Source organism: Bos javanicus, chromosome 16, assembly GCF_032452875.1.
Source record: "Bos javanicus breed banteng chromosome 16, ARS-OSU_banteng_1.0, whole genome shotgun sequence".
In the NCBI taxonomy this organism is placed as follows: domain Eukaryota; kingdom Metazoa; phylum Chordata; class Mammalia; order Artiodactyla; family Bovidae; genus Bos; species Bos javanicus.
In genome coordinates, this window is record NC_083883.1 from 71843907 (window position 1) to 72132264 (window position 288358).

A 288358-nucleotide genomic window follows, 5' to 3' on the forward strand; every position below is an offset into this window, starting at 1 on the left:
GGTGAGTAGAAGCCTGAAGGACACGGGGTGTGTGAGTCTGGGGGTCATCTGTCCAGGCTGGGACCCAGGCAGGGTGCCCTCTGCATGACTCCACCTCTCGGAGCTGGCTTGCTGGTCACACCCCTCGGCCAGCTCCTCTGTGAGCTGGTCAGCTCCACTGATCTCCGTTATGGGACATTCAATACTTAATAGTCTTCCAAATGGAGAATGAGGTTCCCCGCTCCAGGGCCTTGCTTCTGGCCTGTCCAGCTTTAAGCCTCTTCGTCCCGGTTATGGGCCGGGAGCTGGCTCAGCACCACCTGCAGGGGAGGCCTGGGCAGCCGGGAGCACGCGGAGGGAGGAGGACCTGACTGTGCTCCCCCTGGGGGAGTGTGGAGGGGCTGCTGCTCGCTGGGGGAACTTAGATCTGGGGAAGGACTTCATGAATTACACCACCACCTAGCATAGGCCAGGAGCTGAGTGTCCCCTCTGAGAGGTTGAACTTGAACCTGTGTGCTTAAGAACCCAGCCCCCATCCACCTCCCATCACCTTTCCTTTACCGTCACTTCTCCTAAGGCTTGCTTATATGGGAGACCCGTTTCAGCTCCTGGGTTGGGAAGATCCCCTGGAGAAGGGAATGGCAACCCACTCTAGTATTATTGCCTGTAGAATCCCATGGACAGAGGGGCCCAGTGGGCTACAGTCCATGGGGTCACAAAAAGTCAGAGATGACTGAGCGGCTAACACTTTTCACTTTCACACTCCTGGGTATAGGTCACGGGTCCTTTCCTCCTGCTTCATTCCAGGGTGATGCGTGACCTCCCCACTAGACCTGGGGTCCTCTGCTGGAAGGGGTTCTCGCCTCAGAGGCTGGTGCAACTCTGTCCCCCAGGTCTACTTAGGACTGAGGGGTTTCCTGGGATGTGAGAGTTTCAGTGTAAAACCCAAAAAGTCCGGCAAGTTTGGCCACCCTAGATGTTTTCATGTTTGGAGGAGACAATCTCATCAAAAGGCAGTTACAGGGGCTTCCCTGGTGGTCTAGTGGAAAACTAAGACTGAGTTCCCAATGCACAGTGGGGGCAAGGGGAGGGGAGAGGGTTGCAGGTTCAGTCCCTGGTCGGGCAACTAGATGCCACATACCACAAGTGAAGGATCCTTAGTGCCACAACGGAGATCGGAGATCAAAGATCCTGCATGCCCCAACTAAGACTTGGTGCAGCCAAATAAGTTCCATAAAAATGTTTTTAAAAACCCGGCAGTTGTAAGGTGTGCGCTAAGCTCTACGGGACCCCAGAAGGGAAGGCTTCTTGGCAGAGGTGCATCCCGGCTGAGTCTTGTAAGAGGATATAAACCTTTAAAGTGAAGAAGACATGATAAGCAAATGTGGGAGAAGGGATAAATGGGGCAGCAGGCTTTGGGCTCCAGGGATGTGTGTGTCCTATAGAGGCCAGTGGTACAAATCCTCAGGCCAGGCTGTATCCCCTCCCCGCCTGCACCTCTCCCGCCAGCCCCCACCTCCAGCAGAGCGCGTCTGAGGTGCCCAGATTTCTGTGTGCTCAGCCCTGACAGAGGCTTACTTGGAATCTGGTGATGAGAGAGTCTTATTCAGAGAAGACTCTTGCTGGGGTGTGGGAGGCGGTCTTTGAAGTGCAGAGCAGGGCAAGAGGCAGAACTGCCCCAGCAGTGAGGATCCTAAGACCCTGATGGGAAACTGTGCTGTGATGGAGGCGAGGGGAGAAGAGAGAAGTGGGGGAAACAGGAGTCCTGAAAAGTCCCCAGGGACTGGGCTTGGAGACCTCGCTCACCCTGCAGAGATGGGGCTCTAAGAAACGGAATCCTAACCCTTCCATTGCTTGGTGATGTTGGCAGTTGGTGGCACGTAAAGGAAAGTCATCTCTCGGGGGTCCCCAAGGACTTGTAACCATTATTATTCATTCACACATCATCTGTTTCAGGGCAAAATGTTCCAGTAGAGACCGCCTTGGCAACATGAACAACTTCTTGAATTCCAGGCCACAGAGTCCTGCCTGATAAGGTCTAGACCCACTCCTCTCGGATGGCCAGTGAGCTCCCAGCTTCTTGGCTGGGACCCAGGAGTCCGCTGTTAGTCTGGACACACCAAAGAGTAAAGCAAAGGTCAAACCTGGACCTTAGTAAGGATGGGGATGAGTCCTCCCCGAGGTGACTGGTGAGGTAGTGCTCCTGAAAGTCCATCTGGGCCCAAGTGTATCACAGTCTCTAAGGGAGCGCATTACAAATGCAGTTCCCAGGCGGCATCCCAGAAATACTAAATGCTAAGCCTTGGGGGTAGGATACAGGAATCAGCATCTTCAACAGTCACCCTCGGAGAGTCTTCTGCTTAGTATAATATTCTCTCTTGAGGGGTAAGTTTTATTTATTTTAATAAAAGACAAAGTTTTGTGTCAAAGAAATTCGTCTCTGCTATAAAATTTCCAGGATGAGTCTAACGCAGAATTGCTCAACCTGGGCACAACTGGCATTTTGGACCAGACAATGCTTTGTTCTGGGCACTGTCCTGTGCATTGAGGATGTTTAAAAACATCCCCACACACTAGATACCAATAGCATCCTACAGTTGTTAACAACCAAACATTTCAAAACAGCTCCAGACACTGCCAAAAGTCCCTTAAGGGAAAAATCCTGCCCTCAAGAGTCTTTCCTTACGAAATCTGAGCTGAGTTCAGTGTGTTGCATGTTCTTCACCGCTGTTGGAATCACCTCCAGGCCAGGCCCTGCACACACGGAACCCCCGCCCTCCTCACCACTTTCCAGCTGCAGGTGGGGGCTACCGCCAGTTCACATCACCGCTCTCCTGGTTGTGGCGAGGAGCCAGGCCCTTTAATAGCTCCCTTTCCCCTTCTCCCTTGTGGCTTGTTCCCTGGTGGCTCAGACGATAAGGTATACGCCTGCAATGTGGGAGACCTGGGTTCAGTCTCTGGGTCGGGAAGATCCCCTGGAGAAGGGCACGGCAATCCACTCCAGTGTTCTTGCCTGGAATATCCCATGGACAGAGGAACTTGGCGGGACAAGTCCGTGGGGTCGCAAAGAGTTGGACACCAGTGAGCAACTAACAGTTTCAGCTTCCCCTTCTCCACCCTTCCACCTGATGCACCCCCTTTCTGCCACATCTCATGGATGCCTCTGCCGCCTCGCCCCCTCGCTTGCCAGGCAGACAGAAAGCAGGCCAGCAGAGACAAGTGGCGCTAATGAGGCTCCAAGAAATGCCCTGCGGGGAAGAATCCTCCTTTCGCAAAAACAGGAAGTTTATTTTGGTGCTTAAAGTACACACGGCCACAGTAGAAAATCTGACAAGTATAGAACAATATAAAGAAGATATAAAGGCCACTTGTAATTCCACTGCCCACGAAGCCCCCGCTGACACCTAGGAGGCGTCCCCCCTCGGCCACCATGACCTCCCCGCTGGCGTGCAGGCAGGACACCCGGGTGAACAGAACACTTGACCGAGGGTGACGAGAGCCATTCAGCGTTCCAGGTGAGTCGAGTGCTCTGTTCAGAGCCGGTGGTGACCAGAGGCTCCGAACGCCTGTTTTGCAGGAGATCTTGCGTTGGAGGGTCTCCCCGCCTTGCCTTCCCAGGGCCAAACTCCTGACGATCAGAACTCGTCCTTTATGTCAAAGTGGGGCTGGTCTTCAGGCTTGAAGTCCAGGTTGGGGCTGCCGTCCTCATTGAGGATTCTTCGGGCCGTGTAGCCGACGATCGGGTATTTGGCTTTGTACACTCTGGTGAAGACGTCGTCCAGGGATTCCAGCTCCTCGGCCGTGAGGCCCGTCTTGGGGAGAAAAGCCCAAGAAACCCAGGGTTGGGAATGAATGAATTGGACTTGGCCCCGGCCTCTCACACCTCCTCCCTGCTTTATTCTCCCCATATCCTTCAGGCAAGAGAAAAAAAATCTCTCGAAAATCAAATCGCAGACAGCTGACTTTTGAAGAGGCCAACCTGTGTGCTCAGGACTGTTGGGGGGAGGAGATGGGGGAAGCAGGGGCCACATCAGGTTGCGGGGTTTGGTTGACGTGGGGATGAAAGGGTCCAGAGAGCTCCCAGGTGGTGTGGGGGGCGCACTGTGTGGTCTGCAGCTACCTCCTCCCCGGAATGACTCCCACTGCTCTCTACCCTCCCCCCATTACAGATCTCACACCCTCCCCACTCCACAAGTTCTTAATTTGTTTCTGTAATGTTGTCACTCCAGAGTTTGGCTCATCTGAGTGACACTGGAATGAATGCCAGCCTTTCTGTTAGGATGACTGAGATGACCCTGAAATGGTCTTTGTTAGGGCTGTTGTCTCCTTCACAGAAATATGAGCATGGGGGAGCCTCTGCTTCATCCCCTGAGCAACCAGGAGTGGCTTGGGAAGTAGGTCTCAGAAACGAAGAGCAAAGCACCCAGGGGCTTGGGGTGGCAGGGGGCAGACTGTAAGGGGGATGGCACTGCCAAGGCAGGCGGGAGCCAGACTGTGAGGACCACTGAGCTTGATCACAAGTGCCCAAGAGTCTGGCCTTGACTCTGCAGGCAGTGGGGAGCCATGGAGGATTTTTGAGCAGGAGTGTTAACAGTGAGATCTCTACTTTAAGAAAACAACCAGCTATCACATGGAATGGACTGGAATGTAAACAGACTAGTTAGGAAGCTTTGCTATTGCCCAGGGGTGTGTGTGTCAGGGGGAAGGCCATGGCCAAGGAGGTGGGGCACTCTGACAGAAGCTCAAAATCTGGCTCACGGTGTCATGGGTGAGGTCTGCAGGGTCCAGGGACATCTTGGCCACCCCTCTGGTGGAGTCCTTCCCGGTCAGGGCGTTGTAGGGGGCTCCTCGTCCATAAAACTCTGCAGTGGGGAGGACGGAAGAGGATATGAGCAGGTGTGCACAGAGCAGCTAGAAGCGGGTGTGGGGGGCTTCTGAGAACCCCCCCCAAGTTCTGGAGAGACTCCGGCCTGAGGGGAGGGTCGGCAGTGAGGAGGGGAAGTCCAACAAGCCACCCCAGCCATCTGCTTGAGTCCCACAGTTCAGAATATGGAATAAGTCATACATGCTGGGCCAACAGGTGACTTTTTTTAAGAATATAAGATGAAAACAATCTCTTAAAAATATCTAAAATGTAAACAAGAGGAATGTCCTGTCTGCCTAAATGCTCATGGAAGCCAAGTCTATTTCCATACGTCTTTGGTTTGGTATTAAATAAACAACGAACCATTACAAGACAGCTTCCATGATATCAGCTACAGTTTCCATTACAGAAAACACAAAAGGGCATTAAAACGTTCTACAGTGTTCTATGATCTCAACCCTTTGCTAAGTAAAGGGTTTTTTACTAAGGCAAATCATCCATTTTGACTCTGGCTCTATAGGCAACAGGGAGCCATAGAAGACTTTTGAGCAGGAGCATGATATTACTAGAAAAACACTGCTGAAGTACAGCACCGACAAAGACAATGAGCTCAGGGACTTCCCGGGCAGTCTAGCCAGGGTTTGATCCCTGGTCGGGGATTTGAGATTTTGCAGGCCACACAGCACAGCCAAAAAGAAAAAAAAAAAAATTATGAACTCACTCTGGGGGGAAAGGACTTGCCTGTGTTCCGTCTGCTCCCTCACTCCTAGAACGCCCACTTTGGCCACCACACCCCCCAGAGGTAAGGGTACATGAAAGCAAGCCACTTACCCTTTCCAGAAGTGACATCGAACACCACCCCCTTGACTGCCATGTAGATGGGCTGATCTTCCTAGAAAACAAGAGGGAAGGTGTGAGGAGGAAGCAGACAGCCCTGCTCTTTTGGCTCAAGTTAGTAACATCTCTTCCCATCAAGGGCAGTGCAGGGGGCGGTGGGTGAAGGTACAAAGCAGCCGCTGTCAGTCAGTCCTCAGCCAGCACATGACCCTACCTGCAGAATCATGCCTACTCACAAAACCTGGGAAAAGTTACGAAGCTTCATGACAAGTCTGCGGCAATACCTTTCTTTTAAAGAAAAATCAGGAGCTAAAGCAGCTCAATTCAGATAAAAATTCAAAAGAATATTGAAGTTACTTAAATCGGTTTAAATTTCCTTTCATTTTCACCACACGTGGCTGTAATCAGTGCAAATGATCTATGATATGTTTTGCTTCTTATAGGTAATATTAGTTTATACAAACATTGTCATGTGTTGAAATAACCAAAACAGCTGTCGCTTAAACAGCTCTGTCGTATTTTAGTTATGCTGTATCTGTTTACTATTCTCCTATTTTGGCTTATCTGGATGGTTTCCAACTCCTTAGAACCATAATGGCAGCATTACGAATACCTTTCAAGTTACTTTCTAATGTGTTGAGCTATTTCCCGGAGGCCTATTTCACTATATCGAATTCTGGGGCCCAAGTAGATGAACAACATAATCACTTTTTATATTTTACCAGTTTGTCCTTCAAAAAGCCATCTATGGTGCTAGAAATATACAAGCAATGCCGTTTCCTCGCAGCTGTAACCATGGGTTTTACATTTTACATTTTGCTATATTTGTGGGTATTCAAAAGGAAGGACAGAAAATAAAATGTAGTTCCTAAGTGACAGGTAAGGACTCTGGAGGAATTTTAAGTTAAAAACAGATATTGTATATTAACACATATGTGTGGAATCTAGAAAAATGGAACATGCTAAGTCTTTTCAGTCGTGTCCGACTCTGCATCCCTTTGAACTGTAGCCCACCAGGCTCCTCTGTCCATGAGGATTCTGCAGGCAAGAATACTGGAGAGGGTGGTATGTCCTCCTCCAGGGGATCTTTCTGACCCAGGGATCGAACCCACATCTCTTGTGTTTCCTGCGTTGGCAGGCCAGTTCTTTACCACTAGCGCCACTTGGGAAGCCCCTAGAACACAGTAGGTTCTGTGAAAGACCCCAGCAGCCGGGACCCCTGTCTTTTGTGATCTCCAATCTGAAGCGTCCACCGAAGATTCTGTGCAGCTCCCTGCTGGGGGTCCGAGCTCTCAGCACAAAGTGCACTGCAGAGTCTGGGACAGGAGGGTCTGCCCTGGCGTTCATCCAAAATGATTATCATACAAATGAGACCTCATCGCTAGGTGTTTCAGAGCGACTTGTTTACAAGGTCCACAATCCCACAGCAGAAACTCTTGGGGATCAGATGTGTTTTGCAATTCAGAACTTGTCAGATTTAGAAAGGTGTCATGAGGCACATACCAGAACACCTACGGGGGTCTGAGGAAGCACCCCATCATCAAGGATATCAGTATTTCACAGTAAAGCATAAAGGCGAACAGTCATACTAGGTGAAGTGAAGTGAAGTCTCTCAGTCGCGTCCGACTCTTTGTGACCCCGTGGACTGTAGCCTACTACGCTCCTCCATCCATGGGATTTTCCAGGCAAGAGTACTGGAGTGGGTTGCCATTTCCTTCTCCAGAGGATCTTCCTGACCCAGGGATTGAAGCCAGGTCTCCCGCGCCGTAGGTAGGATAAATAAAGTCTATAACTAAACTTGCGTAGCTCCAACAAGGTTCCGTTACCAAAGGCCTTCAGATCAGGCAGGGTTTTGCTGTCAAATGATATTAAAAAAAAACCTTCTGCTTTTCAAAGCTTCTTTTCTTCGATTTCTGAACTGCGTAAGAGGATTACGGGTCTGTTACACTGCCTCTTGTTTGTATCTTTAATAATAAACTAATAAAAATAATATTAATAGCAGCTAAGATTGTCTAAGGTTTACTGCGCGAAGACTACTCCAGGCTTCAGCTAAGCAGTTTGCACACCACCATCTCATTTAATTCTCACAAAACCCCCACACAGAGTAGAAACTCTTATTATAGCCAGTATGATGGCCAGTTTTATGTGTCAATTTGGATTGGTGACAGTAGCCTTATTCAGCACTTATCTAGGTATTGTACAGAGGTATTAATGTAGATGCGATTAATATCTACAACTGTTGGCTTTGTGTACAGAAGATTATCCTGGATAATCGAGGTGAGCCTGATGCTATCAGTTGAAAGGCCTTAAGAGCCTTTGAGTTTTCCCTGAGGAGGAAGAAATATACCACCAGTGGACTGCAGGATCTGTTCCTGCCCAGAGGTTTCTCGCCAGCCCTTTCTGACAGCCTGACCTACTCAATTCAGACTTACCTAGCCAGCCTGCACAATCACATAAACCAATTCTTGCAATTAAAATATATAAATATATATATAGGGATTTCCCTGGTGGTCCAGTGGTTAAGAATCCAAGCTTCCACTGCAGGGGGCATGGATTTGCTCCCTGGTTGGGGAACTAAGATCATGCATGCCACGTGGTGCAGCCAGTATATATATATATACACACACACATACATATATATATAATTTTTTAACTGGTTCTGTTTCTGGTGGAACCCTGACTGATAACAAGTATCACAGATTAAAAAAAAAAATTGAGATTTTCGATATTTGCTCAAAGGGACTCAAACCCAGATATGATTCAAATGCCTAATGCTCTAATGAGCATTATACAAACAGTTAACACTTCTGAGAGTGAAAGGGGATGCTATTAATAATTATCCCGGGACAACAGACATAAACCAGAACCACCCAGGGCAAACCTCAGCACAAGGCAGTTAAAACCAGCTGCACTGAACTGCCTCTTTCCCCTCTTACTACAGACATCCTCTGGGCTCCACACCTGGAAACAATTTTTCCCTTAACCTGCTTCCATCTCAAGTTTCCCTCTCTCCTTCCCGCAGCTGAGCACCCATCAATAATACCTGCATAAAAAACCTAGGGTCTTTATCTTGCAGCCTAGGCATGGCTGCTGGATATGACCGCCACTTAGAACTCTTTCTTCCCTTGGGTTCTGTGCTGGGGGTCCCTAGGATTACCCCTAGATTTGGAGATTCATGAGAAGGACTCAGAGAATTTGGCAGAGTTGGACTCTGTTCCCAGGCTCCACAACCATCACACTGGGCCCCACCAACCAGAATGGTCAGGTGACTGTGAGCGGTATCCTGGAGTGCTGACCGGCTGAGGAGGGTGGGATATCTCTGTTTCTAACCTCCGATCTCCCCCTCTGCCGGCTCCCCCAGCTCTGGTCTAGCCCCAAGAGCACAGGTACTAAAAACCAGTTTGAGGAGTCCAGGGATACGGAGGCCAGAAGACAGAAGAGCAGGGAGACACTGGAGCACCCCTGGGCCTGCCCCCACGCCCGCCTAGCCCAGGGAACAGGCCTTGCTGCCCTCTCTCCCTTCCCCGGAGGAGGCAGAAGTGTCTGTCCCCAACTGATGCTCACACTGAAAACAAAAAAGTTTCTCCGTTTCCTGTACTGACTGCGAGTCAAAACGCGTCTCAAGGAAACAGCTCCAGGGAAGAGAGAGGGAGAGCCTCGGGGTGGGTGTTTCGGCCCAGGAAGCGGGGAGATGGGCGCCCCGCCGGCTGGGGACCTCCCCGTGCCCCCAGGCGGCGATCAGGCCTGGACAGAGGGCCGGGCAGGCCTCGCGCCCCGCTCGGGGCCAGGACTCCGGGAGGGGGCGCCCCCCGAGGCCTGCGCCTGCTCCCTTGCACCCGGAAATCTCTCCCGCGCGCCGCGGCCTCCCGGGGGTCTCCGCCCCCATCTCCGCTTGGCCGGACTCGGCCCAGTCCCCGGGCCCGCGCTCACCTCCTCCCCGCCGTAGCGGGCCAGCTCCTCCTCCGTGAAGAGCCGCACCGGGGGACCCCGCTCGGCGGGACGCGGCGCCTGCCCGGCCCCGGCTGTGGGGAGCCCCACGGCCAGCGCCACGATCAGGGCCAGCGCGACCAGCCGCCGCCCGGGCGCGGGGCCCGCCATGGTGAGCGCGCCGAGCCGGGCCAGGGGCGGCCTGGGCGGCGGAGCCCGAGCGCGCCCGCCCCGCGGCCCCGGAGCCCCGCCCCGCGCGCGCCGGCCCAGCGCCGGGAGGCCCGCGAGCCGGGAGCCGAGAGCCGGACAACGTGCCTCCCGCGCGCGGCGTTCCGCGCTCGCCCACCCCGACCCGGAGACCGGAAATTTGGAGCTGGGTTAATGGGGTCTACAAACTACAGACTGAAAATTTCGCCAAAGAGTGGCACGTGTCACAACAGTCCCTTGTGTTAAGATTACAGAGTTGACTCAGCCCAGCATTCCAACACCTAGGAAGATCTATTTATAACCTAGGACCCCGACTTTCTTAATTCATTTTTACTTTGGGCTGATTTTTTTTTCTTCCCAGTTGTGTTTAAATTTCGGGTCTCCAAAGGATTTTTGCAAAGGTGGGGCACATCAAAGACATACCCTGAAATAATAATAGCTAACATTTGTGCAAGGATGTCTTCATTAATTTATTCAGCAAATGCTTTTTGGGGTTTCCACATACCAGGCCACTGAAGACACATAGCTGAAGAAGGCAGATCCACGCCCAACGGAGTCTACCTTCTATGGGTGAAATAGACAAAAGGAGTACAGTTAGGTGGTGATGAATGCTACAGAGGGGAAAAAATATGCACCTGAACAGGGAGCATTGGGAACTGGAATTTTGAATAGGCTGTGGGGGAAAGCCCCAAGGAAGACAGTATTTGTATAAACGTCTAGAGGAAATATGCTCAGATGGTAAAGAAAGTGAAAGTGAAGTCGCTCAGTCGTGTCCCACTCGTTAGGACCCTGTGGACTGTAACCCACCAGGCTCCTCCGTCCATGGGATTCTCCAGGCAAGAATACTGGAGTGGGTTGCCATTTTCTTCAACAGGGGAATCTTCCCTACCCAGGGATCCAACCCTGGTCTCCCGCATTGCAGGCAGACGCTTTAACTTCTGAGCCATGAATCCGCCTGCAATGCAGGAGACCCGGGTTTGTTCCCTGGGTGGGGAGAATCCCCTGGCAAGGAAATGGCAACCCACTCCAGTATTCTTACCTGGAGAATTCCATGGACAGAGGAGCCTGGCAGGCTACAGTCCATGGGGTTGCAAAGAGTCAGACACAACTGAGTGAGGAACGCACATAGGCACTATGGGAAATGAGGGAGGTAGCTTCGGGGTGCGGGGAGCAATCCTTTCAAAGGGAAAACTGCAGAAATGCTGAGCAAGGAGAGTGTCCTGCTTGTTGGAGGTACAGCAAGGAGAGAAGAACGGTAGGCAGTGAGGTTGGGGGGAAGGGGGTACAGGGGGCTGGAGGCAAGGGGCAGATCTTGTGAGGCTTCACAGCTTTTTTTTTTTTTTTTTTAATGACTTTGTCTTTTAGGCTGAGTGAATGGAACAGAGGAATGAGTTAAAATGTTCATGGAATGACTTTGGCTTCTGTGTGGAGAAGAGACAGAAGTGGGAGCTACTGTTATAATCCAGGCGAGAGATGATGGTGCGTTGGCCCCAGTCCATAGCAAGGGAGGTGATGAGAAGTGGGTGGATCACGGATTTGTTTTGCATGTGTGGCTCACAGGATTTGCTGACAGATGAGACATGGGGTCTGAGAAACAGAGAGGAGCCAAGGATGACCCTGAGGGTTTTGGGCCTGGGCAGCTGAAGGATGGAGTCTCCACTTACTGAGATAAGGAGAGACAGTAGGAGGAGCAGGTTTGGGTGAAGATCAAGATCAGGCTTGTTCACTCTGAGAACACTTAGACAGCCAGGTGGAAGTATCAAACAGACAGTTGGCTGTATGAGTCTGGAATTGGAGGGAGAGCTCAGGCTAGAGAGAGAAAATTTGGAACCCTTGGCATTTAGTTTGTATTTAAAGCCACCAAACGGATGAGATCATCAGGAAGGGCATGTAGATTGAAAGGAGGCAGGACCGAGGACTGAGTTCTTGAGGCTCACCAACATTTTGTGGTTGGAAGAACCAGCCACCAAAGATGGGCTTGCTGTGTACTAAGCACTTTTACATGTATTAGCTCCTGGCACCCCACTCCAGTACTCTTGCCTGGAAAATCCCATGGACAGAGGACCCTGGAAGGCTGCAGTCCATGGCACCGCTGAGGGTCGGACACGACTAAGCGACTTCACTTTCACTTTTCACTTTCATGCATTGGAGAAGGAAATGGCAACCCACTCCAGTGTTCTTGCCTGGAGAATCCCAGGGATGGGGAAGCCTGGTGGGCTGCCGTCTATGGAGTCACACAGAGTTGGACACGACTGAAGTGACTTAGCAGCAGCAGCAGTAACTCTGTGAGGCTCCTCTGTCCATGGGATTTCTCACGCAAGAATACTAGAGTAGGTTGCTATTTTCTTCTTCAGGGCATCTTCCAGATCCAGGAATCAAACCAGGGTTTCCTGCATTGCAGGCAGATTCTTTACCAACTGAGCTACGAGGGAATCCCATTCCACGTAGTAAGTAAGAGCTGTTATTATCACCCATTTTGCAAATGATGAAACTGAACCGCACAGACCTTAAGTGCCTTGCTCAGTGTCACACAGTAGGTGGAAGAGCCAAGATTCAAGCACGGGCCCTATGTCCCCGAGTCTGCCCCTGACCACCAGTCTATACTTCCCTTCCGTGATTGTACCAAGTTCTCAGCCCTGTACTTCTTCAAGAGTGGGCTTTGATTACAGAGCAATCTAAACAGGACCTGTCCACAAACCATCTGAATCTTAATTTCCACATCAGTAACATACCAGCCTACCTCCTAGATAGGACTGTGCTGAAACTAAAAGTGATACAGATGTGAAAAGCTGTGTAAGCTGTGCAATATCCATGTTACACTGTGTCACCAGGTCTCCGGGTTAGAAGAGGCCCTGCTAAGCCTAGAATATCACCCCTTTCCTGATGCATCCTGTTCCTTGGCATACAGGGTGCAGCATCTCTGCTTGAGCCCTTTTCTCTCCCTACAATTGTATTGTTAGGAACTGCTTTGGGCCCAAGGAAACTCCCTATAATTTCTACTGATAAGATATAGCTTCCCCGTCCCAGAGACGCTGAGTGTGAGTCTATAATGGAATAGCATGTTCACGTGCCCTTGGATTTCTCCAGGCATCCTCCTGATTGCTCTTTCCAGATTGAAGAGATTTCTACTTGAACCCAGATTTGTTTTCCCAAATGAATCAGCCAGTTACCTTCAAGGAAAACAGAAACTACGGCTGTACTGTAGGGAGTTGGTTATATAGGTGATGAAAGAGGCTAAGAAGCAACCCTGAGGGAGCCCAGAGATTAGCAAAACAGGAAGATCGGTAAAATCCGGGAGTGTTTTATTTATTTATTTTTTTTTTCTTACAGAGCTGTTTCCTGCATGGTTTTTCTCCTCAGTCATTGTCCACAGGACTCTGAAAAGACGTAGGAATATGCAGGCGCAGACTCAAGGCCCGGCTTCATCTCCAACGTTGTGGAAAGGGACTGTACGTCACCGGGCAGAGCCCTACGCTCCCGTTCGCCACCTGGACAGAGCCCGGGGAGAGTGACCTCCCGGGGTATCCACGTTGGGCCGGGAGTGTTTTAGAGCTTAGGAGCCTGGGTCACCTGATTGAAGCTAGAACCACACACACACACACACACACACACAACGTTTACATCAGGCCTAGAGCTGTGGAAGGGAAGCTGCTGGGGCAGAGCACAAGGGAGAGAAAAACCCTGGCTTCCCGTTTGCCCAGTTCTGCTCCAGGCTTCCAGCAGAGCTTCCTCTTGGCTGAGCCCAGTGGAAACCCAGCCTTCAGGACCTGTCCCTGTAACCCAGAGCAGGAGAGGCAAGAATGGGATCTGAGAGCAAACAAGCCCAGGATCAGCCCAACCCAGCCTCCACCAACCTGGCTTCTACCTGCTCATCTTGTTACTAAGTCCAAGTTCTCTTGGCTGGCCGCATGACAGGCCAGTGAATCTGAGAGACCAGAGATTGAGGCATGGAAGAGACTTTGATCAGGGAGCCAGCAGACCGAGAAGATGGCAGGCTAGCACCTCAAGATAACCATCTTATTGGGGTCTGGATGCCAGGTTCTTTTGTAGATCAGAGAGAAATGTCAGACTAGTGTATGCTGCTCGGTTCTGTCTTGTCACAACAAAGATTTGGGGTGACGGACATTAAAGCTCTCCTTGGCGTGTCACAGCTCTCAGGTCTTGGACAGTCCGTGTTATAGCTCTCAGGTCTCGAACAGACTGTGTTATAGCTCTTAGACAAATCAGTGTTACAGCTCTGTGTTACATCTCTATTTTATTTAGATAATAGCAGGAAAATCCATCTTTGAGGCGTGAGGGCACGTCGATCCAAAGACGAGAAGAGAATGCCCCAGTGCGCAGGAGAGAGAGTAAGAGAGAGAGAGAGAGAGAAAGAGCGCAGGCACGTGGGGTGAGGGAGGGGGGCGGTGGGGGAAGGGGGAGAGAGAGAGCCCTTTGGCTCTTTTTATATGTCATTTTCTTCCTCCTGGGCCTGCACTATGCAAATTGGGCTTAGCCAGGAGTGCTGTTCTACCTGAAGTCCTCACTCAGGTCCTCAGACCTTCCTTTGACCTTCCTTTGCTCTATTTTTGCAGGCTTTTCCCTTCCTTGTCTTTTAGCCACCGCCGTTTTGGACTCCTGTTTTCTATTCTAACTACCTAACAGAAAGAAGCAATGAGGAACTAAAGTCAAAAGGCAGAGCGAAGAGGGAGAGGCAGTGGGGAAGTAAAGTGAAAGGGTCTACAGTCTTGCAAAACATCTCCAGGGGAATGGCCAGCCTTTGGAAGAGGTGTGTTAATCTCTTCGATTCACAGGTGGGCAGGGACAAACCGTCACTCCAGGAGCTGAACAAAGGCGCTTTAGTTTACAGTCAGGCCAGGTGGGGGGGTGGGGGGCAGGGAGGACAGCCAGGAAGTATAATTATAATAACAAAAGCAACGAAAAGCAAGTCAAAGAAACAGTTTCCAACACAGAGTCAGAATCGGCTTCCTTCCTGCAGCCATCTGACTGTCTCCTAAGGGCCCCTCCATCAGCCCCCTCCAGCCACATCACCTTCTGTTTGGATCCCAGCCTGGGCCTCTGTACTTGGGTACAAGTCCTCATGGGCCTGGGGCGCAGGTCATCATGACCCTCTTGTCACTCAAGTCTCAACTCACAGGAATCTACCGTCTTGAGGCCTTTCTGGACTCCTCATGATCAGCACCTCCTCCCACAGCCGCCCTGGCACTCGCTATGCTATCCCATATTCTCTTTGCCTTTATTTAGAGGTCTGGTCACTATGTGAAATTACTTTGTTCATTTCTTTATTCAACTACTCTGGGTACCAGCAACTGCCAATCATATCCTTGTCAGAGGCCCTGGGATACAGAAATGAGCCAAACACATAAGCACCTCATCTTCAAGGAGCTGAAACAGTACAAGGAGGCTGAAAATATTGGTGGCCAAAAAGTTCGTACGGGTTTGTTTTTTTTTTTCTGGAATCTGCTACCGAAAAATCCTGTCGACTTAAAAGTACTCACAACCTAAAAGTTGAGAGTTATGTTTTATTCGGTGGGACTTTTTAGGACTTCCAGCCCAGGAGATAGCATCTCAAGTGACTCTGGGATAGCTGCTTTGAGGAGGCGAGGGGAGGAGCCAGGTTATGTGGAAGTTTTGCAACAAAGGGCAAGTAGTGAACATCAAAAGATGATTGTTAATTAAAGAAAGCCAGATAACCCAATTAAGGAATATAGCTCTTTTCTGTGTATGGGAAGATGCAAGATCTGGGCTCACTGAAATCATTCCTTTCATATGCTCCTCAGCTATCTGGGGCCACTTTCGGTATCTCACATCCTATGCTTTCTTTCCTCAAGGTTTATCGTAGGAAGAGGCTGCAGTGTGATGGCTGCTAGATGGCAGACACTCTTCTCTTTCCTGAGTTCCCTTAGGACTCACTGGCTCATTTGGGAGAGCTGGAATGGCTGATGACTATGATATCCTTGCATTCTTGTTTACTGATATAGCAGGAAATATTCAAATTTTCAAACCCAATATAAGAAACTCAGAAGGTGGTACATACTAGGGCAAAATTTAAAGCCGTGTAGGGGGATGAGCTGGCAGTGGTGTTTGCTGTTTTAACAGGATGCTCAGAGGAGGTGATACTGATATAGGTAAGGAGATTTTGGGAGAAAGACCTGAAGGCAGTGAGGAAGTGAGTCATAGAACTCCCAGGATTAGAGCAGTCCCAGAACAGGGAATAGCCACTACAAGTCTCTTATGCTCAGCATGTTAAGGTAAGGAGAGAGAGAGTGAGGGGAGGAAAAACAGACAAGGTAGGCATTGCAGGACAGATCCTATAGTGCCTGATAGGTCCCTGTCAGGACTCTGGCTTTGGAGGAGGCGAAGCAGAGGAGTGACATGATCTGCCTTTGTCTAGCAGGCTCTCCCTGACTGCTGTGTTGGGAGTTGGCCATGGTTGTAGCCAGGGTGGAAATAGAGAAGACCAGCTAGGAGGCAACTGAAAGTAACCTACGAGAAATGCTGGTGGTTTGTACCACGATGGTGATGATAGAGGTGATGAAAAGGGGCCAGATTCTGAATACAGTAGAGTCAGCAGGATTTGCTGATTTAGATGTGGAGTGTAAGAGGAAGAAAACAAACAAGGATGACTCCAGAATTCACCAAAGCAAATGGGAAGATGGAGTTTACGACACTGAGGAAGCCTGAGAGGGGAGTGGGTTTGGGATAGGAAGACCAGTAGTTCCACTTAAAGCCTGCAGTAACCACTGATACTACTACACCGGATCCTTACAGTGTGCCTGGTGGCGTTCCAAGCACTTTACAACCGATGACTCAGTTAATCCTCTCAGAGCTGTAGGGATAGGTAGTAATATTCCTATTTTTCATGGCAGGTAATGGATGCACAGAGAGATTAAATAAAGTTCCCATTCAGTAAGTGGCAGAACCAAGACTTAGAACCAGGCAGTTTGGTCACAGCTACCCTCTGCTGTTGCCAGGTGGATATCCAGTGAAGTTGCTTAGGCACCCGGATGGGTGAGCCTGGGCTCAGGGGAGAGCTGGAGGCTGGAGATATGCATTTGAATTCATTTGGAATACAAAATTCACACTAGAATTGTGCTCTATTCCTAAGGCTGCTATATCAAAATGCCACAGACTTGGCTGCTTAAAATAACAGAAATATATCCTATCACGATTCTGGAGGCTGCTGCTGCTGCTGCTAAGTCACTTCAGTCGTGTCCGACTCTGTTCGACCCCACAGATGTCAGCCCACCAGGCTCCCCCGTCCCTGGGATTCTCCAGGCAAGAACACTGGAGTGGGTTGCCATTTCCTTCTCCAATGCACGAAAGTGAAAAGTGAAAGTGAAGTCGATCAGTCGTGTCCTACGATTCAGGACCCCATGGACTGCAGCCTGCCAGCCTCCTCCATCCATGGGATTTTCCAGGCAAGAGTACTGGAGTGGGGTGCCATTGCCTTTTCCTTCTGGAGGCTAGAAGTCCAAAATCAAGGTGTAAGCTAGGTCATGCTCCCTCCAAGACTCTAGATAGAATCCTTAATTGCCTCTTCTTAGCCTCTGGTGGTGGCTGGCAATCCTCGGAATATTGCCCATTGCCAGGCTAAGGATGGAGCCTGGCCTCCTGAACCATGCACCAGCAGGTGAATTACAGCTCACCATGGACTATAGCTGCATCAGGCATTCTCCTAGTGTGCGTATCTTAATATCCTCTTCCATCTTCTTGTAAGGTCACGGGTTATAATAGATGAAGGGATTGCCTTGCTCAGCATGACCTCGTCTTGACTAATGACATCTGCCACAATCCTTTTTCCAAGTAAGGTTACATTCTGGGATACCAGGGGTTAGGACTTCCATGTACCTTCTGGGGGAACGCTATTCAACCCATAACAGGAATTTGCAGGATATAGGTGGTAATTCAAGCCATGAGACTACAAGAGACCACTTTATTAGTTCCTCGGGAGTAAGAAGAAAGATCAAAGACCTAGCTTGAGGAAGGCCACCCTGTAGAGTTGAGGAGATGAGGAGAAATCAGCAAAAAGGAGTCTGGAGAAGGAGCAGCAAGTGAGGTGGGAGGCAAAATGGGAGTACATGGTGTCCTGAAGCCAGAGGAAGAAAGTGTACAAGGAGGAGGGAGTAAGAGCTAGCCCAATGTAGTCGATAGATCAAGAGAGAGGAGGATGGGAAAATGGCCATCTGATTTGACAATTCAGAGGTCAAACCTTAAACAGCACCCTCTCAGCGGAGTGGAGAACATAAAAACCTGATTGGTGTGTGCTCATATGGAAATGGAAGGAGAGGACTCAGGGACATTTAAGGATAGAAAATTCCATTTACATGCACACAGCCTGTTTCTCGACTCTAGCATTGAAGAGCCAGGAGAGCAAGGACTCTGGAGTACCCTATTCATGTCTATATCCCAGTGCTGACCACACTGTATTTAAACCATGTCAAATATTGTACTAATCAGTATCTCCTTCAAATGCAGGAACCCATCATTTCCCAATTTGGTCATACCAACAGAGTAGAGAGAAATGATAAGGCTGAACTAGACTTCTCTGGTTCCTTCTAGTTCTAAATTTCTATGATTGCATGACTTGTTCTATCAACCGCCCTTGTAGTAATATAGGGCATTTAATGAGTTGTTTATTATTGTCTGTTTGTTTTGGTAAGCAACTGTTAAATGAAATGGCTGGAATAAGTGTTCCATTCATAAACTTAGCACGTTTTTGCTGATTGCTTACTATGTGTTAGGTGCTATATATATTGTCCCATTTAATGATGTGAGAGGGGAATTAGTGATAGACAGGGAAGCCTGGCGTGCTGCAGTCCATGGGTCTCAAAGAGTCAGACACAACTGAGCGACTGAACTGAACTGAGAGGGCCTAGGCTGGGGTGGAGTGGTCAGAAGAGGTGGTGGAGGCCTCACTAGGAACACTCTGGAGATTCAGGGCACTCTGATGTGGCTGGTGCTACGGTGGTTGCCACTGAGGAGGGAAGAGGCCCTGAGTGGCTGCGTGCAGGGGTCTGTAGAGTTGCAGCTGCTTGGAACACAGAGCAAGCATTCACCAAGGCATAAGCAACCTCTATCTGCTGCACCACTGAGCAGCCCAGGGCACCACACAGAACAGCTGTTCCGGCAGTGGGAGGAGGGAAAGATGTGAGTCCGCCCGGCTACAGGGCAAACACCCAATTTTACACCACATTCAGGGCAGGAGGCTTTTGCTACTGCAAACAGCACCTTTGGGTTTTGCTGCATGACCTACTTTGGTTCAAAGAAGGATCTAGGAAGCAGGTAGCATTTAGCAGTTGCATTCTAAGGCGAACTGAGGACAGCTCAGACCTGTGGGAGAGGGGCAGAGAGCCAGGATGAGAATCTAGAGGTTCTAACTCCAAGGGTTTGGCCCAGGAATAATGAAAGAACTGGCTTCTGTCTCTTGTTCCTGCGTTAAATAATCTTCATTTGTTCATGGCCTTCTCCCAGTCCTTTCTGAAACAAGGTACCTCAGTTTCCTCATCTGTAAAACAGAAAGGAAAATGCCCTCATGGGGTTCCTCGCGGGATAAAAGGTGTAATGGCCATGAACTTGCTCGGTAACAAATTGCTCTGAAGATATTTACAACAGTTATAAAGCACCAGGCCAGGCTTCTTCTTGCAATTATAGATTAGGATCTCCTACCCCTCTGACTTGGCCCCCTCGTTCCACTTTACACTCATCTTCTCCGTCCTTCCCCCTCCAATAAAGAGAGGAAGTAAGAGATGAGGAAAGCACGTGCATCTAACGCCCTGGTGAACACGTGGCTCTGGGTAACCCCCAGGCTTCGCTGTCCAAGGAAAGTGGAGCGCGGTCCCTGCATCTGGTTCCATCACTTCATGGCAAATAGATGGGGAAACAATGGAAACAGTGACAGACTTTATTTTGGGGGGCTCCAAAATCATTCCAGATAGTGACTGCAGCTAGGAAATTAAAAGACGCTTGCTCCTTGGAAAAAAAGTTATGACCAACCTGCTTTATTAAAAAGCAGAGACATTACTTTGCCAACAAAGGTTCGTCTAGTCAAAGTTATAGTTTTTCCAGTAGTCATGTACGGATGTGAGAGTTGGATTATAAAGAAAGCTAAGAGCCGAAGAATTGATGCTTTTGAACTGTGGTGTTGGAGAAGAAAGACTCTTGAGAGTCCCTTGGACTGCAAGGAAATCAAACCAGTCAATCCTAAAGGAAATCAGTCCTGAATATTCATTGGAAGGACTGATGCTGAAGCTGAAACTCCAATACTTTGGCCACCTGATGCGAAGAGCTGACTCATTGGAAAAGACCCTGAAGCTGGGAGAGATTGAAGGCAGGAGGAGAAGGGACGACAGAGGATGAGATGGTTGGATGGCATCACCAACTCAATGGACATGAGTTTGGGTAAACTCTAGGAGCTAGTGATGGACAGGGAGGCCTGGCGTGCTGCGGTCGATGGGGTCGCAAAGAGTCGGACACGACTGAGCCACTGAATGGAACCGTCCCGCGCCCAGAACTACATTTTCCAGCAGGCCTTTTGCGGCCCCGGCGCCGTGGGGCGCGAGGCGCATGCGCCGAGTGCGGCCCCCGCCTTGGTCCCGAAGCCGCTCCTCCCTCAGAACAGGTTTCGCGTTGCCGCCGAGAGCCGGCGGATCTCGGGGCTGCGGCGGCCGTTCTCGGGGAGCTGCCTCTCGCGATCTCGAGCGGGCTCAGGTGTGCCTTCGCTCCGGTCAGGGCCATGATCCGCCAGGAGCTCTCCACATCTTACCAAGAGGTACACGCATGGCAGTGGCGGGGAGGGTGCTACAGCACAGTTTGCCGCGAGGCGGAGCGGGTCTCGGGGGTCCGGGCGTTTTCTGGGGTGCCCGGGGTAGGGGGCGTCCGGGTGGGCAGAGCGCGCCGCCGAGGAGCGGTCGGGGGAGGGGTCCCCCCGCGTGCCGAGCTGCGGCGGAGCAGGAAGGAAGCGGGGCGCGGAGCCTCCTCCGGACGCGGCCGTGGCTGGGCCGAAGGATGGAGCCCCGGGGCTCCGGAGCCGCGACCCGTAACCAGCCCGTGACTGATTAAAAGCCTCGTCCGGACCCGGGCGGCAGCGCGGCCCGCCGGGCAGCACCCCGGGTCGTCTCGAGGACCGTGGGGCTCTTTGCAACAAGTGGAAGCACCCGCGCCCTTCTTTCTCCCCGGCCGGAGTAGAGGCGCGCTGGGCGGCAGCCCACCTCCACGCCCAGGGCCTCGTGGCCCCTCAGCTGCTAGCGGTAGCGATTATCACAGCCCGTCTGGATGGCTAGCAAGCTTTGAAAGTGTGCTTTCTCCCACAGAGCTGCTTCTCGCTCCGCTCCGTTTCTCTCCCCCGTTTCACCTCCTCCCACGACTGTAACTCTCACTTTCCAGTTCTTTGTCTCTTTTCTTGCCTGTCCTGAGCTACCGACGAGCGGTTCCAGCTCTTTCCCCAGACCAGCTTCTCCTCCTGACTCCAGCTTTCCTGTTCCTCCTCGAGGGTCCCAAACCCTGGTCATCTCCGGTGCTCTCGCCTCCCCTGTGCCCCTCACCGTGCCCCCATCTCTTGGCAAGTTCAGACAGCTTACATCCTCAGGTTTGAGTCCCTAATTCTGCCCTGATCACCTCTCCCTGTTTGGTGTCTCCCATGCTGTACACATTTGTTCAGGGTCCTACCTTGATCCTGGGCTTCCCTTGTGGCTCAGCTGGTAAAGAATCTGCCTGCAATGTGGGAGACCTGGGTTCGATCCCTGGGTTGGGAAGATGCCCTGGGGGAGGGAACGACTACTCACTCCAGTATTCTGGCCTGGAGAATTCCATGGACTGTATGGTCCGTGGGGTCACAAAGAGTCGGACACGACTGAGCGACTTTCACTTCACTACCCTGATTCCAGAGCATCCCTTTGTACATACACCTGATGCTGCCCCTGGTCTGCGCAGAACAGTCCAGACTTCCTAGCAAGCTCTGACAGCCCTGCAGCCGAATCCTGTCATCATCTCCTCACCCACCTAGATTCTGACCACACTGGAAACACCATTTCAAAATGTGCCCCTGCTATGCTTGTGCTCACACTGCTTCTTCAAGTCCTTTGGTTAAAATTCCCTTATTTTACAAGGAGGGATCTCAAATCTCACGTGCTCCATGCGGTCTGACTTTCCAGGCTAGTCTGAAGCTTCTGTCAGTCTCTCATTTGAGCGGCTGCTGCCTTGAGCAATACTGATCAATACTCATGTACATTTCACCCTTTGTAAATGATACTGTGTGGAGTCTGTAAAGCAGATGGCTTCGCCCTATAGTAGAAAGGGAAGTCAAGTTGAAAAGAGATGATATATTTACCCGAGGTTTGCCATTTTTTAATGCAGGATCCGAGCTAGAATCTGACTTTGGGGACAAATTTCTGTGTTTCTCCTACCATTTCCTTTATCCCAAAGGAGCCTGTTGGATTTTAGCCAGTGCTTGGGATTTTGTGGCCCCTAGATTCTGTACCCACGGCAGTGGAGGAATCCTGGGGAATAAGTTGTGTCTTTTCCTGACTCTGCAAGTTTTCAGGTTTATAGGGAATAGAGCATAATGGATAAATACCACGACTTTAACTTTTTTTTGATTTCTTTTCTGCCGGGTCGTTGCTGTGCGGGCTTTCTCTAGTCGCGGTGAGTGGGGGCTGCTGTTCGTTGCAGTACACAGGCTTCTCATTGCGGGGGCCTCTCATTGCCGAGCACAGGCTCTAGGCCGTGTAGGCTCAGTGGTTGCGGCTCCTGGGCTCTAGAGCACAGGCTCAGCAGTTGTGCACAGGCTTAGTTGTTCCTTGGCATGTGGAATCTTCTCCAACCAGGGGTTGTACCCGTGCATTGGCACCACCCACTGAGCCACCAGGGAATCCCCAAATACTAGGACTTCTAAGGCAAAAAGTCTGAGTTCCTTTCCTTGCCTTGCCTCCTGCCATTTGTGTGACTTTTGTCAAGTCACTTCTCTGAGCCTCCAGTTCATTTGTAAAATGAAGGTAATGGTAGTCCTTATCTCATGGGGCTGTGAGGATTAGCTGAGTTGGTATGTAGGGTGCTTAGCTTAGTGCCTGGCAGTAGTGGCCCCTCAGTGAATGCTAGTTCTTATTAACAGGATGTGGGCAGCTCCTGCTTCTGGGAAGCACTGGGGTCTTGGTTTACAGGACCCTGTCTCTCATCATCCGCATGTAAACTCCACCGTCCTCTTCTCAAGCAGGGCTCCTGACACGTTTGCTAAAACATAGGCAGTTATCCTGCTTGCAGGGTCAAGGCCAAGGGTGGATTCAGTTTCTGGTTCCCCATGGTGGGAGACACTGGAAGGACCCCTCCCCTTGGCTTCCTCAGTGGCCCGTTCTGGAGGTCCTGTCTCTCACCTTCAGAAGAAGGAGGCCTCCTGACTCTTTCTTGCAGGCGTCATGCTAGAGAACTTGGCCAGGGCCAGGCAAGAAGGTGGGTTTATTATGGCTTCAGGTAGTCAGGAGGGGAGCTGGGTTAGGATATAGGCTGAACCTTTGTGAAGCTTGGATCTGAGAGTGCTGGGCCTTTCCAGGACTTGTACCTCCCTTTTCCTTTGGCCAGCGAGAGCCCTGGGGCTCTCTTGGTCTGTGTTCCCACTGGGGGCCTGGGTCTCGTGGTATCTTCTTTAAGCTTCTAGCCCTCTTTCACTTACTGGTTTTCCTTTTCTTTTGGGCTTGGAAGGCTTTAAATTAGAAGTTTTCCCTGATTCTAAAAGGGCAGGCATGGAGGAGGAGATGGAAGAGTATTAGGTACGTAAGAGCTGTATTTTAGCTCAAGTCTCCTAGAGATGAATTTTTAATGAAAATGTCTTGAGGGACTTCCCTGGTGGTCCAGAAGTTAAGAATCCACGTGCCAATGCAGGAGACACAGGTTCGATCCTTGGTCTGGGAGGATCCCGCATGCCATGGAGTAGCTAAGCCCGCGCGCTGCAACTGCTGAGCCAGTGCGCCTGGAGCCTGTGATCTGGAACAAGAAAAGCCACTGCGATGAGAAGCCCATGCGCCACTAGAGAGTAGCCCCCACTTGTTTCAACTACAGAAAAAGCCTGAGCAGCAGTGAAGTCCCAGCACAGCCAGAAATAAAGAAGTAAAATTATTTTTGAAAAAATGAGAAAAATATTTAAAAAAAAAAGAAAAAATCTTGAGACCTTGAGTGTTGACACTGGGAACCTAAGAAAATACTGCGACAATCTATCCCTGCCCCCACCCTTCCAGTCCAGGGGATTGCTGGCTGCTACCTGGAGTGAGACACTCTGGTCTTGCTGTTTCTTGCTCTTCTCCTTAATACTGTGGAACCTTGTCGGTTATCACTGTATCATTGTCCCCATTTGACAGGTGAGAACACTGAGGAAGTGAGGTGGAGGTTGCCTGCATTAGGCTGCTAATTAGCACCTGTCTCTGGGGTGGCCTGCCCTCCCTACATTGTTCTGTATTTGCAGCCTGAGTTGGTGAACTTTAGCTCTAATACCGACTTCACTGTTCCATCCTGTGCCTCAGCAGACGCTAAGCTTGCATTTCCTCCTCTTCCGGAAAGTGATTAAGAGCGTGGGTTTTGGAACTAGACTAACTTGGATTTGGCTCCTGTCTCTGTGGCCATGGAAAGTCTTGTGAGTTGAATTGTGTTCCCTGAAGAGATACATTGACATCCTCACCCCCAGCACCTCAGAGAATGACCTTATTTGGAAAGAGGGTTATTGCAGATGTACTTAGTTAAGACGAGGTTGTACTGGAGAAAGGCCCCAACTCAGCCTGCTTGGTGTTCTTATTAGAAGGATGACTGTGTGGAGACACAGACTCCATATAAAGATGGAGACAGTTTGGAGAGTGGGTGTGTCTAAAAGCCAAGGAGCATGAGGAATTGCTGGCATTACCTGGAGCTAGAAGAGATGCATGGAAGAAGTTCTCCGTCACAGCCTTCAGAAGGAACCAGCCCTGCCGTCACCTTGACTTCAGCTTGCTAGCCTCCATAACTATGAGGGCATAAATTCCTGTTGTTTTCAGCCAGCTAGTTTGTGTTGCTTTGTTATGGTAACCCTGGAAGACTAACATATAAGAAGTTATTTGAAATTCCTGAACTTGGTTGTGTTCATCTGTAGAGCTGGTATAACATACCCTGCATCATGGGCTTCCCCGGTGGCATTAGTGGTAAAGAACCCACCTGCCCCGTTCAGGAGACCTAAAGAGACACGGTTCTATTCCTGGGTATTCAGGAGACGTAAAGAGACACGGTTCAATCCCTGGGTTGGGAAGGTCCCCTAGCGGAGGGCCTGGCAACCTACTGCAGTATTCTTGCCTGGAAAATCCCATGGACAGAGGAGCTCGTCCATGGGGTTGCAAAGAGTCAGACAGGACTGAAGCGACTTCACGTGCACGCATGCACATACCCTGCGATGTATGATTTTTTTTTTTTTTTTTGGTGATAATTGAGAAGCAGCCTCTGCTTTCTTATTTTAGTCTAGAAAGGCAAAGCTGATGTAGCTGACTTCTTTGTGCTCTTTGTTCCTCCCTTTAGCTGAGTGAGGAGTTGGATCAGGTGGTTGAGAACTCAGAGCAGGCGGACGAGCGGGACAAGGAGACGGTCAAGGTCCATGGTCCAGGGATCTTACCAGGTGAGTGGATTCAGCACTGGGGGTGGACGTGACCGGTGCTGAGCCATTGCTGCGGCTGCAGGCCCCAGTCCAGCCGGACACCTGTGTCAGAGGGGTAGTCCTGCCTGGTGTTGGGTCTCCAGTGTCACCGTCATTTTGCAGCCATACATATTGGATGCAATGGCAGGGACTTTGCATCTCTGCTTTTCTGTTTCTTTTTCCCTGGGAAGCTGTCGGCAGTTGAGCCTCTGATACCTGGGTCACTTCCCAGGGCCCTCTGGGAGATTATCTGGTAAGCTCACATCTCCGACAAGAGGCCTCTCCAGTTTTGTTGCCCAGCTAGCTGGTCCCATCAGTAAGGTGGCATCCTGCAGGGCCTGGCAGTGACAACGTCTGGTACCTCCACCACCTCTTCCTCCTGCCTACACTCTGCTCCCTTAGCTTCCATAACGTGACACTGTACTTCTCAGACCACTCCTTGCAGCCTCTTTTGTAGTCACCCTCCCGCTCTTGGGTGTTAACTGTTTGTCAGAGGCCCCCTTCTCTCAGTCTCTGGTGGGTGGCCTCGCCCAGGCCCCCTCCCCTGCTTCAGTCATTGTTTGCACACACGTGTCTGCTGTGGTTTTATCTCTGGCCCAGAGGTACCTTTTTACATATGCTGTGTACCCTGATTCCCAGATGATGGCTCTGCCTGGATGTCCTAAAGTTCCCCCGAACTCCACATGTCCAAAATTGACCTCATGTTTTCCCCACTGCCAGCTTGACCCTCTCCCAGTGTTTCCTGTTTCCAGGGACAATGCCATCACCACCCAGTTGGACCCGAGAGTCATTCTTTTTTCCTTCCTTCCCCGCTTCCCCGTTTTCACTGCCCCTTGACCCTGCTGGCGTTTTTCTTCAGGCCTCGCTCCAGGCTTTTCTGTTGTTTTATTCCTCTGCCTGGAGTTCTCTTCTGTCTGTCATTTAGTTAATGCATAATCATCTTTCAGCTGTCAGCTCACTCTTTTTTTCCTGCAAAGCCTTGTCTGACTGCCTGGCTAGATCATGTCCACTGTCACTGGTAGCCTCGCGTCTCTGGCTTGCAACTGTCGCTGATGGAATGGTGTAAGAGTTTGCCTGACTGTTGGGTTAATGTCTGTGTAGTCTACTAGACTATAAACCCCACCAAGGTAGAGACCAGTCCCTTTTGCTTCCCCACTCAGCCCTGGCCGTGCAATAAGGATTTGTCAAATGAATGCCTGAGTGAGTGAGTGAGTGGAGTCCTGCCTGACTCCAGCTTCTTGGGTGGATTGAGGGAGGTGGGGTTCTGCTCTTCTAGACTCCCATATTTGGAGGGGTGGGGATGGGATCGGAAATTCTGTGACTGTGCCTAATCCTTAGAGAAGACTTTGTAGAAGGAAGGAGGCAGGAAGGGCGGCTAACATTTACTGACTGCTTCCCCTGGGCCAGGCTCTGTCATCCCCACGGCCCATCTAATTCTCATGACAGCCCTGTGAGGCGGTCATCCTCTTGATTCCACTTGAGGCCCTAAGGCTCAGGGAGATTAAGTGCATTGTGGGAGAATCTTGAAGCTGGCCTGCAGACTGACTGCATCAGGCTCTGTCTGACCCCAGATGCTTTCTACTGTACCTGTGATTTTTTAAAAAAATAGCTTACGCATCCTTCTATTAAATTCCAATGTGCTAAAGGTTGTGGCAGGACTGCGCCGACTCTGACTCTGGACATTGCCTCCGAGGGAGACAATGCCCTGAGGTCCTAGGGAGAAGGTTTTGAAAGCCTTGTGTATTCGTTTCTAACTTTTATGTAACAAATTACCACAAACTTAGTGACGTAAAACAGCTCAGGTTTATTATCTGACAGTCCTGGAGGTCAGAAGTCCAAAATGAGTCTCCCTGGGCTAAAGTTAAAGTGTCAGCAGGCCTCAATTCCTTTCTGGAGGCTCCAGCGAAGAATCTATTTTAGTGCCTTTTCCAGCGTCTCAAGGCTGCCTGCCTTTCTCAGCTCATGTCCCTTCTTCCACCTTCAGGTCTTTCTCAGATCTGCTCGTTCTGACACTGACTTCTGCCTCCTCCTTCCATGTTTAAAGAGCCCTTGTGATTATACTGGGCCCATCCAGGTAATCCAGAATCATTTCCCTGTTGTTGTCTGTTTTGAATCGGTTATCTGTGTATTTGGGTTGTGCTGGGTGTTTGTTGCTGCATGTGGACTTGGTCTCATTGTGGCAGTATGGGCTACTCTTTGTTGCACTGACAGGCTTAGGCTTCTCTGCGGTGGCTTCTCCTGTTTTTAGCACAGGCTCTAGGTGCATGAGCTTTCGTAGTTGGTGCCTCGCGGGCCCCAGAGCACATGGGCTTCAGTAGTTGTGGCGCACAGGCTCAGTTGCTCCAAGGTATGCGGGTTCTTCCTGGACCAGGGATTGAACCCATTTCCCTTGCATTGGCAGGTGGACTCAGCCCCTGAATGGAGAGTCCCATTTCCCCGTTTTAAGGTCAGATAATCAGCAACTATAATCCCACCTTTGCCCTGTAATTGACATACTTATAGGCTCCAAGCTTGAGGACGTGGACACCTGTGGTGGGTCATTATTTTGCCTGTTGCACCCCGAACGGCCCTCTTGCCCCGAGGCAGAAGAGGATGGATGGAGGCAGCAGGAAGAGGATGGAGGCCAGGCTTGGAAAGACGAAGTTTCCTGTTGTGCTTCCTTTCAGAGATAAATGCCAGGCAAATGAAGACATGGCCATGATGACCTTCAACCTTAGCAGCCTCTCTTTCTGCCTCAGATTCCTGGGGCCTCAAAGCCTGAGATGAGTCAGAGCAGGAAGCCAGCCACCAGGCAGAACGGATTTTGGGTAGTTTGTTGGCCAGCAAGAGCCTTCCCTGATTTTGGGGAACTCTGCTGGATATGTGTCCTGTTTAGACCGTAGACAGTCCGGTGCTCAGAAGTCCCTTCAGCAGGTCTCAGTAGTGACTTTGACGATGTGGGGTACAACTTTCCGAGCTCGTGGCGTGCCTCTGAGTCCCCTCACGGTAATAAAACTAATGGTACTGATGACGACAGCCATGCTGGCTAGGTGCTTTCCTGTACCAGGCCTGGGTGGGGCTTTCTCTATAGACTCCATCACTACTTTATAATCCTCCTAGCCACTTTCTGGGGGAGATGTTTAGTCCCAGTTGATAGACAAACCAGGGGCACAGAGGAGTACCGTGCTCCGGCTGAATGAATGGCAGGGCTCCCGATGAACCCAGGCCTGTCTCTCTGAATGTATTCTGACTCTGGCTCAGTTGTTCCTGGATGAGGGGCTTTCTTGTCCCAAACGCCTGCCTGACATCCGCCAGAGTCACTCACAGACTCCTTCATCTTTGCGCCAAATGCCAAAACCACAAAGAAGGGGAGTGAGACATGGCCTGCTTCCAAGAGCTCATGGAGAGAGAAGCTCATGTGGAGAGAGAAGGCAGGTTACCCCGAGAAGAACATAACCCTCCTTCTACAGAGCCTGCCCTGAACAACCGAAAGGGGTCCGTTTCTCCCTGTCGCCTGCTTTCCTAGCGTTCATTACTTTTCTTTTGTAGCATGTAGCACAGCTGAGAGGGCGCATTTACTGACTGTAATTCTTCAGTTGCGTCAGCCCCTTGGGCCTGCCCCGGAGTTCTGGGAGGCACGAAGGCTTGTCCCCTCTACTCTCACTGTAATTCCAGTGCTTAGTAGCCTGGTCCTCTCTAGGTGCTCTGGGAGAGGGAGGTGGGGATTTAGAGCAGGAAAGCATCGTATCTAAGCCAACTTGAATGAATGAGTGAACGAAGGCCAAAGAAATGCTAGAGACAAGGGCTTCAGGAATGAATGAGCAAGGGCTAGTTGCTGAAGGAAGTGGGATTAATCCGAGGGTGATGTATGGGTGGAAAAGAAGGGCTGGCGGGGAGGAGGGGTGGCATGTGCAAGCACATAGCGGTGGAAATGAAAATAGGACATTTCAGAATCAGTAGGAAGCACAGTGGTTGGACAGGCTTGATGAGAGAAGCAGAGGGAGGTGAGGTAGGAAAGCCTGGCTGGGTCAGACTGGGGCTGGGGTTTCAGCATTGGCGGTTTGGGCTTTCTCTAGGGAGCAGCAGTATTTAAAGGAATTAGAACAGAACAGTAAGGAATGAAGCGGGCATTTAAGGAAGGTGAGTGTGGCAGGGTGTGGGGCTGGATTAAGTTGAAGCAAGCCAACTGTGGAAAATTCTTAAGGAAATGGGAATACCAGACCACATTACCTGCCTCCCGAGAAATCTGTATGCAGGTCAAGAAGCAACAGTTAGAACTGGACATGGAACAACAGTCTGGCTCAAAATCGGGAAAGGAGTCCAACAAGGCTGAATATTGTCGCCCCCCCTTATTTAACTTGTATGCAGAGTACATCACGTGAAATGCTGGGCTGAACGAAGCACAGCTGGAATCAAGATGGCCGGGAGAAATATCAATAACCTCAGATATGCAGATGACACCACCCTTATGGCAGAAAGCAAAGAGGAACTAAAGAGCCTCTTGATGAAAGTGAAAGAGGAGAGTGAAAAAGTTGGCTTAAAACTCTACATTCAGAAAATGAAGATCATGGCATCTGGTCCCATCACTTTATGGCAAATAGATGGGGAAACAGTGGAAACAGTGTCAGACTTTATTTTTGGGGGCTCCAAAATCACTGCAGATGGTGACGGCAGCCATGAAAGCTTGCTTCTTGGAAGAAAAGTTATGACCAACCTAGACAGCATATTAAAAAGCAAGACATTACTTTGCCAACAAAGGTCCGTCTAGTCAAAGCTATGGTTTTTCCAGTAGTCATCTACGGATGTGAGAGTTGGACTATAAAGAAAGCTGAGCACCAGAGAATTGATGTTTTTGTACTGTGGCGTTGAAGAAGACTCTTAAGAGTCACTTGGGCCTCAAGGATATCAAACCAGTCAATCCTAAAGGAAATTAGTCCTTGAATATTCATTGGAAAGACTGATGCTGAAGCTGAAGCTCCAATACTTTGGCCACCTGTTGTAAAGAACTGACTCCTTGGAAAAGAGCCTAATGCTGGGAAAGATTGAAGGCAGGAGGAGAAGGGGACAACAGAGGGTGAGATGGTTGGATGGCATCACTGACTCAATGGACATGAGTTTGAGCAAGCTGAGGGAGTTGATGATGGATAGGGAAGCCTGGCATGCTGCAGTCCATGGGGTCAGACAAGACCCAGCAGCTGAACTGAACTGAAGGCAGCTGTGCCATGTCAGAGGCTGGAGGCTGATATGATAGGCTGCTTTGATGTGGGGGAAGGAGAAGCAAGAATCAAAGAAGATTCTGAGGTTTGAAGCCAGGTGAGGAGGAGACTAACATACAGAGATACAGTCCAGAGGGGCAAGTGGCTGGACGAAAAGACGAGCTTCAGTGGGTGTGGTGTCTGGTGGAGTTGGCCCAGAGGCAGTGAGAGCTACAGGCTTGACAGGAGAGAGGTGAGGACTGGACCCAGAGTGGGAGGGTTAGGGGCCTGGAAGAAAGCCAGGACACAGAATGTGGAATAAGCAGGGAAGGGCCATGAGCATGGGAAGGGTCCTCACTTGGAGGCCAGAAGAGGAGGTGGGCTGGAGCTCAGGGTAGCAAGACAGGAAGACAGTACAGGGATGCTGAGTGTTAAGCAGCGGAGGTTCGAGTTAAGCACCTGGCATTCAGGATTGTATTCCCAGTGTTACTCTCTGAGGGAAGTAATTCCATGCCATAATGTAGTTAAAGCCTCAGTCTGTTCATTTCCTCTCTATCAGGGGAAGCACAACTGCTTATTATTCTTTTCAAAGGAAAAGATGAGATGGGACGTGCTAATTGAATAAGCAGTTTATGTATTAGGGATGTAATCAAATTGAGAACATTTGGTTAGTTAGTTCTCCACGGAAACAACTGTATATTAATAGAACAGACAAAGATAAGCAACCAAAGAAAAAATAAGGTAAATTGAACCTCATCAAAATGAAAAACTTGCACATCAAAGGATATTATCATGAAAGTGAAAAGGTAGCCCACAGGATGGGAGAAATTTTCAAATCATATATCTGATAAAGGACTTGTATTTAGCAATTATAAAGAACTCTTATAACTCAGTAATAAAAGACACCCTAATTAAAAGTGGACAAAGAATGTGAATAATGTTTCTCTAAAGAAGGTATACAAATGACAGATAAACACATGAATAGATGCTCAGCGTTGTTAGTCTTTAGGGAAATGCAGATCTAAACCACAATGAGGTGTAATTTCATACCGACCAGGATGACTACAATCAAAAAGATGGTGATAAGCAAGCTTTGGTGAGGATGTAGATAAATTAGAAACCCCAGACATTGCTGATGAAAATGTATTAATACAATGGTGCAGCTACTGTGGAAAATAGTCCAGCAGTTCCTCAAAAGGTTTAAATATAGAGTTAGCATATGACCCAGTGGTTCCACTCTTAGCTATATATCCAAAGGAAATGAAAACTGTATGTCCACACAAAAACTTGTAATGAATGTTTATAGCAGGATCATAATAGACAAAAAGTAGAAACAACACGAATGTCCATTCACTGAAGAAGGATAAATAAAATGCTGTGTTCACACAATGGAATATTATTAGGCAATAAATAGGAGTGAAGAACTGATACATGTTACGACATGGATAAATCTTCAAAACGTTCTGTCATGTGAAAGAAGTCACACAAAAGGTCACATATAGTATGATTCCACTTATGAGACTTGCCTGGAATAGGTAAGTCCATAGCAACAGAAAGTAGACTGTTGGTTGCCAGGGACTGAGATAAAGATGGAGTGACTGCTAATGGGTATAGAGTTTCTTTTTGGGTAATGACAATGTTCTGTAATTAGATAGTGGTTGTGACTGTACACTTTGTGAATATTTTAAAAACTACTAAATATATTCTCTTTATAAAGGTCCATTTTATGGATATAAATTATATCTAAAAAAACCCAAAATGAAATTAAAACAACAAACCCGTCACATCACTAAAAAGAAGAAAAGGATAAACCAAGAATTCATTTCTTCCTTGCAATCTGAATGCATCTTAGCCCAGTGCTGTCTGCAAGGTAGAGTTTTGCAGGGTTATGGTAGTCAGCCAGTTTCCTTTCCTGTGAATAAAGGTCTCAACGATGTTTTCAGAAATTGAGTTGTTCATCACACATCTTCTTAATGGACTGACTTACCAATACATTCTGGGCCACGTTTGGTTTTTGAAACAGTTCTGTTATGGGTTTTACAAAACTCATAAATTACTTTTCTCAAGAAAGTCTTATGCATTCTTTTTGTCTTTCTACTACTGTGAGTCTGCATATAAATAAAGGCTGTACGGGCTTCCCAGGTGCTGCTAGTGGTGAAGAACCCACCTGCCAGTGCAGGAGACCTAAGAGGCATGGCTTTAATCCCTGGGTCAGGAAGATCCTGTGGAGGAGGGCATGGCAACCCACTCCAGTATTCTTGCCTGGAGGAGCCAGGCAGGCTACAGTCCATAGCATCACAAACAGTTGGGCCTGACTGAAGCGACTTAGCACAGGCGCACATACTTTTGAAAAGCATTCATCCAACTTGCCACAGAATAGCCAGTGTTTGGTTTTTCTGACTGAAGAGTACACGGGACATTTTATCAAATATCTAGCACCTTTTGAAAAATAATGGTAAAATGTAGCAGTGTCTACTTTTAGCATTCATTGAGTTCAGTCACTCAGTTGTGTCCGACTCTTTGCAACCCCATGGACTGGAGCACACCAAGCTTCCCTGTCCATCACCAACTCCCAGAGCTTGCTTAGACTCTTGTCCATCGAGTTGGTGATGCCATCCAACCACCTCATGCTCTGTCGTCCCCTTCTCCTGCCTTCAATCTTTCCCAGCATCAGGCTCTTTTCTAATGAGTCAGCTCTTCGCATCAGGTGGCCAAAGTATTGGAGCTTCAGCATCAGTCCTTCCAATGAATATTCAGGACTGATTTCCTTTTGGATGGACAGGTTTGATCTCCTTGCAGTTCAAGGGACTCTCAAGAGTCTTCTCCAAGACCACAGTTCAGAAGCATCAGTTGTTCAGCTCTCAGCTTTCTTTATGGTCCAACTCTCACATCCATGAAAATAGCTTTGACTATGCGGACCTTTGCTGGCAAAGTAATGTCTCTGCTTTTGAATATGCTGTCTAGGTTGGTTATAACTTTTCTTCCAAGGAGCAAACGTCTTTTAATTTCATAGCTGCAGTCACCATCTGCGGTGATTTTGGAGCCCAAGAAAATAGTCTGTCACTGTTTGCATTGTTTTCCCATCTGTTTGCCATAAAGTGATGAGATTGGATGCTATCATCTTAGTTTTTTGAATGTTGAGTTTTAAGCCAGCTTTTTCACTCTTCTCTTTCACTTTCATCAAGAGTGACTTCATCACTTTTACTTTATCACTTTCATCAGGATGAACTTTAGTTCCTCTTCGCTTTCTGCCGTAAGGGTAGTGTTATCTGCATATCTGAGGTTGTTGATATTTTTCCTGGCAATCTTGATTCCAGCTTGTGCTTCATCCAGCCTGGCATTTCGTATGATATGCAGAGTGACAGTATACAGCCTTGACGTACTCCTTTCCCAATTTAGAACCAGTCCTTTGTTTCATGACTGGTTCTAATTGTTGTTTCTTGACCAGCATACAGATTTCTCAGGAGGCATTGGAGTGTCACATATAGCATGTGTGGATGCTAAACAGTTCTATGGTTTTTTTATTTACATTACATGCCAATTTGTAGATCAGTGAAAGCCCTGTAAGACAGTAGGTGTTGCAAGAGGGCATCAGAGGGCAGACACGCTGAAACCATACTCACAGAAAACTAGTCAATCTAATCACACTAGGACCACAGCCTTGACTAACTCAATGAAACTAAGCCATGCCCGTGGGGCAACCCAAGATGGGCAGGTCATGGTGGAGAGATCTGACAGAATGTGGTCCACTGGAGAAGGGAATGGCAAACCACTTCAGTATTCTTGCCTTGAGAACCCCATGAACAGTATGAAAAGGCAAAATGATAGGATACTGAAAGAGAAACTCCCCAGGTCAGTAGGTGCCCAATATGCTACTGGAGATCAGTGGAGAAATAACTTTAGAAGGAATGAAGGGATGGAGCCAAAGCAAAAACAATACCCAGCTGTGGATGTGACTGGTGATAGAAGCAAGGTCCGATGCTGTAAAGAGCAGTATTGCATAGGAACCTGGAATGTCAGGTCCATGAATCAAGGCAAATTGGAAGTGGTCAAACAAGAGATGGCAAGAGTGAATGTCGACATTCTAGGAATCAGCAAACTGAAATGGACTGGAATGGGTGAATTTAACTCAGATGACCATTATATCTACTACTGCGGGCAGGAATCCCTCAGAAGAAATGGAGTGGCCATCATGGTCAACAAAGGAGTTCAAAATGCAGTACTTGGATACAGTCTCAAAAACGACAGAATGATCTCTGTTCGTTTCCAAGACAAACCATGCAATATCACAGTAATCCAAGTCTATGCCCCAACCAGTAACGCTGAAGAAGCTGAAGTTGAATGGTTCTATGAAGAACTACAAGACCTTTTAGAACTAACACCCAAAAAAGATGTCCTTTTCATTATAGGGGACTGGAATGCAAAAGTAGGAAGTCAAGAAACATCTGGGGTAACAGGCAAATTTGGCCTTGGAATACAGAATGAAGCAGGGCAAAGACTAATAGAGTTTTGCCAAGAAAATGCACTGGTCATAGCAAACACCCTCTTCCAACAAACAACACAAGAGAAAACTCTACACATGAACATCACCAGATGGTCAACACCGAAATCAGATTGATTATATTCTTTGCAGCCAAAGATGGAGAAGCTCTATACAGTCAACAAAAACAAGATCAGGAGCTGACTGTGGCTCAGATCATGAACTCCTTATTGCCAAATTCAGACTTAAATTGAAGAAAGTAGGGAAAACCAGTAGACCATTCAGGTATGACCTAAATCAAATCCCTTATGATTATACAGTGGAAGTGAGAAATAGATTTATTAAGAGCCTAGATCTGATAGAGTGCCTGATGAACTATGGACTGAGGTTCCTGACATTGTACAGGAGACAGGGATCAAGACCATCCCCATGGAAAAGAAATGCAAAAAAGCAAAATGGCTGTCTGGGGAGGCCTTACAAATAGCTGTGAAAAGAAGAGAAGTGAAAAGCGAAGGAGAAAAGGAAAGATATAAGCATCTGAATGCAGAGTTCCAAAGAATAGCAAGGAGAGATAAGAAAGCCTTCATCCGTGATCAATGCAAAGAAATACAGGAAAACAACAGAATGGGTAAGACTAGAGATCTCTTCAAGAAAATTAGAGATATCAAGGGAACATTTCATGCAAAGATGGCCTTGATAGAAGCAGAAGATATTAAGAAGAGATGGCAAGAATACATAGAAGAACTGTACAAAAAAGATCTTCACGATGCAGATAATCACGATGGTGTGATCACTGACCTAGAGCCAGACATCCCGGAATGTGAAGTCAAGTGGGCCTTAGGAAGCATCACTACAAACAAAGCTAGTGGAGGTGATGGAATTCCAGTTGAGCTATTTCAAATCCTGAAAGATGATGCTGTGAAAGTGCTGCACTCAATATGCCAGCAAATTTGGAAAACTCAACGGTGGCCACAGGACTGTTTTCATTCCAATCCCAAAGAAAGGCAATGCCAAAGAATGCTCAAACTACCGCACAATTGCACTCATCTCACATGCTAGTAAAGTAATGCTCAAAATTCTCCAAGCCAGGCTTCAGCAATATGTGAACCGTGAACTTCCAAATGTTCAAGCTAGTTTTAGAAAAGGCAGAGGAACCAGAGACCAAATTGCCAACATCCGCTGGATCATGGAAAAAGCAAGAGAGTTCCAGAAAAACATCTATTTCTGCTTTATTGACTATGCCAAAGCCTTTGACTGTGTGGATCACAATAAACTGTGGAAAATTCTGAAAGAGATGGGAATACCAGACCACCTGACCTGCCTCTTGAGAAATTTGTATGCAGGTCAGGAAGCAACAGTAAGAACTGGACATGGAACAACAGACTGGTTCCAAATAGGAAAAGGAGTACGTCAAGGCTGTATATTGTCACCCTGTTTATTTAACTTCTATGCGGAGTACATCATGAGAAACGCTGGGCTGGAAGAAACACAAGCTGCAATCAAGATTGCTGGGAGAAATATCAATAACCTCAGAAATATATGCAGATGATACCACCCTTATGGCAGAAAGTGAAGAGGAAATAAGAAGCCTCTTGATGAAGGTGAAAGAGGAGAGTGAAAAAGTTGGCTTAAAAGTTAACATTCAGAAAATGAAGATCATGGCATCTGGTCCCACCACTTCATGGGAAGTAGATGGGGAAACAGTGGAAACAGTGTCAGACTTTATTTTTTTGGGCTCCAAAATCACGACTGCAGCCATGAAATTAAAAGACGCTTACTCCTTGGAAGAAAAGTTATGACCAACCTAGATTGCATATTGAAAAGCAGAGCTATTACTTTGCCAACAAAGGTCCATCTAGTCAAGGCTGTGGTTTTTCCAGCGGTCATGTATGGATGTGAGAGTTGGACTGTGAAGAAAGCTGAGTGCCAAAGAATTGATGCTTTTGAACTGTGGTGTTGGAGAAGACTCTTGAGAGTCCCTTGGACTGCAAGGAGATCCAACCAGTCCATTCTGCAGGAGATCGGCCCTGGGATTTCTTTGGAAGGAATGATGCTAAAGCTGAAACTCCAGTACTTTGGCCACCTCATGCGAAGAGTTGACTCATTGGAAAAGACTCTGATGCTGGGAGGGATTGGGGGCAGGAGGAGAAGGGGACTACAGAGGATGAGATGGGTGGATGGCATCACTGACTCGATGGGGGTGAGTCTGAGTGAACTCCGGGAGTTGGTGATGGACAGGGAGGCCTGGCGTGCTGCGATTCATGGGGTTGCAAAGAGTCAGACACAACTGAGCGACTGAACTGAACTGAACTGAAAGCCCTGTAAAGAAGTTAAATTTGGAGTCTAGGAGTCAGTATTCCAGGACCCTCATTTGATGTCCATTGTTGACTGTGGGGCCAGCATCGCTGCACAAGGTATGGAGTTGGACCAGATGGCCTTTTGGGTCCCTAACAACTCTTAGAAGATTCTATTCAGATGTTGTGCACCAATTCAGTCATTCAGAGTTCCTTCCCTCTCATCTTGGGATCTTAGGATGCAGCACCCTGACGCCTGTTGCCACTGCAGTTCCGAGCCACTCAGTGAGCGTGCTTTTGCCTGCCTCATGCTGAAGTGAACCTGTGGTCCCACGTGGGCCGTAGGGGCTGGGAGTGCCTTCCCAGCAAAACGGCTGCGGGCAGGCCCCTGTGCACAGACCATCGTAATTTCGGTGACCGATCAGAGATCAGCACCTGAGCGAAAGGAAGGCATCTGCAGTTGAGTGTGCAGAAGGGCCATGTCTGTGACATGCCTAATGGGGAACCCTATCCTATACAGGATACTCTCCAGGAGAAAGTCTGAATGCGAGACTAGAGAAAGACTTTGAGAGTAAAATGGAGCAGAGTTATGAGAGAGACACGGGGAGAAGGCAGGTGGCAAAGCTGTGAAGGAGGAGAAATTGACACAGTCCCTCGTAACAATAAGCAGCAGAAGTAGAATCAGAGACAACGGAAGTTGAAAACATGAGGTGCGTTAATTCCTTTTGCAGAACTGGAGCTGCTCTGTACCTTGGCTTCTCTCTCAGCTACCCAAGGGGTTTCCTTGGGGTTTCCTGCTTCCTGTTAAACATCCATTGTCTAGCGTAACCTGCTCTTCACGACCTGAAGGAACCACACAAACACTTCTGCGAATTGGCATTCCTATAAAGGAAGAATTTTTTAAACTTTGCTATTAATAATAAGGCACATCAATTGGTTTATAGTTTTATGTGCCTGAAATGTACTGACCAATTGAGAGGTAGCTAAGTTGGCATTGCACAGCTTAGTTCATCTGTTTTTTGGGCTGTTCATCCATTTAACAGACATGAGAACATTACATGCCTACCATGTGAAAGACTGTTCTGTCCCACCTCCATTTTATCTTCATGTATTTTTTCTCATTAATTATGAGATGGTTGTTTGATGGTCTTCATCTTTGTTATCTTCATTGCTGAGGGCTTCATTTTTTGAGGGCTAGAGGGTACAGTCTGTCTCTCCAATGACAGTAATTCATTGGGCAGGTACTCTGTCATGCATTTGAAACAGATTTGTCATTTGCTTCTCTCAGAAATGCTAGAAAACTGAAATGATTTCCTTTTCACATGCAGCAAGTGGGCCCTAGGAGCGCCAGATAGCTTGCTGTGGGCCACAGAGTAGTCAGAGTCTGCAGCAGAGCTGGTGTGCAGCCCATGCTCCCGCTGTGCCTCTGGGCTAGAGATCTGGTCTTCAGTTCACCAACACGTGACTAGTGAGCACCAGATGATGTCTTCCTCAGAATCCTCCCGGTGCGTTAGTCCCAGAGCTAACGCAGTCTCCTCCACAAAGCCTCTGCTGACCTCTGCCCGGCTCCCTGACTCTCGTCCAGCCCTCTGAGGAAAGGAAATCTCACAGTTTACATCTCACAGCCTTCGGAGTTCTGCAGCACTTGTAGCGCAAACCATCAGTCCTCCTCTCTCGGGATCCTCTCGATATCTCCCTGAAGCACGTCGCAGTGTTACATGTTGAGTTGGTGCTTGATGTTTGTAGATGTAAAGTGAATGATTTCCTTCTTTCTGCCCACCTAGGACCCTTTATAGTTCTGTGCTCCTCTTGCTTTTGTGCTTTCTAAATAAAAGAAAATGAGATAGTTATGAGCAAATACTCTTGTGTCTTTGTATTTAAAGTCCATCTCTTAATTGCAGCATTTGGTTGGGTCTTGTGTTTAATCCAGACTGATATCTCTGCCTTTGCATTGGTGTTTAGTCTGTTTACTGCAAGTGTTGATGCGGTTGCATTTGGTTCTACCATTTTATTGTTCTCTGTCTCATATGTTTGTTGTTTCTCTGTCTCCTTTCCTGAAAGTTAGAAAATTTGCAGTATTGTTGTATAATTTTTGCGTTGGATAGCCTTAAATTTTTAAAATTATATAAATGGCTTTTTATATTTACCCACATATTTAACATTTCCAGGGGTCTTTATTCCTTCGTATACATCTGAGAGTTACCATCTGGTGTCATTTCAGAGTTTTCTTTAGCATGCATTCTAGTGCAGATCTGTTGGTAGTGAATTCTCTCTGCTTTTGTGTTTGAAAATGCCTTTTTGTCCCCTTCATTTTTAAAGGTTAGTTTGCTGGAATTTAAAAATTCTTGAGTTGATGGAACTTTCTTTTCTTTCAATGCTTTAAAGATGTTCCGTTGCCTTGTAGCAGTAGTGTTAGTCGCTCAGTTGTGTCTGACTCTGCGACCTCGTGGACTGTAGCCCACCAGGCTCCTCTGTCCGTGGGATTCTCCAGGCAAGAGTACTGGAGTGGGTTGCCATTTCCTTGTCCAGGGGATCTTCCTAGCCTGGGGATCGAACCCGGGTCTCCTGCATTGCAGGCAGATTCTTTACCATCTGAGCTGCAGGAAGCCCCCATTGTCTTTCGGCCTTCATTACTTCTGATCAAACATTAACCTGTTGTTCGATTTAATTTCCTGTATGTAATATGCTCCCCCCCTCCTTTTTTTCCTGGGTGCCTTCAAGATTTTTTTATCTTTGCATTGGCAGTTTCAGGATGATTTGCCTAGAATTGGTTTATTACTTATCCTGCTTGGCATGTATTGGGCTTCTTGAATCTATAAATTGATATTTTTTTCTCCAGTTTTTGGGAAGTTTGGGCCATTCTTTTTTCAAATATTTTTTGCATCTATTTTCTCTCTCCAGTTACCTTTTGTTAGACTGCTAGATATTGTCCCACAGTTATCTAGGCTCTGTTAGATTTTTCTTCAATCTTTCTTTTTTTAGATTGGATAATTTCTGTTCATTTAACTTCAGCTACACTGTTTTTTTGTTTTCCTGCCATCTTTTGCTGTTAAAGACTACGCAGTGAGTTTTTCATTTATTTATTTTTCTTTTCAGCTCTAGAATTCCCATTGGTTTCTGTATTTCTCCTCTGTTCATTCTAGAATTCCCATTGGTTTCTGTATTTCTCCTCTGTTCATTCCTTATCCATACATTTTCTTGTAAGTCCTTTTGGTGCTGTAAAATTCCCGTCTGCTAATTGCAACATTTGGGGTCATCTTAGTGCTATTTGCATGTACTACTTTTTTCCTCAAGTGTGGGTCACATTTTCATGTTTCTTTGCATGTCTAATGATTTATTTTATTGAACACTAGACATTTTCCATGGGGTCACGAAGAGTCGGACATGACTGAGCGACTTCACTTTCACTTTTCACTTTCATGCATTGGAGAAGGAAATGGCAACCCACTCCAGTGTTCTTGCCCGGAGAATCCCAGGGACAGGGGAGCCTGGTGGGCTGCCGTCTCTGGGGTCGCACAGAGTCGGACACGACTGAAGCGACTTAGCAGCGGCAGCAGCAGACCGTTTTAGTGACACATTATAGAGGTTCTGAATTCTCTTACGATCCTGTGAAAAATTTTTTTTAGCAAGTAGATAAAATAGCAAGACTCAAGTTCTAATCGCCTATATTCCTTGCATGAAGAGCAGCTGATCTCTTCTCAATCTTGCGGTTTCCAGCTGCTGTTTTTTCCTGGTCCTCCTGGAGTCTTCAGCAAGAACTGGAGCATGTTTTGTTTGCAGATTTGCGAGTTCATTCCCCCTTGTGGCTCCCTCCGTTTCAGAGTTTCCCCCTAACTTTCCAGCTGCTTCCCCAGCCTTGGACTTTGTCCACTGTCTCCCTGCACCACACCTTAGAGAGACTGTTCAGAGCCCTCAGGCAGAAAGCTGCAAGTTTACAAATCTCACCAGATGCAGTTTGTTTTTTTTTTTTCAAAAGGGGTAGATTCTCTTTTGGTTTCAGCTTGCTTTTGATCATTTTCCAGTGCCTTCAAATAATTTTAAATTATTTCATCCAAGTTTGTAATTGTGTTCTGTAGAAGGGTGGTGTGACCACACAGCCTTGTCACTGTTGGAAGCCAGAAGCCAAGCATGTACCTTTTGGGGCTTCCATTCCTACCCGGCTTCCTCCTCAGCGTTGTGCTCAGCTGCTGGGGAGGAGACAGGCTTTTCCTCAGGGAGCCCATGGTTTCAGGAGCAGAGACCCTCCAAGAGCACTGTGGGAGTGTCTCAGCTCGGCCTGTCCTAACCAAGTACCTCAGGCTGGTGGCTGAAGCAACAGAAATGTTTTTCTCAGTTACGGAGGCTGTAAGTTCAGGGTCCCGGTGTCGGCAGGTTTGGAGTCTCCCGAGGCCCCTCTCCTTTGGCTTTCAGTCCGTGTGTTCTCGTGTGTGACTTTTTCTCTGAGTGTCTGCACCCTCGTGTCTCTCCCTCTTCGAAGTATGGTCAATTTACCGTGTTTTGTTAGTTTCAAGCATACAGCAAATGCATCAGTTATGCACATATGTTCTTTCTCAGGTTCTTTTCCAGTATAGGTTATTCCGTGATGCCGAGTACAGTTCCGTGTGCTATGCAGCAGGTCCTTGCTGTTTACCTGTTTTTATATAGTAGCGTGTATATTTCATCCCACACCCTAATTTCTCTCTCCCCACACCCCCTCCTGCTATCTCCTTTGGTATAAATTTGTTTTCTAAGTGTGTGAGTCTATTTCTGTTTTGTGAATAAGTTCATTTGTATCATTTTTTTTAGATTCCACGTATTAATGATGATTGTCTTTCTCTGATTTCACTTAATATGACCATCTGTGTGTTCATCCATGTTGCTGGAAATGGCAGTATTTCATCCTGTTTAATGGATGAGCAGTGTTCCACTGTGGATGTGTACCACATCTTCTTTATGCATTCACCTGTTGGTAGACTTAGGTTGCTTCCATGTCTTGGCTGTTATAAACAGCACTGCAGTGAGCACTGGGGTGCATGTTATCTTTTCAAATCAGTGTTTTCTCCAGATATGGGCCCAGGAGTAGGATTGCAGATCGTGTAGAATTCTGTGTTTAGTTTTCTGAGGACCCTCCGTAGCGATCTCCATGGTGGCTGTACCAGTTTACATTCCTACCAGAAGTGTAGGCCCTCCCTTTTCTCCACACTCTCTCCAGCGTTTATTATCTGTAGACCTCTTAAAATGATGCTTATTCTCTACAGGTGAGAGGTGATGATGTCGTTGTGGTTTGATCTGTGTTTTTCTAATAGTTAGCGATGTTGAGCATCTTTCCATGTGCCTTTTGGCCATCTGTCTGTATGTCTTCTTTGGAAAAATGTCTGTTTAGGTCTTTTGCCCATTTTTTGATTGGATTGTTTTCTGGTTTTTTTGATATTAAACTATATGAGCTATTTGTATGTTTTGGCAATTAATCCCTTGTCAGTCTTGTAGTTTGAAAATATTTTCTCCGAGACCATAAGATTGTCTTTTCGTTTTTAAGCTCTTAAATTTAATTCAGTCCCAATTGTTTACTTTTGTTTTTATTTCCATTACTTTAGAAGGTGGATTTAAAAAAATACTGCTGCGATTTATATCAAAGAGTGTTCTGCCTATGTTTTCCTCTGGAAGTTTTATAGTATTTGGTCTTACGTTTAGGTCTTTTATCCATTTTGAGTTTATGTTTGTGTATGTTGTTAGAGAATGTTCTAATTTTATTCTTTCACACGTAGCTGTCCCGTTTTCCAACAGCGCTTACTGGAGAGACTTTCTTTTTTTCTTGTATGTTCTTGCCTCCTTCGTCATGGATTAATTAGCCACGAGTGTGTGGGTTTATTTCTGGGCTTGATATTCTGTTCTTTTGCCTTGCGTTTCAGCGTTTGTGCCCATACCATACTGTTTTGATTACCTTGTAGCATAGTCTCAAGTTGCTAGGAAAGGTGGAAAAAGGGAGGAGAAGGGGACGACAGAGGATGAGATGGTTGGATGGCATCGCCGACTCGATGGGCATGAGTTTGAGTAAACTCCAGGAGTTGGTGATGGACAGGGAGGCCTGGCGTGCCGCAGTCCATGGGATCGCCAAGAGTCAGATACTGAACTGAACTGATAGTCTCAAGTCAGGGGGTGTGATTCCTTCAACTCTGTTCTTCTTTCTCAAGATTGTTTTGACTGTTCAGGGTGTTTTGTGTGTCCATACAAATTGAAAATGTTTTGTTCTGTTTCTGTGAAAAATGCCACTGGGCTCTTGCTCTTCTTTATAGACATTTGTGCTGTTGGATTAGGGCCCATCCTTATGACCTTCTTGAACTTCCTTAGCTCCTTGACTGCCCTGCTCCAGACACTGTCATCCTGTCTTAAGTCTTCACCTTAGGGCTTTTGGGGAGGGGATGGCCTCAGGACACACCATTTAGGCCCACTGCATTCCAGGCACCGCCTGAAGGGCTGGGGGTGCAGTGTGGACAAGAATGGCTCAGGATCCACCCACGTGGAGCTCACAGCCTGGGGGATAAAAAGACATGTAGACGGTGACATTGCAGAGTGATGACAAGGACCTTAGGGTGTCCTGGGAGCACTGAGGATGGGGTGCCAGTCAAGTTATGGGGTCAGGGGAGGCTTCCTTGAGGACATGCCTTTCTAAACTGAAACCTGAAGGATGAGTTAGGAGGCAGCCGTTGGGAGAACAGTGCTTCAGGCCAGGCTTGGGGTGAGAGGGGCTTCGGGGCAGAGGAGGGCGCACTGATAGGGCTGCTCAGGGGTCGGCAGCGCCCATGCTGGGTTGAAAGCGTCCCAGGGAGTCTCCTCCAGCTTGGGTCCCCGTCCTGGCAGAGCAGGAGTGTGGTGTGTGTTGACGGGTGCCAGGTGTTGGGCTTTGGGGGGTTAGGTGTGCAGACAGCCTCGCCTCTGGGGTGAAGCAGGTCAAGGGCCTGGAGACGCCCTCTGGGTCATGTGTGTGTTGTTGTCGCTCAGCCCTGGACAGCGAGTCGGCCTCCAGCAGCATCCGTTTCAGCAAGGCCTGCCTGAAGAACGTCTTCTCAGTCCTGCTCATCTTCATCTACCTGCTGCTCATGGCCGTGGCCGTCTTCCTGGTCTACCAGACCATCACGGACTTCCGCGAGAAGCTCAAGCACCCTGTCATGTCGGTGTCGTACAAGGAGGTAGATCGCTACGACGCCCCAGGTAGCGTCTGCCCCGGGACAAGCATTGGGTCCCAGGCAGCGACTTCTAAATACCCCCTGAGCCACCATTGCATTCCTGGCATGGTGTCAGGCACTACGGGCAGGGCAGGGGAATCTGAGACAGTCTGGGTGTGGGGTGCCCCACCCCACAAGCTGCCCTTGGTACCCAGCCAGAGGGTTGTGTGCCGAGGAGGGAGGCAGACCGAGCCTGGAGTGCTTGCTGGCTGCAGGGCTGGAGTGGGCACCGAAGGCTTCGTTCACAGCAGGATTTGAGCTGGGCTTTGGCAGATGGAAGAGTTTCTCTGGGAGGTGGGTCTGTAGGAGCAGAGATGAACTTAGGGAGACAGGGCTTCTCTGGGGAGATGAGTCTGGCCTGGCTGGAGCTGGCAGCCAGTGACCAGGGGAAGTGGAAGTTCTGGGGGCCAGGGGAGGCGTGGCCATCCAGAGGTGGCTGGGGCCTGCCTGGAGTGGGGACCCCCAGGCCACATCACCCACCGGGAGCCATCTCTGCCGAGGAGGGGACTGTCCGCTCCAGGGTGGCGGTGCTGGTGCTGGGCTGTGGTAGCGTGGTGTGAACAGTGGGGGTTGGGCTCTGCCCGCCCGGCCTAAGCACCCCCCTGCTGTGCCCACAAGACACCCCCGAGTGACCCTTACAGCGCAGAGCCGGAGTCTCGGGTCCTCCCTCCCGGGGGGTTCTTGACAATGTGTACTGGTCCCAGTGTCTTCGCCCGTTTCGTGATTGCCCTCCTCTCTGTGTCCACTGTGGTCTTTCTCTCTGTGGGTTTTACTCTCTGTATCTGGTCCCTTTGCCTCTCTGACGTTGCCGGTATCCCAGGTCCACATGCAGCTTTCAGTGTAGTTAGAACAGCTGCCATCCTTGCAGCTTGGAGCGCGGCACCTTGGCTGGGGAAGGGGAGGGACTTTGGAGATGTGACTTGCACACGTGGAGCTCCCAGTCCGGGAGTCCCACCACCAAGGGCCACCCGGTGAGCCTGCAGGTGGGTGGCGGTCCCGGGGGCCTGGCCTCCCAGCTCGGTCTCGGGTACCCCCTGGGAGCACGTGGAGCAGGGCTCTGAATGGGGTGGGTATTGCTGTAGGCACCGGGGAGGCTGCGTCCCCGGCCAGGAGAGGGGCTATGAGAAGGCCCTGGCTGCCTCCATGAGAGTGGGGCTTTCTGAGGGCAGGGCACGGGGCTCCCCACCCCCTGTAAACAGCCCTTTTCTTCCTCTGCAGTCACCCCGGGAGTCCTGGACTTAGGTGATTGATGAGTGTGAAAAAAATACTCATGACATGGTTTTAGGGATGTGTTCACTTCTCTCTGTTCCCCCTCCAGGCATCGCACTGTACCCCGGTCAGGCCCAGCTGCTCAGCTGTAAGCACTATTACGAGGTGATCCCGCCTCTGAGGAGCCCCGGGCAGCCCGGAGACGTGAACTGCACCACCCAGAGGATCAACTACACGGACCCCTTCTCCAATCAGACCCTGGTAACGCTCGTCTCCCGGCTGGGGCTGGGCAGCGCGCACCCCGGGGCCCCTGTCTTCTTTCTGCCAGCTAGCCTCCCTTGCTCTTGGTGTGGGCCCTCACCCACAGCAAACGTGAGGCTGTCCTCTGGGGTCTGGCCGTGGCTGGCTCGCCTGCATCCAGGGCGGCAGTGGGCCTCGGCCTTCTCTGAGTGACCCTCTGATTCCCGGCAGTGTGATGAGACACCTGGTCCTGGATGGAAGGAGACAGGGCTGCAGAGTGGAGCTGGTGTGAATTTGCCAGGCGGGCCCCATACCCGAGTGCTCGACAGAACTGCCAGGATTGTTTCTGATAATACAGATTCCAGGTCCCACTTGGGCCCACCGGAATCGTGGTTCCTGGGGTCGGGGCCTGGGAATCCGTGTTCTGGAGTAATGGGGGCCAGTGTGAGAAGGAGCGCTGGTCCGGGAACAAGGACCCCGGCCCTGGCCGTCACGGAGGCTCTGCTCAGCAGGGGAGTGGACGACGAGGGTTCTGGAGACAAGGAAGGAATTCTGTGTATATTTACATCTTCTCCTTTGCTTCCCGTATCTTGTTTCCAAAAGGACAGGGCTGTGTTAAGTTTTCCAGCTCAAAACAAGGAAGGAAAGGGTTTCTAGGCAGAGGAACTCTGCACCAAAACATAAAGGGAGGCAGCGGCATGCTTGTTTGTGCCTCTGAGCAAAATTGCACAGGTGGGTGTCTCTGGAGAGCCAGGGGCCCCCAAAGGGCAGCAGATGGCGAAGCTGTGGACAGAAGGGCCGGCTGGACGAGGAAGCTCGCGTGTCGAGTACAGAGCAGGACCTGCCCCTTGGGTGATAGGGAGGCCCCAGGTGGACCTTGAGATGAAAGAATTCCTCTGAGACTTTTTGTTAATATGTATTCTAGACCTCCTCCTGAAATCCTGCTGAAATGATTCCCACTCCTGCACACGATAGAGTAAGGTACAATATCGATAATAACCTTGCCAACCAAGAACGGATAGGAGGACCAGAGATTTTGAGGAACTGGTGTAAAGTATAAACAGCCCGTTGGATCAGATCAATGGAGCAGGGCCAGGGAAAGCCTGTGCCCGAAAACAGGTGCCCCAGAGTCCCTGCTGTTGCGGTGAAGGCTGTCCTCCCACTCCTAGCTCTGTTTCATCACGAAGAGCCAGGCTGCCTGTTGGGCAAGTTGGGATCCTGGCTCCAGGCCTGGCGGCCTGGCTTGCAGCCCCCATGGGCTGCTGGGACGGTGTTTGCTCTGGAGGAAGGCCCCGGGGCCCTTCTCTGCATAAGCTCGGGGTGGGGGGTCCCTGCCTGGGCACTGGGCCAATGGAGAGGAACAGCAGAACTCGAGACGGGACATCCGCGGTGGAAGGAGGGGAGCCCTGGGGGAAAGGACTCTTCATGGGAGATGAGGACATGGAGTGGGCCCGCAAGGCCCACTGCCTTGGGGCGTCCTCCCCGTCAGCCCCAGGCTGGGGCGAGCCTGCAAGAGCCCCGCTTAGCAGGAAGCCCACACCCCAGACCCGCGCTAGTCAGCCCGACCCCACACTCGGAATGGAGAATTCAGGGTCGCCGGGAGACCAACAGCACAAAAGGCTGGAGAGGAACTGACAGAATTGACTCCAGGAAATGGGAGCTAATTTAAATGAAAAGAACCGTAAGAAATTTGAACGAGGAGCTGGATAGTACAGTGCAGACACCGTCCGGATGCCCCGCTCTCTTAGTTCTCTGGGTACCAGCCCGTGTCTACTTAGATGGCGCTGCAGATACAGGCTCCCTGGCCTTCAGGGAGCTCTTGGCTCCCCTCTGAGTGGGACGCTTACCAGGAGTCACTGTGGTCCACACCCGTCCAGGCCGGTTGGATTTGTTATAATAGTTAGAGTTTAACTGAGTATCATAGAAATTGATGAAATGAGGGCTCAAAAGGAGAGTAGTTTCTGTGCAGACGGAAGCTGACTGCAGTTACTGCCTTCAGCCCGAGGTGGCTCCTTGCCGTCCACGGATGTGGACTAGAGAGGAGGCACCTGGTCCCCAGGCCCCGCATCCCTCCCCGCGCCAGGCAGAGCAGTGGAGAAGGAGCAGAGGCCGCGGTGGAGCTCCCCGGAGAGGCAGGGCCGCCTGCCGAGGCCCGGTGACGCCCCCGGGGTCGGACCTGTGAGGTGTGTCCTGCCTCGGCCCCGGGGGAAGGTCGAGGTGGGGTGGGGGCCGCCCCTTGGCGGAGACTCCTGCGTCCTGGGTCTCCCGGGCCTGGTCCACTGGGAGGCCCACCTCGGTGGGCAGGCACGTGTGCCCGGCTCCCCAGGCTGGCACTCTGGTCTCTCTGTCTCCGTAGAAATCCGCCCTGATTGTGCGGGGGCCGCGGGAGGTCCAGAAGCGGGAGCTGGTCTTCCTCCAGTTCCGCCTGAACCAGAGCAGCGAGGATTTCAGCGCCATCGATTACCTGCTCTTCTCGTCCTTCCAGGAGTTCCTGCAGAGGTACCCTTCAGAGCCTGCTTGACCCCCGGGATCTCACTCTAGCCGTGTGCATCCCTGGGCTGGGGGCGGGGGCAGGTGCGGGGAATCGGGATGCTAGGCAGCTGCCAGGCAGACGGAGGGCCCCCTGAGACAGTCTGGGCAGCCTGGGGGGTGTTCTGACCCCGCACGCAGAGCTGGCTGTGCCCCTGAGGGTGGGCGTTTGGGTCCCCCACTCCCTGACGGCGCTGCGGAGGACAGGCTGGAGCTGCCCGGGTTCTGTGAGGCCCCGGGCGTCCAGCCTCTGCTCTGGACTGTGTTCCCCCGGTGTCCAGGGACTGGGGTGGCCCTAAGGGAGGTCCCGGTGCCCGCTTGCCACCCGTTTCTAGTAGGAGGGTGCAAGTTCCTGTTCATCTTGGGACACCCCTGTTGCACCATCTCTGGGGCCCAGAGTGGTTGTGGGTGGCAGGAGCGTGTCCTGCAGGGGGGCCTGAGGGGGCGGTGATTCAGGTCCTCCGGGTCCAGCGGCTCTGTTTCAAGGAAGCAGGTCGGCAGCTGAGGCTGAAGGGGGGCCGCCCCCCCAACCCCTGGGCTGACGTGGCTGTGAGCCGCCTCCGCCGGTCACACCCGTGGCCCCATCCTGGGGCTCGGGGCCTCCGCCTCTTCTGCCCCTTCTTCCAGCTGGAGCTCCCCTCCCTTCCCTGCAGACACGGGCCGCGTCCCTGTGCCCCTCTGAGCGTTCTCAGCGCTGCACTGTGGTTTCCTCTTGGCCGTGGGTGCTTTGTGACCCTTGGGCGCGTGTTGCGGATGCCTTTTCTGGCCAAGAGCTCCCAAGGGAACCCTCCTCCCCTCTCCGGGCCTTTAGAGAGGCTGATGGCCAGTGAGGGCACCCCAGGGCTGCTGAAGCTGAGTTATCCAGGGTGCTGTGGGGCCCAGCCCAGTCTGCAGGCCTCTTTGCTGGGAGCAGGTGGTGGAGAAGACAGGGAGGGGGGTGGGGTGGGGGGCTTCTGCTGGGAGCTCCAGGGACCACGCTTCGGCCTTGAGGCAGGTGACAGCTTCCCCTCCAGCCATGAGGAAGGAGGGGGTGGGCTGGGTCCTCCCAGTACTAGCAGAGGAAATGCTGGCCGTAGGGGCTGGAGTTTGAGTCTGGCTAAGTTCGAGCCCTGCCTGATAACACAGACCTTCCTTCTCTGCCCTCCAAGCCCAGACAGAGCTGGCTTCATGCAGGCCTGCGAGAGCGCCTATTCCAGCTGGAAGTTCTCCGGGGGCTTCCGCACCTGGGTCAAGATGTCCCTGGTGGAGACCAAGGAGGAGGACGGGCGGGAGGCGGTGGAGTTCCGGCAGGAGGTAGGTGGCGCTGGGCTCGCCTCGCACCTTCCCTGGGTCCACCCTTGAGTCCAGGTGCAGGGAGCCTCTCGGAGGGGTCAGCTTCGCCCCGGGCTCTTAAGGGTGAGTGGATGTCCGACAGGAAGCGAGTGGGCCCGCCGCTGGGGGGTTCGCCGCGCGTTTCTTCTGCAGGCCCGGCCTGCCCCAGATCCTTTGCTTTTGTCCCAGCGGCTCCCAGAGTGCACACGGTGGAGCAGTTCACAGAGCGGTGCCTGGTCCAGCTGGATCTGAGCTGGTTTGTAGCTCTGCTCCACTCCCTCCCACGCAGCTGGCAGCTGCATTTGAAAAAAAAGACTATTCACAGGGCAGAGGTTAGATGCAGGGATGGCCTCTGAAGTGTTAGGTGCACGATGACCAACTGGGACACAGGAGGAAAATATCTTTTTATATTTTTAAAATCTCATTCTAATCTGTTTGGTTTTCAAAAAAAAAAAAAATCTCATTCTTTTTGTCTTTTTGAGTGTTTTAAAACGCAGGTACCGTCAGGATAGTAATAGTAAATAATGTCACTTGTAAGAGAGTGATCAATGTGTGGGGTACATGCTCAGAACGTTTGCTAATGGGAAGTGTGATACGAAAGCTTTCAGCCCTCTGACCTGAGGCCAGGAAGTATGCCATGACCCAGGCAGGAGAGTGAGAGTTACTCCTGGAAACAGGCGTGGAGCCGGGGTGGAGGGAGGGGACCCTGGGGTTGCCTCGGTTCAGCGCCTGCGGGGCTCAGTCCTCCCGCCGGCATGCACGCCCAGGCCCCGACCACCCACGTGCTGTGTGTCAGTGGCTGGGGGCCTGCAGGGCCATGCAGGAGGCGGCTCTGTTCTCGCATCCTCTACTCCCCCGTGGAGGGAGTTCCATTTGGGCTGGGCTTTAAGGGCAGCATTAGGAAGGGGCCGGGTTGAAGTAGGAGGACCCACTCCAGCTGACAGACGGGCCGACGGAAGCCAGGCACTCAGGGCCTCCTCTGGGTCTGCCCCTGCCCGAACCATGCTCCTAGGACTTCTCCAGGTGGGAGGCCTTTGGGAAAGGCGTGAAGCCAGTTTTCTTTAAGAGAGAGGCTTTTTTTTCCCCTGTCATAGGTGGTGATGAACCCCTGGCAGTAGGTCCTTAAAATATTTCTCTTTTGCAAGATAGTTGTCATTGCCTGGGTTTTTACACCATGCTTTTCTGCCAAGAACTCCACAAGTTCTTTTTGATCTGGCCCCCAAATCAGCTGAGAAAGGAGACTCGGCATGTCCACCTTACAGTTAGATCTTCACAGGCCTCCCTGGCTCCCCTGGGAGCTCCAGTAGTGATCTGAAACCAGGGGGCCAGCCCCCTCACCCACGAGCCTGTGCGCTGTGGAAGGCGCGAGTGCCTTTCAGCATTGTCTGCTGAAAGTCAGACAATGGGAAGTCTTTGGCAGGGAATGTGAACACTCCTTTGAACAAAAATGTTTTAAAAATTATTTTCTTAAGGGTGAAAATGGGCTAAATGTTTTTATATCATGTTGTAAAGTTCAAAATGCTTTTCCTTTGTGTTGTTTTACGAGAGCCTCGCTACAGCTCAGTGAGATGGGCGTTTTGTCCTGTTTATGAGTACAGAGGAGAGCTGACTCATTTGAAAAGATCCTGATGCTGGAAAAGATTGAAGGCGGGAGGAGAAGGGGACGGCAGAGGATGAGATGGTTGGGTAGCATCACCAACTCAGTGGACATGAGTTTGAGTAAACTCCGGGAGTTGGTGATGGACAGGGAAGCCTGGCGTGCTGCAGTCCATGGGGTCGCAAAGAGTCAGACACGACTGAGCAACTGAACTGAACTGAACTGATGAGTGCAAAGGAGAGGCTCAGAGCAGATGATGGCACAGCCAGGCTTCTGCCCCTGGGACCTGTCTGCTCTCCATCTCACCTCCCAGCCTCTGCAGTAGCTGTAACCAGGCCTCTCCAAGCACGCCTGCTAACTGTTTACAGGCGTGGAAGACTGGAAGGGTTGTAAGAATCAGCTCTTCAGGTCAAGTATTTTGAAATGTGAGATTTTTATGTTGTGAGTTGAGTCTTAAACATTACTTTGAAAATGATTTAATCAGGAGTACAGATATCTGGCTTCCCAAGAGGCGCCAGTGCCAGAGACATAAGAGACACAGGTTCAATCCCTGGGTTGGGAAGATCCCCTAGAGGAGGGCATGGCAACCCACTCCAGTATTCTTACCTGGAGAATCCCATGGACAGAGGAGGCTGGGTGGGCTATGGTCCATGGGGTCGCACAGAGTCGGACACAATGGAAGTGACTTAGCATGCACAGGTACCTAGTGACAGGTTTTGGTGACAGTCCAAAACACCCACTGTGTGCTCCAGGTCCTTTGGGAACCAGGCTGAAGCCTGGGCTCTGGGACCAATCTCAGGACGTCGTGTAGAGGAGGTTTTTGTCTCTCTGCCTCCAAAAGATGGAGCGAGGGGAGCCGGGGTGTCAGATCCCCTAAACTGCCCTTTCCTCCCCTGCAGCCCTGGCCAGGGCGGCACACAGGCAGTAACACTGCTCTCTCTCCTCTGTACCTAGACCAGTGTGGTTAACTACATTGACCAGAGACCTGCTGCCGAGAAAAGTGCTCAGTTGTTTTTTGTGGTCTTTGAATGGAAAGATCCTTTCATCCAGAAAGTCCAGGATGTGAGTATCACCTAAGGTCTTGACCATGAGCTTCCTACCTGAGCCGTTTAGGCTTTAATCCTCGCGGGCCGCCCTCATCTCCTTCCGTAGCGCTGATCTGCCGCTTGTATTTATGACATGCTTGTTCTCTCTCATTTGTGTTTAATCTCGTCTTCAGCGCTAGACTGTCTTCCCTGTGAACATGGGGGCTTCGTCTTTGTTTACCGTTTAAGTGGTGTCCAGCACGGTGCTTAGTCCAGAGTAGCCACTCAGCAGTGGTAGTGAGTGAGTGGAGTAGAAAGCACAAAGTTAATCATCTAGTTACTGCTGCTGAAAGCTGTTGTTTTTTTAATTGCTTCTCTGTAGAATAAGAATCTTTAGTTTGTCATAAGTCGAAGTAGAAAGGTACTTTTCAGGGGACTTCCCTGGCAGTCCAGTGTAGTTAAGACTCCATGCTTCCAATGTAAGGGGCGCCGGTTTGATCCCTGGTCGGGGAACTACAATCCCACCTGCCCTGTGGTGTGGGGCCGAAGAGAAAAAAGAAAGGTACTAATCAGAAATTAAAGAGAGCATCAATTAATGTCAGATTCTATACTCACCATCTCAGAAGGGGAGGAATAATGGGACAGCTTTGCCAGAACATTCCTGAGATGCCATCCACCAGAGCTAGTCCCGTATCTGATAAGCAATTTTTGTTTTAAGATCATCATAAAGTATCTTGATGCGGTTGTGGGCTGGGGGAAGACATCGCAGAGCTGAGGCTCAAACCCGGAGGGTCTCTGTGATGTGGTGCGTGATCCCACCACGCTGTTAGCTGTGGGCCTGGCTGGGCCGTGCACACATTAAGTGTGTGCGGACCCCCTGAATAAAAGACGCCACGTAGAAGAATGAACGCCTTTAGTTCCACAGGGCAAGTGTGTGATCAGGCATTTTCTAACCTGCTGTGCTCAGTGTTTTAAGTCCTATCCCGGGCCACGTAAAGCCCTGAGCTCAAGGTCCCTTGACTTAAGTCATCCATGACGTTCACAGCCATCCTGAATGGTGGTGGTAGAGAAACCCCTTTCATGGATGAGCCCGAGGTCCCTCTGCTGAATCGGGAACTTAGAAGTGCTATGTGTTGACCAAGCAGGGAACTCAGACGTACAAGCTGTGACCTCGGCCTTGAAGGAGTTTCAGTGGGTCAGAGGACCGCCTAAGCCATAAAGGAAGTAATTGCAGACCGTGAGGAACTGCCAGGGGAGGTTGTGGAAGAAATCTCTCTGCTCACATTGAGAGGGTTTGGCTTAGTGGTCAGCGGGAGCTGTGAAGGGCCTGGAAGGATCAGTGACTCGGGGAAGCGGTGAGGGCAGGTGAGTCGGGGGGCCTGGCCTGCAGGCCATCAGTGTTGTTTGGAAGCAAGGTCGCATTGTGAATTAGGCCAGAAATTTAAAACTCAGCACTGATTATCTTATTTGTGCAGAGCTTTTTTGAAAAATTTTTTCTTCTTCTTTCAGGATCGCTTTATTATCAAGAGGGACTAATATTTTTCTCCTCAAACTGGAGCTATGAACCAAGTATAGAGTTACGGCAATTTAATAATTTTTTGGCTGCACCAGGTGGCATGCCGAATCTTAGTTTCCTGACCAGAGACCGAACCCGCGCACCCTGCTGGGGAAGCACGGAGTCCTAACCACTGGACAGCCAGAAAGCCCCAAGTTATGGCGGTCTTAAAATCCAGTTGTTTTTCTTGTTGTGCCAGTAATCTGGGGGGCTCTTTGACAATAACCCTGAGAATCAAAAATGGAAGCCAACTGAGAAACTTATGTTTGTTTTCATTTCACAGATAATCACCGCCAATCCTTGGAACACAATTGCTCTTCTCTGTGGGGCCTTCTTGGCATTATTTAAAGCTGCAGAATTTGCCAAACTAAGTGTGAAATGGATGATCAAAATTCGGAGACGATACCTTAAGAAAAGAGGTCAGGCAACAAACCACATAAGCTGAAGTTGCCAGTGTTCTTCGTAGAAACTGCCCGAGTTGATGGAAGTTCTCATCTTCCACTTTGGTAAACCAAGGTGCCAACGATCCAGTCCTCACTTGAAGAAAATGGGCTTTGCCGGGGGCCTAGCCTGTCACACTGCAGCTTCTAACCTGGCCCCCCAACGAGACTGTCTTAGAGCCCGGTGGAACAGATCCAGTGGATGACCTAAACGTTATTTAAGTATTTAAATTATTAATGAACATTTTTTGACATATGACATGAATATGTCAAATGGAAGATGGACTCAGATAGAATCCAGTTTTCTGAAGGTTTGTGGAAGCCGTCTTCCTTTCTCCTTGGTTTGGTGTATAGTTAAGGTCTAACAGGATGATTAAGGTTCTGATCGTAGGTTTTCTCCTTGAGATTTTTTTTAAATGAACAAAAGTGTGTGTGACTTTCTTCTCCCCCACTGGTGACTCTCCAGTGGTGGAGGTCACAGTGTGGAACCAGTGTGTTATTCATGAGAAACAAAACCCATCACATCTCTGGTGCCATGTGCGAGTCTCTGATGCACTCACTCATGTGTTAAATATTAAATGAGACTGTTTTTTAAAACTACTGTGGAAACTATAGTAATTAGATCGCTTGTGGACTGAGCAGCCACCTACCTACCTGTCTGGCTAGAATACTGACTGATGGATGTTATGAGTTTGGTGTGATTAACATGCAGAAGCGCTAGGATATGTGTGCAGAGTAGGTCCCTCCTCAGTGTGTTCTGATTTCCTTAACAGGTGAATAAAAGTTAGGTTAATATAGAAACAATCAGTGAGCCGGTGTGCGCATCTGCTACATCAGTAGGCACTGGTATGCTTTTATCCCGTGACCTCCAAATAAAAGGGGGTGTGAGCCTGGACTCCCAAGGTATGTCACAAGCACGTGCAGGGAAGGGCAGGGTGGGCAGGAAGTGGCGGTGAAGCTCCGTGAATAAGCTGTGTTAACTCTTCTGTCCTGTAGCCCGCCCATCTGAGAAAGGCACCCTCAGCATGGACCCTCAGAGCTTTCAGCCTAGCCTGAGAGGAGTACCGTCTGGCCATTTTTCACATGGTAGCCATTGACTGACTTAAGGTTTTGGAAATTATTTTGGGGAGTTCTAAACTGTTTACATGACCTTTGCATCCAGAAAGGACTTGGGTAGCATTTCTTCAATTTTGTGGGTAGCACTTCAGTTTCATAATTTAGATTTAGGTAATTCAAAGAGAAAAACTCCAATGTATGAGGGGGCCAATTTTAATCTCATGTCTAACTTAGCAAGAAACTGTGGTTTTTGGTTGAATTATTAAAAGTCAACTTGTGTAAGGAAATATTTGTGCTGTTTTTCTGTGGCACTGAAGCAGGCACACAAACTTTAACTGAGGTCTTGTAGCACCTTTCTGGAAGGCAGATGCAGAGTCTGGTACAGAAGCTTACATTAACGGTACTAAAAAACAAGTGTGTGTGTTTTTAAAGGATTTCTAAAGTTGACACACCATTTTCGTACTAAGTATCTCACAAAATTGGCTCCAATGAACATACTGCAACTGCACTTCCTGTTATTTTAGGAAGTTGAGAGGCCTCTTGAATATGCTTTAGAGTGAGTACCTAGGTCGGAAGTGAGCGTTTCTAGCTATTAACTGCAGCCTGTCAAAACCTGCTCTAGCTGCTCTTAGTAAAGGATATATGTTTAGACTGACAAGATAAGGCATTTAGACCCAGCCTTCCCTCTAGGGGGCTGGGTTTGCCTTTTGCGGTGTTCAGCAGTAGGATCCCTTTTCTTCTGCGTTTGCTGCCCCCAGCTGTCAGTAATCCCAGCTGGCCTCAGGTTAGCGTGGAGCGTTGGGCAAGAACACTGGGTCTGGACGGTTGTGGTAAGGCTGCCACTTGGAAACTGTAAAGTATGAGCCGTATTCCGAAAGGAAGTTTCTCCTGGGGCCACAGTGAGTGGAATGAGCTGCTTTCGTAGTGACCTAGGAATAGTGTGCTAGAATTTTTGCTAGAGTTTTTTATGGTTGTGAAAGAGCAGAAGCAGGTATCAGTAGTTGAAAGCCTGGTAACAATTTCTGATTCTGCCACAATCTCCCTGCCTGCCCCCATAAAAAACAGTGCCATTACTTACAGATTTTGAGATTTTGCTCCTGGGTCTGTTTTAATTAACACTGTCTGTGTATTTGTACACATTTAAGCTAAGTTAAACCCATCCTGTGAACATAAAGGGACATGAAAGAAGATGGAGAGATATCCTCAAATTTAGAATTTTATGTACAAATTCTATAAAATAGAACACTGGTAAATGGCTGGAACACTCGACTCTGGCACACAGTCTTCCTATTTAACTGGCGCACAACCTGCAGTTTGCCTTACAGGTTTTCTCTGTATACACGTATGTACATATATATGAATGAATGGAGGGGGCGGGCTTCTGGACGTCTCAACTCAGTGCTGAAAAAAGCAAAGGTGACATAAGGCAAAATACAAACATAGACTTTATTAAATGCTGCTCAATCCCCCAATAAAGATCTTTCATTACAAAACAGTTTTCCACACAACTGCAAGTTAAGAGATTGGAATGGTACTCTGATAATAAAATGTGAGAAATAACTTGACCAAGTAAAAACATACATGACTTCCTACAGGCCGCCTTTTCAGAACCCTACAGAGGAAGCCTACTGCATTTCCTTTACGTAAAGCCAGGCAGTGACAACGCGCGCTCTGCACCACCACACCGTGGGAATCAAAGCCTCCATCCCTGTCGGGAGGGGCCGGAGAAGGGCAGGCTGTGAGGACTGGGAAGGCCCTGCCTTCAGCCTTTGGGAGGAAGAGGAGGAATGAACTGAGAGGCAGGCTGTGTTTTCCGTGCTGCCTCCACCCGTCTGTGCTCATCACCCTGGGGAGTTGCAGATGAAGGAGGAGGTGCATAAGGACTGATCTGAAATCTGGTTTACTTTCCCAGCATTTATAATTTGTGCTTTTAAAAGCCTGGAAATTAAGTTTTTGCTCAAATTCCAGAGTACAGTAATATATCAAAAGGAAGGCTTAGGGCAAGTAGTTCCCTCCATCATACTTCTGGAAGAGATGAAGGAAAGGATAAGAATTACACCTTAGTTTTAGTTTAGGAAATAGTCTTTTTCCTAGGATGTAACTAAGGTCTGCAGCGATGTGAAAAGCACGTTATCAAAGGGAAAAATACACAGAGCAGACGGCTACACCTGTGTGCAACACAACCCAAACCAGGATTCCAGCCACGATTCCTACCACTCCCGTAATTATCTCACTCATCACATCGATGAGAAAGTTCGTTCATTTCTGTGAAACTTCAGAAGTGACACAAATCAATGATTAGACAAGGGTTACAATATACTGTGGCCATGATACAGCACAGGGCTATGTTTAGTCCATATATTTTTTCATTTACAGTTGCCAGGAAAAAAATTGGCCTTTTAATTATATTATACTGATGAGGTTTGTTTCATAATTTTTACATATTTCAAAAAAGTGTACAAAACTGCCTAGCCAACAGAGGTGGCAGGCTTTTTTTTTTATCCATCATTTGTATTGCTGAGAATACTGTGCATGTTGTAAGCACTGTTCTGCTTTTCTAGAGCTTTCTTCAGCTTTAGCTCCTCCAATTTTTTCCATAATTCTTCTCGCTCCAATTCCTTCTTTTTCTCCCTGTAAACAGAGCAGGAATTTTGTAGTTAGAAACTTGTTTCATAGCTTGAAGAAACATGCTGTTTGGCAGTTTCCTGGAAAATAGACTTATTGACTCACATTTCACTTAAACCCCTCCACCTAAAGCATTTGAGAGTCAGGTTTACCTAGGGTACTGCATTATTTGCCATTACCGTCCTCAGTGTAATTAACCAAGTCCGTCCGTCTCCTGCACCAACTGAAATGTATCAGCATCGCCACGGCCACTGTGTTAGTGCTTCATGGTTGACAAACCACTCAACGTGGACTCAGTCACGTAAACCCCGTGCAGTGGCTGTATCGTCACAATTGCTCTTTTGCCAACAGACTGACAGGCTGGCCACGAGTCGGTCTGGGGCCGTTTCCTGGTGGACCCGCATCCTTCCGCATCCCATCTGTAAGTTACCGACCAGTCTGTGTCTTACAATCTCTTGTCTCTTGCATGTCAGATGGAAACTTTAAACTCTGAATAATCTCTTAACCCCACAAAACTCAAAACATGTTGCTTCAACTATTAATACTTAATTTCAGTTCTAAAGAGAACATTTTTGAATAATGTGGATCAAACTATTCTGAAGGGCTATATAAATGTGTGAAAAACCCACAGGCTTACAGTTCCACAGTTACATATGCTTTAAGGGGACAAAAGTGCTGATTTACGCAGATAGTGAGATACAAGGATCAGTCTTATGTGAAATACGCATTTTTCAATGTAAGTTTCATATGATCCCAGTCATCTCTTCCTTCTTCCTATTGCTTCCGGGGCTCCTAATTTGTATTCCTGCCTGAAAGGTGCTATTTAAAAGAAATAACGCATTGAGTTAGTTATTGATGGACTAGGATGACCTTGAAGGAGAGAGATCCTTTCTCTACTTGACACCAGAAAACCAGGACTAGGAACTTACAGTCAAAGCAGATCGGTTTTTCCAAACATAATAGGTGATACAATTATTACAAATATATGGGCTCAGGTACCTCAGTTATTGTCCACCTTAAGTTTAAATATTGTGCAAGGAGCAGCTTGAAGAATAAGCTCACTATGGACGCCCACGAGGACAAAGCAATTCTCATAAATGTAAAACAAACTGAGTAAGACAGTATTTAAAATTTAATATAAAATGTATTTCACAATGTAGATGTTACCAAGACTGATGAAGTCTAAGGCTCACAATGAGATCAGAATTTATGATCCACATTAAAACCATCTTACCATTAGGAGTTTACCTGCATATGACTTTAAAGTATTTATTATTATTGTTGTTGTTGTTTAATCTCTAAGTCCAACTCTGCAACCCCCTGGACTGCCAGGCTCCTCTGTTCATACGCATTGGCAGGTGGAATCTTTACCCTGAGCCACCGGGGAAGCCCATAAAGTGTTTATTATGCTAAGCTGATTCAGTCATGTCTGACTCTTTGTGACCCTACGAACTGTAGTGCACCAGGCTCCTCTGTCCATGGGATTCTCTCCAGGCAAGAATACTGGAGTGGGTTGCCATTTCCTCCTCCAGGGGATCTTCCTGACCCAGGGCTTGAACCCGTGTCTCTTGCGTCTCCTGCATTGGTGGGCAGGTTCTAAACCATAACACCACCTGAGATGTTCAAATTGTAATGGCTGATGTAATTGGCTTTTTAAACATAATTTTAACCTAGAATACCTTACTGGACTGAATCACATTCAAGTAATCTAAAATGTACAGTTAACTTTGTAATTAAAAATGTCAAATACCTTTGTCTTTCAGCTTTGTATGAGCTAGTAAGGTCATCGAAAAGCTTGCCGTTCATCTCCATGAGGGTTTTCAGCACATTGTACACCAGTGCTACAATGGTCCTAAAAGGAAAACAAGCCAGTGCTGGGTTACTGATGCTACTACCAGATGGGAAATGTATCACTATCATCTCTGAAATGGCTTTGACACTGACTCAGTCAATCCACTAGAGAGGATAAACTGAAGCTCAAGAAGTTCAGTAATTTGTTCAAGGTCACCAAGCCAGTGGTAGCAGAGATGGTCTATCTGGTTCCAAAATTCACATTTTTCTCACTGTGTCATGCTTGGGTTAAACCCTAAAAATGTTATGGCCAGCTTCCTGTCTGCTCTAGAGTCTGATTTGATGATTTAGTCACCAAGTCGTGTCCGACTCTTGCGACCCCATGGACTATAGCCTGCCAGGCTCCTCTCTCCATGGGATTCTCCAGGCAAGAGTACTGGAGTGGGTTGCCATTTCCTTCTCCAAGGTATCTTCCCAACCCAGGAATCGAACACAGGTCTCCTGCACTGCAGGCAGATTCTTTACCAACTGAGCTATGAGGGAACACAGGGACTACTCTAGAGTCTACTATCACAAATCCTGAATAATAGTATTAAAAGCAGCTGAAAAAGATGCAATTACTATGACTTGTAAGAAGAAAGAAAAGTAGACAACAGGATAAGGATGTTACAGAATTTAGAACATAAGCAATCTAAACATCACTGACATGACCCTGAGCACTGACGCTTCTCCCTGGGCTAAGCCAGCTGAGATGTGAGCCTGGATACTGGCAGAATGTCATACCAAACAGTCCCTAGATTTGCAATTCTAAACTGAAATTAAGAACATGCAGGAGTTCAGAGTTTTTAAGGATAAGCCACCCCATTCTTTTCATTTGGCCCTGCAATAAACCTTTCTCTGCTACGAACAAACAAACATACAGACCCACATATATGTACAACTTCATAAAACTCACTGCAGAATAGAACCATGTGATGTTAACCTTGGGAGTTCCAAATCTGTATAGGTTTCCTATGTATGAGTTATGAGATCAAATGACAAAGATGTTAGAAAAACAAAAATGACACAATCAACATAAAAGACACTTACGGATTCCAGTGTTCTTTGGAGATTTTGTACAAACTGCCAAACATAATTGGCAGAATTTTATCAATATTCTCCTCAATCAAACTAAGAATATATTCATTGTTCCAGAAGTACAGTGCCCTTTCTGCAACCTAAAAAAGACATTCAGAAACATCAAAACTAAGAAAAGTAATAGTGTAAAATAAAAATGGCTTCACTGAAAACACCATACCTGAAAATGAGAACTGGATACACACTTGGATATCTGCTTAAAAAGAGGCTCTTCAATTTTTTTGAATTGTGTTGGTTCAATGACATCTAAGATTTCTTCAATTTCTCCTAAAAACATCACCTAGGTTAAAAAAATTTTCTTTTAAGAAATATAATACGACAAATTATATGATGTTAATACAGAAAACACAAATGAGAAGGTTAACAGTGGACGAAAAATACCTTGACAGTACATGCCACTTACCATAATGGACAGCTCTTCCACCAAGTTTCTCTAAACCCCACAGAACAGTGTCCACTTGGTAGGTAGTGGTGGTGATACCCGCAACCCAAGGAAGCACGGTTTATAGCCCTGAGATTGAAAAGTTCTAATAAAATGCACTGTTTTTGTTAAAACTCACCTCTTTCTGACTGCATGTTTTTGGCCAAAATTTCAGCAATCCTCTGATCACCTGCAAAAAAGGGAAAAATTTGGCATGAATTAAGCAATGAAGCTGGCTAACCTCAGGAAATTTTAAATAACCGTGATAATATCAATATTCATTCTGAAGTAGAAGAAAGTATTATTCAATACCTCTGCATCTCCCCTTACTCTGCTCAGCTTTATTTAGGCTTTTACCCATTCAACAGATACTTGTTGAGTGCCTTTGTACCAGATACTGCTCTAGATCAGGGACACACTGATGAACAAAACGAAGATGGTCCCTGATTTTCATGAAGCAGGAAGACTGACATAGTTAGCAATTAAACTTATAAATAAAGTAATTTTAATAGTAGTAAGGGCTACTTCCTACTAAGTATGAGATAATGACTTGGTGGGGTGAGGAAGGGAGGTTATTTTATGGAAAAACTAAGGAACAGATAATTCCTGTTTTTTAAACCATCATGAAGCACCCCCCAAAAGCCAGAAAGCTTCCAAATTTATTTCATGGCTAGCACAGTTCTGATAAGCCAAATACAGTGAGACAAGAGGTCATGAATTCAAGTAAACACAGTTGTAAAAATCTGTATTAAACTGAATATAACAGTATATAGGAAAAAGAGTATTGTCACCTTGCTTATTTAACTATATGCAGAGTACATCATTAGAAATGCTGGGCTGGAAGAAGCACAAGCTGGAATCAAGAATGCCAGGAGAAATATCAATAACCTCAGATATGCAGATGACACCACCCTTAAGGCAGAAAGTGAAGAAGAACTAAAGAGCCTCTTGAAAGTGAAAGAGGAGAGTGAAAAAGTTGGCTTAAAGCACAACATTCAGAAAACGAAGATCATGGCATCCAGTCCCATCACTTCATGGCAAATAGATGGGGAAACAGTGGCTGACTTTATTTTTTGGGGCTCCAAAATCACTGCAGATGGTGATTTGCAGCTATTAAATTAATAGATGCTTACTCCTTGGAAGGAAAGTTATGACCAACCTAGACAGCGTATTAAAAAGCAGAGACATTAATTTGTCAACAAAGGTCCGTCTAGTCAAGGCTATGGTTTTTCAGTAGTCGTGTATGGATGTGAGAGTTGGTCTACAAAGAATTGATACTTTTGAACTGTGGTGTTAGAGAAGACTCTTGAGAGTCCCTTGGACTGCAAGGAGATCCAACCCGTCCATCCTAAAGGAAATCAGTCCTGGGTGTTCATTGGAAGGACTGATATTGAAGGTGAAACTCCAATATTTTGGCCACCTGATGCGAAGAGCTGACTCATTTGAAAAGACCCTGATGCTGGGAAAGATTGAGGGCAGGAGGAGAAGGGGACAACAGAGGATGAGCTGGTTGGTTGGCATCACTGACTCAATGGTCATGAGTTTGGGTAGACTCCAGGAGTTGGTGATGGACAGGGAGGTCTGGCGTGCTGCGGTTCATGGGGTCCCAAAGAGTCAGACACGACTGAGTGACTGAACAGTATATTAACAGAATAATACTATCTACCCCATAAGTTATTCCAGAAATTCCAGAATGATTCAACTCATTATAGGTTAAAAGGGATGAAAAAAACCCCCAAGACTATACGATCATCTCAAAAGATTTTGAACAGTTGTTTGATTGACTATATATTTTGATAACAATTTTGTAAGCTTAAACTAAGAATTTATCAGAAACCATCAGCAATCAACTTATGATTCCTGGAAATAGGCAGTAAACCATTTGGGTGCTTTGGTAGAGGTAAATCTTTGACAGCCTTTTAAGTAAGTTTATAGTTATTGGTCTCGTCCAGTAATGAACACTCATTCAAATTAAAACTGAGGAAGAACACTGTTCTGGAGCCGATCCAGTAAGAAGAATTTGATAAATAATGTTGGAAAGGAATACCAGAATTATACTTACTTGCCTAAGTGTATAAATATTAAAAGAACTGAAAAAGTACTAAAATGAATAGGAAAATTCAGTATGTGGTTAGATAAAAAATAAATATAGAAAAATCAATACCTTTAAAACAAAATATCAGTTATAATAATCAGATAATTAAAACAGTAAGGTATTAGCATGGAAACTGACAGAAAAGATATGACATAGAGGAGTGTCTAGACAGACTTAAGTATAAACAAGGCTTAATATATGACAAAGGTGGCATTTCAGTTCTGGAAAACAGCTAAATTAGTCAATCAATTGAACTGGTGGGTCACCAATTAGAAAAAAAATGTAGCTCCTGTGGGAGGCAGATGCCTGAAAGAATCTTCTATGGTCCTGATTTCCTGAACTCACCCTCTTGTGTAGTCGAGCCCTTCCCTTAAGTGTGCACTGGCCTGGGGACTTGCTTCTAACCAACAGAATGTGGCAAAAGGGACAGAATGTCATTTCCATGGGAAAGTTACAAAAGACTGTGACTTCCATCTTATGAACAGATTCTCCTGGGCCTTCTTGTCTTGCAGCTTTGATAGAGCAAGTTTGCTATGCTGGAGAGGCCCATCATGCTAAGTTGCTTCAGTCATGTCTGACTCTGTGCGACCCCACGGACTGTAGCCAGCCAGGCTCCTCTGTCCACGGGATTCTCCAGGCAAGGATACTGGAGTGGGTTGTGCTGACCTTCTCCAGGGGATCTTCCCAACCCAGAGATCAAACCCATGTCTCTTACATCGGCTGCACTGGCAGGCATGTTCTTTACCACTAATGCCACCTGGGAAGCCAGACAGGCCCAAGTACCAAGGAACGGAGGGTGGCTGCTCGCCAACTTCCAGTTAGGAACAGCAGTCCAACAGCATGTGAAGAACTGGATGCTACCACCAACCATCATGTGAACTCAGAAGCAGCTCCTCCCTCATCTGAGATTTTACCCGGCCAACACCTTGACTGTAGTCTTATGAGAGACCCTGAGGCAGAGGATCCAGCTAAGTCGTGCCTGGATTCCTGACTCACAGATACTATCCAATAATAAATGCTTGTTGTTTCAAGCCACTAAACTTTGTGACAATTTGTTATACAGTAATAGAAGACAAATACAATTTCTTACCCTTGTCACATGAAAATTTCAGTTTCCAACAGTGTGGTGGGTTGAATGGTGGCCTGCAATCAGATATGTTCATGTCCTAATTTCTATGAAATCTATGAATGTGACTTATTTGGAAAATGGATCTTTACAGATATAATTAAGGATCTCAAGGTGAAATCATTCTGGGTTATCTGGATGGGCCCTAAATCCAAAATGACAAGTATTCTTATAAGAGATAACACTGGAGGAGAGACAGAAGAAGGGGCAGCAATGTGATACTGGAGAGACGCAGCCACAAACCAGGAATGCCTGGAGACACCAGAAACTGGAAGAGGCAAGGAACCGAATCACCCCTAGAGCACCTGGAGGGAGCGCAGCCCTGATGACACCTTGATTTTGGACTCTGGCCTTCAGAACTGTGAGAGAACACATTTCTGTCATTTTAAACCACCAAGATAGTGGTAATTTGTCATGGCAGCTCTAGAAAAAACATTATAGATGGAATAAAGTTTTTACATGTAAAAACTAAATCTGTTAAATAACTAGAACATGATACTAGAGAGTGTTTTTATAATCTCAAAAGGTAGAAGGATTTTACTTAGCATGACACCAAAGCCAGAAGCTATAATGATGAATAGATTTCCCAACATTAAAATTTTTTTTTAGTTCTTTAAAAAGGCAAATATTAAAAACAGTATATTCAAAGTTAAAAGGAAAACTCCAAATGGTTAAAAAAAATACTTGCAAAACACAATAGGCAAAGTCTGAAAAGTAGGGAAAGGACACAGAAATATAAATGACCAATAACTTTATAAGAGAATGGCTGTGATAATTTTAAAAATCCAATTAAAATATTTCATACCTATCGGACTAGCAAAATTTTAAAATATTCAGTACCGGCTGATGTGGGGAAACAGGCACCATGACACATTGTACTCTGACCCAGAAACAGGTTTTAATTTCAGTAACTTGGCTTATTAAAAATGTTACATACAGTAAACCTTATCTTTTTTTGGTGTGCAGTTCCGAGGCTAATTTAATACATACATTAGGATATATTTGGTAAGCAACACTATAGACAGGACAAAGAATAATTCCAACACACTAAAACATCCCCATAACCCGGCAACATGTTAATAACAACAAAAACTCCAATAACTCAAGTGTCCATGAATTAAGGATGAGTTAAATATGTTATGTCAATCCATACAATGGAATTTGATGCTACCAATGAAAATATGAAGCAGAGTAATATGGCAAGATATCCATGTTATACTGAGGTGAAAAAACCCAGTCAGCATTTCCCACTGTTTAACTTTACACAAAAATATACATGCAAAATTTATAGAAATGTATTCACCAATTTGTATGGTTTATGGTTATCTTTAGGGGAATTTCAAGGAATTCCTTCACATTACGCTTTATGGTTTTGTCTTATGTGAATCAAATTAATACACTCCTTTGATAAATGGATATAACAATAAAGTCATTTCCATTTTGGAAAATAAAATAATTTCAATACAAGATCTAAGAACATGAAGAATGTAACAAACCAGCCAAACCTCTGACTTACTTACAATCTGTAGGAAGCTTTGATATGAATGCCAGGCTTCTAGAAAATGATTATTAGGGCTCAAACCCAAGTACTATGGCCATAATTTTGGTGCTAGGATGGCCTAGAATAGTAATTCCAAGATCTCTATTATCTGCAGATCTTAATGAATTGAAAAATATTCTCCTTTGTTAACTTGGACATTTTACTTCCTCATGCAGCTCCTATTGCTATTAACTCAACTCACCTAACTCAAATGCCTGGCCCTCAACCCTCTCCCTAACCTTTCACTCTTTAAAAAGAAATCAGCTATCTCCCAAATCCACTCCATATTAACTTAACCATATTTAATGTATATCTGTTTATTAGCCACCATGCATAAACCATATTATGGGCTTTCTTTCTCTAAATTCTAATGTTATCATGGATTTCTATTAAGTTTTAATCCACTTTAGAGGTTAATGTGGTTTCATGTAAGTACTGGGCTTCTAATTCTATTTGTCTTTAAAAACTGTTTTTAGCTATTTCAGAAAGAACAGCAAATCTAAAAAGTCTAAAGCTCTAAATATCAGCGAGTGGAAAAATACCTTTTGTTCCTTTACACACACAAAACTCAAGTCAAAGGAAGATCAAGTATGTAATTTTTGCAAGTGCCCCTAGCCTCAGAAAGTTCTAATATGAAGAAAATCATATAATTTAAATCCTTCAAACCCTGTGCTATTTGTCAAGAACTCTTTAACTATTTAGATTTAGAATACCTAGAAAACACTCTCTCAGAATACTTATTTCACCAAGGTTAAAACATTGTTTTCTAAGTGTTTATCCTTTTCTGTTTCTCCCTAAACTTATCTTTTGTTTTTCTTCAATCTTCAGTCAATTTTCATGGTAATATTTTTATTCTCTCGAATCTTTGTATTAATAGATAATTAGTAAGCAGGAGAATTCTAAGACTGAATTGCTATGCTGATTCATAAAGTAAATTATCTTTACTCCAAGATTATAGCTCAGTCACCAAAGACAAGGAAATGTTTTCAATCCCTATCACATGGTTTATCATAAATAAAAGGGAAAATCCTATTCCTAAAGATAAAACAAAATTCAAGGAAATAGTTTTGGAATCCTTACAGTATGTTTTAATGTTTTAATTTTAAAAGGTGAATGAAGATGAAAAAGACTACCATTGAAGATAATAAATGTATAAATGATTTCACTGTAGTCATTTGAGCCTGTCACCACACATCTTAACTACTATATATTAATTTTAACCTATATTTAAGTTATTTAAGATACACAATTAATGAGAATTTGCCATCCCATTCTTATTCTTTAAATACAGATTAACCTCACTTTTCTTCTTCCAAATGATTTTAATTTAAAATATATTACTATGACTGTTTGGTAGAGCTCTAAGAGTATAAAGGAAGCTAAAATAAAATGCTATGATGTAGACCAAAAACATAAAAATAAGTAAAACACTTACAGGTTCTGTTAGTGTTGTATCTTTCTCCAGGAACTGTACAACACAGTAGGCTAGCTAAAATGCAAGGGACAGTTTATAAATATTACTGAATGAAATAACATTTAGTAATGCAGGATTTTTATATTTAGCTAACAAAACGACTTCATTTTAATAAACTTCAGTTTATGGCAATATATTAAAAATAAATATACCCATAATTATGTAAATAACTTCTACTTAAAAAAGATGTCCTTTTTTCAGTATTAACTTCTGAATATTAAGTTAACTGAAATATTAAATAAAATGTAGTTGGGCATATCAATCTTTCAATATCATTGAGGCGGTAGACCAGTTCTTTGGGGAATTAAAATTAACTATCTTTGTCTTATAAATCAGAAATGTAACCATAGCCCACTAAATAAACAGATAGATAAATAAATCTGAGTGAAATAAGACTAGCGCTAACATTTTAGTTTTTTAGCGTGTTTCTAACATGTATGCCTGTGCTGATATGATATTCTCTGAGTGTTAATAGAAGAAACCAAAATCATTGTCTAACTAGGTCATGCAGGCTAGACAGAACATTCTGAAAATATGTGGGATGTATTCAAAGTCACACAGTTAATTAGGTCAAGGCCTGGACTAGAAAAGAACCTGATTTTTCCTATATCTATACTTAAAGTGCATTGAGCTTATTTACGAGTACTAAATATCATCATGCTTTAAAAATTATGATATAATTAAAAATTTGCTTTGGGCAACTTACAAAGCAAATTGCTTAAGTATACTTAAAATTGCCACCTCAGTATTTCTCAGTTTCTCTGCCTTTATATTGGTTTTTGAAACAATGTTCATTTCACCTGAAATCTGCTACTTACCTGAGCATGAAACAAAGCTAATCCTTTTGCAGTATGCATAGGAATAAGAACCTTCATTAGAAATTGTTTATGTTCTGCTTTCAGTGGCAATGCAAAGCCATTGATAATACTGGAGGGGGAAAAAAAGGCAGGGGAAGGGTTACGTAGTTACTACTTTATTTCTAAGTTATTACATCCCCAAGTACATAGGAACTGCTCTGCTTCAGGCCTGGTGTTGAATGACTTACTTATCTGCAACCTAAATTAGACAGACTGTCACTAGGAAGCCTGTTCCTCTAAGTCATGCAATGGTCCCAAAGAAAATAAGAACTGCCAATTCAATGTCCCACTAAGAAATTTTACGTTTTCTATAAAGCCTATCACTTATTGATGCCTTTATTTTTCTTCTCTAAAGTAGAGTCAGTATCACAATATTGTTAGAATTTTCAATATATCCTGAAGTAAATGGGTAGTTTCTCTTACTTTGAAAGTTCTGAAATTAAGAACAGTTCTCTCTATAATCATGCCCTAAATATTAACAGAGGAGACTAAAACCATTCTTTAAATACAGGGTCTAAACTCTCAGGTTAATACTGCTATGTGATGAACAAGAAGGCAACAAAGTTCACAGAACTAAAATCGAAGGCTATAGACTCTTCTAAAAAGAACAGATGTACGGGAACGGTCCATCAACATTGGAACAAGAACTCCTGTAACTTCATCAAAGATTCACTATAGCTTATTTCATCCCTTACCAGTCAGATCCTGTAAATTTCCGAGGCGGTCTAGCAAGATTAGGCATAAAATATGCCACAGTTTCAAAAGCAGGAAGTCCACTCTGAAACAGATGCTCTGTGTGGCACTACTTTAATATGCTGACCCCCTAAAAAGCTACAGTAAGAACTCAGTTGACAAACTATGCCTTATACTGTATATTCAAATTCTAAAATGTGAAATAATTTCTCTAATCCCAGCTAATATTTTAATACATAAAACATTCAAAGTTACTTAATTCTTAAAAAGAACAAAAAACTGACTTACCTTCCTAAAATTTCAAGGAGTTCAGCAACACCATTGAAATGTTCTGTTTCATATATAAACCTGAATTTAAAACAAAGATGGAAAAACATCAGAAAACTAAACTGAATGAAAGATGCAGGAAGGTACAAAGATTAAAGCAAAACCCCCTAATGTGAAACCTACTTAATGATTTCATTTATAAAGTAGTCAAGATAGGGCCCACATACATTTAATTAGCTTTGTCAGAACATCAACTGAAAATACTTTAAGAGCTATTGATTTAAACAGTATTTATACAGGATTTTTTAAAACAAGTGCTCAAACAGACAAATTCTTCTCTCAATAAAATTTAACTATGAATAACATGTGTATTATCTATTAAAAACTGTCATTAGTACTATCCACTTAGATGAGAAGTTACAAGAAAAAGTTAGATGCAATCAAATGATATCCACAAAATTGGCTAGAAATGACTCAACCTCTATCCCCTGGAGAAGGAAATGGCAACCCAGTCCAGGACTCCAAGACTCTTGCCTGGAAAATTCCATAGACTGAAGAGCCTGGTAGGCTACAGTCCATGGGGTCGCAAAGAGTCGGACATGACTGAGCGACTTCCACTTCACTTCACTTCACTATCAGTTAAGTTCATAAGTTTCAGACATTAAAAACTAAAGAAATTGGAATAAAAAAAATATGGAAGGGAAAAAAAGTGCTATACATGAATATACAAATAATATACCTGAGGAAAATGTTGTTAATTTGTTTTCTGATGAATGCTCTTAATCCAAGAAATTTCCCATAAATTCGATGTAGAACAGTCTTCAGGAAGTCACGTTCTCTGGGATCTTCACTATCAAAAAGCTCCAGGAGCTTTAAAAAAAATCTGAGAAATTACTTTTTAAAAATAATCGAGCTAACACTTCACTCTAATTTTGATTTTAAGATAACCCACAAAATCTTTAAATTTTTAAAAAAGACTCTGCGCCTTATCAGATTGACTTTATTATTGCTAAATAATGGCACTAAAGAAGTGGCACTAAAGAGTGGCGCTAAAGCTTAAGGAGTATTTCTTTTATTTCATTTTGAAAAAGAATGCACAATAAATCAAATAAACACTTCCAAAAAAAAGTGTGTTTTTTTTTTTTTGCCTTCCCATTCATTTTAAAATTCTGTCCTACTCTTGACTACTAAACATAGCTTATAATTTTAAACTGTTGAAATCTGAGATTTTTTTTAATGCTTTTAGAATCTTAAGCTTGTAGATTGCAAATTGTTAAATAAATAAGTTTATATTACTGTGTTTTAAATAAAAAGTTGGATTTTCTTAGGAGAAAATATAAATCTATTTATAAAATACAATTACCTATGATGTCATCAAGGAATTTCACGTTCTGTACTTTGGGATTGTTATTAGATTGGTGCAAAAGTAATTGTTGTTTTGCACTGTTGAAACCTGCTGTTTGATATTGGAATACATTTTTAAGTAAATGTGGTTATGCTATACATCATTTTAATGTGTGTTTCTCGCTTTACGTTTTTTGCTAATAAAAGCCCAATGACTTATTACTTGCTGTTTATTTCATATTTATTTCAGACTATGTAAATGACGTTAGACAAAAAGCAAACTCGAGCGATTTTTCTACTTGAGTTCAAAATGGGTCGTAAAGCAGCAGAGACAACTCACAACACCAACAATGCATTTGGCCCAGGAACTGCTAACAAATGTACAGGCCATGGTGGTTCAAGAAGTTTCACAAAGGAGATGATAGCCTTGAAGATGACAAAGACAGTGGCTGGCCACTGGAAACTGACAATGACCAGTTGAGAGCAATATTGAAATGGATCCTTTTACAATGACATGAGAAACTGCTGAAGAACTCAACATTGACCATCATACAGTTATTTGGCATTTGAAGGAAATTGGAAAGGTGAAAAAGCTCGGTAAGTGGGTGCCTCATAAGCCGACCACAATCAAAAAGATCATCATTTTGAAATGTTGTCTTCCCTTATTCTATAATACGTCAACGAACCATTTCTCGATTGGATTGTTGACGTGTGACGAAAAGTGGATTTAAACGACAACCACTGATGACCAGCTCAGTGGGTGGACCAAAAAAAAGCTCCAAAGCATTTCCCAAAGCCAAAATTGCACCATAAAAAGGTCATGGTCACTGTTTGGTCTGACCCACCACAGCTTTCTGATTCCCAGTGAAACCATTACACTGAAAAGTATGCTCAGCAAATCAATGAGATCACCAAAAACTGCAGTATCTGCAGTCAGCATTGGAACAGAAACGGCCCAATTCTCCACGACAACGCCTGACTGCAAGTCCCAAAATCAATGCTTCAAAAGTTGAATGAACTGGGTTACAAAGTTTTGCCGCATCCTCCATATTCACCTGACCCCCTGCCAACACACTACCATTTCTTCAAGCATCTCGACAATTTCTTTCAGGGAAAATGCTTCCACAACTAGCAGGAGGCAGAAAATGCTTTTCAAGACTTGGTTGAACCTGAAGCATGGATTTTTACAGGAATAAACAAACTTGTATCTCAGCAAAAATGTGTTGATTGTAATGGTTCCTATTTTATTAATAAATATGTGTTTAAGCATAGTTGTAATGATTTAAAATTCATGGTCCAAAACTGCAATTACTTTTTCATCAATCTAATAATTACTGTCACGATAGCAAGCTCTGAACCTTAAAGTTTTTTTTCCATTCTGTCTTGAATTATATGTAATTGCTAATTTGTGTATCTCTTCTACAAGAGTGGGTATTCTTTGAGAAAAGTGATGACTTCAGTTATAATCCTAAAGTATCTTGCTTATTGTCTGCATTTGGTATTTGCCAGATTATTAAGTACTGCATGAGGCTCCAGCTAAAAATATCCATAAAGCATGAGAATTTGTATTATTATACGTAATTAAGTCACTTCAAATTATTCTAATTAAAATAGCTAAACTATTCACTTAAGACACTCAAATACAAGTTTCTGATGTTGAGTTTACTTGGAAGATATGCTTTGAAATTAATAAAAGCAATCCTTAATTGTTCAGGTCACTATGTCTAATTCAAGAACAAATATAATGTAATACAAGTTGATCCTCGGGGTCAATGTGAAATATTAAACAGTTGTTAGCTAAGTAGAAAATCTATTTAAGTAAATATTTTGAAATATTATAATCTAAATAAAATAATTTGTTTTATATAATCACATTTATAATCTATTTTTATATAATTAAATCCTGACTGTGCCATCTTCTAGCTCTGTAAATTTGGACATGATCTAGCTCTTTATGTAACAGCAGATAAGGACAGTGCCTGGCACATAAAAAGCACTAAATAATTCTTAGCTTCCTCCTTCAGGAAATGATTTGAGCACAACCTGTAATTATATACTTGTTTTCTTCTCTTGCAGTAACAAACGTCCAAATTTATACTTCAGATTATTCTCCTGTACTTCTACGTCTTAAACTTACCACCTAATTAAATAATTTCAAAATACAAAAGCTGAGAAATGTCAGCTTTTCAATGGTATTTATTGAAGCAACACACTAAGAATACCTCAGAGTAGTGATCTGTGAAAGCACAGTGATGTAAACTGCTAGAAACAAATTATGGGGCCTTGGCTTCTTGGACAGTACAGGCATTTAGAGTAGACGGCAGAAAATGGGTCCTATCCTACCAGTATTCTTCCTGCTCCCCCCAAACCCAATGAATAATCCAGCAGCCAAAATACCTCAGACTCCAGGGTGAAGAAGCCCTACAGTAACTGTTCCACTCAACCTGCTATTATCTTAAATACAATTTAACACAGCATTACTAAAGTTCCTTAATACACTGTATTTCTTCTATAGCACACGAGAGCTACAGAAGGAAACATGCATTCATCTCTAATACCAAAATAATACAGCTCCATTTAATGACTGCTTCTAACTTGGTATTAAAATGAAATTAACATTTTACAGTTAACACACACCTAGTATTTCGTCATAGTTTATGAAGAACTACTTGAAAGGTTAAAGGACAATGACAATGTTCTTATCAATACTTCACAGCACTAGTAAAAATACTTTACGTGGTAGCTACAGCAGATGACCAGAAATTAACTCCAATATGTGGAGCTCATGAGCTTTATCCTAGGGGCACATAATGGTGGGAAGAAGGCAGCAAAGGTCCTTGTAATGATCTTTAATCCTGGCCTCAGCACTTCATTACTACCCTTCCACTCATCCTCTGCCTTTCTTTAAAATGCTAATTACTTTAGAAAAGGAGAGTATCAAATTCCTAATGAGACCTAACTCACAGCCAAGTACTTCAAAAGAGAAAATGGACCCAGAGGTTTGGTCTACTTCACAATCTTGTCTAGGGCCAGTAAAGTCCTCTGTATTTGAAAGATGCCTTTAAGTTATTGAAAAGATTTTGAAAATAAAAATGAACACATTCTAAGAAACTAATTTTAAGTATCAGATTCCAAAATAAAAAATCCCCAGCTAACAATCAACTTATAAAAAGAAAGAAGGTATCACATATATTTAGCTCCTTTCCTTCTTCAATATTTTATCTGTGGTTTAGGAACTGGGTGGCTAGAATTCATAAGGTGGGAAGGAGTAGGGGAGAAAAGGTAGTGACATAAAGCCCAAACTTCTAAAAATAATTCCTTATTTATTTCCCCCTCTCTGTCACAGTGCTTAGAACTATATGTCAAGTTCAAGCTCAAAGACTTAAAAATTTTTTAAATGGTCTCTCCTTAGTTATACCAAATTTTCTAAGTTAGATATTCCAACAAGGCTTGCTTTTCTGGTCTTTATAAAACAACTATGAAAACTTAGGATTTAGACAAGATAATTTAATTGATATAACAGAAGGCAAACTTTGATTAAAAATACTCCTGTATTCTCAAAGCTACTTTACTTTTAGTTCTCATCATCTGGCAAGAATATCAGGTACTGTTAAAAAGAAATCCTTAAACTTTTGAAAGACTATTTTAATCACAAGTTAATAAATCATTGCTGAAACGAATATAAGGAAATTTAAGACAGAAAAATTCCTTACCTGTTGTACAAATTTCTGATCAATGTATCGCTTTGCAATGCTAGGCTGGAAATCAGGGCTCTCCAAAAATCTCAAGAAGAATTCATACACCAACTGTAAGACAAAATGAAATAACAGCCAAGATGAAGCCTATAAAATTTTACCCTATGTGAAATTCATATTAAAAACATACCTCCCTTAACAACTTAGTAATGAGATTTCAGATCTCATTATAAAATGTGAATTGGTAACATTTTTTTCAGAACTAAATATATACACACAATTTGGTCTCCCAAGTTGGTACATTTTGGATTTACTGCTTTGCATCATTCATTGAAAATATTACCTTACAGGAGCCAGAAAACAAAGACAATGCCTATAAAATATTTAAGTTACAAGACTTTGCATCCCATACTCACTGGGAACCTTTCTTCAGTGGTCTGCTAAACTACCTCATCTTAATTTCCAGAGTTCCCTAAATGCAGGATCAGAAACCTCCAGATAAGAATAAACTGAATTGTAAGGGACAGTATATCAGTATCAGTTTTAAAAAAGAGAAAAACTTCAAGTCCTTCTATAAAACTACAGTGGGAAAAAAGTAACTAAATTGAAATCAGGATATCTTATCCACACTTTAGAAATAATTAACCAAATCGTACAAGTGCAGGGCTCAGAAATAAATGTCTGTGCACCACAGTGAATAAACTAAAAGCCCTAATAAACCTCTACTTAAAAAGTGCTAAGCATCTTACAAATACAGTACTGCCCTCTTACCCTCGAGTGCTAAGTTCTAAGCACCACCTCCCCATGACTGAATGGCACTGGACCCTTTTCTGTTCATGGTTTCCATCCACAAATTTAATGCCTTTTCCAGCTTAACCGAGCTTACCACGCACTGTGGCCATAGCTTTTGTAGTCTGAGGTGTAACAGCAAAACCAGCGTGATTTTTTTTTCCTTCCTCAGAATTTCACAGATAGAAGATTTATTACCACAGATCGCAACGTCAGCATATGCTTTTTTTCTTTCCTTATCCAGTTGAGAACTTTTACCTTTTCCTTAAAGCACTTCACAGCTTCTCTCTGGCATCCCTAAAGGTTGTTGCTGTTTAGTCGCTAAGTTGTGTCCAGCTCTTTTGCGACCCATGGACTGTAGCCTGCCAGGCTCCTCTGTCCATGGGATTTCCCAGGCAAGAATATTAGAGTGGGTTGCCGCTTCCTTCTCCAGGGGATCTTTCCAAGCCTGGGATCAAACTCCTGCATTGGCAGGTGCATTCTTTAGCCCCAAATCAGGGTTACTTGAAGACCAGTACTGCAATGCCGTGACAGTCAACTTGGTAACAGAGGTAGAGTGGGACACAACTTAGCGACTGAACAACAATCACCACCACCTGGTGGGACCGTTAGAAACCCTAAGCAAAGGGGTTTGAAGAACTTCTGGGCTGGTGAACACATCAAAGTGCTAAGAGGGTGGCACACAAAACCCGAGCCCTTTGCTGCACCTTACCGCATGCCTGTCTTCTATTTGGCTGTTTCTGAGTTTTATCCTTTATAATCAACTGGTAACAGTAAGTAAAGTGATTCCTTGAGTTCTGTGAGCTCTTATAACAAATTACTGAACTGAAAAAGTATGTCATGGTAACCCCATATTTATGACTATCATCTGCTGTGAGGAACAGTCTTGATGGACTGAGCCCTTCACCCTAGAGGTCCTTGCTAACTGTGGGTAGTTAGTTGGTGTCAGAACAAATAAACTGTAGGACACACAGTGAGAATTGGAGAATTTCTTGGTGTAGAAAATCTATGTATTTGGCATCAGAAATGTTGGGGGTATGGAGAAGGCAATGGCACCCCACTCCAATACTCCTGCCTGGAAAATCCCATGGATGGAGGAGCCTGGTGGGCTGCAGTCCATGGGGTCGCTAAGAGTCGGACACGACTGAGAGACTTCACTTTCACTTTCCACTTTCATGCACTGGAGAAGGAAATGGCAACCCACTCCAGTGTTCTCGCCTGGAGAATCCCTTGGACGGAGAAGCCTGGTGGGCTGCAGTCCATGTGGTCACAAAGAGTCGGACACGACTGAAGCGATTTAGCTTACCAATGTTGGGGGTAGAAAAAACAAGTCTTCCTTTAGCTACGTTTAGTATGAACAGATAGTAGGCACTGTAAAGCGCATTCACTTATTGGGGAAGTAAGACAAAAATAAAAACATGTAAAATGGTATATACACAAGAACCATATGACGAAACTATGAGTGCAGGAGACATTTAGAAAAGGGCTGTATCACTGTGGGATAAGGTCAACAGGGCAAGTTTTAAGGAGGACACACAATTTGAGCCCTGCATTAGATTTAATTTTGGACAAGAAGAAAGAGGAGGGCTTTTATAAGATAAGTAGAACTGTCTCAAGAAGAAGACAGCGTAGGGTAGAAGCTGGTGGGTATGGAATCAGAAACGCAGAATCCTTATGCAGATTCCGAGTTAAAAGCCGTGGTAAGGTGGGACCAAGTCAACCCTGAGTCAAGTATGGCATGCATTAACCTATACACTTTACCTCTTGAGATGTGCATCAGAAATGGAGGGCTTAAGGCTTATTAATTTTAACAGCAATAGCATGTCTTCTGGGAAACTTACATGACATCAAGCTCCAGATCAAAATGCACCCTCTAAATCACATAGCCAGATGACACCTGCACCTATCACAGATATGACATGTTATTTCTTACAGAGCTTTCATCAGCACTGTTTACCTGACACAGTGAACATTAATTAAGTGACCAGTCAGGATTAGCAGCGAATTGCTTTTATGCTACCAACTTAGCACCACTGAAGAGATGATGACAAAAAGTTAAACACATGTTGAATAATCCCAAATAGAGGCAGAATAAACACGAGTGATCTACAGAGCTAAAAATCTTCAATGTGGCACAACTAAGACTGCATTTCTATAAAATTGTGTCCTGTCTCCAGTCACTCTCTCTACACCCTTTATCCTGTGCTATTGTTTTTTTTATTGTATCTATCACACCCTGTTATTGTGTGTTATTCTTCCCCCCAAGAATGTAAGACAGTTTGCTTATTAGTTCAATACTTAACCCCCAATATTTAGAATAATGCCTAAAGACAACAGATGCCCAATAAATATTTGCTGAATGAAATATCATAGTTGTTGAGAAATTGTATTTCTGTATTAAAGTTTCTCTATCTTCTTCCACATGAAAAATTGATTTGCCCCAAGAACCTCAGAAACCATGCTGCAAAGAACAACAGATACTTTCAGCAGTGAGTTTAATTCTCTAATAAAATGGCAAACTTCATGCACGAGTGGTGTTATGGCTGGTCTTCCTATTCCTATAAGCCAAAAAGCACCCTAAAAATGATAACTAAGATAACTAAAAACTATAAGGAATGAAGGATAATCTTTCCTTTCTACTCAGTACTGACTGTGTCTTTCCTATGGTAGGTAAAATACATAAAATTCTGGTCTTTATCAATAAAAGATTTTAGAAGGTACAATATAAAACAGCAAAGATTATTAATGTATTTGTAATGTATTACTGTATTTGAAAATAAGACCTATACCAAAAGCCAAAGGAACTAGAAATGTTAGACCTAGAAAGGTAAAGATTTAAAAGCAACTTTAATGATTTACAAATACACAAAAGGCTCTTTTTCAAGGAATATGTTGACTGAATGTTTTCCAACCTCTATTAAGAGGAAGCTAACTTAAATGGAGTTTTAAAAATTCATCTAATCTTTGAAAGAATTTATATAAGAATTAACATATACTAAGCTAAATGAGAGATAGTAAGGGCCTAGAACATTGCCTGCATGCATGCTAAGTCGCTTCAGTCATGTCCAATTCTGTGCGACTCTATGGACTGTAGCCCACCAGGCTTCTCTGTCCATGGGATTCTCCAGGCAAGAATACTGGAGTGGGCTGCCATGCAACCCAGGGGATCTTCCTGACCCAGGGATCAAACCCACATCTCTTACGTCTCCTGCACTGGCAGGCAGGTTCCTTACCACTAGTGCCACCTACTGCCTGGGACATAGCAAACACTAACAAAATCTTAGTTGTGTAAGAATCTTTTTCTCCCCTCTATAATCCTTTTAAAAATAAGACATATTCTGCGTGAACCCTGAATAGCTTATATCGGATCAACCTGTTTTCCCTCCTGCTCTTTTTTAACTATAATAATTAAAAAGATAATTAATAACAACTATGATAAAAAGGTTAAAGTAATAAAAATGTTTATCAATCTTAAATAAGGATAAAAGATGTTTCTTTTCTATTTCTGTGTATAAGTGTTAGTGCATTAAGCTATGGTCCCTTTAATTTTAGATTCTTAGAACATGCAAATATTTAAAATACAGTATCTGGTCAAGAAGTATTTGAACACGAAGGTGTACATTATAAAATATATATGTCCCCAGTTTAAATTTCTACTTATACAGATCATAAAGAAGAGCCTCTAGTCCCTAAAGCCAAGTTATCTTAAAAAGGTCTATGTTCTATTCAGTATCCTACATAACTGCATCTTAATTATCTGTGCCAAAAAGAAAATTGATAAAAGAAAACAAAAATACTACATAATCTGCCTGTATTCCAGGCTAGTAGAGCAGTCATGCCTCTCTAATTATCTAAAACTAGGTACATAGAAAATTACTATCTTTTTGGTCTTCAATAAATATAAAGCAATAATATTTAGGACAAAAAATTTTTAAATAACATAACTGTTTTATATTAATAATTATCATATAATATTTAGTAAATTAAAAGATATGACCAATCCACCAATCCCCTAGTACTGAAATGGCCTTTCTTTTGTTCTTTTCTTCTGTGTTTCTTTATTCCATTGTTCATTAGTATTTCCATTACAGTGTGAAAAAAAAGTAAAAAGAAATTGTAAATTAGCACACTTTAAGAAAACTCATGAAAAGGTTGAAGAAACAAAATTTTGAAAGGTTTTGAAATTATTTGAGATTATTCCCCTCACTGACTAAATTTAATCTTTATTTTTCACCCTAACAAGTTAATTTCTATCAGCAAAGATCCAATAAGCTAAATGTATTAATAAAATGCAAACTTAGTACCAAACAAAAAATTTCAGGTGAATTGATTCAAATAATATTAACAAACAGGACAGAAATTTTAATTGAGCAAATTTCCTCAGTGCTACACTATAATTTCATTCATCAGAACAGCTTTAACATTTTACTGTAGAGAAAATATGATGACTAAATAGTAACAAATCCTACCAATCAGTTCACTTCAATTTACCAGGCCATCGACTGCCAGATTTAAAAACTGTATACCAAATTTAATTACTAGAAATATTTTAAACTATAAACACATATATACAGACCAGAGCCTTTTAATCAGAAGACTATGGATGTATAATATTTCTTGTGTGTCTCTGTGAATTTGTCTCAGAGAACACCCATTTTTAAAAATCATATTTTGAAAGTAACTCACCATCCCCTAAAATTTAAGAACCACTAGTTTCAGCAAATTTAAGTGAAATCTCAAATCATACCAGTGAAAAACAGAAAGCACACTGTATGTATGGCTGAAATTTTACAGTTAATTCTCAAGGGCATATAAAAATATCTTAATGGAAAAACCATTTTTCAAAATTCAAAGACTGAAGAGATTCTTTTGAGATTATCCAACTACATGTGATTAAAAATATGTACAACTTAACAGCTAACGAGAATTTCATGCTTTTAAAACCTCTGTATTATTAAACCCAGTATTGCTAGTTTTACAAAAACCATGGCATAAATTTCAGATGAACTGTGTGCAGTGCTACTAAAAAGTAGTTTACCACTTCAGATTTTCTATTCTATAAGCTCTAATGTGCTGATAAATCTTAAAAGTTTCATCAATTTACACTAATCCTAGGATTCCTCTTTCATTCTATTTGGATGTTTAGGTGCTATTGCTATTGCTATTGCTAAGTCACTTCAGTTGTGTCCGACTCTGTGTGACCCCATAGACGGCAGCCCACCAGCCTTCCCCGTCCCTGGGATTCTCCAGGCAAGAACACTGGAGTGGGTTGCCATTTCACTCCCCAATGCATGAAAGTGAAAAGTGAAAGTGAAGTCACTCAGTCGTGTCCAACCCTCAGCGACCCCATGGACTGCAGCCTTCCAGGCTCCTCCATCCATGGGACTTTCCAGGCAAGAGTACTGGAGTGGGGTGCCATTGCCTTCTCCAGTATAGGTGCTAGACAGACGAAATAAATAATGAAGCAGACTATTGCTTTAAAATGTCCCACGTAGTTAAGAATATAAATTTCTTTCTCTTGTCTTTTATAATAAAATATAAAATGAAATGTCACTAAAAAAATTCAAGTCCTTGCAAAATAAAAATCAACAATATAATCTGGGGGAATTCCCTGGCAGTCCAGTGGTTAGGACTTTGCACTTTCACGACAAGGGCCTAGGAGGAACTAAGAGCCACATGCAAGCCACATGATGCCGCCAGAAAAAACCCAACCTTCCCCAAACCAAACAATATAATCTGAAGCAACACCGTGCACCCATATATAAAGCATGGTTCTTCTCTATCTCCCAGGGACTATGTAGAAAATGCTGATATTATCTATCCTATTGTCATTAACAAAGCTATCATTTTTCATTTTATTCAGGATAGACTCTTGTCTCCAATGGTTCAAGCCTGTGGCAGGCATTACAGATAAGCCAATATAACACCCATTCCCTTCCCCCAATATGTCTCTACTACTGAAGCAGGAAAAACTAAATATTCATTCTGTCAGTCTGCCTTTCAACTACAGTAATGGAAACATGAAAGAGTAAAGAAAAAAGAGAAATTACAAACAATTCAACAAAATAGAGAGAGAGATGAGAAAAACAAAAAGATTTCAAGGGAAAAGATACAGAGAGAGAACAGAATCAACATGAACAGCAGAAAGAAGAAGAAAAACAACGTGACAGAATGAAATAAATACTAAAAAGTATTACTGAAGAAAATGTTTCAGAAATAAAAGTGGGCTTTTTACAGTGAAAGAACACCATTCAACTGGGAAAATTGATGTAGAAAAGTCAAGACTTACAGATAGCTCAATAAAAGATATTTTAAAGGAAAAATATCTTTTGGGCATCCAAGCAAAACCACTAAGAATATGAAAGGAAAAAAAAATCAGACTGAAGACAATGGAATATTCAAGGTACTTAAGGAAATTAAGGAAAGAAGCTGAACCAAGGATTTTATATCAATTCAAGCTGATCTTTAAACATGAAGGCTACAAACTGCTATGAAACATGCAAGAACTCAGGAAACAATGTTCACATGAGACCTTCTACTAAAGAATGAGCTTCAAATTACCAAGAAATGATCAGAAAAATTTTTCATAAGGACTGACAGTAAATATTAAATATATTTCCTGTAGAACTAATGACAAGTGATGGGCATATAGGTATTTACTGTGAGAGTAAAACTGTATTACTTTACACTAAATGCTAGAGAGGCAGGAAGTGGAGGAAGAAAAGACTACTTATTAATTTCAATACTGTTCACTCTAGAGAATCAATAAACTAGCTACAAAAGAAAGCACCAAGGGTATTTCTTAAAGTTATCAGCATAAAGGCAACCATTATATATATATATATATATATATATACACATATATATTATATATGTGTGTGTATATATGTATATATATACCTCTTTCTAAATATCAAAAGTATATCTTTTTAAAAAAGGGGGAATGCAAAGAAAACAGGTACTATAGTTTTAAAAAAAAATTGTGCCATGTTTTGTGCATGTGTTATCCCATTCAATTTTTATACAACCCTGTTTAATGCCAGCTTTGTAAAGGAGGATGCAGAGAAATTTAGCAGCTTAATTAAGGTCATTTCCATAGGTAAGTTAACAAAACTGAGATTTGAGTAGAGGTCTGTCACCAGGATCATTTCCACTTTACCATACTTTGTAATAATATTTTTCTTGTATCTTGTTAGAATATGTATATATAAACTTCCGTACCATTTAACCAAGGCACATCTGTAACTGTATAATTATACCTTTAAAAAGTCACTTATGAGGGGCTTAAAAAAAAAAGTGATAGCTAGTGGGAGACCTTATTTAATGGTGTTAAATGAAGCTAAAAAGGTATGAATTAAAACTTCTTAAGAATTTGTATATATCTGTCTTGGACCATAGATGGTATCTAGGGGAAGCAGTAAAGCTTTTAGTAATGCAGAACAAGGACACTGGAGCAATATTTTGCTATAAACCTTATCCTACCACTTACTTTTTGTATAATCTTGGGCAGGATTCTTGATCTATTTTAGCTTAATCTTAATCTTATCCATAAAAAATGAACAGTATCTACTTTTTATAGTATTATTACACAACCTGCTCCAGTATTCTTTTCTGAAAAATCCCATGGACAGAGGAGACTGGCAGGTTACAGTCCATGGGGTTGCAAAGAGTTGGACACGATTGAGCACACACACAGGGACATACATAATTACCTAAACACAATCAGCAAGCCATCTGATAAACTAATATTATTGGTTATATGTAGGCAAATACATTCAATTCTCTAGAAAAACACTTCATTGTGCTTGCCTGCAGATTTTAGGTCACTAACACTATCTTAGCTGGTTTCAGAAAAGGCAGAGGAACCAGAGATCAAATTGCCAACATCCGCTGGATCATCGAAAAAGCAAGAGAGTTCCAGAAAAACATCTATATCTGCTTTATTGACTATGCCAAAGCCTTTGACTGTGTGGATCACAATAAACTGTGGAAAATTCTGAAAGAGATGGGAATACCAGACCACCTGACCTGCCTCTTGAGAAACCCATATGCAGGTCAGGAAGCAACAGTTAGAACTGGACATGGAACAACAGACTGGTTCCAAATACAAAAAGGAGTACGTCAAGGCTGTATACTGTCACCCTGCTTATTTAACTTCTATGCAGAGTACATCATGAGAAATGCTGGGCTGGAAGAAATACAAGCTGGAATCAAGACTGCCGGGAGAAAAATCAATAACCTCAGATATGCAGATGACACCACCCTTATGGCAGAAAGTGAAGAGGAACTCAAAAGCCTCTTGATGAAAGTGAAAATGGAGAGTGAAAAAGTTGGCTTAAAGCTCAACATTCAGAAAACAAAGATCATGCCATCTGGTCCCATCCTTTCATGTGAAATAGATGGGGAAACAGTGGAAACAGTGTCAGACTTTATTTTTGGGGGCTCCAAAATCACTGCAGATGGTGACTGCAGCCATCCAATTAAAAGACGCTTACTCCTTTGAAGGAAAGTTATGACCAACCTAGATACAATATTCAAAAGCAGAGACATTACTTTGCCAACAAAGGTCCGTCTATAGTCAAGGCTATGGTTTTTCCAGTGCTCATGTATGGATGTGAGAGTTGGACTGTGAAGAAGGCTGAGGGCCAAAGAATTGATGCTTTTGAACTGTGGTGTTGGAGAAGACTCTTGAGAGTCCCTTGGACTGCAAGGAGATCCAACCAGTCCATTCTGAAGGAGATCAGCCCTGGGGTTTCTTTGGAAGGACTGATGCTAAAGCTGAAACTCCAGTACTTTGGCCACCTCATGCGAAGAGTCGACTCATTGGAAAAGACTCTGATGCTGGGAGGGATTGGGGGCAAGAGGAGAAGGGGACGACAGAGGATAAGATGGCTGGATGGCATCACCAACTCGATGGACATGAGTTTGAGTGAACTCTAGGAGTTGGTGATGGACAGGGAGGCCTGGCGTGCTGTGATTCATGGGGTCGCAAAGAGTCAGACACGACTGAGCGACTGAACTAAACTGACTGAACACTATCTTAAAAATATACAAATCATCCTTTCAGAATGGCTATCATCAAAAAGACCACAAACAACAAATGTTGGTGAGGATATGGGAAAAAAAGGAAGACTTGTGCACTACTGGTGGAAATGTAAACTGATAAAGTCACTGTGCAGAATAATATGGAGGTTCTGAAAAAAACTAAAAACAGAATTACCATACGACCCAGCAATTTCACTCCTAGGTGTATATCCAAGAAAACAGAAACACTAATTTGAAAAGATACATGCATCCCAATGTTCACAGCAGCAGTATTTACAATATACAAGATAGAATGGAAGCAACTTAAGTATCCATCAACAGATGAACAGATAAAAAAGATACAGTGTGTGTATATATATATACACACAAGGGAATACTACTCAGTTATAAAAAGAATGAAATTTTGCCATTTGCAAAAACATGGATGAAACTGGAGAGTATTGCGCTAAGCGAAATAAATGAGAAAGACAAATATATGATATCACTTAAGCATGAAATCTAAAAAATAAAGCAGAGTAGTGAATATAACAAAAAAGAAGCAGACTCACAGATATAAAGAACAAACGGGTGGTTACCACTGGGGAAAGGAACGAAGGAAGAGAAAAGAAAGGGATAGGGGACTACAAGGTACAAACAACTATTTATAATATAAATAAGCTACAAGAATATATTACATAGCACAGGAAATATAGCCAATATGTTATAACTACAAATGGAGTACAATTTATAAAAAATACTGAATCACTATTTATACACCTGGAACTAATACAATATTGTAAATCAACTATACCCCAATAAAAAATATTAAAGTCACTATAGTTGGAAGTATTAGGCAAGAGTACCTTTTACTTTCTCCCTCACAGCTTTGCTTATTTTACAAGTAAGAAAATATCTGTAAACTGAAGGCATCATATGGGTCTTCTCAGAGCATTTTAATTAGACATTCTGGAGAGCAAAAATAAAACCTAATGTATACAATAAAAAAACCAACAATCATAAAGACTAGCCATATAAAAACATGCGCAAAGAAACCCTGTAAGGGCTTCCCAGTTTGATCCCTGGGTTGGGAAGATCCCCTAGAGAAGGAAATGGCAACCCACCCCAGTGTTCTTACCGAAAAATTCCACGGACAAAGCAGCCTGGGGGGCTGCAGTCCATGGGATTGCAGAGTTGGACATGACTGAGCAACTGGCACACACACACACCCCCATGCATGCATGCAGACGAAACCCTAAAAACACGTAAGTATATTTCATAGCTATAATGGAACCTTTGTAACAGTTTTTAAATACAGCATAATAATTACAATATGTTCTGCTCTGAATCTTTATCTAAAGAGCCCTAGTTATTTAAGTATTGGTAGCACCAATGTGATTCAGTTAACTGGGTGAACCTCAGATGACCTTATACTAAAGCCATGTATTTGAGGGGAATGTTTGAATAAAGAAGTTAGGGCTAGAAAGAATTGGCTGGAGAAGGTTTAATGGAAGAATTGGTCCTTCTCATAAAGTAAGTTTTTATTACCAGTTTTCCAATAATTATGAGGAGTGAGTTGTCACACAGTGGCATTAGGGCAGGAAGACTATTCCTCCCTCAGTCTCAACTAAAAAGATGTGCTTCAGAGAGGACTTCTGCAATGGCAGAGTGAGGACTTCAGTAAATTTGCTTTCCCACAAAAAAACCATGAAAAACACTTTGAGTTGGCAGAGAGACAGGTCAATGGAGATTATCTACTTTGAGGTGCAAAAGAAAGACTGAACACAAAATGAACAGAGTTTCAAAGACTTGTGGGATACCATCAATCATACCGACATACTACACACAACGGGAGTCTCAGAAGGAGAGGAGAAAGAGGAAGAAATAACAGTTGAAGAAATGGCTAAAAACAATTCAAATTTGATGAAAAGTATTAATTTATACAAGGAACTCAACTGGAGCTCAGTGGAGCTCCAACTAGAATAAAGTCAAAGAGATCCATATCTAGAGACAACATAATCAAACTGACAAAAGTTAAAGACGAACAGAAAATTTTCCAAGCGGAAAGAGATAATGTATCACCTACATCAGATCCTAGTAAGATTAATAACTGACTTGGACAGAAAACCATGGACACCAGAGGATCAGTGGGAGGAGACCTTCAAAGTGTTGAGGGGAAAAGGCAGTTAACCAAGAATTCTATATTCAGCCAAACTGTCCTTCAAAAATGAAGGGAAAATTAAGATATTCCCAGATTAATCGACTTGCCTTACAAGAAATATTAAAGGGAATCCTTCAGGCTGAGACAAAATGACACTATATGTAACTTGAGTTCATAGGAAGAAAGGAAGAGCATGGGTAAAGGTAACTACATAGGTAAATATGAAAGAGTGTAAATGTATTTTTATTTATAACTCTTTCATTTTGTTTTACAAGTCAACCACATAAAGCAGTAATTATAAAACTGGGTTGATGGATGTACAATGTACAGGCATACTTCGGAGATATTGCAGGTTTGGTTCCAGGCCACCATAATAAAGTGAATTTTGCACTAAAGCAAGTCACATGAATTTTTCTGGCTTACCAAAGTATATAAAAGTTATGTTTATGGCGGCTGCTAAGTCGCTTCAGTCGTGTCCGACTCTGTGCGACCCCATAGACAGCAACCCATCAGGCTCCGCTGTCCCTGGGATTCTCCAGGCAAGAATATTGGAATGGGCTGCCATTTCCTTCTCCAATGCATGAAAGTGAAAAGTCAAAGTGAAGTTGCTCAGTCATGCCTGACTCTTAGCGACCCCATGGACTGCAGCCTACCAGGCCCCTCCGTCCATGGATTTTCCAGGCAAGAGTACTGGAGTGGGGTGCCATTGCCTTCTCGAGTTATGTTTACATTATAGTCTATTAAATATGCAATCACATTATGTTTTATAAAAACAATGTACATACCTTAATTTAAAAATACTTTATTGCTAAAAATGCTAACCATCATCTGAGTCTTCAGCAGGCTGTAATCTTTTTGCAATAATAACATCAAAGATCACTGATCACAGATCATCATAAAAATATAACAATGTAAAAGTTGAAAATATTACAAGAATTATCAAAATGTGACAGAGACATGAAGTAAGAAAATGGTGCTGATAGACTTGCTTCACACAAGGTTGCCACAAACCTTCAATTTGTAAAAAAAAAAAATGCAGTATCTGCAAAGTGCAATGAAGTAAAGTGCAATAAAATGCCTGCATAAAGATCCAATCTGTATGACAATAACAGCACAGAAGAAGGGGGAGGGAATGGAGGTATACTGGACCAAAGTTTTGTATACTACTAAAATTATTAATACTACTAAAATTGAATACTACTACTATTCAACCAAACTAGTTCATTTTAAAATGTAATCCCTAGGGTAAGTACTAAGAAAATACCTCAAAAAAGTATAGTTAAAGAAACAAGAGAATTAAAATGGTACTCCAGAAAATCCGTATTTAATACAAAACACAATAACGGAGGGGTAGAGGAATGAGAAAGACATAAGACATAGAACAGCAAAATGTTGCTTAGTTTAGATTGTGTTCGATTCTGTGACCCCATGGAGCCTGCCAGGCTCCTCTGTCCATGGGATTTCCCAGGCAAGAATAATGGAATGGGTTGCCATTTTCTTCTCCAGGGGTTCTTCCCAACCCAAGGATAGAACCCACATCTCCTGCATTGCAGGCTGATTCTTTACCACTGAGCTACCAGGGAAGGCCAAAACAGCAAACGTAAATTCTACCTTACCAGCAATTACATTCAATATAAATGGATTAAACATTAGTCAAAAGCAGAGACTGTCAAAACTGATTAAAAAAAAAAAAACAGGTTTCAACTACATGCTGTTTACAAGAGACACTATTTAGCCACACTGTGTGGCTTGCAGGATCTTTGTTCCCTGACCATGGATTGAACTTAGGCCCTCAGCAGTGAAACTGAAAAGTCCTAACCACTGGACCACCAAGGAATTCCCAAGAGATAAAATTTAGATTCAAAGAAACAAATAGATAAGAAGTCAATGTACAGAAAAGATATATCATGCAAACAGTAACCAAAAGAGAGTTAGACAGTAGCTGTAAAATACTATATATAGTATTTATATAGTGGTTATAAATTTATGTAATATTTATATATGTAAATTTATTAGTATTTATATATAGTATTCAAATAGTGGTTATAGAATACTATATCAGACAAAATGTATTTTAACACAAAAACTGTAAAATGATTATAAACATGATTTATAAGACCCCAAAATACATGAATCAAAAACTGACATAACAGAAAAGAGAAACAGACAATTCAACTGTAACAGTAGGAAATTTCAATATTTCATTTTCAATAGTGGAGAGAACTAGACAGAAGGTCAACAAGGAAACTGAAAACTTAACCAACCAACTAGATCTAAGAGATTTCAGCACAACACTCCATCCAGCAACAACAGTATTCACATTCTTCTCAAGCACACATGAAACATTCTCCATGATAAACTATATGCTAGGCCTAATACATTTAAAAGGATTGAAAACTTCAAAGTATATTCACCAACCACAATGAAATAAAATTATAAATCAGTAACAGAAAGAAATATGGGAGCCAGAAATTCAGGTGGAAGTTGCTCAGTCTTGTCCTACTCTTTGTGACCCCATGGACTATATAGTCCATGGAATTCTCCAGGCCAGAATACTGGAGTGGGTAGCCTATCCCCCCTTCTCCAAAGGATCTTCCCAACACAGGGATTGAACCCAGGTCTCTGGCATTGCAGGTGGACTCTTTACCAGCTGAGCTATCAAGGAAGCCCAAGAATACTGGAATGGGTAGCCTATCCCTTCTCCAGTGGATCTTCCTGACCCAGGAATTGAACCAGGGTCTCCTGCATTGCAGGCAGATTCTTTACCAGCTGAGCTACTAGGGAAGCCCAGTCCCTCAGTTGTACCCAACTCTTTGTGACCCCATGGACGATAGTCCATGGCATTCTCCAGGCCAGAATACTGGAGTGGGTAGCCTTCCCTTCTCCAGGAGATCTTCCCAATCAAGGGATCAAACCCAGGTCTCCTGCCTTGCAGGCAGACTCTTTACAAGTGGAGCCACAAGGGAAGCCCAGAAATTAAACACATTCTTAAATAACTAATGGGCCAAATAAGTCACAGAGGAAGTTAGAAAACACTCTGAAATCAATAAAAATAAAAACACAACATGTCAAAACTTATGGGAAACATGTTAAACAAAAACTTACACATTCATACCACTTCTAGTCACAAAGGCCAAAAAATAGAAACCACCTAACTGTCCATCTACTGATTAATGGATAAACAAAATGTGGTATGTCCATATAATGGAATATTATTCAGCCATTAAAAGGAATGACATATTGATACATGTTACAATATTGATGAACCCTGAAAATATTATGGTAAGCATATAAGGCAAATCCACAGACACAGAGAGTAGATTAATAGCTGCCAGTGGCTGGGAGGTAGGGGGCAGGTAAAGAATGGGAACTGACTGTTAATGACAAGGGTGTTTCCATCTGGGGTGATGAAAAGACTGTGGATGATGAAAAGGTAATGAAAAGGTGCCTATTACACTAGGTAACAGTGATGGCTGCTTAGCATTACGAATGTACTTAACGCTAAGGAATATACTTTGAAACAGTTTAAAAGGTAAATGTTAAGTGTAATTTACTATTAAAAAAATGAAAAGCAATATTTTGGGAAAAGGAAATGTTAAGAAAATGTATTAAAAATCTAGTACTTTAAATAGACACTCAAATCTAAAACAGAGTTCCATGATTTCAGCAGAACAGCATAAATAAAATTATGTTCCATACTTGTATGTGAGGCCAAGAGGCCTCAAGTGTGGGTTCATCCTCTTCTGGATCAAAATCTGGATTATCACTTGGAGGAAGAGTTCGGAAGATGTTAGCACTGATCTGTAAAGAAAAATAAATTTAGACTTCTCTGTTGTTCAGTTAAATTTAAAAATGCAAAATGAAATATTTTAAAGATAACTTTAAGAAAAAAGCTGTGACTGTAAGTTTAGCTCAAAACCTATAAACCTCTTCAAGATATGAAGGCAGCCATTTATTTCTTTATTTTCTCTATCCCATAACTCTGACCTCTACAGACATCAAATTTCATATAGACTACCTCCAGATTCCTCTTCTTTAAATCACAAATTTTTTTTTTTTCAAAGTTTTGCTTAAAAAAAAAAAAAGGGGAGGGGAGGAAATTGGGGGAGGGGAGCATAAAGTTCCTAACTCTCCCTATCCCTAACTTCCTCTTTTCATCTTTCCACAACTTCTCCCATACTTTAACCCAGACTTTTACTTACCTTATAACCCAAAAGAGTTTGGTAAAATATCTCTAGTCTTATACACACACCACATTTTATAAAGCGGAGGAGGATGGGGGTATATGGCCATTACAGACATAGTTTATAATACACCATGATGGCATCACTGACTCAATGGATATGGGTTTGGGTGGACTCCAGGAGTTGGTGATGGACAGGGATGACTGGCATGCTGGGGTTCATGGGGTCGCAAAGAGTTGGACACAACTGAGCTACTGAACTGAACTGATGATGATTTGATTTAGATAATTTGGTTTCATTTACCCTGAGCCTTTTAAAAAATACTAATCTCTCTGAAATAAAGGTATGCTTTGAGACTCTTCATTTTAGATTCTAACTCATCTTTCATACTGTCTTAGTACCAAAGTACACTACAGTCCTTCTTTAGCAAAGAATAGATTATGAGCCCAACTCAAAAGTGTTTGAAGAATGATGAACAGACTGACAGACCAAATGGTTCAGTAACGTAAGGCCCTAACACTTGAGGCATTGGTCATTTAAGATAAATTACTTGGGGAATAGAGGATGAGACAAATGTTGTTTGGTTCAGTTCAGTTCAGTTTAGTGGCTCAGTCATGTCCGACTCTTTGCAACCCCATGAACCGCAGCACGCCAGGCCTCCCTGTCCATCACCAACTCCCAGACTTCACTCAAACTCATGTCCATCGAGTCGGTAGTGCTATCCAGCCATCTCATCCTTTGTCGTACCCTTCTCCTCCTGCCCCCAATCCCTCCCAGCATCAGGGTCTTTTCCTATGAGTCAACTCTTCGCATGAGGTGGCCAAAGTATTGGAGCTTTAGCATCAGTCCTTCCAGTGAATACCCAGGACTGATCTCCTTTAAGATGGACTGGTTGGATCTCCTTGCAGTCCAAGGGACTCTCAAGAATCTTCTCCAGCACCATAGTTCAAAAGCATCACTTCTTCAGCGCTCAGCTTTCTTCGCAGTCCAACTCTCACATCCATACCTGACCACTGGAAAAACCATATGACTTTGCCTTTGTTGGCAAAGTAATGTCTCTGCTTTTGAATATGCTATCTAGGTCGGTCATAACTTTCCTTCCAAGGAGTAAGCGTCTTTTAATTTCATGGCTGCAATCACCATCTGCAGTGATTTTGGAGCCCCCAAAAATAAAGTCTGACACTGTTTCCACTGTTTCCCCATCTATTTCCCATGAAGGGATGGGACCAGATGCCATGATCTTCGTTTTCTGAATGTTGAGCTTTAAGCCAACTTTTTCACTCTCCTCTTTCACTTTCATCAAGAGGCTTCTGAGTTCCTCTTCACTTTCTGCCATAAGGGTGGTGTCATCTGCGTATCTGAGGTTATTGATATTTCTCCCGGCAGTCTTGATTCCAGCTTGTGCTTCTTCCAGCCCAGCGTTTCTCATGATGTACTCTGCATATAAGTTAAATAAGCAGAGTGACAATATACAGCCTTGATGTACTCCTTTTCCTATTTGGAACCAGTCTGTTGTCCCATGACCAGTTCTAACTGTTGCTTCCTGACCTGCATATGGGTTTCTCAAGAGGCAGGTCAGGTGGTCTGGTATTCCCATCTCTTTCAGAATTTTCCACAGTTTACTGTGATCCACACAGTCAAAGGCTTTGGCATAGTCAATAAAGCAGATATAGATGTTTTTCTGGAACTCTCTTGCTTTTTCGATGATCCAGCGGATGTTGGGAATTTGATCTCTGGTTCCTCTGCCTTTTCTAAAACCAGCTTGAACATCAGAAGTTCACAGTTCACGTATTGCTGAAGCCTGGCTTGGAGAATTTTGAACATTACTTTACTCACGTGTGAGATGAGTACAACTGTGTGGTAGTTTGAGCATTCTTTGGCATTGCCTTTCTTTGGGATTGGAATGAAAACTGACCTTTTCCAGTCCTGTGGCCACTGCTGAGTTTTCCAAATTTCCTGGCATATTGAGTGCAGCACTTTCACAGCATCATCTTTCAGGATTTGAAATAGCTCAACTGGAATTCCAATACCTCCACTAGCTTTGTTTGTAGTGATGCTTTCTAAGGCCCACTTGACTTCACATTCCAGGATGTCTGGCTCTAGGTGAGTGATCACACCATTGTGATTATCTGGGTCACGAAGATCTTTTTTGTACAGTTCTTCTGTGTATTCTTGCCACCTCTTCTTAATATCTTCTGCTTCTGTTAGGTCCATACCATTTCTGTCCTTCATTGTGCCCATCTTTGCATGAAATGTTCCCTTGGTATCTCTAATTTTCTTGAAGAGATCTTTAGTCTTTCCCATTCTGTTGTTTTCCTCTATTTCTTTGCACTGATCGCTGAGGAAGGCTTTCTTATCTTTCTTTGCTATTCTTTGGAACTCTGCATTCAGATGCTTTTATCTTTCCTTTTCTCCTTTGCTTTTCGCTTCTCTTCTTTTCACAGCTATTTGTAAGGCCTCCTCAGACAGCCATTTTGCTTTTTTGCATTTCTTTTCCATGGGGATTGTCTTGATTTAAGGAACTCGATCTGATGAACTATGGTTGTTTGGTGGTATAAGCAAATTCGCAACCATTCTTATGAAGTGGCATTTATGGTATGCCAAATAACTGTTAACTGTCAATTACTATAAGGGGCTTCCCCAGTAGCTCGGCAGCAAAGAATATGCCTGCAATGCAGTAGACACAGGGGATGTGGGTTCTATCTCTGGGTTGGGAAGATACCCTGGAGGGGGCATGGAAACCATTCCAGTATTCTTGCCTGGAGAATCCCTTGGATAGAGGAGTTTGGCAGGCTACAGTCCACAAGGTTGCAAAGAGTTGGACACAACTAAACTGACTTAGCATGCACACACGCACAACCCATAAGACTTAGAAAGTAAAAATCTAAAATTTGATTTGCTAAAACTCAAAACCTATATATGGGGAAGAGCCAATAGATAGTTTAATAGATATCAATTTCACAACAAGTGGCCGAAAGTCATAGCTAGAACTCAAAAAGGGAATATATCCCATAGAAGGGCATAATTTGCCTTTGAAATCATACTTATTATTGTTGGTAGTAAAAGAAAAAGTATACTTGTAGCCACCAGTAAAATTAACTGTGTATCCCAAATACACCAAAAAGCTTTAAAGAACTAAGTGAGTAGGCTTCTTAACTAGAAATGAAGTACCCAGAAGTTAAAAAAAAAAGTTTTTTTAAGACAAAAAACATACCTTTTGCTTGGGAAAATGAATTAAATCCCAGAATTTATTAACATATGGCAAATTACAGAATAATTTGACTCAAATATATACATACAGCTTATTTTGTTGTTGCCCAGTAGCTAAGTCATGTCTGACTCTTTGCAACCCCATAGACTGCAGCACACCAGGCTTCTCTGTCCTTCAGCATCTCCTGGAGCTTGCTCAAACTCATGGCTATTAGTGATGCATTCTAACCATCTCATCCTCTGTCACCCCCTTCTTCTCTTGTCCTTAATCTTTCCCAGGATCAGGGTCCTTTCCAACGAGTCAGCTCTTCGCATCAGGTGGCTAAAGTATTGGAACTTCAGCATCAGTCCTTCCAATGAAGATTCAGGGCTGATTTCCTATAGCATTGACTGGTTTGATCCTCCAACACCATAGTTCAAAACTGTCAATTCTTCAACACTCAGCCTTCTTTATGGTCCAACTCTCACCTCGGTACATGACTACTGGAAAAACCACAGCTTTGACTAGATGGACCTTTGTTGGCAAAGTAATGTCTCTGCTTTTCAATATGCTGTCTAGGTTGGTCATAGTTTTTCTTCTAAGGAGCAAGCATCCTTTAATTTCAGGCTGCAGTCACCATCTGCAGTGATTTTGGAACCCAAGAAAATAAAGTCTGTCACTGTTTGCATTGTTTCCCCATCTATTTGCCATGAAGTGATAGGAGCAGATGCCATAATCTTAGTTTTCAGAATGTTGAGTTTTAAGCCAGCCTTTTCACTTTCCTCTTTCACCTTCATCAGGAGGCTCATTAGTTGCTCTTCACTTTCTGCCATTAAAGTGGTATTATCTGCATATCTGAAGCTGTTGATATATTTATCTCTGTAATCTTGATTCCAGCTTGTGATTCATCCAGCCCAGCATTTCACATGAAATACTTTGCATGTAAGTTAAATAAGCAGGGTGACAACATACAGCCTTTCCCGATTTTGAACCAGTTCGTTGTTCCATGTCCAGTTCTAACTGCTGCTTCTTGACCTGCATACAGGTTTCTCTGGAAGCAGGTAATATGGTCTGGGATTCCCATGTCATTAAGAATATTCCACAGTTTGTTGTGATCCACATAGTCAAAGGCTTCAGCATAGTCAATGAAGCAGAAGTAGACTTTTCTTTGGAATTCCCTTACTTTTTCTATGACCCAGCATATGTTGGCAAAACACCCTCTTCCAACAACATAAGAGATGACTCTACACATGGACATCACCAGATAGCCAGTATTGAAATCAGACTGATTATATTCTTTGCAGACAAAGACAGAAAAGTTCTATATGGTCAGCAAAAACAAGACTTGGAGCTGACTGTGGCTCAGATCTTCAGCTCCTTATTGCAAAATTTAGGCTTAAATTGAAGAAAGTAAGGAAAACCACTAGGCCATTCAGGTATGACCTAAATCAAATCCCTTGTGATTATACAGTGGAGGTAACGAATAGATGCAAGGGACTAGATCTGGTAGACAGACTGCACAAAGAACTATGGATGAAAGTTCATAACACTGTACAGGAGGTGATGACCAAAACCATCCCCAAGAAAAAGAAATGCCAGAAGACAAAGTGGCTGTCTGAGGAGGCCTAATAAATAGCTGAGAAAAGAGAAGCAAAAGGCAAAGGAGAAAGAGAAAGATATACCCAACTGAATGCAGAGTTCCAGAGAATAGCAAGGCGAGATAAGAAAGCCTTAAGTGACCAATGCAAAGAGTATGACTTAGTTTAGATCATACTTGCTATAACTTTCTGTGTGTTAGTAGCTCAGTCATGTCTGACTCTGTGGAACCTTCCACAACCAACACAAGTTTAAACTGAGTGCCTGGTGACTCTAATTATTCCAAATGAATTTTTCTATATTTTGTTATGCACTAAAATACAAAAATCATACGTCCTAAACAAATTTCTACAGTTTGAAGAATATGGTTAAATAATTAATAAACAGTACCCTGAACAATCTTTCTTCAATAGTTTTTTTTTTTTTCGCATCAGATATTTCAAATGTTTGTTTATATCATTTAAAGGTCCTGAGTTTTGATTAAAATTCAGTGCTATAGAAGTTACATATATGATATCAAAATGTCCTAAATAAGAATGGTCTATATTTGACTCCCTGATCCATTTCTGAGATGTGGAGAGCCCCGTTTTTTTCATTAGTCTTTTCTTCGCCCTTTAGCTATTCTTTCTCTATTCAGCTGCATGACATTAATTACCTACCAACCCATATAATCTTGAGCTTACATCTTTCTCCTAAGTTCTAGACCCACACTCTCCAATGTGGTAGCCACCAGTCATTGTGGCTACTGAATTCCCAAACTATCATAAAGCAATGACAGCATCACTGGAATGGATAATCTTTCAAACGGACTATTTTAAAAAACATTCTTTTGAGTACATCAACTACTGTACATTTACTAAAAATCAATCTCATTAAATTGTAATTACACCTCAGATCTTACTTGAATTTATATAAATCTGAGGAACTTAAGTCTAGAAGCTTACCATTTTTACTATATCAGAATACGCTGATTCAACAATTACACCACGATTAGTTGAAACATACTCAACCAGTTCATTCAATGTTGCTCTTTTAATTTCTTTGCTCTTCAAGTCTGAAACAGAGTCCATGAAATCAAACAGTATGCAACACTGCTGCAACTTCTGACAGAAAAGCTCTTGCTGTTCATTTGAGGTGGCATCTATAAATAAAAATAGAGAGAAACTTAGAAATGACCTACTCAGAAGTTACCTTCATATGTTTACTATTTTGCAGAAGCTATTCACATACATAAAGTAAAATTTCTCTCAAAAGCCTAGTGAGAAATTTACCATATAATCCCATTATTCATGCCAGGAATGAAATTTTACCTTCCTCCTATCTCACTACCATAATCAATCATTAAGTATTATTGATTCCATTTTTTATCTGGAATCTATCCTCTTCTTGTCACTCCCTCTGCCACTTTAATGACTCACACATTGATCATTTAGACTACAGCCGTGACATCCTAGGGCTTCCCACATGATGTGGTGGTAAAGAATCCGCCAGCTAACACAGGAGACTCAAGAGACATGGGTTCAATTCCTGGTTGGGAAGATTTCCTGGAGTAGGAAATGGCAACCCACTCCAGTATTCTTGCCTGGAAAATTTCATGGACAGAAGAGCCTGGCGGGCTACAGTCCATGGGGTCGCAAGAGAGTCAGACATGACTTAGAGACTAAACAACCACCACCACCTACCAGTGCCCTCCTCCAAGGGATCTTCCCAACTCAGAGACGGTTCCTCAAGGGCAAGGATCATTCACTGAGCAGGCTTTCCTTTTCATCTCTTTTACTACTAACATGGGATATATAGGGGGTTTCCCAGGTTTTTTCCCCCAGTGCTAAAGAATCCACTGGCCAATGCAGGAGTCGCGAGTTGAATCCCTGGGTCAGGAAGATCCCCTGTAGAAGGAAATGGCAACACACTCCAGTATTCCTGCCTGGGAAATTCCATGGACAGAGGAGCCTAGTGGGCTAAAGTCCATGGGGTTCTCTTACATGACAGGCTAGTAGCCTACAGCTAACATGTTCAAAGACACAATATGATCTTCAAGACCAGCAAACAGTAGATTCAGGAACATGTTACATATAAAAAGTAAGTTTCTTTTTCTGGGCACCTATCTCTTCAGCCTCCTCTGAGAATAAATTAATGTTTTTCATAGCTTCTCAATTCCGTAATGTGCTACTTAGCCTAAAGACTTCTTTCAAGTTGCTTTCTCCTCCAGAATTATGTCCCAGCATTACCTAATATTTGGATGGAAGAGGTCACCTTTGGATTTTACCAAACATTAGATATATTTAGAAAGCAGTTAACATTTCAACTCATTTGGCACTGAGTTAAAATACAAATGTCCAGTCCTCAAATTTTTGTTAAGTATTGAGGAACAGAAAAATCTTTTCTTACCTAAATACCTCCTATAAGTACATGTTCTATAAAGTAGTCTGAACATAATAAAACATAATGCTGCTAACATTAGCATTTCCTTCATGCCAAATACAATTCTAAGTGTTTCCTATGTCTATTTATTTAACTTCAAAACAGTCCATTGAAGCTAGTTTTGAAAGTTAGAGATGATTTCCTGTCTTCAAGAGCTTAGAAGCAAGTTGAAAAGGCAAGATCAGATCAGATCAGATCAGTCGCTCAGTCATGTCCGACTCTTTGCGACCCCATGAATCGAGCACGCCAGGCCTCCCTGTCCATCACCAACTCCTAGAGTTCACTGAGACTCACATCCATCGAATCAGTGATCCCATCCAACCATCTCATCCTCTGTCGTCCCCTTCTCCTCCTGCCCTCAATCTTTCCCAGCATCAGGGTCTTTTCCAATGAGTCAACTCTTCGCATGAGGTGGCCAAAGTACTGGAGTTTCAGCTTTACCATCATTCCTTCCAAAGAAATCCTAGGGCTGATCTCCTTTAGGATGGACTGGTTGGATCTCCTTGCAGTCCAAGGGACTCTCAAGAGTCTTCTCCAACACCACAGTTCAAAAGCATCAATTCTTTGGCCCTCAGCCTTCTTCACAGTCCAACTCTCACATCCATACATGACTACTGGAAAAACCGTAGCCTTGACTAGACGAACCTTTGCTGGCAAAGTAATGTCTCTGCTTTTCAATATGCTATCTAGGTCGGTCATAACTTTCCTTCCAAGGAGTAAGCGTCTTTTAATTTCATGGCTGCAATCACCATCTGCAGTGATTTTGGAGCCCCCAAAAATAAAGTCTGACACTGTTTCCACTGTTTCCCCATCTATTTCCCATGAAGGGATGGGACCAGATGCCATGATCTTCGTTTTCTGAATGTTGAGCTTTAAGCCAACTTTTTCACTCTCCTCTTTCACTTTCATCAAGAGGCTTTTGAGTTCCTCTTCACTTTCTGCCATAAGGGTGGCGTCATCTGCATATCTGAGGTTGTCGATTTTTCTCCCGGCAGTCTTGATTCCAGCTTGTGCTTCTTCCAGCCCAGCGTTTCTCATGATGTACTCTGCATAGAAGTTAAATAAGCAGGGTTACAATATACAGCCTTGACGTACTCCTTTTCCTATTTGGAACCAGTCTGTTATCCCATGTCCAGTTCTAACTGTTGCTTCCTGACCTGCATACAAATTTCTCAAGAGGCAGATCAGGTGGTCTGGTATTCCCATCTCTTTCAGAATTTTCCACAGTTTATTGTGATCCACACAGTCAAAGGCTTTGGCATAGTCAATAAAGCAGATATAGATGTTTTTCTGGAACTCTCTTGCTTTTTCCATGATCCAGCGGATGTTGGGAATTTGATCTCTGGTTCCTCTGCCTTTTCTAAAACCAGCTTGAATGTCAGGAAGTTCACGGTTCGCATATTGCTGAAGCCTGACTTGGAGAATTTTGAGCATTACTTTACTAGCGTGTGAGATGACTGCAATTGTACGGTAGTTTGAGCATTCTTTGGCATTGCCTTTCTTTGGGATTGGAATGAACACTGACCTTTTCCAGTCCTGTGGCCACTGCTGAGTTTTCCAAATTTGCTGGCATATTGAGCACAGCACTTTCACACCATCGTCTTTCAGGATTTGGAATAGCTCAACTGGAATTCTATCACCTCCACTAGCTTTGTTTGTAGTGATGCTTTCTAAGGCCCACTTGACTTCACATTCCAGGATGTCTGGCTCTAGGTCAGTGATCACACCATCATGATTATCTGTGTCATGAAGATCTTTTTTGTACAGTTCTTCTGTGTAGTCTTGCCATCTCTTCTTAATATCTTCTGCTTCTGTTAGGTCCATACCATTTCTGTCCTTTATCGAGCCCATCTTTGCATGAAATGTTCCTTTGGTATCTCTGATTTTCTTGAAGAGATCTCTAGTCTTTCCCATTCTGTTGTTTTCCTCTATTTCTTTGCACTGATCGCTGAAGAAGGCAAGATACAAAACCTTAAAAAATATAACCTGGAGTCAAAAAGAATTTGAGAGTGCTTACAAGATTAAATATGAACAGAACAATTAAAAATAAAATCAGGATTAATTAAAAGCAGGAAAGCTATACAAGGTATCTGACTGTTGTATTTAAGCACTCTGCGTTGAGTCTCTTAGAAGCTAAGGTAAAACAATGGTGGAAGAGTTGATCAGATTGTAAAAGGTTAAGTGAGAGGAGAGAGGATGCTCCTGTCATCTACTATTGGTTGGCCTACTTCTAGGTTCAAGACACATAACATTTTTATATCGGTCAAGTTTTTATAATGGTTATCCTAGTAAGAAAAGATCAATGGTTTCATCATTAAAAAATTATAAAATAGATGTTTAATATAGCCTAACTCTTAGGGATCTTTCTGAAACATCAATTTTCAGAATATTCTCATAAGAAAAGGAGACAAAAAATGTATTTCAATAAGCTGAAAAAATAAGACTATAGCTTGGCTGTATTTCATAAATATGAATAAAAAGTAATTTGTGAGAAAAAGAATGTATAATAATTTTGTTCACTAAATGTAAAAAGTACTGACAGTGTCTACACTGACGACTTTATACTTCAGTTTCCCCATTACAAGCATGCTTGCAAATGAAGCATACTCAGTGGTGTTTCAATATGGCAATGTAGTACTTTCAGGTGGTAAGGTCACATATTGTTTTTCCTTGGCTATTTTTACTAGGCCAATGTAACAGACTTGAAATACCAATATATTCATACTTATCATCATCGCTTCAAAATACCTCTGATATTGATAACAAGGTTCAGTCAGTTCAGTCTCTCAGTCGTGTCCGTCTCTTTGTGACCCCACGAATTGCAGCACACCAGGCCTCTCTTTCCATCACCAACTCCTGGACTTCACTCAAACTCATGTCCATCAAGTCAGTGATGCCATCCAACCATCTCATCCTCTGTCATCTCCTTCTCCTCCTGCCCCCAATCCCTCCCAGCATCAGGGTCTTTTCCTATGAGTCAACTCTTCGCATGAGGTGGCCAAAGTACTGGAGTTTCAGCTTCAGCATCAGTCCTTCCAATGAATACCCAGGACCAATCTCCTTTAGGATGGACTGGTTGGATCTTGCAGTCCAAGGGACTCTCAAGGGTCTTCTCCAACACCACAGTTCAAAAGCATCAATTCTTCGGCGCTCAGCTTTCTGCACAGTCCAACTCTCACATCCATACATGACCACTGGAAAAACCATATGACTAGATGGACCTTTGTTGGCAAAGTAATGTCTCTGCTTTTCAATATGCTATCACGGTTGGTCATAACTTTCCTTCCAAGGAGTAAGCGTCTTTTAATTCCATGGATGCAATCACTGCTCCAAAATGTGCAGTGATTTTGGAGCCCCCAAAAATAAAGTCTGACACTGTTTCCCCATCTATTTCCCATGAAGGGATGGGACCAGATGCCATGATCTTCGTTTTCTGAATGTTGAGCTTGAGGCTAACTTTTTCACTCTCCTCTTTCACTTTCATCAAGAGGCTTTTGAGTTCCTCTTCACTTTCTGCCATAAGGGTGGTGTCATCTGTATATCTGAGGTTATTGATATTTCTCCCGGCAGTCTTGATTCCAGCTTGTGCTTCTTCCAGCCCAGTGTTTCTCATGATGTACTCTGCATATAAGTTAAATAAGCAGGGTGACAATATACAGTCTTGACGTACTCCTTTTCCTATTTGGAACCAGTCTGTTGTTCCATGACCAGTTCTAACTGTTGCTTCCTGACCTGCATATGGGTTTCTCAAGAGGCAGGTCAGGTGGTCTGGTATTCCCATCTCTTTCAGAATTTTCCAGTTTATTGTGATCCACACAGTCAAAGGCTTTGGCATAGTCAACAAAGCAGAAATAGGATACAGGTTCAAAAACGGTGCTTTCAGACATGCAACTACTTGGAAAACTTAGCACCCTCAAACAACCTTTTATAGGAAATTCCGAGGACATGACGCAGCAATAGGGAGAAAGGGAAAGGAATGGAATCCAGGAATTATGGAAATTCAAGAAAAGCAGACCTAGAGAAAAACTGGATCAGTTTAGAGCAGGAGGAAAGAAGGCCCTAAGAAACTGGTCTCTAAAGCAGAATCATTAGGGTATCTTATCACATGGAGATTTGGAGGAAAAAACTGAGAGTATGTTAAAGGTGGGAAAAAAATAGACAATTAGAAATTCCAGGAAATACTTAAAAAAACTAAACAAGAAAGGAAATATATTATGCAGCTCTGGAGCCTATGCAGTCACACGTAAACCCTGCCCACTGGCTTTCAACTTTTATAATTAACAATTCACATAAAACTTAATTATGGCCATCAGATCAGATCAGATCAGTCGCTCAGTCATGTCCGACTCTTTGCGACCCCATGAATCGCAGCACGCCGGCCTCCCTGTCCATCGGTGAGGAGATACCCCTCGTCCAAGATAAGGAGCAATGGCTGTGCTTTGCTGGACCAGCTGTGAAGAGATATCCCACGCCCAGGGTAAGAGAAACCCAAAAAAGATGGTAGGTGTTGCAAGAGGGCATCAGAGGGCACACACACTGAAACCATACTCACAGAAAACTAGTCAATCTAATCACACTAGGACCACAGCCTTGTCTAACTCAGTGAAACTAAGCCATGCCCGTGGGGCAACCCAAGACGGGCGGGTCATGGTGGAGAGATCTGACAGAATGTGGTCCACTGGAGAAGGGAATGGCTAACCACTTCAGTATTCTTGCCTTGAGAACCCCATGAACAGTATGAAAAGGCAAAATGATAGGATACTGAAAGAGGAACTCCCCAGGTCGGTAGGTGCCCAATATCCTACTGGAGATCAGTGGAGAAATAACTCCAGAAAGAATGAAGGGATGCAGCCAAAGCAAAAACAATACCCAGCTGTGGATGTGACTGGTGATAGAAGCAAGGTCCGATGCTGTAAAGAGCAATATTGCATAGGAATCTGGAATGTCAGGTCAATGAATCAAGGCAAATTGGAAGCGGTCAAACAAGAGATGGCAAGAGTGAATGTCGACATTCTAGGAATCAGCGAACTAAAATGGACTGGAATGGGTGAATTTAACTCAGATGACCATTATATCTACTACTGCGGGCAGGAATCCCTCAGAAGAAATGGTGTAGCCATCATGGTCAACAAAAGAGTCCGAAATGCAGTACTTGGATGCAATCTCAAAGACAGAATGATCTCTGTTCGTTTCCAAGGCAAACCATTCAATATCACAGTAATCCAAGTCTATGCCCCAACCAGTAATGCTGAAGAAGCTGAAGTTGAACAGTTCTATGAAGACCTACAAGACCTTTTAGAACTAACACCCAAAAAAGATGTCCTTTTCATTACAGGGGACTGGAATGCAAAAGTAGGAAGTCAAGAAACACCTGGAGTAACAGGTAAATTTGGCCTTGGAATACGGAATCAAGCAGGGCAAAGACTAATAGAGTTTTGCCAAAACAATGCACTAGTCATAACAAACACCCTCTTCCAACAACACAAGAGAAGACTCTATACATGGACATCACCAGATGGTCAACACCGAAATCAGATTGATTATATTCTTTGCAGCCAAAGATGGAGAAGCTCTATACAGTCAGCAAAAACAAGACCAGGAGCTGACTGTGGCTCAGACCATGAACTCCTTATTGCCAAATTCAGACTGAAATTGAAGAAAGTAGGGAAAACCAGTAGACCATTCAGGTATGACCTAAATCAAATCCCTTATGATTATACAGTGGAAGTGAGAAATAGATTTAAGGGCCTAGATCTGATAGATAGAGTGCCTGATGAGCTATGGAATGAGGTTCATGACACTGTACAGGAGACAGGGATCAAGACCATCCCCACGGAAAAGAAATGCAAAAGAAATTATGGCCACAGAAAATATTAACCTTAAAAATGTAAAGATGACAAAAGCTGAGGGTGAAAGGAGAGAAGGAGAAACTGAGGGGCACTACCTTTCCAACTTCACTTCCCATCATTCCCCCTTTACATCCTAAGTTCCATTCATGCTGACAGTTCCAAGTTCCCCAGGTGGCCCGTCTGCACATGTACTGGCTGGAATGCACTTTCCCATCATTATTTCTTCATTTTCTTTAGAAGCAAGTAAAGACAGTGCCCATGCAAACACTACTCAATGAGTAAAAAACTTTATTTGTAAAATTTTTAATTGGGAGGATAACTGCTTTACAAGGCTGTGTTAGTTTCTGCTGTACAAACAGCATGAATCATCTCTAAGTATACATATATCCCCTTCCTCTTGAGCCTCCCTCCCACCCCTCTAGGTCATCAAAAAGCACTGAGCTGAGCTCCCTGTGCTATACAGTAGCTTCCTACTATTTACCTATTTTAAACATGTTACTGTATATATGTCCGTGCTGCTTTCTCAATTCACCCACTCTCTCCTCTTGCAGTAAAAAACTTTAGTCAAAGGATTTTAAGTCTACCAGGACCATTAAACACAACTATACCCTGTACTGTGAGACAGAGAATCAGGATACGTTAAGCCTAATATCATTAATTTATAAAACTTCCTTTGTACTAATTTCAAGCTTATCAAGTGGACTGTTAAGTGTTAAGTCTCTCAGTTGTGTTGGACTCTTACAACCCCACAGACTATAGCCCACCAGGCTTCTCTGTCTATGGGATTCTCCAGGCAAGAATACTGGAGTGGGATGCCATTTCCTTCTCCAGGGGATCTTCCTGACCCAGGATAGAATTCAAGTCTCCTGCAATGCAGGCAGATTCTTTACCGTCTGAGCCACCAGGGAAGCCTAGAACTACTGCAAACTATCAAGCGCAGTAGTTCTAAAATTTGTCCACAAATTATTTGATACTCTTTTCTTCAGAAGGTGGAGTCTACTTCTCCTGCCGTCAATGTGGGCTGGACTAAAGAGACTTGCTTCCAGGGAACAGAGTGAATACTGCGGAAGTGATGCAACATGACTTCCAAGGTGGATTCTTGCTGGAGTCACAAGATATCTCAAGGTTCACAGAATAAACTATTTGAGAAAAAAGTAACACCTATGTAGTTAAGTACAGAACCTAGCTGATCACCTGACTCATTTGATATTCGTGAACTTTTAAGGAGTTTTTGAAGTAAATTACAGTCTTTAGAAAAATGTAAGGAAGTTTTACACTGTATTCTTTGGTGTCAGTTTATGAAACCTATAAAGACCGTACCACCAAATTAACAGGTATTTAAGACAAGTTCAGGTTTTTTAACATAGTACAAGTTGTATCTGACTATATAAGTATCATGGAATACATGAAAACTTCCAATCTCAACCACATTGGTATGTTAATTCATTCTCAAGAGAAGAAGGTCAGTTTCTCAAGAAACATGGTGTTCATGATGAATTTTCAATGAGTTTATTCCTCGGCCTTATACATGCAGATACATGGTTTCTTATCACATAAAATACAAATGAGCCAAGCTCATGACATAGTAACAAATGCTAATTTATTAACTTAGGATGAGAAATTATTCCAAGTACTGTATCTGTCCATGGGATTTCCCAGCCAAGAATACTGGAGTGGGTGGCAATTTCTTCCTACAGGGGATCTTCCCAATTCAGGGATTGAACTCACGTCTCCTGCATTGGCAGGCAGATTCTTTACCACTGAGGCACCAGGGAAGCCCAGTTAAACCTTAAGCAGACCTACCAGGTTCAGTTCAGTTCAGTTATTCAGTCATGTCTGACTCTTTGCGAACCCATGGACTGCAGCACACCAGGCTTCCCTGTCTATCACCAACTCCTGGAGCTTGCTCAAACTCATGTCCATAGAGTCGGGGATGCCATACAACCATCTCATCCTCTGTCACCCCCTTCTCCTCCTGCCTTCAATCTTTCCCAGCATCAGGGCTTTTCCTAATGAGTCAGTTCTTCACATCAAGTGGCTAAAGTATTGCAGTTTCAGCTTCAGCATCAGTCCTTCCAATGAATATTCAGGACTGATTTCCTTTAGAATTGACTGGTTGGATCTCCTTGCAGTCCAAGGGACTCTCAAGAGTCTTCTTCAAGACCACACTTCAAAAGCATCAATTCTTCAGTGCTCAGCTTTCTTTACGGTCCAACTCTCACATCCATACATGACTACTGGAAAAACAATAGCTTTGACTATGCAGACCTTTGTTGACAAAGTAATGTCTCTTCTTTTGAATATGCTGTCTAGGTTAGTCATAACTTTTCTTCTGAGAAGCAAGCATCTTTTAATTTCATGGCTGCAGTCATCGTCTGCAGTGATTTTGGAGCCCCAAAAAATAAAGTCTGTCACTGTTTCCATTGTTTCCCCATCTATTTGCCATGAAGTGATGGGACTGGATGCCATAATCTTAGTTTTTTGAATGAGTTTTAAGCCAGCTTTTTCACTTTCCTCTTTCACTTTCATCAAGAGGCTCTTTAGTTCCTCTTCACTTTCTGCCAAAAGGGTGGTGTCATCTGCATATCTGAGGTTATTGATATTTCTCCTGGCAATCTTGATTCCAGCCTGTGCTTCATCCAGCCCAGCATTTCACATGATGTACTCTGCATGTAAGTTAAATAAGCAGGGTGACAATATACAGCTTTGACGGACTCCTTTCCCAATTTTGAACCAGTCTGTTGTTCTATGTCCAGTTCTAACTGTTGCTTCTTGACCTGCACATAGATTTCTCAGGAGGTGGGTCAGGTGGTCTGGTATTCCCATCTCTTGAAGAATTTTCCAGTGTTGTGAGCCACACAGTCAAAGGCTTTGGCATAGTCAACAAAGCAGAAGTAGATGTTTTTCTGGAACTCTCTTGCTTATAGGAGAAGCTAAATCATAACCAGAATGGTATCCAGTGTATTAATTTTCTACTGAAAGTGAAAGAAGTGAAGTCGCTTAGTCGTGTCTGACTCTTTGCAACCCCAGGGACTGTAGCCCACCAGGCTCCTCCATCCATGGGATTCTCCAGGCAAGAATACTGGAGTGGACTGTCATTTCCTTCTTCAGGGGATCTTCCCGACCAGGGATTGAACCCAGGTCTCCCGCATTGCAGGCAGACGTTTTACCTCTAAGCCACCAGGGAAGCCCAATTTTCTACTGCTTAATAAACAAATTATCCCAAACTTTAGAGGCTTAAAACAATAATAATTATTATCTCTCACAATTTCACTGGGTCAGAGATTCAGACAACTTATCTTTGGTTCATGATATCTAAGACCTCAAGCTAAAAAAACTAGAAAACTAGGGATTGCAATCATATGAAGGCTCAATCACTCATATGTCTTATAGTTGATTCTGGCCTCTGGCTGAACGACTAGTTAGGGCTAGTGCCAGAACTCCCATACGTGACCTCTCCATATGGCTTAAACTTCCTCGTCATATGGTGACTTGGTTCCAGGGGCAAGTGATTTGAGAGATCTAACAAAGAACAAAACATGACTTTTATGAGAAAAATTATAAAACTCTGAAGAAATATATCAAAGACATAAATAACAGAGATACATTTTGGATTACAACAGGGTGTTTTGCTAGAACTTGAAGAGTTGCTCTCACAATTCATCTGGAAAAATAAACAACCAAGAATAGCCAAGATGATTTTCAAGACAAAGAAAGGAACAGTGATCTTATCACACAAGGTAATTAAAACTAAATGGTACTGTGCAGGAATAGACAAAAAGACCACTGGCCAGGGAAATAAGGCACCTACAAACATGTGCACATACACAGAAGATTAATCTACAATAAAATTGGTGTTTTGTTTTTTTTTTTTAAAAAGTCAGTGGGGAATTTCAAAATTATGCAAGGACAACTTGCTATTCATATTAAAAAGTTAGATTCCCTCACTTATTTATACATTTAATTCCAAGAGAACTAAAAAACTAAATGTGAATAGGAAAATTATAAAGTATTTAGAGTTTTCTAACCAACTCTGAATGGCATCCAGCACGCACAAACACAAAAAAATCTATAAATCAGTAAGATAAAGAAAATAAACCTATAGAAAGGCATGTGAAACACAAAGCACCAATAAAGAAGAAAAGATTTTTAACCACACTAGTTAAGGAGAAAAATGTAAATATATATAAACTATATATATGAGTTTATGTATGAAATGCCATATATCATTTCATACTTATTGCATAAGGTTGACAAAAAGTGTGGGCAAGACTTGTGTTTCTGGCAGACCAATCTTCCTATAGTAAACTACTAAAAACTGGACAAAATACATGAGGTAACTGTCTTCAGATGCTGGAAAACAGGTAGTACAGGACTGCTATTCCTGAGAGAAGGAAAAGAGAGTGAGTTCCACAACTAAACAGCTCTATCTGTAACTGCAGTATAGGAAGAAACAATACAGGTTCAAAAGAGCAAAAGCCAAATAGACTGAGCTAAATAGACACTGCAGATCAAGCCTCTTGAATGGCTGGAATTTGCACGGAAAAGTACTAGAGAGAAGCTAACTATACAGAAAAGGAATTTTCTACTTTTCTATTTGTACTGAAGTAATAATAGGACATTTTTATTCTATCAATATTTATTCAGCAAATCATTTTGAATGTAAACCAACCTTAGCTTCCTGGCATAAATCCCACATAATCATGATGTATTATCTATATGCTGCTAAATTCAATTTACTAATCTTCTGTATAAGATTTTTCCATCTATGTTCGTAAGGGATATTGGTCTGTAATCACCTTTTCTTGAACTGTCCTTGCCAGGGTTTTTAATTAGAACTCAGTTAAATAGATGTAAGACTTACTCAGACTTTTGTTTCTTCTTGTGTCAGTTTGAGAAAGCTGTTTGTTTATTTCAAGGGGTTTTCCCAACTCCTCTCCTCTAAGTTTTCAAATTTATTGGCATTATTATATACCTGCAAGCTATGAATTTCTAGATAATTGTAAGGTACAAATTATTACTATAAAAGAAGCTAAATCTTTTAGTCCACAGGGAGATCAACTTTTAGCAAGACAAGCTTAAAAGCTCCACAGACCTGCTCTCCAGTGAAACTGATGAAAATCATTTTAAAAATAACTTTTTAAAGCCTCTGGAAATGATCCTAAGGCGAAAAGTAAATAAGGAATCATCTATCCAAGAGCATCTATGAATATCTGAAGCGAAAAGCCAGTCTTAGTATCTGAACCAAGACAGCTTTCTCCCTTTCTCCTATCAGCTCAGCTAGGCAGAAATTCCACTCCAGGGAGGTACACCCAAGGATCCCTCTACCTCCAGCTCCCAGTCAGACAGCTTTCTTCAGGTGTGGAGCAGAATGCTGGCAGTTCTCATTCTGCCCACAGGTACCTGTTGCTGAGGTCAACTCCCAGGCCAGTGTTGTCAAGAAGGGTAGAAGTCCCTCTCCTACCTGAGTAGAAGTCCGATCTTCTACCCAACCTCGATCCGTGGGACAAAGACTCTACTCTTGGTGCAGAACCACTGAGAACACTGGGGCTCCAATTACCTTAGTCCTGGACTGTAAGGTTGTGGTTCCATACTGGAAGATGAAAGCCAAGAAAATCTCAGACACCTGCCCCCTCTCCACCTCATATTCAGCTCCTAAAATGGGTTGTTCCTCAGAGAGAAGCATGCCATTTTCCCCACTCCCAGCTCCAGAGCTCTGGCTCACAAGATTTTGCCTGGGGAAGTGGGAGAAACAAGCCATAAATCGGCTGTTTTGTCTCTTCCCAAAGGAACTGGCTTCATTTTCAACAGAGCATGAAAAGTTCAAGCTAAAATTTAAGCTGAATCTCTCAAGACAGTGGCAGTTGTGGTAAAAGGTAATAGAGAGATCTGTAGATTCAATGAGGATATAAGGCTAAACTCTATGCTGGAGAGTTCCCAAGACAATACCAGATAAAGGAGCAGCTTAGAGGAGCCCTCCTGGTGTCAGAACAAATACCGAACATTAACATCAAGAACTATTCCTTCAAAGGAGCCTGAATTTGATTGGATTGCTGAACAATGATGCTCCACTGCATTGCTGAAAACAAGACAGCAGTTAGCTGAAAGTCACTGGAATTTAAAGTTAGGCTGTGGTCAGGAAAAGACAAAAAGTCCTCGCTCAGTTGGTCAAGAATCCACCTGCAATGCAGGAAGATCTGCTGGGGGATAGACTACCTACTCCAGTATTATTGGGCTTCCCTTGTGGCTCAGCTGGCAAAGAATCTGCCTGCAATGTGGGAGACCTGGGTTGGATCCCTGGGTTGGGAAGATCACCTGGAGAAAGGAAAGGTTCCCTACTCCAGTATTCTGGCCTGGAGAATTCGTGTATAGTCTGGAGTTGCAAACAGTCCAACAGACTGAGCAACTTTCACTTTCACTTTCTTTTCCTGTCACAACTACTGCCATTTCCCTGGAGAAGGAAATGGCAACCCACTCCAGTATTCTTGCTTGGGAAATTTCATGAACAGAGGAGCCTGGCAGACTACGGTCCATGGGGTCACAAAGAGTCGGACACGACTGAGCATGCCAAAAAAAAGGGGGGGCCATAATTGTATGCTTCCATTCATGCAAAATGTTTAGAATAGGGAAATCTGTAGAAACAGAACATAGATAAGTGATTGCTTAGTGTAGGGATGGCAGGGATGAAGGGATAATGGAGGTAATAAAGAGTATAACATTTCTTCTTGAGATAATGAAAACGTTCTAAATTGACTATAGTGATAGTAGCACTTATCTGTGAATATACCAAAAGCCGCTGAATTATATACTTTAAAAGATTAACTTTATGGTACATAAATCATATCTAAATAAAGATATTTAAAAAATTTAATCCAGTCCTGATCTCTAAAATACTTTTATGTCAAATACCTAAAATATTATTCAAAGATAGTAAAAGTTTAAAGATAAATTACAGTTTAAAGATCATATACACATAATAATCACATAAACTTCATTCCACCATAAATGTATATGTTTACAACAGATGCTTAGAATATTCCTGTTTTGTCTTTATGTTGCCTATACTAATCTAGCATACTAAATTAGAAATTTTCATGGAACATGTAAATGAAAATTAAAAACCATCATGTAAGAGTTAATAATAAAAACACAGGCAAAACATTCTCTGACATAGATAAAGAGAAATACTGTATGACATTCCTTATACGTAGAATCTAAAAAGAAATGATACAGTTGAACTTATAGAACAGAGAGAGACTATAGACTTGGAGAATGAACTTATGGTTGCTGGAGGGATGGGATAGTAAGGGAGTTTGGGAAGGACAAGTACACACTGCTACATTTAAAATGTATAATCAGCAAAGACCTACGTTATGTATAGTACATGGAACTCTGCTCAACATTATGCGGCAGCCTGGATGGGAGGGAAGTTTGGGGGAAAATGGATACATACTAAGTATGGCTGAGTTCCTTCCTTGTTCACTTGCAACTATCACAGCACTCTTTGTTAACCAGCTACATACCACAATACAAAATAAAAAGTTTTAAAAAAATTCTCTGACAGAAATTTTACTGGGGCTTCCCTGGTGGCTCAAACTGTAAAGAATCTACCTGTAATGCAGGAGACTGGGGTTTGATCCCTGGGTTGGGAAGATCCCCTGGAGAAAGAAATGGCAATCCACTCCAGTATTCTTGCCTGGAGAATTCCATGGACAAAGGAGCCTAGCAGGCTACAGTCTACAGGATCGCAAAGAGTCAGACACAACTGAGCGACTAATTTTCTTTTCTTTTCTGACAGAAAAAATATCAGCGATTGGTCAGTCTCCCAAAGCAACCGAAATAAAAGCAAAAACAAACAGGACCTAATCAAGCTTATAAGCTTTTGCACAGCAAAGGAAACCATAAACAAAATGAAAAGACTGCCCATGGAGTGGGAGAAAATATTTGCAAATGATGCAACCAACAAAGGCTTAATTTCCAAAATAAACAAATATTAAACCAACAGCTTCTACAATTCAGTAACAAACAAACAACCCAATTGGAAAATGGGCAGAAGACCTAAACAGACTTTTCCCCAAAGACATACGGATGGCCTAAAGGCGCATGAAAAGAAGCTCCTCATCACTAGTTATTGCAAATTATATTATATGCAAATCAAAACTACAATGAGGTACCACCTCACACAGGCCAGAATGGCCATTATCAAAAAGTCTACAAGTACTTCCCTGGTGGCTCAGATGGTAAAGCATCTGTCTACAATACGGGAGACCCGGGTTCGAGCCCTGGGTTGGGACGATCCCCTGGAGAAGGAAATGGTAATACACTCCAGTACTAGTGCCTGGAAAATCCCATGGACAGAGGAGCCTGGTAGGCTACAGTCTATGGGGTCGCAAAGAGTCGGACACGACTAAGCGACTTCACTTTTCACTTTTACATTGTTGATGGGAATGTAAGTTGTGCAGCTGCTATGGAAAACAGTATGGAGTTTCCTCAAAAAACTAGAACTGCCATATGATCCAGCAATCTCCCTGTTGGGTACATACCCAGACAAAACTATAATTTGAAAAGATATGTGCACACCTATGTTCATAGCAGCATTATTTACAATAGCCAAGACATAGAAACAATCAAAATGCCCATCAACAGATGAATGGGTAAAGAAACTGTAGTATTTTATATATACACACACATGCACGCACACACCAACACACAAACAATGGACTATTATTCAGCCATAAAAAAGAATGAAATAATGTCATTTGAAGCAACATGTACCTAGAGATTATTATAATAAATGAAGTACATTAGAAAGAGAAAGACAAGTATCATATGATACCACTCACATGTGGAATCTAGAATATGACACAAATGACATATTAAATGCAACAGGCTACAGATATAGAGAACAGACTTGTAGTTGCCAAGGGGAAGAGGAGAGTGCGGAGGGGAAGGATTGGGAGTTTGAGATTAGCAGATGCAAACTATTATATATAGGATGGATAAACTACAAGGTCATATTTTATAGCACAGAGAACTATAATCAATATTCTGATAAACCATAATCAGTTTCAGTTCAGCCGCTCAGCTGAGTCTGACTCTTTGCGACTCCATGGAATGCAGCACGCGGGGCTTCCCTGTCCTTCACCAACTCCCGGAGTTTACTCAAACTCATGTCCATCGAGTCAGTGATGCCATCCAACCATCTCATCCTCAGTCATTCCCTTCTTCTCCCGTCTTCAATCTTTCCCAGCATCAGGGTCTTTCCTAGTGAGTCAGTTCTTTGCATCAGGTGGCCAAAGTATTGCAGTTTCAGCTTCAGCATCAGTCCTTCCAATGAATATTCAGGACTGATTTCCTTTAGGATAGACTGGTTGGATCTCCTTGCAGTCCAAGGGATTCTCAAGAGTCTTCTCCAACACCACAGTTCAAAAGCATCAATTCTTCAACGCTCAGCTATCTTTATAGTCCAACTCTCACATCTATACATGACTACTGGAAAAACCATAGCCTTGACTAGACGGACCTCTTTTGGCAAAGCAATATCTCTGCTTTTTAATATGCTGTCTAGGTTGACCACAGCCCATAATATTAATGATAATATATAATATTATCCATAATATTAAACCATAATATTAAAGTTAATATATACATAACTAAATCACTTTGCCACGCAGCAGAAATTAACACATTACAAATAAACTATACTTCAATAACATTTTTTTAAAAAGAAATGATAATAATAGTTTATTAATATGGCCATGTTTTAATAAGGCTGGTTTTAAGAACAGTACACTGAATAAAATAATTACATTCAGAACAGTAACATAACTTGGAGTTTTCCCTTGTCATATGGTTTTATTGGTACTGTCTTAAATGAATATTATCAGAAAATCTAGTCTACATTCATTTCTTTCAAGACCTCAAATACTGAGAACATTGAAATCTTAAAATATTCATTATCATAAAATCTTCCTCTTCTTGTTCATTTTCATAAAAGTTAATGTGATAAACTTCATAGCGATAACTAAATTATTTCAAGTTGTTCATTATTTTACATCTAAGAACAGTTTGAAGGTCTAGGTATCAGAAGTCATAACAGAAGTAACAGTTTTATAGGTATAATTTTTCTTAAAAGAAAAAAGGTAACATATTCCCAATTACTGCTGCTCACATATTTGAAATCTAAAGTAGGCGCTCATATAAGCTTCATGCTACAAATTATAGAACAAGCACCGTATCATAGCAACCCAGCAATACCACTACAGTGACACGCTGAGGATGCAATCCAAGATTCTAATTTAAGAAACTGGCACAGAATATAGGACATGTAGCTTTTTTTGGCAATACCCCTAGAACATTAATAACTAGGAGTCTAAAATCAGCTTTTATTTGAAACTTTAGAGGATCAAGCTATTACAAAGTAACAACGGAAATGTTTATTAACAAATGATTCATAGCATTGTAACTAAATATGACTTAGTTAAGGATCTATGATTTCCTTAAAATTGAAAATGCTGGGAAAATTGTAGATATCACATTTTAGGAATCTGAATATATGCACCCTACCAGTCTGATAATGCATTCTAATATACAACTGTATATACCATTTTAAGAAAACCCCTAGAACACTATCTAAAACTTTAAAGAACATAAATACTAACATGTCTTACTCAACTACCGTTCAAATATGAGTATGTCCAGAACTACTACACTAAAGAAGGGTTAAAGTAACTGCTCAATCTTTATCCCAAAAAATTCACTATGTTTTGTTTTTTTTTAATTAAAAAACCACTTTAAAGTAGATAAGAACAAGAAATGAAGATAAGCTAGTGGGGCATGTTACGTGGATTTCTTGGAATGTAGAACCTTGAGAAGCATAATACTGAAAAACAGGCTCCCAGGAGAATAAATGGAATATCTCTATCAATCTGCTTAATTTGATTATAAAGCCTACTGTTCATTAAATCCAGTAAAGGTTTTTAGAAGCACTCTTGTTGATGAAAGTGAAAGAGGAGAGTGAAAAAGTTGGCTTAAAGCTCAACATTCAGAAAACTAAGATTATGGTATCCAGTCCCATCACTTCATGGCAAATAGATGCGGAAACAGTGGCAACAGTGGCTGACTTTATTTTTGGGGGCTCCAAAATCACTGCAGATGGTGACTGCAGCTGTGAAATTAAAAGACGCTTACTCCTTGGAAGGAAAGTTATGACCAACCTAGACAGCGTATTAAAAAGCAGAGACATTACTTTGTCAACAAAGGTCCATCTGGTCAAGGCTATGGTTTTTCCAGTGGTCATGTATGGATGTGAGAGTTGGACTGTGAAGAAAGCTGAGCGCTGAAGAATTGAAGTTGAAGAGTCCCTTGGACTGCAAGGAGATTCAACCAGTCCATCCTAAAGGAGATCAGTCCTGGATGTTCATTGGAAGGACTGATATTGAAGCTGAAACTCCAATACTTTGGCCACCTGATGCAAAGAGCTGACTCATTGGAAAAGACCCTGATGCTGGGAAAGATTGAGGGCAGGAGGAGAAGGGGACGACAGAGGATGAGATGGTTAGATGGCATCACCAACTCAATTGGCATGGGTTTGGGTGGACTCCAGGAGTTGGTGATGGACCGGGAGGCCTGGCGTGCTGTGGTTCATGGGGTGGCAAAGAGTCGGACACGACTGAGTGACTGAACTGAACTGTTTCATTTGGGGCCTTTGGGGAACAAGAAGTATTAAGCGTTTTTATAGATGGTTCTGATAGCTGTGATGAGTTTTGTCTTTTAGCTAACCCTACCTGCACCCCCTAAGAAACACCTGCTATTGTGTTAAGAAAAAAGATTACCTACTTTAACAAGGCTGTTGAAGTTTCTAGAGCAAGGCCTATGATAGTCCACAAAATACCCTACCCACTCCCCTCCTCTATCTGACCAGAGATGGGCTTCAGGGTGGTGGTGGTGCAATTCAAGGACCTTGAAATTATATATAAAATACTGTATGTATTTTCTGAGATGATGATGGATTCCTTTAGATTTTCTAAGAGATCCATGTATAATCTCCCTAAAATAAAGTACCACTACTCTTAGAAATTATTTTCTCTCCTTTTATGGATAACATAATGAACTTTCATAATCAAGGTTTAAAATTATTTGACTCAGCATTTCCAAAAATAATATAGTCAGAAACAATTCTAAATAGATTTCATTTTTTGTTTAAGAAATGTGCTATTTATAATATTTTATTAAAGTCAAAGTAATGAATTATAGAACAGCATACATTATTATATGATCTCACTAATGGGAAAATCTAAGAAGATGCTCAAAATTTTAGAAGCTTCTTCTGGCTGGAGATTTTTACTTTCTATCTTTTAAGATTCTCTTTTGGCTTGTTTTTTAAGAGTGAGTCTGTAAGTTTATACAAAAATAATAAAGCCATTATACAAGAAATAGGGAAGTTAAGAATATGACATTTCTTACTGCATAGTCTTTAAATGAGTTTATTTTAGAAAACCATGAAAACTGAGATTACTCATGACTCATTGCAAGTATTGTATCCTAAAATAGTCATTCTTATTCCACAGAAGAAACTACTTTTCTAGATTTTTTTTTAAAGCAGTTCTCAAAATATTAAAATACGTCATGTGTAAGCTTACCCAGGTGGTACAAATTAAAAACAGAATTATCAAACTATATGAAGTACCAAAATCAGTGCCTAGGTATCTGGTAGGTATGTAAAAGCTGGGTTATTTTTTTAACCTCTCTTACATGAATCATAAAAATTTCCTATGAAGAAAATACAACTGTGAAAATTAAATGCACCTTAAAAATATTTCATTGTTACATTTGCTACTTTATTTCCACTTCTGATTCAAATTTAGTCTGGGAGCACAAATGTATGTAGATAACTACTTAAGGAGATGACATATTGTCTAATTTCAGTTTTGGGGGGGAATTTAGCAGGAGAATAATAACAGTCAAGTGATAAGATGAATTGGCCCAGTTGACTTTTACTACACTTAAGCCTCAGTTATCTGGCTCCAATTTATTTTCCTTCCTTGAATTGGGAAATAATGATTAGAAAGTACAATGTAACGTGGTCACAGTTAAAAAAATTTTTTTCAAAAACTATTTGTACATAGCACGTGTAGCGGGGAACAGAGAGGAAAAAATAAGTGGACAGAATTTAATCAGTTTGTGATATCCCATAACAATTCCATAATTCCTCAAAGCTGCTAATTACAGATTATAACTTTTAACTGAGTAGAGATACCAAATTATAAATCTAGCTGACACAAATGTGCTAACTGATTTAAAAGTTCACTGCATCTTGCTTCTCAGTACTCATTCATAAAACAGATACTCTTCTTCAATTTCTTCTACAGGAAAATTTTATGTTACTTAAAAAATGGAAGAACTGTGCCAAAAGGAAGACCTGCAAAGAAGATCAACAAAGCATTTTTATACCAGGAGAATTTAAGACGTAAAGATCTTTTTTTTTTTTTTTTGTCATTAAAATATTTCTTTTCTTCTTCTTTTTTTTAAATTTTATTTTATTTTTAAACTTTACATAATTGTATTAGTTTTAAGACGTAAAGATCTTTTGCTTTACAGGGTCTTGGAAAAACCTATGTTCAGTACTGGCCTACCTGCCCAGGTCCTATAACAAATCAGTATCTTTCTTGTAAGGCTCTCAACTATTTCTCCTTTGCACTGTTAGAACACAAAGTGCTAAAAATAAAAAATAAAGTGCTAATTTTGCTTTACTGCAGATAATACATATCTTCAGTTTCATATTAAAGAGGAGGAATTAACTGAGAAGATGAAGTTATAAATGACTTGCACAAGAATATAACCTATATGTTTTGGTTTCTTCATCAACAAAATGCTCAATTTGGAGCTGTATGTAAACTATCACTCAATTATAAATCATTATAAAATTGTAAATTATTGCATGGCACAAAATGGTGTTTTTCTTTAAATCAATTTAATAGCATTTGCTTCATTATTTTACTTAATAAATATTAAAACCAAGCACTGAATGCCTGAAAACTGGGAAGGAAGTTATGGATCTTAAGTCCTAAAGTATTTAACTTCTAGTCTAAAGGCAGAAAACAGTCAATTAAGTGGCTTACCCTATTCATGCACCTGTCCCAACATATTTTGTGATCACCTCACACATATATCAAGGATATCTTACCACTATATGATGTCTTATACAGACACTGCACTCAATGGGGCTAGATAATCCCATTTTGGCCAAAAGATATAGTGGTCAGCATCTCAAACTACCAACATTTTCTAATAAACAATCTCAACATCTTTTAATTCATGTTTAGAAGTTACAGAAATTACCAATGGGCACTCTGTGATTCACACATCCAAAAGTCTATTTGATATTTATACCCAGGTTTCCGAAAGACATCTCAAACTTAGAATGTCTAAATTATAACCCTGAATTTTTCCTCTTTATTGGTTCTTTTTCTAACGTATTCCTTCTCAGTGGTGGTAGACCTATGCACTCAGCTAGCGGTCCAAGCTAAAACACCTGGGAAATATCTCTGACTCCTACACCTTTGTCTGTCCATCTCCTCCATACAATTCATCAACAGGTCCCAGCTTAGCTGTACTGTGAACACATCTCTTTTTCTCCATCTTTATTGCTACCATCCAGACCTAGCCATATCATTTCCCATCTAGCCTTTTAAAACAAACTCTTGACTGGTCCTCCTCCTAAAAATCTAGTTCTGCTACAATCCATTCTCCACCCAGCAGCTCGAGTGATACTTTTTTTAATTGTCAAGCTTCTTGAAAGAGATGTCAATACTTACTGACTTGGCTCTCCATTTCCATTCACTCCCCACCTTAGAGAACTCTGGTTTCAAGATCATCAACCCTCTGAAATGCATCTCGAAGTCACCAGTGTTGCCTGAAGACTACCAAAACTGAAGCTTTTCAGTTCTTAAATATTGGACCTGTCAGCAGCTCTTCTGACTGCTACTAGCCCCACCTCACCCCTACTTAAAAACACATTTTCTTCCTTTGACCACCTTGTCCCTACTCTCTCCTGTTCCTACTCTCTCCTATCTTCCACTCAAGCTGTTGCTCCTTTTCCTCTGATCATCATCTAAATGATGATATTCTTTGCCCTTTTCTTGTTCTATACATTTCCAGTAGGCAGTTGCTTCTATTTGCATCTCTTCAAGAATCATCTTTAAAGTTTCTAAATGCTGATTCCTAGCGCAGCTCTTTCTACTTAGCTCCAGACCCAAATATCTAATGTCCTACTTGACTCTTCACTTCTATTTCCACAGGTAGTTCAACCCATCCCACGTGTAGAACCACTATCTTCTCCCACATCTGATCTACTCTTTTTCCCTTTCAGTAAACTGCTATCATACATCTAGTTGCCCAAGTCAGCAATGTATCATCATTGATTTTTCCTTCTTTCCAAGTCCCTGCTGTGATATCACTCACTCCCACTTAGACAAGGAGACCATTACGTCTTGTTTGTATTACTGTGCCAGCATTAACCAGGATTCTTCATTCTCATCTCCCAAAACATTCTTCACACTACTGTCAGGAATAACTGCAGGACATAGCGTCAAAGCTGTTACCTAGACCCTAAATGTTGCTCCAATCTCTTCTCTAGCCAGTTCCCTATTGTGATATTCTTTATCACAGTCACAGGCTTCCCTGGTGGCTCAGATGGTAAAGAACCCACCTGCAATGCAGGAGACCAGGGTTCAATCCCTGGGTGGGGAAGATCCCCTGGAGGAGGGCATGGCAACCCCCTTCAGTATTCTTGCCTGGAGAATCCCATGGCTACAGCCCATGGGCATGCAAAGAGACGAAGCAAATCACAGCCACTTATTTACCCTAACGATGGCCACGCTGTCCTTGGCAGGCCTCTTAGAACTCACCTGTCTTGGTCTAACATGTCTAGCCTTGCAGGTCTCAGCTTACCTGTCACTTTCTCCAGGGAGATTTCCCTGATCTTTCTCCTCACACACAAAATTGAGTTGGGTCCCTCACACACTCCCCTAGGCTTTTACTGCTTACTCTTATCACAACACTTGTCACTAATTGAAACCACCAGTTTACATGTCTAGATGTACCCCACCAGACCACAAGCTCCTAAAGACATTTCAAAAGAAAAAGCATTTATCATTTTATTACCTTTACTGAGTAAAATTTTAACCTCTACAATGGTTCACCTAAAATTTAAGCACTATGAACATCAAAGACAAAAATATTTCTGTACTAGATTTTGAAAGCAAAGCAAATTTCCAGTTTCACAGCAGGCAAACAAAATATTTTTCCTCTGGCTAATTAAAAAATGGTACTACAAGTGAAAAAAAAAAGCATATATTCCTATAGAAGTTATATTTTATCTTACTCATGACTTCAACCAGAGAAGGCAATGGCACCCCACTCCAGTACTTTGCCTGGAAAATCCCACGGACGGAGGGGCCTGGTTGGCTGCAGTCCACGGGGTCTTGAAGAGTCGGACACGACTGAGCGACTTCACTTTCACTTTTCACTTTCATGCATTGGAGAAGGAAATGGCAACCCACTCCAGTGTTTTTGCCTGGAGAATCCTAGGGATGGGGTAGCCTGGTGGCTGCCGTCTATGGGGTCACACAGAGTCGGACACGACTGAAGTGACTTAGCAACAGCAGCAGCATGACTTCAACAAATGTTTATCTTTAGAAAAGTCTGTTTGGAAAATTGTTTTAAAGACACCCCTCTTTGCTAAATCAAAATTCAGAGCTTGTGACAAAAACTGTCTCATCATTTTTACTTTATAAATTTAAAGGCACTGGATTAACCATGAGTTCAAACAATCATCTCCTGATAATAATTATAATTCTAGAACATCCTTTATCAGTGAGTGTGAATCAAAGGCAAAGACCAATCAAACAGAGAAAATGTATCATTTCTGAAGCTAGAGTTAATATTTTATACTCCTTTACTACAAGTTAAGTCCAGTCTTTAAAAAATTCTGGTTTCATACAGCTAACATTTTTTTAGTTATTGTCTATGCAGTTTACTCACTAACTAAGCAGATTCTGAGGGAGCATCTAAGAGCTTAAAAACCCTATACTTTTTCTCCCTACCTTAAAGAAGGCTTTTCTGGTGAGAAAATAAGATATTTATTTTGTGTGTGTGCGTGTGTTTTTAGTCACTCAGTCGTGTCCAAGTCTTGTGACCCCCATGCACTGTCGCTCACCAGGCTCCTCTGTCCATGGGGAATTCTCCAGGCAAGAATATTGGAGGGGGTTGACATGCCCTCCTCCAGGAGATCTTCCCAACCCAGGGATCGAACCCAGGTCTCCTGCATAGGTTTTTTTTTTTTTTTTTTTTAAGAACAGTGAAACTCTTTCCCAATGAAAGCTAAACCAGAATGACTCCTGAGGTCCCATTCAGCACTGGAAGGCTCAACTAGATACAACAGCGCAGTAAGGGAACTATACATGCAATTAGCATCAGCATTCCAGTAGGAGGAGTGAGTTCCCAAGGAATCCCTTGCCTTCAGTATCCAAGTTAGAAATAGGTTCTCTGGATTTTATAATGTGAACCTATGATACTCAGCAAACTACCAGAAAATCCTAATAGGTTTCTTTAAGAAATATGGATCAAAACTGCAGGATTTCTAAAATCCACGATTACTCACACAAAAACCCACATGAATAAATTTCTTCAGGGAAGAGTTCAAAAACATATACATAAAAAGTGGTCTGAAACTGCTTATTAGTGAATATCCTGCTCAGACAAGTACAGCTTATTTCACGTAAACGTAGCCTGTCGTGTAAAACTCTTTTGGTACATCACGTGGGTTACCTGTTACATAATAATGCACTACAAGTAATTATATATTTAAAATCTGTTCCTTTCATCTCCTTCAAGGTCCTTATAAATAAAGACTGAACCTTAAATTTAGAAATTACTGGAAATTAGTTATTTCAGTTTATCTGAAATACAGCTGTCCACATCTGGACGTCAACACAGTATTACTTTTCCACACAGATCTTACACAATACCTTCCCTAGCAATAATGTTACATGTCACACCAGTCACTGGCAAAGCCCCAAATACAGGAGCAAACAATCATCTGTCTCAAAACTATATCTCCTATTTACCATGGTATTAAAAACCCAAAATTAATTTACTTTAAAAAACCCTGAATAAAGGTGTAAAGGGAGGGCTAACAGGTAATTTCTTAATCAAAACAGTGACTGTCTACATGATCACACTTGTTATGCACAGAACACTGTATTTTGGTCCTATAACAGGATATGAAAACACAGGTGACTTCTGCTTTCACAAAAATCTTACCATCTCATTCTGCAAAGAGGAGTACATAACGACTGAAACTGACTCAAAACAACAAATCAACAAATACGGGTGTTGTTCAAACTGGCTGGCAGAAAGGCCAACGACAAGAGACGGTTATAAAATGTAAATGGCCCCAGGTCATTGCTGCCCTACCTTCAGTTAAAGACTATGGTCAAGATTTAGAGGATAGATGTGAAAACCCTCTGAAGAAAAAATTTCTTTCTCTCTCCCCCAGCCCCAAATGCTCTGTTTATTCTGCAAAATTCTGAAATGCTTCACAAATATGTGTCATCCTTGTGCAGAAGCCATGCTAATCTTCTATAGTTCCAATTTTAGTATATGTGCTGCCAAGGCAACCACAAGAAAAACATTACTTGATGCTAAATAAATATAAGGCGTTACCAAAAACACAGTTATGATCAACAATATCTCATTTGTTCAACACCTAATAGTCAATTTATACAGTAGTTATATTAGTTCTAAATCTTCAAGAGGTGGAACAATGCTGTGAACATACAGCAAATAGTTTTACATTCCAGATTGGTTGGGATTATGTTACCCTGGATAATGGGATTAAAACTAGGCAAACTGCTTTCTTATGTTCTCACTTCTGCTTGACAGCTCAGCCACAGCTCCAAAAATCACAGAAAAAAAACAAACCTGATCACCTTCTATCAAAGGATAACAGCAGAGTTTTAATTATGCGAACTACAACAAAATACAAAAGATCACGCCTAAAACTCCAGAATCCAACAGCATTCTCGCTCTTCAGGAAAGTACCTGATTAGCCATAGGGGGCAGCAAAGTTAAGAGTGAAAAGTAAATAGCAGCAGGTGAAGTAAGGGCAGGAAATGTTAACAGGCTGGGTAATGAGCCATGAGAATCTAGAGAAAAGGACAAAGTCTCAATTAATGAATTAAATCAATAGATAATCTCAAACCAGTGATTCTCAACCCTGGCTGCACATTAGAATCATTCTGGGAGCTTTCAAAAATACAAATGCCTGCAACCTACATTAGACCAATTTATTTAGAGTCACTTGAGGGTAAGACCCAGGCACTGATGTTTTTTAAAACTAAGGGCACAGCCAGGGTTGACAACCCTGCTAAACACATACAAATAAAAATAAGCTAGTCTCCATCCCCGACTTTTTACAATTTTTAAAAAGTTAAAATTCAAAGAATATTCAAAAATCTATTATTTTCCAAATGTATCATTTTTGTTGATAAACCTGTCTTTGTCATCCAAAGTCTTTAAATCACTAAAGACTAATTCATCTTTAAGACTGTATCAAGGGAAAATACTATTCTTACAAGTAAAAATGATTAACTGAAGTTTAGAAGGGTTAACCAACCAGCCCAAAGTGATTGTGACTCATCAATAATGCAGGAAGACAATTTCAGTCTATTTACAGGACAGTACTCTGTCCCAGTGATCATACTATTTTACTGAAACACATTTAACTTGAGTCTTACTTTACAGGCACTTCATAAAAGGATCCAAAGTTCAATTAAGAATCAGAGGAGGTAATAAAACTGGGGGAAAAAGAAGTCTGACCCTAAACAGGAATTCTGAAAATGTTAAATTAAGACTTAAATGGAAAAGTTTTTCCTTCATGTGAAGGCCAACAATGACACTATATTAATTTCTCTAGAGGTATATCCTGAAAGTTTTTAAAAATTAAAATATAAGTTGACTAGAAGAAATATGGTATTATTAATACTGCCAGAAGATAGCTGTAAAATGACTAAAACGTTATATATTCCTTTGTAAACACACTTTTAACATATTCAGGGGAATTTCAACTGTCCTTTAATGCTATCCCAATTACTAAAATGGGTTTTGGGTTTAGATGAATGAAATTAACTTTGGGGAAAAAAATCTATAAACCTTCAAAGTTGAGTGAGTAGTGTTCCTCACCAGCACAAAAAAAGTCACTGGTTAGGAAATTTCAAATCACGTCAGTATTCTTGTACCAGATACCCAAAAGACCACATCAGTTCAGTTGCTCAGTCATGTCCGACTCTTTGTGACTACATATATCACGAAAAACAAACAAAAAAAAAGTGTTCCCTAAAGACAAGGGAACACTTCAAATGAACACCACTATTACAAGCCTCAATACCTCCAGGAGGACCCAACTTCTAAGAATATAACAACCAAGAAACTGAGGAAATTTGGGAAATTCTTTACCTCATCTGAAGGGGACTTTAATCTCAACGCCAGTTTCATTCTGTTCTTTGCCATTTACGGTCTGTCTCCTATGAGAGACGCACACCTATATAATTCTACTAGTTAATTCAATTTCTTTGCTTGATAAAAAAAACTTCTAACTATAGCATTCAACATTTAAAAAGTCACTCTACCCTATTTCCATATCCACACTTATGCTGATGTTTCACCTCAGTGCACATAGATCATATCTGAGATCTGATTATAAATAATTTATACTTTACACTAGCAAAGTTTTACTATTTATGTGAACCCTTCATTTAAAAAATACTTTTAATTTGGATTTTCAAATATCAAAGAGAATGGGAACTAATATTCTTTGTCTATTTTTAGGCACCAATTACATTATTTCACATAAGCCCCACAATCCTAGGGAGATAGAAGGTTTTATCCCCATTTTACAGATAAGGATAGCAACTCAGAAAGATTAAACTTTTACCTTTGACCCAGGGCTGACCCCAATGACCCAACTCGATTATCATCCTGCTCAAATGTTCATAAAGCAGGTTAACAGCAAATATACTCTAATCATTTAACCTGGGTACCAGTGTCAACTGCCACCCAGAGAAATAATCACAGGCCTGAAACTAAGCTCTCTAAGTCTCAACGTCACATCTGGGAATAATATTGGTCTTGCACAGAGTTGCTGGGATGACACAATGATATGCAATTTTTGTAAAAATACAGGGTAGTGGATTCTCACACAACATTACCTCAGTAGGTGCGAAAAAGAAACAGATACCCGGGATTAGGTATTACACAACTTTCTGGGCTGTTTCACTTATTTCAATTATGATCGATATTGTTCTTATAATTTTAAAATGTAAAGAAAAGTATAAAATAATTTATAAATGCCGTTATATAACTGTATAACATCTATTATTCTACCAAACCAATTCTTTCAGAGACACAAAACAGGTCAAACAGACAGAAAAACTTCCCATTAACAGGTTATTTTTTTTTTTAAGTTATAAGTTTCCTAACTGTTGGTTACTAGAAGAAAAGTTTAAAGTAGAAAAATTAAGTACAATACTAATGTAAATATAAATACAGAGAAATGATTGATAGACTGTCCCTACTTTTATTTTCTCATACTTAGTCAGAAGACCGTACAGAACTAACGTAACAAATTTCAAGCGTTTTGGAAAAAAAAATTGTTTTTAAGCTATACAAGGCAGATTGAGGGCCTATATAACAGTTTCTCATTTTTAAAAACTCCTTTTAACAAGGCTTGTTTTTAAAATACTTTCTCCAATAAAACATTATTTTCTCTGAACATTTTTACCATTAAAATTCTGCAACCCACTTACTTATTCTGCACAAATAAACTTCTTTAGATGAAAAAGTGGGATTATTTTGTTAATCTTTACCCACAGTATGCTTTGAGGAAAACAGCTGGCACCTTTCCAGCTCAGATCCATGTGGACAAAGTGTAACATAAGCAGGTTGGTATAAACACTGAAAAGATCTTGGATGCCCACAGATATCTGAATCACTCCACTGTAAGATGGCATTTCAGAGCAGGAAGAAAAATTCTCTTTCATACACATATTACAGGGCTTTCCACTGGTTTTTGTTAAGGCCACAAATGGAAAAAACTACTACTGACAGAAAAAGCACACAACATGTGGTATCAAGGACACTGCCAAAGTTCTAAGTGAAGCAACTGAATTTTTAAAAAGCCACTTTTCAAGCATTTTGGCATCGGGAGTAAAAGTCATTTTTCCTAATAGTGGGTAATCTAAGTAAGAATCTTATTCCTCAATTAAATTTACATAAATTTATCCTGAATACATAAACTTCCTTATAAAGAGTACTATATTTTCATGTGAAAAACATAGATTAAATCTAAAATTTAGATTTTTTTTCTCTACTAGTGAGCAAAATATTATAAATAAAACATTTAATGGCACCTTCAACTTGTTGAACTATATACACCATACAATTTAGATGATTACTGACTGTATATTTTTGCTAGGCTTTTAAAAGCAAAATATATTAAAGTTGCATCTCCTGGCTTGAAGTAACTATCAATGTATGTTTAATATTCAATTACTTTTATTAAATATAAATAAATATTATATATAAAAGGACAATATAAGATAAACTTATGTGCAAAGCAGAAATAGAGATACAGATGTAGAGAACAAACGTATGGACACCAAGCAGGGAAGAGGGTGGTGGGATGAACTGGGAGATTGGGAATGACATATGTGCACTACTATGTATAAAATAAATAGATAATGAGAACCCACAGGGAATTCTACTTAGTACTTTGTGGTGATCTAAATGGGAAGGAAATCTAAAAAACAGACGATATATGTAGAATTGATTCACTTTATTGTACAGTAGAAACTAACACAATATTGTAAAGCAACTATACTCTAATAAAAATTGATAAAAAATGAAAAAGACAATATAAAGAACCACAATATCTCATTGAAAAGCAAAGTAAAGACATATGAAAGAAAGACACTAACACTAGCACCAAACCTTCAAACTGCAAAAATAATTTGCCAATTTAATGGGGAAAAAAACCCAATAATGTAAAAATAACTACAATGTTTTAGTTAAGTTTAAAATTTTAAATTCATGAATAGCAGTTCAATGTCCTAACAAGTAAGATAATATTGTTTTATAGCTATGACATCACTCAAGAATTAAAGTATTGGCAACATCTACCATTCGTGGTCTACTGTAGGCTATGATGCCTATGTCTGAACAATTTTTGTATACTAAAGAGCAAATGAAAAACGCAGTACTACAGGCTACTCATCTTAAATAAAACTTTCTTTCAAAAGCCAGTGTGATTCTGGTGGTGGGATGCTTAGAAGAACCCCAAGAAGCAGGATAGTAGTGTAGGATGTGAATGGGGCTCCAAAGTTACTGCAGGTCAACTGTGATTTGATCTGGGGTTTTCTTTAGACTCCTGGCCAAACTAAGACTGGATTCCTAGGCCTAAAGACAAATCAGAACCAGGCTGGCCTTGAACCGGATGCTGGAGCTCTTTGAAATTGATCGAAAAACCTCCTGAACATTATCTATTTCGGTACAGAAACTTTCATTTCCTGATCTTGCAAAACAGATGATCTAGATTTCTATCAGGTTTCTTTTGTAGAAAAAAAAAAAAAAAAAAATCAAATGTTTAGGACCATTATCATCTTGTTCCATGACAATGCTTATCTCATAAAAAGCAAAGACGTTAAAATTATAACATTAAAAGGTAGTAATCCACACACAAAAAATAAACTAGAACGTCAGGAACCAATTTCTTTTTTTTTTTTTTCAATCCTCTAAACCTAGTGGGAAAAGTAAGTGAGCCAGAAGGAGTGCCAAGTTCTCTTGTAAGGCGTTAGGCACGGACACCAATTTGAATTACTGTACAAACCTACAGAGTCCCTGGAATCACTGCTTGGCGAACTAAGTTCCCGTTTCATTGCAAATATTCAGACAATATTTTAAATCTTTCCATTCTTTGGGCTAACGAGTAACATTTCAATCTAATGACCCAGTAAGTAAGACACTACCCTGGTCAGATTTTTAGGCTTTTTCTTTATAAATCAATCTAAAGGCAGGTAAAGGCAGGTAACTCTTAACCGGTGTACGCATTAGGATTTCTGGTCCTAAGACTCTTTGGAAAGATCAAAGGGAAGTAAAAGTTATAATGTGCGCAAAGACGCTTTATAATTGGAAAAGCAAAAGATTAACTAAGAGAGGCCGAAAAGAGGAGGCAGGTCTCAGAAAAGTGAAGGTCGGAACGTAAGACAGGTTGTTACAACAAGATGGGGAAGGGCAAGACTCGAAGAAGAAGACTGAAATAAGAAAAAGTCTACCCCTCCAGACTCAGGAGGAGAGTTGCAATCCCAAGGGCAGGAACCCGAGCGCGCAGGTGGGGAGGGAGGGGTGCTGGCCTCCTCCAAGAAGGGAAGAGTTAAAGTGAACCCAGATAAGTGAAGGGGGAGAAAAAGCAAGACTCTTTTAACATCAAACCTGTCTGAATCATAAAGACGGTGGGAGGACGCCAAGGAAAGTTGGGGAACGCGAGCCCCAGGTGGGCAGAAGGAACCCCCCACCCCCGCGCCCGAGAAAGCAAAGGCTCCGGCGACGCCGAGGAGAACCCGCGCGTTCTTCCCCGGGCTGCGCCCTCGGAGGTTACCTACCTTTGAGTTGGGGCAAGGGGTGCAGCTCTGGCTGGCTGCACTGGCTGCGGAACTGCGACGAGCCCTGCGAGCGCTTCTGCCTCTGCGCCTTGCGCACCGATTTCCGGGTGAAGCCGTCCACTTTCTCGGCGGCCGAGATGGCGGCGCTGGCAGCCCCCGCCGGCGGCGGCGGCGGCGACGACGACGACATCTCCGCGGCCCTGGCGCTTGGCAGCTCCCGCTGCGGCTTGCACGGAACGGGCAGCGCCAGGAGGAGGAGGCGGGGGAGAGGCGCCGAGGAGCTCGCGCCCCTCCGCCCCGTGCCCCCCAGCCGCACCGCCCTCCTGCTCCCGGGCGCCCGCCGAGCTCTCTTCTCGCCGCCCGCCGACGCCTCACGGCCACATCTCAGGGCCGGAGGTTCCCGGTCCCCGCCGCTCGGCGAGCTCCCCGGGGCTGGCGGGGGCGGAGAGGGGGTGGTGTGTGAAGAAGTTGTTGACTCCCGAGTTCCGAGGGCGGGTGGACAGGAGCCCGAAGTTCAGACAACTGGGGCGAGGGCGCGATGGTGCGGACGTCGAACGCGCCTCTCGTCCCTGACGGCCCGGGTCCCCGGGCGGCCGGCCCGCCAGCACCTCAGTGGCTACTGCCAGGGCAGCCCGCCCTGTCTCGAGCCTCCTCCCGAGGCGCTGCCATCGCTGGGCCCCTCCGAGCCGCTGTCTCCACCGCCGGCGCTCTTCCCTGTCAGCGCCGACCCCTCATCTCCCGGGGCGGTGACCCGCCGCCCCGGCCCTGGGCACGCGCGCGCGCGCGCGCATACACACACACACACACACACACACACACACACACACACAAACTCGCTCCTCGAAGCGCCCAGCGGTCCGGACCCCCTCCCCCACGCGCCCTTCCGCCGCCCACAGAGAACCCCTGGCGAGCGGCCGCTACAACTTGAGAAGGTGCTGGGAGAGGCGAGGGGCGGGCAGCGGCAGGGGGAGTCCAAGTGCGTGTGCGCGCGCGTTGGGGGCGCGCGGCCCGGGGGCGGGGCCTCGCGGGGGATGGGGAGGGAGGAGATTGACTGACAACTTCCGCGGGGTCCGGCCAGCCTCTCGGAAGCTCGGTAAGGAGTTGCGGGGTGGGGGGTGGGAAAGCATGCCAGCTCCCTCAGCCAATCGCAGGGCGAAGCGGTCCAACGGGCTGAGGCGTGGCCTCCTGCAAGGTCTTATCAAATTGGGAGGTTGGGCGGAGGGAGGGGGCGTGGTTACGTGACGGACCTCGGCCACAGCCAATCGTAAGTCTTTAACGGAGTGCCCCTCTCACGTCACAACCGCGTAACTCTCGAAGGCTTGAGGGGCAGTGAGCGTTTGTGCACGCCTGCGCGACAGCTCAAGACTATGGGTTCGTGGACAGCCTATGAGGAGACCGGGAAACTAGACGAGGGAGTTTAGAGAGCAAAAGAGAAGACCCGTACCCTTTCCTCCTCTCTCAGCTAGCCAATAAGGAGCTGAAGCGACTGGTGGGGAGTCGCTTCAGCAACTGGAGGGCTGGAGCGAGAAGGCGTGCCAAGTGTTACGTCACTGGAAAGGGGTGGAGCAACAAGCCGTGTGATTGATGGCTGAAGTCGCCCCGCGGAGGAAGGCGAGGAAATGAGCTTGTCCAATGGGAGCGAGATGCTGGACTCTTGGGCGGGCTTTGGAGCGTCTCTGGCCCTAAGCCGCGCACTTGGAAGTTACTCCGGGAGTTGGTGATGGACAGGGAGGCCTGGCGTGCTGCGATTTATGGGGTCGCAAGGACTTGGACACGACTGAGCGACTGAACTGAACTGAACTGGAAGTTACCGGATAAATTTACAGTTCTCTGAAGGTTCTGGCAACGCGTTCCTAAGAGCTGTTTTACCGCGAGTTCGGACTGTCGTGCCTACTACTTGAAAGCCTTTCCCAAATCCACATCCTCCAAGAAGAGGTTTCTCATTCCCAATTTAACATCCTATTAATTTTCCCTTTTTCAGCTGGAGACCTTGAACTGCTTCCACAGGACGGGTATGAATTCGCTGATCAGAAGTTTGTAGATTTGAGGACTGGCCGTTTACTCTTACTAGGATCTCTTACAGGTTCCATTCAGATTTTAAACTTCTTAAAGACCGGAAATGCTGGTCATCTTAGTTTTTTGTCCGGTGCTTTCTGTATAATGATGCCTAATAAAAATAAGTAAACTGCACAGCTTGTCTTGTCTTTGGCTTCAGTCAGTCAGTCAGTTCGGTCGCTCAGTCGTGTCCGACTCTTTGCGACCCCATGAATCGCAGCACGCCAGGCCTCCCTGTCCATCACCAACTCCCGGAGTTCACTCAGACTCACCTCCATCGAGTCAGTGATGCCATCCAGCCATCTCATCTGTCGTCCCCTTCTCTTCCTGCCCCCAATCCCTCCCAGCATCAGAGTCTTTTCCAATGAGTCAGCTCTTCGCATGAGGTGGCCAAAGTACTGGAGTTTCAGCTTTAGCATCATTCCTTCCAAAGAAATCCCAGGACTGATCTCCTTCAGAATGGACTGGTTGGATCTCCTTGCAGTCCAAGGGACTCTCAAGAGTCTTCTCCAACACCACAGTTCAAAAGCATCAATTCTTCAGCGCTCAGCTTTCTTCACAGTCCAACTCTCACATCTATACATGACCACTGGAAAAACCATAGCCTTGACTAGGCGGACCTTTGTTGGCAAAGAAATGTCTCTGCTTTTCAATATACTATCTAGGTTGGTCATAACTTTTCTTCCAAAGAGTAACCGTCTTTGGCTTAGTGGACCCCAATCTCTATTTCTCTTCGACGAGCCCCAAATCTTTTCTTTTTGACATGCTAAAAATAGCTGCCATATATTTAAGCAACATTACCTGATCCATAGGTAAAGAAGGTGGTAGGAAGTTGAATTCTAGATCTAGAATCAAATGCTACCTTAAAATATTTCCCTCCTTATATTCACTGAGTAGTGAAATTGTACACAAGCGTCCTAGTCAAGGAGGTTCAAACTTCAGCAGTATCTTAGACATCTTTCTCTTTCTCATCCAATCAATCTCCAGACTGTGTTGAATCTACATTAACAAACGTTCAAACCAAGCTTTCCTTACAATTTGCTTAACCGATCCCCAAATGTAGTTCAGGGCTTTCAAACTCACTGCCAGATAAGTCTTTTTAAATGCCGCATTTAATTTATTGGCATGTGTGAAGAACCATTCAGTACCTATGGAATAAAGTCCCAATTCTAGGTTCTCTTCATTCTAACTCGTGGATGTCTTTCCAGGCATAAATTGTGCCATGTCTCTACACAAATTCTTTTTTCAATTTAGATGCCTCATTCCACATATTGATATCCTAGAAGCAGCTTCCTTGACCATCACTAGCTCTAACATCTTGAAATAATCCCCTCCCCACCTCCCATATTTTTTAGGCCCATCTTTTCTTCAAATCAGCTCAACCCCTATCTTTCCTGAAGCCTTTCATGATAATCTGGCTCAAAGTGATGCCTTTCTTCTTTGAATTCGTAAAGCATTTATTGGGGCTTCCCTGGTGACTCAGATGGTAAAGAACAGCCTTCGATGGACCTGGGTTCGAACCCTGGGTTAGGAAGATGCCCTGGAGGAGAACATGGCCACCCACTCCAGTAGTCATGCTTGGAGAATCCCCATGAACAGAGGAGCCTGGTGGGCTACAGTCCATGGGGTCGCAAAGAGTCGGACGTGACTGAGCAACTAAGCACAGAGCATTTATCACCTACACCACTCACAGAGTCTGCCCTCATATAAGGTCAGAGATTGCAGGTGCTATGCTCTTTCTTCTCCGGCTGTTTGTAAACATCGAAAGAGTAAGGGACCTCCTGGTGGTCCACTGGTAAACAATCTGCCTGCCAGTGCAGGGGACATAGGTTCGACCCCTGGTCCAGGAAGATCCTACAGCAACTAAGCCTGGATACCACTATAACTGAGCCCACGAGCCTAGAGCCTGTGCTCTGCCACAAGAGAAGCCACCTCAGTAAGAAGCCCAAGCACTGCAACTAGAGAGTAGCCCCACTTTCTGTAGCTAGCGGAAGCCTGCGTGCAGCAATGAAGACCCAGCACAGCCAAAAAGAAATTAATAAAAAAAGAGTAAGGACTCAGTTATACCTTTGTATCTCTTACTGAACAAAGTATAAATATGCAGTATGTACCAATCTAATTTTTAATTCTCAAGAACAGGGTTTCTAAAAGTATAGTCATTGGATTACCTGCATAAGAATCCTCTGGGGTGTTTGTGTAAAATGCAGATTGCTGGGCCTGACACACAGAATTCTCCCAGACACACAGAATCAGAACCAATGGCAAAAGCACTAAAATATCTTTTTTTGCCACATGGCATAGCATGTGGGATCTTAGTTCCCCAAGCAGAGATTGAACCTGCGCGCCCTGCATTGGAAGCACAGTCTTAACTACTGGACTGCCAAGGAAGTCCCCTGAGAAATATATTTTTTAATAAGTTCCCTAGGTCATTCTTATGCACATGAATATTTGAAACTTTATTCTCCAGTCACCTGGATGTTATTTAAAATAGATCTTAAATGTCCAGAATTTGTAATAAAGAGAATTTGCTTAGGCTAAGAAGGGGAAATAAATAGCAGAAAGCACACCAACAAAGGTAAAATTCATACTGGAATATGACGTAATAAATAATGGAAAATAGAGGCTGAATAGAACAGATAGAAAATAGATACTGGAAACAAATTCTCGGGAGGCTTGGAACCAGCAAAACTGTCTGGGTTTTCTGAAACAGCCTCTTGGAGAAGAATTTTGAGAAATATTTTAAAGAAAGTGTGAGTCAAAATCGAAGAAGAGAGCAAGATGGCATTCTAGATTCAAGTTACCAAACATTTTGGGTGGGATGGAAAGGGCTATAGCCAAAGACTCAAAAGGCCTGACTTTATTAATTATAGTATGGTCCCATCAAGTCACTTACCCTCTCAGAGGCTTGGTTTCCACATTTGTATATCAGAAAAAAAAAAAAAAGTAACCAGACTTCTTTACAATATTGGCATGAGTTTTAAATATGATACATAAAACAAACACTTGGAAAAGTGAATATCATGCACTTGATAATTTTATGAATATATGTATGTCCAAAAAATTATCACGTGCATGATATTAATCATTTCTTTTCCATGCACTGTCTTAAGTGAATAAGGTATCTGAGTCATAAACAGATTTGATCACTAAGAATCATCTAACAGAAAACCACAATCTCAGTGCTGAACTGTTTGTACCCCTGAGAAGGATGAGTGTCAGTGATGATTCCATGCTGTAGAACTCCTGTTTTTTCCCAGATGTGAAGACCCATATAAAAGTCAGAGGCCAAGACTTCATCCCTGTCAAATTCTTCGCTTTACTTTATCCTCACATGACTTGATTTCTTTACTGATTTCATTATTTTATTCACAATGACTAGCTTGCTGGGGAAAATTAGCAAGGAGATCAAACCAGTCAATCCTAAAGGAAATCAGTCCTGAATATTCATTGGAAGGACTGAGGCTGAAGCTGAAGCTCCAATACTTTGGTTACCTGATGCAAAGAACTGACTCACTGGAAAAGACCTTGATGATGGAAGATTGAAGGCAGGAGGAGAAGGGGATGACAGAGGATGAGATGGTTGGATGGCAGCACCGACTCGATGGACATGAGTTTGAACAAGCTCTGGGAGTTGGTGATGGACAGGAAAACTTGCTGTGCTGCAGTCCATGGGGTTGCAAACAGTCGGACATGACTGAGCGACTGAACTGAGTAAGATGACAATACCTACAATAGCAAAATCATGGTCTTTTAATGGTTTAAAGTGTGCATCAGAGGAAAAAACATTCCAGCAACTCTGATGGCTAAGCATATTATTTATGCTTTAAATTTCAAGAATACTAGAAGAAATTTTTTTAAAGAGTGCATCAGAGACAGTATTATGTTCACATCACTGTGAAATTCTCTACAGCATGTCCAAGCAAAGTTTTGGCTGCCAACATTTCTCTTTCCTTAAGAACCATGATTCCCAAATGGTACTCCTATAGAACACCAAACAAATATGCTTTATCTGAAAATCAAATAGTAGTGATCTTTTCCCAATTTACAGAAACAAAATAAATTAAGATTTTTCCCTTGTATCTTTCTTAGAATTTTGATTCTTACAACTGCACTACTGTACTTGAATCTAAGTCAAGATAGCATCATAAAACATTAATTTTAATATGCCATTCCTTCTTATTTAAGTACATTTAAATTATGTAAAATTCTCTTCCTGGGAGGCGATCAATGCTATCAGATTCTTTTATGTGCTTCTAGAGATAGAATCAGTTTACTCTCTTAAGATTTAATAAATTAACATTTTAGAGGCTCCACCAAAAGCTACATGAGTTATAGGTATTTCAACACTGAAGATGGAGTAGGAAATGGCAATCTGCTCCAATATTCTTGCCAGGAAAATTCCATGGACAGCGGAGCCTGGCGGGCTACAGTTCATGGAATTGCAGAGTTGGACACGACTGAGCAACTGAGCACACATCACTGAAGAAGTTTGAAAACCACTGCTCTATACATCAGTGAAGCTTCCAAAGTTCATACAGATTTATTCATATCTATGCATTCATTCGGAGAAGGCAATGGCAACCCACTCCAGTACTCTTGCCTGGAAAATCCCATGGACAGAGGAGCCTGGTAGGCTGCAGTCCATGGGGTCGCTAAGAGTCAGACACGACTGAGCGACTTCACTTTCACTTTTCCCTTTCATGCATTGGAGAAGGAAATGGCAACCTACTCCAGTGTTCTTGCCTGGAGAGTCCCAGGGACCGCAGAGCCTGTTGGGCTGCCGTCTATGGGGTTGCACAGAGTCGGACACAACTGAAGCGACTTAGCAGTAGCAGTAGCATGCATTCATTCTTTCATTATTTTATTAATTCACTCATGTTACAGATATTATATATGCATGCTATGAATCAATAAAATATGAAATTTGAAGGGCCCTTAGATGCTAATCAAATCAAGTTGTTACCTGACCCCAGGTAGACCAAGAAGGTCCTCTTCACAGACCTCAAACTGATCCAAACTGGAAAGTCCTTTTTTTTTTTTCAGGACTTACAGGAGACTTTTGTTTCTGTATACAATGAGATCTTCTGACTAATAAATTACTCTCCAAGTGGTCAAAGATTTTTGGCACTTGGTTTTCATGAACTAAATTCAGCACTTTTTAGGCTTTTTCCAAGAACTCTGATTTTGTGTTGTCTTTCTGGCCACTGTTCAAACACAAGTGCACGTTGAGACAATTGGAATTTCGGCAATTTTCAGGAAGGATCCCTTGTCAACAGGGCAAGATCGGTGGTCATGGTTTTCAGTTGATGCCATTTTTGCTTTCAATTATAAATTGCTTTCAGTTAAGCTTGTCATTATTAAATAAGTTTGTTGTGGGCTATTGTACAGGCTGATGTGTTGGTCAACCAAGAACTCAGACAAGGTCAGTGGCTGTAGAGATGGTTAGATTGGAGATTTATCTTAGCGGAGGATTACATAGGACTTGCAGAAGGAGTGAATGTGAACTGTTGGTACAGCAGAAGTATTACTAATTCCCCCAAAACATTTGCTGGTACACTTAGACTTTATGATGATCTCTGAATCCTTTTCCCATAGCTGTGAGGTCTTTTGCCCCATCTAAATGGGCTGAGTCGAAAATATTGGATAACCCCTGATGTGGGCAATGCTTTACCTGTATACTAGATGAGGAACTAGAATAGTTTGAAGGAACTCAGCTCATGCCATATCCTTTCGTCCTTGCAGAGTGGGGTTTAAAAGACTGATTTTGGTGAACTCTCCACTCTTTAAATCAACCCTGCAAGTATTTTTCAAGTGCCATCCATGTGGCAGGCAATATGCCAGATGCTAGGAATGAAAGATAAATGAAGCATGGACCTTTCAATTTAGTGAGGAGGGATAGCACAAACAAATGATCAAAGAGTATAACTTAAGTGTTCCTTACAGCACTGTGTAAACACAGTGGAAAGAAGAGCAAATTTGGTTTGCAAAGAGGGTCAGAGAAAATGTAATAGAAAGAGTAATGTTTGAAGTGATTCTTGAAACAAAACAGAAATTTTATGTGGATAAGGACAAAAACAACAGAGAAGAATACTTGCCATTAAAGAAACTAATTTACCCACCTTTCTTCATTACTAAAAAGATTTCCAGGGAGTTCCCTGGTGGCTTAGTTGTAAGGATTCTGGGTTTTCACTGCCACGGGCCTGGGTTCAATTCCTGGTGAGGGAACTGAGAAAAAAGATTTCAATATCTCAGTCAATGAATTTACTTATTTCATACAACATGTTACCAAAAAAAAAAAAAAAAATCCATTTCAGCAGAAGAATATATTATACCACACCTTGAATCAGAATTTGACCTGGAGGTGAATGGGCAAAAAGAAAAAAAAAAAAGCAGATTAAATTCAAAACAGGACTGCTCTCTGGCTGTATTTCGCAGCACAGTAATTATAAAAATACTGTTGTTATTCTTGCTCAGTCCTGTCCGACTCTTTGTGACCCCATGGACTGTAGCCCTCCAGGCTCCTCTGTCCATGGAATTTTCCAGGCAAGAATACTGGAGTGGGTAGCAACTTCCTTCTCTAGGGGATCTTCCTGACCCAGGGATGAAACTCATGTCTCTATCTCCAGCATCTCCTGCGTTGGCAGGTGGATTTTTTTTTTTTTTTTTTTTACCACTGCACTATCTGGGAAGCCCATAAACAAACACTATATGCTACTTACTGTTCCACTCACACGTGGATTTTATACAAACCTGTAACTGGTCTTCTTCCATCTGCCTGGAGGAAGCATAGAGTAAGTTTTGAAGCAGTGCCTGTCTTAAAATACCTTAGTGGCTGCATGCCGGCAATGTGTTCTCTCTACTGGCTTGCTACTTTGGCTCAAACTTCCAAAAAATAGTCAGTCTGAAAGTCTAAGAAATTAACCTTATATCCTGGGTATCAGGTGATGTCTATGCTTTGAAGAAGCAGTACTAGTAATATTACAGGATTTTCAGGAATTATTGAACCGGAAATTCTCCAGTGTTTCCAGATCCTAAGATTTGACGTCTGTGCCAAAGGACACAGTTGTTTTTTTTCTTTTTAAACTGTGTGTGTCTCTGGGTAGGTATATATAATCACCTTTATAAATTTAACACCTACCATATACCAGGCATTATTCATACAATGAATCTGGCAGAAAGAGATCAAACAAGATTATTAAGGTCTCTCTCATCTGTGTGATACTCATCTCTATTGTCCTAGGATTCCCCTATTCTCCTTGTTTCCAGGGACTTCTGTCATGTCCAGGAACAATTTTTTTATATCTAGCATCTCTGGGGTTCTCTTTTCTTCTCTTGTAGAAATCAGTGGAGCCTGGAGAAGGGAATGGCAAACCCACTCCAGTATTCTTGTCTAGAGAGCCTGGCAGGCTACAGTCCGTGGGGTCACACAAAGTCAGACAAAACGGAGTGACTAACACTTAAGATGATCTAAAGAATTTCAAGCTTCAAAACTTGTACACAGTGACATCCAAAAGTTAAAAAAAAAAAGAAATCAGTGGAAATTCAAGTTCTGTTTATTCAGTCTGTATAGAGACATTCACTAAGAAATTTAATTGACTGGATTGAAATCTCACTGCTATAAGATGCCCAGCACTGTAAAAAATTTGTAAATTTGGCGCTCTGAAGTACTGTTACCTAGAGGGAAAATGAGCTTATCAAGAGATATAATGGTGTCCAATGTCTCCTACTCATTCACTCAAAAAATATCCATTAATCTATAACGTCCCTGGTTTATTCCAGGTGCTCAGAGGGTAGCTATGAGTGACACAAGACTGACTTCATGGAGTTCACCATCAGTGGGGAGAGCTCACATCAATTATGAGGACTTCCCTGGTAGTCCAGTGGCTGATTCCAAGTTCGCATTGCAGGGAGCCGGGGTTTGATCTCTGGTCAAGGAGCTAGATCCCACATGCTCCAACAAAGATGGAAGGTCCTGCATGCTGCAACTAAGACTTAGCACAGCCAAATAAATAAATAAATGAATAAATATTAAAAAAAATTCAACTAAGAGAACAAAGCAGGGATTATGCAGCAAAGGAAATATGGTATAATTGCACACACAGATGGGCAAACCAGGAGGGCTGGTCATCCTATGGACCACACAAGCACCATCACCGATTTATGAGGCCTGTTATGAACACAGCCTATGGGTAAATATTGTGGTCCCAACCCTAAGGGAGCACCAACTCGAGGGGAAGAGATGAGGCATAAGCCCAGGAAAAGATATTAATGACTTCTCTCTCAGGACAGTATTTGATGAAAGCCAATGCTTTTGAACTGTGGTGTTGGAGAAGACTCTTGAGAATCCCTTGGACTGCAAGGAGATCCAACCAGTCCATTCTGAAGGAGATCAGTCCTGGGTATTCATTGGAAGGACTGATGCTAAAGCTGAAACTCCAATACTTTGGCCACCTCAGGCAAAGAGCTGACTCATTGGAAAAGACCCTGAAGCTGGGAGAGATTGAAGGCAGGAGGAAAAGGGAACGACAGAGGATGAGATGGCTGGATGGCATCACCGACTCGATGGACGTGAGTCTGAGTAAACTCCGGGAGTTGGTGATGGACAGGGAGGCCTGGCATGCTGAGATTCATGGGGTTGCAAAGAGTCGGACACGACTGAGCAACTGAACTGAACTGAATTGAACTGAAGGTGTTTTAAGAGCAGTGGGTGGGAAAAGTGGAAGCCAACGAGATTAGGTGAAAGTGAGGATAGGTGTCCAGGATAAGGACTTGACTGAGTGGTGCTAAGCAGAGTGTATCAGCCCCCAGTGGAGATTTTTTAACCTCTACAGTATTTTGAAAAAATTCCCAAATGACAATCCTGACTCACCGCACCCCGCCTGGCCTCATTCCCCCTTCCTTGATGACCACAGGCTTTAACTAAAAATGGCCCTGAGAACAGGTATGAAAGACATTACAAGGAAATACCAGAGACTGGATGGATGTGAGGGTGGCAACTGAAAGGGAAGAATTACAAATGGTGCCAAGAATTTGAATTGGTGGGCCATGTGAACTAGAGGCCTTTAGTTTTCTCTTGTGGCAGGGGAACGGAAGGAGTGTCAGAGGAAGGAAGGAAAGGGGACACAAAGATGAATCTGAGGCTAGGCACGTCGAGCTAACAGAGTTTCTTAAGGTCATTGAGGCGGAGAGCTGGATCTTTATTTTTAAAAAGAGGTGATGACATGCTAGATATTAACAGAGGGAAAGATGAAGACTAGACTGGGCTGGCCGCCTGGAGTAGGCCAGAGCAAAGAGGGAAATTACACAAACAACACAAACCTCTCTTTCCTCTTCAAGGAAAAAAAAAAAGAACGACAGAAACAAATGGGCAAAAGATGTGCAGCCTGCCGTGTGCCTCGGGGATCTCCAAGGCTAAACGTGAAGAAGGGCTGCAGGAGGAGAAGCAGGGCTCAGCCGCTGTGGGGTGAGGGATGAAGAACAAAGCGGCCCTCGCTGCTCTCGCAAATAGGGCTCAGCGGGGACTTTCCAGGTGGTCCAGTGGTTAAGACTCTGCGCTTCCAATGCAGGGTGGCACCAGCTAACTCCCTGGTCGGGGTCACTGTATTTTAAAAATGGTAAAATTGAGCTGATCAGTTTAGTCCAGCCGCTCAGTCACGTCCGACTCTGTAACCCCATGGACTGCAGCACGCCAGGCTTCCCTGTCCATCACCAACTCCCGGAGTTTGCTCAAACTCATGTCCATCGAGTCGGCGATGCCATCCAACCATCCCATCCTCTGTCGTTCCCTTCTCCTCCTGCTGATACTTGGGCATTTATGAAAGGGGAAACCCAGACACGGAGAGAATTCTCTGCGATGTGTGTTAGATCCAGCCAGCAGACAGACTGCCAACTTTCAGGTAGCAGAGTAAGGATTCCCTAAAGCGAGCTAGATAAAGGAAGAAAGAGAGGCTTGAGCACCACTTTAGAGAATGTCCACCCACAGGAAAAGTGACACTGAAGTAGCACCAGCAGAGTAAAAGCCAGAACAGATGGGTTGCAAAAACAAAAACAAAGGAAATGCATTGATTTAGATTCCTGGGGAGAAAGGAAGTAATAGCCTGTCAGTGACATCAAGGAGGAAAGTTAGAAGACAGTTTGACGTGTACAGAAAAATATTTTTATTGACTTAAGCAAGAGCTATTTTAGTAGTGCAAAAAGAAATCACGATGAAAAAACTTGCACTTCCAGACATGAATATTAACAGAAACTGGATTAACCCTCTCACAGGACACAAGAAATTGGGGCAAAAATGCATGAAATAACTGTTTTCATCGTACAACAGACAGTGCAGGACTGTGATTCCTGGGAGGAGAGAAACAAAGGAAGTAGGTATCTGGACAATATGCCTAGCTTTCTGCCTGGAGGCACTTTCCAGGTCACAAGAAGAGGGATCCAAGCAGACAAAACAGTCTTGCTAAAACGAGGGCAAAAAGAACAGAGTTTGGGCAGGATGAGGTAGCTGTATTTTTTGAGGCAGAATAGCAGAGAACAGGGAGGTATATGGAGAAAGAAATCCTGAGTCCCCCTGAATCTTAAGCTGAATGCTAAACTCATAACGTACAATTAACTCTATGGGACTCAGGAAAAAGAACTCAGATTGCTAAAAGTGAACTGAGCTCCTTAGCAGAGCTGGGAAACACTCAAGTTCCAACCAGGCAGAATGGAGAGACCTTGTTGAACTCCTGTGGCTTTTAGAAGAGACTCTACAGCAGGGATCCCCAACAGGCACCAGTACTATCAAGAAGGTATAAGAATTTATACTGAAATTGAAATTTTTCACAATAATAACATTAACAATAATTTATTTTCATATTTTCAAACATGAATTAATATACAGAAGATTTTCATTGTAACCAAGAGCATTACGTAAGTCAGCTGCAAAAACTGAAATAAAAATATGAATATTTTATATGAATATGAATATCAATGAATTCATAGTTGCTTTTCAATTTGGGCAATACTTCTTTGAATTGAACGTTAATAATACTGGGTTTACAGAAAAGTTAGTGAATTACTTAACTTAGATAGAATTGAAACTGATTTCAATTTGCTTCAAAGTCAGGTCACTTCTTCTAAAATAAGAAAATGAAGTTTGACAATACAGATGCCCACATTGAAAGAGTGATATTTAGAACTCAACTCAGTCATTGGAAAACTTTTCAGTATGCTTGAAATAATTTGAAAAAACTTTACTCTTTTAAACTATAAATTGTATGAAATAGAAGATAAATATTTCTGATGAAAATTTTAGCATTTGCATTGAAATGTGGTCTAAGTTTAAAAATACACATTGGACTTAGAATAAAAATGTGACATCCAAAACTTTGGCCACCTGATGTGAAGAACTGACTCACTGGAAAAGACACTGATGCTGGGAAAGATTGAAGGCAGGAAAAGGGGACAACAGAGGATGAGATTGTTGGATGGCATCACTGACTCAAAGAACATGAGTTTGAGTAAACTCTGGGAGACAGTGGAGGACAGGGAAGCCTGGCATGCTGCAGTGCATGGGGTCACAAAGAGTTGGACACAACTGAGCGACTGAACTGAACTGAATATACAAAAATATAAATAATATAAAATGTAATAATTACATATTGAAATGATAACATTTTAAAGATATTTGGTATTAAATATGTTATTAAAATTAATTTTACCTTTTTTACTTTTTATTTATTAAAAAATTTTTTTTGCTTGTACCACATGGGTTCCAGGAAGTTTCCTGGCCAGGGTTTGAGCCTGTGTCCCCTTCAGTGGAAGGATGGAATTTTAACCACTGGACCACCAGGGAATTCCCCTCTTTTTATTTTCCCTGATAGCTCAGTTGGTAAAGAATCTATCTTTAATGCAGGAGACCCTGGTTCAATTCCTGGGTTGGGAAGATCCACTGGAGAAAGGATAGGCTACCCACTCCAGGATTCTTGGGCTTCCCTTGTGGCTCAGCTGGTAAAGAATCTCCCCGCAATGTGGGAGACCTGGGTTTGATCCCTGGGTTGGGAAGATCCCTTGGAGAAGGGAAAGGTTACCCACTCCAGAATTCTGGTCTGGAGAATTCCATGGACTGTATAGTCAGTGGGGTCCCAAAGACTCGGACACAACTGAGCAACTTTCACTTTCACCAGAACATTTAAACTTACATATGTGACTCACATCTGTATCTTGCACTGTATTTCTATTGGCCACTCTAGGGTAGAGACTTCAAATAGCGTAAATTCAAGTCTAGACTCTGATACTTCTTAATTGTATATCTTGGGCAAGTTGCTAAACATCTCCATGCTTCAGTTTTCCCCATCTAAAACATGGGGAATAACAATAGTTCCTACCTCACTGTAAGAGTTGTTATAAGAATTCTTAAATAGTATCTAACACATTGGAATTACTATGTGTAATAGCCATTGCTGTTGTTTTATTATTAACTAGGTGTCCTTGAGAAATTTCTTAACCGTTAATTTACTCATTTGTAAAATAGCGATAACAACATGTTTCTCACAAGTTTAGTTATTGAATTAAATGAGCTAAGGGATGCAGAATTGTTTGATAGGAGGTAGGTGCCCACCACAAACTTGCTGAATCTTCCATGTATTAGCTGGTGTTCAGAAGTGTCTGTAATCTGGCTCAGCTCATGACTCTTTGTTTTGTTTGTTTGTTTAAGGGAATATAGTTGGTTTACAATGTTGCATTAGTTTCAGGTATACAGCAAAGTGAATTGGTTACACATATACAACATACATACATATCCACTCTTTAAGATTCTTTTTTTAACACATATATGGGAGAAGGCAATGGCACCCCACTCCAGTACTCTTGCCTGGAAAGTCCCATGGACGGAGGAGCCTGGTAGGCTGCAGTCCATGGGGTCGCTAAGAGTCAGACACGACTGAGCAACTTCACTTTGACTTTTCACTTTCATGCACTGGAGGAGGAAATGGCAACCCACTCCAGTGTTCTTGCCTGGAGAATCCCATGGACAGAGGAGCCTGGTGGGCTGCTGTCTATGGGGTCGCATAGAGTCGGACACAACTGAAGCGACTTAGCAGCAGCAGTAGCATACGTTCTTTTTTTTTTTTTTTAATTCCTTTCCATTATGGTTTATCCTAAGGAGATTGGATATTGTTCCCCCTCTATACAGCAGGACTTTGTTTCAGCTCACTGCTCTTAAATTCAATAGTGTAGGGATAGTAGAGGTGGGGGAAGTACTTCTCTGACAGTCCAGTGGTTAGAACTTAGCTCTTTCACTGCCCAGGTTTGAACCCCGGTCAGGGAACTGAGATCCCACAAGCTGCATGGTGAGGTACCCCTCAAATAGTGTGTGTGTATGTGTGAAAGCAGTTGCAAACCATAAGATCCTCTTTAGTTGTTAAACATTATTTTTATTATTCTCTACCATGAAATTCCTCCTGCAAGTATTTGTTCGCTAAGCTTGGCTTTATTTCAAATCTCCCCAGTTCCACCTTTTTACCATCTAGTCTGAAGGTTTGCTTTTCTGTGGAGCCTTCAGTATGGACTCCAGCTCCAACATGATCTCTCTGTCTCTTCTAAATTCCTTAAACACCTCCTACCCATTACGTATGTTGTTGTTGTCATCCCTAAGTCGTGTCCAACTCCTTGGTGACCCCATGGACTGTAGCCCACCAGGCTCCTCTGTTCATGGGATTTTCCAGGCAAGGATACTGGAATGGGTTGCCATTTCCTTGACATTTAACCATATATTACTTCATATTGTTTTAAAGTAATCATGTAGGGTGAATGTTTTATAAATTGTGAATTTTCCAACAGTACATGATAATTGCTCAAAAAATATTTGGTCCACAAGTGGGGAACATTTGAAAACATTAGAGGGAAGGTCTTTTTTTGAGTTTGGACTCGGGAGAATCAAGTATCCTCTACAAAGAACAAAGAGCATCACTGGAAAGAGGAAGTTTTTAGCAGAAGTTTGAGATAAGCATGAACAGGCAGAACAGAGCTGATGTGGGAAGTGAGAGGGGCAGAGGTGGTGGCGAAGGACAGAGCAGAGGTCAGGAAGCAAAGTGGACACCCACCCTGCGGGACATTCCTAGAACTCAAGGCAAAGCTCCTTCTTTCCCAAGTCCCTCCAATAGCTATTTTCAGCCACGTCCAATTTTAGAAAGTGACACAAGGTCTCATTCCAATCAGTTCTTTTGCTGATTTCAGACGGCTTACTCCCAAAAATTCCTTCCTCTTGCCCTGGGAGCCTTCCCTGCCCTCAGGTATTTCAGATGTTTGGAAATCCTCCTCTCCACCAGAGGCTTTGCTGACCATCTGAAAGTGAACGAGGTCAGGTGCTGTCTACACTCAGAAATCCCCCTGCTCACTCCATCAGGATAAGACAACTTACCACCCGGATTCTGCAGGATCCAAACAGTGCCTGTTCCACGACAGGAGCCCCTGACTGCCACTCCGTTGCCACTGAGTGAACCAACGTCGTTTTAATGATGTTCATGGTAGCATGGTTGATTCTTGTTTGGACTGCAGTGGAGGAAACACAGCTAATGTGGAGAGAAAGAAGCTGTTGTTCAACCATGACTCATAGGCTTAGGTCTCAACACAAAGTTCAAGTTTGTTTTGCATTTTTGTGGCTTTAAGATGATGGTGAATTGGCAAGGAGAAAGGGAGGCAACATGGTAGGGATAAGAGAGACAGGATTCAGGCTTTATCACTAGTTTCAGTGTGAGTTTGGGTAGCGACTCATGTGGGTTTGAGGAGGTGCCTTCCCTCCTCAAAGTTCTATGATTCTGTATAAGGATATAATGCTATGAAATCTGAAAAATATAGTGAAGATGTTTTCTAAAAGGCTGACTGCTACGTTGAGACAGAGAGGTAGATCAACCTACAAAGGAGGTCCAAAGGAATACAAAGCAAGGGCAGGGAAAAGGCAGGGTTTAACCCCTGGAACATCTTCCCAGTTAAATGTACATCTACATCTTTAAAAACATTCTGCTATTCTAAAGTTAGACTGTGTCATTAGGCACCGTGCACAGATGACAATCATTCCCAGAAGGGGGTGGATCCTCCCCAGGGAAAAGGGTCCCTAATCACTGGACTTGGAGAAGTAGGACATCTCAGGTCTGGGGCTTTGGCCCCCAGGCTCAAAGACGTGGGCCACCAGAGGCCAGCATGCGTGGAGAGGGACCCAGTTGGCTCAGTCCCTTGCTCTCTTTTCACCCAGCCAGGTACAACCAGTCTCTTTCTCTTTCTTTCTAACTTTGTACCCAGCCCCCAAGCCAAAATCTGATTACATAATTAAGTACTTAGTAAGTATTCTCTGATGCTGATTTTTAATGAACTTGGCTGGTACTGCTTCCTGTTTTGAAAGAAACCAGCCCATTTAAAAAGGTAGTCCGTGCCCCCAATACTCACTGTGTCTTAGAAATCAAATGGGCATTTTAAACCATTTTAGAGGGAAAATAATTATATGTAAATAGGTTAAAGTTCTTACAATAGAGAAGGTAGCTATCGAAAAGAGAAACTTGAGTAGCAGAATATGATTGTGATACCAATACCAGTATTTGCCCATCTGTGTATCTATCTATCTATTCATCTATCTACCCTATCTATTCTCAGATTGTTCTGAACTAACATCAGAAATATCATGAACATGTGTTCATGTTCACATCTCCTAGAGCCTGCCTTTACCCTGGGATTTTGGAGCAGAGGTAGGAGATATCTGCTCGACTTTGCAAGGCATCTTCCTACCAAACTACTTTTCAGTCTCCTGGGTACTTTCGAAGGGTACCTTGGAATGAAATCTAGAAATTCACATGGAGGCCTCTGAACTTAACCCCAGGCCTGCTCATGTTCTTTAGTGGAGTAGAATCAAGATATCCTCACAACGTTCTTGGTGTGGGCACTGAATAGTACAGGGCGAAAAAAGAAAACAGAAGTGTTAAGGGAGGGGAGTAAAGATACTGGGAGAGATGATGGGCATTCAGGAGAGGCGCTGTGGTTATTCTCCATAAAACTATTCTCTCTTCTCACTCCAGACCCATGACTATCAACCGCTGAAGGATTAAATCTAACACCATTATTTCCCTCCTTAAGATCTTTAGGACTTCCCTGGTGGCTCAGAGGGTAAAGTGTCTGTCTACAACGTGGGAGACCTGGGTTCGATCCCTGGGTCGGGAAGACTCCCTGGAGAAGGAAATGGCAACCCACTCCAGTACTCTTGCCTAGAAAATCCCGTGGACGGAGGAGCCTGGTGCAGGCTACTGCCCATGGGGTCGCAAAGAGTCAGACACGACTGAGCGACTTCATGTTCACGTTCACTTAAGATCTTTAATCCCAAGATGCTTGCCATTGCAACCTTGGTTTGCCATTTAGTCCTGCCTGTCTCTTCTTCCTTAACACACCCTGCCACACCTAAATACTTCTAATTCCCCATATGCTCTCTCCTTTCAATAGCATTGCCCATGTTGAACTCTGAGAATGCATTTTCGCACCTAAACCACTTCCATTTTCTATTTGTTCTTTAAGATGCCTCGGGTGCCACCATCCCTGACACCCCCTGCCGGAGCTTGGTCTCCCTCCTAGGTTATCTCTGAGCTCCTGATAGCGTGTCTCTATCATTGTCTCTATTACCATATGCTGTGATCATCTTTTTGCTTTAATATTTCCCTAACTAGACTTATGGACCATAAGCTCTTGGAAGGTAAGACCATCTTTTAACCATAATCATATTTCTGCTGTCTTGCGCAATGCTAGTCACTTTACTGAAGCTCAATAAATGTTGATGAATTAATCAGTTAGGCTATAGATTGGGGGTAAAACCATCCAAACCATCTGGCATGGGCATGGTGCCACAGAAAACAGCTGATTTCATCTCCAGTGTTCTCCTGGGCATAAGCCTTGAGCTCCACAAGCCCTCTCTGACCTGGGCCCCATGTCCACACACAGGGACACATTATTCTCCCCATCTAGGCTTAAACTGTTCACCTCTGAGCTCCATGCTCTCCCTCTTTTGGACATCTATTCCCTTTCTAAACCCACGGGGTTCTTTTCCCTTCGTGTCTCTGCCCCCTCATCGCTCTGTGTACTGTCCTTGTGGGTGCATGTCTCCACGCCTATTTTCACCTGCATGAGTGTGTTCCCTGCCACCTCCACTCAGGTCGAAGTTCTGCACATGGCCCTGGCTCTCCACCAGGCCCTCTGCAGTGCTGTGTACACAGAGGAGCTCGCCTCCCTCATTGGCCTTGAGCCTGTTTTGTACAATTCGCAATCCCCACAGTCTTCAGCCATGGTTGCAAGAGGCCAACCTGTATGGTTTTCTCTGGAGCTGTTCATTTCTGCCGTACACCTGGCCCAAGACCAGATCTGTGCCAATTACTGAACACTAGATTCTTCACTGCTGTCTCAGGGATGTCAGGAGGTGGTATGTCATGACCTCAACAAGCTCAGAACAATTAAAATTTGATGCCTCGCCTCTGTTAGAACACCTCTACAATTTCTCAGTATACTTTTAAGGAAAAAGGAGTAAATTTGGGAGCTTGGCCTTTCCTAATCCCAGGGATTAGGATTCAGTGAGATGCCAGGTCTCTACTGCAAATAGATAACTATCTTTATATAAAGTTGTAACTTTTGACAATTGATCTAGTTTCATAGTTTATTGTCTATTTTTTAAAAATAGAGGATCATATTAAGCCACTTTCATTGCCATCCAGGGGTCTACACTTGAGAAATGCTGGCCCAAGTTAGGAGTACCATCTGTGACCACAGGTTAGATGGATGTGAGCAGGACCATGAAGGAATCAGATTTGTGACCTTGGCCCTATTACCACTTGCCCAAGTAGGATGTGGTCCGAGAGGCTTGGCAAAGCGGGAGCTTGGTGACTGCAACCTTGAGAAAGAGCAGGGTTCCCTGCAGATGACCAGTTACAGGTCCCTGTGGATTCTGAGGCTAAGTATAACCCCAGACGTCTGGTGACCAGCTTCATTTTCCAAAGAGCTTCTTGTTTGAAATGGTCTTCCCTACTTCAGTGGGTGGGAATAAGTTGAACTAAATGCCTTTTAAGCAGTGTAACATGGTGGTTAAGAGCAGGGGATCAGGAATGAGGCATATTTGAGTCTGTACCCCAGCATGGCCACTTGGCTGCTGTCTGCTCTTGGGCAGGTTGCTTGACCTCTCTGACCCTTATCTCCTTATGTTTTAGAAGGGGATGGTATTAGAGATAGCATATGATCCAGTAATCCCACTTCTGGGCATATATCCAGAAAAGACAAAAACTCTCATTCGAAAAGATATTGGGTTGGCCAAAATGTCTGTTTGGGTTTTTCCATAAGATGTTATGGAAAAACTGGAACAAACTCTTTGGTCAACCCAATACATGCACCTCTGTGTTCACAGCAGCACTGTTTACCAAAGTCAAGACATGGAAGAGACCTAGTGAAAGTGAAGTCATTCAGTCGTGTCCAACTCTTTGTGACCCCATGGACTGTATGTAGCCTACCAGGCTCCTCCATCCATGGGATTTTCTAGGCAAGAATACTGGACCTAAGTGTCCATCAATGGATGAATGGATACAAAGGGGACAGTGACAGCACCTACTTTATGTGTTTCCAGGAAGATTAAATGAGAAGTCTTGCAAGGCGCTTGGCATGTAATCAGGTACTCACTCAATGGTAGCTTCTCTTCATATATTAAGAATATTACGAGTGGTAATAATAGGAAGTCATATTTAAAATGACTCCAGCAAGACAGGGCCCAGATGGGCTGTGCTCTCAGGTCACCACCCCAGTCACCGCTTCCTGCCTTCTCCCAAGGTGACCCCGCTTGGCCATGCCAGCTCTGTCCAGGTTGCTGAGTGAGGGTGGAATCTCGGCCAGGATCGAGCTGCCTGGGTGTGAGCACTGGGCTGGCAGCTGTGAAAGGAGGAGTGTGGAGCAGAGGAGAAATGGGGTGTCAGTGGAGAGGCAAGACTCTGGGGAGGAAGTGGCTTTGCCGTGGGGTGAGGGTGGGGTAAAGAAGAGGGGATGGGCAGAGCTAGAGAGGTTTTCCACAGGAAGGAAAGCAGTTGAGAAAAAAAACCCATCTTGTGTCTTATTGGCTTCTTGGTGTCCTTTTCCGGAAACAAAGAATCAGAGAACCCAACACAAAGCTTCTGGAGTGTTACTAAGTATCAGGTCTTTCTCCTTTTATTTATTTTTTTTATTTTGTGGAGGGTGGGCAACTCACCACTGTCCTGTCTGCAGCTCCAAAAAAGGGAAAATGGGCTGTGCTTTACAAATGGTCAGACTGTCCAACCAAGATCGAATGTGTGCTTTTCACCCCAAAAGCCTTGTTGCACAACTTGGTGTTATTTCCACAGGCAGCTGAAGTAATTCTGCTCTTGAAATCTTGCCCCGTGTGACATTTTTTTTCCCTTGTTTGTTAGCCCAGTAATTATTGACAAACAGTCCCCTAGTTCAGCTCAGTTCAGTCGCTCAGTCATGTCCGACTCTTTGGAACCCCATGGACTGCAGCACGCCAGGCCTCCCTGTCCATCCGAACTGCCGGAGTCTACTCAAACTCATGTCCATCGAGTTGGTGATGCCATCCAACCATCTCATCCTCTGTCATCCCCTTCTCCTCCTGTCTTCAATCTTTCCCAGCATCAGGGTCTTTTCCAGTGAGTCAGCTCTTCGCATCAGGAGGCCAAAGTATTGGAGTTTCAGCTTCAGCATCAGTCCTTCCGATGAATATTCAGGACTGATTTCCTTTAGGGTGGACTGGTTGGATCTCCTTGCAGTCCAAGGGACTCTCAAGAGTTTTCTCCAACACCACAGTTCAAAAGCATCAATTCTTCGGTGCTCAGCTTTCTTCACAGTCCAACTCCCACATTCATACATGACCACTGGAAAAACCATAGCTTTGACTAGACGGGCCTTTGTTGGTAAAGTAATGTCTCTGTTTTTTAATATGCTGTCTAGGTTGGTCATAACTTTACTTCCAAGGAGCAAGTGTCTTTTAATTTCATGGCTGCAGTCACCATCTGCAGTGATTTTGGAGCCAAAAAAAATAAAGTCTGTCACTGTTTCCATTGCTTCCCCATCTATTTGCCATGACGTGATGGGACCAGATGCCATGATGTTAGTTTTCTGAATGTTGAGGTCTAAGCCAACTTTTCCACTCTCCTCTTTCACTTTCATTAAGAGGCTGTTTAGTTCTTCTTCCCTTTCTGCCATAAGGGTGGTGTCATCTGCATATCTAAGGTTATTGATATTTCTCCCAGCAATCTTGATTCCAGCTTGTGCTTCATCCAGTCCAACATTTCTCATGACTCTGCATATAAGTTAAATAAGCAGGGTGACAATATACAGCCTTGATGTACTCCTTTCCTTATTTGGAACCAGTCTGTTGATCCATGTCCAGTTCTAACTGTTGCTTCCTAACCTGCATACAGGTTTCTCAGGAGGCAGGTCAGGTGGTCTGGTATTCCCATCTCGTTCAGAATTTTCCAGTTTGTTGTGATCCACACAGTAAGAGGCTTTGGTATAGTCAGTAAAGCAGAAGTAGATGTTTTTCTGAAATTCTCTTGCTTTTTCGATGATCCGACGGATGATGGAAATTTGATCTTTGGTTCCTCTGCCTTTCTAAACCCAGCTTGAACATCTGGAAGTTCACAGTTCACGTACTGTTGAAGCCTGGCTTGGAGAATTTTGAGCATTATTTTGCTACTGTGTGAGATGAGTGCAACTGTGTGGTAGTTTGAGCATTTTTGGCATTGCTTTTCTTTGGGAGTGGAATGAAAACTGATCTTTTCCAGTCCTGTGGCCACTGCTGAGTTTTCCAAATTTGCTGGCATATTGAGTGCAGCACTTTCACAGCATCATCTTTCAGGATTTAAAATAGCTCAACTGGAATTCCCTCACCTCCACTAGCTTTGTTCGTAGTGATGCTTCCTAAGGCCCACTTGACTTTGAATTCCAGGATGTCTGGCTCTAGGTGAGTGATCACACCATCGTGATTATCTGGGTCATGAAGATCTTTTTTGTATCGTTCTTCTGTGTATTTTTGCCACCTCTTAATATCTTCTGCTTCTGTTAAGTCCATACCATATCTGTCCTTTATTGTGCCCATTTTGCATGAAGTGTTCCCTTGGTATCTCTTATTTTCTTGAAGAGATCTCTAGTCTTTCCCATTCTATTGTTTTCCTCTATTTCCCTGCATTGATCATGGAGGAAGGCTTTCTTATCTTAACTCTCCTTGCTATTCTTTGGAACTCTGCATTCAAATGGGTATATCTTTCCTTTTCTCCTGTGCCTTTTGCTTCTCTTCTTTTCACAGCTATTTGTATGGCCTCCTCAGACAACCATTTTGCCTTTTTGCATTTCTTTTCCTTGGTCTTTGCTGCCTCCAGTACAATGTCATGAACCTCCATCCGTAGTTCTTCAGGCACTCTGTCTATCAGACCTAATCCCTTGAATCTATTTGTCACTTCCACTGTATAATCATAAAGTGAAAGTGAAGTTGTTCAGTCATGTCCGACTCTTTGCGACCCCGTGGACTGTAGCCTACCAGGCTCCACCGTCCATGGGATTTTTTAGGCAATAGTACTGGAGTGGATTGCCATTTCCTTCTCCAGGGGATCTTCCCGACCCAGGGATCGAACCCAGGTCTCCCGCCTTGTAGACAGATGCTTTACCGTCTGAGCCACCAAGGAAGTTCACGTATAATCATAAGGGATTTGATTTAGGTCATACCTGAATGGTCTAATAGTTTTCCCTTCTTTCTTCAATTTAAGTCTGAATTTAGCAATAAGGAGTTCATGATCTGAGCCACAGTCAGCTCCTGGTCTTGTTTTTGCTGACTGTATAGAACTTATCCATCTTTTTCTGCAAAGATTATAATCAATCTGATTTTGGTATTGACCATCTGGTGATGTCCATGTGTAGAGTCTTCTCTTGTGTTGTTGGAAGAGGGTGTTTGCTATGACCAGTGTGTTCTCTTGGGAAAACTCTGTTAGCTTTTGCCCTGCCTCACTCTGTACTCCAAGGCCAAATTTGCCTGCTACTCCAGGTATTTCTTGTTTGCATTCCAGTCCCCTATAATGAAAAAGACATCTTTTTTGGGTGTTAGTTCTAGACGGTCTTGTAGGTCTTCACAGAACCATTCAGCTTCACCTTCTTAAGCATTCCTGGTCAGGGCATAGACTTGGATTACTGTGATATTGAATGGTTTGCTTTGGAAACAAACAGAAATCATTCTGTTGTTTTTGAGATTGCATCCAAGTACTGCATTTTGGACTCTTGTTGACTATGATGGCTACTCCATTTCTTCTATTTCTTCTAAGGGATTCTTGCCCACAGTAGTAGATATAATGGTCATCTGACTTAAATTCACCCGTTCCAGTCCATTTTAGTTTGCTGATTCCTAGAATGTCGACGTTCACTCTTGCCATCTCCTGTTTGACCACTTCCAATTTGCCTTGATTCATGGACCTAACATTCCAGATTCCTATTCAGTATCGCTCTTTACAGCATCGGACTTAGCTTCCATCACCAGTCACATCCACAACTGGGTATTGTTTTTGCTTTGGCTCCGTCTCTTCATTCTTTCTGGAGTTATTTCTCCACTGATCTCCAGTAGCATATTGGGCCCCTACCAACCTGGGGAGTTCATCTTTCAGTGTCCTATCTTTCTGCCTTTTCATATAGTTCATGGGGTTCTCAGGGCAAGAACTAGTCCCCTAGTTCTGCGAGGCTCAAAGCTGGGAGCTCAGCAGCAGCTACCAGGGCATCTCCAGAAAGCACGTTGCATTCTGGAGTAATGAGTGATCCCCACCCTCTGGAGCTTCTAGCCTGGTGCCGCGTGTCCTTCAGCTATCAGTATCCAACTGAGATGCAGCGTGGTGCAGACTGATGCCCCCTAGAGTGAGTGAGTGAGTGAAGTCCCTCAGTCGTGTCCGACTCTTTGCGACCCCGTGGACTGTAGCCTACCAGGCTCCTCCGTCTATGGGCTTCCCCAGGCAAGAATAGTGGAGTGGGTTGCCATTTCCTTCTCCAAGGGATCTTCCTGACCCAGGGGTTGAACCCAAGTCTCCCGCATTGCAGGCAGACACTTTACCCTCTGAGCCACCAAGCCATGCCCAATGGATGGAAGCTTAGGAAGTTTCTCCTATCTCAAACGGGAAGCAAACACCACAAGAGAGCAGGGTTTCAAAAGCAGGGTTTCTTCACCATCTTGGAAACACCCACTTGCCTCCCCCACTGTCCCCAGAGTTTCACTTCTTATCTCTGCTCAGCCACTCGCTTTTCCATATTCTTTTTCAGACTCTAGTCTCCAAACTTTCATCAGGCTTTATTTATGTAACCAGTCGATTTATTTGACTCTGAGTTTCCTCACTTCCCCTCAAATCAGCCTATTATTTGGAACAGTCTATTCCCCGATGGCTCAGCGGGTAAATCTGCCTGCAACGCAGGAGACACAGGAGATGCGGATTCGATCCCTAGATTGGGAAGATACCCCAAAGAAGGAAATGCAACCCACTCCAGTATTCTTGCCTGAAAAATCCTGTGGACAGAGGAGCCTGGAGGGCTACAGTCTGTGGAGTCCCAGAGTTGGGCACGACTGAGCGACTAAACATTGTTTGATATAACTCAGCTCAGTTCTATTCTCACCTTAGATTTTGCACCTTCGAAATCAACTCTTCATCCTCATCTCCCAAATCAGCCCAGTTTCGTCATTTCTATTAAGCAGTGCATCCATGTACCCAGTCCTTCAAGTGAATCTTTGACTCTCACCTGCCACCTTCCTAAATCGTTACCGGCAGCTCTGGCTGCTTCTTGGTTCATCTTAAAATGTCACCCGACTGGCCCCTCGTCACTGCCACTCTGTAAAGCCCAAGCCCTTATCACGTTTTCAAGCCTGTACCTTGGTAACAGCCCCCTTCCAGATCTCTCCATCCTGCCTAGTATGTCAAAATGAATCCACTCAGAACACAGATCTCATCACTGCATTTTCTGCACAGAAGCCTCATCACTGCCTACAACACAAAGTCCAGCCAGACAGGCAGCCTGGCGTTTCCCACACTCCTCTGCAGTCTGGCAGCTGACTTCTGCAACCACCTCCCCTCTCCGCAGAGGACACCCACTGCTCCCATTGGGCTGCTTTTACTATACTGTACCCCACTTGGTATGTGGGAGGTGCTAACTCCTAGGGAGGGAGAGAGGCAGGCAAGGAGGAAGAAAGTACTTGGCAACATCCCCTTCACAAATCTTTCTCTGAGGGCTCCAGTCCTTCCTCTAGCACCCAGCTCGGAACTGCTCCACCATTCAGGTCTACATCACTTACCAACATACAAGCAAAAACTTGGAGTATGAAGATTTCCAAACTGATATAAAACCCTCATGAGCTCACCAGCCACCTTTAACAGCCATCAAATTTTGCCGTATTTATTTCATCTATCCTGTCTCCACATTTTTTGGGGGTGTGTTAGGGGGAAGGTAGAACACTTTAAATCAAATTGTAGACATTGTGCAAATTTATACACAAACACCTCAGCATGTGTCCCCCCAAAGGACGTTGTTATACATAGCCACAAAGCCATGATCCCACCTAATAAAACTGATCATAATTTCTTCTTAACACCTATTATTCAGTCTATATTCAAGTTTCCCAAGTTGTTCTTAAAAAAATCATTTTTAGAGTTGGCTGTTTTTTTTTAATCAGGATCCAAACAATGTCACGCTTATTTATCATAATTGGTTTTGTCTGTGAGATCTCTTTTAACTCCTTTTAAAGCAGAATATCTTTCCCTGGTGGCTCAGATGGTAAAGAATCTGCCTGCAATGCAGGAGACCTGGGTTTGATCCCTGGGTTGGGAAGATCCCCTGGAGGAGGGCATGGCAACTCACTCCAGTATTCTTGCCTGGATAATCCCATGGACAGAGGAGCCTGGTGGGCTACACAGTCCATGGGGTCACCAAGAGTCAGATATGACTAAACTAGAGTAGTCCAATTTTCCTCCCCTCCCCATGCCATCACCTCAGTAAATAAATCAAACAAGGTCCTGTAGTGTCCTGCATTCTGGATTTGGCCAACGTTTCCTTGTAGTAGTGTCTAAATCCACTCATTTCAACAATTACACCTTGCGTTACCCAGTCTTCAACCTAATTTTTGCATGTGCCGTGAGCTCTCAAAGATAAAGTCTGTGTGTGAATGTGTGTGTGTTTACTTCAGTGTTGTGAAGAATTTTTCACATACCAGGTCCCCAGTAAATACTTGCTGATTAGCATCTATTATGCTCTTCTGTCTGCAGAATTGTGTACTAGGGTGAGAGAGACAGAAAAGATTCTCAACCTTGGTGTTTCCAGTTCTGTTAAAGATGCAGGACAGCAGCTCTGGAACTTGAACATGGGTCAGAACCACCCAGAGGGGCTTGCAGGATTCCACGTCCAGAGCTCCTGAAGCTGTAGGTCTGGGACCCGCCTCGAGAATCTGCAGTTTTAACAAGCCCCTAGGTGATGCTGCTGGTCCAAACTTTGAGAACCACTACAATCAAACATGAGCTTCAGAAAGTTTTCCACCAGTCCTCAGCAGCCAGGCTCTTTGCACAGACCCGGTTCCCAACACTGCCCACTTCTGAGGTCTCTCTCTGGGCTCAGTGAGCGAGCTGGTTCCTCTAAATCTTTCCTGGGAAGGAGCTACTTTGAAAACACTCCCCCAGATGGAGAATGGGGAGGCGAGGATGCCTGACTGGAGGGTAGAGATGAGGAGGAAGGGGTCAGGTAGGTTCTGTGAATCACACAGAGCTGGAGAGGAATGCTGGGCGGCAGGGGCTTCCCCAGGCTGGTTCCTGCGAGCTTCAGGCAAGTTTCTCCGCATACACGGCTGCCCGCAGTGATGCCCTGTACCATGATTCACGGCAGCCGGGCTGGGTGTGGCTGAGGCTTTGTGCCACGGCTCCTGCCCCCAGGTCTGCCATCCAGATTTGGAAGGAAAAGATGCCCTTTGAAAGGAGTGGGCAAAATGAGGGAACTGGAAAATCTTTTAAGAGCACTCTTGAATCAAAGGGACCAAATTTTAAAAATCTGTTATTTTGCTCAACACTCTTAACCAGACCGCTTTCCATCTTGGGCTTGTTTCTTTCCCTGCAGCCAGTTATTTCTGAGTGTTTTCCTTATGTTAATTCCTGTTACTTTATTCTTTCTACTCTGTACCTCATTCTTGGAGGATAGACTCCCTACCCCCTGCCCCTCACCTGTGGGCATTTGAATTTCTAGATTTGGCTTCTCATCACTTCTCACTATGTATACTTGCCCCGAGAGATCCATCTACTTATTTAGTTTCAACTTTCCACCTATATGTTCATGGCTCCCCAAAAAACCTAGCCTAGACCTCTCTTTTGACTCCAGACCATAACTCCACTTCCTGCTAGATGCCTTTACTGCGTGGTCCTCAAGTACCCTGCTCAATATCTCTAGTCCGACTGTTTCCTCCATCCCAACACTTCTCTTCTCTTTTCTCTTGCCTTGTACCCTATTCCTCCTGCATTGCCAGACTCAGTGATAGCATCAGCTCCACTCGAGTTGTTCAAGCTTGAAATCAGGGCATTCTCTTCACCTCTCTTTTCCTCACCCATCGTCCATCTAACTGCTCATTGAGCCCCATCTTTCCACCCCTGAAATGTCTTTATAATTCGTATTCTTCTTGCTATCTTCCCTGCCTTTGATTTAGTTTCAATCCTCTTGTAATTGTAAGAATCACAGAAATATAAAAATAATGACTAGGTATTGAATGCTTACTATGTGCCAGGAACAGTGCTCAAATTCCTAGATACCTTACCTGATTCAATTTTAAGCTAATGAGGTAGCTATTACCATCTCCATTTTACAGATGAGAAGACTTCTGAAAGCTTAAAGATATTAAGTAATTTGTGCAAGGTCCCCTGCTTGCTGGTAAGCCTTGGAGCTAAGAGCCTGTAGCCATAACCAGTACCCTGTGCTAACATACTTCCAACCTTGTTGGCATAGTAGAATCATTTGGGAAGTTTTTAAAGCCAATACCACCTTTCAGTACCACCCTAGGCTAATTGTATCAAAACATTGTCTACTTCCCTGGTGGCTCAGAGGTAAAGAATCCACCTGCAACACAGGAGACCTGGGTTTGATTCCTAGGTCGGGAAGATCCCCTGGAGAAGGGAATCACAACCCACTCCAGTATTCTTGCCTGGAGAATTCCATGGATAGAGGAGCCTGGGGGGCTACAGTCTGTGGGATTGCAAACAGTCAGACACCACTGAGCAACTTCACTCACCTGAGTTCACCTCATTATCTATTTCTACAACTTCCAACTTTCCACCCATATGTTCATAGCTCCCTAAAATCTTTCCAGCCCAGATCTTTCTTTTGAGTTTTAGGCTCCTTCCTCAGGTGTGCTCCTGGACAGTCAGGACTGAGAACCATTGTTTTTCTGCCTCACACGTAACTATTAATACCATCTCGGCTCGCTATCCCGCTCCACCCTGAACCTTCATGCAGGACGCTGTCTAAGTATTAGTCACTCAGTCGTGTCCAGCTTTTGCGACCCCATGGACTGTAACCCACCAGGCTCCTCCGTCCATGGGATTCTCCAGGCAAAAATACTGGAGTGGGTTGCCATTTCCTTCTCCAGGGGATCTTCCCGACCCAGGGATTGAACCCACAACTACTGCAAGTATTGTGCATTGCAGGCAGACACTTTACCATCTGAGCCACCGCCTAGCTGTTCTTTTAAAGCATCACCATGATCAAACACCCTTGTAGCTCCCCTCTGCCTATATAATGAAGGCCAAACTCCTCAGTGGAGCATCCAGACCCTCAACAGTCTTGCATTCCCATCTGTAAGCTGCCCCCTACACACACACCTGCTCTGGCTTGCCTACTTTCCCTGCAGACACACAACAGACTTGAGATTTCAGTACCTTTGCACATGCTATTTGCCCAGCCTGAAATGGCCTTATCCTTTAAGGTCCCCCACCCTAACTCTCTTGTAAATAGTTTCTCTTTGTTCTTTCTTTTGAGACACAATTAAAATGTCACCTCCATAAATTCTCCAGCTAGTATTAATAGCTTCCCCTTTGTTCTCTCTGTAATTTGCCTTATTACTCTGAGTTGCAATGATTTATTTACATATCTTCCTCCCTCAAAAGACTTTGAGTCTCAAAAAGATCTGGGTCTTGTTCATATTTTTACCTTCATGACATAGCCCATGTTAGGCACTCAGTAAATGTTGAATGAATGAATGAACTCCCTTTCTGGGCCCTATGGTGAAGAACAGAGTTCCTGAATCAGTTGAGTCCAAATCTAGGTTCTGCACCCTTACTGGCTGTGAGGCCATTGACTGGAGGCTAACATTGCTGATCTCTATGACTTAGTCTCCTCATCTGTAGAAGAGGGGTACTGATAGTACCTACCTCAGAGAATGGTTTTATATATATATACCAAAGAATTGATGCTTTTAAACTGTGGTGCTGGAGAAGACTCTTGAGAGTCCTTTGGACTGCAAGGAGATCCAACTAGTCCATCCTAAAGGAAATCAACCCTGAATATTCATTGGAAGGACTGATGTTGAAGCTGAAGCTCCAATACTTTGGCTGCTGCTGCTGCTGCTGCTGCTGCTAAGTCACTTCAGTCGTGTCTGGCTCTGTGCGACCCCAGAGACGACAGCCCACCAGGCTCCCCCGTCCCTGGGATTCTCCAGGCAAGAACACTGGAGTGGGTTGCCACCTGATGCCAAAAATGACTCATTGGAAAAGACCCTGATGCTGGGAAAGATTGAAGGCAGGAGGAGAAGGGGACAACAGAGGATGAAATGGTTGGATGGCATCACCAACTCAATGGACATGAGTCTGAACAAACTCCAGGAGATTGTGAAGGATAGGGAAGCCTGGTGTGCTGTAGTCCATGGGGTCACAAAGGGTTGAACACAATGGAGCAACTGAACAACATATATATATATAGAGAGAGAGAGAGAGAGAGAAGGGAGAATGTTCACTAAGGTGATAATGAGTAGTTTTTCACTTATATTTTTCTTTATTATTAGACTGTTCTACAATAAATACTGAGTTTTACATATATGTAGAACTTCACCTCCCAAAATATACACACCCATACATGCACACAAACTGTCCAGCCCATAATATATACAAACTCCACAAACATCCACATAACACTCACAAGCACGTGTATCCCCTTGGGAGGCAGAAATGCTGAGTCCAGACGTGCCCCAGCCACAGGGAGGCTGAGAATGTGGCTGCAGAGAGGACGTGTAGACCTCGGGCCATCTCTGGCTCTCAGCCAGCAGGAACGGAGGGCAGTCTGCCAGCTCTGCAACAAGGAAGTGACATTCCTATTCATCCAAGCCTTCCAGTCAACATCCAACCTGCGTGTCTGGAGACTCTGAAGCGCAGGCCCTGAAGGGGAGGCCCGGCTGTGCTGGTCTGTTTCTCTGCTGGAGGGGTGAGAGGCAGGGGGCTGCACAGCACTCAAAGGATGGCTGGGACGTGATGACCTTCCCGACTGGGCTTCCCGGAGCAGAGAGGAACTCACCACTGTCAGAAATGATTTGTTTTTATTCCTGAAAGTTTAGGAAACGTAGGAGGAACTGGATAGAGGGAGATAAACACTAACATGTTAATTGGAAGTTCCTTTTTCTTCCACTGGAAGAGAAAACTTGATGGAGTGGGAAAGGGGCATGCACAGATGTATGCTTTTATATGTAGAATGGATAAACAAAAAGGCCGTACTGTATAGCACAGAGAACTATATCCAATAGCCTATGATAAACCATAATGGAAAATAATATTAAACAAAGAATATATGTATATATAACTGAATCACTTTGCTGCACAGCAGAAATTAGCACAACATTTTATGATCCACTATATTTCAGTGAAAAAATACCGATAATAAAAAAGAGAAAACTTGTAGTGACTTTTGAACTGGCTTTGTTGGTTAGGCCTCAGTTTTGATGGAGTTTATTAATAATATCAAATCTATTATAATCAGCCTTCTCCATGTTGGAGTATATTGTGACCCAGAAGAAGCAGGTGACACATGACCTGCAGAGGTCATTCTAGCTTTCCTGTTGAAGGGAACAAAGGATGCCAAGCATTAGGACAGAAATGAGGAAAAATCTCTGGTTCCATGAACCATCCCCGACCTTCAGAGAAGAATCTTAAGAGATTAGCAGCAAATAGAATATAGCCCTGTCCAGAGTCGAAGGCTCACACAGCGTAGGTCCTGCTGCCAGACTCCAGATCTAGATCCAGTTTAGAGTCAGCATGAGAAGGTCACATGATCGAGGACCACCTTTGGGTGCTTGCTTAAGGCAGAGAAGAAGAGAGAATTCCTAATTTTCTAAAAAGACACAGTTTCTACCCTCAAAAAGTTTACATTGCAGCTAAGAAAATAAAATGGACACTCAGGAAACAATTAGAAAAAAATCTCCATCCCTCCGTCGTGGGCAGTGGAGATCATAAGTGTTGAAGAGGTTCACAGAGATATGGGGTCACCATGGACAACCAGAGAGGTCATAACCTCTGTACAGTTTGCAAGACCACACCTCCTTCAATACTTATGGAAAGCCATGATCCCAATCATCACCAGCCTAATGAGGAACAATTCCGATAACAGAAGAAGGTGCATTAACGTAAATAACCAAAATTTTATTAGTTTGTAACTCTGGTGGATTAGGATCTTGGGCCATCCATCATCACCCCCAAAGTTTCCCAATTTTTTCCTTCTGTTTTAAAAAATTGAGATATAATTTACATACCACAAAAATCTGCCACTTTAAAGTACACAATTCAGTGGTTTTTAATACACTCACAAGGTTTTGCAAGCATCAGTTCAGTTCAGTTCAGTTCAGTCGCTTAGTCGTGTCCGACTCTTTGCAAAACCCTATACCCAGTAAGCACATGTTGAGCCATGGCCGTCATGTCTGACTCTTTGCGACCCTGAGGACTGTAGCCTGACCTCTGCCCTCTGTGTGGATGCTGTTTTCCATGCCTCAGTTCTGTCTTCCAGTTCTTTGAACTGGAAACCCCTAAAGCATCAAATAGCATTCAGTTCCCGTCAGTCCTGCCTTCTTAGAACTGGAGCCATATCCCATTCAGACGTGGGGAAATGGAACACTGTATACACGTCTCTGGCTCTTTCCCACTTACTGTACGTACAAAAGAAAATGAAGGCGGTACCTGCTGGATTGTTGGTGTGAAGGAAAGAAATGTATACACTTAGGGAAACTGATTTCATTAAGTTCCAGGTGACAAAGTTGAGGATCAACACAGTGTCCAAGTTTGATAAGCCAGGGATTCAGGCTAATGTATTTCTCACCCTGGATTCTGGAAGAGCCTCTCTCTGGCATCTGCAATGGGTCTCCTTTTGTCTTTTTTGAAGCACAGAAGCCAAAGAAACAGGGACTGAGGAGCTGTAAAGACAATTACTTTTAGGACTCTAGTGAAGTCTGTCTGTTGATCGATTAATCAGTCAATATGTGATTTCTCTATCAACAAATACTGGGTCTTAGCACCATGCTACATGATAATATGTACTAGGTTCTGATACATCTGTGAAAGAGCTTTCCCGGTAGCTCAGTGATAAAGAATCCACTTGCAATGCAAGAGACACAGGTTCAATCTTTGGGTCAGGAAGATCCCCTGGAGGAGGGCATGGCAACCCATTCCAATATTCTTGCCTGGAGAATCCCATTGACAAAGTAGCCTGGTGGGCTACAGTTCATGGGGTTGCAAAGAGTCAGATACAACTGAAGCGACTGAGCATGAACGCACATTTGTTTGTGGAAAAAGAGGATAAAAAAGAAGAGAAGATAGCAGAACCTGTGTGTTTTTTCACTCCCAGGAGTCAGCATCTGCGTTGCTATGTCAAAGGGCTGCTCTCAGGCCTCAGGGTGGCCTTGGCCTGGGGTCTCTGCAGGCTGAAGGGCCTGCAGTCTACACACCTGGGGGGTGGTCCTCAACCAGGGACTGACAGGGCCGGGCCACAGAGACTGAGTTCTCTGACTGACTTGGGTATGTCAAGTCCAGACATCTTTATTTTTCCATTTTCTAAGCTACTTTGCTCACATCCCGAGGATCCCCTGGAGGAAGGAATGGCAACCCCCTCCAGTATTCTTGTCTGGAGAATCCCATGGATAGAGGAGCCTGGAGGGCTATAGGTCATGGGGCTGCAGAGAGTCAGACACAACTGAGCAGCTAACACTTACCTTTTTTCCAAGGTATAAAGACTAAATCAATGGATGTAGAAGGTTTTGAAGAAACATATTCACAAATATAAAAAATTATTTTAAAAAATAGCTTTTGATTTTTTTTAAAAAGGGAATCTTGGGCAACTAAGGGGGGATGTCTCAAAGAATGAGGCCAAGAATGTCCCCTTGAGTCCTCAGTGGGGTCTGAGTCTTACCATGACCCCAGACCTGGCATGTGACCATGCATTCATTAACCCACCACCAGAAGCCTGTTTATACCTTCCAGCAGGGCTAATCCATAAATGTCCATGAGAAATTAACATGTGTCACAGTATTATTAACTAAAGTATAGACTTTGTTCAAATTTCACAAAATTTTATGCTAATGTCCATTATTTGTTTTCATTCCTTACACGATTCCCCTTTGCATTTAGTTGTATTGAGCAGCTTCAGCTAACTGCAACAATTCTGGTAAATTCTCTTTTAATTTTTATTCTTACAAATATTTTCTAATTTTCCTTATTATGGTTTCTTAGATATACCCGTCATTTAAAAGTTGACATTTAATTTTCAAATACATAGGGTTTTTAAAGTACCTTTTGTATTAATTTATCATATTGATATTAATTTCTCATTTAAATGCTTTCTTCTCTACAATCAGTCTTTTAACTTTATTGAGGCTTTCAATGGCCATGTAAAAGATCTCTCTTAATAAATGTCCAATTATACTTGGAAATATGTGGGTTATTTTCAAATATCTTTTGATATTGATTTCTAACATAATTCCACAGTGGTAAGAGAACAGATTGTGTGATTTCAATACATTTAGACCATGACACTTTTGCACCTTGTTTTATGTCCCTGGATATGTTCTAGTGTCTCCTGGTTTATAGTCCATGGGAACTTGAGTAGAATTTATATCCTGCCACTGGGTAAAAATTGTATAAATCTTAATTATGTTGACTTGGTTCATAGTGTTTTTCACGTCTACTATAGCCTTCTACTTTTCTGTCTATTCATTCTATTAGTTTTTGAGAGTTTGATATTGAAACTCCAACTAAAAATCTTAGTTTATCTACTTCAAAAATAATTTGTAATATGTAGTGGAACTATATGTAACTTTGTTCTGTAGTTCCCAAGGCTCCTGTAAATGTGCTATCATTCTTTAATAATTTAAAAAAATAAAAAAGAAAGAAAAAATATAACGGTCCATGAGGAGCCCCAGCAGAATTAAGAATAGGGAGAGAAGGCAAAAGAGGAATAGAAAAAGGGGCGAGGGGAAAATGGGGGAAAGTGGATGGGAGGACAGGTGGGTAGGGAACAGATGAAGAAGTAGGGATAAAGGAAAGAGAGGGAACAGAGCGGATCGTGCAGGAGGGTGACGGGCCCCATTGGCAGCTGCTCCTGTTACTAGCACATCCCACGTCATGGGCTCCCCAGGCACTGGGGCTGCGGTGGAGGCCCCATTTGCCACGCCCAACCCTTCTCTCAACTCTCTGGCTACCTTTCCAAATTTTTTGAGGAGGAAAAAATGTCTGGGAGGGTCTCCAAGGCAATCTGACCTTGACCCCCACAGACCTGCTGCAGACCTTGGGCAGAAGGTAACCAGGAGAGTCAGGAAGCAAAGGCCCAGATCCGCCGGCAAACAGAGGGCCCTCAGTGAGCATGCCAGCCTATAAATTGTCCTTTTGTTTTGCAGGCATTACAGAACACGGTTTTATTTCATGTGACTGTGCTATTTCAGGAGGAGTAAATATTGCCGGCGGTCTGTTTAAAAAGGCCAATGACCTGAAATGGTGGTTTTTTGGTTGTTTTTCTTCCCCCCTTTTCTTTTCCATTTGAATTATCTCCAAGAGACAGGTCTGCCCCAACATCATGCAGTTTTAATTCCTTGACTTTCAGTTCTAACTTTCTCTTTTTGTCTCGTGACACGCTGGACTGGCAAACAAAAGGGAGAAAGATATGACATAAAGCCGTGAGGAGCTGACCGAGGCCCAAGGAAAAGAGGGGGGAGACGTCCAGGCTGCAACCCGGAAGAGGGCACGGAGCCACCGGCTCTCTGTTGCCTTCGCTGCTTCCGGAGCTCTTGTTGGACCTGTAATTACAGCCTCTTTCCTCTGATTTCCTCTGTGAAAATAGCAATATTCAGACTAAGCACCGAGTAGAAAAAGGCACTACACAAAGGATCAGGGATTTATAAATACAGTTAAAATTACAGGATTGTTACCCCCACGGTTTAGGTCTCTGAAAGGCAGGTTGGGAAGAGTGAGAGGGCACATCTCTTGAAACTTAAGTCCTACAATACCCAGGTGTGTCTCTTTGGGGGCCTTGTCAAGGAAGATTCACCATGGTCTTTTTTTCCACTGGATGTCAGTCATTATAAAAAGGAATGTCCCTGGTGAGGCACATCCCATTTTCCAGATTTTTATTTTGATGTTTTTAAGATTCTCACTCACCTTCTAGTTTTTCAGTCTCTTTTCAAACTCATTATCTCAAAGGAGAGGGTGGAGGTTATCCTTGTCTCATTAAATACCTCCCAGTCTTCTGGGACCTGCTTTTCCTTTTATTTTTTTTGTTTTTACTTTTTGGCCCCATCATGCAGCAAGTAGGATTTTAGTTCCCTGACCAGGAATCAAACCCGTGCCCTCTTGCAATGGAAGAGTGGAGTCTTAACCATTGGACCACCAGGGAAGTCTGCTTTTCCTTCTAGACAAACAATGTGTTCCTGCCAACACTATCATGTTCTTACATGACCCAGCACCTGGTCATGGCTCACCCACACAGGCCCTCCTACGGGATTTCTTAACCTGGGACAAAGAAAAATTATCAGGACAGTTCATCTCTGGTGAAAAAGGCTATCACAAGGAAATATGGACATGGAAAGTGGAGCCAGCCTGTGCCATGAAAGAGAACGAAGCAACCATGAGAGAGAACCAGAGACAAGAGGCAGAGACAAAGGCCTGGCCCTGAAGTCCTTAGTTCTAGTGGTTCTTGAATCCATGTATCCCTAAGCTTTGAATAGACTGAGATGGTTGGATGGCATCACCGTCTTGATAGACATGAGTTTGAGCAAGCTCCAGGAGTTGGTGATGGACAGGGAAGCCTGGTGTGCTGCAAAGAGTTGGACACAACTGAGCAACTGAACTGACTGAAGCTTTGCTTAGTTTAGATACTCAACTTCCCTTGAATCCCATGAACTAATATATTCCCTTTTTTGTCTAAACTTGTTCCTGTGGGGTTTCTGGTGTGTGCAACTGAAAAGCCTTGACTAATATGGCTAGATGCCAAGAATTCTCTAGGGAAGTTGACAAAGAAAAGTTATCAGTGCAGCTTCTCTAAGTTAGTTTCACAAAGGGTTAAGAGCAATATTTAGAGTATGCTGACTGAATTGCTGTCACTACCCTACTTCCCAGAAAGATAAATGGTGGGAAGACGACTGAAAATACCCCAAGCAGCAGATACGACTCAACTACTGTAGAAGACGAAAGAATACGGGGAGAAGACCTGTGGTCTGGCCCCTGCCTTCACATGGAATCACGTAGCAGTTTTCCAGATAGGAGATTCCCATTAAGATATCAACTCTCACTATCAGATCTACAGTAAATGAAACCCAATTTCCATGTCTGCTTCTCAGTAGACCTGAAAAATGCAACAGACCATCATCAGAAGAAAGCCTGTCCTCTGCTTAGAGTTGTCACCTCCGCACTAGATGACTCCAGTCCTCTTTGTGTGTCAGTGGGGCAAGTGGACTGGCATGGCATGATGGTGCAGAAAATGCCCTGGACTGAGATTTCAGTCAAGGTTTTGCTACCAAGCACTTAGAAGACCAGTGTCCTCATCTGCTGAACAAGGAATTGGGCTAGTTGTTGTTGTTCAGTCACTAAGTCATGTCTGACTCTGTGACCCCACGGACTGCACGCCAGGCTCCTCTGTTTGGGCTAGACAACCTCTAAGATCCCTTCTAGCTCTTATATTCTGTAATTCAAAGGTAAGTTACTGGCCTAGTATCATTCTCCACAGTGAATACTATTTGCTTTCCACCAAAAATGGAAGAGAGAAGACGTTTAAACATTTTGCTTTCTCATATTTAAGGTGAGATGATTCTTTTTATAAAATTAGGGTTATTTGTAATATACTATTAGATTTAAAAAATAAGTTTACTGCATAAAAATAAATGTCTAGGGGCTTTCCTGGTGGTCCTGTGGCTCAGGCAGTGCACTCCCAATGCAGGGGCCCTGGGATTGATCCCTGGTCAGGGAACGAGATTTTACAAACCACGACTAAGAGTTTGTATGTTGCAACTAAAGAGACCCCATGCGCTGCAACAGAGATGAACGATCCCGCGTGCCTCAGCTAAGACCTGGGTAGCCTAAATAAATCAAGATATATTTTAAAATGTCTACTATCTGCTCAGAAAGGAGTAATATAAATACATATAAGAATCTATTATACTAATACCATAAAAGTTATGTTTCAAATCAGTGGGACAGATTAGTCAATAAATTGTGATACATACATGTTGGGGTATAAATGTTTCTCTGGAGGGATCTGCAGCATGGCGAAAGTGGATGTCTCTGATGAGGGAAATGTGAGGTTGGGGAACTTGGGCAAAAGGGTGGATTTCCATTGAATACCCTTGTGTACCTTTTCTAGTGGTCTGTCATGTGAATCTATTAGCTCCGAAGTCTGCCTGAGTTCAAACCCCAGCTCCCCACGTTGCTAGCTCTTAATCTTGGACAAATTCTTCCCAGTCTCCCAGGCTATCTCTTTATCTGTGAAATAGGGTCAATAACTTAGCTTGGTGCTGCCTGGCACAGAATAAATTCTCAGAAATGGAAATTATTAGTGAAAAAATAAATGTCCACTATAAAAACATAAATATAAATAAGCAAACAAGAAAGAAATGAAACAATCTGTCATCCTTCCTATCAAAGATAGCATCTATTAATATTTTGTGTACACAAATGAGATATTTTTGTATACACATATGTACTTTTTTTTCCTATGAAAACTAGATCAGAATATCCATTTTGTTTCTCAGGTGGGTTGTCACATTTAGCAGCATGCTAAAACCATCTATGTTAATAAATATGTTTGTATAGCATTGATTTTAACAGCTACATGTTAATCTCTTGTTTCTCTCTCCTTAGTCACTCAGTCATGTCCGACTCTTTGCATCACTATGGACTGTAACCTGCCAGGCTCCTCTGTCCATGGGGATTCTCCAGGCAAGATGCAGTTGTTTGTGTGCACCTTAATTTATTTAATCAATCTCCAATGGCTGGATAGCTGGATAGTATTATTTTTCATTATTATAAACAATCTTGTAAATACACTTCCTGGGTCAGGAAGATCCTCTGGACTCCACTCCAGTATTCTTGCCTGGAGAATTCCATGACAGTGGGGACTGGTGGGCTACAGTCCATGGGGTTGCAAAGAGTCGGACACAACTGAGCGACTAAGCCCACACACAGAGCATAAATATATATATATACACACATATATATATATTCTATATGTATATATAGTAGCCTGCCATGCTCCTCTGTCCATCAGATTCTCCAGGCAAGAATTCTGGAGTATGTTGTCATGCATTCCTGCAGGCTATCTTCCTGACCCAGGGATCGAACCCAGTCTCCCACATTGCAGGCAGATTCTTTACCGTCTGAGCCACCAGGGAAGCCCATATATACATATATTTTAAGACTTGTAAGTGAGCTGCTGTTGCTGCTGCCAAGTCGCTTCAATTGTGTCCAACTCTGTGCAACCCCACCAGGCTCTCCCGTCCCTGGGATTCTCCAGGCAAGAATACTGGAGTGGGTTGCCATTTCCTTCTCCAATGCATGAAAGTGAAAAGTGAAAGTGAAGTTGCTCAGTTGTGTCCAACTCTTAGCGACCCCATGGACTGCAGTGCACCAGGCTCCTCTGTCCATGGGATTTTCCAGGCGAGGGTACTGGAGTGGGGTGCCATTGCCAAGCAGCCAGTAACAATTCAGTGAGGTTAGGGATGCAGCCCATCCACACGTGTGAGTCAGGCTCTTTGAGGCTGCAGGGAACCATCTGATTCCTCTGTATCACATGACCTCCCACCATCCTGGTCACAGCTGGTTGGACTGGTATCCTTTCCCCCACAAAGGCAGTCATCTGGAGGCTGGCCAAAGGGCTGTGTGGGGCCTGCAGGAGACCTCTGCCCTTAGAGGGATTCCTTTCCTGGATGGTGACTGAATTAGTGACCTCTGTTGCCAGGTGGCACAGTGGTAAAGAACCCACCTGCCAAGGCAGGAGACTCAAGTTTGATCTCTGGGTCAGGAAGATCCCCTGGAGAAGGAAATGGTAACCTGCTCTAGCATTCTTGCCTGGAGAATCCCATGGACAGAGAAGCCTGGCGGGCTACAGACCACGGGGTTACAAAGAGCTGGACACGACTGAGGGACTTAGTGAGAAAGCAGCTTCTGTACAAGGGGCAGGCAGGGTGTTAACTCCGAGTTAAACCCCATTAACTGTAACCAGAGGGTTCCCTACGACCTGACAGAGAAAAGGATCCCTTCCTGTGTGAGGCCCTGGGTTCACCCTGCCTAGCTCCAGGTAGTTTAACTGGGAGGGTGAAAGTGTGTTTTCTGGAGCCAGAGAGCCTCGGTTTGGATCCTGGCTCCTTCCTGTATAACTTTAGGCTGGTCTTTTAGCCTCCCTGTTCCTGAGTTTCCTCGTGTGAATATAAGGACAACAAGGCCTACAACAAAAGGCTACTGTGAAAACTAAAAGAAGTGACACAGAAAAGCCTTTGGAAGAGTAGCCAGTATCTAGCAGATATTATTATGCTGTCTGCGCTAGTAGGGTTTGCACTACCTAGAATCTCAGGAATTTAAAGAGCCCTACAGGTCACTGATATCTGCAAGGACAAGCAGATGACTTCAGACATCTTGTTATTACTCGTTTACTTTTTAAGTCCTTCTGTTTCTTCCACGGGATTTGTGACCTCCTTGAGGGCATGGGTTAGGCCTGCCAGGTAAGTGTCTGATTTCACGACTGAGTCTGCTCTCCGGTGAGAGAGTACTTTCTGCGCAGCCTCAGCACAGCCAGTTTGGACCAGTGCAGTGGACGGCGGTCTGCTCCCCTCCCCCACCACAGCCTTCCTGAAGCTGTTCTCCCTGGATGGCCGAGCGCCAGGAACCTTCCCCGGCGTGTGGAAGCCTAGTGCTGCGTGCAGAGCCGAAATTTTGGGACTAGAATCTTGTATCCTAGTCTGCAGGCTTAGGAAAACATCCCCACCAAGGCTCACCAAGATCCTCCTTTGGCTTGTGCCAAGGGCCATCAAATTGTAGGGGTACAATCTGTTTTGGGGACTCCTCCCCCCAGGAAGACAGTACATCTGCCTGCTTCCTGAAAGATGCTCCAAGTCACACACTCTGGTTTCCCTTTCTGGGGAAAACCTCAGTCCCTGAGGTTAGAGTGCATGCTAAGTTGCTTCAGTCATGTCCGACTCTTTGTGACCCCGTGAACTGTAGCCTGCCAGGCTCCTCTGTCCATGGGATTCTCCAGTCAAGAATACTGGAATGAGTTGCCATGCCCTCCTCCAGGGGATCTTCCCAACCTAAGGATCGAACCCCACTGAGCCTAGAGCCTCAGACAAATAATGGAATAAAGACAGTGAAATTTGTTGGCCCTTCTCACCCCTTGCTGGGAAAGATTGAGGGCAGGAGGAGAAGGGGATGAGAGAGGATGAGATGGTTGGATGGCATCATTGACTTGATGGACATGAGTTTGAGTAAGTCTGGGAGTTGATGATGGATAGGGAAGCCTGGCGTGCTGCAGCCCGTGGAGGTTGCAAAGCGTCAGACACGACTGAGCAACTGAACAACACCACCCCTTTGGTCTCCTCTGGACACACCTGCTGACTTATCTGCGCAACCAAACACATGCCTCAAATGCCTGATTGCTAAGCGGCTCCTGAGCCCCAGCTTCCTGTTAGCTGGAGAGAAGCTTGGCTGAGCAGGGCAACCAGAGAGGAAGGTATCCCAGAGGCCTGGCAGCAGGTTTAGTACTAAAGCTATTGGGGAACAAGGAATTACTTTTTTAGTGTTACCCTGTGCCAGATATTATGCTGGGTATGCTGCATAATAATAGCAATAATATTAACATCACATAGCACTTGCCATGCAAATGACTATTCAAGGCATTTTATACATATCAATTCACTTAATCACTACCCCAAACCGATGGAGTAGGTACTGTTATTATATTCATCTTACAAATGAGGAAACCGAGCCACAGAGACATTGAGCAACTCACTTAAGGTCCCACAGCTACTAAATGGCACACTTGGACATATATCAAAAGCTTTTCCTTTTTTGATTGCACTGGGTCTTCGTTGTAGAGTGCGAGCTTTTTGTGGGCTCTCTGATTGCAGCATGCAGGCTTAGTTGCCCGCCCCCCACCCTGGCACTTGGAATCTTAGTTCCCGGACCAGGGATTGAATCCACCCCTACACTGGAAGGCAGATACTTAACTTGGTGGCAGTGACCCACCAGGGAAGTCTCCAAAGCTTTTCAGTTAATGTCTAAGTATGATCATGTATGAATGTCCACTTTTGATTCTCATCGTGACTCTATAATAGCTTATAGGTTAGTGTGATCCCATCTTATGGGTAAGAAAACTGAAGCTTAGAGAGCTTAAATATGTTCAAGTTGCATAGCCATCAGTGGGATTCATGCCAGGCCTATCTGACTCCATGACATCTTGATACAGAGAGAAGACCTTGTAAGTGGAAGGAGGCCACTGCAGGACCACAAGGATCGGGGATGTGCAAACTGGGTGTGCTGGAGGTTGCACAAGCACAGCAAAGGAGCCAGACCTTGAATTACCTGCTCTTTTGCTACTTTCAAGCTGCACCAATTAGCAACACGGGTGAGCTGATTTAAATCTCAGAGAGGCAAGCCTTTTAGAAAGGTGAACCTAGTAGAGCTGAAAAAATGACTCTAAATGCAGCCAGGTCACCAAATGGAAAAATCACAAAGCATTTCTCACTCTCTTTCTAAACCATCTTGGAGTTTTTCTTCTCTCTTCTTTCCACTGGGATTTTTCCAGCCCAGCTTCAAACTATCTTCAGCTCAAGATTGTTCCGGTTCTAGAATCCCAGAGCTGGAATGAACCTTAGACATGATCTAATATCCCTTTTCAAGGCTAATTAAAGCAACTTCTACCTCTCATTGTATGTTTAAACCTTTTCCCCTTGACCTGAGGAAGAAGACTTGCCCCTTATTAATGGGGCTCAGTGACTGACTAGCGGTGGAGCTATTTCAGGGACTTACTTGGAATCATACAATGGAGGCTGATGCTGGCACTGTCTTTTCAAAATGGCTTTGCCTGCCAATGTCCTAATACCACCAGCAGCCAGGCCCTCACTGGGGAAGGCAGGGGGCCTACTCTGCCTTTTTCTAAACAGAAGGACCCCTTAGAAGGGTCACTAGGAATATAGAAAGAAATAGGATCCACTGAGAAACTCACCTACATATAATGATAACACTGTGAGAGTGTCTTAACAGATGTCTGTAAGGAGTTTTATGTGAGCTCTCCAACCATAAACTACCAGTACCTGCAGGTGTCCACGAGCTTCACTAAGGAAGAGACCCACAGAAGAATCTGAGGCCCAGGGAAACTGCAGGCCTAGAGGCAGCAGAGTTTATCAACTGAAGCAGGCATCACTGACTTTCCAATTTGACTTTCCCCTTTCCAGCATGGGACTATGACAAATGACATACCTTGGCATTCCCAGGCTTTATTTCATTGTGCAGCTGTCTGACTGTGTGACTCCCCATACTAAAGTGGGAATGAATGATGACTATAAAATTGAGTTCATAAAATGAATGGCTATATATCTAAGTTATACTTTACACAGATTCTTTATCATCATCATTGTTATCTTGACCATCAAGCGCTAACTGATTACCTAGCTCCATTTAGATCAAATGAGTGAGGATGAGGTTTGTCCAGTGGGGTGGAGGCTTATGCCGAGCTCAGCATCTGTGGCTCCCATCCCCGCTGGGGCCAAGTTCCCAGCTGTGGCATTGCTGAGGTCCTAACACCCCCAGGGACAGGGAAAGATTTGACTGTGGCAACAACAGGCATATCAGCATACCAGTAATCTTAGTCCCACACCAGTTGTTTCTTGGCAGAAGCTAACAGTTTACATTAGTTAAATGCCTGTTAAGTGTCAGGCACTCTTTAGAGTGCTGTATATAACTTGGGCTTCCCTGTTGGTTCAAACAGTAAAGAATCTGCCTGCAAAGTGGGAGACCAGGGTTTAGATCCCTGGTCGGGAAGATTCCCTGGACAAGGGAATGGCTACCCACTCCAGGATTCTTGCCTGGAGAATTCCATAGACAGAGGAGCCTGGTGGGCTACAGTCCTTGGGGTTCCAAAGAGTCAGACACGACTGAGGGACTAACACACAAAGGTGCAAAAAGTAGATGCCAGACTTTCTGGGGTGGAAAGAAAACACAGTTTACAGCAGAGATGAAAGTGACGAGGCACCTGTCACAGATGATTGGGTACTTAAAATACAATTTACTGACTTTGGTTCACGTTGTGGGTAATTCACATTCCTTTGCTCAGCCAGGGTAGATGACCAAATCCTTGTTTCCAAGTCTCTCAACTGGGAGAAATATACAGTCAGGGAGAAAAGAGAAAACCTAAAGTAGGTCCTTGTCACCTGAGATCAATGCTATGATCAGGTTCTGATAAGTACAGTGATGATGCTGAAGGTTCAGTGGAGATTTTCCTTCTCCCTTCAGGTTTTGACTTTTATAACATCTGCCACCCCGTTTATTAGAGAAAACAGAGCAGATAGTGTGTGAGGATGTTCCAGTTGGATGAGCCGCTACATGAATGTTCTAAATGCTAATTCCTCCACCAAAAGCATCCCGATAATTTCATTCCTCCTGACCAAACTGGATAATGCAGGGGTAAGAACATAAAGAGAAGCCGTGCTTTTAAACATAGGTCTGGGCCCTGCTGGTCCAGTGGCTAAAACTCCACACTCCCAAGGCAGGGGGGTGAGGTTCAATCCCTGATCAGGGAACATTAATAGATCCTGCATGTCATAACTAAAGATCCTGAGCGCTGCAATGAAGATCCCGACGCAGCCAAATAAATAAATATTAAAAAAATAAAATAAAATAGGTCAGGCTTCTCTGGTAGCTCAGTGGTAAAGAATCTGCCTGCCAATGCAGGAGACTCAGGTTCTATCCCTGGTCCGGGAAGATCCCACGTGCCGAGGGGCAACTAAGCCCGTGTACTACAACTATTGAACCCAGATCCTGGGACCCACAACTACTGAGTGCATGCACCCTAGAGACTGTATCTGAACCAGAGAAGCTGCCACGAGAAGCCCGTGCACCGCATCTAGAGAGTAGCCCTTGCTTGCTGCAACTAGAGAAAGCCTGCACAGGAATGAGGACCCAGTACTACCAAATAAATAAATAAAATTATATTAAAAAATAGATCTGACTTAGTAGCCTTTAAATAATCAAGTATTATGATATGAGAGAGGGCTACTTTAGAGTTCCATCTCCACTGAGAGGAAAACTTGGCCAAAGGGCCTCAGTGGACTTGACTAAAGGGATTTGGTCTTCCAAGGGCCTCAGTGGACTTGACTAAAGGGATTTGGTCTTCCTAAGCAGAACTCCCAGAAGGTAAGAAAACTGAACAAGAGAACTTCCTTCTTTATAGCAGGACAGATTCTTATTGGACTGAGATGGTGGCTGAAGTTCAGCCTACATTGACATAGAGGAAAAGAGTAGATTCTCCCTATTCCATGGGTGGTCCGCAAACCAGCAGCGTCAGCCTCACCTGGGAAATTGTTAAGGATACAGGACACCGAGGCCCCACTTGCCACCTACTGAGTAAGGATCTCCCCTTTGACAAAATTCCCAGATGAAACTCTCGTACCTAAGAGACTGAGAAGCACTGGACTGAATGACCTTTGCAGGTTCCTCCTAGTCAGGGAGTTGATGGGCCGCCCATGTTGAAAAGCAATGCGGTCCCTCTGCGAGGGGTACCAGGCTGCTAAGGAAGCCTGAGGCATGCTGTTGTCCCTGTCCCAAGCCACAGCTCTCTGCTCATCTGCTTTTAGAGGACACGTTTCTCCTCACGGGGACCGCAGCTGCAGTCCCTCTGAACACACACCAGACTCCCTGTGGCAAATTCCTGGGAGACCACATAGCTTGGGAGTCCAGTGGGTGTTCAAGAGGACTGCAGCTGCGATACACTTGACGTGTGCCTCCCTCAGGCTCTCGGACACCCAGAGCGAGGAGCCAGGCAGGCAGTCCAGCAATTTGTGCAGACCCTGGCTCTCCCCTCAGTGGTGAGAACTGCTGCGTGAACTACCATTCATTCGTTGGTCCCCACAGATGGCGGGCAGCGGTCAACATCTCATCTGCTGAAAACTCACAAGGCAGCTCACATACTTTCCCTAGAAAGCTTTGTAAAAGTCATTGTTGCACGAAAGTGAAAGTCGATCAGTCGTGTCCGATTCTTTGCGACCCCGTGAACTATATAGTCCATGGAATTCTCCAGGCCAGAATACTGGAATGGGTAATCTTTCCTTTCTCCAGGGGATCTTCCCAACCCAGGGATCAAACCCAGGTCTCCCACATTGCAGGAAGATTCTCTACTAAGTGAGCTATCAGGGAAGCCAAACAAGCTGCCCTTTCTGAGGCCCGAACTCAGGACCGTCAGATTATGAGACTGACACACTGCCTATTGCGCTAAGAATTATTCATAAATATCAATGAGACAAGAACATCCAAAAGTCACGTGGAGAGTGAGAGAGTCTCAAGATACGGGCAACAACCCTCTGACCAAGGGGGTCTAGTTCACAGACACACACACATGTGTCTACCCAGCTGATGGTGTCAACTACTAATTTGGTCTTTAGGGGCTGCTCTAGCAAAATACTATAGATTGGGTGATTTAAGAGAGGTTTATTCTCTCAAAGTTCTGGAGGGAGTAAAGTTCAAGATCAAGGTGTAGGTATATTCCGTTCTCGGTGAGTCTTCCTAGCTTATATATAGCCGGCCGCCTTCTCCCTGTGTCTGCACATGGTGTGCAGAGGTAGGGGGTAGGAAAGAGACAAGGCAAAGAAAGCACTCTGGCATCTCTTTACTCTTCTTTTAAGGGTGATAATCCCATTATGGAAGCCCCGCCCTCATGACCTCCTCTAAATCTAATTATCTCCCCAAGGGCCCGCCTTCAAATACAATCACACCGGGATCGGACCTCAAGAGATGAATTCTGTGGGGACACAATATAACTATCAAGGTAATCAACTTCAGAGAGCCCATTCTCTGATCCATATTTTTCTCAATAAATCATATATTTGTGGCTAATGCTAATATTCTTATTGTACTAAGGCTATAGTAGTTAAAGCAATGGAAATTTAAAAATTATACATCTTCATAACAGCCAGTTGTGCTACAAAAAAGCAGTTCACCCGTGTCTAGGGGCTCTCCACTCCTCCACTTCTGTTGGACTGTTGTCCTCAAAGATGGGTGGCACTGAGTATTCACAGTAAGGAGATCAGAGGCTTAAGAATTAGAATGTTCTGGGTTAATAAGTGATTCTATGATTCCACACCTATGACCCATCTAAACGTTAATTTCCCCACCTATGAAATGAGTGAGTCATGATGACTTCTACCATTATATATCATTCTATTGTTGTGTGAAGGTTAAATGAAATATACATGAAACACTCTGCCACAGAGGAGACATTGACTACAGTGGTATTAATATTGCTGCAGTTGATATTACTGGACATGATACTTATATCTTTCGGGCTCATATGCATTTTCTACTCAGACTGAGACCTCCAAGAAGCAGGAATCAAATTTCCCTTAATTGACTCCTTCTCATGTTCCTGAGATTATCTGAGCTCTCCTGCTTCCTGTAGCTCATGAAGCAGCTCATGGAGGGCTCTGTTCTTGGGGAACAGAACTACTGTGGCCACTTGCCTGACTACTGACCAAAGAACTCCTGAGTTCTTGAGGTCCCAGTAAAACTTGCAGTGCAAGTTAGACCTTGTTTGGTAGGAGGCCAGGAGTTCTCTGACTCTCCAACCCACATTGCCCCACCCTGGTACGCACTGATCTTTATCCATACCTCATTACCTTGCCTGCTTACCCTTAACATAACTCTTCAGCCCTGAGCACTGGTTTTCAATGGTGAGCTTCCCCTCACTTTCTCTCCCATGTCTGCCAGGATTCCCTGGGGTCAGCTATCTGAGCAGGCACCTTGGATCATTTTCAGTACTTCCTGGGTAGGTCACCTGTACTTTCCCAGAGTAGAAGGAGGCCTCATTTCTACCTGTCCATGTGGTCCTAACTACACCAAGTGACATTAAAGTCTGTGGTCATTCATCCATGGAAAACCCACAGCCCCAGAGTTCATCCCAATTCCTTTGTCCAGCGCTCCTGAACCACATGAATGACTTGATTTCCCAGGTAAAGGCTCTGGGCCCTACTTGTCCCCCAATGCCCACTCCTAATCAATCATCCAGTTATCTCTTCTAGGAAGCTTTCTGCCTCTCTCTCAAGCCAAGCTGGATTTAGGGCCTCTCCACCAAGCTTAACCTCCACCCTTTCCCACTGTGTTGGAATGAACTGTGTCTCCGCCTCCCCACTAAATTACGTTCCTGGAGGGCTGGGGCCATGTGTTGTTCATCTCTGTATACCTAGCACTTATCACTGTGTGTAATACGTTGTAAGCATGCAGTAAATATTGAAGAAAGAAAGAAAGAGGAAAAGAAAGAAGGGAAGGAGAAAGGAAGAAAGAAAAATAAAGAAGAACAGCCATAGGAAGAAGGAAATAATGAGAATCAGATCAGATCAGATCAGTAGCTCAGTCATGTCCGACCCCATGAATCGCAGCATGCCAGGCCTCCCTGTCCATCACCAACTCCCAGAGTTCACTCAGACTCACGTCCATCGAGTCAGTGATGCCATCCAGCCATCTCATCCTCTGTCGTCCCTTCTCCTCCTGCCCCCAGTCCCTCCCAGCATGAGTCTTTTGCAATGAGTCAACGCTTCGCATGAGGTGGCCAAAGTACTGGAGTTTCAGCTTTAGCATCATTCCTTCCAAAGAAATCCCAGGGCTGACCTCCTTCGGAATGGACTGGTTGGATCTCCTTGCAGTCCAAGGGACTCTCAAGAGTCTTCTCCAACACCACAGTTCAAAAGCATCAATTCTTGGGTGCTCAGCCTTCTTCACAGTCCAACTCTCACATCCATATATGACCACAGGAAAAACCATAGCCTTGGCAACCCACTCCAGTACTCTTGCCTGGAAAATCCCATGGACGGAGGAGCCTGGTAGGCTGCAGTCCATGGGGTCGCTAAGAGTCAGGCACAACTGAGTGACTTCACTTTCACTTTTCACTTTCGTGCATTGGAGAAGGAAATGGCAACCCACTCCAGCATTCTTGCCTGGAGAATCCCAGGGACAGAGGAGCCTAGTGGGCTGCCGTCTATGGGGTCGCAGAGTTGGACACAACTGAAGCGACTTAGCAGCAGCAGCAGCAGCAATTCTGTAAAAGTCTTCCCAGTAGCCCTGAGCAGTGAAGCTAAAACCCATCCTCCCCTCTGTTTAATCTTCCAACTTCTCCCTCCCTGTTATTAATGTAAAAATAGAATGAGTTTATATAGACTCATTAAAATCATTGGCTAAATAATGATGATAGTTCCTGGAGCCCTGGGCCATCAGCAAGCTCTATAAAATACTTTCTACTGACAGGAGGGCATAAAACCATCATCAAACATGAACACTGAACTTTTTCCTGGTCACAGATACACTGTCCAATCGAAGGTCAAGGTCAGTCACTTTTGGTGTACTGAGCCCTCTACAGCTGACAAACATTTCCACACACATCCAAGGAGCCGGGGACTGAACAGCTCATAGGGATTCACTGTTGGTCATGATCACCTTATAGGTGACTCCACCAATGGTGAGGAGCAGGGGCCCAGAAAAGTAAACAGAAAAAACAAAACAGCCAGATAACCCAGAAAGCATCCGCGTGTGTACACACAGACACACACACTCAACAGTTTAACTTTCCTAACAATGTTTTGCTCAGATTAATAATTAAATGGCCTATGTACTTTGACTGGAAGCCAACTTCTCAGCAAGGAGAGGTGATGGAGAACCATATCCATGAGGTGAGCCTGGAATGGAAATTAGCCAACCCACCATGCAGATAATCTAGTTTCCAACCTTCATGCCCTGTATCTTCTCTGCCTTTGTTCAGCTCAGCATTTTACAGAGGGATTAGGTATAAAGATCCCCTGGAGGAGGGCATGGCGACCCACTCTAGTATTCTTGCCTGCAGAAGCCCATGGACAGAGGAACCTGGTGGGCTACAGTCCATGGGGTCGCATAGAGTCGGACACTACTGAAGAGACTTAGCATGCATGCATACATGAGAAAGTTCGGTCTACAAACTTTGGTCTGTTCCAGCCAATTCAGTCTTTGTTCTCTCTACACTGAATAGGACTAACACTTTGACCCTGAAGCCTGAGCCCAGCTGTGTCAGTTGTGTTTGGAGACAGCTCCTCTTGGCCTCGGGGGCTCATCCACCCTGACGTGTCCTTTCCCTTCAGCAGATCCTGCTCTCAGAAGTATCCTGACACCTTCCTGACAAAGAGTGCATGCACGCCAGGATTCCCTTTGTGTCAGGAATTTCCTTCCTGAAGGTGGAAATCACGTGGCAGTTACCCCCCAGGGTACTGGATAAATGAATGTGGTGGTAGGGAGAGATAATCTATGATAGACTACTTTCTAAAAATACTGTCAAATGTTTATTGCGTCTCCTGAGAGGAAGAGATGAAAGTTAACAAAGGGTCCAAGGAGAGCCCAGCTAGTGCTCAGGCAAGGGAGGCGGAAGTGGGGAAAGGAGCCTGAGAAGGAAGAAGGCGCAGGCCACAGAGGGGAGTTGTCCTCCCCAAATCCAAGGAGAGCAGCGCCTCCAGGACAGCAGAAGGTCCCCCGTCCCCCAAGGCACCTACCGCCTGAGAAGCAGGTTCAGGGCCAGGCCGACCTCCTTCCCAGTCCCCTCCTCTGCTTCCCCCTTCCCTCCCCATCGCTTTTCCTTCCACTGGTTTCTGTTGACCATTTGTGTGTCGGTCCCATGTGGGTGGTGGGAATATGAAGACAATAAAAGAGTTCCTAACCTCAAGTTATCAAGCAGTAAAACCAGGAGTGAACGTGTTCCACAAAGCAAACAACGCAGGTACATCGCAGGGCCCGTGTGAGGAAAGATGCCAGCCCCAGGGGACCTCAGTGGGAACCGTGGCCGTTTTTACCTGCAGCCTTTCAGGAGCAAGGTCGGTCTCGGTGTTTCTCCACTGCTCCAAATATAAAAGAACAAAGAGACTAGACAAAAAATTCAATGTCAGGCTCCTGACTGGATTTTGTTTGGAAAAAATAAAAAATCTATTAGAACTTTGGCAATGCCAAAGAGTGCTCAAACTACTGCACAATTGCACTCATCTCACACACTAGTAAAGTAATGCTTAAAATTCTCCAAGCCAGGCTTCAGCAATACGTGAACCGCGAACTTCCAGATGTGCAAGATGGTTTTAGAAAAGGCAGAGGAACCAGAGATCAAATTGCCAATATCCACTGGATGATGGACAAAGCAAGAGAGTTCCAGAAAAACATCTATTTCTGCTTTATTGACTATGCCAAAGCCTTCGACTGTGTGGATCACAGTAAACTGTGGAAAATTCTGAAAGAGATGGGAATACCAGACCACCTGACCTGCCTCTTGAGAAACCCATATGCAGGTCAGGAAGCAACAGTTAGAACTGGTCATGGGACAACAGACTGGTTCCAAATAGGAAAAGGAGTACGTCAAGACTGTATATTGTCACCCTGCTTATTTAACTTATGTGCAGAGTACATCATGAGAAACACTGGGCTGGAAGAAGCACAAGCTGGAATCAAGACTGCCGGGAGAAATATCAATAACCTCAGATATGCAGATGACACCACCCTTATGGCAGAAAGTGAAGAGGAACTCAAAAGCCTCTTGATGAAAGTGAAAGAGGAGAGTGAAAAAGTTAGCCTCAAGCTCAACATTCAGAAAACGAAGATCATGGCATCTGGTCCCATCCCTTCATGGGAAATAGATGGGGAAACAGTGTCAGACTTTATTTTTGGGGGCTCCAAAATCACTGCACATTTTGGAGCAGTGATTGCAGCCATGGAATTAAAAGACGCTTACTCCTTGGAAGGAAAGTTATGACCAACCGTGATAGCATATTCAAAAGCAGAGACATTACTTTGCCAACAAAGGTCCATCTAGTCATATGGTTTTTCCAGTGGTCATGTATGGATGTGAGAGTTGGACTGTGAAGAAAGCTGAGTGCTGAAGAATTGATGCTTTTGAACTGTGGTGTTGGAGAAGACTTTTGAGAGTCCCTTGGACTGCAAGGAGATCCAACCAGTCCATTCTAAAGGAGATCAGTCCTGGCTGTTCATTAGAAGGACTGATGCTGAAGCTGAAACTCCAATACTTTGGCCATCTCATGCGCAGAGTTGACTCATAGGAAAAGACCCTGATGCTGGGAGGGATTGGGGGTAGGAGGAGAAGGGGACAACAAAGGATGAGATGGCTGGATGGCATCACTGACTCGATGGACTTGAGTTTGGGTAAACTCCGGGAATTGGTGATGGACAGGGAGGCTTGGCGTGCTGCAACTCATGGAGTCGCAAAGAGCTGGACACGACTGAGCGACTCAAATGATTAGAACTTTCCTAGAGGTCCATTGTTTAAGATTCGGAGCTTCCACTGAAGGGAGAAAGGATCTGATTCCTGGTTAGGGCACTAAAGATCCTGCATACCACATAGCCATTAATAAATAATAAAGGTTAAACTCTGCAAGGCCTTGAGGAAAAATTTTTTAAATCTGTTAGAAGGCTTAATGGGGGACATTTTGAAACTCTTTATATAGATTGAAAGTGAAAGTAGCTCAGTCATGTCTGACTCTTTGTGACCCCATGGACTATACAATCCATGGAATCTCCAGGCCAGAATACTGGAGTGGGTAGCCTTTCCCTTCTCCAGGGGACCTTCCCAATCCAGGGGTTGAACCCAGGTCTCCCACATTGCAGGCGGATTCTTTATCAGCTGAGCCACAAGGGAAGCCCCCTTTATATAGATTAGGAATTAAGTAATTCGGGTAATCATTATTAATGTTCTTAAATGTAATAAAGATTATTGTGAATATGTAGGAAAATGTCCTTATTGCTCAAGAGGTGTGTGTTTAAGTGTTTAGGGTCACGTCTATATTTTACTTTGAAATGGTTCAGAAAAAAAAAATGTGTATATACAGCAAAATGTAAGCGATTGTAGAATCAAGGAGAGGGGCTCCAGTGTCAATTGTACTGTTCCTTCACCTTTTCCACCCATTTGAAACTTTTCCTAATACAATCAGTTGAAAACATTCTCTCCCCTTGCTAGCTGTTACACTAAGTTCCCAGTAGAAAAAGGCCATTTACGGAGCAGTTCACCAACTAGTAATCATAGCTGAGACTTGCCAGGTGCCGGGAAATTCTGAGAGCCAGCATGCGTTCTATCCTTCAGTCCTCAAAACAGCCCTGCATCAGTGTGGGCTTTCCTTCACAGAGAGGGGAAACTGAGGCTCGGCCAGGAGAAGCCCTCAGCCCACCTCCCACCACTGGTAACCCTCAGGACCAGATCCCAGCCTGGCTTTGATCTGGTTCTAGGCCATGAGCTCTTAGCCACGATCCCCAGGAAACACTTTGAAATGCAACATTTAGTTGAAGAGAGGGTGACAGAAATCATTTCCAAGAAGGCCAATCTGTCAGCCTGCGAACCCAAACAAGAGCCTGTTCTGCTTTAATAAGGAGAAGAAAGGCCTCCAGGGGCTGCAGGGGAGGAGAGGCCACCAGTGAGCGGGGAAGGACGGAGAAGGAGGAAGCTGGGAAGGAAACGTGGCCTTACCTTGTGTACGACAACGATTTGGGGACAAATTGATGCTCTAAGGCAGGTATTTCTCTTTGGAGCAGCAAGGTATTTTCTGTTTAGTAGAGAATTTGCTACAATCAACACTGCTCCACATCACTAATGAAAGCTGGGGGGGAACAAATCACAGCTGAGACCTATCATGGTGTCTTCTTCCCACAGGCCTTCTTAATCAAGGTCTCATTATGCCTGAAATTCCTAGTCACTGACCCACCATTCAGGACATGCAATACGATTTATGAGAGCGGGGCTGGGCTGCGATTCCCTACCCTGTTACCCTTGGTGACCCGGGCCAGAGCGTGCTAAGGGCAGGGTGTGCCCGGCCAATGGCCTCTATAGGAATTTCAACCCCGACCTCAACTTACTCGCCCTCTGCTCCCATCTCCTGACTAACCAGCCCATGCACATGGCAAAGCCACTGTTCCGGAGCCATCTGGCAGACCTACCGTGTAATAAACCAGGGTCAAGTTCTATTTTGCTCTTGATGTATGAAATGTAAGAGTTGGGGAAATCATGTAAAAAGTCAGGAGGATGTAAACACTCCAAATACCAGTCTCCTAGGGATTTGGCATTAGAACAAAAGTCGCTTCCTTCAGTGCCCTTTTCTTCTAGCCCAGCTTTTCCTGTGAGGGCAGAACTACTTTATAAAACCTCCATCTAGTGGGGTGTGCTGAGTAACGGGATTAACCACTTGTGCAGGGAGGCAAAGGGTTGCCTTTTGCAGAATCTAGGGACCACCCTGGCAAGTTTGTTTGTTTTTTAAAGAAACACAATCATGCCAGCTGATTGCAGTAGATATTTCTAGAAAATTTACACCATTGTGATAGTTACAGACCCTTCTTCAGCCAAAGACCAGGGGCAACAGACTCTCAAGCAGCCCTCAGAAATCAAAATGTTGAAGTCAACTCTCATGATTCCTGAGAAGCAGAAAATTCAACTCAGTGGGAAAGGAAACCATCACCCAAACTTCAGAAAGCTACAGAAATGACAGCTCTTTTAACAATCCCCAGATGAAACGTGCACCAGGGCAGGGACGCGGCAATGGGAGAATATTTGTCAAAATAAACAGCTTTCACAGGGCATTTCCCCCTCAAATAGTACTCCTGTCCTTAATCCATCCTCAACACCCCATGGCTGTAAGCATCTGATTAGCTGCTGCACAAACCTCACCTGCTCATCGCCAGAACTGGTCCCCTTCCTCTGGCTTCTCTGAGCCCCAGGACTCTCCCCTCCCAATAACCTTTGCAAAGGTCAGCATGAAGCCACTCTCTCCTGCTTAAAAGTTGTGGCTGGCTCCCGATGCCTTACATGATAAACAGGCACATTATTTATCTGACACCTAGGACTTCAAGACTCTTTCAGCCTCCTTTCCCCTGATATGATGGGAATAGGGGTGTGCCCACAAGCAACCTTTGTCCCGGTCACACAGATTTCTCTAAATTCTCGCCCTGTCTCCAATTTGTGGCTCCTCACAATACTTTCTCACTAGCTGTTCCTCTCCTAGGATGCTCTTCTTCCTTCCTCTGGGTCTACAGACGAAACTGAGGCTTTAAGACTCAGCTCATATCCTCAGTGGAGCTCATCCAGAAAACTCTCTCTCCTTCTACATACCAGAGACCACACACACACACACACCCCTCCGTGCTCCTAGCTTACCTCCCTGGCCGTTCAACCATCACACCTCTTCCCAGGGCCCTGCCCTGCCCTCTGTTCGCATACCTGCTGCCTACGTAGGCTGGGAGCACTAACGTCAGGACAGAGCCCACCCAGCGCTCATCTTCACGCTCCTGGCTTTTATCACAGTGTCTGGCACCCAGTAGGCCTTTCATAATGTGGAAAGAATCTAGATTCTCCCCAGCCAGCAAGTGTGCTAAGTGTGTTAGTCACTCAGTCGTGTCCGACTCTGTGACCCCATAGACTGTAGCCCACCAGGTTCCTCTGTCCGTGGGATTCTCCAGGCAAGAATACTGGAGTGGGTTGCCATGCCCTTCTCCAGGGGATCTTCCCGACCCAGGATCGCACCCGGGTCTCCTGCATTGCAAGCAGATTCTTGCCAGCGAGGCCAGGGCTCGAATTCTACCCTGTCCATGTCTTCCCAGACACCCGACAGACGAGATTTCTGCCGCCGCAGAACTCTGTATCCTTTATGGTCTGTAAATTGTTACTTCTCTCTTCCTGGATATTTTGCTACTATTTTCTAGAATTTAAAAAGTTTCTTCTGCTCAACTAGGCTTTAGGGAAGTCGCACTGTTTACTCCTTCCCTTCCCCAACCAGCCTCCGGTTTTGTTTAGGAGATACTGTTGATTGCTTTGTTGGCTTGTCCTTTAAGACATCAACATCAATTGTTTTCAAATCTTTTAGTTTACAAAGTTTAGCCTCAAGACTGACTCTGTTCTCCATTCAGAATCCGAGGGTTTCTGCAGGATGATGATTGGAAGCTGCAGGAAAGCGAAGGGCTAGTAGAAGGGGAAAGGCCCTGGCACTGTCCCCTCTGTCTGTCCTGCCGCCTGGCCTCCTGAAGGCTGGGCGCTGTGCTCCCTTCCCAGGGCCAAAGTGTTCTGAGGCGACCCTAGATTTACACACTGAAGTCCCCCTCCGACTTTCTTTGGGTTACCCTTGTGGGACGTGGTTCTCTGCTGTTCTGATAATACTTAACAGACAGGCCCTGCAATTCTCTAACTTACTTAGTTTCTGTGGCCCTAAGGGAGGAAATTCAGAGCCACTGCTTCTTTGTGACCTTGGAGAAACTTTTTTCCGCCTCACCATTTCAGAAATTCTAAAATGCAGATCTGGGGGAGGAGGAAGATATGCAGAAAAACTCACCCTTGGCTCCCACCTGCCACTTTTTATCACCAGCTACTGAAGAGTCCAGCTGCCCCGAGGCCTTGAGCCAGGATGGTGGTGAACTAAATAGTGTCGCTAGGATGCTCTAGAACAGCCTCAAAATGGTCCCAAGGAAATCAGCTGGCATCTCGACGCACCACTCACCCCCTACCTCTATGACCTGATCTTACCCTCCCACGTCATCCTGCCACAAACTCCCCTCAAAGGCAGGGGGCCAAGAATTTGTTAGTTGAAGGAGAGGAGACTTCCCCCAGTGGGCTCCCACAGCCCCTCCTGCCTGTATCCTTCGGATGCTGGGCTTGACTGTTGGTAGGATAGAGATTCAGATCTACACAGCTGCTCACAGGCAGGGATGGCCAGGAGTTAAGGCCAGGAGGGCAAGGGTGGGGACTAATTAATGGAGAGGTGGACACACATGCATTCAGGTCACCCTGGAAAGGCTAGTGTGACATAGTTGTTCATCAAGGTGGACTCCATCTAGCCCAGGTTCCTTGGAGCCTCTCCAAGGGGGTCAGCCAGGCAGCTGATAGCACCTCGGAGTTTCAACAGCAGTTACTGGGGTGTCTAGGTTCCAGGGCAGGAAGTAATGTTGCATCTTAGAGGGGGGAATGATGAAATATCAGGCAGGGGCTGGGTCAAAATAGAACTTTACAAAGAGGATTGATAACAGGGAATCAGGATACTGAAATCAAACCAAGTTACTAGCTGCAGAGCTTGGTGGGAAACAGGCCAGGGTGTCTCCTCTTCCTCCTACCAGGCATAGGGCCTGGTCCCATACCGGGCAGGGCTGACTTTGCAGCAAAGTTCTCCCTTTGCTAGACAATCATCCCCAGAAAGACAAGGACCATGCCTGGCTCACTCTCTACTCAGTAAGTGTCTGCCACATAGCAGATACCCAATAAATACTTGCAGAGTGAATGACCATTGTGTAAGTTTCTGGGGAGCAGAATAAACATGCCAGGCACAGCCTCCTTCCACTAGAAGAGCAGAGTTGGTCTTGGTCCTGTTAACCACGTTACCAGAGATCTGTGCGGGCCCTTTTAATTCTAGCCTCTGGATTTAACAAACACACATAGTGCTTACCATGTGCCAGCAAATTCTAACGAATTTAATCTTTAAACAACCCTATGAGGCAGGTACTTTTATTAGCTCCATATTATAGATGAGGAAATAAGCACAGACAGACAGTTCAAGTAACTTGACCCAGGAAGTGATAGAGGTTGCACGCAGAGCCAGGAATTCTGGCTGTAGGGCCCGTGTGCTCACACAGACTAGTGTAAAGGCTACGGGAGCCAGAACCAGCACTGTTTGTGACCTGAGAACCGTGTCGTGCCCAACACTGTGATGCTCCTAAAGCCGTTCACCACCCTGAGGTGCTGGTAGTGACCACCCAACATGGAACCAGTTTCTGCTGTTTTCATGTCTCTGAAATGCAAGAGAGAGACAGACTGAGAAAGCTTTGTCTTGTAGAACAGCTCCTTGGGGCCTCTTAACTCTGCCACTGGTGCAAGGATCAGCTTCATGGGTGGGCATGCACATTGTGCTGGCAATTAGGTCCCTGTGCTCACAAGGGCCCTGCATTTTGTTCTAATGCTCTTCTGTTGTCATCTTTTAAAAATTAATTTTTTTGGAGTATCATTCCTTTATAATGTGTTGCTGCTGCTGCTAAGTCACTTCGGTCGTGTCCGACTCTGTGCGACCCTATGGACTGCAGCCCACCAGACTCCTCTACCCATAGGCAAGAATACTGGAGTGGGTTGCCATTTCCTTCTTCATTATAATGTGCTAGTTTCTACTATACAGGAAAACGAATCAGCCATACATGTACATGTACACATGCATCCCTCGCTTTTGGGCTTCCTTCCATTCAGGTCACCACAGTGCATTAAGCAGAGTTCTCTGTGCTCTACAGTATGTTCTCATTAGTTATCTATCTGTATAGTATCTTGAAATTCCTAATAATTTTTTAACCAGGGCTCTGGGATTTTTTTTTTTTTTTCCTGCATTCAGTTCAGTTCAGTTCAGTTGCTCAGTCGTGTCCAACTCTTCAAGACCCCATGAATCACAGCACGCCAGGCCTCCCTGTCCATCACCAACTCCCGGAGTTCACTCAGACTCACGTCCATCGAATCAGTGATGCCATCCAGCCATCTCATCCTCTGTCATCCCCTTCTCCTCCTGCCCCCAATCCCTCCCAGCATCAGAGTCTTTTCCAATGAGTCAACTCTTCGCATGAGGTGGCCAAAGTACTGGAGTTTCAGCTTTAGCATCATTCCTTCCAAAGAAATCCCAGGGCTGATCTCCTTCAGAATGGACTGGTTGGATCTCCTTGCAGTCCAAGGGACTCTCAAGAGTCTTCTCCAACACCACAGTTCAAAAGCATCAATTCTTGGGCGCTCAGCCTTCTTCACAGTCCAACTCTCACATCCATACATGACCACTGGAAAAACCATAGCCTTGACTAGACGGACCTTTGTTGGCAAAGTAATGTCTCTGCTTTTGAATATACTATCTAGGGTGGTCATAACTTTCCTTCCAAGGAGTAAGCGTCTTTTAATTTCACGGCTGCAGTCACCATCTGCAGTGATTTTGGAGCCCAGAAAAATAAAGTCTGACACTGTTTCCACTGTTTCTCCATCTATTTCCCATGAAGTGATGGGACCGGATGCCATGATCTTCGTTTTCTGCATTGGGCGTCTGCAAATTGTGTAACTGGTCCTGCCTGAGCTTGTCCATTGTCTATCAGTTCATCCAGATTTCCTTTCTCTCACCGTCCCTCTCATTTGTAGGAATCAGACTCTTACAATTCGGTAAATTCTTGTCATTCTCAAGTGCTAGGAAGTTATGTAGGTCAATTCTAGTTTTAAGAGTCTCTTATTAAACGTTTGCCCTGAAGCCCGTTGGAATTTTTTTTTTTTTTTCTGTAAGATCTGAGGACTCTGATACTCACTCCATCCACCTATCCTCTTCCCATATTGAAATCTTCTAACCTCTCAACTCCCTGCTCATTCAGGGGACAGATCAAGGCTGTGAGGCTGAGGTGGTTGGCAGCCAAGAGAAGCCCCAATTAGAAGAGAACATCCACAGTGTTAAAAGATAAACTGAGACATAGTAAACATTTAAAAAGTTTATTTGAGCAAAAATCAATTCCCAACTGGGTGGCACCAAACGAAGTGATTAGGAGCACTCTGCAAGAGGAGTCAGGAGAAGGACTTACATAGAGAAAATGAGGAAGTAGAGAAAGGAAATTATTTGATTGGCTTTGGCTTAAAGCCTCGTTGGCTTCTCGTCATTGGTTCTCCTCAGTGTTTTTATTTCATAATCGTGAGGCATTTACAGGCTTAGATTTTGGTTTGCTTTTATAGTCTGCCACAGAATTAGAGCCACCTCTGCCTAATGACTTCCCTGTTTAATTAATTTAACAGTTGTCTAGCTAGATTTAAAGAGGTACAAGAAATGTGTCAACTCTATCCGTGAATCTTGTTTAGGTCCTGATTCAAATAAACCCACTGCAAAAAGATGTTTTAAATATTCAGAAAATGTTAAATATGGACTGGATATTAAGTGACATTGAGGAATAATGCTTCATTTTGTTGGGTGTGAAAAAAGGTATTGTGGTTATGTAAGAAAATGATCTTATTTCCTTTAGAGATGCATACTGACGTGGTTCGAAATGTTAGGACATGGTATGTAGGATTTGCTTTAAAATGCTTTGCAGGGGATTTCCTCGGTGGCTCAGTAGTAAAGAATCCACCTTGCAATGCAGGAGGCACCGGTTTGATCCCTGATCCAGGAAGATCCCACACGCTGCTGGGCAATTAAGCCCATGCACTGCAGATACTGAAGCTCATGCGCGCAAGAGCTGTGCTCGGCAACAAGAAAAGCCACCGAAAGGAGAAGCCCACACACCTCAACCAAGAGTAGCCCTCGCTCGGTGCCACAAGAGAAAAGCCTGCACAGCAACGAAGACCCAGAACAGCCAGAAGTAAAGTAAAATAAAAAATTTAAATGTTTTGGGGGGAAAATAGGGAGAGAGATGAAATAAGTATGGCAAAACATTGATGCTTGTTGAACTTAATGTGGGGTTTCTTGTACTCTTTTCTTTGTGTATGTTTGGAAGTTTTCATAATAGATAAACACAAAAGAGGGGACAAACAAGAGTGGGAGACACAGAGCATTAGAACAAGGTTTCCTGCAGTAGAAGCAGACGTTTATGTTGTTCTCTTTTAACGGGGCAGAGGAGTCTGGTCTCTGAGTGAACTGTTATTTATTTGTGTGGATGACACTGGACTTGGCAGTGTCCTCTGAAGCAATCTTGAGCTGCTTCAGTGGTCTCGGGAATGGCTCCACTTACTCTCCTGCCTGGTTCCTCATGTGATCAGCCGCTTATGAGGACACCAGTGTAATAAGTGTTATAGCGGATCAAACTCATAATCTCAACTTATTAGCTTCCTTCCCTGATTTCATTGCATTGAAATCCTGTTTTCTCTCTGGACCTAGTTCAAGTGGTACCTCCTAGGTGATGCCTTCGGTAATCACTTGGCACATCCAGATTTCTTCTCCCTAATCTCCCACGGCAATTACAGTCCGGCATCTGGTGTTTCATACTCTTCATGGGTTTCTCAGTATGAAACATCAGATGCTGGACTGTAATTGCTGGGAAAGATTGAAGGCAGGAGAAGAAGGGGATGACAGAGGATGACTTGATGGACATGAGTTTGAGCAAGCTCCGGGAGTTGGTGATGGACAGGGAAGCCAGGTGTGCTGCAGTCCATGGGGTCCCAGAGTCAGACAGGACTGAGTGACTGAACTGAACTAATCTGATGTTTAGTTTCTATTTGCTCCTAAGTTCTTGAATAATTTTGTACAACCCATTCTTATGTCCCCAACAGACTGCAGTTTTCCATGGCCTTCTACCCCCACAGAGTCAGAGTACTCTTAACAGTCTTATTCCATTCTGAGCACAGAATGGCTGAGCATGTCAGCCATTCATTCATATGTTTATTCATTTATTCTTCCAAATCTGAGCACCTACAACATGCCGGACATGAGGCTAGATGCTGAGGAGTCAGCATCAAACAAGACAGACCCAATCTCTGTCCCGGAGCTCTTTCTGCTGAGAGGGAGAGATGACGCTAAACACAAAAAGCACACAACATTAGAACACTGACGAATTTTTGCCTAACTGAAAAATGAATGACATTTCCATTCCATTCTTTTGACTTAGTGTGAACAGAATGCTAGATTTCTAATTTAAAAAAATAGATATGCAACAAGCAACAAAGGTTTACTATCTAGCACAAGTAAATATAGTCAGTATCTTGTGATAACCTATAACGGAAAATAATCTCAAAAATAATACACGTGTATATGTATAACTGAATCGCCTTGCTGTGCACCTGAAACGCTGTAAATCAACTATACTTCAATTAAAAATATATATATTAAGAAAAAAAACTACACAGCAAAGAAATTCATAACAATGGTTGCGAGTCCTGTAAAAGCAGCGTCCATGGTCCTCTGAGTGTGCAGAGCAGGAGACTTGATGTGGTCTGCAGAGTAAGGAAAGGCTCCCCACATGAAGTCACTTCAGAAAAGGACTTGAAGGAAATGCAACAATTATCCTGCCAAGGAGGTGGGGAAGAACATTCCAGGCAGAGCAAACAGTAAGGGAAAGATCCCTGGGGAAAGGAATAAGGCATATCACAAGAAGTCCAGTTTAACTGATATGTAGAGACCAAGATTGAAGCATATCTGTTTAACTGAGATGAAAGCTGGGTTCTTGTTATCATCTCAGGTAGACTTTTGCAGTAATTGTCTCCAGTTTATTCTTGTGTGATTTTTGTCCATCTCCCCCTAAAGCAGCGGTCTATTTCTCTATTTGATGAATCTGGGCTTCTGTGGAATCTGTACAACCTTCTCTTGCGAGTGTGTGTGTGTCAGTAGCTTAGTCGTGTCTGACTCTTTGCAACCCCATGGACTGTAGTCTGCCAGGTTCCTCTGTTCATGGAGTTCTCCAGGCAAGAATATCCTGGAGTGAGTTGTCATGTCCTCCTCCAGGGGATCCTCCCAACCCAGGGATCAAGCCTGGGTCGCCTGCGCTGCAGGTGGATTCTTCACTGTCTGAGCCACCAGGGAAGCCTTTGGCAAGTGGATGATAGCAAATTTGACACAGTGGAGGCTCTCTCTGGTGGGAAATGTTTGCCACCGTGTGAACACGTCCCCTCGGGGATGACAGGTACCAAACAAAGAGGCTCTGACCATACCCATTGTTCTCCTGCAAGTCACCTGAGGCTCCAGATCTACAAGTGAGGCCATCCCAGACCATCCAGTCCCAAACAAACCAGCCCAGATCAGAGGAACCACCCAACCAACCCACAGAATCATGAGCTACAATAAATACTTGTTATTTTAAGTCATGAAGTTTGGGGGTAGTTTGTTACGAAAAGCTAATTGATACATCATCCTTACGTCTTACATGTATGTACTCATGCCAACTCCCCCCTATTTTCAAGGATTTGTTAGGCCCTGGGGATACAATAATGAGTAAAAACTCAAAGGTTATCATCTAGTTGGAGAACTGTTCTACCTAGAAAAAATAAGTATCACTGCAGTTCAAAATGATAAATGCTGAGGGAGTTCTATCAACACTGCTACAAGCATTGACAGAAAGAAGTGATCCCCAAGGCAGAGAATATTTCTGCAGGGGTGGAAACATCCACTTGGTCTAGAAGGCTGTTCATTTAATCTTATATGACTGCAGAGGAACAGAAGTAGAATCTCCAAGACAGGAGAAGATTGCAAATAACATGTTCAGGAAACTGGTGAGCAGTCTGGTGTGGCCAGAAGTTAAAACCTGTAAAGGAGATTGCTGCTGCTGCTAAGTTGCTTTAGTCATGTTCGACTCTGTGCGACCCCATAGACGGCAGCCCACCAGGCTCCCCTGTTCCTGGGATTCTCCAGGCAAGAGCACTGGAGTGGGTTGCCATTTCCCTCTCCAATGTATGAAAGTGAAAACTGAAAGTGAAGTCACTCAGTCATGTCCAACTCCCAGCGACCCTATGGACTGCAGCCTACCAGGCTCCTCCGCCCATGGGATTTTCCAGACAACAGTACTGGAGTGGGTTGCCATTGCCTTCTCTGGTAAAGGAGATTAATGAGAGATAAAGTTGGAATCAAGAGGCCAGGTTATGGAGTGCTAGGGATCCGGGGTTAGAGCTGATAGATTTAACAAATAAAAATTCAAGATGTCCAGCATTATTTGGGACAAATACTAAAATCTTATTTGTTGATTGTCTGAAGTTCAAATTTAACTTAAGTTCTGTTTTTCTGTCTGGCAACTGTAGCTGGGGTGGCAAGTTCAAATGCCTACAGAAAGCTAGAATATAAAATGAATGAGGAATATGAGCAGGGTGTCAGGCAACAGAGTGAGATGGGGACTGTGGCAAAACAAGAGAACACTTGCTCCACTTAGGGGAGCAGCCCAACTTTGTTCTTGCCAATTATTGCCAGTGTTTCCAACTCTTCTAACATTTCGAGGGAAGTTGGAACTTTGGATTTTATGTGAAATCTCCTATTTAATATAAATGAACGTTTCTATATTTTTAATTGAAGCATAGTTGATTCATAATGTTGTACTAGTTTCTGGTATATAGCAAAGTGATTGATATATAAATATATGTATATTCTTTCTCAGGCTTATTATAAGAGATTGAATACAGTTCCCTGTGCTATACAGTAAGTGCTTGTTGTTTATCTACTTTATATGCAGTACCTTACATCTGCCAATCCCAAACTCCTAATTTATCCCTCCCCTGCTTCCCTGATAGCTCAGTTGGTAAAGAATCTGCCTGCAATGCAGGAGACCTAGGTTTGATTCCTGGGTTGGGAAGATCGGCTGGAGAAGGGATAGGCTACCCACTCCAGCATTCTTGGGCTTCCCTTGTGGCTTAGCTGGTAAAGAATCTGCCTGCAATGAGGGAGACCTGGGTTCAATCCCTGGGTTGGGAAGAGTCCCTGGATAAGGGAAAGGCTACCCACTCCAGTATTCTGGCCTAGAGAATTCCATGGACCCTATAGTCCATGGGTCGCAAAGAGTCAGACACGACTGAGCAACCTTCACTTAACCCTTTCCATTTTTTGTGTTGTGTGTGCTTAGTCGCTCAGTTGTATCTGACTCTTTGCGACCCCAGAGACTGTAGCCCGCTGGGTTCCTCTGTCCATGGGATTTTTCAGTCAAGAATACTGGAGTGGGTCATCATTTCCTCCTCCAGGGGATCTTTCCAACCCAGGGATTGAACCAGTGTCTCCTGGGTCTCCTGCAGATTCTTTACCCGCTGAGCCATCAGAGAAGTCCCTTTTCCCTTTGGTAACCATAAAGTTGTTTTCTGTGTCTGTGAGTCTCTGTTTTGTAAGTAAGTTAATTTGTATTATATTTTATTATAAATAGTGCTGCCATGAACACTGGGGAGCATGCATCTTTTAGAATTAGAGTTTTCTCCAAATAAATGCCCAGGAGTGGGATTACTGGATCACATGGCAGCTCTTAGTATTTTAAGTAACTTCCATACTGTTCTCCATAGTGGCTGCACCAATTTACTTTCCCATCGACAGAGTAGGAGGGTTCCCCTTTCTCTACACCCTCTCCAGCTTTTATTATGTGTAGACTTTTTTATGATGGTCATTCTGACCAGTGTGAGGTGCTACCTCATTGTAGTTTATGTTTTAATATGTTTTAAATCCTCTGCAAGCCAAACAAAACTTGTCTGCAGCCAGCCTGAGGCTCTCCATTTTATGTCCTAAACATCTGAATAACGTTTGTTTTTACTGCAGTAATACATAGCCATAAAAAATACAAACATCAAAGAATTAAGGTGAATGAGAATGTTATTCTCCCAGTCCTTTCCTCCAAATCCTATTCTCTTTCTCAGAGGCAGCCTCTGGTTCAGCAGGCTGGAGCTACGTGTAATCTGGACACCGGGGAAAAGCTAGAATCAGCAAATTCTAGATATATACCCTAGTAAACTTCCATGTATATGTATAGGACATCTGTGTGTGAGGAAATATGAACAAGGATATTTATTGCTGTGAAAAAAATTTAACATCCTCATCCCCATGTTAGAGAACGAAATAAACTATGATATATTCATATGACAAAATGGTATATAGCAGTTAAACCAGATGAACTAGATATTCATGTATCAAATGGATAGATTCTCAAAAACATGAAGTAAGGATAGAAAATAAATAAAACAAAAGTATCTTCTCTATTTATTTCTATCTATATACTTAGTTCAAGTATAACAACATGGACCAGGTGGAAACATGTTTAACTCATTGTACTAGTATCCTGTTGCTGCTATAACAAACTAGCACCAACTCAGTAATTTTGAAGAACACAACTTTATAATCTTACAGTTTTCAAGGTAGAAGTCTGCAGCAAGTCAGCAGGGCTGAGTTCCTTCTGGAGGTTCTAGGAGAGAATCCTTGCCTTTTCCAGCTTCTAGACGCTGCCCGCATCCCTTGGCTCTTGGCCCCACCACACCAACTTCTGCTTTTATCACTACATGTCTTCTGACTCTGACCCTCCCTCTAGTAAAGATACTTATGGTTACACTGGGCCTAGCAGGATAATCCGGAATAATCTCCCCATCTCAACTTCTTTAATTAAATTACATCTGTAAGTTCCCTTTAGCCATGTAAAGCAATGTATCCACAGCTTCTACGGGACTAGGACCTAAACATTTTTAGGAGGCCAGTATTCCTGGTGGTTCAGTGGTACAGAATTCATTGGCCAAGCAGGAGCCGTGGGTTTGATTCCTGGGTCTGGAAGATCCGCTAGAGAAGGAAATGGCAACCCATTCCAGTATCCTTGCCTGGGAAATCCCATGGACAGAAGAGTCTGGCAGGCTGCAGTCTATGGGGTTGCAAATAAGTCAGACACAACTGAGCGACTAAGAGACAACAAAATTGTCTTGATAGCCATTGTCTGATGAGAGAAGGAAGAAAATAGAATGGGGGAGATGAATTAAGAGAATTTACCTTTATGTGCCAAGTTTTATTTCTTTGCTTTAAAAAAGTTATCTGAGAGACATCTCTGGTTATCAAATGGCCCTGAGAAGACCCAGCTTGGGGCAATACTTTGAGAGCTTCTGGGGCCAAGAATGGGGCCTTTAAAGACACCACTTCTTCACTTATCTCACCCTTCCACTCCCACTCTCCCTTCAACCAAAACATATCTGCTTTTATCTGGTTTTCACGTTGGGGTTCCACATAAAATAGCATAATTCAAAAAGATGTTCTTCTGTTTAAATACAGACACATTCATGCACGCATGCATGCACACACACATACATAGTTTGAAAACCACTGATTCATTTCAACCTTCATCACTGTGTGATTAAGGAGTCAATACGGGAAAGAAAAAGTAATTTGTAATTACACAAAGGGTGTTACCATCTCTTAGTAAATCTCTTTTATTTGTGAGTCAGAGGCCAGGCCACTGCAGCAGACCCACAGAGGAAAACCTTAAGATTTTCCAGTAACTGGAATTGTTTTATTTGAAAACGTTTCCTGGAGTCAGGGATTCCTAGGACAGGGGTGTGGAGGCAAGGAAGAAGAGGGTGTTTCTCGAGGAGGAAAAATCCTTTGTTCATCCTCCTGCCTCCAGATGAATAATGAAACTGCTGAAAAGAGGCTATTAGGAAGGGAAGATAGAAAAAAAAAAAAAAAGGAAGGGAAGATAGTAATAAATCTTTACATCTCAAAAGTAGTTTAAAAAAAAATGATATCAGATTTCCCAGCCCTCCAGTAGGCTCAGAGATCGTTCCTCTGCCTCCTTTTATCCTCATTTGCTTTTGTGAAGATACGTGTGTTTTCCTTATTCTGTCTTTCTAAGTCTGCTTTTTGCCTGTATGGTTTTTTACTTCCATATTTATTGTATTTTACTTGAAGTAGAAGGACAGGGCTGGCTGTCATGCCTCCCAGGCAGGGTATTTGTGTGGGGGACAGGGAGGACGGAGGTGCTATCCAGATGAGGCTTTCTTTACCACTTATGGAATAAAAGCTATAAGGAAACTTAGCTACAACATGGAGGAGAGCAGAAGGAACACCTGGTCAACCCAAGAACACCGGCTTGGCCATGTGCTGTGCTGTGCAGCAGGCAACAAGGCGTGCAGAGTCGGCATCCACGTCTGAAGACTGTATAATCTCAAGCTTTTGAAAATTTTTCACTGGCACTGACAAATGACTTGATTTCCAAGTGGAGAGGTGCATTAAGAGGTTGCCCTCAGTCCAGCTTGTATAGATTAGGTTTGGCTGTAGTTGAGAGCAGTGGCGACTAACATTTCTGGGACGGGCACCTGCCAAGTGGTCGTCGTTATCCCGGGCATTTGCAGACTGCCGCAGAAACTGTTGGTGCCCTACTCAAACTTGCAGTTCTCCCTTTCTTTCATGTTGACAGGGCCCCAGTCTTGTTCATCTCTTCTTTCATTTTGAGGCTTAGAGAAAGGTGATCTATCCCCCAATTCCAAAGATAAATATTAATCCATCTAAACCAATCACAATATTTCCATTTTCCTTGATATTAACTAACTGGCATAGGAAGGGTCATGTGATATAATTCTGGCCAATAAAACATAAAGGGAACTCTTTTTGGAGGGGAGAGGGAGGGTTCTTGGAAAGAGACACAGAAAGAGATAGCTTTTCTCTCTGGGTATTGTGTTTGGATGACATTCCTGAAATTGTTTGCATTCATCCTGTATCAGCCTCAGGATAAATGTCAGCACAGACAGGAGGACAGAGCCAAGAGTCCTGATATTCTCCCCTGAAGCCTGGGATAACTCTGGACTTCCTAGCTCATGATGTGATAACGTTTTTATTGCTTGAACTTCCCTGGTGGCTCATATGGTAAAGCGTCTGCCTATCATGCAGGAGACCTGGGTTCAATTCCTGGGTCAGGAATATCTCCTAACCCATATTAAATTGGAGGTTTTGGTACTTGCATCAGAAATTGTTCTGATATCCATAGGTTAGTCCACTTAATCTTCACCATTGTCTGTGAAAAATATAGCTCCTTTTTACAGTTTAAGAAATGTATTTAAGTTAATACACCTGGTAAATAGCACAAATTCAATGCAGTTCTAACTTTATGAAAGAGATGGAACCGGCATCAACCTGAGGCCAAGGGCAGAATTTTGTCCGCAATGTCTAGTACAGTGCCAGACATGCAGTAGCCATTCTAAATGAACTAGCCCAAATCCCAGGTTTATATTATTACCGTATGCTACTACTTTCAGTTCAGTTCAGTTTAGTCGCTCAGTCATGTACGACTCTTTGCGACCCCATGGACTGCAGCACTCCAGACTTTCCTGCCCATCATCACTTGCTCAAACTCATGTCCATTGAGTTGGTGAGGCCATCCAACCGTCTCATCCTCTATCATCCCCTTCTCCTCCTGCCTTTAATCTTTCCCAGCATTAGGGTCTTTTCCAGTGAGCTATCTTTTCTCATCAGGTGCCAAAGTATTGGAGTTTCAGCTTCAGCATTAATCCTTTCAATGAATATTCAGGACTGATTTCCTTTAGGATAGACTGGTTGGATCTCCTTGCAGTCCAAGGGACTCTCAAGAGTTCTCCAACACCACACTTCAAAAGCATCAGATCTTTGGTGCTCAGCTTTCTTTGTAGTCCAGCTCTCACATCCATACATGACTACTGGACAAAACATAGCTTTGACTATATGAACCTTTGTCAGCAGAGTAAAGTTTCTGCTTTTTAATATGCTGTCTAGGCTGGTCACAGCTTTTCTCCCAAGGAGCAAGCATCTTTTAATTTCATGGCTGCAGTCACCATCTGCAGTGATTTTGGAGCCCAAGAAAATAAAGTCTGTCACTGTTTCCATCGTTTCCCCATCTATTCGCCATGAAGTGTTGGGACTGGATGCCATGTCATTAGTTTTTTGAATACTGAGTTTTAAGCCAGCTTTCTCACTCTCCTCTTTCATTTTCATCTTGAGGCTCTTCAGTTCCTCTTCACTTTCTGCCATAAGGGTGGTGTTATCTGCATATCTGAGGTTATTGATATTTCTCCTGGCAATCTTGATTCCAGCTTGTGTTTCTTCCAGCCCAGCGTTTCTCATGATGTACTCTGCATAGAAGTTAAAGAAGCAGGGTGAGAATATATAGCTTTGCCATACTCCTTTCCCAATTTGGAACCAGTTCGTTGTTCCATGTCCAATTCTAACTGTTGCTTCCTGATCTGCATACAGATTTCTCAGGAGGCAGGTAAGTGGTCTGGTATTCCTATCTCTTGAAGAATTTCCCACAGTTTGTCGTGATCTACACCTTAGCACTAGCAGATAACTTCTATTTCCCATAATATGGTGGAGCAGACATTCTTAAAAATCCTGTCTTTAAAAAAAAAACCTGAAATATCTAAAAATAACCTAAAATTTTTTAAAAAACTTTAAAAACGTGTTGCTGAGCTGCTGTGCCTATACATCACCCCCTTCCTCATATACACACAGACCGAAAAGGAAAAACTACAAGGCAAAAAAATCTAAGCAATAGAAAAATCTAGAGAGGTAAGTGAATGCTAAAGCTAGAGGTACCACGAAGAGACATCTGTCAGTTTCTAGCAACCAGAGGGCCACAGAAGCTTAAGGATCAGATACCCCAGTAAAAACCTGGACTTCTGCAGGGTCGAATTGCAGTGCAAGTGAGGTACCCTACGAAAGGACTTAAGGAATTACTTCTCTTGGCTTTTGCTCCCAGTTTGAGAGAAAAAAACAAAAATTTCCCTTGAGATATGTGTCAGCATAAGCCATTTCTTGACTCAGGTTTAGGGTTCAAATTCACTCTACTTACATATTCTAGAAAACCTCAAATTGAGAATTTCATTTAAATTGTTTCTGGGTAGGTGGTGACTCCAAGCACTTAGAAGAAGCAAGTGTAAATCCTCTCTTGTGGAACACACCAGGCTTAGCCAGGTATCAGAGAATCCCAGCAGGTAAAGACCCAATAAATATAAACTCACAGTTTTTTTAAGGAATTCCCTGGTGGTAATGGTTAGGACTCTGTGTTCTCACTGCTGAGGGCCCGGGTTCAATCCCTGGTTGGGGAACTAAGATCCCACAGGCCATGTTGACATGGCCAAAGGAAAACAAAACTCACAGTTTTAAAAAACAAATGGTAAAATATACGAGGAAATAAAACGCCACGAATGAGAGTCCAAAGAAACAACCAACAGAAGAGTCAGACTACAGAGACTGTGCACTGTTTAAAGCATACCCTTTAAGATTATTTGATTCTAACCTTTCGTTGCCTTTGATTTATTTTAAAACTCTGTGGGTAGTAGAGAACTGACAGCATGTATAAATTAATTATGCTCACCCATGGACACTCAAATGAATTCTGTCCAGTGAAGGGACAACATTTCTTCTCCCCACCCTAGAAAAACCAGTTTTGTACCTATTTGCAAATGCTTTGCAATATTCCTGATGGATAAATGTGCTGCCCTTTGGATTCCTGTGAGTCAGCTGTAACATCTGCCTAGTCTTCTCATTGTGTGTGCTGTGCTTAGTCGCTCGGTCGTGTCCGACTCTTTGCGACCCCCTGGACTGTAGCCCACTAGGCTCCTCTGTCCATAGAATTCTCCAGGCAAGAACATTGGGGTGGGTTGCCATTTCCTTCTCCAGGGGATCTTTCCAACCCAGGGACTGAACCTGGGCTCCCACACTGCAGGCAGATTCTGAGCCACTAGGGAAGCCCGAAAAAGAACATATATATATATAAAACGGAATCACTTTGTTGTACACCTGAATCAACAGTTGAACAGTTGTAACTCAACTGTACATATGTATATATATGAAAAGTGAAAGGGTAGTCACTCAGTCGTGCCTGACTCTTTGCAAGCCCACGGACTGTAATAACGGATACAAGTTGGAGAAGCGATGGTGACCAGTGGGAGGTCATTCAGAGCGTACTCCCCTACTCCTGGGCAGAGTCCACCACTATCTTAAAGGCTGCTCCCAAGGTTAGCAGCTAACCCAGTTTTCTTTGGAGCAAGAATGCCAGGCTTCAAACCATGGCTCCAACATTCAAATCTGAGAGACTTGGGTCAAGTTACTTAAACCTTTCCTGCCTCGGTGTCCTCACATAGAGAATGAGAATAGTAATACAGCCTTCGTTAGTGGGGTTCTTGTAAAGATTAAATGAATTATATTTGTAAATTACTTGAAATAGCACGTGTGGCCCATGGGTGAAAGCAAGTATTAGCTAACATTATTTATTATTGTCAGCATGACTCGGTGGCCTATTTTTTTTCAGGCCAATTTCAATCGGAAACAGGATCACCCCTTCCCAATAAAGTGGTGGCTTCTTAATCTTTCTCTTTGCTATTCCTTTTCACTCACTCACTGTTTCTGGTGGTCCCAGAAACAAACTGTATGGGTTCGATGGGTGGGTGAGTGGGGACACAGAGAGCAAAGAAGTAGGGGTAAATGCCAGGAATCAGTGGAACTGGCCATCATCAGAAAAGCTGGCATATCTGTGGCAGCTGACCTGAAGTAGAAAAGGAGGGAAATGTTGAAAATTGTTTGTCTCAAAATATTCTACCCACCTCAGGCCTGTGGTCAGGGAGATATTCCTACTAGTCAATTCATGTCCCCAGAGGGAAGATATTTTCCCCAGAAGACCCTGTTAAGAGGTGGCAGAGTGAGTGGTGAGCCATGTGGTGAAGTGAAAGTCACTCAGTCGTGTCTACTCTTTGTGACCCATAGACTGTAGCCCGTTAGGCTCCTCCTTCCATGGAATTCTCCAGGCCAGAATAGTGGAGTGGGTAGCCGTTCCCTTCTCCAGGGCATCTTCCCAACTCAGTAATCGAACCTGGGTCTCCTGCATTGCAGGCAGATTGTTTATCGACTGAGCTGCCAGGGAAGCCCTGAGCCATGCGGGGCAGTGGCTAATTCCACAACCTCTGATGCTAGGTCGCCCGTGTCTGTGTCCCTGGTCTGCCATTCTCCAGTTGCGGTATCTTGCATGATTTACTGAAATTTCTTTACTTGATAGGGCTTTAAGGAGGAGCCTGGTAGGCTGCAGTCCATGGGGTAGCGAAGAGTCAGACACGACTGAGCGACTTCACTTTCACTTTTCACTTTCGTGCATTGGAGAAGGAAATGGCAACCCACTCCAGTGCTCTTGCCTGGAGAATCTGAGGGACAGGAGAGCCTGGTGGGCTGCCGTCTGTGGGGTCGCACAGAGTCGGACACGACTGAAGCGACTTAGCAGCAGCAGCAGATGAGATAAGAAATATAAAATGCCTGGACAGCAGTCAGTACCCAATAATCCAAGGGTGGTACAGTGTGGGCTTAGAGAAGGCCTCGTTCAGTGGTCTTTGACCAGGATTTCCCATTGGAACCACCAGGAGTGTATTAAAATACCAGGGCCCAGGTCTTTCACTGGTGGGGAAACCCTGGGGGCTGAGCAGATTTACTCTCCCAAGAAGGGGAGGGGCTGCAAACAAGCCACAGTTGTCTCCTGCCTCGGCTGGCAGTTCTGCACCAGAATGTGAAGTCGCTACCCGTGTGGTGCCCAAAATACCAGGTGACACTGTGGGGATGGCACGGGCCTTGGTGTTACACAGCTCTACAAGGAGACGCAGGCCCAGTCTGTTGCTGGCTATGTGACTATGGTCAGGGCACTTCATTTCTCTGAACCTCAGTGTCCTCATCTGTGCAGCAGAGATCTCTATAGATTTCTTTCAGCTTGTGGTGAGGATTCATTCAGGCCCAACAGTGCCTAGCGGTCAGTCAACGTCAGCATCACTTGCCTTTTCAGGCTGGGGCCCTCACACCATTCAATACCAAGCCCCTCTGAGAAGATGGGAGATGAGCTTCTGAGAGCATCCCCGGCAGTAATGGAACTGTTCTGGTATGCAGCTGGCCTTTAGGCATTAAATGAAACTGAATTTTCTGCTGGGGGAACATCTGCCAGGTCACTGGTCAGTGTTCCTGGTGGTTGGATCACTGAGGACGGGTAACAGCTCAGAGGTTACAGTAGTTGGGAAGCTGGGCAGGGCCGAGACAGGCAGTGGGGAGGGCCACTGGCTTCTTCCTTACTGAAAAATGAACTGTTCGTTTCAGAAGCTAAGAGCCTTCATATTAGCCTATAGGATATTCCCTCCCTGCCAATGGATCAAAAACATCCCACCTGTTGAAGAGCAAAGCAAGCTCTGTGATGGTTGGTGGTGGTGGGGTTCCCCTTCATCCAACCACCTGGCTAGAGGAAGAGTCTCTTTGATCTGCCTGCATTTGCTCCCTGAGTTACACTCTTGTGATGAAATACCTAACTTCCAGGATTAAATTCACAAGCAGAGTCACACACGTTATAACACAAAACCAGTGATACACAGCCAGACCAGAACCACAAGAGGCTTAGTCAATGGAAACGACAGACACTACATCCCCTTCTAATCTCCCATCTCCCACCCCGGCACCCCAGCTGCAGCCCCCCATCTGTCCAGGTGAGGAGGAAGCCCTCAGATGGGGGCTGTTCCCACTGCTCTTGGGGTCAGCTAGAGCAAGGTATGGCCAGTCTTTACCAAGACCTTTCTAGCCACAAGACATTCCCAGGGAATATTGGGAACGGGGGTGGGGTGGGGAGCTTAGAAGTCAATCAGCTTTCTTTGCGGTTGTCTCTTTCACGTTCACATTGTGACTCTTCTTGCTTTGGGGCTCTTGCTGACATTTGCCTTTACTCTGACTTTTGCTGCCTCCTGCCCTGTTTCCAAGAGCACGTGCACCCCATTTCTCTCGCAGGTGTGCAGTAGAAACCTCCAGGAACCCCTCCTGGAATGTGAGTTCCTCACCTGTCTTGTCTGTCTTTACATCCTCAGCACTTAGCCCAGTACCTGGCACCAGGATAGTCCCCAGTCAAGGGTGCTGAGCCAGGGGCCAGCTTGTTACTGTCCTAGAACTGAGACTCACTTAGAGAAGGGTGGCTCTGTCACCTTTCTCTAAAAGGTGGCTCTCTCCATCGCTGGCTTGACTGAGCAGAGGGCCCACGAGGGGTGGTGGGAGGAGAGGAATCAACAGCTTTCCAGCTCCTTCTCCAGGCCACGGGAGACACCTGGGAGGTGGAGTCTGATACCCGAAACCATAAGGACCATTAGCTTAAGCCCTCTGAACCTCAGTTTGTTTGCTGATTTCCAAGAAGATATAGGATTCTCCTTTCTTGACCCACAATCACAGAGGTTCTGACAATTCAAGAACAAAGGTTTCTACGAATATGATCTATAAAGAAGTATATGAGTGACAGCCTTTATTTTTTGTAAAGTGGTTTCACTAGTGGGTTCAGTGTGGTGGCTCAGAGGTTTTAGGCACTTACCGTGTGTTAGCACTGGGCCGGGGGTTTCAGGAAGTCCGCAAGGTGAGGAGAGCACTCTGAAGGGATCCCAAAGAAGCTAGCCATTCACAGACCGAGCTCAGCCTGGGGCTGTCCTAGAGGTTTGTGTTGCTAAAGCAGCCTGGAGCCTTTTCTCCTCTGGAGTCTGAAGCTGTAACTAACACCCAGATCATTCCCATTTGGCTTCAGGACCACCCCCAACCCCCCAGGCTGAGTCTGTGAATTACTCTTGATGCTGCCCCCATCAGCACCAGTGTGGGCCACATCTCTGAGAGTATTGAGAAATAACTGAATATAATCTACGCTGAAGCCACATTTGAATTATGGACATCATATGACTTCAAACATCAGCATCCATTCTAATAGGAGATATTAAAGGAAAAAAAAATTAGTAGACAAACAGAGCTGCTGCTATTTCCCTCCCCTCCCACATCAGATCAGATGCTATAGATATGCCAAGTCCTCTGCCAATAGCCAGCGCCACTGATTCCTGGCACCTACTTCCTACTTCTTTGCTCTCTGAGTCTCTTCTTCGTGCAGTTTTGCTTCCGAGAGTCCACAAGAAACAGTGGGTGAGTGCAAAGGAATAGCAAAGAGAATGATTAGGGAACTGCCACTTTAAGAGGAAAGGGGAGGGCCAATACTAGGGTAGAGGGGCAAGAGATGCAAATTACTAGGTATAAAATAAGCGATAAGGATATATTGTACAACGTGGGGAATATAGCCAATATTTTATAACTAAAAATGGTGTGTAACCTTTAAATATTGTGAATCACTTATATTGTACAGTAACTATACTTCAATTTTTTAAAAAACTACCACTTTATTTTAGTCCTAAAAGATGATGCTGAGTAAGTGTGGCACTCAATATGCCAGCAATTTTGGAAAACTCAGCAGTGGCCATAGGACTGGAAAAGGTCAGTTTTCATTCCAATCCCAAAGAAAGGCAATGCCAAAGAATGTTCAAACTACCTCACAATTGCTCTCATCTCACACCCTAGCAAAGTAACGCTCAAAATTCTCCAAGCCAGGCTTCAACAGTACATGAACTGAGAACTTCCAAATGTTCAAGCTGGATTTAGAAAAGGCAGAGGAACCAGAGATCAAATTGCTAACATCCGTTGGATCATAGAAAAAGCGAGAGAATTCCAGACATTACTTCTGTTTTATTGACTATGCCAAAGCCTTTGACTGTGTGGATCACAACAAACTGTGGAAAATTCTTCAGGAGATGGGAACACCAGACCACCTGACCTGCCTCTTGAGAAATCTGTATGCAGGTCAGGAAGCAACAGTTAGAACTGGACATGGAACAACAGACTGGTTCCAAATAGGAAAAGGAGTATGTCAAGGCTGTATATTGTCACCCTACTTATTTAACTTTATGCAGAGTACATCATGTGAAATGCTGGGCTGGATGAAGCACAAGCTGGAATCAAGATTGCGGGGAGAAATGTCATTAACCTCAGATATGCAGATGACACCACCCTCATGACAGAAACAAAGAATGAAGAGCCTCTTAATGAAAGTGAAAGGGGAGAGTGAAAAAGCTGCTTAAAACTCAACATTCAGAAAACGAAGATCATGGCATCTGGTCCCATCACTTCATGTCAAATAGATGGGGAAACAGTGACAGACTTAATTTTTGGGGGGCTCCAAAATCACTGCAGATGGTGACTGCAGCCATGAAATTAAAGGATGCTTGCTCTTTGGAAGAAAAGCTGTGACCAACCTAGAAGGCATATTAAAAAGCAGAGACATTACTTTGCTGACAAAGGTTCATCTGGTCAAAGCTTTGGTTTTTCCAGTAGTCAGGTATGGATGTGAGAGTTGGACTATAAAGAAAGCTGAGCACCAAAGGATTGATGCTTTTGAAATGTGGTGTTGGAGAAGACTCTTGAGAGTCCTCTCAAGGAGATCAAACCAGTCCATCCTAAAGAAAATCAGTTCTGAATATTCATCGGAAGGACTGATGCTGAAGCTGAAACTCCAATACTCTGGCCACCTGATGAAAAAAACTGTCTCATTGGAAAAGTCCTTGATGCTGGGAAAGATTGAAGGCAGGAAGAGAAGAGGACGACAGAGGATGAGATGGTTGGATGGCCTCACCGATTCAATGGACATGAGGTTGAGCAAGCTTGGGAGTTGGTGATGGACAGGGAAGCCTGGTGTGCTGCAGTCCGTAGGGTCACAAGGTGTCGGACATGACTGAGAACTGAACTGACCACTGTATTGGGAAGCAGTGATACCATTTTAGATGAAAAGATGCCTAAAAATAGACCATGCAGTCCTACACAAAATAATAAATTATATGTAAACACTAAACAATTATGCACATTTTAATACAAGTATTCCATGTGGTGCTTCAGGGTATTTGGAGATGGTGTGAGAACACCCCCAAGTACAGTCTAGCGATTAAGAACTAGGTGCTGAACTCCATCAGATCTAGGTGTTGGGCACAAGCTGTGCTGATTACTAACTGCAGGACTTCAGGCAAGCTCTATGACCTCTCTGTGCCTCAGTTTCCTCCTCCATAAAATGGGATGTAATGTAGTACTCACCTCTGGATAGGCTGTGAGAACTGAGTAAAGCACTGTAGACTCTCCTTGATAGTGGCTTGGAGGAAAATAGTGACCCTAAAGGGATTCATTTTTCTGTTTTCCTCAATCCTTGTCAATGACATCTCCCACACAAGGGCACCTAATTCAATGCAGACTCTTCTGCCTTCAAGGTGGGGGGCTGTGTTCTTGGCTTTAAAACAGATTTCTTAAATTGTCTTCCACAGTTACAATGACTCAGCTGTTGCTTAGGGATTTAATTAACTAGCAATCAGAGGCTTGAAAGACACAAACCTCTGGGGACTTTTGCTCTGGTTGGCTTTCAGAAGAGGGAGAATGGAATATAAAGAAGCTTCCAGAACTTCACTGTCCAGTATGGTAGCCACAGTGGCTACTGAGCCCTTGAAATGTGATTGTCCAAATTAAGAATATGCTGCAAGTATAAAATACACCCCAGATTTTTTTTTTTTTAATTTATTTTTTTTTAACTTTTTTTTTTTTTGGCGGTGTGTACAAAGAGCAGGGACTTAATCAACGCAAGCTTATGACCCGCACTTACTGGGAATTCCTCGTTCATGGGGAATAATTGCAATCCCCGATCCCTATCACAAATGGGGTTCAACGGGTTACCCGCGCCTGCCGGTGTACGGTAGGCACACGCTGAGCCAGTCAGTGTAGCGCGCGTGCAGCCCCGGACATCTAAGGGCATCACAGACCTGTTATTGCTCAATCTCGGGTGGCTGAACGCCACTTGTCCCTCTAAGAAGTCAGATTTTAAAGATTTGTATTAAAAGAAGAATATGTGTCTCATTAATAATTCTTATTAAAAGTTGAAATGATAGTATTTTTGACATATGTGTTTACTTTTGTTAATGTGGCTACGGGAAGATTTCAAACTACCTCTGTGGCTGTTGGAAGGTGCTGTTCTAGAATTTTCATGATTTAATAGTGACTTAACAGGCCAACACTATTTAAAACATAGATCACCTTTTAATATTTTTAAGAGGTAGATATTGTTATAACCAATTTTCAGACAAGGGCAGCAAGACTATAACAACTCATTCTGTGTTGACAATCAGTAGACCTGAATAGATCTAAGCTGGGGGCTAATCAGAGGGAAGAACACTGACTTGGGAATCAAGAAACCTAGCTTCTTGTCCTTGCTATATCTCTAAATAGCTGTGTGACTCCAGGCAAATTACTGCCCCTCTCTGGACCTCTGATTTTTACTTGAAAAATAAAGGGATTGGCTGGATTTGAATTTAAGAGTGGGAAGCTAGAAGCCTGTAGACCAAATGCAGCCATAGATCTGTGTGTGGGGGGCAATGCCATTTTTAATTTACACGGTTTTAAGTAGGGGTCAGCAGCTCTTCCATTGCCCAGGGCTCCTACCATTCCCCTTGGACTCTCACTCCACCACTTCACAGACTTTGTTACTTGCCTCAAAATCCTTAGCTGCAAATTTTAAACTCCAGATACAATGACCCCATGGAGAACGGTCTACTTCCTTCTATTCACTCCAATTCTGACCATTGTCAGGACTGGGGGTCTTAAGTGGTGATCACCAATCTACCCTAGGCCAAATTTTGTCTCTCTTTTTTTTTAAATGATGTATTCCAACAAAAATAGTGCCATACCTTCCTGTAAATCATAAATATTAAACTAGGAAGAAACTTAAAAATAATCTATTCAGGGTAAACTTCTCATTTTACAGATAAGGAAACCAAAGGAAATTTAGAAGATATCATGCTTTTATACTTACTATGTCCATGATTTTATTCTCTGTTTTGAAAAGTAAGATAAAAAATTATTTTTGAAATCAAATCTTATTTGCATTTCCTTTACATGAAATCCAGGTAGAATTTTCTTCTTCCTCTTTTTACAAAAATTCAATGGGATGACTAGCTACCAAAAAAAAAAAGAGGTGGAATAGACTTGCTTCCCTTTCCTTGTGATTATGCTATATAAAACTTGTAACAAAAAATAGGTAAATGTAACCCACGCAATGAAAGTAAATAGCTAAAGGATTTTAAAGCATTGAAAGAAATCTTTTTGCAAGGATAATAGTAAGTGGGACGTGAACTACAGCTTTTGCATATTAAACGCAGGTCTTTGTCTCTTTCACCTAAGTAGTGTGAGAAAGCAAAATCTAATTTGATGGGGGAAAAGGAAAAGACCATAAATAAAAGGGTATGTTGTTTTCTGAGTGACAATCTTCCTATTGGCATTCTGCCCAGAAGCCCTTTCTTCTTGTCTAAACCACATGATCAGGATAAGTTGAGTAACCAAATTGAGACCCCAGAGGGTCAGGAGATACCACAAAGCTGATCAATACCTTCAGGGTCCAGATGTCAGCCAGACCTGACCGTTAACCTGGTCAATATTGCTGTTGGATGAACACAGAAATTCCATCTATGATCTCGGTCAGGGGACACTCAAGGTCCAGGATGGGGGAGGTCCTTCCCAAGGTTAGGCGGTCACAAGACACCCCAGAAGTGTCTGAAGATATAATTACCCCTGCCCCCCAACACTGCTCCCAGGATCTCTTGCCAGGAGAGAAGTCTAACCTTGGGTCCATGCCAGATTTAGGCAAGGAATAGCTCCTTGTATTTTTCCCAGGAACTTTGCTGCCCATCACAGCCATGACCTCTACCCTCAGGAAGTCAAGGTCCAAAGCACAGAAAAGATAGACCTATTTTTCATCCATGGAAATATAAAAAGGTAAATGCTAGAGGTTGCATCAAGGATTCAAGAAGAGGTGAAAGCAAAAAAAAAAAGCCTTTGCAACTGGCAAAAGCCAATCCAACCAACTCAAGTTGGAAAGAAGATGAAAATTAATAGTAAAATGTTTTAAAGAGATACAATTTTTCTTGATTTTTCTATTCATTTCCTCCCCTGCTTTTACACTTTCTGCACAGCAGGTCCTTAATTTTCCCTCTGTTTCTCCAACAATCTATTCTTTAAAGGTGCATCAAAGATTTCACTTATTAAAAAAAAAAGAATTCCGCTTCTCCCATGAAGCTTTTCTAACCCTTCAACCACAGAATATCTTACTTTACTATCTACACTATTCATTTGCCACTTAACTATGGTCTTGATGCGACCAGGCTGTAGACCCTTCCCCGGCGAGCTGTGTGAGTGACAGTGTCTAGCTGAGCTAAGCAAGGAGCTACAGAGAGCAGCCCAGGGAAGCAGCTATCAGCCTGGACCCTTCCCGCTTCCCATTCGCGCATGCCCTTGGACACTGCACCTTCTGCTGACTCCCTCCTGGTTCCCTTCTGGACCAAACAGGAACCACTTCTTTCCTCAATAAGAAGGCTGAGAGAACTAGAGGGCTTTATCTTTGTTTAAAAGATAAAGTATCAGGGAAACAGAAAGTATTATCAACCGTTCAGGAAGTTTTATAACAGCAATTACCATTATCTGTATTATTAAGATTTTCTTAGAAATCCAAGTCTTTTCCCATGGAACAGACTGAGACCATTAAAAGAAAAAAAGGAAGCAAAGAAAAACCTTTCACAGATTCTTTCTGGATATTGTTACCATGATTCTGAGGACTTTTTTTTTTTTTTTTTTAGCAAATATGTATTCATTGGGTTCGGGGGCTTCCCAGGTGGCTCAGTGGTAAAGAATCCACACGTAACCCAGAGACACCAGTTCGATCCCTGGGTGGGGAAGATCCTTTGGAGGAGGAAATGGCAACCCACTCCAGTATTCTTACCAGGAAAATCCCATGAACAGAGAGGCCTGGTGGGCTACTGTCCATGGAGTTGCAAAGAGTCAGACATGACTTAGCAACTGAGCACACATTCAGTGGGTTTACACAGTCCACAAGTTAAAGGCAGGCAAGTCCATAAAACAAGCATTAACAACAAAAATACAGTCCATGTTGAATTGAACATTTAAAATGGGTAAGATGATGTACTTGATGTTGTATTTTTACCACAATTAAAAACTGAAAACAAACCAACCAACCACACAGTCTGTGTATGGTGCCAGGCACTAAACTACGAGCAGCAAGTTGAAAATGGAACCTGCGAGAGTACAAGTTATGGTGCAAGATGCGTGAAGATTTTAGCTTAATTGGAGGGAAGTACAATCGATAACTGCGATATAACGCTAGCTAGGCAAGGAAGAAAATGACTTAAAAACTCAACCATGGAACAGAGGTAGGCATTTGTTAAGACAAATTATTATACTTGGAACGCACATGGAACTGAATGCAGAACTAAGCACTGTATTCATTAGATGTCTGTTTTTATTTATGTAATTCACTCCCTTCGAAAAAGACTACGAGATGGAGTCAAGATTTGCAGTCTTATATGGCTGAATGCGTGTGTAACTTCATCCTTTTCCCCCTAAGTTAAAAGTCAGTACGTGCCAAGAACATAAGATTCCAGCCGGACACATGAGGAACAGAGGAAGGAAACGGCCGCTTTGGCCGGCGCCTTTGATGGGCACATCTGTAGAGAAAGTACGAAGCTGGGGGCGGATTCTCCCTGCTCAAAACCCTTTAAAAAAAAAAGATTCCCCATTGTTTGTTGCAGTGTTTCTCAAACACATCTGATTTCAGGACAATTTTTATGTATAATACATTGAGAAAATTACCAGGAGGAGCTAATGAATTGCATCATCATAATGATGATAACAGATAGCATTCACTGATACTTACATGCCAACACTGTTCTAAGCACTTCATACACATTGACTTGTTTAATCCGCAGAGAAACCTGCAAGGTAAGTATTGTTACTACATCAGCCTTCTGATCCTCCAAGTTTCATATTGGAGGATTCAACCAATCTTGGATAGAAAATACTCAAGAAAAAAAATTCCAGAAAGTTCCCCCCAGAACTCGAATTTGCTGCATGTCAGCAACTATTTCCACAGCATTTACATTGCACTTACAATTATTTCTATAGCATTTACATTGTGTTAGGTATAGTATGTCATTTTAGAGATGATTTAAAGTATATGGGAGGATGTGTGTATTATATGCAAATACCACATTCTTTTATATATAATGGAGTTGAGCAACCCTGGATTTTTATATCTATGGGCAACCCTAGAACCAATTCCCCTCAGATGCTGGATTTGAGGGCTGACTATATCTCCCATTTTACAGCTGAGGAAACAGAAGCATAGACAATCACAGAGTAATTTGTTCAAGGTCACAGAGATAATAAGGGGCAAAGTCAGGATGCGAACCAAAGTAGTTTGACTCCAGAGTCCAGAGGCCTTAACTGCTGCTGTGAACTGAATGACAGTGTTCCCCCAAAACATGTAAGCTGAAGTTCTAACCTCAGTGTGATGGTATTTGGAGATGGGGCCTTTGGGAGGTAATCAGGTTTAGATGAAGTCATGAGTGTGGGACCCCCTACCTAACCCCCCCGACTCCTGACTGGATTACTGTCTTTATTAGAAGAGACATAAGAAAACTTCTCTCTGTCTCTCTTTCCACAAAGAAGAGGTCCTGTGAGCACACAATAAGATGGAGGTTGCCTACAACAGGAAAAGGACCTCAGAATGAAACCTACCCTTGTTGATACTTTGATCTTGGACTGCCAGCCTCTAGGACTGTGAGAAATAAATTTCTGCTGCTTAAGCCACTCAGTCTATTTGCTATTTTGTTACAGCAGCCTGAGCAGACTAAGACAATCACTATATTTCACCTTCCTGCCCAGCACAGAATTTTAAGGAATGGTGTGTAAATGTTTAGGCCACAATAAACATGGAACAGCATAAGAATGAATGCTGAAATCACAGGATGCCTGATGAGAGGTGACTCTTGATTGATTAGTCTTGCTGCCTCTCTTAAGCTCCCAGAGCAGGCTGGTATGCTCTGCATAACATGCTTCTATAGAAACATCATTTTTAAAGGAAAATGGACTGTAGGGGAGAAAAGATAAATGTTCTTAGTGTCTTTAAAAAAATAAGTTTTAGCTTTTAGAACACTTTTAGATTTACAGAAAAATTGCATGTGGCACTATTTAAAATAGCCAGGACATGGAAGCAACCTAAATGTCCATCAGCAGAGGAATGGATAAAGAAGACGTGGTACAAATATACAATGGAATATTAGCCATAAAAAGGAACAAAAATGGGTCATATGTAGAGATGTGGATGGACCTAGAGACGGTCATACATAGTGAAGTAAGTCAGAAAGAGAACAACAAACATTGTAAATTAATGCATATATGTGAAATCTGGAAAAATGGCATAGAGGGTCTTATTTGCAAAACAGAAATAGAGACACAGATGTAGAGCATAAACGTATGGATTCCAAGAGGGGAAAAGAGGTGTGGGGTGAACTGGCAGACTGGGATTGTCATATATACACTACTATGTATAAAATAGATGAGTAATAAAAACCTACCATTTGGCCCAGGGAACTCTCCTCCACGCTCTGTGGTGACTTAACTGGGAAGGAAAGACAAAAGAGAGGGGGAAATGTATAGCTGGTTCACTTTGCTGTATAGTAGAAACTAACACAACATTGCAAAGCAACTACACTCTGATAAAAAATAATTTTATCAGATTATTTATCTGATAATTTTTAAAAAATGAAAAAAGAAAAATTGCAAAAATAATATAGCCCATTTATTACAATTGATAAAACAATATTAATACATTATTTCCAACTGAAGTCCATACTTGATTCGGATTTCCTTAGTTTTCATCTGATGTCCTTTTTGTGTTCTAGTATCTCATCCAGGATGCCATGTTACACTTAGTTGTCAAGTCTCCTTAGGTTCCTCTTGGCTATGACAGTTTCTCAGACCCTGGTTCGATTCCTGGGTCAGGAAGATCCGCTGGAGAAGGGATAAGCTACCCACTCCAGTAATCTTGGGCTTCCCTGGTGGCTTAGCTGGTAAAGAATCTGCCTGCAATGTGGGAGACCTGGGTTCAATCCCTAGGTTGGGAAGATCCCCTGGAGAAGGGAAAGGCTGCCCACTCCAGTATTCTGGCCTGGAGAATTCCATGGACTGTATACAGTCCATGGGGTCAAAAAGAGCAGGACATGACTGAGTGACTTTCACTTTCACTTTTCAAGTTGTATAATGATAGGTTCTTGCTGTTTTTTCTCTGCCTTCTACAATCTGTTTTTTTCTTTTGTAACCCCCATTTCCGAGTTCAGGCATATTTCCTCCTTTGTATCACCAGTTGCATAGGTGGGCCATGGTTTAGTCTCTCAGTCGTGTTCAACTCTTTGCGACCCCTTGGACTGTAGCCTGCCAGGATCCTCTGTCCGTGGGATTCTCCAGGCAAGAATACCGGAGTGGGTTGTCATTTCCTTCTCCAGGGTAGAGAGGTTTTACTCAGGTACAGTCCTGCCTGGGAACCAGTGGATGTCAGCATGGTTGTTTGGCTATCCCTAGATCTGTGTATTTTGGGAACAATGAGAACATTTGTGGGACACGGGCAAAAGCCCACATGGACTCCCATGTACCTATATCTAAATATTTAAAGTTATGAATCAAGAGAATAAACTGTTAAATAAAATGTTTTATTCTCCTACTTTGACAAGTGCACCTTCATCATGACCTAGAGAGGCCGTTTCAAGCGCAGAATTCTGGATCTCCTTGGAGTTCTGTGCTGAAATGGAGTGGGTCCTGTTTCCCTGCTCAGTCCCCACTTGTGTTTCTGCTCCTGGCTGAGGGGCCTCCTGAGCAAGGCCATGGCTACCTCAGCCTGTGGTCCAAACTCTGTCCACAGTTTTTGCAAACAGCTGCCACAAGGCCGCCTGAAGATCTTACAGGGACAGAGAGGTTAGTGCCAGAGGCAGGGTCCTGGGAAAAGGTCACACAGGCCCTGGAGGCAGGATCAGGAAAGGCCCTCTGCACGGAGGATTCGGGCATCCCTGCTCCTTGACGCATCCCTGCTCCTTGACGCATGGTCTAGAAGGGGCGGTGGGCCCTGGTGGCTGCATCTCCCAGGCCCAGAGGACTCCGCATCCAGTGAGGACACAGCTGAAGGAAGCCCATTTCTCAGACTCGAACGTGCATGTGAATTACCCGAGACCCTGTTTAGTGGGTCTGGGGTGGGGGCTGAGGTTACAGGTCTAAAAGGCTCCCAGGTGATGCCATTGCTGTGGTACAAGAACCATACTTTGAATAATAAAGCTCTAAAGCAGGGCTCCCCAACCTCCGGGATCTAATGCCTGAAGATCTGAGGTAGAGCTGCTGCAGTAATAATAGAAATATAGCGCACAATAAATGTAATGCACTTGAGTCATAACAAAACTATCCCCCTCTCCCCCTAGTCCTGGAAAAACTTGTCATCCATGAAACCAGTACCCGGGTCAAAAGGTTGGGGACCACTGCCCTAAAGTATAGGTCCAAGGTAGGGGTCCTTCTTGCCTTGGCAGACTAATACCGTAGGCAAAAAATGATATAATTGATATTAATTTAATCACACCCATGGTTAAATTGGGGCTTCCCAGGTGGCTCTAGTGGCAAAGAACCCACTTGCCAATGCAGGAGACACAAGAGATGCGAGTTCGATCCCTAGGTTGGGAAGATCCCCTGGAGAAGGAAATGGCAACCCACTCCAGTATTCTTGCCTGGAGAATTCCATGGACAGAAGATCCTGGTGGGCTACACAGTCCATGGGGTCACAAAGAGTTGAAACAACTAAGCGTCTGAGCATACAAGCACAGCTTGGGTAAATTACCAATAGAACTTGGTATACTTTCACTACACAGACATGTAGATGAAATACACATTTGAATGTAGCATCAGTGCCCATTCGGGGAGTTCTTTAGTTTAGCAGGACCCAGTAAGGGTCACAGCTTTCAGCCCTGACAGCTGTCCTTTTCTTCCCCTTCTGGTGTCCTTGACCCCTTCCTGTGTGTGGCCGGCCCCAAGTCCCTCCCTGTCCGGTTACTGGCGTTTCTCTTGGAGCTTGGCTGTCCTTTCTGCAGATTCTTACAAACATTTCTTACTTTTCCTCATCATTTATTCCACTCCTTCCTCTCATGTGCTTTCCCACACTCTCGGCACCTTTCTTCCGGCAGTGATTCCAGCAGACTTGCTACTTTTCCGGGTCCCTCTGCCCTTTGCCCTCAGCCCTCAAGCCTCCTCCTCTGAGTCACCCCGCTTGTCCTGCAGCTGCTGCCCCCGTCCTCAGGCTCCCGGAGGCGCTCACTTTCCTGATACTGGGAAGCACCCTCCTGAGGTCTGCCTTCTGGGGCCTGGGGAGGCGTCTTCAGCCAATTCCATGTGGCCAGGGAAGCTATTTCTGCCTTTCGGAAACCTCCTCACTGGGGTAGGAAGTGACCAACTTCCTGGCAAAGAGTTCTCAAGAACATCTTCTCAAAGGGAAAAAAAGAGAAAACATACCTCTGACGTACACGATGGTTTCCTCACTTTTAACCGGCCCTGCCTGCAGCCAGTGATGTGGCTCAAGGCTGATGAGCTTCTGCTGGTGGCAGACACCTACCCTGTGCAGCCCACTCAGACTCAGGGTGTTGGATGTGTCAGGCGTTAAGTTAGCCTTGACTGAATCCAGTTTAGCTTCCTGGGGCTGAAAACCTGTTTCCTATTTACTCTCTGCTTCTGTGGCTCCTTCCATGGGGCGAGCCAATGGTAAAGAACCTGCTTGCCAATGCAGGAGACATAAAAGACATGGATTCAATCCCTGGCTGGGGAAGATCCCCTGGAGGAGGAAATGGCAACCCACTCAAGTATTCTTGCCTGGAGAATCCCATGGACAGAGGAGCCTGGTGGGCTATAGTCCATATGATCACAAAGAGTCAGACATGACTGAAGTGATTTATCACGCACACATGCTGTGGCTCCTTTCAAGGGACACTGCCAAATATTGATTAATACATAAATTGAATTTTTTGCTAAAGGATTCGGACATGTCAGATGCTGAGTCAAGCAGATCATGCCACGGGCATAGAGGAGGATGCAAGCTTTCCTCCAGAAAGAGAAATGATGTAAAGTGGAGCCAGAATGCTTACCTCGCCCACTCTGACCACCTCCCTAAACCCCCAGAAAACAAAAAACAGAGCAGAAAAAAAGTTCTGTGTTGACTGGAACACATGAGGATGTTGTTTTAGGATTATGTACTTTGGCCACCTCATGCGAAGAATTGACTCATTGGAAAAGACTCTGATGCTGGGAGGGATTGGGGGCAGGCGGAGAAGGGAACGACAGAGGATGAGATGGCTGGATGGCATCACTGACTCGATGGACGTGAGTCTGAGAGAACTCCGGGAGTTGGTGATGGACAGGGAGGCCTGGCGTGCTGCAATTCATGGGGTCGCAAAGAGTCGGACGAGACTGAGTGACTGAACTGAACTGAACTGAAGAGATGGCTTTAAGGGGCAATAAACAAGCTCTTTCCAAACAGTGGCATGTTGATACATGTGTACATGCTCAGCCCCTCAGTAGTGTCTGACTCTTTGTGACCCCATGGACTGTAGCCCGCCAGGTCCCTCTGTGCATGGGATTCTCCAGGCCAGAATACTGGAGTGGGTAGCCATGCCCTCCTACAGGGCATCTTCCTGACCCAGGGATTGAACCTGTCATCTCCAGCATTGCAGGTGGGTTCTTTACTGTTTGAATCATCAGGAAAGCATGTTGATATAAATGGACCCCAAACCAGTTTACTCACTTTGGTTGTATGTACTGTAAGGGCTTGTTAGACTTCAGCAAAGACTGCAGGTGAAATCACTGCTGACTGTGGTGTCGTTTTGAAGTATAATTTTTTTCAAATATTCTATTCTAAATTCTAGCACTCAAAGATGTGCCTCCAGCTCAAAAAGTTTAAGAACTGCCATCCTACCGCCATCTAAGATGCAACAGAACTATCCCCAAGGGCAAACTGAAACAGAAGTGTCGGTCTTCAGGATGTCATTCCCTCTTCCTGCTACCAGCTTCTTGCCCACCATTGTTGGTTTTATCTCCATGCAGAAAACTTACTGCTCTATAGTTCTTTCTCCCCAGGTTAGTAGTTCCAAGGTATCGTCTAGCTAGCCTAATGGACTAATCCATGCACACCTGTGTGCTAATGTGCTTCAGTTGTGTCCGACTCTGCCAGGCTCCTCTGTCCGTGGGATTCTCCAGGCAAGAATACTGGAGGGAGTTGCTATGCCCTCCTCCAGGGGATCTTCCCAATCCAGGGATTGAACCCGCATCTGCTGCATTCCAGGGGGATTTCTTTTTTTGCCGCTGAGTCCCTGGGGAAGCCCAATCCATGCTATCATGCAAATGGACATGGGCCCTTCCCTCCAGTCAATGTACATGTTCATGGTGGTCTCAGGAGACTCGACCTCTCTAGTGCCTGACAGGACAGAAGACGGACACATGAGGAAATCTTGCTGAAAGAGAGACTTTCCCACAGGTGTGATCTTGGGATCCTCTTGTTCTCCCCTGTTACACTGGTCGTCTCCTACACAAGTGATTCAACTTCCCTGAATTCCATCCTCTCAGTTCAGTGAGACCACCAGGCTTTGTTTGCTTTCCCCAGCCCCTGAATGAAGCCTAGAAACTGCCTCTAACTAGTAACCTAAAGGTGAAAGAGGAGAGTGAAAAAGCTGGCTTAAAACTCAGCATTCAAAAAACTGAGATCATGGCATCCAGTCCCATCACATCATGGCAAATAGATGGGGACAAAATGGAAACAGTGACAGACTTTATTTTCTTGAGCTCCAAAATCATTGCAGATGGTAACTGCAGCCATGAAATTAAAAGACACTTGCTCCTTGGAAGAAAAGTTATGACCAACCTAGACAGTGTATTTAAAAACAGAGACATTACTTTGCCAACAAAGGTCCATATGGTCAAAGCTATGGTTTTTCTAGTAGTCATGTATGGATGTGAGAATTGGACCATAAAGAAAGCTGAGCACCGAAGAACTGATGCTTTTGAACTGTGGTGAGAAGAAGACTCTTGAGAGTCCCTTGGACTCCAAGGAGATCCAACCAGTCAATCTTAAAAGAAATCAATCCTGAATATTCACTGGAAGGACTGATGCTGAAGCTGAAGCTCTAATTCCTTGGCCACCTGATGAGAAAAGCTGGCTCACTGGAAAAGACCCTGATGCTGGGAAAGATTTAAGACAGGAGGAGAAGGGGATGATAGAGGATGAGATGGATGGATGGCCTCAAGGGACATGAGTTTGAGCAAGCTCCAGGAGATCGTGCAGGACTGGGAAGCCTGGTGTGCTGCAGTCCATGGGGTTGCAAAGAATTGGACATGGAAGAAAAGTTATGACCAACCTAGATAGCATATTGAAAAGCAGAGACATTACTTTGCCAACAAAGGTCCGTCTAGTCAAGGCTATGGTTTTTCCAGTGGTCGTATGGATGTGAGAGTTGGGACTGTGAAGAAAGCTGAGCGCCGGAGAATTGATGCTTTTGAACTGTGGTGTTGGAGAAGACTCTTCAGAGTCCCTTGGACTACAAGGAGATCCAACCAGTCCATTCTGAAGGAGATCAGCCCTGGGATTTCTTTGGAAGGAATGATGCTAAAGCTGAAACTCCAGTACTTTGGCCACCTCGTGCGAAGAGTTGACTCATAGGAAAAGACCCTGATTCTGGGAGGGATTGGGGGCAGGAGGAGAAAGGGATGACAGAGGATGAGATGGCTGGATGGCATCACTGACTCGATGGATGTGAGTCTGAGTGAACTCTGGGAGTTGGTGATAGACAGGGAGGCCTGGTGTGCTGCAATTCATGGGGTCGCAAAGAGTCGGACACGACTGAGCAACTGAACTGAACTGAACTGAGTGACTGAACAAATAAGCTTAAGCAATCATAGGACTGACCTTGATTTTTTCCCGTTTTTAAGGGACCACAGTCCTGTGCTGACTATTGTCCAAGGTCTGAAACCACTGTGTCATAGTTTGCCCAGATTTTTAGTTACTTGAGGTAAGAGAGTAACCTCTGGAGCCTGTATTACTTCATCATGGGCAGAAGCTGAACTTCTCTTAAGGCAGATTTAATGAAACAACATATGACGTTTTAAGTCATGGTGTTTTTATTTAGTAGATATTGGACATTTTTTCCATTTTGTTGCATAATTTTGGTAAACATCATTTAACAACATTTTAAACTGTGTATACATTCATTCACTTACCAAACACATTGGTTGAGTAATTCCTACGCTCCAGGCTCTGGATAAAGCAGTGTATTGAGATAAGATCGCCAGCCTCCCAAAGCTTTTATGCTAGAGGAAAGAAGATAGGTAAAAGATAAACCTGTGATAAGAGCTAGAAAATAGGGTGGTATGTTAAAGAGTGATAAGGGCAGCTACCAAAGATTTGTATTTAGGGAAGCCCTCTCAGAAGGTATGATGTGGGAACTGAGTGATTTGTGGGGCAGTCGCGTGCAGTGTTCCAGGCGAGGCAGGGATGTGCCTGAGCCCCAGGAAAGTGGCAAGCCTGGTGCGTTGGTGGAACAGAGAGGAGACTGGCTTGATGAGAGTACGGTGAACCAGGCAGGAGAGTGATACTAGATGAACGCAGGGGCCAGGCTCTGTGGGGCAAAGAATGTCGTACAGAGGCAGAATTTATTTACTTAATTTTATCATCACATATTGACTTCCTTATTCCTGTCCTGTGAAACTTAGATTTTTGCATTTTACAACATCGTATCATAAATAACACTGCAATTAAAACCTTTGTTCTCCACAATCCCCATACTTAGACTTATTTCAATATGGCAGAATTTCAAGACTGGAATTAAAGAGTCAAGAGGTAGCAGCAGGAGCTGATGGTGCCCTTGGGGTCCCTGTTACATTCAGGGGTGTCTGTCCTCAGCTGCGGTGGAGCTGCTGACACATCACACTTTGCACGACTAGAGCCACCTCCCCACGTGCCTGGGAATGACACCCCTCCAAGCCTACAGCCAGTGGCTGACTGGTGTGCAGATACAAAAGCTCCCACCTCCTTGCCTCAATGCAGGACAAACTCTGTGGTGCCATTTACACTCCAGAGCTCCTGAAAGGACCAGGTGGAAGCCATGATTCTCCCGAAGTCACATTCTTGCTTAGTTTTTCCTGTCGATTACCCTACTCCCCCTCCCTCCCTCCCAGATTTATTCCAGAATGTTCCCCCTAAAAGTCACCTGCACAGGAATCCCCACATCAGGATCTCCTCTAGAGAACCCAATCTAAGACAGGATATGAGGTTTTTGAAGATTCCTGATTTATCCCTGGTGGCTCAGAGGGTAAAGCATCTGCCTGCAATGCAGGAGACCTGGGTTCGATCCCTGGGTCGGGAAGATCCCCTGGAGAAGGAAATGGCAACCCACTCCAGTATTCTTGCCTGGAGAATCCCATGGATGGAGAAGCCTGGTGGGCTACAGCCCATGGGGTTGCAAACAGTTGGACACAACTGAGCAACTTTACTTTCACTTTACGCAGGAGATGCAGATTCGATCCCTGATCCAGAAAGATCCCACATGCCCTGGAGCAACTAAGCCCGTGTGCCACATATATTGAGCCTGTGCTCCACAGCAAGGGAAGCCACCTCAGTGAGAAGCTCAAGCATCACAGCTACAGAGTAGCCCCTGCTCACCAAACTAAAGAAAAGCCCACACAGCAACAAAGACCCAGCACAGCCAAAAATAAATAAATACATACATACATAAAATTATATAAAAAAAAGAAGAAATTCCATTTTTAGAAACACTCTGTCCATTGAAGGCAATTTGAAAGGCACACAGTTCCCATGAAGGGTAGAAATTACTAGGAGGTCACAGATAGGTAGCTGAAGGATAACTAAAGGTCTGGAGGTGAAGGACTCATGGTAGCTGATGGCTCCATGTGGGATGAGGATTAAGATTGCATTGGGTTTGGAGGAGTTAGGAGCACAAGCCTGTGAAGACTTAGGAAGAGCCAGACTTGACCTTCAGCAGCAGGAGGTCATTTGAGAGCATCAGGTGAACTTGGTCCTTCTTTCAGCGACACCGAGAGCCTGCAGGTTATCCCACTGGTCCCAGAGCACCCTCCCATTCTCCCCCAAGAGTCTGCCATTTGATCCCAGGGGCTCTGTGACTTTAAGATAAGAGGACAAGAGAACAGAAACACTGAAGCTGGGGATGGGAGCAATGGTCAAGAGAAAGAAGGAGACACATTGAGAAATGAGAAAGAGGGTTCAGAGCAGGGGAGGAAAACTTAAGGGATCCTGACACTTTAATCATGATTCTTGTTCTCCTCTGTGCTATGGGAGAAGAAGGCAGTCACACAGGAAAACTGAAGATCAGCAGTGGCTGTCACGTGGGTGTGTGTGCTCAGTCATGTCTGACTCTTCGCAACCCCATGAACTTTAGCCCGCCAGGCTCCTCTGTCCATGGGATTTTCCAGACAAGAATACTGGAGTGGGTTGCCATTTCCTTCTCCAGGGGATTTTCCTAACCCAGATAGAGACTGAACCTGTGTCTCCTGCATGGGCAGGCAGATTCTCTACCACTGCGCCGCCTGGAAACCGAATGACTATCACACACACACACACGCACCCTGGTACTCTTCCCTGGGCCCCCATCTCCCCATCCTTTGAAGAGAGGATCTTAGATAAGGGAGCCCCAGTAGAGGGTTTGGAAGCACCTCTTATTGAGAGTCTGGGCAGATGCCAACCTGGCTTCCAGAGTAGATGACAATTCTACTGCCAACCATTTCTGAAGAGGCTGATAACTGAAGAGGCTGTGATCTAGAATCATTAACAAATCTGACCAAACATCAAGAAAGTAAGAAAAGACTACGTGCAGGAAGGCAGTTGGACTTGCTCTGGATTCTTGTGCTATCTCTACCCATCAAAATGAGAATAGCGATGATTAGGTACACACCGGACCATACCCCTCATGTACTGAACACACACACCCTTCCAGCTCTAAGGTGGCATGGTCCCGGAGCTGCTTTCCAGGACTGTGGATGGGTCTCACTGAGCCAGTTTTCAGGATGATGGTAATAACTGAGACTTACACAGGACTCTATAACTTACAAAATATTTCAGAAATACTACATTTAGCTGCCACTCATCTGTAAGACAGCTGCTCTTTATCATTGTGGTTTTCATTTTTTCATGATGAGTACACTGAGATGAGTACATTGAGGGTCAGAGCAGTGAAATAACTAGCCCACACTCCCATAGCCAACATGAAGCAATCCTTTTCTAGTGCATCTGCATCCTGTTCGTTCTCACACTCTATTTGCCTGCCTTGTCCCTTTCTCTGCTTACCGGAGTCTTCTTACATCCTGCTACTCAAGGCTAAGAGGTCTAAGATCCTAAGAAGGGCAATAGGGCATTGGCCACCCATGGACTCCTGAAAGCCTATACTCTCTTTCTAAAGGATCTTCTCATGCTTGATGGGAAAAGACCATGATGGTACAGCCTTTTTAATTTGGGGGTACAGCTCCCAACTTCCTGAACTCACGAAGCACTCCCTTCTCTGCCTAATTTGCTCCTCTGTTGCTCCCAATATGGCAGGCGTCTTCACATCAATGGAAAGACGACAAGATGCATGAACCTATCCCTGCATGTGCATCCTCTGCACCGCAAGGCGTGCAGGAAGTGAGAGTGCAGGTCACCGGCCACGGAATGCCGAGCACATCGCTTTATAACATGCCCCACCAGCTCCCTGTTACTCCCCCGCCAGCAGAGCTGCCTGTGTGACTAATCTGGGTGGATAGAAGGCTAATTCTTTCTCTCCTTACCCTAAATGAAGTCTCGTTAGGAAGGTAAATGCTCTGCCTGGAACAAATACATCACTTAACATATTCCAGAGACACATTTAAATTATCTAAATTATTTTTAGATGATGTGCCCCTTTGGATTATCCAGACCATTGCTGCTTTCCTTAGCAAGAATAATTGACACAAAAAGAAACTCACCTGAAGCCCCAAACCCCAGGGCTTAAGCCGACTTGCAGAACAGGTATAGAGCCTACTGTGGAAGGAATTCTACAGTGATCATGTCTGGGAGAATTCATCAGCCTGAGGAACGTGGTGGTGGTAATTCCAGCCTTTGCAAGCCCTGACTCACAGCAGAGCGTGCTGCGCGATGGCGACAGACCCAGCTTTGGCTTGGATGACTTTCTCAGGTGGAGACACCCCGCAGGCCTGGGAGGCTCCATAATCCTCACCAGGGCATTATTACCATTGCCAGTGCTAGCCATTAGTAGGCACAGATGCCCTGCTGAGGTTCCCAGGTGGGACGTGTGGGGCCAAGACTCCTCAAGAAAATAGAAGAGCCTCTAGACTGGAGGTTCCTTCCCCAGCTCACAGCAACAGGGGCGCTTAGTCCAGGGAGGCTACGATGGTGGCAGAGAGGCAGGGAGGGAGGAGAACTGTGGGTGGCCCACCTCCTAGAGCAGTGTGCCTGCCATGCCTTGGCACCGGAAGCAGGCTAAACAGCCACACCGGCGCCCACAGGTCTGTTGGCTAGCCCAGGAGGCCCCATGAGGGTGATTAGAACTAGAAGTGTTTGTCAGACAGCAACACCAATCACAGACTCTGGAGGAAACCAGGCGAGAAACAAGAAGGGTTTCCTCTTGGAGCTGCTGCAATGAGGCAGGGAGAGTTCTGGGTCAAAGGCCAAAGACCAGCAGATTTAAGGAACAGGCTGTGGAGGTGATCAGTGAATTAGAGTCCCTCCCATTCCTAATGTTCTGTGGTTCGAGTTTATGGGAGGAGACTGGATAAACTCACTTTGAAAATACACAAATGCTCAGCACCAGGAAATGTCAGTGATGCAGTCAAGACTGTCTGCCTTGAGCATGATCTTTGTAGGCCACTGACAGCAGAGCTGAAGACTGGATGCCGCAGACAGAGGGTGTGGGTATAAGAAAAGGTAGGTGATTCTAGCTGAAATATCGGGGAGCTGGTTATGGAACAGATTGGAAGGGGAAAACTCCATAAAATGAACTCTTTATTTTTTTAAACTCAAGGCTGAAGATCTCATCTTTCCTCCTGGGAAGAGAGATTCTGCTACTGTTTCAGCCAAGGTGTGAGCCTCCTAAAGGAGGAGACGACTCAAGTGTTCCCTCTGGAAAGGTGGCTGCTGGTGAGAGAAGGGGGTCTACAGGGGACTCAGGGCTGACTTATGGTTTGCCACAGTGATTGAGATGCCCAAGACCCTGACTTCCATGGGTCAAAATCTTGAGTTAGGTCCCTCATGCAGACACATGGGTGGTTGCCATGTGGATGGTCTGAGATGCTTCTGGGACGATGACTTATAAATGTCTCAAGGGCAAGTCACTACACAGTTAAGCTAGGGGAGGGGACAGATGTGATGCTTTAAAGCTAAGCAGATTCATGCAGGGCCAGGAAGGTGTTCTAGAAAATGGGGTTTCTTTTTTAATTTGTTGCTATTATTATTTTTGCAGGACTGGGTCTTCGTTGCTGCCCATCAGTTCAGTTCAGTCGCTCAGTTGTGTCCGACTCTTTGCGACCCCATGAATCACAGCACACCAGGCTTCCCTGTCCATCACCAACTCCCGGAGTTCACTCAGACTCACGTCCATCGAGTCAGTGATGCCATCCAGCCATCTCATCCTCTGTCGTCCCCTTCTCCTCTTGCCCCCAATCCCTCCCAGCATCAGAGTCTTTCCCAGTGAATCAACTCTTCGCATGAGGTGGCCAAAGTACTGGAGTTTCAGCTTTAGCATCATTCCTTCCAAAGAAATCCCAGGGCTGATCTCCTTCAGAATGGACTGGTTGGATCTCCTTGCAGTCCAAGGGACTCTCAAGAGTCTTCTCCAACACCACACTTCAAACACATCAATTCTTTGGCACTCAGCTTTCTTCACAGTCCAACTCTCACATCCATACATGACCGCTAGAAAAACCATAGCCTTGACTAGACGGACCTTTGTTGGCAAAGTAATGTCTCTGCTTTTCAATATGCTATCTAGGTTGGTCATAACGTTCCTTCCAAGGAGTAAGCATCTTTTAATTTCATGGCTGCAGTCACCATCTGCAGTGATTTTGGAGCCCCAAAAAATAAAGTCTGACACTGTTTCCACTGTTTCCCCATCTATTTCCCATGAAGTGATGGGACCAGATGCTATGATCTTCGTTTTCTGAATGTTGAGGTTTAAGCCAACTTTTTCACTCTCCTCTTTCACTTTCATCAAGAGGCTTTTGAGTTCCTCTTCACTTTCTACCATAAGGGTGGTGTCATCTGCATATCTGAGGTTATTGATATTTCTCCAGGCAATCTTGATTCCAGCTTGTGCTTCTTCCAGTCCAGTGTTTCTCATGATGTACTCTGCATATAAGTTAAATAAGCAGGGTGACAATATATAGCCTTGATGTACTCCTTTTCCTATATGGAACCAGTCTGTTGTTCCATGTCCAGTTCTAACTGTTGCTTCCTGACCTGCATATAGGTTTCTGAAGAGGCAGGTCAGGTGGTCTGGTATTCCCATCTCTCAGAATTTTCCACAGTTTATTGTGATCCATACAGTCAAAGGCTTTGGCATAGTCAATAAAGCAGAAATAGATGTTTTTCTGGAACTCTCTTGCTTTTTCAAGAGATGATCCAGCGGATGTTGGCAATTTGATCTCTGGTTCCTCTGCCTTTTCTAAAACCAGCTTGAACATCTGGAAGTTCACGGTTCATGTGTTGCTGAAGCCTGGCTTGGAGAATTTTGAGCATTACTTTACTAACGTGTGAGATGAGTGCAATTGTGCGGTAGTTTGAGCATTCTTTGGCATTGCCTTTCTTTGGGATTGGAATGAACACTGACCTTTTCCAGTCCTGTGGCCACTGCTGAGCTGCTTCCCATGGGCTTTCTCTATTGTGGCGAGTGGGAGCTACTCTCTAGTTGCAACATGCAGGCTTCTTGCTCCAGTGGCTTCTCTTGTTGAGGAACATGGGCTAGTCGCAGCATGCAGGCTCAGTTGTTCTGCGGCATATGGGATCTTCCGGGACCAGAAATCGGACCTGCATCCCCTGCATTGGCAGGTGGGTTCTTAACCACAAGACCATGAGGGAAGTCCTAGAAGAGGGGTCCTCTGATCTGCCTCTCTGGGGAAAGAACTGTCCTGGCTCCTGCATGATCTGCCAATGCATCTCTGTGTATGCCCACTGCACCTGTAGCGGCGGGACTGTTTAGCTCTGGTCCTTGGACTCTTTCATCAATGGAAACTGATGAGGTCAGGTGAGGAGTTCAGGCAAGGCTTTAACTGGGACTTATGCTGCAGCAGTGGGGAGTGAAAACAAGTGATAGTGTCCATCTCTAAGGAGGGTGGGCTGGTTCCTTAAATGAGGTGAGGGTAGGGGTGGATCAGTGCGTCTGATTGGAGGAGTGGCTTAGGTCTGCTCACCCGCTTGGTGGTGCTGTGGGCAGGATCATATGCAGTACCCTGCTTTTGCTCCCAGCACCTCAGAGTTGGCTTGTGGTCTTTTTGTATCTTGTTCATAATTGCCCCAATAGCTCATGCATGCAGTTATTTTTCGTCGCTTATTGTAGGAGTCCCCAGACTCTAGGATCTAATGCCTGATGATCTGAGGTGGAGCTGATGTAATAATAATAGAAATAAAGTGCACAATAAATGTAAGGCACTTGAATCATCCCAAAACCATAAACCCATCACGCCCCCCCGACCCTATTTCATGGAAAAATTGTCTTCCACGAAACTGGTCCCTATGTCAAAAAGGCTGGGAACTTCTGCCTTAAAGTTTTCCCTGTATTCTGTTGCTTGAGGAGATGTTTGTCCAGGTGCAAGCCCTCTCGTGGCTCAGATGGTAAAGAATCTGCCCGCAATGTGGGAGACCCAGGTTTGATCCCTGGGTTGGAAAGAACTCTTGGAGAAGGGCATGGCAACCCACTCCAGTATTCTTGCCTAGAGAATTCCATGGACAGAGGAGCCTGGTGGGCTACAGTCCATGGGGTTGCAAAGAGTCGGACACGACTGAGCAACTAACACCAACACAAGCCCTGCAGTAAAGGTTCCCGTCTGCCTCAGTACAGCTTTTAAGCATCCAGGTAGATAGAATCTCCTTGATGGGTCAGGGTGAGCTGGGGATGGGGGGCATTTACTGAGCTCCTACTGTCCAAGGAGGCTGGTTCGTATGTAGGAAAGCCCTTGGGTTGCCAGAAAGATCTGGGTTCAAGTCCTGCCTGACTATGTTGCTGACCTCTCTGATTCCACAGAGTCCTTGATTATAAAACGGGGACAATCACTCCACAGGGCTGGAGTGAGGATGTGATAAATGTGATAATATACAGCCCTAGGCCAAAAGTAGCTCCAGTCATTTCGCTTCCTGTGCGTGTCAGAAACACAGTGGGAGAGCAGGACCTGAGATTGAGGTGGATTAAGGAGCTGGAGGAACAGGTGTGCCCAACTCGGGGCCCTCACTGTGCTCGCCTCTCATCCAGTGCCGTGAGGAGGGGAACCAGCCTGAGCCCAGGGCACCTTATGGAGATGGCAGCCCGTCACTCCAGAGACTCCTCAACGCAGAACCTGTGACAGGCTCAGGACACACGAGTCGTGCAAACTGTGCCTCAGCACTGCCTTTGGCAAACAGGGTCACCCCGGAAACCCCAGTAAGCCCAGACTCTCTGGCCCTGCCTGCACAACACAACGCAAACACACATTAAAGCCCAAGGTGGTACACCGGCCCAGCCTGTGGTGCGTCTCCTTGGTTGAGACGATAAGGGCGGAGAAATGAAAAGTAATTTCCAAAGGGGAAACGTTAGTTAAGATCATGTGGGCAAACTGCCAGTGGATAGACTTTCATTTTTCTTTTTACATTTCAGCCCTATTTGTGTGTGCTTTTTAAAAAATATTTTAATTTATTTTTGGCTGTGCTAGGTCTTCATAGCTGCTCGAGGTTTTCTCTAGGTACGGTGAGCTGGGGCTCGTCTTTGTTGTAGTGTGTGGACTTCCCTGGAGTGGCTTCTTTGCTGCGGGGCACAGGCTCTGGGTGGATGCGGGCTTCAGTAGTCGTGGCACGTGGGCTCAGTATTTGCAGCTCCCGGGCTCTAGAGCACAGGCTCAATCGTTGTGGTGCGTGGGCTTCGTTGCTCCGGGGCATGTGGGATCATCCCTGACCAGGGACCGAACTCGTGTCTCAGGCATTGGTGGGCAGATTCTTTACCACTGAGCCATGGGGGAAGTGCCCTATTTGCATCTTCTTGTATGAGACTGTGTCTGCCAGGTATTAAATGTGTCAAGCCAAAAGAGAAATAATACGTTCTGGGTTCCAGCTCCAGCTTTTGTTAACTGAGAGAGACCTTGGGCAAATCCTTTAATCTTGTTGAGCCTCAGTGATCTCATTAAAATGGGGAGACTAGTGCCTTCTTAAAGGGTTGTATGCTCTGCTATGCTAAGTCGCTCAGTCGTGTCCGACTCTATTCGACCCCATAGACGGCAGCCCACCAGGCTCCGCCGTCCCTGGGATCCTCCAGGCAAGAATACAGGAGTGGGTTGCCATTTCCTTCTCCAGGGCATGAAAGAGAAAAGTGAAAGTGAAGTCGCTCAGTCGTGTCCAACTCTTAGCGACCCCATGGACTGCAGCCTACCAGGCTCCTCCGTCCATGAGATTTTCCAGGCAAGAGTACTGGAGTGGGGTGCCATTGCCTTGGTTAGGATCAAATAAAACAACGAGTGTAAAAGCCCTTGGTGAACTGGAGGCAGAAGTGATACAAGTGGAAGCTCGTTTTTGCACGTTGAATGTTCCTTGACTGCTTGAAGCGTCTGTTATTACCAGGTCGACTTCCAGGCTATTGAGTGATATCTTGGCAGACATCTGAGCCTGCCCCTTCTCTGCTCATTCAGTCCTTAATTCGGTCTCACACCTCCATCAGGTCAGAAGAACTGAGACAGTGTTGGCTCGTGCCTGGGGCAGGTCGGATGTTGCTGAATAGTCGTTGAGGACTCTCAGGCAGCGGCCCCCAACCTTTTTGGCACCAGGGACCAGGGACCGGTGTCATGGAAGACAGTTTTTCCCCAGACCGGGAAGGAAGGGATATTTTGGGGATGATTCCAGCACACTAAGGTTCTCACTCCTATGAGAACATAGTGTTGCCTCCGATCTGACAGGAGGTGGAGCTCAGGCGGTAACACAAGTGACAGGGAGCAGCTGTAAGTACAGGTGAAGGTTTGGTCACTTGCCTGCCACCCACCCCCTGCTGTGTGGCCCGGTTCCTAATGGGCCACAGACCAGTATCGGGTTGTGGGGCCCCTGCTCTGAGGGACAGAGGTGATGTGACAACTTGCTGGTGTGAGTGTGGGAGCCATTCAGTGCTTGCCTTGCACACCCTCTCAAAGCTCCTGTTGCCCCAGCCTTTCCCTCCACAAGGGCAGCAAAAGAGGAGATGAGGAAAGACAGTGCACAGGGTGCCGACTGCCATGGCCTCCAGGTTGCTCCACCCACAAAGCCTCCATCAAACACTTGAATCCAAAAGAAAGAAACACAGCCTCTCAGGTTCTCCCTTTTCTCCTCACGCTCTCCCTTCCCACACGCTGCAAAGATGATCAGAGACGAGACTGTAGACATACAGCTAGGAAGCCAAGGAGCAGGTGTGATTCCCAACCATGCTTCGTGAGTGGAGTTTACTGTCTCTTGCTCACCTTGCTTTGAGCAGAAACAACCTTGTCAAATCAATTTTTATTAAAAAAATTAAAGCCACTTGCTAACCATAAGAGAATACACACTTGTTATAGAAAATTTAGAAAAGAAAGTGATAAAGAAGAAAAAAAGACTCTCCGTAATTCTATCGTTACTGACATCTTGAGTGTGCTGCCTTTCCGTGTTTCCTCAGTCACAAAATCTGGGTACTGGGTGTACAGTTTTGTGGGATTTTTTACTTAATGTTCAGGAAAATTTTCTCATAGTGCTAAAATCTTAAGAAAAGTAGGATTTTTAATGGTTGCATGAGGTCTATCACACAGATGAATCACAAATTGTTTAACTGATGCCCTATTGTTCAACATGGAGGCTGTTTTAATTTTTTCCATTCAAAATAACACTGCTATTAATATCCTTGTACATGAGTGTCCATGTTTCTGATTATTTCCTTAATATAAATTACTAGAAATAGAGCTACTGGGTCAAAAGAGTAAGAACATTTCTGAAAGTCTTGCTTGATCTGTGCTGCCAAACTGCCCTCAAGAAAGTGTGTACCGATTTACCTTCTACTAGTAGCGCATAATGGCACCCGTTCCGCCCCCCCCCCGCCAAAGCTATGTATTATCTCTGTTTTAATCCTTGCTATTTTAGTAAGTGAAAACTGATTTGCTTCATTTATTTCCACGTAGCAATCCTGTCCTGTCATTGCACGCATGGTACTCATTTGTGTGTTTGCGACCTGTTTGTTTATTTCCTATGCCCTGCCTACCTCTAAACAGAATCTGAAGTGGTGCCAAGTAGGTAATAAGTCCTTAAAATAGTGATTTTCCCTCTTTGCAGCTTCTGTGACTGGCACAGTGGTCTTCAGATATTTACTTTTATTTATTTGTTTAATTGAGCTGCATCAGGTCTTCGGTGTGGCGCACGGGATCCAGAGCACGTGGGTCGGTAATTGCAGTGCATGGGCTTAGTTGCTCCACACCATGTGGGATCTCAGTGCCCCAGTGAGGGATCGAACCCATGTCCCCTGCAAACAAGGCGAATTCTTCACCACTGGACCATCAGGGAAGTCCCTGCATATATTTAATATTTGATTCAGGTTTAGAGGTTATTTTTGAACCATCTAGAGATGTTCACTAGCAGAATAGGGTATTCTCTCTTTTGCTATGAGTATGGCCCTATTATGTCCTTTTCTGTCAATTTTCCTTGCTTTTATGTTTTTTTAAAAATTTTACTTTAGTTTTAATTGGAGGATGATTATAATATTGTATTGGTTTCTGCCATACATAAACATAAATCAGTCATAGGAATACATATGACCCTCCTTCTTGGACCTTCCTTCTACCTCCCACCCCTTCCCACCCCTCTAGGTTTTCACAGAGCACCAGATTTGGGTTCTCTGCATCATACAGCAAATTCCCACTGGCTGTCTCTTTTGCATATGGTAATGTATATGTTTCCATGCTACTCTCTCATGTCATCCCAGCCTCTTCTACCCCTACTGTGTCCAAAAGTCTGTCTTTTATACGTGCGCCTCCTTTGCCCTGCATATAGGATCATCAGTACTATCTTTCTAGTCCCATATGATATTTGTCTTTCTCTTTCTGACTTACTTCACTCTGTATAATAGGCTCTAGGTTCATCCACCTCGTTAGAACTCACTCAAATGAGTTCCTTTTTATGGCCGAGTAACATTCCATTGTATGTATGCACCGCATCTTCTTTATCCATTCCTCTGTTGATGGACATACAGGTTGCTTCCATGTCCTGGCTGTTGTAAACAGTGCCGAGATGAACACTGGGTGCATCTGTCCTTTTCGTTTATGGTTTCCTCAGGTTATGTGCCCAGTAGTGGGATTGTTGGGTCACATGGTAGGTTTATTCCTAGTCTTTTAAGAAATCTCCATACTGTTCTCCATAGAGGCTGCGTCAGTTTGCATTCCCACCAACAGTGCAAGAGGGTTCCCTTTTCTCCATACCCCCTCCAGCATTTATTGTTTGTAGATATTTTGATGATGACCATTCTGACTGGTGTGGGGTAATACCTCATTGTAGTTTTGATTTGCATTTCTCTAGTACTGACTGATGTTGAGCATCTTTTCATGTGTTTATTAGCCATCTGTTTGTCTTTTTTGGAGAAATGTTTTTCTAGGTCTTCTGCCCACTTTTTGGTTGGGTTGCTTGTTCTTCTGGTATTGAGCTGCATGAGCTGCTTGTATATTTTGGAGATTAATCTTTTGTAAGTTATTTCATTTGCTATTATTTTCTCCCATTCTGAGGATTGTCATTTCACTTTATAATTTCCTCTAGTGTGCAAAAACTTTTAAGTTTAATTAGGTTCCATTTGTTTATTTTTGTTTTTATTTCCATTATTCTGGGAGGTGAGTCATAGAGGATCTTGATGTGATTTATGTCAAAGAGCATTCTGCCTATGTTTCCCTCTAAGAGATTTATAGTTTCTGGTCTTACACTTAGGTCTTCAATCCATTTTGAGTTTATTTTTGTGTATGGTGTTAGTTCAGTCGCTCAGTCATGTCTGACTCTTTGCGACCCCATGAATTGCAGCACACCAGGCCTCCCTGTCCATCACCAACTCCCAGAGTTCACTCAAACTCATGTCTATCGAATCGGTGATGCCATCCAGCCATCTCATCCTCTGTCATCCCCTTCTCCTCCTGCCCCCAATTCCTCCCAGCATCAGGGTCTTTTCCAATGAGTCAACTCTTCGCATGAGGTGGCCAAAGTATTGGAGTTTCAGCCTCAGCATCAGTCCTTCCAAAGAACACCCAGGACTGGTCTCCTTTAGGATGGACTGGTTGGATCTCCTTGCAGTCCAGGGGACTCTCAAGAGTCTTCTGCGGCACCACAGTTCAAAAGCATCAATTCTTTGGCACTCAGCTTTCTTCACAGTCCAACTCTTACATCCATACATGACCACTGGAAAAACCATGGCCTTGACTAAAATGTTCTAATTTCATTCTTTTACATGTAGCTGTCCAGTTTTCCCAGCACCACTTACCGAGGAGACTATCTTTTCTCCATTGTATACTCTTGCTTCCTTTGTCAAAGATAAGGTGCCCATACATGTGTGGATTTATCTCTGGGCCTTCTATCTTGTTCCATTGATCTTTATTTCTGTTTTTGTGCCAGTACCATACTGTTTTGATGTGTGCTAAGTCACTTCAGTCATGTCCAATTCTGTGTGAGCCTGTGGACTGCAGCCCCCGGCGCCTCTGTCCCTGGGATTCTCCAGGAAAGAATACTATAGTGTGTTGCTGTGCCCTCCTCAAGGAGATCTTCCTGACCCAGGGATCGAACGCACATCTCTTATGTCTCCTTCTTTACCACTAGTGCCATCTGGGAAGCCCACTGTCGATGATTATAGTTTTGTAGTATAGTCTGAAGTCAGAAAGGTTGATTCTTACAGCTCCTTTCTTCTTTCTCAAGATTGCTTTGGCCATTCAGGGTCTTTTGTATTTGTATACAAATTGTGAAATTATTTCTTCTTGTTCTGTGAAAAATACCATTGGTTGTTTGATAGGAATTGCACTGAATCTGTAGATTGCTTTGGGTAATATAGTCATTTTCACAATATTGATTGTTCCAACCCAAGAACCTGGTGTGTCTCTCCATCTGTGTCATCTTTGATTGAGTTCCTCAGTGTCTTATGGTTTTCTGCATACAGGTCTTGTGTCTCTCTAGGTAGATTTATTCCTAAGTATTTTATTCTTTTTGTTGCAATGGTGAGTGGGATTGTTTCCTTAATTTCTCTTTCTGATTTTTCATTGTTAGTGTATAGAAATGCAAGGGATTTCTATGTATTAATTTTATATCCTGTGACTTTATGCATTGATTAGCTCTAATAATTTTCTGGTGGCATCTTTAGGGCTTCCTATGTATAGTGTCATGTCATCTGCAAATAGTGAGAGTTTTACTTCTTCTTTCCCAATCTTGATTCCTTTTATGCTCTTACATTTAATCTTAAATGTATATAATTATTTAGTAGTTTTTTTAGGGAAAAAAAAAACACACACAAACCCCTCTGTCTCCTCAATTGTGTTGTCAGTCACTGGAGGGCAGGGGATACATGCCTTTTATTTCTCTTAGAAGAAATGAGTACAGCATCAAGCACACACTGACGTTTAATTTTTCTTTCCTTAATTCTCTTATTTAACAAGCATCGTTGAGCATCCATTAATATGTCAGGCATTGCACTCAGTGCTGAAGAAACTAGCTCCCCTTCTGACAGGAGTGGGGTATGTCAGCACACAGGCTGTTAAGAGAGCATTAAGCAGAGATCTCACACCAGGATTGGAGGAAATAAGGAGGACTTCCTGAAGGAGATGGTGGCTGACAGGAGCTAGCCGATAAGTAATATGGCTGAGGGGATGGGTGTTTCAGGAAAAGAAAGAAGTACTTGTGGAGTTATAGTCGACAAAGAAGGTATGAGGCTTGAAGGAATTTACTACTGGCTCAACACAGCCAGAACTTAGGGAGCAACAGAGAAAATGCAGGAGATGAGAGAGCTGCAAACTCTGTTACATGTGACCAGCTTTGGGCCTTACCAGTCAGTGTATATAGAAGCAATCCCTTTGACTTGACCACAGGAAGTCAAGATCTTGGAGGCAGTCAGAGTTCAGCATCTTTCCCATCGAGTGTTCAGGGGACTCTTTGGGGAGTACGTCCGTGCTTCAGTGAAACAACCTAGGTCACCCCTCACTGCCATCTCGAGCCAGGCTGCAATACTGCAGTCCCAGGCCTTGGTGCTTCAGCAACGGTGTCAATGCAAGATTGGAACAAATACCCAGCAGACTGAGGAGCTTCATGTGTTGAAATCGGAGCATTACTGCTGCATCTGAAGACCAGAGATAATTGCACTGCTCTAGCAAAGTGTGAAGGAAAATGCTCTTACCAGATACAATTCATATAAGGGTTCATAGCAAGGCTGCTCAGCTTCACAGAACTAGCTCTTTAAACATCCATACAAGCCCCCTTTCTTCCGGGAGCCACACATGCTGCCCACATGGCTGGGGGAGATAAGCCTAGAGTTAGCTTCCACTGTGAACCCGGAACACCATCCTCCTTGGGCACCTGGGCCCAAATGCTAGATGAATTCAGGGAGGCAGATCCCTTCTTCTCTATGATTGCTGAGTTCTCAGGCCTCACTACCTATAATCATGCCTCCCTCAGTGCCACCCCAGTTCATCAGGTGACTGATTCAATCAGGAATAAGGTTCAGACTCTCTCTCTCATAGGTCTCAATCAACAGGTGTAAATGGATACATGGAGGGAAGGCAATGGCCGAACCATTCTTATCAAAGGCATCTGAACACCATCTCCTGCTCAGACAACACATTTGGCTTTTTGAAAGTGTTTTATTTTTATTTTTTGGCCATACCATGCAGCATATGGTTCTTAGTTCCCTGACTAGGGATTGAACCTGTGCCCCCTGCAGTGGAAGGACAGAGTCTTAACCACTGGACCATCTGGGAGGTCCCCACACCTGGCTTTGTTATAGTACATAGACTTTATTCTGTAAGCAAAGAGGATCCAATAAAGTTTTCATGTAATATATTAGTATACTAACTGTACTATACTGCTGCTGCTGCTAAGTCACTTCAGTTGTGTCCGACTCTGTGTGACCCCATAGACGGCAGCCCACCAGGCTCCCCCGTCCCTGGGATTCTCCAGGCAAGAACACTGGAGTGGGTTGCCATTTCCTTCTCCAATGCATGAAAGTGAGAAGTGAAAATGAAGTCGCTCAATCGTGTCCGACTCTTCGAGACCCCATGAACTGCAGCCTACCAGGCTCCTCTGTCCATGGGATTTTCTAGGCAAGAGTACTGGAGTGGGGTGCCATCGCCTTCTCTAATTAGTGATTAATATCCACAAAATATACATGGAGCTCTCAGAAACTGGTAAGGAAAGACAAACTTGGTAGAAATGGATAAATGATATGAATATGCAATTCATGGAAGACAATATCTAAATATCCAGTAAATGTACTTAAAATATGCTAAAGAAAATTAAAGCAATAATGTAATTTTACTTTCTACCCTTCAGATTGGTAAAAATTAAGAATGATAACACCTACTGCTGGTGGCAATAAAGAAGAAACAGTTTTTATTGCTAGATGAAATATAAATCGCTACAAACTCTTCGGCAATCAGGCAAAGACTATAAAAACTTAACACATATGTCCTTTATCCCAGTAATCCCATTGCTGCTAATTGACCCTATAGAAGCACAGTTAACCCTTGAACAATACGGGTTTGAACTTCGTGGATCCTTAATGGTTTTTTTTTTTTTTCTTCTGTAGTAAATACTGTAGTAGTAAACGATCTGTGGTTGGTTGAATCAGCAGATACAGAAGAACCACAGAGAGGAGCTGCTTCCCAGGTGGCGCTTGTGGTAAAGAAACGGCCAGCTGATACAGGAGAGATAAGAGGCGTGAGTTCGATCCCTAGGTCGGGAGGATCCCCTGAAGAAGAAATAGCACCCCGCTCCAGTATTCTTGCCTGGAGAATCCCATGAACAGAGGAGCCTGGCAGGCTACAGTCCATATGGTCGCAAAGAGTCAGGCATGATTGAAGCGACTTAGCATGCAGATACCTATATATATAGCAGGCAAAGTATGGTGGCTCAGATGGTAGAGAGTCTGCCTGCGACGCGGGAGACCCGGATTCAATCCCCGGGTCGGGAAGATCCCCCTGGAGAAGGAATTGGCAGTCCACTCCAGTATTCTTGCCTGGAAAATCCCGTGGATAGAGGAGCCTGGCAGCCTACAGCAAGCACATGGGGTTGCAAAGAGTTGGATAGGACTGAGAGAGTAACGCACGCACCAGGTACATACAGGTTTTGGACTGCGTGGAGAACTGGCTCTCTAATCCCTGTATTGTTCGGTGTCAAGTGCAAAAGCAAAGGACAAAGGATACGTGTAGGAAAGTGTTTATTGCTCTATTGTTTATGGTTGGCAAAACACTGAAAACAAAGCGAAATCCCACTATTAGTGGAATGACTGAATACGTAATGATGTACACAGGCTGTGAGGAGTTGTTTAGCCTTAAGAATATGTTAGATTATGCTCATTGATTTAGAGGGATTTCCATGAAGTGTGATTAAGTGGGAAAAGCTATATGCAAAGGTGTATATGTACTCTGATCCAATTTTAGAAAATGCAGGCAGCTACTGATTGCAAAACAACAACCCTAAAACCTTATGTGTGTGTGTATTGTCCTGCCTTGCAGATAGGAGTGACCAGTGAGATAAAAGTGGAAGTTTTGGATGGAGTGTTTGCTGAAGTTCATTTTTACTCCTGGTCTTCCCCTTTTCTTATTTGAAATAAGGATGTGATAGTTGGCATTTTTACCGTCATTTTATGGCTTTGAAGATATGAAGTGTGAAAGACTACAAGGCAGATGGAACCTGGCTCCATGATCACTTTATGGAGCGCTGGACTTTGTACATGCAAGGATAAAACCTCAAGTGACTAAACGCCTGTAGTTTGGTCACTATAATGAAGGACCAAATATAATTATGATTATAATGAAGAAAAAGTATGAAAGTACACATTCTTAGCATTGATTCCTTGGGGTGGGTGTGGGGGTGCAGGAAGTACAAAGAGAGACCGGAAAGAAGGAACAAAAAAGGTATCTAAATAAAAGGTGTCCTTTATTCAAAACAAAGCATTATGATATAATTCCATTTGTTTCCAACTATGTACTCACTCTTTCCAGGCCCTCTTTGTTTCTACTTAAAATTATTCCTCCCTCAGGGCCATCCATCTGAATCCCAAGGAGGGATGAGGTTTAGACCCTTCTATCACATGATCGGTCAATACAAAAAGGAGCCCATAGCTATGACCATCAAAACATTAATGGGGAACAGGGCTATCACAGGGAGGAGGATTTCAGGTGATCATTTCTTTCTTCCTTATATTTGTATGAGTGTTTTAATTTTTATATTGATTTGTATTATTTATATAATCGGGGAAAAGCAACAATGTTATTTTCATTGTGAAAGTGAAAGTTGCTCAGTTGTGTCTGACTCTGTGATCCCATGGACTGTAGGAATTCTCCAGGCCAGAATACTGGAGTGGGTAGCCCTTCGCTTCTTCAGGGGTTCTTCCCAATCCAGGGATCAAACCCAGGTCTCCCACATTGCAGGTAGATTCTTTACCAGCTGAGCCACAAGGGAAGCCCAAGAATACTGGGGGGCGTGGCCTATCCCTCCTCCAGAGGATCTTCCAAACTCAGGAATCAAACCAGGGTCTCCTGCATTGCAGGTGGATTCTTTACCAACTGAGCTATCGGGGAAGCCCATTTTCATTGTGGAACAACAAAAATAATAAAAAGACTAGAGTGAGGCAAGATTGGAGGCAAGATCAACTACAAAGGCATTTCAATCATCCAAGTAAGAAATGATAATGGGTTGAAGGAGGGTAATGACCATTGGAGATGGAGAGATGTAGAAAGACATAGTAAGAAATAGTAAGGAGATACACTTCCCAAGTGGTAAAAAATCTCCTACCAATGCAGGAGATTTGGGTTTGATCCTTGGGTTGGGAAGATCCCCTGGAGTAGGAAATGGCAACCCACTCCAGTACTCTTGCCTGGAAAATTCTGTGGGCAGAGGAGGCTGGTGGGCAACAGTCCACAGGGTCGCAAAGAGTCAGATATGACTGATCATACATGCACGCACGCCAAGGAGGTAGATTGATAGGATGTAGTGATTGATTGGAAGAGGAGGAGAAGGCAAGGTTTCTAGATTAAATGAACGGATGGAGAGGTGTGCCATTCCCAAAACGAGCAACAAGGAGGAAAAGTGACTGAGTGGAGGACATGTAACATCCGCAAAATACTGATGCCGAAGCTCAGTGTGAATCACAATCTCTAGGCACATACTGCAAATGATTCTAGGGCACAGTCAGTGCTGAGAAAACACTAGTAAAGACCCCGACAGAGGACTAAGGACCAGAGGACCAGGAAGTCTGAGACTACGAAAACAGGATAAGAGAAGGAAGAAAGCTGAAACTGAGGTTTCATGTGCTCACAAGGTTTGCTTGTTCAACGCTTTTGGGAAAGAGTCTGAAAGGGTTTGTGGGTGAGAACGGCAGCAAATGTTTCCAAGAGGGAGAAGGGAAGTGAGTATGAGAGCAGTTTGAGGAATTGCCTTGGACAGGACATGTCTTCCTGTGACTGGGGAAGGAGAGAAGTGTTCAGTAAGTATAAATGTAATAATTTGTAGGTGCAGAGAGAGAGAGGAGATGGAGAAAGTTCATGACTGATAGTCTTGGTGTCTATTTACAGCCAGCAAGGCTGTATTCGTCTATTTTTTTTAAATGTGTATTCATTTGGCTCTGTTGGGTCTTAGTTGCAGCACCCAGGATCTTTATGTCCTCATGTGGATCTTTTGTTGTGGCACATGAACTTCTAGTTGGGTGTGCAGGCTTAGTAGCTCCGTGGCACATGGGATCTTAGTTTCCAGACCAGGGATCAAACCCATGTCCCCTGCATTGCAAGGTGAATTCTTAACCACTGGACCCACCTGGGAAGCCCCAAGGCCGCCTTCTAAGAGAGGTCTTGAATAGCCACCATAGGGAATGAAGGAGGAAAGGGACACATGGAGACATTGCCAAGTGGTACCGAGTGCCTGGCTTTGAATGGAGATGTGACTCTGTCTTGGCCCTGACCTGCTCCCATGTAGCAGATGTACCCACTGTTCTGTCAGACTGGGTTTTTTTTTTTTTTTTGGTCTGTATTCTTTTACTTTATTATTTTTTTAAATATATAATATATATATATATATATATATTTAATTGGAGGATTATTGCTTTACAGTGTCTTCTGCTGTACAACAACACCGGCATGAATCAGTCGTAACTACATGCATATCCCCTCCCTCTTGAGCCAATGCAGACCTAGAGACCAGACTTGCAGACACAGCAGGGGAAGGAGAGAGTGGGAGGAACTGAGAAGGCAGCACTGACAGTGTACACACCACGTGTGTCACGCAGCTTTGGCGTACTTGTGGCTTGTCTCGGATTTGTCCCTGGGGACCCTGTGGCTTCTGGGCTCAGGAACCTACAGAAGCTCCACGTGGGCGTTTCTCTCTGAGAACCTGTGGAATCTGATCATGAAAGAGTCATTTTAGGACAGGGGCTTGCCTTGAATTCTGACTTCCTGATCGTTTTTGATTGGGGGCCAGTATTATACTCAGTCTGTGTGTGAGCAAATGTGCTTCCTTCACTTCTGCTCTTGGGGACTTAATTTACTGGAGGGGAAGCACCTGTAATCCCTGTTTGGAAAAATGTCTGCTTAACAGCGAGTCTCCCGGATGTGACGCGCTTAACAATAAGAGTTCTAATGGAGTTAGGTCTCACTGTAGCCCAGTTTACGTATAGATATGATCAGACATTTGACTGGCTAGCTGGAAATGACTGAGTCCTCAGAATGATCTCCCTTATATGTATTCTCTGACTTTATCGGGATCTCTAGTGTTTCTTGATGAAAGTGAAAGAGGAGAGTGAAAAAGTTGGCTTAAAGCTCAACATTCAGAAAATGAAGATCATGGCATCTGGTCCCATCACTTCGTGGGAAATAGATGGGGAAACAGTGGAAACAGTGTCAGACTTATCTTTTTGGGCTCCAAAATCACTGCAGGTGGTGATTGCAGCCATGAAATTAAAAGACACTCCTTGGAAGAAAAGTTATGACCAACCTAGATAGTATATTGAAAAGCAGAGACATTACTTTGCCAACAAAGGTCCATTTAGTCAAGGCTATGGTTTTTCCAGTGGTTATGTATGGATGAAAGAGTTGGACTGTGAAGAAAGCTGAGCACCGAAGAATTGATGCTTTTGAACTGTGGTGTTGGAAAAGACTCTTGAGAGTCCCTTGGACTGCAAGGAGATCCAACCAGTCCATTCTGAAGGAGATCAGCCCTGGATGTTCTTTGGAAGGAATGATGCTAAAGCTGAAACTCCAGTACTTAGGCCATGTCATGCGAAGAGTTGATTCATTGGAAAAGACTCTGATGCTGGGAGGGATTGGGGGCAGGGAGGAGAAGGGGATGACAGAGGATGAGATGGCTGGATGGCATCACCGACTCGATGGACATGAGTCTGAGTGAACTCAGGGAGTTGGTGATGGACAGGGAGGCCTGGTGTGCTGCGATTCATGGGGTCACAAAGAGTCAGACATGATTGAGTGACTGAACTGAACTGGTGTTTCCACCCCTCCATTTTCTTCCACTTCAGCACACCTCCTGGTGTATCTTCCTTCTATATCCTGCCTGAAATTCATGGCCTATCCTCTGGCATTCTTAGCATCCAGGCTTCAAGATTTTCCTGTCACTTCTTCTTTATCGATCATCAGCCTTGGATTAATCTAGCCATTTCCTCTGCTTCTATGTCAGGCCTACTGAGCCCTTCATCAGGGCCTGGGTTTTTGCTCCAATATGGTCAGCAGGGATTAGAGGGGAAGGATCCCACTGATGGGAAACAGTGACTGCAGAACCAAGAACTGGCCCCAGAGTAGCCAGGGTATTGGTTACATTCAAGAGAATTGAGCGAATATGTAACATATTAAGGATAATGACAGTGACTCATTGTTAGTGAAAGGAATTCCAAATATGAGAAGGGTAAGGCTAAGATAAACCCTGTGATACTAAATTGAAACTCGAAGTATTGGTGAGAACTTGTGGTTTTTAGTAGGCCAACATGGAAATAGATATACAGATGTGCATGTGTATATATGTTTATGTTTTCCTAACTCTGTCTATTGCAAGGACGGGGGCCTTAGAAGTAATAAATGACACTCCAGTAGCAATGAGCACACTGAATACCCAGATCCTGACTTATGAATATCACCTTCCGATAAAAGGAATCAAGTCTCCTCAGAGAAATGGCTAATTTAGGGGCCAAGGCAAGGAGTATAAGATGATTCTAGATCCTATTACTAAAAGTAACAAAATATTCAGAGAATGATGGAGTCATACCGTAAGGACACAGGAGATAACTTGAAGAAATTGCTACTGGTCATATGTATGGACAATTTAAAGATAAAAAATAATAATAGTAATAGATTATAAGTCATTGAATAAAATAGAAATTCATGAACTTTCACAACTGACTTTTAACTACAAATAAACAATTTATGGGGCTTATAAACTGTGTAGAAATAATTAAGCCTATTACAATAGCACAAAAATCAGAAGGGGTAAAATATAAGTGTATTACTGTATGTTTCTTACATTATACATGAAGTGATATAATATTTCTAATATACAATATCTTGATTTCAAGAGATACCTGTGAAAAGCTAAGCATGGATATTGTAATTTCTAGAGCAACCACTAAAATAAACAAAAATCTCATGAGAAATAGCTAAAATGTCGAAAGAGAAGACAAAATAGAACAGTTTAAAAAATGTTTGTTTTTTTGCTCTATACAAAGGAAAGCAGGAAGAGAGATTAAAAAAAAAAAAGAACAGAGAACAAATGGGGTAAATTGAACATAAATAGCAAGAGAGTTGACTTAGAAGCCAGTTCTGTCAATAACTACACTAAATATAAATAGTCTAAATACTACAACTAACGGGCAGGCTGGATAAATAGAATGGTCTAGGAAGGCTTTACCACAAACGTGACAGCTAAGCGAATACTTGAAGGAGAAGAGGGAACAAGACGTGCAGATGGGTGACAATGTTTCAGGGAGAAGAGAGTGTGTGAGACTGATTTGCACTATTTTAAAAACAGAGAGCTGATTAGTAGACACTGCTCAGAGGTGAAAGTGAAAAGTGGAAGTCGCTCAGTTGTGTCTGACTCTTTGCGACACCATGGACTATACAGTCCATGGAATGCTCCAGGCCAGAATACTGGAGTGGGTAGCCTTTCCCTTTTCCAGGGGATCTTACCAACCCAGGAATCGAACCGGGGTCTCCTACACTGCAGACAGATTCTTTACCAACTGAGCTATCAGGAAAGCTCAGAGATGAAGCTGTCTGGATTCTCACTGAAATATCCAGGAATATTCTTAGGATTATATTCTAGTAAATTATTATGGCCTCAGAGCTTTGCAGGAATATCCCTTAGAACATGACTAGTTCTGGTTCTCAACTATGCCTTTTCTGAGCTCACACGTTCACTGTTCTCCATCACAAGCCACTATCCTTTATCACAAGCCTTTAAAGGTTATAGTGATAATAATCACAGAGTCATGGAATTAGGGATTGGAAGCTATCTCAAAGGTCATCTGGCTCCAACCTCATATCTGTGACATGGCTGACAAATAATGAGTCAGAGTCACATCCAGTGGAAATGATTTCACACTTCCCAGGGCCAACTCTTCATCTCGTGAAAGGCCTTACTAGAAAGTTCTTTCTTCTGTGCCTCACTGCAGTTAGATTTCTTTCTGCGTCTAAGCAACCGTGATGAATGTCTTACCACATGTAGTGAATGAGAAAGTGCAAGAATTTCAAATTGACCATAAGTTTCTCGGCTTTCATCACCTTCACAGGGCCTGTCAAATGGTTTAGGTTTCAAAACTTAAACTCTTGGCCTTCACTAAACCTTCCCAATATCTTCTGTCAAGAGGCTTCCTGGACTTTTGAAGGGAAAGTAAACCAAATGGGCGTTTGTTTCTCATCAGCGAAAGCAAAGTGCTCGCAGAGGCCAGCCGGGCTATTTTTGTCTGTGGGTTGTGGACGGTTGCCAAGACTGAGCAGAGGTGTTTGCCTGTGGTAAAGACACAGACAGGGACTGGTGGAGATGACTACTGACGCAGGAGAAGGATTCAGAACCTGAGAAGCTTGTTGAGGTGATCCTAGCTTGGCCTGCAAGCTCAGACCTCTCGTTCTCCTCACTTGCACCTCCTCGTCTGTGGGCTCAGGACTGCTATGGGATTCCTCTCCAGATAGAAAGCAGACATCAAGCCTTTGGTTGGGCCTGGTCATGTAGTGCCTTCATCTTACTGTATGATGCTCTCAATCCTGGTACCCTGAGTCCAAAGTATCCTCACCACCATCCTCCCTTGTGGGACTCTGCACTGCTTTGGCCAGATGCAGACAGCTGGGGTGGGAGGAAGAACCACCTGAGATTTTTGTTGTTGTTGTTGTTGTTTGGTGACTACATTGTGCCCAGATCTTTGTGACTGTTTGGACTGCAGCATATCAGGCTTCCCTGTCCTTCACTATCTCCTGGAGTATCTCCTGGAGTTTGCTCAGACTCATGTCCATCTGATGCTATCTAACCATCTCCTCCTCTGCCACTCCCTCCTCCTTTTGCCTTAAGTCTTTGCCAGCATCAGATGTCACAAAATCTCAAAGGAGTCAAGTTATCTGAGGGATCTAGGGACAGATTCAGATTCAAAGACTAAATGTCATCCAGAAAAACACCAGCTCCACCAGCCCCGGAATGCTAGGATTTCAGAGCCAAGAATTTGTCATCAGGTAGATTTAAGATTGGGGCTTCCCAGGCGGCTCAGAGGCAAAGAATCCACTTGCCAATGCAGGAGACACAAAAGATGCAATTTCGATCCCTGGGTCAGGAAGATCCCCTGGAGTAGGAAATAGCAACCCACTCCAGTATTCTTGCCTGGGAAATCCCATGGACAGAGGAGATTGGCAGGCTACAGTCCACGGGGTCACAAAGAGTCAGATGAGACTGAGAACAGATCTAGGGTTATAAGGAAGCAGTTTGGGAACAAGCCAATGCAGTTCAGTTCAGTTCAGTCACTCAGTCGTGTCCAACTCTTTGCGACCCCACAGACTACAGCACATCAGGCTTCCCTGTCCATCACCAACTTCTGGAGTGTGCTCAAACTCATGCCCATCTCAGGGTCCTGAGTTATTTTAGTATTTGCATTTTCCTTTAAGAGTCCATGCGTGTTGAATACATGCACATGAATGAGTGTGAATTCAGGGTGATTAAAACAATTGTTTTTATTTGGCTTGCCCGGTTCTTAGTTGCAGCTTGCAGGATCTTCAGTTGTGGCATGTGAACTCTTGGTTGTAGCGTGGGGGATCTGGTTCCTGACCAGGGATTGAACCTGGGCCTCCTGTTTTGGCAGTGTGGAGTCTTAGCCACTGGACCATTGGGGAAGTCCCAGAGTGATTTTTTAAAAAAATATAGATTTTTAAATATAGATTTTTAAAATATAGATTAAAATACAGAGTTCTGGGCACTGCTTTTAGAAATTTTGATCCAGGCAGTCTGGGTGGGACCCAGAAAGCCATCATTTGGAAATTTCCTGAGATGACTCTGGTTTGTGTTTGGGAATCATCAGCTTAAATGGCTGGGGGTGAGGCAGACACCTGTGCTGGGTCTCTTTGCTGACCTCTGAATTTTCTGTCCTCAACTGTGGTACTGCGTGGACCGTATCTTTTCTCTCACCTACCTGGATGCCTCTTGTGACTTGATTACCTCCCTGCCTGGTTTTAGCGGGTCTCAGGGCTGCTGTGAGCTAATGATAAAGAATACTTAGCACAGCGCCTGGTATTCAATAATCATCACTCAGTGGAAGTCAGTTGTTATTATCTCTGATTACAATTATATAATAGGCCTGAATTGGACAACCCATTAGACTTTGCAATCATATTCCTTGAAGACAGTGTAACTAGGTCAACCTCCTACCTATTACATTAATCCCTGGAATCTTACATTAATCTCCTCCAGAAAACTTCCTCCTATTTGGCCCCACTGGGTCCTCACTTGGTGCCAGTCCGATTTTCTTGGGTTTGCTTTCCATGTTTTTGGCAGGAACCGGAGCAGGTGTAACCCCGCTTTGTTTAGCAATTCTCCCCACTGGGTGGGAGGAGCTGGGCTCCCACTCACCGTGTTCTGGTGGTGTGTTTCCGTTCCTCTGTGCCTGTGGTTATGCTTGTGGTACAACTACTTGGAACTGAACTGCAGTTTCTTTGGAGACAGGGGTATTCTGTAGACATAGTGTGAAATTCTTCGGACTGAGAGGTCCCTAGAATGTAATATAATATCTCTGCTGGCTCTAGAACTACCCAGAGTAGATAGGACTCTACTGTTACAACTAGAACTAGAGTAAATGCCGGATTCACTCATTCGTTCATTTGCTCAACTAATGTTCATGAGTACTTTGAGTGTGCGGGCACTATGCTAATACTGGGAAGAAAAAGAGGGCCCCACATTTCAGCGCTCTTTGTCCCCTCTCCAGTCCATTGATTGCAACACTGCCAAGTTAACCTTCACTCGTTCATACTCATAGTTACTGAACACCTACTGTGTGCTGGGTGAAAAAGTTGGTAGGATATAGTTCCTGTCTCCCAGGAGCTCACCCTGACAGGAAAGCAAGCTCAGAACCACATAACTATTCTATTTCAAGTACTGTTTGGAATGAGTGAAATGTGTTTATTCTACCAAGGCCTTAGTACTAACTCAGAGCTATAACAGAAATGTGTGTAGAGTAAAGGAGCATAAGAATTAAATTTACTTCAGAAGTGTCATTCATTTAATAAGCGTTTACTGAATGCCTACTATATGCCTGGCATTATTGGCAACCCACTCCAGTATTCTTGCCTGGAGAATCCCCATGGACAGAGGATCCTGGCAGGCTACAGTCCAGGGGGTCGCAAAGAGTCGAACATGACTGAGCTGCTAAGCACATGCTTGGCTATAGAGAAAAATAGCCTCTGCTTTTATGCGATAGACTTTAGAAGTGTGGACTCTAAAGAGTAAGAGAAGGATACAAATTCACAGGATACTGAGTCTGTATCCTGGCTCTTCCATTGATGAGCTGTGTGATCTTGGGCAAATTACTTACCTTCTCTGAGCCTCACAATTCTCATCTATAAAATGGAGGGAATAACATCTACTATACATACTGGGAAGGTTAAAGAGGATTTTTTAAAAAAGCTTTCGGTTTAATCACCCTTCCCTCTCATCTCCTACCTTATATAAAAGTTAGGCAGTGCCTGACTGTTGCCCTGACTCTAATTTCCCAAGGGTGGTGACTGTGTCATATCCAGGTTTGTATCTACTGTGACAGCTTCCTGTTGTCTCCCGCCCATGTCTGGTTTATGGTCCCTCACAGCTGCTGTTCCTGCTCCCAGACCTGGGGCACCATCCGCTGACCAGGGCCCTCTGGCCAGGCTGAACTGACTCTTATCGCAGAAACAACGCAAAACCGGGGCACGGAGCAGGACGCTGGTGTGGTCAAGTTCGTTCCTAGTCTCCTCCAGGTTCCGACGTGCCCCTCAGTTTTAACCTCCACCTCCTCCCAGCTTCCTGAACCCAGCCCTGCCCCTGCCCTGCACTGCCTTGTCCGACTTCCTGCCTGACCTCATGCTCCGCGCTGGCTCTTGGGGCCTGACTGATACAGCACTGTCTGCTTTGGGAACCTGTGCTCACACACTCGCCCCAGCTGGCCTCTAACCCTCCCACTAACCCTCCCACTCTGACCAATGCCCTAGTGGAATCCTTGCTGTCAATTTTTCTGCCCCAGTTGGGCTTCTGCCCACCCCGACCCCTCCACAAAAACGCATTGAGTTCTAAAGTGTGCCAGGCTCTGGGTTGGGGAACACACAGATAGATGAAATGGTCCGTACTCTGAACCATATATGTGACTGACCTGGTCTTCAACTCCCTCAGGATAAAAAGAGTTGTGTTGGAAAAGGAGTCTCTAGTCTCAGCCATGAGGTTTTCTTGCTCACTTTGATGAGCAGACAACAATGTGCCTTCTTGCGGAACCCTTCAGGCACCCCTTTTATCTGACCTGCAAGAACCACGCAGGGTAAGGAGCAGTGGATTGATAAATAGTTAATGAACACTCACCATGTTCAGCGTACTGGGCATACAAGAGAGACGATGATCTACTTTCTGTCCTTGTAGAGCTTGGAGCCTGTGCTAGACAGAATAGAGGCACCCAAAGATGTCCGTGTACTAATCCGTGGATGCTGTGGACGGACTATGCTACCCAGCAAAGGGAATGAAGGCTGCAAATCAAAGTTAAGATTGCTCACCTACTTTTTTTTGGCCAGGCCACGTGCCTTGTGGGATCTTAGTTCCCTGGCCAAGGATCAAACCCAGGTCACAGCAATGAAAGCACCAGGTCCTAACCACTGGGCCACCAGGGAATTCCCTAAAGTAGGGAGGGTATCCTGGCTTATTTAGGTGGGATCTGTGTACTCGCACGATCCTTAAATGTGCAAGGGACAGGAGAGTTGGTGTCTGAGTGATGTGACATAGGAAAGACTCAACCAGCCATTGCTGGCTTTTTAGTTTTTCTTTTTGTTTTGTTTTTTTTTTTTCCTTGCCACATGTCTTATGGAATCTTAATTTCCTGACCAAGGATTGAACCCAGGCCACTGGCACTGGAAGCTCATAATCCTAACCTCTGGACTGTCAGGGAATTCCACTGCTGGCTTCAAAGATGGAAGAAGCCATGTGCTAAGCATCTAGAAACTGGAAAAGGCAAGAAACCAGATTCTGCCTGGAGCCTCCAAAAGGAACCGAGTCCTGCCGCCACCTTGGTTTCAGTGAAATCCATTTTAGACTTCTGACCTTCACAACTATAAGATAGTGAATCTGTATTGTTGTCAGTCCCTGTGGTGGCTTGTGACAGCAGCAGTAGGAAACGAATCCAGAGCTCAACTCAGAAGATGGAAGTTAAAAGGGATTAAGGTTCAACGTGATGAGTGCAGGGACAGAAGTATTGAACTCTGCAAAAGTATGCACAAGAGGCCCCAGCCCAGTCTTAGGGGCGTCGGTAAGGGGGCAGTCAGGCAGTGCCTCCTGGAAGAAGAGGGCTGGGCACCTACAGGACAGAGAAGGAGTCAGAGAAGAATCTTCTGTAATCGTGAGAAGGGACAGTGATCTAGTCCAACAAGAGTCCAGAGGTGTGGGGTGTCTGGGCTATGAGAGTGAGAGAGGTACCCAAAGGACTGCTCTGGGCTAGTCCCTCTGCCTGCAGTTTCTCCTTTTAGGAGAGGAATTTTGCTCACGTTTTCAAAATGTAAAAGATGGATAAATTACTGGTAGCAAATTCATACCACAGACAATTATGCCTCCATTAAAAAGTAAATTCAAATATTATTTTCACAGAACAAAATGTAAAAGGCATAATTTGACCCAGCAAGTCTCACTGCCAGTAATTTATCCTGCACATGTACCTTTACAGTTCAGCTCAGTTCAGTTCAGTTCTTGCAGCACGCCAGGCCTCCCTGTCTATCACCAACTCCCGGAGTTCACTCAAACTCAGTCCATCGAGCCAGTGATGCCATTCAGCCATCTCATCTTCTGTCCTCCCCTTCTCCTCCTGCCCCCAATCCCTCCCAGCATCAGGGTCTTTTCCTATGAGTCAACTCTTCACATGAGGTGGCCAAAGTATTGGAGTTTCAGCTTTAGCATCAGTCCTTCCAATGAACACTCAGGGCTGGTCTCCTTCAGAATGGACTGGTTGGATCTCCTTGCAGTCCAAGGGACTCTCAAGAGTCTTCTCCAACACCACAGTTCAAAAGCATCAATTCTTCGGCACTCAGCTTTCTTTACAGTCCAACTCTCACATCCATACATGACCACTGGAAAAACCATAGCGTTGACTAGACGGACCTTTGTTGGCAAAGTAATGTCTCTGCTTTTGAATATGCTATCTAGGTTGGTCATAACTTTCCTTCCAAGGAGTAAGCGTCTTTTAATTTCATGGCTGCAATCACCATCTGCAGTGATTTTGGAGCCCCCAAAATAAAGTCTGACACTGTTTCCACTGTTTACCCATCTATTTCCCATGAAGCGATGGGACCAGATGCCATGATCTTCGTTTTCTGAATGTTCAGCTTTAAGCCAACTTTTTCACTCTCCTCTTTCACTTTCATCAAGAGGCATTTTAGTTCCTCTTCACTTTCTGCCATAAGGGTGGTGTCATCTGCATATCTGAGGTTATTGATATTTCTCCAGGCAATCTTGATTCCAGCTTGTGCTTCTTCCAGCCCAGCATTTCTCATGATGTACTCTGCATAGAAGTTAAATAAGTAGGGTGACAATATACAGCCTTGAGATACTCCTTTTCCTATTTGGAACCGACCAGTCTGTTGCTCCATGTCCAGCTAACTGTTGCTTCTTGACCTGCATATAGGTTTCTCAAGAGGCAGGTCAGGTGGTCTGGTATTCCCATCTCTTTCAGAATTTTCCACAGTTTATTGTGATCCACACAGTCAAAGGTTTTGGCATAGTCAATAAAGCAGAAATAGATGTACCTTTACAGGAGTTCAAAGATGAATGTACAGGAAGCTGAATGGTTTCTAATAGGTAAAATGAGAAATATCCTGTGTCCATAGATGGGTGGATGCTTTCGAACTGTGGTGTTGGAGAAGACTCTTGAGAGTCCCTTGGACTGCAAGGAGATCCAATCAGTCCATCCTAAAGAAAATCAGTCCTGAATATTCATTGGAAGGGCTGATGCTGAAGCTGAAACTCCAATACTCTGGCCACCTGATGAGAACTGTCTCGTTGCAAAAGACCCTGATGCTGGGAAAGACTGAAGGCCAAAGGAGAAGGGGACGACAGAGGATGAGATGGTTAGATGGTATCACCGACTGGATGGACATGAGTTTGAGCAAGCTCTGGGAGTTGGTGATGAACAGGGAAGCCTGGCATGGGGCAGTCCATGGGGTTGCAAAGAGTCGTATATGACTGAGCGACTGAACTGAACTGATAGATGGAAGATTAGTTATATTAGTATTTGAGGTGCCCATGGTGTTACATTCTATGAAACTTACTAAAAGCAAGGCATGAAATCTATTTGACCCGATAAGTAGAGACACTTATCCAAACCAGGATGCTTTGAGAATGGGAATCTGTTGATAATTATACAGGATGGACTGTCCCAGGAAAACTGGGACATACAACCATTCCAATGAAAAGAATGATCTCCAAGGAAGATCTTTAGGTGAGAAAGGCAAGATGTATAACCGTATGCATAGCATGACTACCTTTGTGTGAGACTTTGGTTTTTGTGTGAGATCTTTGTTTCTGTTTTAATAATATTTGTTTATTTATTCTGGACTGCGCTGGGTCTCCACTGCTGCCTGGGCTACTCTCTACTCGTGGTTCTTGGGCTTCTCACTGTGGTGGCTTCTCTTGTTGCAGAGCACAGGTTCTAGGGCATGTAAGCTTTGATAGTTGTGGCTCCCGGGCTCTAGAGCACAGGCTCAATAATTGTGGTGCACAGGCTTAGCTGTTCCTCGGCATGTGGGATCTTTCTGGATTAGGGATGCAACCTGCGTCTCCTGCTTTGGCAGGCGGATTCTTTACCACTGAGCCACCAGGGAAGCTCTGTGCGAGTTTTTTAAACAAATGATACACTGTCCTAGTTAGCTATGCATAAATGCTTTTTCATAAGACTATGTAAGGAGCTGATCACAGATCTGGGGAGAATGCTGGAATGCCTCCACACGAGGTTCTTATATTCATTGTGTAATATATATACTGGATATTTAAATTACTTTTATAATAAAAACACCAAGTTGACTAGGTACATATATTCCTTTCATAATAAAACTTCAAATTCAAATAAAGTCATAGAAAGTCAAACACAACTGAGTTAGCTGTTTGCTCCCAATCTACCTCCAGTCCTTAGGTCAGCTCCCTCATCCGTCTCCCCACTCTCAGTCTGGTCCAGGGTCTTCACACACTACTGAGTTTGAATCCCAGCAGTTTCAATAGAAGGTGATGGAAAACCAAACAGTCAATAAATAACACATCAATATCACATATGAAAGAATTCCTCTTGGTGTCCAACTGGGACAATTATAAAAGTAGAGGCTACATTTTCCAGAGAAAATTTTCAGCCTCCTCTTTAAAGGAGCCAGTTCTTGCCTCAGAGGAAACAGGTGCCCCTTTGTAGAAAATGTTTCTCTTCTGTTAATATATTCTAAAACCTACTGCTGGACAGTAACTTGTTCCTGCCACTCCCTTTTCCTTCTGCCCTGAGAGGAGCACATTTGACAACTTCCCTCCTTTAGACGATAGGTTTCTTCCACGAAGGGAAGGGTTGAATTCTAGGTCATTCGTCCACCCACTTCCTGAGAAAAGGTCACTTCCTCAGTCCTTATTACGGATCCGCCTGAGAGCAGGGTGGGAAGGACTGTTTTTCGGCTGGTGGGGTCACATTTGCCTCAAGACCTGTTGGTTTCCATGGATGTTTATCTCCCTGGAACTTCACTTTCAAGGAAAAGGGGGCCCCAAAGCAACCAGTTGAAGAGACTGAGAGGGTGGAGGTTTTTCGGTGTTTCCTTGAACAACTTTTTGACAGAATTCCTGTCAGACTCATTCGGTTCCTTCCCTTTCTCCACCCCTCGAGACCACTTAACTCTTCTAGCCTTGGAGAGCTTTCCCTCCCAGTGAGGCTGCAGGATGAAGGGCAATAATAACACTAGTAAGTGGTTGAGCTAGGGCTTGACCAAGTCTGTCTGCCTCAGAAGGCTGTGCGAGGGACTTCCTGGTGGTCCAGTGGTTAAGAATCCGCCTTGCAATGCAGAGGACACATGTTCAGTCCCTGGTCAGGGAACTAAGAGCCCATGTGCTGCAACTATTGAGCCCATGGGCCACAACTGATACGCATGATGCAAGGAAAATCTGATGCAACCAAAAAAAAAAAAAAAAGCCTGTGATGTCTCCATACACCTGGCCCACTCCTGAAACTGAAAGTGTGTATCGCTCAGTCGTGTCCAATTCTTTGTGACCACGTGAACTGTAGTCTACCAGACTGCTCTGTCCATGGAATCTGCCGGGCAAGAATACTGGAGTGGGTTGCCAAGCTCCTCCAGGGGAATCTTTCCAACTCAGGGATTGAAACCAGGTCTCCTGCATTGCAGGCAGATTCATTACTGTCTGAACTACCAGTTAAGTTCAGCTCAGTCACTCAGTCGTGTCCAGCTCTTTGTGACCCCATGGACTACAGCACACCGGGTCTCCCTGTCCATCACCATCTCCCGGAGCTTGCTCAAACTCATGCCCATTGAGTCGGTGATGCCATCCAATCATCTCATCCTCTGTTGTCCCCTTCTCCTCCCGCCTTCAATCTTTCCCAGCATCAGGGTCTTTTCAAATGAGTCAGTTCTTTGCATCAGGTGGCCAAAGGATTGGTGTTTCAGCTCCAGCATCAGTCCTTCCAGTGAACATTCAGGACTGATTTCCTTTAGGATGGACTATCAGGGAAGCCCTTTACTGTTGCAGCACCTGGGAAGCCCATCCCATCCCCAGCTCATCCCATCTCTCTCCTTCTGGAAATTCAGTGCCCGATTCAGGCAGGACTCTTCTCAGCTCTCACCTCCCCTGCACCTCCTCTTCTCCAGATATGCTCCACCCCATCCTTCCCATCCTTACTCCCTGTTCAAGTACCTCACCTGTTCAGAGTACCCTTTCAGTCCTATCTCTTTCATAGAGATTTCCCTGAGCACTGATGTTATGCTAAAAAGATATCAGATTTAAAAAAAATTATGTAAAAATGATATGCAGAAGACTGTTCTCATCATTAATGATAATAAAATCATTGTAGTAGGGGGGCACATTCAAGCTTCAGGCTTTGCCCGGTGGCAGCCTGTGTGAGAAGCACTGGATCCTCCAGGCTGCTTTCCCCAACTCTGACCGAGAGCAGCAGGGGTACTGGCAGCCCGAAGGGCCCCCAGGCTGTCCTGCTGTGCAGGGTGAACACTAAGCCAGCCAGAACCAGCCTGATGGCAGGAGGTACTTCGAGAAAGCAGACTGCAGTTTGCACATCAAATCCCAAGCTGCTTGGCCTCAAATACAAAGGAGTCACTTTCTAAGAGGAAGTCAGTTCTTTCCATGACTGATGTGATGCCATTGAAATATCTCCTGGTCACTCTCTCTCTTGGGGTATGGCAGGGAGTGGTGTGGTCTTCAGATGGATCCTAGACACTCATGCATCTGGCTCCTCTGACCAGGGCATTCTAGCTGACACTGCCAGTCCAGGGGTTTCTATTTCCAGCTGTTAGTGGAAAGAGAATCTGGGATGGAGTCAGAGAATCATTAAATGTTCGGAGGTGGAGGGATTCAAGGAGAAATCCAATACCCTCTGATAAGGTATTAATAAATGAGGCCAGAGAGATTTCAGAAGTTGGTCCCAAATATGGATCCTGGTATCTGCCAGTCTTCTGAAAAGCAAAAAAAAAAAAAAAAAAGGACAAAGTTGTTCAGTCGCTAAGTTGTGTTTGACTCTTTGCAACCCCATGGACTGCAGCACGTCAGGCTTCCCTATCCTTCACCATCTCCCGGAGTTTGCTCAAACTCATGCCTGTTGAGTCGGTGATGCCATCCAAAAGTAGTGAATTTAAAAAATAAATGAAAGTTATTTAATTTTAAAGACACCCCCTTTATTCTGGTATTCTGGTTTTGCCTTGTTTTACTGTTAAAATGCCTTTTCTTCTATGAAGTGATGTTGATAGTAGATGGCAGGTGATTTTTAACGCTCTTAAAAGGAAAGTAATGACCTTGAAATTCCAGCGTGTGGATGCTACGGCTTGGGTTTACTTAGCAGTGGCTGTTCACGTATATACCTCGCCAGGGCGGAGCTGAGTTTGCATTTCTGTTACTCATTGTTTTCTAAGAGACATGTACGCCTGACTGCGTAAGTGATTTTACATCCTGGCTTCATGTTTTGCGTCTATAAAATGAGGGATAATAAAACCTGCCCTGTCACAAAGGCTAAAATGAGATAACGGAGAGGAAAGAACTTCAAGAAGTAAAATTTTGACACTAAACAAGGGCTTGGAGTGATTATTGTGTCTGTCAGTTGATTCTTGATGCTCCAGCTGTGTGGACTGTTTGCTTTGAACACTGTGTTAGTTTCCTAGGGCGGCTGGAATGAAAAACCACAAACCAGCAGCTTACAGCAACGGGAATGTGGTCGCTCACAGTCCTGGAGGCGAGGTCTGAAATAAGATGCGGGCAGGGTCATGCTCCCTCCAAAGCCTCTAGATGAGCTTTCTGCGCCTCCTCCAGTTTCTGGTGGCCCCAGGCTGTCCTTGGCCTTTGACAGCTTGTCTCCTCTCTCTGCTTGTGTTTTCCCACGGCTGTCTCCTCTCTGAGCGTCTCTGCCTCTTCGCCTGGTGTTCTTTTTGTAAGGAAACCAGCCATACTGGATGAGGGGTCCAGCCTCCTCCAGTCCGACTCTATCTTAATTGAGTTCATCCGCACAGACTGTTTCCCAATAAGATCACTTTCCGAGGTACTGAGGGCGTCCCTGGTGGCTCAGACGGTAAAGAAACTGCCTGCAATGCAGGAGACCCGGGTTCGATCCCTGGGTCGGGAAGATCCCCTGGAGGAGGATGGCACCCCACTCCAGGATTCTTGCCTGGAGAATCCCATGGACAGAGGAGCCTGGCGAGCTACAGTCCATGGGGTCTCAAAGAGTCGGACATGACTGACAAACACTTTCACTGAGAACTAGGATTTCAATATATCTTTTCTTTGCGGGTAGGGGGAACACAATTCAGCCCACCACAAAGATCACCTAGGTACATTTTAAAACATGTTTATTTATTTCGTTGGCTGCCTTGGGCCTTAGTTTCAGCACACAGGGTCTTCACTGCGTCTTTCATCGCGCTGCGCCGGCTCTCTAGCTGCGTTGCGGATGGGCTCAGCAGTTGTGGTGCGTGAGCTTAGTTGCTCCACGGCAGCGGGGGCTCTGTTCCCCTCACCAGGGATCAAACCCGAGTCCCCTGCGTTAGTAGGTGAATCCTTAATCACTGGACCACCAGAAGTCCCATCTAGGTAAGTTTTAAGTTGTATTTTAAGTAGCGCCAGCTACCCTGATTTTAAGAAAAGCAAATTTTATTCTTCCACCCTTCTAAGAAGAAACGCTATGAAGCAGAAAGGAAGAGAAGTGGTGGGAGGGGAGGTGGAGAATTTTGGAGGAGAATTATAGCAGCTGGTTAATCCTTGGCTCCTGAGAAATGGAGCCCCTTGAGCAGCAGTGATCAGAGCTGGAAAGCAAATCCCAGGCTGGGTTGATTCCTCAAAGAGCTTTTAACTGGAGTGCGGCCCCCGCAGAGCGATCTGCAGGGCCAGGGAGAGGTGAAGGAACCACAGCTTCTTCGGTCAACAGGCTTGGGCCTGAAGCAATGTTTATTCATGACGGGCCTGAGCTGGGTTCTGCTCTGCCCAGAGCCGACACACCGGTGGCAGGGACACTGCTGGGCAGTGCGGCCTCGCCAGGCCCCGGGGCCAGTTGAATCAACACCAGCACCTTTCTTTCCTAGCTGCCAGCCTCCACTTCCTTCCAGAGAACTTTTTTTTTTGTTTTTATCCTGACTCAAAGGTCAAAGGCAGCTGTGTTTAGTTCTCCAAAGGACTGGGCCAAGGAAGAACATGATCGCAGAAGGAATTCTGCTCCGCTCTTGTAAAGAAGCCATTCTCCATCAGGTTTATGGACCTTTAAAAAGCTGTTACTTAAGGAAGACAAGGCTGCATTATGGCTTTTGCTGGCCCTTGACACTTTTGCCCTTGTGGCCCCCTTCCTCCATTAAAATATATTTTAAATTATATTTTATATATAATTTGTGTAAAGAATATAATCTAGGCCGGCTTCATTCCTATATGCTGTTGTTCAGTCGCTCAGTGGTGTCCGACTCTTTGTGACCCCATAGATTGCAGTACACCAGGCTTCCCTGTCCTTCACTATCTCCCAGAGTTTGCTCAAACTCATGTCCATCGAGTCAGTAATGCCATCCAACTATCTCATTCTCTGTTGTCCCCTTCTCCTCCTACCTTCAACCTTTCCCAGCATCAGGGTCTTTTCCAATGAGTCAGTTCTTCTCATCAGGTGGCTGAAGTATTGTATATATATCATTACTCTCTCTCTATATATATATATATCATTACTATATATCCACTATTATTACATTCTTTTTTCCTTCTAGTATTAAAAGAAGTTAAAATATTTGTGTCGGTCCTTAAAATATCACAGGCCCTTAGCACTGAGCCTACTCTCTTTGGATCAGTTGGCCCTGGGGAGAGATTGTGCTCTTTTTAAGCATGTGGGAGATGGGTACAGTGAGGCATGTGTGTGTGTTTATTAGATCTAGGAGAAGACTGAAAACTAGTCCAGTCTGGACACAAGGGAATGACTAAAATGATCTTTTGAGACCCATGGAGCTGAAGGAATGAGATTGAAGGTACCATGCCCTTTCTCTATATAGTTAGATGCTTCTCTTCCTCCTAAGGACTCAGATATATATCCAAATGGAAAGTGTATCTGATGTCCAACTTCAATATCTGGATACCTTGTCCAACCTCAAGATAAAAGCGTGGAGGAAGATGGACAAACAGGGTTGCGAGATGGGGAGAATGCCAGGACTAGTCTAAACAGGGGCCCAGGGCCTGGCAGTGCTGCAAATCAGCACAGATCCTTCCTAGCTGGGGTCCCCCACTAACAGTTTTCTCTCAGGCTGTAGCTATTCACAGTTTTGAGCACAAAGTACTTCATCTTCCACCTAACCGAGCACTAATCTACCTTCTCCTCCATCAAGGGAAGTTGTACCAATTTTACAGAGTCTGGGGAGTATTTATTGAGTTTTGGGGTTGGCAAACTTTTTCTGTAAAGGCCCAGGCTGTACCTATCTTAGGCTTTGCAAGTCCTTTGGTCTTTTTGAAACTATTTAATTCTGCTGTCATAGAACAAAAATGGCCATAGATAACCAATGTGTATGCTGCTGCTGCTGCTAAGTCGCTTCAGTCATGTCCGACTCTGTGAGACCCCACAGATGGCAGCCCACCAGGCTCCGCCGTCCCTGAGATTCTCCAGGCAAGAACACTGGAGTGGGTTGCCATTTCCTTCTCCAGTGCATGAAAGTGAAAAGTGAAAGTGAAGTCGCTCAGTTGTGTCCGACTCTTAGCGACCCCATGGACTGCAGCCTACCAGGCTCCTCCGTCCATGGGATTTTCCAGGCAAGAGTACTGGAGTGGGTTGAGATTGCCTTCTCTGAACCAATGGTTATGGCTCTGTTCAAATTACACTTTATTTATAAAAACTGACAGAGGGCAGGATTTGGCCTGTGGGTTGTAGTTTGCTGAACCCTAGACTAACCTATTTTTCATTTCCTGACCATACCCTATTTTTCCTGCAACTTTTCATGAGTGTCTATTATGTGATATGAACTATGCTAAAAACATCATTAGGGGAATTTCCCGGTGGTCCAGTGGTTAAGAATATGCTTGCTAATGCAGGGTCCACGGAAGATTCCACGTGCCACGGGGCAACTAGGCTCGTGAGCCACAACTACTAAGCCCGTGCTCCACAGCAAGAGAAGCCACTGTGGTAGGAAGCCCATGTACTGCAGCTAGAGAGGAGCCTTCGGTCGAGACGGCTAGAGAAAGCCTGTGCACGGCAACAGAGAGCCAATGCAGCCAAAAGTAAGTAAATAAAATAAAATAAAACAAACATTATTAGACTTTGTGATATTGGAGTTTTCCTGTATTTATTTCTTGTTTCTCCAGTGACCTCAAAGGCCCTCTTTTCTTTCATCTCCTCCATGAGGTTGAACACAGTGCTGAGCTGAGCATATTTTGGTTTCTTCTGATATTTCTTGCTTCAATTTTTCTGGTTTTGAAATCACTAGGGAAGGAAATAGTTAAATTCACTAAAATCCACTCATCTGTATTTGGTGTTCAATCACCTTTCCGAATTTCAGGCTTCTACTTTCTTCATGGAGCAACCTTCAGCTCTCCCTGCAAGGCCCATCCGACAGAGCTTTGCTTGCAGTTAACTACATACATCATTTGTCAGTCAACAAGTATTTATGGAGCGTCTACCAATATACTCTAGAGTATGCTGGTAAATGTGAACATTAAAAAAAAAATACAGGGACTTCCCTGGTGGCCCAGTGGCTAAGACTGTGTGCTCCCAATACAGGGTGCCCATGTTCGATCCCTGGTCAGGGAACTAGATCCCACATGCCACAACTAAAGAACCTGCATGCCGCAGCGAAGATTGACGATCCCACATGACGTAACTAAGACCCAGTACAGGCAAATAAATAAATAAATTAAAAAAAAAAATACAGTCTCTACTGTTTATAGACTGTGTTAGATATTGGTGGACACATTCCCCCCCAAACCATACTGCCCATGAGTCATACCCTTTTGAAGTCCTCTCCCTCATTGACTCTGGGTTTGGCCGTGTGACTTCCTTGTGAGATATTAACAAACATGAAGCGACTAGATAAGTGCTTGCACAGCAGGGCTCTACTTCTGGAAATGCTGCCTTCTGGAACTCAGCTGCCATGCTGTTAGAAAGCCCAGGATGACCTGCTGGAGAGGAGGTTGTGAAGAGAGGCCCTGGAGAACAACATACCACATGCAAAGAGGGGCCAGCCAGTTCCTAGCTGTTCTAATCTCCTCAACTGAGAATCAGACACGTGAATGAACCCCTCTTGGGTTTTTCCATCATTGTTGATCCTCCAGACAATGACAGCTGCGTGAGCGACATCAAGCCAGTCACCAGGAGAACCACCAACTGATTCTATCCCGTATTATAGAGTTGTGAGTAAATAAATAGTTGTTTTAAGTTTTGGGTTTTAAGTTTTTAAGTTTTAAGTTTTAATTTGTAATGCAATAAGATAGACACAGGTTTCCCCCACTATCCAAAAACAGAGTGCTTCTACAAAGCTTTTCCTAAGCAGAAATGGTATAAAGTGAAGAAGCAATTATCTTTTCTCATAAAAGTGAAAACCCCTTTGGATTTCTTTTGGTTAATGAAAACAGGTACTAATGTAGGTCGTTCGTAAAAGCTTTCGAAAAGTGGGGGTACCTGTAATTGACAGACAGGCTGATTAGGAAGTGTATGAGCTGCTGCTGCTGCTAAGTCACTCAGTCGTGTCCGATTCTTCGGGACCCCACGGACTGCAGCCTACCAGGCTCCTCCATCCATGGGATTTTCCAGGCAAGAGTACTGGAGTGGGGTGCCATTGCCTTCTCTGAAGTGTATGAGCATGCACACACAAATACACACAACACACACACAGAATCCAACCAAGAAGCCACACAAGACCAAATCTGCTGGATCAAAGTCTCATACCAGCAGTATGAGTCCTCCCAAAGAGGAAGACAGGCCAGAAGAGAAGCCCCGAGGAAGTGCTCTAGACATGAATGACTCCAAATAGGCTTTGAATGTGTGTGGAAAACAGCAACCTAAGCAAAGGAACAGCCAGAGCAAAGGCACATCTCTCTCTGGAGTAGATGCTTTTAAAGGAAGACTTTGAGGGCTAAAAGTGTCCTTGAGGACCGCCTATGATGATGGACTTCCAGGAATAGTGACACAGGGAGGTATTTTGGCATTCCCCTGAGGCACCCTCTCGTTTCTCTCAGAGCACACACGTGGGTGGCAACCTACCCACCTACTCATAAAGCCCATACAAATATTTCTCTTGTCATTTTAGAAAAATCGTAAGGCAAACCCCCGGGAACCCTACTGGGGCTTCTCTCTTTGGAAGAATAGCCAAGAACAGCCGGGTTTACACCTTCTACTTTATAAAACGGTCAAATGCTAGGTCTCATTTTCCTGTTACCATCCTGGTCCTTCTTGTTTACAACATGATTTGGTTTCTTGTTTTTATTTACGCACTACCCAATTAAAGGCTGAGTGCTTCTCTGCCATCTGTTTGTTGGTTCCCTGATGGCAGCACCCTGAGTTAAGATCCACAGCTGGACAACTCCCACAGTGTACGGTTGCTGATGGCTTGCTTCTCTGCAGTCCCCACTAAAGCATGAGATCTTCAGACGCAAAGATTTCTTCTACTCGGTGTTGTGTCTCCAAAGCTTAGATAGTGGCCAACGTGGATGGATTCAGTAAATGTGTAATGAATTAGGGAGAAAACCCAGAAATATAACAACCACAAAACCAGGCAAATTAGGGTGGAAGGCATACTTGGCATAAAACTTCACTAACATTTATTGGCACAGCCTGATTCCAGATTCTGTGCTAGCCACTTTAAGAACATTTTGTTCTCTCTCTTTTAAGACAATTTCTATTTATTTGGCTGCACTGGCTCTTAGCTGTGGCGTGTGCGATCTAGTTCCCTGACGAGGGATTGAACCCAGGGATTGGGAACTTGGAGTCTTAGCCACTGGACCACCAAGTTAGTCCCCCTCTCTCTTTTTGTGTTTCCAAGTTTTAATTAGATTTGGAGAAGTTAAATTACTGACCCACAGAGCTGTAATTCAATTAGGCCCTCCTGTTCCCAAGTCCACACTTCTCTTTCTAGCTCTTCTTCTGGATCATGAATTCTATCCACTTGCTCCCTTTTGGAGGTTACCAAACAGGAGTGGCACAGTGGTAAAGAACCTACCTGCCAATACAGGAGATGTAAGAGATGCGGGTTCAATCCCTGAGTTGGGAAGATCCCCTGGAGTAGGAAAAGGCAACCCACTCCAGTAGTCTTGTCTGGAAAATTCCACAGGGAGAGGAACCTGACAGGCTTCAATTCATGGGGTCACAAAGAGGCAGACGTGACTGAGTGTGCACACACGCAAACGGGCAGAAGATGGAGACTGAGGTGGCTCCCTTAGGGGATTTTTGCTTGGGGCTCAGGAAGGACCTACTTACCCCTGAGCGCGTGCTGGGGAGGGCTAGGTGCAGACAGAAGGGACCTTTACCGTCTTTGCAGACCTTTTCCCGGGTGTCAGGAGGAAGGGTTTGGCACCCAGACTGCACTGGGGGTCATAAGCACAAGTCCCTCCCAGGCTGCTCTCTTCCTCCTCAGGACAAAGTTACTGTTCTCTGGAAGGACTGGCAGGTACAAGAAGGCAGCCAGGCCTGCCCGGGCATAGGGTGGGGCATCATGATTAAGACCAGGAGCCAGAGGTGGGGCGGGGGTGTGGCACTGGCGCTGAGGCAGAAGAGGAAAACTCAGGCTCTTGTAGGGCCGGGTGGAGCTGGGGTGACTCAGGGGGCAGGGTACAGGGCAGCCTCCGGGCGGCAGGGGCAGAGCCGAGGACAGCATCTAACCACGATCGGTGCCTGCAGCAGTGCGGGCACCCTCTGAAAGCTGCAGGCGTTACGGAGCCCGGGGCTGGGTCTCCACTGTCCTAGGCTCAGAACCGAGCTGTTGACTGTCTTTTTCACTTTTTTCAAAGAATTTATTTTTATTTATTTATCTTCATCTTTGGCTGTGCTGGATCTTTGCTGCTGTGCCCGGGCGTTCTCCAGCTGCGGCAAGCAGGGCCTACTCTCCAGTTGCGGTGCGTGGGCTTCTCATTATGGTGGATTCTCTTGCAGCAGAGTACAGGGCTTCAGTAGTCGTGGTACACAGGCTTGGTTGCCCCTGCGGCATGTGGGATCTTCTCAGATCAGGGATCAAATTGTTCCCTGAATTGCAAGGCAGACTCTTAACCGGTGGACCATGAGGGAAGCCCGGCCATTTACTGCCTTGATGGCGACAGGTGAAATCACGTCACTGTTCAGGGCTCCAGTTTCCCCTTTGACAGCATAGGGCTGAAAAGATGGATTGGGGCGACAACCCAATGAGAAAGCCTGCTGAATGTCAGCTCCCCTCCGTCTCCCTGATCTGCTGGCTCTTGATATTCAGTTCCATTCAGTTCAGTTTAGTTGCTCAGTCGTGTCCAACTCTTTGTGACCCCATGGACTGTAACACACCAGGCTTCCCTGTCCATCACCAACTCCCGGAGCTTGCTCAAACTCATGCCCATCGAGTTGGTGATGCCATCCAACCATCTCATCCTCTGTCATCTGGCTCTTGACATTAGCCACAGCTTTAAAGGCGTGCTGTATCAGGCAGGGCCACAGTGTGGCTTTTGTGGGTCCCTTCCACCTCTCTGGGTTGTTTCCTCCATAAGAAAATATAAAAAATTCCATCTCATGACTGTTGATATAATAATCCAAGCTGGATTATCAAATATTAATTATTATTATGCTCATCTCTCTTTTGATTCTCTTTTGATTCTAAAAGGAATTACAGCTAAAATATTTTTGTGAGCCCCTAAAAGTATCATGCCTCATGAACACCCCCTTCCCACTGTGGCTAAGTACCAACTAAAGGAACTCTTGCAGGCTCAAGTCTCTTACTTCTTCTGGAATCTTTGAGTCTCATTGTGATCCAGATGGTTCAGGACAGTGAATTCACATCTGAGAGGCACTTCCACTTGAGGTGTGTATTGGGTCACTGAAAGGGTGTGTTGCACGTGATGCCTGGTGCTCCCATGGTGGTCCTGGTGTGTCTGCATTTCAGGATGTAGTTATTCTGGAGTGCAGGGGGTGGGTAGTGTGAAAGCCTAAATTGTAAAGTCCCTGAAACTTGATTGGTTCATCCAACAAATATTTATTTTTTGAGTAGGTACTATATTCCAAGCCCCGTTATAGAAACTAGACAGATGGTGCAGTAAACAAAGTTCCCTTTCTCATGTAGCTTTCCCTCTAAAGGAGGCAGGTAGACAAACAAACAAACAAACAAATTGATGTCGGTTGGTAAGGACCAAGCAAGGAGGGTTGGGAGAGCGGGGTGGTGATAAGGTGGGGATGGTGTTTTGCTGTTACGTGTAAGATGGACAGGAAACATGTGCTGGATGAGGTGATATCGGAGTGGAGCTCCAAGAAAGTGAGGGGTGTGGCTATCTCGGGGAACAGCATTCCAGGCAGGGGAGAGGCCAAGTACAAAGGCCCCGTGGCAGAAGCATCCCTGGCGGGCTTGAGGAACAGCATAGAATAGAGGCTGGAGCAGGCAGAGGGAAGGGTGGGGTGGCTGGACTGGAGGTCAGACAGGTGGTACAGGCTGTTGTAAAGGTTTTGACTTGTAGTCCGGGTGTGATAAGAAGCCCCTCGGAGAATTTGTTAGAGACGTGATGATCATTTTGTCTGCTTGCATGGAAGAGAGGAAAGGGACAGGCACAGAGGCGAGGGGCCAGTTAGGAGGCTGTGGTGTGTTGCGGTGAGAGATGATAGGGAGTTGGAGCAGACGGTTAGCAGTGGTAGTGCTGAGAACTGGTCAAATTGTGGCCACGAAGGTACGGCCAACAAGATTTGCTGGTATATTAGATGTTCGGGAAAACAGAGAGAGTGAAGTCAAAATTCCAAGGTTTTGGACTGGACAACTGGAGGCATGTGATTGGCATTTACTGAAATGGAGAAGTGGACACGTTTCAAGAGGAGTCCAAGAATTTGGTTGCTGGCCACTTTAGCCTTCTGAGATGGCCAATACTCTGTCTGTGGAGTGTGCTTCTCTCTAAATAAATCCACTTCTTCACATTAAAAAAAAAAGTTTGGTTTCTTTTTTTTTTTTTTGAAAAGTTTGGTTTTGAACAAGTTAATTTTGAGATGGTTCTTGGATAGAGATACCCCATACTGAAGCACTGAGCAAGGATTTGTAGCCCCACAGACAGGTCTTTGGTTGTGGGCCCCCCCAGCGAGGGTGTGCAGAAATGAGCCAAGGAAGCTCCTTTCAGCTGACAGCGCTGATCAGAGAGGGACACAGCCATGAGCCATCATAGGCAACACTCCTGGACGCTGAGGGAATGCAAGTCTCAGTCCTGAAGGGGACCTGGACTGTCTGTTACGCACCCACCTCTTGTAACATTCAAATGCACTCCATCGGGGAAGAGCTTCTCCGGGATTCTGGCTGGTCTGTTCCCCTGGGGGAACTTAAGGAAGTTTAGCAAGATGAATGAGTCACCCCCGCCCCCACCCCTGCCCCCAGTACTGCAGTCCTGAGACCATAACGAATACGCAGCATCTCCCTCCTGCACTGCCCACTCCAGGGTGCCCTCACCCTCGGCTGGCACCTCTGCTGTTCCAAGTGGTGTGACCCAGACCCTCATCCCCAAGGGTGAGCAGTGGGTTACCATGTCTTCCTCAGATCAAGGCTGCTACACTTTTCCATATACCTTTATGATCGGAAGGAGGACTATCAGGAGATGCTCCAATGGATTACAGGAATGCCAGAGGTGTTCCTCCCTGTCTCCACAGTTTAACACAGCCTTCTGATCATCAGGGTCAATCACCTCGGCCAGACTGGTGATGCTTTTACTGTCTGCTGGTCTCAGCATGAGGAGCTTGCAGTTACCAGGCAGCAGCCATGGCTTACAACTTACTGGAACACCTGCTATGCCTCCTCCTGGCGGAAGCATTCTCCCTGTGGGAATCAGGGCCTCTAGACCCATACATAGAGCCTAAAGTTGCAGGGGCTGGATGTAGAAATTCCACAAGGTCACTGGAGTCTACCATGTCAGGTCTACCATGGTTCCTGGACATATGTGTTGCATCTACTGGGGACACAGTAGTATATATCGTTGTGCAGTTGCTAAGTCGTGTCCGATTCTTTGCTCCACGGACTGCAGCACACCAAGCTTCCCTGTCCTTCACTATCCCTCAGACAGTGAATGAGTGAATGATTGCTCAGATTCATGTCCATTGAGTCAGTGATGCCATCCAACCATCTCATCCTCTGTCACCCTCTTTTCCTCCTGCCCTCAACCCTTCCCAACATCAGGGTCTTTTCCAGTGAGTCAGCTCTTCACATCAAGTGGCCAAAGTATTGGAACTTTAGCTTCAGCATCAGTCTTCATAGCAGAATATAATGGTGGTTGATTAGGGTGATATCAGCTCCAAGTTGGTGTCTCAGCTGCATCATTAAGCAGCCACTTTACCACTATCAGCTTCTGGATGTGAGCTAGGACTAGGGGATACCAGGTCATGTACCCACTCCCACCTTTGCTGAAGAGTGAGGCCCAGATTCCAAAGCAAGGTTACACTCAGTCCTGTGTCCGTGGATCTAACACTCTAACAAGCCTTTGGATTGTGGTGTTGGCTCAGGCTCTCCTGGCAGAAAAAGCTCATCCAAACCTAGAATATCAACCAGGAAGATGTCGTTTTAAAATTAAACCTTTATTTGATAATTATACATGCATATGCAGTTGTAAAAAACAATTCCAGAGAGATCCAATGTACTCTTTACCCAGTGTCCCCCCAAGGGTAGCATCTTGCAAAGATAGTACAATGCCGCAGCTGGGAGACACACACGATTACAGATCAGTGTGTTAGTCGCTCAGTCATGTCTGAGTCTTTGTGACCCCGTGGACTGTAGCCCACCAGGCTCCTCTGTCCATGGAAATTCTCCAGGCAAGAATACTGGAGTGGGTTGCCATGCCCTTCTCCAGGCGATCTTCCTGACTCAGGGATCAAACACAGGTCTCCCGTGTTGCCGGCGAATTCTTTACCACCTGAGCCACCAGGGAAGCCCGTTAGAATTCAGATCGCCCCAGTTTTGCCTCTCGGTCTTTCTGTGTCTGTGAGTCTGTGTGTATGTGCTTCGTTCTATACAATCGTATCATGTGTGTAGGTTTGTTTATCCACCTCCGCAGTCAAGATACAAACCAGTTCCAGCCCCACAGAATTCCCTGTCTTGACTGTTGCTTCTCCCTCTCTTTTCCCCAATCCCTACCCTCTGACAACCGTTCATCTGTTCTCCATGTTTCATCATCTCTAAATTTTTTAAAAAGCTTTTTTGATGTGGACCATTTTTAAAGTCTTTATTGAATTTTGCTTTTTTTTTTTTTTTTAAATGCTTTGGTTTTTTGGCCGTCAAGCATGCAGTCAAGGGATCTTAACTCCCTGACCAAGAAGGGAACCTGCATCCCCCGTACTGGAAGGTGAAACCTTAACCACTGGATTGCCAGGGAAGTCCCTCAAAATATCTTAATAAATGGAATCATTCAAAGCATAACCTTTTAGAATTGGCTTTTTCCACTCAGTATACTTCCCTGAAGAGTCATCCAAGTTGTTGCGTTCACCAATAGCTCATTCTTTTCTATTGCTGAGTATTCTACGGTATGAATGTACCAGTTTGTTTAACTTTTCAAGCATTGAAGGACAGCTGGACTGTTTCCATTTTTTTTCCTTTGGCTGTCATGAATAAAGCAACTATAAACATTTGTGTATAGGTTTTCGTGTGAACAGAAGTGTTCATTTCTCTGGAATTAATGCCCAAGAGCTCAATTGCTGGGTCATAAGGCAATTTTATGTTCAGTTTTGTTAAAAACAATAACAACAAACCTGCCAAGCTGTTTTCCAGTGCCACTTTGCCATTTCACGTTCCCGCCAGCAGTGTGAGGGAGCCAGTTTTCCCACATTCTCACCAGCATGTGATGTCACAATTATTTACTTTAGTAAATGTGTAGTGACATCTCATTGTGGTTTTACCTTATTTTTCTTTAATGGCTAATGCTATAGAACTTTTTGGCCATGTGTTTATTTTCCATCACTATACCTTTAGTAAAATGTCTATATTTTTTGTCCATTTTCTAACTGGACTTTTTTTTTTTTTTTTTACTATTGGGCTTTAAGGGTTCTTTATGTATTTTGGACACTGGTCCATTGATAGGTATATGCTTTTCTCTCGATAGCTTCTTTTTCATCCTTTTCACAGTCTTTTATCGAGCAGAAGCTCTTAATTTTAGTGAGGTCAGATTTATCACCTTCTCCTTGTATGGATCAAGCTTTCGGGGTCAGTTCTTAGAACTCATTGCCTAGCCCTAGATCTCAAAGACTTTCTCCTCTGTTTTCTTCTCCTTAAAGTATTTTATGCCTTTACATTTTATAAATAAGTCCAGGATCCACTTAGAGTTAATGAAATATGTTTTTTAAGTTGGGGCTTCCCTGGTGGCTCAGATGGTAAAGAGTCTGCCTGCAATGCGGGAGACCAGGTTATTTAAGTTAGACATTTAAAAAGTATACTTTATTATATAGATACAAACTTCAAAAATTTCTATATGCTATTATTCTAATATCAAATAAACATACTATTTAGTTTTTCTTTTTATTCTTCTTGAATTGAAACTGTAAATAATAATAGCTAATAATATTAAATATTGGTAATAATAAACTAATATAAATCTTAAGTGATCTTATAACTGGACTTATTTAATATGCAAATTAAACTGATAGGTTGAATGCACACCCCTAAAAAATTACCATCAGGTATCTGAAATGAAACTTGGTCCTTGATTTTGGGTAGTCTAGCAGATTAGTGCCTGCTTTGGAGTTTGTTTGCCCATTGATCCCTCTGTTCTTAGTATTCTTTGCCTGATACATAGCAGACACTTATCAGATGTTTGTCGAATGAACTAATGCAGGGCATTTGGGAATATAGAGGTCCTCCGTTGTATAGTGTTTTCTTGTTTGACAGAGAATAAGTATCTTTCTATAAAATGAGGCAGAAAGCAAATAACATTTTGATATTGACTTTCGTTAGGACTTAACTGTTCTTACAGAGACATTTTTCTGTATGGATATAGTTGAAAACTTGTGAAAAGGAGTGAGTTAAAATGGTAATTACCCGTTGTATGTCACAGGTACTATAATTCTGGGAGAACAGCTTTTTCCCAGAGTAAATGAAATATGTTTTAACCCCAGTCAAGATAAACTGTTATCTCTTCCATAGTGAAGAAGAACCAATGTAATCAGCTTCCCACAAGTGGCTGGTTCTTGTCCTTGAAAAATGGTTCTGTACTGGGGGCCATGCAATCTGAAAATTGCCTCCTCCTCCACGATTGAGGGCTCACCTCATTTGCTTCCCTTCCCTGAGGGATCACAGTCCCGTCTTGCCTCTGATCCAATGTCTGGAAATAGTTGTTCCACATCTTTGATCCAGTTTTTCCATTGTTTATAGAGAGATAGTTAAGTCCCATTTTTCATGGATGAAGGCAAACCTGAATCTGTTTTTGAAGATCAGGCCAACAGGATTTGATTATCAGTTGGATGCAGGTTTCGAGAAAAAGAGGACGTCAAGGATGACTTCAAGTTTCTGGCCTGAGGACTTCCCTGGTGGTCCAGAGGGTAAGAATCTGCCTTCTGATATGATGGACCCATATGGGTTCTAACCCTGGTCAGGGAACTAGGATCCCACGTGCCGCAGGACAGCTAGGCCCACACACCACATCTAGGGAGGCCACACACTGCGGCTACTGAGGCCGAGGGCTCTAGAGCCTGTGCTCCTCAGCTAAAGAGAGCCCGTGGGCCCCAACAAAGACCCAGCACAGAAAAAATTAAAAATAAATAAATGAATGAAGTTTTTGGTTTGAAACTGCGAAAGTGATATTGCCATTACCTGAGTTGAAATCAGATTTAGCCGGGGAGGCGAGGAGGTAAAGTTAGGAGTTACGCTTTATGTGTTAAATGTGAGATGCCTGTTAGACATCCAAGTGGGGATGTCAGCTTTTCATCTGGATGCACTGGTCATGTGTTTAGACTCGAGGTCAGGCTAGAGGTGTGAAGCTGGCGATCGTCTCTGTATGGATAGTGTTAATACTCAAAGCCGTGGGTCTGGGTGAGATCACGAAGGAAGGATGGACAGAGCAGGTGGAAGTCCAGGACTGGGCCCTGGGGCTCTCCGATAGGAAATACTGGGGAGATGAAGAAGAGCCCACATTGTCTGTGCCAACTCTTCCTTTCCCCACAATTCTCTTTTGCTCTCGAGGCCATGCCCCATCCTGTCTGCTGTCAGCACACTCTTGCTGCCTTTCTGGCACTGACTTTTGCTGACGTATTTGTCCTGCAGCCATCCAAGTTTGGGCCTGACACATCAGGCCAGACCTCTTTTCATCTGAGGTGGTAACTTCCAAGTTGAAAACTTGGAAGAATAGGGAAAGAGCAGATACATATATACACTTGACCAAGCCGGGTTTTTTTCTGCCTGAGTCTGTCCTTCTCAGTACTGCTCTGTGGGTTACCTAGATAGCTTCCTCCATGCTCCTGACCTCAAAAATGAAGTGTACATTTTCCCCAAATTCCCAGTTTCCATATAGCAGTTTCTTACTGACTGGATAGTAGTAATTCATATTAGCATCTCTCATCTAATCACATGCAAGGAGAGTCGTATAAGGGTGATTGTCACAGTGCTACTTATAAAGGCAGAAGTGTTAGAAAGGACCCACATGACCGACAATGGGCTTCCCAGGTGGAGCTAGTGGTAAAGAACCTGCCTGCCAATGCAGGAGACATGGGAGACACAGGGTTCGATTGACCCTGGGTTCGATCCCTGGATCAGGAAGATTCCCTTGGAGTAGGAAATGGCAACCCACTCCAGTATTCTTGCCTGGAGATTCCCACGGACAGAAAACCCTGGAAGACTACAGTCCATAGGGATGCAAAGAGTCGGACACGACTGAAGCGACGAACAGTAGGAGATTGAGTAAATAAGTAAATAAGTTATAGTACATGCATAATATATGCCCACTAAAATAATTTTGCAGATATGGGAAGATGTTTATAATAAAAAGCTGATTTTAACATTTTCACAAGGCAGTTCAGTGTAGTATGCAAAAGCACTTTAGAATAAGAGAATTAAAGAGAACTTTATGCCTTGAACTCTAACCATGAATGGCTAGGTAGAGAAGGATAAGTTTGTAAAGGAGACTGAGCAAGGTGGTTAAAGACAGAGACATCAAACAAGGAGACTGTTGTATCGTGGAGGATAAGGGAAGTTTTTTTTTTTTTTTTAAGAGAGAGAATGGTCATATATAACCACTCAACAGAGTCAAATGCTGAAGAGGCAAGATGAGGACTGAAAAATGACCACTGTATTAATCATGAATATCCCTGATGACCATTGAAAAAGATGCTTCAGGAGAGTAATAACAGTGAAAGTCAGATTGGAGAGTACTGAACGTTAAAGGGAGGAACTAGATTGTGTACAGGAATAGAGAAAGAAGGCCGCAGACGGAGAAAGATGTATGTTAGTCTCTTTTTTAATGAGAGAGATATGAGTTTGTTTGAATAACCACGAGAAGGGGACTTCCCTGGTAGTCCAGTGGCTAAGACTCCTCGCTCTCAGGGCAGGGGCCCAAGCTCAATTGCTGATCGGGGAACTAGATCCCACATGCCACAACTAAGAGTTCGTATGTCTCAGCTAAAATATCCTACGTGCTGCAAGTAAGACCTGGTACAGCTAAATAAATACATTAAAAAAAAAATAAGTATGAGACGGACCGAGTACAGAGGAAGAGACTTAATATGCAACAGAAAGATTCGCTAAATTACAGGTAAGATTCACTGTAGGAAGGTGGAGGAGAATGGGATATAATACACAAGTGGTGGGATGGCTCTTGGTTAGAGAGTAGACAGGAAAACTCTTCCAGCGTAATGGGGAGCAAGAAGGAAGGGAAGTCTAGGTAGGCTGAAACATTTGGCAGGCTTCCCTGGTGGCTCAGATGATAAAAAATTCGCCTGCAATGCAGAAGATGCAGGTTTGATTCCTGAGTCGGGAAGATCCCTAGAGAAGGGAATAGCTCCCCACTCCAGTATTCCTGGAGAATTCCATGGACAGAGGAGCCTGGCGGGTTACAGTCCATGGGGTTGCAGAGTTGGACACGCCAGAGTGACTAATAATTTCAACACAAAAGAGGAGGAACTGGAAGATGATGACTTCTGAGGAAAGGGAGGGTGGAGGTGAGGGCACTCAGGGGAGTGGAGAAGGTTTGGAACAGTGTTGATAGGAATGTGAACTGACCCAGAAATCCAGTAAAATTGTCAACCATGCTTTGGTGCATGCAGGGTAGATGATCCTCTGTTACAATGGAACCCATCTGCCTGGGGGCTTCCAAGTTAGCATAGTGGTAAAGAACCTGCCAGTCAATGCAGAAGATGCAAGATAGATGCGGGTTCGATCTCTGGGTCGGGAATATCCCCTGGAGGAGGGCATGGCAACCCACTCCAGTATTCTTGCTTGGAGAATCCCCATGGACAGAAGAGCCTGGCCAGCTACCATCCACGGGGTCACAAAGAGTCAGACACGAGCACGAGCCATCTGCCTGATGGTAAGACTTTCCTCAGTGGTGTTTGGGGTCTTGAGTGCAGACAAGAAGCAGATAGAGAGATCAGTTCTTCAGGCGTTGGACTTAGCCGTCAAGAAGAGGTGAGAATCTTTCCCCTCCCCTGTTTGCAGGCCTGGGGGATGGGGATAACCAGCTCCCAGCTCTCAGTGGAAGCACAGCTTGGGGGAGGGGTCCTTTGTCTCCACAGAGTGAGCATCCCTGCAGTTCACCTTCCAAACTTCCTGCCCTTGGGACAGCCTGACTGATTGCCCACGTGGAGCTCAGCCTCCCTGCACTGTCTCAGCAGGTTTGTTGGGAACTATCCCTTTCAGTTTTCAGAAAGTGCTATTCTTTGATCCGTACTGTGCTTGTGAGTGCACGGGAGGGACAGGGTTCGACCCCTGAGGAGGTCACTGTCCAAGTCCAGTGAGGACAACACAGCTTTCTTTAATGCTTTAACTAACTCGACAGTCTGGTGCCCACACTGCCTTCAAGGAAGCAACGGCTTCCTCTGGCCCTTGGCTTCTGCAGAGAGTGATACAGAGTGGAGATGCTTCTGTCCCTCCACTCTGGGTTTTTCACCCATGGAGGAGAAACAGGGCAGCCAGGTTATAATCTGTGCATGTGTGACAGTCCTAACCTGCTCGCTGGGCCAGAGGTGATGCTGAGAAGGGAAGGGCTGGTGGAGGAAGACAGAAGGAGTGGTGGATTTAGGTTGCAGCTTGTGCCCAGGCCTCAGGGGTGGCATCTACTGTTTGGAGAACGGAGGAGAGCAGGTGAACACAGGGGCGAGTCGCTGATAGACCTGCTGAAGCATGGGCAGTGTTCCCTAAGCCGGCCACACTTGGGAAGAGAGCAACCCCACCCTCACCTAGATATACACACTCCAGCCAGGGAAAGGCCACACATGTCTCCTGTGTCTTAGCTCCCTCTGGGCAAGGGAGTGCCATTTAATTGATTACCCTCGGCCAGCTGATGAGTACTAGGTCCCTTGCCATCTCTGGGCCTGTTACTTCCCCTACAACTAAACAATATAATCGCTAGGTTCCTTCAGTTCCAGCTACAAACCTGACTGACCAGCAATGACATCAGAGTTTTATTGTCTTATGGTCATTGGATCCCAAGGTCTTAACCTCTATTGGGTAATTACACACAGAGTTTCAGCACTGCTCATAAGGCTGGTGGGGGTAGGAGGAGAGGATACTTTAGGATGGCCCTGCCCTGAAGAAAGGGTTGAGACTAGCTTTGATTCCACTTTTTAGGCCCCAGTTTCTTCAACTCTTAAATGAGACTTGGAAGCCTAGGAGATCTTTAAGATGTAGTTTTCTGAATTTCTATACCTAAGGTCTACCCTCAGGGAATTTTGAGCCCCAGTGGATAGGACTTACCAAACTATTTGCTTGGCATGTGTGCAGTGCTACGGTGGGACACGATCTCTATCTTCAAGGTGCTCACAATGTGTTTTTAAAAAATAACCCAGGTCCAGTGGTTAAGAATCTACCTTTCAGTGCAGGGGATGCAGGTTTGATCCTCGGTCTTGGTCCAAGATCCCACATGCCTCAGAGCAACTAAGCCCATGCACCATGACCACTCAGCCCTCATGCTCTGGAGCCTGTGAGCCACAGCTGGAGTCCATGAAATGCAGTGAAAGATCTTGCATGATGCAACACAGCCAAATAAATGGACAAAAATAATTAAATAAATCTTTAAAAATAAAAAACAATAACCCACATACATAGGACAATATATCATAAGATGCAGTAGCATCGTGGTCGAATGAATAACAGAGACCACAGAATGACTCTCTCAGCACGCTGGAGGCTGGAGGAGTCACATTTACAGCTTGCTTCCCCTTGGCTTCCTGCTACTTTGGCTCTTAGAAGGAGCTGTGTGGGGGCCAGCTGCAAAGTTTAGTTTTGGCTTTACCACTTGCAAACACTGGGGAAGTTACTCGAGCTTCTAAGCTTCAGTTTCCTGATCATTAAGATGGAGATAATAAAAGCACCTCCTTGCCATGTTATGGTAAAGATTAACTAAGCCCTCAACAAACTTGGGCCTCCCTGGTGGCTCAGTGGCTCCCCAGTCATGTGGGAGACCTGGGTTCAATCCCCAGGGCGGGAAGTTCTCCTGGAGAAGGAAATGGCAACCCACTGCAGTATTCTTGCCTGGAAAATTCCATGGACAGAGGAGCTTGGTAAGCTACACCATGGGATTGCTTGCACATGGCTGAGCCACTTCACTTCTCAACAAACTGGGCATTGAGGAACTTACCTCAACATAATAAAGGCCATATATATAAGTTCACAACGAATATTACACTTAATGGTGAAAAGCTACAAGCTTTCCCCTTAAGATCAGAAACAAAATGGATGCCCACTCCCACTACTTTTATTTAACATGGTACTGGAAGGCCTAGCCAGAAGAATTAGGCAAGACAAAGAAATAAAAAACCTCCAAATCAAAAAGGAAGAAGCAAAATTGTCCCTCTATGTAGATGTCATGCTATTATGTGTAGACAACCCTAAAATGCCACCAAAGATTGTTAACACTAATAATCAAATTCAGTAAAGTTGTACGACACAAAATCAATGTACAAAAATCAGTTGCGTTTCTATACACTAATATGAACTATCAGAAAGAGATATTAAGAAAACAATCTCATGTATAATTGCATCAAGAGAATAAAGTACCTAGGAAAAAATTTAACTAAGGAGGTGAAAGATCTGTACGCTGAAAATTATAACACATTGAAGAAAGAAACTAAAGAAGACATAAATAAATGGAAAAATATTCTGTGCTCATGGATTGGAAGAATTAATATTATTAAAATATCTATACAATCTAATGCAAACTACAGATTCAATGCAATCCCTATCAAAATTCCAATGGCAGTTTTCACAGGACTAGAACAAACAATTCTAATGTTTGTAAAATTCTAGAATTCTAAAATTCCGAATAGCCAAAGCTATCTTGAGAAAGAACAAAGCTGGAAGTATCATACACCCTGATTTCAAATTATATTATGATGCAATAGTAATCAAAACAGTACAATATTGGTATAAAACTAAAAACAAAGATCACTGAGACAGAATAGACAGCCCAGAAATAAACCCATGCATATATGGCTAATTAATTTTTGACAAAGAAACCAAGAATATATAATGGGGAAATGATAGTCTCAATAAATGATGTTGGGAAAACTAGGCAGACACTCGCAAAAGAATGAAACTGGACTCCTATCTTACACCATACACAAAAATCTACTCAAAACGGATTATGGACTTAAACGTAAGACTTGAAACCATAACACTCCTAGATGAAACATAAAGGGTAAGCCCCTTAACATCACTCTTGGCAATGATTTTTTGGATATAACACCAAAAGCAAAATAAACCAGTGGGACTACATGACTACGTCAAACTAAAAAAAATCTGCATAGCAAAGGAAATCATCAACAAAATGAAAGGCAACCTGTGAGATAGGAGGAAATATTTGCAATTCATATGTCTGTTAAGGGGTAAATATCCTGCAAAGAGTTCCTCTTGGACCCAGTTCCAATGTGTGTGGTAGGCTTCCCCGCACCAGCAAGCAAGGTGTCCAAAATTGCAACTCAATTCTGACACTATCTGCCTGTAGATAGAATCAGAAACCACAGGCAAAGAGCTCAGTCCCACAAGAGAGCCGTCCTCCACATCAGTGGTCATTTGTTCTTCCGACCTACTGGCTAAAACAAGAAGTTCCCACGACTGCCTCCTGGGCTTGATTAATTTGCTAGAATGGCTTACAGAACTCAGGAAAACCTGTGTACTCACTAGATTACCAATTTATTATGAAGGGGCAATAAAGATTATGAATCAATAGCCAAATGCAGAGATACACAGGGCAAGGTCCTGAACAAAGGCGCTTCTGTCCGCACGGAATGTGGTGCCGGACATGGTGGCACATGGATGCATTCTGGTTCCCCAACGTGGAAGCTCTCCAAAAAGGACCAAAAAGCCATCCTCATAGACATGATTGACTCAATCATTGGCCAGTGGTGTCTGATTGAACCTCAAACAGCTCTCTCCTTTCTGGAAATCAGGGTGTGGAGCAGAAGGGTCCTGTAGTCACAGGGTTGGTTTACCTGGCCACCAGTCCCCACCCTTCGGTGCTTCTGAAAGTTACCTCTTTCACATAACAAAAAGCACCTTTATCATTCTCAACACTTAGGAAATCCCAAGGGTTTTGAGAGTTGTGAGCCAGGAACTGTACATGAAGATAAAATATATATGAGAAATACATCTTGGCCTTCTGAATAAGCAAATATATTTTTCTTATACATCATAATATCACAATCCAAAAAAAGAACTCACAAAACTCAGTAGCAAAAGACCAAACAGGGACTCCCCTGGTGGTCCAGTGGTTGACAATCCACCTGCCAATGCAGGGCACATGGGTTCAATCCCTGGTCTGGGAAGATCCCACACGCCATGAGGGAACAAAGCCCGTGAGCCACAACCACTGAGCCCGCCTGCCTAGAGCCCATGCTCTGCAATAAGAGAAGCCACCACAATGAGAAGCCCACGTATCCCAGTGAAGTGTAGTCCCCACTCGCCACAACTACAGAAAACCCAAGCACAGCAATGAAAATCCAGCACAGCAAAAAAAAAAAAAAAAAAAATTAATAATCAAAGCACCACATTAATAGCATGAGTGAAAAAATAATATTAATAACACACCATCATCTCAATTGATGCCAACCCACCCCCAAACAATCCAATCAAAAGATGGGCAGAGGAACTGAATAGACAATTTTTCCAAAGAAGACATACAGATGGCCAACAGGTATCTGTTAATAAAAACATGCTCTGTATCACTAATTATCAGGGAAATGCAAATCAAAACCACAAGATGATATCACCTCATACCAATACTGTTGAATGGCTATCATCAAAAAGACAAGATGGCAAGTTTTGGGGAGAATATGGAGAAAAGGGAACCCCTGTACACTCTTAGTGGGAATACAAATTGGTGCAGCCAGTATGGAAAACAATATAGGGGTTCCTCAAAAATTTTAAAATACAACTACTACAGGATCCAGCAATCCCATTTCAGAGTATATATCCAAAAGAAATGAAAACAGGTTCTTGAAGAGATATTTGCATGCATTATTCACAATGGCTAAGACATGTAAACAAGCCAAGTGTCCATCTACAGAGGAATGGATAAAGAAGATGTGACACACATATACAATGGAATATTACTGAGCCACGAGAAAGAAGGAAATCCTGTCATTTGTAACAATGTGGATGGACTTTGAGGGCATTATGCTAAGTGCAATAAGCCAGACAGAGTAAAACAAATACTCTGTGTTACCATTTACATATGGACTCTTAAAAACCAAATGAGATGTAGAGAAATTGAGTAGAAAAGTGGTTGCCAGGGTCTGAAGAGTGAGAGAATAAGGAGAGATTGATAAAGGGGCACAAAGTTTCAACTATAAGATTAATAAGGTCTTAGGATCTAATGTGGGCTTCCCTGGTAGCTCAGCTGGTAAAGAATCCCTGGTTCAATTGCTGGGTCAGGAAGATCCTCTGGAGAAGGGATAGGCTACCCACTCCAGTATTCTTGGGCTTCCCTGATGGCTCAGAAGGTAAAGAATCTGCCTGCAACATGGTAGACCTGAGTGTGATCCCTGGATTGGAAAGAGCACCTCTAGGAGGGCATGGCAACCCACTTTAGTAATCTTGCCTGGAGAATCCCATGGTCAGAGGAGCCTTTTGGGCTACAGTCCATGCAGTCGCAATAACCTCAGACATGCAGATAACACCACCCTTATGGCAGAAAGTGAAGAAGAACTAAAGAGCCTCTTGATAAAAGTGAAAGAGGAGAGTGAAAAAGTTAGCTTAAACCTCAACATTCAGAAAACTAAGGTGATGGCATCTGGTCCCATCACTTCATGGCAAATAGATGGGGAAATGGGACAAACAGTGGCTGACTTTATTTTGGGGGGCTCAAAAATCACTGCAGATGGTGACTTCAGCCATGAAATTAGAAGACGCTTACTCCTTGGAAGGAAAGTTATGACCAACCTAGACAGCATATTCAAAAGCAGAGACATTACTTTGCCAACAAAGGTCCATCTAGTCAAGGCTATGGTGTTTCCAGTAGAAATGTATGGATGTGAGAGTTGGACTATAAAGAAAGCTGAGTGCCAAAGAATTGATGCTTTTGGCCTGTGGTGTTGGAGAAGACTCTTGAGAGTCCCTTGGACTGCAAGGAGATCCAACCAGTCCATCCTAAAGAAGATCAGTCCTGGAAGGACTGATGTTGAAGCTGAAACTCCAATACTTTGGCCACCTGATGCAAAGAGCTGACTCATTTGAAAAGACCCTGATGCTGGGAAAGATTGAGGGCAGGAGGAGAAGGGGACGACAGAGGATGAGTTGGTTGGATGGCATCACCGACTCGATGGACATGAGTTTGGGTGGACTCCGGGAGTTGGTGATGGACAGGGAGGCGTGCTGTGGTTCATGGGGTCGCAAAGCATCAGACATGACTCAACGACTGAACTGAACTGAACCATGCAGTTGCAAAGAGTTGGATATGACGGAGAGACTAAGCATAGCACAGGATCTAATATAAAATATTATCACTGTAGTTGATAATACTGTATTGTAAAACTGAAATTTGCTAAGAGAATATAACTTAAATGTTACATTAAAAAAAACTGATATATGTGAGGTGATGAGTTAATTAGCTAGATTGAGGGGGCAATCATTTCAGTGTGTGTGTGGTATATATATATACATATATATCTCTCAATCACCATGATGTACATTTTAAATATCTTACATTTTATATGTCTATTATACCTAAATAAAATTAAAATTTTTAAAAGTATAAACTATAACAAGCTCCTAATCAGAGTGTTTGCTCAGCATGTAAAAGAGCTAGTTCTGCCTACATTTAGTATAGGAAAATCACCTCCCTCCAACTCAGTTCATGATAGAAAAAGACCTTGAAGCCATGACCAGTGGAATCCCTGAGTGTGGACTGCATCTGAATTGATATCTGTGTGCCATGAAAAAAAAATACAGCATCGTAAGAAGGGGGTGTTGGCACTGATTCTGTGTGTCTGTTGATACTATGTTAAGGGAAGCTTGACCCTGATGGTAAATAGTACCTTGCATAGTGCCTGGCACTTAGTGTACATTAGATACGTATTTTTTTGATAACTGAATAAATGAACAGATGTATGATAGACACTAAGTAAATACTGGCTGCCTATCTCAGTTCGTGTGTTTAAAAATGAGGAGACTATGATCATGTGCTTTCCATCATATGCAAAATTATATCCCTGATTCACCATTTAAAGCCATTCACTTGGTATTATGTGGTGTGGCCTGGGCTCTAGTCCTAGCCCTGTAATTACCATGTGACCTCAAGTAAATGACTAATTTTCTCTGTGCTTTTCTTTTCCTTTTTAATCTATAAAAAGAGGAGGTTGAACTAAGCACATACTAAGCCTCTTTCCAGGTCTGAACTTTTGAGATTATTCTGCGGTTCTGAGATAAGAGCTTCTGTGTGCAAAGTCAACTCACCCACAGAGGGACTAAATCCAGGAACCCTGTTCCACTACTGTTGGGCTGGAGCTGACTGTTCTGCAGTAGCTTGAGCCAGGCATCCTTAAACACAGACCTGCAGAGCCCCTGAGGCTCATCAATGGGCTTCATAAGGTCTATGAACCTGCAGACCCACAACCATACTCTTTCAAGCAACATTTTGCATATAATTATCTTGTGAATTTCTCTGTAGTGTGTCTCTGGATTTCAAAGATTCCTCCAAATGTGGATAATCCCCAGGTAAGAAAACCTTGAACTTTTCAGAGAACAAGTGTAGAAACTTATGCTCCCAACACTATTGCATTTAATCTGATAAATAAATTAAGTCCTGGCTATAGCCACAGAAAACGAATGAAATTCAGAATAGAGGTTATGCCTTCTGTGCACAAGACAGCCATTCTGACTACAGGGGAGTCATTGGCAGATGAATGACAGAAAAAAAACCCAACAGAAGCCATGACTACAGGACAATAATATTTGAGCCGGGAACAATAATATTTGAGCTGGGTAGAATTTCACCCAGCAGGGGTTATCACCGAAAGGTACGTGTCAGGTTTGCTAGGGTATTTATAATCTTCTACCTGATGTAGTGATGTCCAAGACTGTCCCAGAGAGACAGGTGGCAGTCGCAGAGAAGGAGCCTATGCCTGTAGCCATCCGTGGTTTGGTTTTTAGACTGGCACCAACCAGAGGCAAGCAGGCAGAGGTGGGCCAACGGAAAGAGGCAGGGACCCCACTGAGCTTCCATCACAGCTGTGCTGCAGAGTTCTTTCTCTTTATCATTTATGTGTTTATTTGGGTGCGTTGGGTCTTAGTTGCGACACTTGGGACCTCCAATCTTTGTTGTAGCAGGTGAGATCTTTAGGTGCAGCTAGCAAACTCTTAGCTGCAGCATGTGGATCTAGTTCCCTGTCCAGGGATCGAACCTGGGCCCCCTGTGTTGGGAGGGCGGAGTCTTACCCACTAGACCACCAGGGAAGTCCCCTAGGGTTCACACGATTCCACGCAAACCACTCAACCCCGTTGGACCCCAATTACTTTAGTTCATAGGGCTATTTAAGAAGAGAGAACTTGAATTCCTAAGAAGTCCCAAATAATTAAGAGAGTTTACTTTTTAAGAAAAGGAGGGGGTATATAGGAAGTCGAGATAGGAGATTCACCTCAGATCTAGACTTGGAACCCCTAAGAGACTTAAGAGAACTTGAGAATTAACCAGACCTACTATCATACATGAACAGAGAACTTTCAGATGTTCAAGCCGGATTTAGAAACCAGAGATCAAATTGCCAACATTTGTTGTATTATTGAAAAAGCAAGAGAGTCCCAGAAATACATCTACGTCTGCTTTATTGTCTATGCCAAAGCCTTTGGCTGTGTGGATCACAACAAACTGTGGAAAATTCTTCAAGAGATGGGAATACCAGACCACCTGACCTGCCTTCTGAGAAATCTGTATGCAGGTTAAGAAGCAACAGTTAGAACTGGACATGGAACTATGGACTGGGTCAAAATCGGGAAAGGAGTATGTCAAGGCTGTATATTGTCACCCTGCTTATTTAACTTATATGCAGAGTACATCATGCAAAATGCCAGGCTGGATTAAGCACAAGCTGGAATCAAGATTGCTGGGAGAAATATCAATAACCTGATAGGCAGATGACACCACCTATATGGCAGAAAGTGAAGAGAAACTAAAGAGCCTCTTGACGAAAGTGAAAGAGGAGATTGAAAAACCTGGCTTAAAACTCAACATTAAAAAAACGAAGATCATGGCATCTGGTCCCTTCATGGCAAGTAGATGTAGAAACAATGGAAACAGTGACAGACTTTACTTTTTTAGGTTCCAAAATCACTGCAGATGGTGACTGCAGCCATGAAATTAAAAGGTGCTTGCTCCTTGGAAGAAAAGCTATGACAAACCTAGACAGTATATTAAAAAGCAGAGATATTACTTTGCTGACAAAGGTCTGTCTAGTCAAAGCTATGGTTTTTGGAGTAGTCACGTAAGGATGTGAGAGTTGGACCATAAAGAAAACTGAATGCTGAAGAATTGATGCTTTCGAACTGTGGTGTTGGAGAAGACTCTTGAGAGTCCCTTGGACTTCAGGGAGATCAAACCAGTCCATCCTGAGGGAGATCAGTCCTGAGTATTCATTGGAAGGACTGATGCTGAAGCTGAAACTCCAATACTTTGGCCACTTGATGAGAAGAACTGACTCATTGGAAAAGACCCTGATGCTGGGGAAGATTGAAGTTAGGAGAAGGGGATGATAGACGACGAGATGGTTGGAATGCATCACTGACTCGATGGACATGAGATTGAGCAAGTTTTGGGAGTTGGTAATGGACAGGGAAGCCTGATGTGTTACAGTCCACAGGGTTAGAAAGAGTTGGAGACAACTGAGCAACTGAACTGAACTGAACTATCACAGAGCCACGAGTGTCCCCAGGGCAGTCTGTGGAGTCTTGCATTCAGAAACAACTAATGCAAAGGTTTGTCCCAGAGGCTCTCAGGGCCAGTTAGCTCTGGGTAATATGGGGTCAGAGATTTGACCCTTGTGTATATGTGACTGTCTCCACGTTAGACTGAGTCGTAACCCTAGCCAGCAGAGGGGACTGGCTGGGAGAGTGAGGGTGCCATTCCCATCTTTGGAAACAAACTCAAATTCACTCTAACTCAAACTACACACCTCAACCTCTCAGGTTCGGAGCAGAGTGTCTGTAGGTATCCCGCATGTCATGGTCATCTTGCAGTCAAAGAACGTGTGCAGGGAGAAATAACAGGCTTCACTGCCTAGTTGCCCAACTGGACTGACTGTTGATTCTCCTTGAGGAAGTAAGCACTCAGAATTTGCTATCTTCAGGGAAATCACAGAGCTCTTCTTTTCTTGCAGGGTCTGTCTCTCTGGGCACCTGTGTGAGCAGGGCTGGTCATTCAGACTCCCTGTGAGCTGTAGTGGAGTGTCAGGCACACGAACTGCAGGGCTGGGCTTTTGACGACAGCTCCCAAAATAAGGTGCCAAGCCCGAGTTCTCACTTTCCCCTTGTGCCCTGTGAGACGCTGGCACTTCCTCTGGGGCCATTACTCAGCAGCCTGAACGTTCAGAAATAGGCCGGGTGTGCTGACCCGGGAGCCCCGGACTTTTCCTCCGGCAGGTCCTGTCCCGGTGCGAGGGGCGCAGGCTGGGCTGTGGGGGGCCATTTCCTGGTCTTCCACATTCACTTCCTGTTGGGCAGCAATCCTATCACAAGATGGAGCTTCACAGAGTTCCTAGGCTTTTGAAGGTGTTTCCTTGCAGTCAGCCAGTGAACACACTTCCTCACTTTCATCATCTTTTTCACATACACATTTTCCATCTTCTTCTCCCAGTGAAAACATGGCCTGCCCTGTTCTCTGGTCCTCTCCAGAGCAGACCGTCCCATCTCCCTGGCCACCCCATTCAGTTGTCTATGGATCTCCAGCACTCTCCCACTGTATTGAACATAACCTGGACGTGGCATCAGAATGGCCCATGGCATCACAAATTCTCACAACCTACTCTGCACGTGACCTATCAAACGCTTTCTGCCTGTGGGGGTATTTTGTTCCTCACCTGCTCACCCTTCTCAGAAACTCTTGTTTCTTCCATTCCTAGCCTGGACCCCTTGGCCTGCTGTCTCCAGGCTGCTCACTGATCTCGCATCTTTATTCTTCTCTGAGTCCTTCTCGGCTGACTCCCCATCTCAGGTAGTCCCTAACTCAGCTGTCTTTGCTTCTATTCCCATATTGTTGAGCTCTCCTGGAAATTTGCAAGCTTTCTGTGATGTCTGAGCCCTCAAAAAACCATTCCTTTTAAGGGTCTGTATTTATCAATGTCAGATTTCTTGAGTATGATAATTATACTGCGGTCATGTAAAGGAATTCATGTTCTCAAGAAATACATGCTGAATATTTATTAATAAATAAATAGTAATAGGCAGTCAATAGCAACAAAAGGACCACATGTGTCTTCAAATGAACTTAACTGTGAAACAAACAGACTTACAGATATTAAGAACAGACTTCTGGCTGTCAAGGGGGACGGGGTGGTTTGGGAGTTCGGGATTAGCAGATGCAAACTATTATAGAATGGATAAACAGCAAGGTCCTATTATATAGCACAGAGAACTATATTCAATATCCTGGAATAAACCATAATGGAAAAGAATATGAAAAAGAATTTTATATATATCTGAATCACTTTGCTGTACAGCAGAAAACTAACCCAACATTTTGACTATACTTCAATAAAATACTTTTTAAAAAAAGACCACGTGTGTCTGACTCTCTCCTCTACTATTCACTCTCCAAGGTAGGAATTTTGGCCCCTCAGAGCAGTTGGAAAAGATGGTGTGGGAGGTGGGAGGAAGGTTCAGGAGGCGCCATATGTCTACCTATGGTATGATATATATATGCCGTATATCAACATGAATCCTGTTGAGATATGGCAGAAACCAACACAATATTATAAAGCAATTACCCTTCAATTAAAAATATATTAAAAAGAAGCAGAAACTTATTACCTGCCTGGCCCTTAATTTGAGGACTTTACACAATCCAACTCATTGACTTCTCTGATGGCAATGAGAGAATTACTGTTAATACTTCTGTAATTTTTTTGATGAAGAAATAGGCTCAGAGGGATTAAGTAAATTGCATAATGTCACAGAATTACCAAGTGGTCGAGTCGAGATCAAGGAATCTGGGTGAAACATTATCTTATGTCTCATCGTAAGATGATTGTAAACTCTGGGAAAAGTCTGTTGACTTTCATCAGAGCTCCTCCTGCAGTCAACAGTCTTATAAATCATCCCTTGTTTACTCCTAATTGGAGGTATGAATACTTCAATTCTGATGCTATCATTCTTGGTCAGGGGGGAACCAGAGACGAAAGGCATCACTGTGGGAGTTCCGGTGAGCATCTGTTGGAGTGTTGGGGTATTCTTCTGTTCTCTGCCTGTGTCTGACTGAACCAGTGCCCACACGAGCTTCCGGAGGTCAGCACTTGGAACTCTCCTCATTACTCACTAGCTTTCATGGGCAAATGGTTTAAACTCAGAGGTTCAGTTTATCTGTAAAATGGGAATAACAACAATCCCCTTGTAGGGTTGTATTTATCAAAGAGCCTAGCATAGACTGGGTCACAAATAGGCACATATTCGTCCCTTTCCCTCTTCCCACACCCACTTTGTTTCTTCATTCTCCGTACTCTGAAACTTTCCTTTTGGGTGAACTTCTTCAATGTCCTTATATCTCTATCAAAAATCTCTCATTTACAGCACTATGTTCTCAAAAGTAAGTTGGCACTTTTAAGGCAGGGATCTTATTGTTTTCCAGTCCCTTTGTCACAGTAATTCCGTCTCCAGGAATCTTTCATAAAGAAGAAGTAGTGGAAATGTGTATATGTATTCTACATACATACACGATCTGGAAAATAAGTCAATTGCTTGTGAGTCCACTCTCCAATGCTGACTACTACTACTACTACATTACCTTTACAAATATTCAAATTCACTTACACCCTTAAAAGCAAAAGTAGATGTTACATCTACTATTTGGTAATTTATATTATTTCCTATCTTTTTTTCTGTCATTATAATAGCATCTTTCCTTTTATATCTTGAGTCTTCCCTGGTGGCTCAGATGGTAAAGCGTCTGCCTACAATGCAGGAGAACCAGGTTTGATCCCTGGGTCAGGAAGATCCCCTGGAGAAGGAAATGGCAACCCACTCCAGTACTTTTGCTTGGGAAATCCATGGACGGAGGAGCCTGGTGGGCTACAGTCCATGGGGTCGTAAAGAGTTGGACACGACTGAGCGACTTCACTTTCACTTTTCATACCTTAATTTATCTAACTAACACCCTATGATTGCTGGAAAATATTTTTATTTATTTTTTTAAACTTTTAAAAGGTTGAAGTATAGTTGATGTACAATATTATGTAAGTTTCAGGTTTATAACATAGTGACTCACATTTTTCATATTAAATTATTTTTATTTTTTCAAGATTATACGTAGCACTGTGGTGACTGCAGCGGCATCTCTGGGCATTTCCTAAATGACATCCTTGTCTGTCTCTGTTCCTGATGCCATCCCTCCTAAGACCCCATTGCCGGGACCCTGAGCCATTGCCTCTGGGCCGGCCCCTTGCTGTTGGCTTACAAACATTACAAATCTCCTCCAGGCACATCTAGCCTTCAAAACTCTCCCCCTTGATTCTTCTGGCCTTTCCTGGCATCCCAAAGGCCCCTCTGGCCTCACAGGGAGGGCTCTTCCTCCTCAAGGCAAAGCTTCCCTGTGTTCTGGATCGTCTTTCTTCCTGCCTCCATAGTCATCCCCACTCCCGTCTTTGAACCCTCCCTCTTTCCTGCCTCCTTTCTCCTGGCCCAAACATGCACTCAGTCTTTCCGTTCCGCAGATCTCGTCCTGACCACGACCCTTCCCCGGCACCCAGGGTCCGGACCTTCTCTTCCCTTCTCAGCCAAACGCCTCGGAAAAGGAAACCGTGTTTGCTACCTTCCGTCTCCTCCCGGACACAGCCACCCGACTCCAGTATTACCCTCTAAATTGTCAAATGCAATTGGCATTATTTGCTCTTCATCTTGTCCAACACTGTTCAGTTTTACTCCTTGAAACTATATCTTGAATCACCTCTTCCTAAAATGGCTCCCTCTCAGTCTCTCCTGACAGCTCTTCTTTCTCCCTGTGTTAATTGCTCAGTCGTGTCCGCTTGTGACCCCATGGACTGCAGCCCGCCAGGCTCCTCTGTCCCTGGGATTCTCCAGGCAAGAATACTGGAGTGGGTTGCCATTTCCTTCTCCAGGGCATCTTCCCAACCCAGGGATCCAACCTGGGTCTCCCACATTGCAGGCTGATTCTTTACCATCTGAGCCACCAGGGAAGCTTGCTTCTTTCTCTACTCATCCTGAAATGGGGGCTTCTCTCCACACAAATAAGCATGGTCCTCAGACCAGTACCATCAACCTGGCCTCTTGTTCAAGGTACAGCTTTTCAGGCCTCACCTCAGATCTCCTGAATTAAAAACTGGTGGAGTGTTCACCCAAGCTTGAGAACCACGGCTTGACATGTTCTCCCTGTCCATCTCCTCTCTGCTGCCAGTGCTAAGTCGCTTCAGCACCGTCTGACTCTGCGATGCCATGGACTGTGGCCCGCCAGGCTGCTCTGTCCATGGGACTCTCCAGGCAAGAATACTGGAGTGGGTAGCCATGCCTTTCTTCAGGGAATCTTCCTGACCCAGGGATTGAACCCACGTCTCATGTCTCCTGCATTGGCAGATTTCTTTACCACTAGTGCCACCTGGGAAGCCCTCTCCTCTCTAAAGCTCCACATTAACTATTCTTTTCACACCTAATACTCCTTAAATTCTTTCCAGCCCAGACTGCTCTTTGGAACTTCTATAGGGCATCTCTACTTGATACTATTCATCAGGGGTTTACAGGGAAAATAGTCTTTTCCCATAATCCTGTCCTTTCTACTGTATCCTTTCCCGCCAAATGATATACCATTCACCAGTTGCCAGTATCAGATCCTGGGATTCATTCGATTCCTTCTCTCGTTTATCCACTTAGAAAACCACCAGTCTGCTGTCTCGGGAGCCTCTCTCAAATCGGCACTCTCCTCTCACTCACACTGCCACTGCTTCTTTCAGGCCTATTCCTCCTACTGCTGAGATTACTGCATCACCTCCTAACGGGGTCGACTTCCCAATTTACCTTCCACTCTGCTACCAGAAAAGTGAAAGTCGCTCAGTCCTCTTTGCGACCCCATGGACTTATACAGTCCATGGAATTCTCCAGGCCAGAATACTGGAGTGGGTAGCCTTTCCTTTCTCCAGGGAATCTTCCCAACCCAGGGATTGCACCCAGGTCTCCCGCATTGCAGGCGGATTCTTTACCAGCTGCTTCCAGAATCATCTTTCTAAAAGAAAAACCAGCTCGTGCTTGTCTCCCGCCCAGTCACTCAGGGGCTGTGCCTGAGTCCCAACTAGTGGTGCAGTAGGGGCCTTCATGCCCTGCCCCCTGCCTGCCCCCACAGCCTCATCTCCTGCTGTTCTGGACACATTCCCTCTGCTCCAGCGCTAAGGAAACTGGAATTACTTGAGTTCCCCCAGCAGGCACGCTTCCTCACACTCTCAGACCACTGTTGATGTTATTTTGCTATTTCCTTTATGAGGAACGCTCTTTTTTCATTTACCATCTGTAAATTTTTTCTTCTCCAGGGCTCAGCATCAGCTTCTGAATAAAACTTTCCCTGGATGTCCAGCCTCGGCTGGATGTGCCCCGGCGCCCCCATCCATCATGCCTTCAGCAGAGACCTTAGCACATCGTGTCCGTTCTCGTCTGCCCTAGGAGACTGGGAGCAGCTTGAGGACAGGCCTTTGTTACTTCTGTTTAGTGCAAAGCCTGACACGTAGTATGTGCTAAGCCGCTTCAGTTGTGTCCGACTCTTTGCAACCCCATGGACTGCAGCCCTCCAGGCTTCTCTGTCCATGGGATTCTCCAGGCAATTTTACTGGAATGGGTTGCCGTGCCCTCCTCTAGGGGATCTTCCTGACCCAGGGATCAAACCCGCATCTCTTGTGTCTCCTGCATTGGCAGGCAGGTTCTTTACCATAAGCATCACCTGGGAAGCCCTAGGTGCTCAGCAAATAGCTATTTACTAGGAGAAAGACTAGGTTCTCTTGAGAGAAACCTACCTTGACTGCTCCTTTTCTAACCACTC

At 44.1% G+C, this 288358-nt stretch overlaps 3 protein-coding genes, 2 long non-coding RNA genes, 1 other non-coding gene and 1 pseudogene across 9 annotated transcripts; 2 read left to right on the forward strand and 5 right to left on the reverse strand.

Annotated features, from left to right (window-relative positions):
- Nucleotides 1-3246: 3246 nt before the first annotated feature.
- NENF (neudesin neurotrophic factor) lies at nucleotides 3247-9840 on the reverse strand. The gene is made up of 4 exons (XM_061383566.1): nucleotides 9611-9840; nucleotides 5675-5735; nucleotides 4738-4841; nucleotides 3247-3791 (listed from the first exon to the last, which is right to left on the reverse strand). The coding sequence occupies exons 1-4, from the start codon at nucleotides 9776-9778 to the stop codon at nucleotides 3615-3617; spliced, it is 510 nt and encodes a 169-aa protein (XP_061239550.1). The 5' UTR covers nucleotides 9779-9840; the 3' UTR covers nucleotides 3247-3614.
- A 3304-nt stretch (nucleotides 9841-13144) lies between these two features.
- On the reverse strand, nucleotides 13145-13348 carry LOC133228333 (small nucleolar RNA SNORA73 family). Its single transcript, XR_009730185.1, has one exon. It is a non-coding gene; the product is annotated as a small nucleolar RNA SNORA73 family (small nucleolar RNA).
- Nucleotides 13349-20379: 7031 nt separating this feature from the next.
- On the forward strand, nucleotides 20380-55850 carry PACC1 (proton activated chloride channel 1). Of its 3 annotated transcripts, none has more exons than XM_061383569.1 (8): nucleotides 20387-20585; nucleotides 25337-25433; nucleotides 44378-44587; nucleotides 45920-46071; nucleotides 48407-48549; nucleotides 49728-49872; nucleotides 52442-52549; nucleotides 54351-55850. In XM_061383569.1, the coding sequence occupies exons 1-8, from the start codon at nucleotides 20550-20552 to the stop codon at nucleotides 54510-54512; spliced, it is 1053 nt and encodes a 350-aa protein (XP_061239553.1). In that variant the 5' UTR covers nucleotides 20387-20549; the 3' UTR covers nucleotides 54513-55850. The 3 variants fall into 3 exon arrangements, with proteins under 3 accessions (XP_061239555.1, XP_061239553.1, XP_061239554.1); XM_061383570.1 differs by lacking the exon at nucleotides 20387-20585 and adding an exon at nucleotides 27436-27525 and having other exon boundaries at nucleotides 25348-25433; XM_061383571.1 differs by lacking the exons at nucleotides 49728-49872; nucleotides 54351-55850 and having other exon boundaries at nucleotides 20380-20585; nucleotides 52442-52553.
- A 1135-nt stretch (nucleotides 55851-56985) lies between these two features.
- On the reverse strand, nucleotides 56986-129521 carry PPP2R5A (protein phosphatase 2 regulatory subunit B'alpha). Of its 2 annotated transcripts, none has more exons than XM_061383567.1 (13): nucleotides 128556-129521; nucleotides 96514-96710; nucleotides 90299-90400; nucleotides 74647-74739; nucleotides 70329-70459; nucleotides 69611-69670; nucleotides 68591-68699; nucleotides 67734-67787; nucleotides 61677-61727; nucleotides 61277-61396; nucleotides 61069-61196; nucleotides 59939-60040; nucleotides 56986-58194 (listed from the first exon to the last, which is right to left on the reverse strand). In XM_061383567.1, exons 1-13 carry the CDS (start codon nucleotides 128743-128745, stop codon nucleotides 58062-58064), a joined length of 1470 nt encoding a protein of 489 aa, XP_061239551.1. In that variant the 5' UTR covers nucleotides 128746-129521; the 3' UTR covers nucleotides 56986-58061. The 2 variants fall into 2 exon arrangements, with proteins under 2 accessions (XP_061239551.1, XP_061239552.1); XM_061383568.1 differs by lacking the exon at nucleotides 128556-129521 and adding an exon at nucleotides 114011-114812.
- LOC133228325 (U6 spliceosomal RNA) lies at nucleotides 122423-122523 on the reverse strand (annotated as a pseudogene).
- On the forward strand, nucleotides 129402-130745 carry LOC133228140 (uncharacterized). Its single transcript, XR_009730088.1, has 2 exons — nucleotides 129402-129487; nucleotides 130537-130745. It is a non-coding gene; the product is annotated as an uncharacterized LOC133228140 (long non-coding RNA).
- Nucleotides 130746-132752: 2007 nt separating this feature from the next.
- Nucleotides 132753-145880, reverse strand: LOC133228141 (uncharacterized). Its single transcript, XR_009730089.1, has 3 exons — nucleotides 145006-145880; nucleotides 136730-136835; nucleotides 132753-134336 (listed from the first exon to the last, which is right to left on the reverse strand). It is a non-coding gene; the product is annotated as an uncharacterized LOC133228141 (long non-coding RNA).
- Nucleotides 145881-288358: the final 142478 nt, after the last annotated feature.

Excerpts from the sequence above, each read along its gene's own strand:
- PPP2R5A (XM_061383567.1), bottom strand. The coding sequence starts at position 128,745 with ATGTCGTCGTCGTCGCCGCCGCCGCCGCCGGCGGGGGCTGCCAGCGCC. Across the intron at positions 69,671-70,328 it reads ATTAACAACATTTTCCTCAG|GTTTATATATGAAACAGAAC; the intron begins GTATATTATTTG and ends TTTTAAATTCAG. Across the intron at positions 61,728-67,733 it reads ATACAACACTAACAGAACCT|GTGATCAGAGGATTGCTGAA; the intron begins GTAAGTGTTTTA and ends CCTTTTTTGCAG.
- PACC1 (XM_061383569.1), top strand. The coding sequence starts at position 20,550 with ATGATCCGCCAGGAGCTCTCCACATCTTACCAAGAG. Across the intron at positions 44,588-45,919 it reads AGATCGCTACGACGCCCCAG|GCATCGCACTGTACCCCGGT; the intron begins GTAGCGTCTGCC and ends TTCCCCCTCCAG. Across the intron at positions 48,550-49,727 it reads TTCCAGGAGTTCCTGCAGAG|CCCAGACAGAGCTGGCTTCA; the intron begins GTACCCTTCAGA and ends CTGCCCTCCAAG.
- NENF (XM_061383566.1), bottom strand. The coding sequence starts at position 9,778 with ATGGCGGGCCCCGCGCCCGGGCGGCGGCTGGTCGCGCTGGCCCTGATC. Across the intron at positions 4,842-5,674 it reads CGATGTCACTTCTGGAAAGG|AGTTTTATGGACGAGGAGCC; the intron begins GTAAGTGGCTTG and ends TCCCCACTGCAG. Across the intron at positions 3,792-4,737 it reads CAGACCTCACCCATGACACC|ACGGGCCTCACGGCCGAGGA; the intron begins GTGAGCCAGATT and ends TTTCTCCCCAAG.